General features: G+C 55.7%; 7 protein-coding genes across 12 annotated transcripts; 1 reads left to right on the top strand and 6 right to left on the bottom strand.

Annotated features, from left to right (window-relative positions):
- Positions 1-2470: 2470 nt before the first annotated feature.
- FCN3 (ficolin 3) lies at positions 2471-12641 on the bottom strand. The gene is made up of 10 exons (XM_054012135.1): positions 12530-12641; positions 12254-12331; positions 10803-11171; positions 9807-9929; positions 8919-8963; positions 8130-8165; positions 6872-6999; positions 5613-5742; positions 5066-5200; positions 2471-3355 (listed from the first exon to the last, which is right to left on the bottom strand). The coding sequence occupies exons 1-10, from the start codon at positions 12639-12641 to the stop codon at positions 3114-3116; spliced, it is 1398 nt and encodes a 465-aa protein (XP_053868110.1). The 3' UTR covers positions 2471-3113.
- Positions 12642-12849: 208 nt separating this feature from the next.
- On the bottom strand, positions 12850-30266 carry CD164L2 (CD164 molecule like 2). Of its 2 annotated transcripts, XM_054011692.1 has the most exons (6): positions 30042-30266; positions 25535-25639; positions 21855-21932; positions 20814-20903; positions 18376-18538; positions 12850-13871 (listed from the first exon to the last, which is right to left on the bottom strand). In XM_054011692.1, the coding sequence occupies exons 1-6, from the start codon at positions 30229-30231 to the stop codon at positions 13865-13867; spliced, it is 633 nt and encodes a 210-aa protein (XP_053867667.1). In that variant the 5' UTR covers positions 30232-30266; the 3' UTR covers positions 12850-13864. The 2 variants fall into 2 exon arrangements, with proteins under 2 accessions (XP_053867667.1, XP_053867668.1); XM_054011693.1 differs by lacking the exon at positions 12850-13871 and having other exon boundaries at positions 17746-18538.
- A 24565-nt stretch (positions 30267-54831) lies between these two features.
- GPR3 (G protein-coupled receptor 3) lies at positions 54832-58039 on the top strand. Its single transcript, XM_054011920.1, has 2 exons — positions 54832-54983; positions 56038-58039. Exon 2 carries the CDS (start codon positions 56054-56056, stop codon positions 57038-57040), a length of 987 nt encoding a protein of 328 aa, XP_053867895.1. The 5' UTR covers positions 54832-54983; positions 56038-56053; the 3' UTR covers positions 57041-58039.
- An 11922-nt stretch (positions 58040-69961) lies between these two features.
- Positions 69962-109272, bottom strand: WASF2 (WASP family member 2). 2 transcript variants are annotated; one of them, XM_054011587.1, is made up of 9 exons: positions 109184-109272; positions 89206-89359; positions 85003-85137; positions 84296-84449; positions 82138-82255; positions 80373-80503; positions 78138-78293; positions 75197-75708; positions 69962-74646 (listed from the first exon to the last, which is right to left on the bottom strand). In XM_054011587.1, exons 2-9 carry the CDS (start codon positions 89333-89335, stop codon positions 74492-74494), a joined length of 1491 nt encoding a protein of 496 aa, XP_053867562.1. In that variant the 5' UTR covers positions 89336-89359; positions 109184-109272; the 3' UTR covers positions 69962-74491. The 2 variants fall into 2 exon arrangements, with proteins under 2 accessions (XP_053867562.1, XP_053867563.1); XM_054011588.1 differs by lacking the exon at positions 109184-109272 and adding an exon at positions 89497-89754.
- Positions 109273-116471: 7199 nt separating this feature from the next.
- On the bottom strand, positions 116472-131303 carry LOC128827786 (probable methyltransferase-like protein 24). Its single transcript, XM_054011899.1, has 5 exons — positions 131010-131303; positions 121752-121850; positions 120841-120983; positions 118833-119064; positions 116472-117795 (listed from the first exon to the last, which is right to left on the bottom strand). Exons 1-5 carry the CDS (start codon positions 131262-131264, stop codon positions 117478-117480), a joined length of 1047 nt encoding a protein of 348 aa, XP_053867874.1. The 5' UTR covers positions 131265-131303; the 3' UTR covers positions 116472-117477.
- Positions 131304-142767: 11464 nt separating this feature from the next.
- AHDC1 (AT-hook DNA binding motif containing 1) lies at positions 142768-256340 on the bottom strand. Of its 4 annotated transcripts, none has more exons than XM_054011913.1 (7): positions 256304-256340; positions 255729-255849; positions 164679-164847; positions 158949-158986; positions 153191-158272; positions 150548-151202; positions 142768-143403 (listed from the first exon to the last, which is right to left on the bottom strand). In XM_054011913.1, the coding sequence occupies exons 2-5, from the start codon at positions 255823-255825 to the stop codon at positions 153234-153236; spliced, it is 5343 nt and encodes a 1780-aa protein (XP_053867888.1). In that variant the 5' UTR covers positions 255826-255849; positions 256304-256340; the 3' UTR covers positions 142768-143403; positions 150548-151202; positions 153191-153233. The 4 variants fall into 4 exon arrangements, with proteins under 4 accessions (XP_053867888.1, XP_053867886.1, XP_053867885.1 ...); XM_054011911.1 differs by lacking the exon at positions 256304-256340 and adding an exon at positions 256186-256270; XM_054011910.1 differs by lacking the exon at positions 256304-256340 and having other exon boundaries at positions 255729-255887.
- A 17370-nt stretch (positions 256341-273710) lies between these two features.
- On the bottom strand, positions 273711-274667 carry LOC128827917 (uncharacterized). Its single transcript, XM_054012134.1, has one exon. The coding sequence runs from the start codon at positions 274665-274667 to the stop codon at positions 273711-273713; it is 957 nt and encodes a 318-aa protein (XP_053868109.1).
- Positions 274668-281682: the final 7015 nt, after the last annotated feature.

Below are 281682 nucleotides of genomic sequence, written 5' to 3'. Positions count from 1 at the left end.
CAACACGTGATAATTAGTATGACCCAGAGGTGCGAAATGAGCCGGATCCAAAGGCGGCATCTCTGCATTGACTTTAATGGGCTCTGGATTGGGGCTCCATGATGCACTTTTGCCCTGGCTGGCTATATCCAGCCAAATTGCCCTGCCGCTGTTCCCATGGGGAAGCAGCCCCGCTCCCGAGCCAAGTCAGCTGTTCCTGCTTCCCAGGCCAGGGGGAACATCCGGAATGGTTCAGCTCATCACGCCGTGGGCTGTGGCTTGAAAGCTGGGCCCCCTTCCGGCCCTCCCTTGGCTTCAGGGAGTTCTGGCTGCAAACCTAAGAAACCAAACCGAACCGATCGCCCTGAACTGGCCCCAAAGGGCCCTTGGAGGTTAGTGTGTTGGAGCCGCTGACCTACAAAGCCAGCACCATTGACTTCAGTGAAATTGTTCCTGGCTGCGAGTCACTGCTCAGCCGCACCAGTAAAAGGTCCAGTCGGGCCTGTAGCGAACTGGGGGCTCCTTCCGGGCCTCACCCCGTGGGTCAAAGCATTCCCGGCCCTCTGAGCCAAGTTCTAATCCAGAAGCAGATACTTTCCCCCAAGGAGTCAGGGACCTGCCCCAGGTTTGCGGGCATGTGTCGGCGGCCTGCCGGGACTGAACCCTGGAGCTAATGCACAAGTTACTACTGCTTGAGCTACAGCGCTGCAGCATTCAGACAGGAAGGGTGGCCCAGTGGTTAGGGCCTGGGCTTAATTCCCTCCTCTGCCACAGGCACCCTGCCTAGCCTTGGGCAGGTCACTGAGGGTCAGATTTTTCCAGGATTTAAGTGCTTCAAGATGCAGCGAGGCACCTAGCGAGATTTCCCCTTAAGGACGTGTGTGACGTCGCTCCCGTGACCAGGCCGATTGGGGTCAACGGGATTACCAGGTGCGTAAAGCTGAGCATGTGCATAAAAGTGAGCAGGATCTGGGCCTTAGGGTATGTCTACACTAAAGGCACTGCAGCACAGACACTTATTACAACATCAGTGTAGTTAGTCCACCTCTCCGGGAGGCAGGAGCTAGGTCAATGGAAGAATTCCACATTTTTCACAGCCCTGAGTGATGTTGCTAGATTGAGCCAAGTTCTAGGTGTGTAGACCAGGCCTTATTCGCAGGATTGAATCCCGCCCAGGTCAGCTGTGATCATAAACTGCCTGATATGGGAAAATAGTGTGATGGGCTCAGGCCAAGGGGCCGGGGCCTTCTCAGAGAAATGCCCCATTCACAAAAACAAACCGCAAGGGAGAAAACTCAGACACGTGAATTAAACAAAGTCCAGGACATGCTGACGGGAAGTGGGAGAAGATAAACAGATCTTTTCTATGTACACATTATAATTTGGAGATGCACTGAGCTACCAAAGCGATGAGAATTTGGGAGCCATATAGCCATATAATGCATTAGATCGCTCGATTGATAGATAGATTGATAATCATAAGCTTTCTCTAGGCTGGCTCTTTGCAGACTGACTATTGAAGAAGACCCAGATCACATGCTTCCCTACAGAGCCCCTTAGCCTGCAAGCAGGACCAGGAAACTGCCTGAAATTTCAAGTGGTAGCTCAAGACATGGTTGTAACACAGTTTTCCATATACCACAGGTCACCCTTGCTGGCAGCTTCTGCAGACAAGCCAAGAACTGAACGATCCACAAATCCATGTCCCCCCCGAATGGTCTGTTCAGATCTGGGTGAGCAATGTATTGCCTGGGCATGGTGTGCAGGAGTGGGAAGGGACGTGCGTACGTTGTCACTGTCTCGTGCCGTAAACCCCCAGGGTGAGCGATCCAGCACCTTGCTCCAACTCTCACCTCACCCGTGAATCACGCAGGCTGGAAAGGGCATTGCTCTGATCTGTAACAAGGGGCTGAGGCAAAGTGACAGAGAAAGACAAAACTCAGCACAACCGCATAGACACACACACACACACACACACACACACACATGAGGAAAAACACACAACATGCAAATCTAGGGTCCAGAGAGGATTTTCCCTGTCCCCACAAATAGCAGGTGCTGGACACCACAAGTGGCATCGTACCAGACTAGATGGATTAGGCTAATTTGCTTAAAAACTGCGGACAAGCGATGGCCTCTGCTTGGGGATGACAACGCCTATGGGCCTATGTTCTCTTCCAGCCTGAGCCAGAGGCTACTACAGCCAGTGGGAAGGTTCCCGGTCACTTCACTGGGCTCCGGACCCGGCCGTAGGTGCACAGACGACTTCCCTCGCTGCAGTTGTTTCAGGCCAGCAGACAAGGTCACATGAAACTGACAAGCCAATGTGCTTGAACAAACAAAACAGGACGTGGAGACCTTCAGCCCTCCCGAGTGCTGTTCTGCTGGGATCAAAGCCACCGCCGCAGCTGGGCAAACTCAGCCGGAGCCGCCGAAAAGCAGCTGCCGAGCGCGCAGGGAACGTTCAAATGAGCGAGATTTCAAACGAACGGCCGGGAGTGACGCTTTTATTGGGTGCACCGAACACAGCAGCCGCAAGTGCAGCAGTATCGTATGAAATACACGCCAGAGCAACCCTCCACATGCGTGTAATTGGGTCTGACACGCATACACAGGCCCAACGACATGTATGTGCACACACAAAATCGATTGCATTCGCTAGTCCTGATCTGGGCAACTCTATGGGAAAGCTGTTTCTGCAGAGGATGGCACGCCACCACGTTGTGTGGGGACATGCACTGAGCTCCCTGTGGCCTATTTATTTGCCTCTGAGCATGTGATGGCGCTAAGCAGCCTCCAGAGAATCTGGACACAACACGACTCAATGCAACGTCAGATGGCAGGGCCAGGAGAGCAAGGATCTGCCCCGGTGCCCTGGGAGTGAGGGGGGTGATTGCATCAGGAGGGCTGTCCTCACGGGACCTGGGGGATGCACTGGGGGCTTGGATGATCCCAGGAAGGAGTCTTTTATCCCTCCAGAGATTGAGGGGGTGTGTGTGTGTAATCATTGGAGGCTCCTGGAGCTGCTGCAGGGGGAGAAGAAGCTGGTTTGCTACAAGAGGATCTATGAGGCAGCTCAATCCTGCTGTCTCGGGCGTGCCCCTGATCTGCACAAGTTGGACGGGGGCCCCCGGCTAGCGGAGCTTCATTTCCGTGCGTTTGTAGGGGTTGCCAACGCCCTGGCCAGAGACCCAGTCAATGCCGTATCTCGGCTGCTTGTGCTCCCCCACCGCGTAGCCCCCGTTCAGGTTGGCGCGGTAGCAGTTGATGTACCACCAGGCGCCATGCACGGAGACGGCGCAGTTCTGCGTCCCGCTGTCGTTGTCGCGGTCGTAGGTGGAGAAAGGCTTCCCGTTGTGGAGGTCCAGGGAGTCACCTGCGGGACACACGAGACCCCAGTGCCACAAGCGCACCAGGGCATGACCTTGAGCAGCAGAGAAATGAGAGCATTTCCCTTGCCGGCACTATATCCCCATCTCCGGGGCTTGTGGTCTGGTCTGAGCCCAACACTGGGATCCAAGCTCGTGAGGTTTAATTCTATGGCTGTGTCATGCCAGAGAGCAGACGCGATGTGCTTAGCACGGTCCCTTTTGGCTTGACTAGCTATGAATCTGAGAGGCCTGGGTTTGCCCAAGGCACTAGGGAGTCACATTTTTTCCAAGGTGCTAGACTGTTTTCAAGGCCTCAGCACCCACAATCAGGGCCAGATTTTCCACCGAGCTCAGCGTCCACCGGGCTGCCGATGTGGTGAACTCGGTGGCAAATCATGGCTTTGCCTCAGTTTCCACAGCTGTGAAATGGGGATGATAATAATACATGCCTACATGGTAATGCTCAGCATGTCAACAGCACATTAAGAATGAATCCTCATACACCCCAGGTGGTACATTATCCCCATTACACAGTGGGGCACAGCAAAGACTGTGACCTACCCAAGGTCACGCCATGAGTGTCAGAACCAGGATTAGAACCCCAGGGTGCCCTGAGTCCGGTCCAGCTGTCAGTCCACGTGGGGGTTAATTAGCTAAAGCCTGTGAAGTGCTTTGAAGATGGGCAAGTTCTAAGTGTTACCATTAGCAAAGCTGAGCTGTGGCTCAGATCCGTGAGTGTGGCATCGGGTCGGGTTTTCCCTGCCAGTGGCGCTCTCGGGGGAAGCGTGCAGGGCCGGACAAGGTGCATCTGCGTAATTCAGGCCAAGGAAACGGATTGCCGAGGCTCCTAGGGATTAACCACCTTAATGCCCGGGAACCCTGAACCAGCAGGAGCCCCGACGGAGGAGACAGACCCATTGCAAAGTGGGCGGTTTGAGCCAGATGTGCCGTTCTTCTGCCTACCTTAAATTGCTGGATAGCATTGCTGCGTTCCTCCTCCCCAGAAATAGCTGCATTTCAGTGCTGGGCTCCCCAGAGACCCTCCATCCTTTACCCCCTCACAATAGGTTTTTGGGGCATAATCCGTGGACCTACACAAAGTGCTCACAAAGCCCCCAGGGGGCAGCACCAGAGGCGCGTGGAGGGTTAAGTATTCATGCTGATCAGTCATTATCATGTGATTACAAATGGCTGAGCGACCCTGGAGAAGCACGGCCCATTTCGTGCTTCGCTGCATCCCTTGCTCTGGGAGTTTGGATGCATATTTCTTTGTAGGAGAAGCGAAGGGAAGTGGAACATGTGCTGTCTCTCCCACTCACACACACAATGGGACAGATTCTCTCCCCCGCCTTGGCCTCTTTGTGCTGCTCCTGCAGCGTTCAGGGGCCCAGGCTGGGGTGCAGTCCCCTGGAGGAGGCACTGTGTAGGTCCCCGATAAGCAGCCCATAGGTCCCCATGAAGCCCCTGGCACAGGGACAGAAGGGGGTGTCTCCACAGTATATGGTGCTATGGAGACTCTGAGCTGCTCTGGACTGCGGGGCAGCCCTCAGGAGTTTGCAGGTACAGCATCCCTGGGGTTGCTCTGATTTGAGCCTCAGAGCAGCCCAGACTCCTGAGGGCATAAAAGTGGCTTCAAGGTGCCTTTGCCCACCTCCCCTCGGGCTGCCCCTTTAGGTGGCGCAGTGCAGAACGCCAGCCAGACACACTCTCCTCACCTGCAGAGCCGCCGAGGAACGTCCCCAGAACAAGCTCGTACTTGTCCTCTTCCCCCTTGAGTTTGAAGGACCGGTAGCTGGCAAAGGAGCTGCTGTTATTAAAATTCACCAGGTCCACGCGGAGCTGGAACTCGCCTGAGGGAAAGGGACAGAGCCCAGCGTTAGCCAGGGGCTGGTTTTGGCTCCCTCTCACCTCCAGGAGGGGGATCTGGGCTGGGGCTTCTAGTCACGAGGCAGGAAGGCTTGCCCACCGCGACGCCAGCACACCCAGGGGTGACCATCCCTGTGAGCGATGCCATGTCTTTGCAGGGCAATAGGGCAGAACGACCAACAGTGGAACTGGCTGAGAGGGAGGGAAGGGGATCCCCCGGGGAAAAGGAGGGGATCAGAGGAAATGAATATTCCCACCCAACCTTGGAATTTCCAGCCCCTCAGAATCCAAGGGCTGGGTCTAAAAGGCCTCTGATGGGTAATGGCTGCTCGCTTTTGCCCCCTGGAGAGGCCCTGTGGAATAACAGCCCGCAGGACAGCTGCTGGGTTTCCGTACCGTCCTGGGTGAGCAGGTGGAGGTTCTCATTGCCCAACCAGAACTCAGAAAGCTGGTTCCCAAAGCCCTTCTTGTAGGCGCTCCAGGTGCGGTAGAAATCCACCGAGCCGTCCATGCGTTTCTGGAACACCTGGAGGAGAGGCGAGAGAATGGGGGCTGGGAGCTGACCCGGCTCTCATGCTCCGGCAGCTGAACTTCAAACAACAGACTGAGCTGGGCCATGGAGCACCCAGAAGAGCAGCTGTGGGGACACTAGCTGGAAGTAAAGATCAATTGGGCTGTCCAGTCTCAGGCTTCAGAGCATGAGCTTGTCCCTGGCTGGGGTCAGGAAGGAATTCCCCCACTGGTGTAAAATGTTGCACAGTTGGATACATCATGGGGTTTTGATGCCTTCCCTTCCCCCTCCGCCCCCAAAGCACCCAGCGGTAACTATGGCTGGAGCCAGGATAGAATGATCTGTCTGGAGGTGGATGCGCCAAGCAAAACCAGCTCCAATTTCCACTCCCCATGTGCTGGGGAAGTACCGAGCTAGAGCGGCTCCGGACTCTGCTGCTTGGACCCAGCCCTAGCACATTCAGCGCTGGCTGTTAATCTCGGCCAAGCCAGTGAGCGCCTGGGAGTGACACCTCTTTGCGACAGCCCCATGGCCTCCTTCCCCTCCACTCACCCCACAAGTGCCCAGCCAGCCAGGACGTTCAGAGTGTCAGCCTTGCACACCCCTAGCCACCAGGGACTCACACCATGCCTGGGTGAGCAAAGGGAAATCTTACAAACCGGAGAAAGACGCATGTGTGGGGCATGCCAGCAGTCAGGGAAAGGTGAGACAGAGGTATCTGCCTTCCAGCGATTTCTCTGCTCCGCTAACTCGTGGACTGATAATCCCAGGTAACTCCACAGCCTGGGTTAACTTCCTCTACCTCAACCCCTCCTGCTTGTTCAGGGAGACGCAGCGATCTTCCTGGCCTGCACTGTAGCTTTACTGCGCACTGTCAAACAGCTGCCCCATCCCTCCCCAGAGGTGGCTGCATTCCAGCCATGGGAGACGCGATTCCCTGTGCAGACGGGTTGTGAAGCCCTTCAGGGTGAAAGGCGCTACCTACGGGTAAGGAATGATTCTCTCTTTACCCCCTCCCCAGGCACATCACGGCCACATTCTGCTACCCGGGCGTAAATCTCTCGCACTGCGCTGGGAGCAGGCAGCTCTGGATGTGACCTGATCCCCCTTTTCCATCGCTCCGGCGCTAGGATACCGCGTTTACCAGCCAGCCTCCACCGTCCGTGTCCATGTCGCAGAAGACCCTCAGCGGCCGGCAGTCCGGCAGGTAGATGGTGTGCCAGCCGCTCAGGAACTCCCCTTTGCTCAAAAGCTCCTTGCAGCTCTTTGGCCCTGGAATCAAGGCAGAATTTGGTCCCTGGGGAAACGTGTCTGAGGTCTCGTCTCCTCCCAGAGAGAGGCGCACGGAAGTGGGGAGGGGACGGGACTGAGTGGCTGCGGATGGAACTCTGAGATCCCCTCGCAGTGCTAGGAGGTTACCTTGCTACCAAGTTAGCGGCCACAGCAGGCTCCAGGAACCTGGTTTAGGCTAAATGTCATTTCCGGAGGGTTTCATCTCCATGTAGTGCTTAGCGCAGGGACAGCTGGGAGTCTGCACTCCTGGGCTCTAGCCCCGGCTCTGGGGGCTAGTGCTTAAAAGAACAGGAACTGCCTGTCAGGATCCCTGGATCCTAGCTCCAGCTCAGGGAGGAAGTGTGGTCTAATGGTTAAAACAGGGGGAAGTGGGAGTTTGTACTCATGGGTTCATCACTGACTCACTGTGTGCCCCAGGGCAGGTCACAGCCCCTCTCTGTGCCTCGGTTTCCCCATGTGGGGCTGATAATACGTTCCCACCTAAGTGCTTTGCGATCCTTGGAGGAAAGGGGTTATTGGCTATCGTTCCTGTATTACTGACCCGTGTGCTTTCCCGTCCGAAGGAGAGTTAAACCTTCTAAAGCAAGCAGACAAACCAACACAGCCTGTTATTCCTCTGACGCGAAGGCTACTGCAACTGCAGCAGGCCAGGACTAAACTGCTCCGGGGAGTAGGTGGGGCCGGTGCCTGAAAGGGGAATATTCACCGCTCCGGAGCGATGGTCTTTTGGTTAAGGCACTGGATGAAGACTCAGTGGAACTGGGTTTCTAGCTCTGCCATAGACTCCCTGTGTGACTTGAGCCAGTCCCTTCATCTCTTTAACTAGCTCCGTGGGGTCAGTCCGATGAGAGGGGGTTACCCCGCGCAGCTCTGTGCTGCATCGTACCAACCTCTTCGTCCATCAACCCCTCTTGGGCCCTTACGATCTCCACCTGTAAAATGGGGCCAGGGCTGCTCTTGGCTATTCAGACTGTAAGCTTGCCGGGGCAGGGACCGTCTCTCGGTCTGTGTCAGCACAGCCCCATGCATGGCAGGTGGATGCCTTGAAGCGCTACGTAATGCACACAAGGGTCAGTCGTTTTTTTTAAGCACCGAGGAGGCAAACTCACCGTTCTGGCAGAGGAAGGAAGGGTCTGGCTGGTCTCCTGCCATTCCGAGAAACAAACAAAACCGCAGTTAGAAAGCAAGGCTTAGCCGGCACCCTGTAGAACTTGGTTGGATGAAGAGTGGAAGGTTCCCGGTTAGCTGCTTTTCCCGCTGTGTCACAGCCGTGCCTCTTCTTGGAAAGGGCTGTATATTACTGCCCTCCCGCCTTGCAATGTGCTGGTAGTGTCTGGGTGCAACCTTCACGGCCACCTGCTCTCTGGGGACCTGAGCCAAAGCCCACTGAGGGCAGTGGAAAGGTCCCTCCCACCGAGACCCCGATCGGCCCCCTGCGGCGTGAGAAGAGGGGGAAATGCTCCAGAGAGAGCCCGTTTCAGGCCAGCACGGGGGAAGGCGGGGTGGGGGGGCGATCCTGGGCGCTGTCTCATCTCCCTGACACTGGATGCCTGTCCCAAAGCTTCATGTGGCCCCGGGTTCTGAGGGCCTGGTCCCAGTGCCCGTTGCAATCGATGGGAAGGGCTGTGGTGACTTGTGGGGTGGGGAGGAGCAGCCCCGAAGGCCCCTTTTGAAAGCCACAGGAGAACTTTGGCAGGACAGACTAAACCGACTAGAGACAGAGCAGATAGGAGTGGGCCCAAGCCCAGCCACCAACGCCTCTTGAAACAGGGGGGCTCCCCATCTGAATGCTACGGCTCCTGCCTGCCTCGAATAAAACCCCCCATCGGGTGTAATCTACACCCTCAGCCCCCCCCCACCCCACCCCCCGCCCACCAAGAGCATTGCTACATAGTTACCTCGTTCCCCCTTCGGTCCCGCTTTCCCCGGCGGTCCCCCGGCCCCTGAAATCCAGAGCAGACAGAGAGACGCAGTGAACGCAGGCAAGTGCTTGAGCGCAGCTAAGGGGCAGAACACGGTCTGGGGGGCACGGGGGGGTCCCCGGGAGCTCTTTTAAAGGGGGACGAACGGACGGACCCCGAGGAAAAAGAAGGGAAGCGCGCAAGATCCATCACTACTTGTTCCCATAGCAACCACGAGAAGCGGCTCACGTGGGCTGCCCAGCTAATCCCGGTGGACGATGCCATGGGGCCTGGAGGAGGTATGGGGGTGGGGGGGCTCCTGCCCAACCCTACAGGGGCTGGTCAGTTGAGCCCTGTGTGTGGGAGCAAGAGGCACCGGGGGGTAGAGGGCCCAGATTCAGGGGGCGGCTGGCCCATGAAGTGGTGCCTTGGTCTTCCACCAGCGGAGGGCGTGTGGTTCATCAGGGACTAATCGCCGTGCCAGGAGGGATCACACACAGTCTGCTAAGGCCCATGCACCAGCCAGAGTGACCGCCGGCGATGGGGTCCCACCGGGCACCGCCCAGCGAAGAGCCCAGTTCAATATGGGGTTTGCACCCTTAGCCAGAGATTCCCCGGCTCTAGTGACACCTCCGAGCCATTGGGCCCCATCCTCTTCCAGTGTAAATGGGGCATTGATTTCAATGCCGCTGCGCCAATTGACTCCATATTGAGCCATAGTGCTCCGTAGCTGCCAGAGTCCGATCCCCTCCTTGTGACCGCTGCGTTCGCCACCTTCCCCACAGACCCAATGGGAGCTGGCCCAAGACCACCCCACAGGCCCAGAGGGGACGGCTCCAGCTTGGGGGCAGCGCCTCTTGTGAGAGCCCCTCTCTCATCTCCTACCTCTCAGGCCAGGTTGACCGGGTGCCCCCTTTTCTCCAGGGCTTCCTGCTGCGCCTGGCATCCCGGGGCACCCCTGTAATATGGTGAGTTTCTCAGCGCTGGAGAGACCCACCACCTTCACCTCTGTGGAAACACAAAGAGACACGGGAGAAGGCACGATCCCAGCACCTGCTCCAGCTCGGCCCCGGCGAGTCGGTTCCCAGCATTGCTTACCCTGGCCCCTCTGATAATTACCGCTGGCCCCTCGCTCTCTGTCTCTGGAGGGCTCTTTGGAACCAAGGCTGCTGGACAGGACCTGCCCTGGGCTCACAGGTCAGCACAGCCCAGTGAGGGAGAGGGAAAGGGACCCAAAAGGCATCTATCACTAAGTCCGCGTTGCCTCCCTGCTCTCAGCGATCACCGGCCCAGCGATAGCCAACGTCTTCCTACTCCACTGCCCCTGCGCAATGGCCCACTCCATAGCATCTCCCAGTGCTGGGCTGGTCTAGGTTGTGGGGACTGGCCCTGCACTCGGCGCTCGGCAATAAATACATCCTGGGGCACCAAGTGGGTGGGTGGCAGTGGGGGAGCTTTCACCCCTGTTCTTCTAGCCACCCCCCCTCACACTCTGGGCTGTGCCGCCCATCCCAGCCACGTGGCCTTCACCTTTTTACAACCAGCTTTTACCCGGGAGGCAGGGACGCCTGGCCCACGTGACGTTGGAGTGCATCACCCAGACAAGCTCTCCCCATGACAGGCACGCCCCTGGGGTCCAGCCTCCATTCCTCCCGGCTCAGCTCCAGCCCATCACCCGCTCGGCGCCCCCAAACCCATCCCCGCAGCCAGCCCAACGGGATCAGCCCCCAGGGCCCAGCCGTCAACGGCCTGACTCAGCTACTCCACCGCTGGAGCCAGGAAAACGGCTAGAGAACTCCCCCTGCCATCGCTAGGCAACGTGGGTGCCTCAGAGCTCAACCTAGCCCCCCATTTACAGCCCCAAACCAGAGCTTCTCCTACCTGGGCAGGTGCCTGGGTCCCCGGTTACCAGCGTCCAGGTGCAGAGCCAAAGCAGGGCTGGAATAAAGCCCCAAGGGCCGACTGGCCACATCTTCACTCTGTTCTCTCGTGAGCCCGTCCCTCCCCAACTGCCTCTCGGTTTATGTACGTCCCAGGAACAATGCCCTTGTGGGGAGCTTTTCCTGGGAAGTAAACCGGGCTTCCCACCATTGTTCCAAGGCACAAAAGCTTGGCAGCCCCCACTACCATCCTCCAGAGAGCCTCTGGAGAGGTGGGGTCGGGCCTCTTCCTCCAGCACGGCACAGCGTGTCCTAGCCAGCTCTGGCCGTGGGGTTTCAGGCGCTGACCCCCAGCTCTGGCCACACAGCCCTGGCCTTCAGCCACAGGGCTTCAGATGCCAACAGGCTCCTATCTCTGGGTGCATGGCACCAACCCCCAATGCGGACGGCAGCTGCTGCCCCAAGTGCTGACCCCCGTCTGTGCGCTCCAACCCCCAGCCCTGGCCGCCGACCCTGGGTGCAGATCCCCGGCGCTGGCCTTGGGCTCCGGCGGGGGCTGGCTCTGGATGCCAATCCCTGGCCATGCGGCAGCAGGCACAGACCCCAAGCGCCAGCCCCCAATCCCAGTGGTGGCCGATCCCCAGCCCTGGGCACTGCTCCTGGATGTCGACCCTGGGTTCCGGCGGGTGCTGGCCATGGGCGCCAATCCCCAGCCCGAGGTGCAGATCCCCTGCCCCAGTCACACGGCAGCGGGTGCTGGCCAAGGACGCGGACTCCTAGTTCCGGCTGTGCAGCAGCGGGCACGGGCCCAAGCGCCGACCCTGGGCTCTGATCCCCAGGCATGCAGCTGCAGGTGCCCACCCTGGGTTCCAATGGGTGCTGGACCAGGGCACCGACCCCCAGCTCCAGGTGCCAACCCACACCCCCAACCAGATGGGGGCAGGGCCCCCTGCATCCATCCTCCCTGGCCCCTGCTGCCTCACCCCCCCACTCCTCCATCCAGCTCTTAACTTGCTGTGAAAAGTGATATTAACAAACATACCACTATCACTTTTCACAGCATTATTTTTATTATTGATTATGCAAAAAGCCCTGCATAAAGAAATGACAATGCTCTGGCTGTGTACATGCCCCTATTGATTTGTTTTCCCTAAAGTTCTTTAAGTATTTCAGGAAAAAATGTCAGTGCAGCCCCCAGCCAGAGTTGGTGGCCGCACTCTGAGACCCCCTGTCCTAGGCCATAACAACGCCCTGCAAAGGAGAGACAGGAGCGAGCTGGGGCAGGCCCACTCTGTGCTGAGGACCGGGTCAGGCTGACAGCTGTAGGCTTCAGTGTTCAAATACAAGGTGCGACCGAGCACAGGGCTGGGAGCCAGGAAGTCGTGAGCTCGGTGCCCAGCACGGAAACGAATGCCTTGCTCTGGCCGCCTTTGCATGCCTCAGTTTCCCCACCTGTGGAAAAGGGGATAACACCATCGCCCTCACGGTAGGGTCCAAAGCTCACATCCCTCAGTGGTTTGGTTTCTCTTCCTAGGAATAACAGGGAGGAGAGCAGAACCCAGACCCAGTCCTTCACTCCCAGCGCAGCTAGACAGACCGTTTCCAGCCCCAGCCATCGCTTCTCCAAGCGCAGCACCTCCCCACCCATCCTCCCCGCTACACCCCCACGTCCATCTCCACTCGGGCACCAGCTGAGCATTCAGCATCGTCAGAGGACCAGGCCCTTACTGCTGCTCAGGGCGTAGGGGCCGTGGGGCAGGCCCAGGGGCAGCAGTGCAGTTAAGCAGCCTGGCTCCCTGCCGGCGGCCCTAGAGAAGGGCAGCACGGGGGAAAGAGGCATGCGCCTGCCTCCATCACTGAACAGCCCCCATTGTCAGCAGGCCGAGGATGAGAACGAACCACCCACCGCCCTGTCCCAGGTGTGCCTGCCAGACCCCACCACCAGAGCGGGGGGGCTCCCAGGTGCAGCAAACTTGCTCGTCAGGCTACAGGGGCACTAGGTGTAACATAGCCCCCGTCGCTCCCACACACGACACAGACACCAAAGATCCAAGAAAGTGCTTTTATTTGCTCCTCTGCGTGCAATGACTCCATCCTCCCACAGCGCTGCATGGCCGGGGGTCGGAGCCCAGAGTCCCGCCAGCCCCAGCGTGGGAAATAACCCAACCAGCCCCCTCAGAGCAGATCGGGCCCGGGGAGGGGAGAAGCCAGCTGTCAGGCACCAGAGAGAGGAATTGGGGAACATCCGGGGGGGCGGGGGGGGGGGCCCTTAGGCCACCTTTAAAGAGGAAACCAGCTGTGGGTCCCTTGAGATCTCTGGAAGGAACAACACGAGGGAGCTCACCTGAGCCTAGGGGAGACCTCTCCTGCTCCGTAGCCTGGGAAAGCCCTTGTGCCTGAGGATTGGTCCGCCCGACCGGGCAGGGGTTACAAAGATGAAGGCTGGTGGGAAGTTACAGGCCAGGATGCTCAGGGTATGTGTATGCGGGGGGATGGGACGTTCCTCCAGCAGACAGAAGGTGAAGGCCAAGTGAATGGCTGACCCAGCTTCACCCCCCTCACCCCCACCCACTGGAATTCCAGCAGGAAAGGGGAGCTCGCCAGCCCCCAAGGGGGGGGGGAAGGAACAATCAAACAGAGCTAGAGGGAGGCAGAGCTGCACCATGGAGGGTCCGGCAAAGGTGGGTTGAGCCTGTCAGCCCCGGGGGTCCATCCATCCAGAGAGAGCAGGACCAGGAGGGCACCCTGAGCTTCCTAAACAAGGCAGCGACATCAGATCTTGCTGGGGACTGGCCCGAGGCTTGGCTGGAGCGCGTGTGGCCCCGGGGCTCTGGGGCCAGCCCTCCCCGCGGCGAGTCTAACGGACACGACACGGCTCCGAGCCTGGAGGACCCGGCCTGGCAGCACTTTGCATAGCTCCACGGTGCCCAGCTCTCCTGCCCCAGCAAGGAGGGAGAGGGGCGTGGGCGAGAGCAAGCAGGGCAGCCGGGGCACCGGCCGCCTCGTCGTCCATTCCTCCTCCCACAGGAAACCACTTCACCGCCCTGCCCTGGGCAGCAGCCGTCAGATCCTAAGGCGGTGGGACAAAGAAGAGAGCTCACCAGCGGGGGCTGAGTGCCACCGCAATCACTGCCCCCCGGTGCAGCCGTTCCACACCCCAGCAGGCTGCTGTCCCAGACAGGACTGGATGCCCCAGGGGCTTGGCACCACCAGGTCGCTGGTTCACTCCCAGCCTAGGGAGGCAAGGTCCAAGGGCTGCTGTGAAGTGACAGGGCCGTTCCCAGCAAGGAGTCTAAAACTAGCGCCTGTCTGGACCGAAATGCCACGTCTCTAGGGGACGAGAAGGCCTCTCCCTCCAGGAGATGGATGCGAGATGTGGGCAAAGGGGACCCAGACTGTCGCTGGGGCAACATACCAAAGCAATCACGCTCCCCCTTAGGAAAAGACACCCCCACCCTTCCCATAGCAGCTTCCACACCGCCAGGACCCCCCCGCTTTCCCAAGGGAGCTCTCGGCCGAGGATCCTCCTCTGTCCCTAAACCAGGGCTGGCACAGAGCGGAGACGCCCGCTGTCGATCTGGCCCCAAGCAGGTAATGTCGTTAGATGGGCAAATAAACCGTGGGTGGGGGACGGACAGACGCAGACAGACACAAGGCTACTTTCAGGGACACAGGCCAATTATGCACAACAGCTGCTCCTACCCGCCTGAAAGCCATTTCTCAGAGGCTGCCTGAAGCACAGGGACACGGGTCCTTGCTTCCCCCGGGCCGGTTGTTCTGCCCCCCCCCCTCCCAGTCCTTGAAAACCCAAACGTTCTCAGCCATGCCCCCGGCCCCCCAGGACTTAACGCCTGCGGCGGGTGCTGGGGATGGTCTCCCACAGACCCTTCTATTGGAGCGGGGGTGCACAGCTGGACAGACATCCATTCACCCTCGCAGCCCAGCGGGGCAGGGGAACCAGACACCTGATACAGCAGCACCTGCCCGCGCCCGGCGGGTCAGCCCACTTTGCCTGGGCCCGTCTAACTGTGCCAAGGGATTTCCATGCCTTGAGCTGTCAATACCCACCCTCCCGGCCCGTGCAGGGATCCGCCCAGCAACAAACAGCCACCCCGGAGAAATCAAACTGCGCAACTTTAATTCCGCACTCACAAGGCTTCGGCCCACTGCACGCAGCATGCCCCCAGCCGCCCCCCAGGGACCCACACGGCAACACAACAGCACAGCAAGAGCACACGGAGGGCTGGGGGGGGGGGAGAAGAGTGGGGAGCAGGGCTACCCAGAGGATTCAGGAGGCCTGGGGCAAAGCAATTTTGGGGGCCCCTTCCATAAAAGAAAGTTGCAATACTATAGAATACTATATTCTCGTGGGGGTTCCTGTGGGGCCTGGGGCAAATTGCCCCACTTGCCCCCCCCGGGCGGCTCTGGCGGGGAGGGGCACACACCCCTTTAACCACCCCACCTTCCCCTCGCAACGGGTGCGTTGGGGAAGGGGGGACGAAGCGACACCGGCAGACGTGCTGCTGGCTCGGGGTTCAGAGCCATCTGCCGCTAAATTGCCTTTCGGAGAGACCCCATTCCTAGACAGCGGCTGCCATCCAGACGGAGCGGGGAGCCACTGGCCGGAGGGGATGCCAGCGGCCAGGAGCGCCCGGTATTTTAGAGATGGCCTCGCAGCGAACTAGCAATGCCTCGCTCCTAGCGTTGCCTGCCCTGCCACGTGGCGGGAGGGGGAGTGAAGAGAACAAAAATCCTCCTGGGAATTCAGCAATCAAGTGAGAAATGAAGGGACAGGATTATTTGGAAACTGCTCCTGGAGAGTGGAGGTTCGGGGCGGGGGGGGGAAGAGGACACGAGGGGCAGGCCTCTCGCTGTCCCCCCCCCCCCCAACTAGCCCCCGCAGCAGGAATCGCTGGGGGGAGAGCTCACAAGACCCGCTCTGAGCTGGACCCGGTTTGAACCCCAGTTGGGGGGGGCGGGGTGATGGGCTCGGGGCTGGGGTTCAGGAGACCTGGATTCGATTTGTGGTTGTGCCATCAAGTCCGGGCAGCACACGCTTCGGGCCAGATTTTCAGAAGTGCCCAGCGTGGGAGGGGCTGACCTCGCTGAAACAGTCTGGCTGATGGGCGCACAGGGAGTCAGTTCCCCCTCTGTAAAACCGGGATGATCCTTCCTCTCCCGCACCCTTTTTCTTCCCTATTGAAGACAGTCTTTTGGGGCGGGGTCTGTGTTTCACTGAGCCTCTGTACAGCCCCTGACACCAGGGGGCCTGATCTTACTTGGGTCTTCTAGGCCCTACAGTGCTAAGAAAACAGACCCTGCCCGCTCCATTGAGCGTACGTGGGACAGCCGGGAGAAGGGCCATGCAGAATTGCTCCCAGCGGGACACACTCTACCGCACATTTCAGAGGCTCTTCTCATTGTTATATGACGTGCCGTTTCGCCCCTATAACGTCATCTCTGGAGTCTTCCAGCCAAGGACCCCACAGCGTGTTACAGGTAGCTATTACTACTGGACAGCCAGGGAAACTGAGGCACTGAGGTTCTGCAGGGAGCCCAGTGGCACAGGCAGGAACAGAACCCAGCACTCCCACTCTAACGCCACCACTCCACTCCACTCTCCCTCACCAGGGCCACGTGAGTGCCGGGGAACCCAATCGGGCAGGGCAAGGGCACACGCTTTCACCACAGCCTGGCTGCACATAGCCAAGCTGGAGCCAGACTGAGGATGCTTCGTGGGGCGGGGTGGGGGATTTCCCAGTCCACAGAGGGGCTTGTTTGGGAACTGCTACGACAGCAGAGAGCCTTGTTGTAGCGCATGGGCTGGGGCAGGGGGGAGAGACGGCCAGACGCCCGCCAAGAAAATGCTTGTGACAGCAGTGGGCCGTGGTGGTGGATAGGAACTGGGTAGCGTCCCATTAAATAGCTAGGGGGGCATTACCCAGCTCCTGAGTGGAGCACCTCGGCCCTGCCTTCGGGCAAGGAGACAGCATTTTAATACAAGCCAACGGGCTAGCCAAGGCCTGCGTGCCCCCTCCGCACAGCACACCAGCAGGGAGGGGGCAGGCTGGGCTACCACCCTGCCCTGGAGACTCCCCCCCCCACCCCCACCCGCAGGCAGCTCCAAGAAAGGGCGACATTTTCTCTTGTTGCGTTTCCCGCCGCCTTGCACGTGTACACAGAGCCATACAGCAACACCTACTGGTTCTCCTCCCTGGCGCCGGGCAGCATGCAAGGGAAACAGAGAGAGGGGACGGCCCCTGACATTAGACACCGGCCCAGCACAAGCCTCTGCCCTCCACGCTCTCCTATGGGGTGTGAAGGGAGGCAGGGGCCCTGTTCCCACAAGAGAGAAGGTCCCTGAGCTGGGACTGGGGCAGAGAGAGGCAGGGCCCGAGGGGAAATGAGGAGAGCGTGTGCCCAGGACTCGGGCACGCCCAGAGGTCAGTCCCTACATGGGGCATGGTACCTTGGGCAGGGGAGTCAGGCCAAAGGGGAAGGGGGCTCTGGATGGGCCGGCAGGTGGAGGAGCGCATAGGCTGGGGAGAAGCAGAGGAGTGTGAGTGTTGGGGGGGGGGGGGGGGGGCCTTGAATGGGCCTAGCCCAGAGCCAGTGGAGACACACAGGGGGAAGAGCGAGCCACCATTTCACCCAGCGTCAGTGACTCTGGTCCAGCCTCCCCTCTTGCAAACAGCCACTTCCCAGCTCCGGCCCATCCCCGCATGCCCCGGCCAGGCCACGGCCCCGATCAGCGTGAGGGCTCTGGCTCCATAGCAGAACGAGCTATCCGAGGGGCTGGGTCCCTGGCTCCTGTCTCTCTGCTGCGAATGGCAGGAGACGGGGGATGATCCGGGGAGGGAAGAAGCCAGCTGGCAGGCACCAGAGAGATGAACCGGCGACAGATGGATGAGGAGGCAGAAAAACAACCAGATGAGAGAAACACGGACGAGGAGAGTCTCCACCAGAGGGAGAGCTGGGGTTTATTGCTCACGGAGAGCACGCGCTGGGGAGACCTGGCCTCCACGGGGCAGGGAGAGGTGGAGCGGACGCCCCAGTGCGGCTGGGACAGGGGAAAGAGAGGGAGAACACAAAGGTTCACAGCGGGGTTTGCATGAGAGTGAACCAACAATGCACGGCCATGAGCAAGACAGAGGATGAGCCGCCACACGCGGCCACGTGCGCGCAGCTGCCAGAGACAGACACACAAGGATCTCACAGCGCGCTGGGGAGCAGGTGCAGAGAGCCCAGATGCACACGACTGCCTAGCCGTGGCGGGGGAAACGTACCCATGGCGACTCTAGACAGATTGCAGTCGGTGCTGTCTAAACAGGTGGAAAGATGGCAGCCGGACAGTGCTATTCCCCCACCCCCACCGGGCTGGATCTAGCAGCTGCTCCACGTACAGCTATGGGTGGGTCAATGCTGAGCCTGTGGCACCAGTGGGTCTCCCTCCACACCCCATCACACACAGCAGAGCTCGCCCCCAGCCACTCCCGGGATCAGAGTGGTTCTTCAGCCCCAGGGCCGAGCCTGGCCAAGGCAGACAGTGTGTGTGTGTGGGGGGGGAAGCTTACAGCGTCTGGTAGGTGCTGTCCTTGGACTTGAGGAACTTGACGATGAAGTAGAAGACGGCCTGGACGCTCAGCACGAGGACGATCCCCCCCACGAAGCTGGCCGAGTCGAAGCCAGGCGGGCGGAACTCGGGGGTGGCTGTCCGCGGGGGGCCGGCCGTCGTCCCTGGAGGGGGGAAGCAGCAATGGCATTACTGGGGCCTGACGCCACGCACACACCCCTGCAACGCCACGGTCCCTCTCCTGGCATGCCACCTGAGCAGGCTCCTGGGCCCTTGGGGCCCCGAGCCCGGAGCGTAGGTATGTTGTCCGTGGTGCTGAAGGCAACACCCCTCTCCTGCCCCTGGGTAAGCAGGGCCTCCCTGGGCAGTGATGGAGGGAAAGGGGCAGGAGGAAGAGTCGGGAGATGCCCCAGGCTCTGGAATAGGTTCACCTCAAGCTCTCCAGGAACTCGGAGGGGCATTCCACCTCGAGAGAACACTGCCCTCTCCGCCAACGCCCCAACATGGCGCCGGGGGACTAGGCCATCAGAGATGAAGCTGAGGTCCTGGCTGTTTGGGACGAGGGTCACTCCAGATCCCATGGCACTTCTCCCATTCTCTTTGGCCAGCAGCATCTCTTCTTCCCCACCCCACCTGTGGTGCAGTGTATGAATAGGCGGCTGCATTCCAGCACAGCCAGCATGCTGGGCTTCCTATTGTAACCTAGTCTCCCAAGCCCAGAGGGCATCTCATGCACTGAAGTGGATGGCGACGCAACAGCCTGTTGACTGGTGAGGAAGAACTAGACCCATCTGTAGGCAGAGGTGAGAGGAAGGGGCAGAGAACGCAGCGCAGCAGCGCTCTGCATCCTGACATGTTTTATAACAGAGTGAAATGCAAAGGAGGTGGGGGGGACGACACTTCAGGCCCCCCATGCACACTACAGACCCCAGAGGGGTCACTGTAAGGAGACTATAGTGAATGGAGTTTAACCCTTTCAGTGCTCTCCCTATGCCAGCCCTTTCCTCTGTCCACACCACCTGCTGTAGCCGAGAGTTTACTGCAGAGCAGAGACTGCGTGCGCATGTCTGGGAGCAGAGAGTGAACCAGCGGCGTGCGGAATGGGAGGACTGGGAAGAGAAGCCATCGGCTGCTCCGCTAAAGACAGCAACTGCCCAGCAGAGCCTGGGCTGGATCAATAATTCACAAAGCTGCAGGATACGGTTACTCGTTTTAATTAGCTGAAAGCTCTCTGATTCCTGCTCCTCCTTCCTGGAAAAAGCCTCCTTCTCATAAGCCATCCCGCTCCCCATCCTCCCTCCTGGCTACCCACCCCAGCAGCAAGAGCCTATTACGAGCAAGGGCCTGGAAAGACCATTTGTTCCTGTTGCATTCCGCCTGCCTTCATTTCCCCTGGCAGGTTCAGCTGGAGGCAGAATTCTCTTCCTACCCCATGCTGCATTGCTGCAGCCTGTCTCACAGGTGCTGGGGGCTGCTCCACCCAGGACTCGGCCGCATTTTAGTGGGGAGTGAAGCAATGCTGGGAGAGTCTCTATATAAAAGCAGATGTGTCTCTCTCACTTGCCCCCAGGCCTGACTTGTCCAAACGTTTGGACCCCAAATACACGTGCAAAACGAGGGTGCAAGTTGATCAACTTGTGATACTCTGCACGAGCGATGACCTTGTTTGCACGAACAAATCACAGTTAACTGTGCTTATAAGTTAGTACATCGGTGTCTCCCTCCCCCCACCCGCCACTTTTTTTTTTTTTTTTTAAAGTCAGGCCCATCGTTTAGATATAATATGTAGCACTGGCTGCTTCACAAAAGGCGCGCAGGGCACTGCACACAGCATGGGGCGCTCTGAAGGGAGAGGTGTCAGTCACCCCTGCCTTAGTACATGCTAGGCTTTCACCACCAAAATATTTGGAGGACCCCCAAATGGGGCTATTTCCTATGTGACAGGGCTTTGATTAATAGAATACTTTGCCCTTGTATAGCACCTGACATTTACCTAGAAGCACTTCAGGCAGTGACTAGTAACCCTCCAGACGCTCCCTGGGATGGAAGTAAAAGTCATTATTCCCCTTTTTAGTACAGATAGAGAAACTGAGGCACGGAGCAGGGGAGGGAGAGGAGGACTTTCCAGAAGTCACACAGCCAGCGCTGTCAGTAGAACCCAGGAGTCCTGAGGACCAGGCCTGTGCTTGAATTACGGCACACGCTTCCCTCCCCTCTTTCTGCAGGAGAAATTCTGGAACAAAGAGACATTCGACTGCCCGGCCCCACCCGGCTCCTGTCTGACGCGGGAGGAAAGGGCGCATGTTCTCAACACAACAAACCCGCCTGACCCCTCCCCGCTGACCTGAGCCTGGTGCAAGAACCACACATTAGAACTTGCCTCTTCTCCAGCCGGCCACGGCCGGCCACTCCCTCCCCAGCCCAATGGGTGCCACTTGCCTGGGGTGAGGATCTCAGGCTCCTTGGTGGATGCGTGCTGAGTCTCCTTGGTGGAGGCGCGCGGAGGCTCCTTGGTAGGCGATCTCCGCGCTGAGGGTGGAAGAACAAGACTAGGCGCTTAGAGGCCAGAGTTCCTCGCTGGCTCTCACCATGGCTGGGACTGGAGCTCCCCCTTCAGCCAGTGTTCCTGCCCCTTCCCTACAACGCCCCCTACTGGGAGAGTCGGGGACTGGAATAGCTGTGAGCTCCCCCACAGCCACTGCTCCTGCCCCATTCCCTACAACGCCCCCTACTGGGAGAGTCGGGGACTGGAATAGCTGTGAGTTCCCCCACAGCCACTGCTCCTATCCCATTCCCTACAACGCCCCCTGCTGGGAGAGTCGGGGACTGGAATAGCTGTGAGCTCCCCCACAGCCACTGCTCCTGCCCCATTCCCTACAACGCCCCCTACTGGGAGAGTCGGGGACTGGAATAGCTGTGAGCTCCCCCACAGCCACTGCTCCTGCCCCATTCCCTACAACGCCCCCTACTGGGAGAGTCGGGGACTGGAATAGCTGTGAGCTCCCCCACAGCCACTGCTCCTGCCCCATTCCCTACAACGCCCCCTGCTGGGAGAGGCTGGGACTGGAATAGCTGTGAGCTCCCCCACAGCCACTGCTCCTGCCCCATTCCCTACAACGCCCCCTACTGGGAGAGTCGGGGACTGGAATAGCTGTGAGTTCCCCCACAGCCACTGCTCCTATCCCATTCCCTACAGCGCCCCCTGCTGGGAGAGGCTGGGACTGGGTTCACAGCTGTTGCTCCTGCAATGGAGTGTGGATTCTCTTACCCAAAAGCAGATAAATAAATAAATATCACCCAGCGCTTACATTGAGACCATCGGCTCACACAGCCCCTTGCAAAGAAGGGGGAATATTATCCCCATTTTACAGATGGGAAAATAAATCAGCATCCGAGTCAGGGGTAGAATGCAGGTCTCCCGAGGCCCAGTGCTGTGCTCCACCCATAGCTCATGCTGCTGCGTTCACCCCGGGAAGTTACCTGGGCACGTAGCAGTGACATTGTAGGTGGAGCACGTCTCCTTGGTGGCTTCTCCCTTCTCAATGCAGCCCCCGGGCCCTGAAGGAAACAGGAAAAACCAGCCGGAAAAACCTTTCACAGAACTCCCCTGAGCAAACCTGCCCCCTAGAAAACCCTGCCATTCCCCCCACGAAGGGGGCTCTGAGTGGGCGACTCCTGGCTGGCGTGGGGAGACAGTGAGCGAGACCACATGGTCAGCCTGGTAAGCCGCACCCGAGAGCTGGGGAAGCAGCGCCTAAGGACTCAGTCCGCACCTGCCCAAATGAGCATCTGGGCTTTGAGTCTGGCACGTTCCAACTTGGCATCAGCTTTGTAGCTTCTGCTCTCCCAGGGCCCTGCCCTGCCCAGCATCACGCCCAGAGCTTGTGCGGACGGCGTCGCGCTTGGAACACGATCTCCTGCTGGGACGCCTTCCTGGGCAGCGTTGCTTGGACGACCGACAAACCTCTCCCCCCATCGGATCCATGCAGCTTCCACTAGGGTTCACGGTTTGTACTGCCAATTCCCCCAGGAGCTGTAAGTCCGGAGAGCCCCACCGTGGGCTGAGACAGAGACTGGCTCTCACCTTTGGGGATATTTCAGTTCCCGGAGGGTGGAGGAACAGCAAGGGGATCACATCTCCCTTTGTTTTGTCCCTGTAAGTGGCTCTCTCCAGCATTAAACACTTAACCACAAATTCCAGCCTATTTGGGATTAATTGGAACTCAAATCACAACCCTTGTTTCAGCTCAACTGCATTAGCTCCATCCCCTTTGGACCCTTACATAGCTTCACTGCAGACCCCAGTAACCTGGCAGGAGCCCACCCCGGCACATGGCGGCTGGATGAGGATAGCTAGACAAACAGACAGCTGGATCGAGCGCAGCACATCAGAAACCCATTCCTGGAGAGCGAGAGGCAGCCTACCGGCTTGTCGGCCACGCATACAAGCCATTCAGATGCCACTTCTGGAGCAAGAGGTCATGGTTGAATTGCATCAGATTCTGCTCTGCTTGCATCTCACCCCAGAGGTGGCTGCATGTTACCAGCAGATGATGTGATCTCCAAATAGATGGACTCCAGTGACTTTAACTAGAGTAACCTAACCAGCCAGGGCTTCCCAAAAGAGTTTAAACAAGGTGGCAGGTAGTCTTAAACTATTGGGTTTTCTACAGGTCCATGTGCTTGGGCCAGTGGGGTCGGCTTACTCTTGCCACATGCTCTTCTGTCTCTGTTCTCTGCCCCACCCTTTGGGAAGTGGAGGAGTTTCAATTCCATTATCTCTGCTTCTCCCCCCCACCCCCCACCCCGATGACATCAGTTGTTATTGAAGGTAGCAGCAGAAGCAGCCAGAGCCCCTCCCAAAGCAACAGGACTCGGAAACTCAACACCCACCCAGAAAACAAAGATGCCGGGTGCTGTTCTGTTCTGGGCTGGCTGGGCCTTGGGCTTTAAAGCACCAGGGTGAGATGTGAAAGACAGTCCTCCTCCCCCCCCTCCCCCCAGCAAAGACCTAGTGCCTTCCATGGGTCACAGAGCAGGGACTTTGCAAAGCCTCCAGCTTAGAGAGCTCACGCCACACTGCGTAGCAGGACAGAAGCCAGAGAATGAATTACACGGACGCGCGAGAAAGACCCTCACGCAGTCACCGGTCTGTCACTTTTCCTCGCTCGGCTCTGAAAGGGACAATCCACCTCCCCTTGCCCAGCTGGGCCTGATCCCCTCAGCGCCCCAGTCAGAGCAATGGGACAGCCGGAGCGGAAAGTGACTCTGCTGGCCACAGTGTGCGGCGGGTGGGATGGGGTAGACAGCAAAGCAGGGAGCGGAGTTTGTTCTTTGCTCATTGGGGGAACTGGGCTGCCCGGCCACCAGAGCTTAATTTGTGCCTGGGGTTGGCAGGGCTCTGCCCCAGCATCTCGTCTGTCGGTGGCATGCAAGGCCAGGCTGTGCAGAGGATGCCAGCGTTACTGCTTGAACCCCGGCACTTCTGTCTTTACAAATTAAGCACCGCCAGCCACGGCTGACTGAGCTAGCAACCTGCCAGCCCTGCACTGGCCACCAGGTGGCGGTGCTGCTGTCGGCCGGTGGTGGGGCTGGAGGTGTGAAGCCTAAAGCCAGAGGCCTTTAAGGTGGGGGAGCGGAGGGAGCAGGCTGCACCCGCCAGCAGAAGCAGCTGGAGGCGGGTGGCACTCGGTACCAGGGAGCGTGATTCACGGAGCCGTGGGAGGCGATGGCGCAGGACAGGGTGGGAGGATAATGGGATTTTTGGCAGGTGTAATGTGTGTGGGATGCTGGGTAATTTTGTGTGTGTGTGTGATGTGACTGGGGAGGGGCCCCCACTAAGACACTTGTCCCCCATCTTAATCAGAGCACAGCAGGCCAGCTGTTGCCGCTCCACTGCATTTAGCAACTCCCTCTGGGCGGGCTCCTCACTACCACAGAGGTTTTCACAGTTGGCTGCTGGGCCTGACCTAGGATGACCAGACAGCAAGTGTGAAAAATCGGGACAGGGGTTGGGGGGGGGGGGTAATAGGAGCCTATATAAGAAAAAGACCCAAAAATCAGGACTGTCCCTATAAAATGGGGACATCTGGTCACCCTAGCCTGATCTCAGTTTAGCTTTCGAGCAGGGCGCTGCATGGGAAGAGACGGACAGACTAGCAGTCAGGGAAACCAGGCCTCAGCTCATAGAACCAGCCAGGGCCCCTCCATGCCCTCTGTCTATCCCGCAAGGAGGAGAACTCTGCCTACACCGGGGTGGTCACCTCCGCTAGAGAGCTGAGCCAGGGTGGGGTGTGGGTGGATGGGGGGGGTCCCCAGAATCCCTCACCGAGACCAGCATCCAGAGACAGGGAGATTGCTCGGAGATAGTCTCCATAGGGAAGCAGGACGCGACTAGGTGGGCAGTGAAGAAACCTTCCGTCACCGAGTCACTTAGAAAGCTTGGAATTCAGCTGCCAAAGGGCAACAAACTCCCCACTGACCTGCCAGCATGAGAGGAAGCAGCCAGGGGCGCAGCTCAACCTAATCCCCCGCCTGGTTAGCAGAGCCCAATACAACCACAGCACCCTGTCCGGCCCGGGGACAAACCAGCCCCGACAGACCCCCGCCGGGAAAGGCAGCCGGGAACTCTGTCCTGAACCCATGGACAGCGGAACCATGGCGGTGGGCGCAGCGTCTGACCCATCGTGGACGCTGGTGTTGGGAGAGCGTGCCTGGGGCCTGACTAGCGTAAAAGCACCCACAGCCGGGGCTCAACACCATTTACGCATGCAGAGCGGGTCAGGCTTTCCAAGCGCCCAGTGTGACGCTCACAGACGGGTTTTCACAAGGGCTCAGAAAACACCCCGGCTGGGGGTGCATAGACTCTAGCTCAAAAGGAACGGGGCCCACGAACATTTAGGACACTGCTACTTTCCAGGCCACCAGCAGAACAATCCAAGGGCCTGTTTCCAGCCGTTTCCCAGGTCACGGGGCCCAGGGAGGGTCTGAGAACCATGCCATGGATTCGCCCCACACGGAGGGCTTGGGATACGGTTTTAAGATCCCTGCTGATGGTGGTGATGTTTGACTACAGCTTGGTACCTCCTGGCGGGCAGGGCCCATGGGGCCAGGCTGCAAAGGGTTAATGCAGGAGAACTAGAGAGGCTCCCCGAGCGTACCTGGCTCCTCCGTGGCTCCGCAGCGTGTCCACACGCAGCCGGTGATGTTCCGGGAAGCATCTCCTTCAATGCACCTCTCACAGGGCTCCAGCTGTTTGCACTCTCCTGCCAAAAGCCAGAGGATGCCAGATGTCAGGTCCCAGCAAGCAGCCGGGTAACTAGCCCTCTTGGAGGACGGGGCACGGAGCCGTGAGGCCTCAAGGTTGAAGGGCACCTCAGAACTGCTAAGCGAAGCCTTCACAGACACAGACCAGTCCCCAGCCCCCTCCCCTTCGGTTCTGACCCGAGCGCACTTGAGCAGGGGCCTTCTTGGGAGCCTGGCCAGCATCCCCCAAGGGCAATACAGTACCAGGGCCTCTGAGCTGACACTGCCTCTCAGCCAGGGCTGCCCAGAGGATTCAGGGGGCCTGGGGCAAAGCAATTTTGGGGGCCCCTTCCATAAAAAAAATTTGCAATACTATAGAATACTATATTCTCGTGGGGGCCCCGGGCCTGGGGCAAATTGCCCCACTTCCGCCCTCACCCCTCCGGGCGGCCCTGCTCTCAGCCCCAGCACGCCACGGCCCTGGCAAGCGTTTGGAGAGTCAAGACATTCCAGCCTTTGTCCCCTCTTGGAAGTTAGGTGCTTTAGAATCTAATGATTAGACCCAGGAGAGGCCGAGTCCCGTGGTCTGAGCACGGGACGGAGTCAGAGCTCTCTAACACCGACTGCCTCCCTGGCCTCAGGCAAGTCACTTCAGTACCTAAACAGCTTTGCAAATCTTGGGCCTCAGTTTCTCCATCTCTGAAAGCAGGACGTTCATTTTCACGTGCCTCACGTGGCTGTGGCCCTGAGCTATAGGTGTTCCCAGAGAAGCAGAGAACACCCCAGCCATGCCTTGCCCCTTTAATCACAGATCTCAAAGCACTAACACACAGCTAGGCTAATGGCTAATTTTTTTGGATCCAAGCCAGTTTTGAAAAAAAAACAAACCTCACTTCAGGTTGAACCGACTGAGGGTTTTTTTGAATTTTCAGTGAATTGAAGACGTCTGTTTCGGGCTGTTCCAGAGCAGGGCCTTGGGTTCCCTAAATCTCCGGTGATTGCCCGAAGCACCGGGCTAAGGGCCATGAGCGTGTGTGGGGCGGTGACTGTATCACCTCCTTCTCCGGTTGTTTTTGTGAATGGCCCAAACTATTTGGGTCAACTTCCCTGTGCTACGCCTGGGCAGTTCCCTCTGGATGCTGGGGCATTGGAACAACCCTGCAGCACTCCTCACCTGCGCCCAGCTCTGGGCAGAGTCATGTTGACCTCGCAGGCTTCTTACCCAGCCCCACATCTGGGACTGCTGTCCTAAGGCCACAGCCTGCTTCCTCCGGCCTCCTGCCTAGTTCACTTGCAAAGCCACCCCGATGTCCCTAGGCCCAGCCACGGATTCGCAGCAGCTGTGGGTCCCAATCCTGAAATCAGCGACTGAGAATGCTCGATACATCCCAGGAGGCGATCGGCACTTGTCAGGATTGGACCCATACAAGCCATTCAATTAGGTACATCTGGGGTGGATCAATTACAGGGAAAGGCTGGTCTCCTGGCTAACGCATTGCACCGGGACTCAGGAGAGCTGGACGACCCTGGGCAAGACACTGAAATAGCTCCATGCCTCAGTTTCCCTACCTGTAAAATGGGGGTCGTTAGTTCCTTCCTTTGTCTTGTCTACTTAGATTGTAAGCTCTTTGGGGCAGGGACTGTCCGGATACCGGTCCACACAGCCCCCAGCCCCAGGGAGCCCTGATCTCAGTTCAGGTCACTAGAAATAATCACACAAATAGCAGCCTTCATGCTACGTGGCGATTCCCCCAAACTGGACCCGTTTGCTTGCTAACAGCCAGATCCTTGCTAACAGCCGGGGTCCATTCCAGAGAGAGCGGCTCTCGGGGATGGGAGTACAACCAGAACCTGGATTTCAGTGCAAGATTAAGAAAACCAGAGCCCACCCTAGCTCTCAGCAGCACGAGCCTAGCAGTCCCCAGCGTTTGCCTCCCAGAACCACAGCCAGGCCGGGCTTCTTTATAACAGGGGTCTGCTCCCTTCCCCCTCCCTTGCTGGCTTACGAACACTGCCTTCCCCACCCCCATCTGGATAGGAATTAGCAAGTCTAACCACTGTCACGCGTGGGATCCCACCGTGCCTGCCCGTCCCCCGCATTTATTCATCGTGGCCCAACATTTAAAAAAAATAGCCCCGGGGGAAATGAAGTGAGTCACCCAGGTATCGAACGGGGGCTCATCTTTATTTTCGGAGGAGAACTCTCCTGCCCCTGCGTGATTGGTTCCAAATGGAAGCAATGCTAGCCAGTAAGGAGGGGGCTGAGGGGAGGCTGCGTGATCTAGTGGTTAGAACAGGCCCTTTGGCGTCACGACAGCATGGTTCCTCGTCGAAGCCCACGTAGGCCTGGGCTGAACTCGAAGCACTGGAGTTGAGGGGGCGACAGGAGGTACGTGGGCGTGTTCGGAGCACTGGGGCCTTGGTACTAAGTTTTCAGGAGAGGTTCACGGGCTCCGGGCACCACTGGCTCCGGGTGTCCAAGCTGAGCCCTCAAGGGCCTGTTGTTCGGAGGGACGGCGTGCCCGCCACCCTGGCTGATAACAGCCGGCGCTGGGGGCACTCGGCACTGTCAAGAATCAGGCCCCGGATCACAAGTTGAGCACCCAAAATTAGCAATCACCTTGGAAAAACCTAGGCACCGATCCCACTTGGGTAAAGCCCAGCACACCCATGGAGGTTTGGGGCCCTGGAGGACCTTAACCTCTGTGCCTCAGTTTACCCCCTTGTAAACTGGGAGGGACGCCCGCCATTTCATATCTCTTGGAAAAGCTGGACAGAAAGGCATTCCAGGAGCGCAAAGGATTATTTCGGGACAGCTAACAAGCAGCTTCAGGTCTGAGTTGAAACAAAGGGTCCTTCAAACCAGCTGGCCATTAACCACCCGGCAGAGCCTGACCCACAGGCCACTCCCGCTATTGCAAACCATGAAAATGGAAAAGAAAATAATTAGGCAATTACCTTCCTGCAATAAGTGGAAGGCTGAGCGGCACATTGTATCCATGGAGACAGTGTTTTGGTGCTAACACTTGTCTTTGCCTAGCAGTTAGAAACCTGTACAGTAACCAATGGGAAAGTAGGACTTTGTTCTCGGGGTTTCAGGCAGGTTTAGAATTGAAGTTATTTTTATCCTGCTAGGCCCAGAGACACAATCAGACATTTTGCTGAATGCCGCCTATTCTGGTACTTCACAGTGGGAATCGGGCAGCTGGAGGGAAAAACCAACAAACAGATTGTGGCGCTCTAGGATCTGAAGCCACCTCTCACCAGTTCTTAGCAACAAAGTCCCAGCTGCAGAAAGGTGAGCGGATCCGCAAGCGCTCTTCTCAGATTGGCAGGCAATCAGCGGAGCGGGAGAGCTCGGTTAGGAATTATTTAGTCTCTTGTGGGCCATCCGCCTCTCAGAGATAGAAATCTCCCCCGGGCATTGTGTTTGGGAAATGAAACAAGTGCTGGATTTGCATGGTGAGAACATAAAAGATCATGCGAGTCCCCCAGGAGGCAGGAAAACACAGGCGCCCAGTTTAAGCTGGAAGTTACAGCAAGGAAAAAGAACAGGAGTACTTGTGGCACCCTAGAGACTAACACATTTATTAGAGCATAAGTTTTACAGCCCACGGAAGCTTATGCTCTAATAAATGTGTTAGTCTCTAAGGTGCCACAAGTACCCCTGTTCTTTGTGCGGAGACAGACTAACACGGGTGCTACTCTGAAACAGCAAGGAAAGTGACCCCGCACAAATAGGGACCAACCCCCTAAAGAGAGAATCCCACAACCGAGGGCCCAGTTTTGATCTCAGGTCATACCCGCAATTGGAAACATTGTCCATTGTCTGCCCCAGCGCTGGGAGCTTCGGACAAGGGCTGCTCTGGGCACCGGCCCCAGATCCGCTCGGAGCAGGGTCACAGCCTAGGGGCGGGCAGCCCGTTGTGGGTCACCACGGGCACTGACCTGGGTCACAGAACCGGGTCACAGAACCAGGCCAGCGCAGCCCCAGCCATGCAGTCCAGAGGGTGACTCTGCCTGACACCCAGGGAAGTGAGAGCAGCAGCTGACCACGAGCCCCAGGCAGGATTTGTTGCCTTGCAGAGGGCACCCCTGAACCCCGGGACTTGGGAGGAGCCTGAGCCAGGACCCAGCAGCGTCCCCAGTGGTCGGAGACCCAGGCGGGCTCAGCCCCTCACCTGGGATGGGTTGTAAACAAACTCAGCGCTGCCCTGGCAAGCTGCGCAGGGCGGCGGGGGAGGGGGGGGGGCAGAGACCCTTCGTGCGCTGAGGTTCCCTTTCCAGCAAGCCCAGACCGCGGCTCCAGCCTGGGAGCGGGGTCCGGGCTGGGTGGGGGGGCACCCCGGTCCTGCTGCGTTCCCCAGAGGCGCTGGAGCTGGGGAGGAGGAGAAGCTGCCACCCCCCGGGGCCCCCACCTACCTGCCCAGCCGAGAGGCAGCCAGGGCGCGCAAAGCAGCGCGCAGCAGAGCGCAGCGCGCCGCGCCCAGGTGCGGGGCGCTCCCATGTCTCCGGGCCGGGGGGCTGGAGCGAGTCCCCGGCTCCGGCGGTTTGTCACTTTCGGGGGAGCGAGCGGGGCTCCCGGGAAGCAGCCGGAGCGGAGCGAGCTCATGCGCGCAGGGGCGGGGAGCGAGCAGCCAGCGTCCCGGACGGGGGCGGGGGAACAGCCAGGTGCGGCCCCGCCCCACCCACGAGAGCCAGGTGCAGCCCCACCCAAACCACGGGCTCCTGCGGGCGCTGCCCCTGCCGACCCCCTGGGGGCGCAGCTGCTTCTCCAGATCAGCCCCCATCTTAGCCAAAGGGGTCACCCCCCGAGCTGCGACCTCCCCATATCCAGGGCAGAGGGGGGGGGGGCACAAGCTCCTCCAGGTGCACACAAGCCCTTTCTCTACCTGCTAACAGAAATCCCAGGGCTCCTCCCCAAAGAGCCCCCCAGCCCTTTCCCCAGGAATCTACCCCCCCTTTGGGCAGGGATGTCACAGGTCTTAGCCAAGGGGCAGCTGTGGGTGACCAGACTGCACCGTGACTAGCACCCAACTTTCACCAACGAGTTGTATGGAACGGCTTCCCTATGAGGAGAGATTAATAAGACTGGGACTTTTCAGCTTGGAAAAGAGACGACTAAGGGGGGATATGATTGAGGTCTATAAAATCATGGCTGGTGTAGAGAAAATAGATAAGGAAGTGTTGTTTACTACTTCTCATAACACAAGAACTAGGGGTCACCCAATGAAATTAATAGGCAGCAGGTTTAAAACAAACGAAAGGAAGTATTTCTTCACACAACACACAGTCAACCTGTGGAACTCCTTGCCAGAGGATGTTGTGAGGCCAAGACCATAACAGGGTTCAAAAAAGAACTAGATAAATTCATGGAGGGTAGGTCCATCAATGGGCCAGGATGGGCAGGGACGGTGTCCCGAGCCTCTGTTTGCCAGAAGCTGAGAATGGGTGACAGGGGATGGATCACTTGATGATTCCCTGTTCTGTTCATTCCCTCTGGGGCACCTGGCACTGGCCACTGTCAGAAGACAGGATACTGGGCTGGATGGACCTTTGGTCTGACCCAGTAGGGCCGTTCTTATGAGTTCCAAAAAATCCTGTCTTCTGACAGTGGCCAATGCCAGGTGCCCCAGAGGGAATGAACAGAACAGGGAATCATCAAGTGATCCATCCCCTGTCGCCTATTCCCAGCTTCTGGCAAACAGAGGCTAGGGACACCGTCCCTGCCCATCCTGGCTAATAGCCATTGATGGACCTATCCTCCAGGAATGGATCCCCTCTTATAGTCTTGGCCTTCACAACATCATCTGACAAGGAGTTCCACAGGTTGACTGTGCATTGTGCAAAGAAATACTTCCTTTTGTTTGTTTTAAACCTGCTACCTATTAATTTCATTTGGTGCCCCCTAGTTCTTGTGTTATGAGAAGGAGTAAATAACACTTCCTGATTTACTTTTTCCACAGCGGTCATGATTTTATAGACATCTATCATATCCCCCCTTAGCCGTCTCTTTTCCAAGCTGAAAAGTCCCAGGCTTATTAATCTCTCCTCATATGGAAGCTGTTCCATACCCCTCATCATTTTTGTTGCCCTTTTCTGTACCTTTTTTGAGATGGCGCAAACACATCTGTACGCAGTATTCAAGATGTGGGCATACCATGGATTTATAGAGAGGCAATATGATATTTTTTGTCTTACCCAGGGCCGGCTCCAGGGTTTTGGCCGCCCCAAGCAGCCAAAACCAAAAAAAAAAAAAGCCGCGGCCGCAATCGCGATCTGCGGCGGCAATTCAGCGGGAGGTCCTTCACTCCAAGCCAGAGTGAGGGACCGTCCGCCGAATTGCCGCCGAATACCTGGACCTGCCGCCCCTCTCCCGACCGGCCGCCCCAAGCACCTGCTTGAGAAGGTGGTGCCTGGAACCGGCCCTGGTCTTACCTATCCCTTTCTTAATGATTCCCAACATTCTGTTCACTTTTTTGACTGTCACTGCACATTGAGTGGATGGTTTCAGAGACCTATCCACAAGGACTCCAAGATCTCGCTCTTGAGTGGTAACAGGTAATTCAGACCCCATCATTTTATACGTATAGTTGGGATTCTATTTTCCAATGTGCATTACTTTGCATTTATCAACATCAAATTTCATCTGCCATTTTGTTACCCAATCACCCAGTTTTGTGAGGTTACTTTGTAACTCTTCGCAGTCTGCTTTGGACTTAGCAATCTTGAGTAGTTTTGTATCATCTTCACCTGGGATGGATCACTCGATAATTGCTCGTTCTGTTCATTCCCTCTGAAGCACCTGACATTGGCCACTGTCGGAGGACAGACAAGCTATTTGTATGCCCAGGTTAGAAAGCAGCATTCCCAACTGAGGTTCCCCATCTCCATATTGCCAACGAAGCCCCACCATTCAAAAATCCTGAGTCAGCCCCCCAAATCACAAGATTTGCTTAAAAATCATAAGATTTGAAATAATAATAAAAGTTGGATTCTTTTTCTTTGCCTTTTGTTTTTGAGCATGTTGACGCTTTTCTCAGCAGCCATGAGAGCGAGACACTTAATTTCTTTTCATGAAACCTGAAATTCTCAGCTGACTCCGGGAGCTCAAGATCTCAAGACTTCCAGTAAAATTGGAAGAGCTGGCCACGCTGACTCACGCCTTGTGATGGGCTGTCTGTTCTAGTCAGTCAGGCATGGTGGATATGAGAGGAAGTGATTTAACCAGTGCACTGGTTAAATCACTTGCCTGTACCTTTGAGACTGGTCCACTTCCCAACTCCGACACAGACCTCCTCTGTGACCTTGGCCACCTCACGTAGCTTATCTGTGCCTCAGTTTCCCATCTGCCCGATGGGAGTCACAGCACTGCCCTGCCTCATGTAGTGAGGCTAAATACATTAAAGCCTGTGAGGATCTCAGACGCTATGGTAACCGGGGACTGGATAAGAACCAGAGACAGATTCATTTAGCTCGGTTGCTCTCTCAGACTCGTGTGTGCCGTTTCATTCCGGGGAAAATGCCAAAGTCGCTCAGAACGCTTCTGTGGGAGGTGCCCATTCCCCAGCACTGCAGGCTTGCTCAGCCCTACTCCTGCCAATACCCGATCCAGTGGAACATCTGTGGCATCCTTAGTTGTGTTTGACGTCCCAACCAGCTGCTGTACAATTTTATACACGGTGCTTAAAGTGAGCGAGGTAGGTGTGTGTGTGCGTGTAGAGGCCTCAGAGACCTGGCCAAACCCCCCAACATTTAGATCAACCCAGGTCACGGAGGGGCCACACTTTAATCACTGTCTTGCCAAAGTTGCTGCTTCCAGGTTATGACAGACCCTCCCTTTTGTTCAGATCACTCCAAGCACTGTTTCCACAGGGCACGCTTTTTGTAGTGTGTAATTAGCAGCTACCCGTGATGGCCAGGAATCCGGGAAGGGCTTGACCCAAGTCCAAGGGGAGCCACTGCATGTTGGATCAGGCCCTAAATGAAAAAGCTCCCCTCTCCCCCATCTTACAATGACTCGTGGAAGGAAAGCCACCCGGCTGTTTCTGTCTCGGTGGCATACGCGTTTGCCCACGGTGCTGTCGCCACGACACCCGTAGGACACGCCCCACAGTTCTGTGGCCCTGCGGGGGGCTGCGTCGCTGCCCGTTGAACAGCACAGAAAAGTTTAAAACAAGGAAAGGATGAAAAACTGAGCCCTGACAATCCTGGGCCTTGTGACTGGCTCTGTGTAACCTTAGCTCTGAACGCCGCCTCCTGGGCCAGCTGCAGATTACAGCCAGTCGGTCAGCCCAGACTCCCCCACACCCCGGTTTATGCAGCAGGAGGGGGGAGATTTTTTTAAAAAAAAAAAGCCTAATATTTACCTAACGCTTCCAAATCAGCCCCCTTCTCCACACCCAGGGGGACAATCGGGCCTTTCATTATACTGTAGCGGCCGGAGAATCTGAATAAAGACGAGATCACAGGCTTTTAAAGGCCCAACAACCCCCCGCTGCAGAGCCTTCTCATTGTGGCTGTGTGTCCTAGAACAGGCAGCCGCCCCCAGCCCACTTTCTTTTTGCTTCCTATAACCTCAGCCCGTCTCGAAGCATGCCTAGTGGGTGGGCAGGGGAAACCTCTGACGAAGTGGGCATTCACCCACGAAAACTGTTAATACATCTGTTAGTCTGTAATGTCTTTGTTGCTTTTTACGCTAAACCAGGAATGCAGCATTGCCAGCGCTCCCCTTTTCTGGGGTCTTCCCGAAAGTCTCAGCTCCTGGAATCACGGGTGAGGTGAGTATCTCAGCTCTCGTTAGACAAAAAAAGGAATTAGCTAGCCGCTGGTTGCAGGGAAAGCATCAAAATGTGACCCCTAAAGGCTGAAAACCCAGAAGGCACAGAAAAAGAACGCAAAACGCCCGGTGGTTTTTTTTTTTAATCTCATGATTTTTGGAGCCCAGACTCATAATTTTTCCATGGGTGGGGTTGGCAAGACAGGGAATGCCCAATTCCACCTCTGCAGATGTAAGAGTCTAGGGCAAGAGCCCGGTTCACTACAAATAGGATGCAGGATAATTGATTTACAAAGAATGACTCCAGGAGCCGCACGGATGAAAGGGGCGGCTTTTCCATGGTAGGATGTTGCCTTGACCCCTCTACAATTTAGCACAGCACCCTGGTTAATCATAAGACTGTGAAGCAATTTATTTGAGTCCTATTTCTGTTCTGAAGCTCTACATGTTGTGCAGTTCAAATGTCACTCTGTGTACACACCACACACACAGACACACACACACCCCTTTTATATGTTCTTGATTAAGGAAGACACATAAAGGGAGAACATAAAATGAAACCGGAGATTTGCCAGAGCTGGCTCAGAGATTCAGTCACTGAAATCGGGGGAGAGGTATTGCTAAATGTCCCTTTGTAAATCCCAAGGGAATATTTCAGGATGTACATAAAACAAAGAAACAAACAATAGCCACACTTCGTTTTATCGGAATGGCAGATGCTTAACAACAGTCAGATGGATTCACCCCCCACCCCCCAAATGTTCCTCTTTGGCGTGAGACCAGGGGAAGGGTCGGTCAAAGGGTAATTGTGCAGGTGATCAAGGTCTGATCTTGCTCGTCATGGGATGCAGCAGGCAGAGCTGTAGGAAGGAGATCTCTATGAAGGGTGCAGAGTGGATAGCGGCTCATGGTGCGGGGGCTAGCGTTTGGGAGCGAGCAGTATTCCCGAGGGCCTCATGTCACAGAGCGAGGTCCCTTCTTTCGAACCCTGGCCTCGTTCTCCAGCGCCACACCTCACGCTACGTGGCTTCCATTTGCCAAACCCGGCTGCTTTCGCCTGAGCTCTCGTCTCAGCCCTGACTACAAGGGCCTGCACCTGGGGATAAGGACACCTCCCGGGGTGGACACTGGACTATAAGAAAGCACCCAAGTAAGCGAGCGGCACGTAAAGGGTTAACCTTCCCCGGGACAGAGCCATTCCAGCAAGAAACCAGCCCAGGGCTTCCTCAAGCAAAAGCTGAAGAAGACTCTGTGGTAGGGTCTGATCCAAACCCGATGGAGTCCATGGTGCCTCCCAGTGATTTCAATGGGTCTGAGGTCAGACCCAAAGCGTCCTAGTTGAGCAAGCAGCTGGTGTGTCGTTGTGGGTCAGTTTTCCCCTTGGCAGTTGCCTGCTTGTGCTACTTTATGGGCCTCGCCCTGCTTAGCTTCCCAAAGCCACTGCCGCATTCAAAGCAGCTTAGCTCTGCTCTGGCAAACACGCGCCAACGGAGGATTTGCCGGGGCTGCCATCCCAGCTCCGTCTAACGGAGCCGCGCGTGAGTTTAACATCTTTCCACCCGGCCGTATGACAAAGCCGTCGAGTCGCTTGGAAATCCTATGAACTCTTGTGCAGACGGCAGGTTGAAAAGTCAGACACCTGGGTCTGTGCCGGTCAAAGTCAATGGAGCAGCAGCACATGCAGACTGGGGTCTGCCCACCTGGATCCAGTCAGGGCTTGTCACAGGGCAGCTCCCCTTTATGGGGTGTTACTCATTAGGGCCCAGGCTGCCTGTGACTGCCTTAAGAAGGCTCCACCGGGGGGTCATTGACTGTCCCAGGCAGCTGATTACAAGCACCTGGACCCAAGCTCAATCAGAGGGAAACTCCAGAGGAATCCAGGAGCTCCTGTGGAGAGGAGCTCCCAGGAGAGGTCTGAGCAGGGAGCTTTAGAGGGTGAATTCTCTGGGGAACCCACCAGAATAGAGAGCCTGTCAGAGGTGCTCCTAGAGCAGGGAGCCTCCTTGACAGGGCTCTGCAGGCAGCCGACATCCACAAGGGTCTGGTCTCAGCCAGGGGTCCCCCAGACACTGGCTGGAAGCCCGGTCTAGCCAGGCTCCCCCGCTGTCCCTGGAGAAGAGTCACAGTGGATGGACCTCCCCAGATCCCTGAGAAGGATCTTACTCCGGTAGGGGCAAGAGGCCTCACACCAGGGGCAGAGCCCAGAACCGAGAGAACCCCTGGGGAAGAGCCTGTGCAGAGGCGAGCCCTGGACTCGGGTGGGGACAGGTGGACTAAGAATGACCTGGCCACCCAGCAGAGATGTTGGGGTGAAAGTTTTGTTTACATTCTGCTCTGGCTTTTCTGTTAATCAACGAGACCCTCCACCGGGGGGGGGGGGTGAGGGTGAGGGAGGAGGCTCTTAAGCACCTAAGGGTCTGTCTTGACTTGTTGATACCCTGGGTGAGGGAAAAATCAAGTACGGGCTCACCTGCAATGCCACGCCCGCCTGCAAGGGGGCGCACTAGGTCAGCCTGGACCGATGCCGGGCCTTCAAGATTATGGCTGGAGAAACAGGGAGTGTTGATCACTGCTCATCCCCTATTAGAGAGTCTAGATGGTTACACAGGAACTGCTGGCCGGGACCAGACCCCAGGTCCGTGTAGCCTGGTGTCCTGTCTCCACCAGGGGCCAGCACCAGCTCCTCCAGAAGAAGGTACGAGAACCCCACAGTGGACACATATGGGATGCTCTGTCGCCCATGAAGGCCCCATTCTGCACGACCCCTGCAGGAGTGGAACATGTTGCGTGGGGCATCTCTCCTGCCGAACGTGCCTAAGACATCCGGGCCTGAAAGCTTGCCTGGTTACTAGCACTGCCACGAGCAGGACTGTACAATCAGACGCACCCTCCCCCCTGTGAGTACTGCGAGCGTCATCCTTCAGCGTGGGCCACCAGGTGAAGGCGATTGCATTGTCACAGGACCCCAGCCTGCCAAGGCACTTGAGCGTGTGCGTAATGTTAGGCGCATTCTTGAGTGCTCTGCCGGATCAGAGGCCCAGCCCGGGAGCTCTTTAGGGAGGGACCATCTTTTTGTTCTGGTCCAGGACTGGTTCTCCTCGGCTCTACCACCAGACAAATAAATAATAGTTTTCAAATGTTCATCATTTAGCTGTGTTGCAAGGCAAAAAATACCCCCATGCAGGGCAAAGCCAGGACCTCATCTGGGCCAAAGCTGATTTTCTGAAAGCAAAGCTAGAATTTTATTGAGGCATCCAAACACTTTGCCTTTAAACCCTTTGGAACACATTTCTTCCACGCCTGATTTCCTTGCTCTGCTCATTCAAACAAACAAACAGAAAATAATAAATCACGGCATGACACAGCTCCAACCATTCCAAAAGACTCCTTGAGTAGGAGGCATTGTAGCCTGATGAATCGCTGCTTCGAGAAAGCGATAAGCCACTGAAAATAGGCGTTTGCCCTAGAAATGCCCCAAGAGGCAGTGACGGAGCTGTGTGAGAGAGCCCAGGGCTGGAATAAAGAACTGAGCCGGAGAGCCTTGGATCTGCAAGGCTGGCCCAGCGAAAGGTGCCACAGGTCAGGACTGAGCTGCGTAGGGGGCTGCAGGCTAGCGCTGAGGTGCCTGGGCAGAGCTAGGTGTGGGGAGCCCCAGAAGAGCAGGGTACTGCAGGGCAGGACCGAGGGGCATTGGCAGAGCTGTGATGGGGCAGCCCAGGACTGGAGGAGTAGGGGTTGCTGCGACTGAGGGGCCTCCGCAGAGCTGGGGGAGAGGCCAGTTTACATAGTGCCGACCCAGCTAAGTCGGGCGCCGTACAATGCGGGTCCAAAGACAACTAACCCCAGCAACGCTCACGTGAGGCAGCGTCCTGCCATGAGCAGCCCTGATGCCAGGGAGATGGGCCCTCAGTGCCTCCCCACAAGGCGCACACAACAGATTCAGGCCCAGCAGCCAGGCTGTGGTTTCAGGGAGCACAGACCTGCCTTCAGGGCTGGGGGCGAGGGGGGGGGCATTGTCACGGAGCTGCCTGTTCAGGTAACCCAGGCACATTGGAGGCTGCTGGAGAGAAACACGGCTGGATCAGCTGATAAGGCCCCTGGCAACCCATCTGCAGTGAGTGGAGCCAGACTCAAGGATGGTTGCCATGGAGATGCAGCTTCCAAAAGACTGAGAGCAACTCTGGAAAGTCGGGGCCAAATGCTCCCCCTCCATTAGCTCCTGCTAGGTTGCCGGGGAGACAGCCTCATTGTCAGGGTGCAGCCCATCCCATGCACCCCCAAATCCAAGCCCCCTTCTGTCCCGCCCAGCAGCACCAGCAGCCAACGCAGGGAGATCCCAGCCTCTCGCTCACCAGCCTCCTGTCGCTTTGCTCCCAGCAAAACCAGTTTGGAGGCCGCAACTGGCACCGAACTGATGTGTAACGTGGCCGTGAGACGCTCATAACAGGGATAGCGGGGGGCTGCGGGTCAGGACTGAGGGGCACCGGCAGAGCTATGCGGGGGCAGAGGGGAGCCCAGGATTCGCAGCTGTCCCTGGTTTTCCCCAAATCTCCATACGTTTCAATAGCCCCGTGGGTGCCTTGGGGCCTTTCCCCTTTATGGCCCAGCGCTGGGTTTGTTCCATAGTCTGGTCATGCACTGGGAGATACAGATGCCCTTCTGCTTATCCTCCAAGGGGAGCTGCTCCTGTGTGGGAGTTCAGGGCCCCTCTCCACCTGGCAAGCACTCAGCCAGCATCCAGATGGCTGGCATATGCTCCACCCCAGCTGGCACCTGATGGCTGGGCTCATTAAACCCTGGCACAGGGCAGGTGGGAGGGGGAGGCTGGACCACCTACCTTCCCATGGACAGCAGGTGGAGCCCGCTCAGCCTCACAGCACAGCTCCTTGCTCACAAAAGACAGAGCCTTTGATGGCGCTTGTCCGGGCACCCAGAGCTGCTCCGTCATGTCACTGCCGCAGAGGGAGGGAGTGTAATACAAGCCCACCCCTCACTCACTCTGCGTCTGGTGCCGCGGGGCTGGCTGGGCTCGGCTCCCACTCTGGGCATTGTGACCCGGTGCTCAGGTTTGGCCCAGCTGCCCCTCCATCGTGATGACGGGGGGCTGGCCGGGCCAAATTTGAGTGAGTGGCGCTACGACCCGATGCGCCAGATCACAACACCGCTCTCCCAAATTTGGCCCACCCGGCCCCCTATTGGGGAGCTGGTCCAAACCTGAGTGGCACTGTGACCCCGGAGATGGCAGTGCCCAGATCAGGGAGCCAGCCCTGTGGGACAGGCGCCACATGGGAGCCGCTGCTCTGGTACTCGTTACATTAACGTGCATATGACATGCCATGGGTAAGAAATATTTCATGAGCCAAATTTTTTTGGCACTAAAGCTATTTCCTGGGTCACGACAGGCCATCAAGGTTTTCACACGAGTCCTGAGCCCAAACCAGGTTGAGAACTGGTCTAGATGGCATGCTGGGGTATTGGCTCCTCCTGCTCTCCTGGGGGGTGGCACATGGGGGTGAGCTTGTGGGGAATCAAGCGCGTCAGGCGGGGAGAGCCGGCACCCTGCTATTTGGCTCCTTTGGTTGATTGTTGATGCTGAAACGAATGTGATCCCCGTGTCGCCATCCCACAGGTCAGCAGCACCTGCCCTCCCGGAGTCTGTTGTAAATCCGGAGCGGCCGCACTGCAGCTGGGGGGGGGGGGGGTGCGTAGGTGCAAGGGGGGGGGGGTGACACTGGCGGAACCAAGAGCAGAATCTGGCCTGCTGTATTTCCATCAAGATCTCCAGGCTGCCTTGGGATTCTTCACCTCTGGGCAGCACCACAGTGCTGCGTAGCCGGCTTGGCCCAGCCACCCCCTCAGGGCGCGCTGGGCTGGCAGCTGGAGCGAGAACCGTTTCATTAGCTGGCGAGCCCAGGAGTTAAGTGCTGACGGCACAGGGGCTGTGCCTGGTGATGCTGGTCCCGGGAAGAAAGGAGCCACACAGACGCTTCCTGGCGGCTAGCTCAGTTCTGATAGATCGTCAGAGGGGAAGGGAAGGTGCTGCCCAGAATCCTAATCAGAGCAGGCCGCAGGCTGGGCCTGCACGAATCCCAGCCCTGCCATGTCCCTCCAAGGGGGTGGCATGCTGGGGAGGGTGAGTAAAGAGACAGGGCAGGGCGGGGAGAGATGCAGACCGATGATTGGAAGTTACTGGGGAAGTCAATGCACGGGCGGCCTAGGAGGCTTGGCTTTAGGAAATGCTCAACTACTGCAGTCCCGGCCTCTCCCGACAGGAGGCGCCGTAGATAACGTTGCTGGAGAGCTCCCAGCGTCACTGGTCCCAGCTTCTCCCAGCAGGAGGCGCCGTACACGGAGTTGCTCCAGTCCCGCACGGGCTTGGAGCACGGCTGCAGTAGCTTTGTGGGAGTCTCCCAGCAGGGAGAGCTTCAGGGGCTAGCGTAGGCACACTGGCGATCAGCTTGTGCACGCCCAGCCTGAGTCGCTGTGGGGTACGGGCACTGCTGGGGGAGCTCCAGCCGCAAATACTGGCTCCCGGCTGCTTCAGTCCAGCGGTGCACAGCTGGGAAGCCCTGGCTGTCAGCTGCGGGTTTGGCTGGTGCCTGGCTCTCCCCTGTCTGCACACGGGGATCTCTGCAGACAGCACAAGTGTCTCCTGCCTCCTCCATGGAGGTGACCGGAATCCTAATAAAGCTCCATGTATTGATTTATTTTTACTCTCCTCTTTATGGGCTCTGGAAATTAACAAGCTCAGCACCTCCTGGCGAGGGAGGGGCGTGCGGATGCATCCGCATTTGGGGGTGTAGCGCAGAGGCTGGGCTGTTAACCCTTCAGGCCCTTTCCCTGGGGAATCACAGTAGGGGCCAGTCTGTGGCATCCACCCTGCCAGCGATTGGGAGAATCCTGCGGTCCGTGGGTCTGTCCGCCAAGCCGGGAGACAGCGAGAAGAGCCAGGCCACAGGCGTCGCTTCGCTGCGGGGTTGCTGCAGGGGTGGCAGGGCACAGCGTATCTGCGACGCAATGTCCCGACAGAGAGGCGCGAATGCTGCAAGGCCACGCGACTGTTCGGCTCCCGCACGCAGACGCAGTAAGATAATGCACCTCGAGCAATCCCAGTCAGTGACACTCCTGTCAGGAGAGGCAGGGCTGGAGAGCAAAGGCGTTTGCATCCAGGATCGGCTCAGCTAGTTACAGTGACCTCCATTTTCTGGTGTGATCTGGGAGCCAAATGGGACAGACGTCCTGCTACTCCGGAGCCCATGTGGCCCCTGGTGGAGTCTGGGCACTGGAGGCGCTGCTCCTTTGTCTGTGCAATGAAAAGCCGCAGAGTGTGTGGATTTGGGATGACGAACCCTCAAAGCCTCTCCTCTCATCTTCCTGAGTGGGGCATGTCCCCCAGCTGTGTCCGAGGCAGAGACAGATGCTGGCTGCGGCAGAGGGGAGCGGGCTTTGCAGCAGCCTCTCCCAGCCTGATCCTGACCTTACTTACCTTTCATTTTGCTACCTACCCCAGTTTGTTCAGGGCAAGTTTGAGCAGCTGCTGGCACAGCAGATTGTGACAATGTATTAGTGGCCCCTGCTGGCCTGATTCATTCCAAAGAGAAAGTGAGTTTTTTTCCCTCCTCTTCTTCCTCATGTGTGACACTGTCCCACCTAAGGAAAGGGGCTGTGCTGTTACACAGTACCACTGTCTTTAACAGGAGGCATTTCTTAAAGAAAGCAGCTACTATTACAGACACATACAAAGAGATTTCCACACAGCTTGAGTCCCTGCTTTGTCTCCCTTGTTTACCAGGCTCTATCCACGGCCTGGAATTTTATTCAGCACACAGGGACACCTAGTGGCTGAATAATATACAACAAGTAAACATGTCATTGCAGGGACCATCCTTCCACTCCTCACACCTCCATTCATACTTTGTAGGCCACTGCCACGTGGAGATGGAGATTAAACTCTAGATTCCCCGCATCCCCCCATGTTCAGTTGGCCTCCTGAGAGGGAGTGAGCTTGGGAGCCTCATTGGGGTCATCCAGTCTGGGCCACTCACTGGTTTGACTCTCAGCACTGGAGTGGGAGGGGGTTGAGAGCACAGCAGAGCTCCCGGCGGGGAGAGGGGAGGACGCACATACACAACTAGGACAGACAGGAGGAAACAGACAGACCACTGAGACCAGCCTGTCTCTCCTTCCACTCACAGGGCCCTGGCTATCCACTTGGCTCCAGTCACATCCATATTCACGAAAGGCCAGATTCTGAGGTCCCCATTCTTAGTGCAGCTGGGCACCTGCAGATCCCGTCGCCCTTCCGAGGAGAGACAGGCGCTCAGCACCTCTGACAAGCGAGCCTTGATCAGTCCCTACCGAGCCCACAATCCTATGGGATCACTGCCTGCGTGAACACCGAGCAAAGGAGCTGGCCCGGAGAGCGGGACCCCACACTGCTGGATACGCTGCCGTGCTCTCTAGCACGGGCTGATAATCTCAGTGACCTGAAGGGAGAACCGGTGCTGGGGGAGGGATTCGGGTCAGATTTAATTGTGCGTCGGATGGACACGATTGGAGCTTCGAACCACACTCGATCTCCGTTTGTGACCCAGGTTCCTCCCGCTCCATCCATCCGTCTTGGGGATCGGGCTGCATTGGCCATTGGGAATGGCCTTCCCCTGCCAGGCTGTCTGATCACGCCCAGCTCCTTTGGCCCAGAGCCTCACAGGAATAGAGGCACCTAACTGCCATTGATTAGGCCTGTCTGCTGTCCGTGTGAAATGAGTTTGCTGGGTCTCGGTCCAGTCCCTACAAAGCAAGAGTTGTCAAAACCCAACATCACAGCTGACACTAATCCCCCACCCCGTGAGGACAGTCTCAGCACTGAGGCCTAAGACTGAATAGGCCCCATGGAGATTGAACTCCCCCTGACCCTTACAGGTGCTCCCCCAGGACAGGCAGCAGCGGTGTTGTGGAGGGCTGGATGGGGGGCTCTGGATACCAAGAGGCCCATGGTCACCAGAGCTGCCAATCTGGCACCTTTCACCAGAACTAAACTCAGACACCAGGGTGGGAAGCAGCCATTGTGTAAAAGTGAAACCCTAATTATTATTATTATTATTAACAGCAAGGCATTGTTGGAGGAGGCTGAATGGCTGTGTAATTAGACTTATTAGGGGGTGGTTACGTTTTAATAACTGCCTTAACATCCAATTGGTATTTAACATATAACAGTTCTCCATAGACATTTGAGCTGGCAACTCAGCCAGGACAGCCTAGTGCAGCTCAGAGCGCCTGGATTTGGGATCAATCACGGCGAGGAAAAGTCCAACATGCAGAGTTCCCAGCAGGTGCAGACGCAGCCCCTCCTCCTCACACCACAGCCTCGGCAATCCATTTCCCCGGTTGCTATGAGACCTCACATACGTCTGTCAGCCCATCAGACCTGGGCAAAGAGGCTTTCACCAACCAGGCAGGTTCAGGGCTCGGGGGGGGGGGGGGGCGGGTGTGCAGAGGTGATCGATGGCTCCGACCCAGACTGGATGAGCAATGCCCTGCCAAAGCAGAGTGCAAACCAGCTACAAGGAAGCCAGGCAAAGGGGTAAAACTTCAGCCCGAACAGGGCCAATCAAAGACAGTAGAGATGGATGAGACCGACGTGCGTTATGCACCCAACGCGGTGTCAGAGCACGGCAGTATGGTCCGTTGTGGAAATTCCCATGTTCCTACTGCATCAAATGAAAACCAGTGCCGGGCATGGCCGCCACTGGACGGCTGAGCCTTCGTTTCTGAGACAGGCTGAGAGCGAGTGATATGGGGAGGTTGTGACGTCAGCAAACAAGGGGGGCGAGCATATAGCAAGCCACAGTGAAGCAGTGTTAATCGGCATATCCCCAGAGGCAGGGACGCAGGGAGGAAGGTCGGTTCTGCGGTTAGCGTGTGTGCCAGGGACTTGAGAACTCAATGGTTCTATGTCCCGCTCTGCCATAGATCTCCTCTGTGACCTTGGTTCAGTCACATAGTCTCTCTGGGCCTCAGTGCTCCAGCCATACAATGGACATGCTGTGAGGATAAACGTGTTAAAGACTGTGAGCTGCTCAGAGACGAAGGTCCCCCTTTTTATAGTTTTTGTCCCCCCTCCCGGAAAACATTTCCAGCTGAGATTCAGCAGACAGTGTCTATAGGGAAGGATGTTCCCTGCTGCTTTTCCTCACCTGTTGGAGCATCTTCTTTCCCTTGCTGCGTGATGACTCTCCTGCAGGTTAAGCCGAGCACACATTCCTTTGTTTGAGACAGGCCTGTCAGCCAACCTGAGTTTGGAACATGTGTTAAGAACCCCATACAGTGGAATCCTGTAACTTCACATACAATGTTGCCACACATATTTTATCAGGACAATACTGACCAGTAAATTAATGAGTTTTCAAATGACACCTCACAAGACCTACTTTATTATTACAACCGTGTATAAGGTGTGGACACAGGGTACATGCTGGGACACAGGGAACTGCCCATGCTGCAGAAAGCTCCAGGGAGGAGGAAAGGGCAGAGGAGAAACAGTGTGGGCTCCTGCTCGTGCAGGGCCAGGCCTCTGCTTATGTCTTCCCTTTTCATCGAGCTCACTTTACAATGTAAACATTCAGGCTGGGAGCGCCAAAGCAGCCGAAGGGAGTTAGGTGCCTCAAATGACATTGAAACTCAACAGGAGCTGGGCACCCACGGCCCTTTGAAAGGCTCAACCTAAAATTATATAACTCCCCCACCCCACCCCCCGGCAAACATTGGAACTAACCAAGACACCTGTCGATCATACTACGCTCAGCCACTTACTGTCCTTCTGCATCCCTCTTGGTCTATGGACATCTAACCCGTCCAGCACTGCGGTGATGCCTTGGGGGAGACGTTTCACCTCTCCAACGGGTGAGAGCACTGCCCTACAGGAGGACTTCGAATGCTCATTAACAAAGATAATTGTAAAGTGCTTTGGGATCCTCAGCTGAACAGTGCTATAGAAAGGCAATGCAGCAGGCTCAAGACAATTCCTGTTTGGGACCTCGGGGCTTATGTTTTCAAAAGTGACAAGTGTTAGGGGGCTTAGTCCTTCACCCTCTCACTTCCCTGGTCCGTCTCGCAGGAACAGAGAGCAACAAGACCCGAAGTCCAAAGGCGCAAACAATTCGATGTTTATTGGGGTGAACTTCCAGCAAGCATGATTCCGGTTTCCTTCTTCAGTGTCCCCCTTCCCAGCTCTGACACCACAGAGCCATCCCTGTTCCCATTCCCTGTTCACATTCCCCCCTTAGCAAAACATGATTCCAATTTCCCCACCCCCATTTCCCCCCCCACACTTCCTGATTGACTGCAGACTATATAGTAAAACTTGAGTTCTGCTTAGCTATACCTTAACCAATCATTTTACTAAAATTTACCTAACCAATCCTAACATATTGTAACATGATTAGCTAACCAATTATATCCCACCACCTTAATTAGTTTACACCCAGCAAAATTAATTATACAGCAGACAGAAACAATCCCAGAACCAGACAAATAAATATACAAAACAATACAGAAGTGAGGATTTCACAACTACATCTATACAGACGTAAGGGTTTTCCAGCTGTGTCTATTGATAAGAGAGTTCTTACCAGACAGAAAACTATCACACTAAATTTCTTTTTACACGTTCTAGGCTCTTCCCTTTATCTGGAGGTGAGAGATCGGATCACCTTCCTAACAGCCCCAGATTGCCTTATTTCAATTTGACTAAACAGGGCCTCAGACTGTCACAGTGAGAGACACAGATAGACAGATTTTGATTCTTTTACACCTCTGTAACTAGCTAAGTGATAAGAATACACCTAAATTCTTAAAGTATAGGCCAGACAGGCTCGAATATCTTATAGGCCAAACAGGCTTGAATATCTATATCCTAACAACAAATGATTTTGGGGGCCCATCTTGAAACAGGGGGTCTAATTCTCCGCAGGCAGGTGCTCAGTGCTTCCTGAAAATCCAGGGCCTCTTAAAGGGGCCTCACCCTGGGCACCCCAAAATGGAGGCATCCAAAATCACTGGTTGCCTTGGAAAATGTAGGCCTGGAAGCGGTCTTTCAAACCCCTGCAAACAAGTATCGAGCCTACTTGATTTCTCTGAAGATAGGGAGATGTAGTAGAATCCAGATAGACGGACAGATACTATATAAACAACAAGGAGTCTGGTGGCACCTTAAAGACTAACAGATACTATATACTGGTTTTAGGCTGAGACCTTTGGTGCCAAATTAATCTTGTAACAAATGTTTATGGCCAAGTTATAAGCCCTGTGGGAGAAATCAGATAGACTCTGTAATGGTGAGGTTGATGCAACGTTAATGGTGGCAGTCCAATACAGTCTCTTATGACTGTAATTCAGTGGATGCCGCTCATGAGGAAGGCTTAAAGAAATCCTATTCTCCCTTTTTTTTGCACAGGGGAGCGGAGGGGGTAATGCATGGTGTCCAGTCAGAATAAGGGCAGGGACTTGTCCAAAGCCTCACAACACATTAGCAAAATCTCTTGACCCGCACTCCTTTGCCCTAGCAGCAAGATCATGCTCCCAACCTGTTAAAGTTAGTGACCAATGTTTAGCCAGAGATCCCAAACTGCTGGTACAAATGATACAGGAAGTGCTTCGCACCACACAGGACTGAAATGCAGCCACTTCTGGGGTGAGATGCTGCAGATGGCAAACAGCACAAAGCAACACTAAATGGTTTAGGGAAGGAAGTGAAAAACAAACATTACTGTGTCCAGTAGAAATACCCGGGGAACCTTTAGGCAGACAGAAGGCAATTACTCAACTGGAATTTGACCAGAGCCTTGGGATCAGTATTCTGACATTTGGGACCTTTCTTGGACCGTGCAAGCAGCAGGAACACACTGTATTAGGTTGCTTGGTGAACGGTTTGGAAAGACGGGCTCCATCTAATATGCTATCCCGCCTCTGACCTCAGCCAATATTGCCTTAACAAACGCGCAAGACTCCCAAAATGGACAATCTGGCAGTAACAAAGTTCTGACAAATTTCTCCCTAATCCCAGCAGTCAGTGGTTGGCTGGAGCATGAGGACCGATACCCATGTTTATCCTGGCATTACTGTCACGTTGGGTGGTATTCGCATTCATGACATTAACATCTAATCCCTTCTAAAACAATCCTGCTTAGCTTCTTCTGTCAATAATCATCTCCTATCGGCTTGTTCTGACAGCTAAATAGGTGTTAAAGTTCATTTATGCATACCTTATACCTTCGGTTCAAGTCTACCTAGTCCTGGCTTCCCTGCTTTGTAATGCCTGTAAATTATCTTCTCCCTCCTGACAAAAGTATGACACACGTCTATAGAGTTTGTACCAACTCCACCTTGAAGCCTTTAGGGGTGGGACGAATAGCCACTGATCATATTGTCCAGGGGGCAGACACCTTTCTTTATCTCCCCTCCACCAACTCCCCTTGGAGGAGGGATCCGGGGTGCGTGGGGGTGAGGGGCTGACATGCAGAAAACACTACGGGTTGTGAGTGTGTAGAAGCTGTTTTGCTCTCAAGCACGTCGGAAGGAGATTGCCTCTGCAGCAAAGTGAGTCACCAGTCCGGTGCATCCTACGCAGGTTGATTCATCACACAGCATTTCAGTGCTGCTGTCATGGGCTGCATGTTTAGCTTCCCATTCTGTGTGTGTGTGTCTGGATCCAGGCCTTCCTCACCGCACACACTGCAGTGTCCTTTTCCAATTCATTTGGCCACGAACCTTAGCCCAGGGTCGTTCAAAATCCCCAGCAGAGCCAATCAAGCCAACCATCTCTGCACCTGGCCCATGTGGGTGGCGAGGCGCTGAGGTAATTGAGTGAGGAATACAATCAGATTGAATCCTGCTTCCCAAGGTCCGTGCGATGCTTCACGTACACCCACACGCAGACAGAGGCTTTTCCAGCCCACCTCCCCACAGTGGGGGAAATTGAGTAGCAAGTGCATTTTAATTGCCTGGAGAGACTCGAAAGGTAGGTCGATAAGACTCCGGTTCTTTGGTTTAAGATCCAATCTGTGCCAGAGAGGGCAACACACCCGTGCCGACAGCTCTGGGGAAGGCACGCATGGGGGCGATCACAGCGCTGCGGCGGATGGGCAGCCCTGGAGATCAAGGGCCTCCTTGTAAGCACAGAGGCAGGGCTGCTTTCGCCCACACGGCTCTGCCCACGCACCTCGGTCCTGCCCTGCCGGGATCCCCTCTAGTGATGACAGGGGAGGACAATCCCCACCGACTAGGGTTTATTTATTTCACGTACACAAAGGCCCATTTCCCCTACTCACCAGAGGCAGATAATTCCATATGGTCATTAATATATGGGAGCATCCCCTAGTCAGAGCAGAAGACCACGAGCCAGGACTCTTGGGTTCCCTTCCTGGTTTACTGCAGGACCTGATATTCAGAGGTACTGAGCACCCACAACTCCGTGAGCTGCAGGGTTAAGTACTGCCCCTTACTGCGGGGGGGGGGGGGGGGAGACCCTATGGCTCCCAAAGGGAGGGGGCCCCTGCTGGAGTGGTGGGTGCTGGCAAGGGCAGGGGCAGAGGTGAAGTCACACGCCTGCCTCCAGGCGCTAGAATACGGATGCAGAGCGCATCCAACTGCAGATGTGGGCCGGGGGTGGTTTTGTAAAAACACGTCTAACATGCAAAACAAAAGAGAAAAGCCTCATCGCAAGGGCCTTGGATTCACTGAGCTCTCAAAACACCACAGCAGGTAGGGGATTGATGCTGATGGGCAGGAAAGGTTTACTCCTGCCTGGGAAACTCAGAACAATCTGGGCTGTACAGACATGGAGTGAGACAGTCCCTGCTCCCAAAGGGCTAACAATCCAAACCAGCCAGACAAAGGCTGGGAAGCCCAGGAAGGGGAAGTGACTTGGCCAAGAGTCAATGGCACAGCTGGGAATTGAACCGACCGCTCCAGAGTCCACTCCAAGGCTTTTGCCAAAGACCAACCTTCTTGTCCCTGTTGACGTTGAGATGTAGCTATCTCCCTATTTGTATAATGCTTTGAAAAATGTACCGTGCTGCGTAAGTGCTAAGCACTATTATTTGACGTCTCCCCAGAGAGACACACACATATGGCTGCCAGCCTTTCCCTTCACATACACATCTGCCATGTCCATTAAATGCTGTTACCAAGGCACATCAAGAGGGCAACGTGGCCTGAAATCTCCACTGCAGTCGAGAAGCTGGTTTGACAGGGGGTCCCCTACCCACTCCAGGGACTCCACTGGGCCTGTATAAAGCAGCACCAGTAACGCAGTGATGGTGGGAACCACATGCAGAAGCCCCTCAGCACAGTTATAGATTCAGACAATGGTGTTAAGGATCTGACATTCGCAGACAGCCTGTTCTTTGGGTGGGTCCCAAGATGCTTCTCGAGAGTCTCCGTCTGTACAAACCACATGCATGTGAATCTCTCTGCGAAATGCAGCCAGCTCTGGGGTGGGAAGGAAGCTTGGCACCAGCTGAACGGCACCCAGCACAACAGCTCCCGTGGAGCAGGGACCATGAAAGACAAACCAGGTTCTTTTCCGAGTGCAGATCGCGGGGACCCTGAAAAACAAACCACACGCTCTTCCAAGCGCAAAGCACACTTCTTCAACCCGGCCTTCACTAATGCACAGATGACATCACTGAAACACACACATAGATTCATAAATTCTAGGACTGGAAGGGACCTCGAGAGGTCATCGAGTCCAGTCCCCTGCCCGCATGGCAGGACCAAATACTGTCTAGACCATCCCTGATAGACATTTATCTAACCTACTCTTAAATATCTCCAGAGATGGAGATTCCACCACCTCCCTAGGCAATTTATTCCAGTGTTTAACCACCCTGACAGTTAGGAACTTTTTCCTAATGTCCAACCGAGACCTCCCTTGCTGCAGTTTAATTTCCTTGTGGAGAGAAAAAAGACGGAACCATCGATGCTAATCGCATTGCTTCGAGCATCATTAGAGGTGCCCAGATACCGGGGCGATGGGCTCAGTATAAGAACCTGAAAAGATACACACACAGGGAGAATGCTGATACCCTGTTGTAAATAAAGCAGCCATCCCAAATAAAACTAGCCAATAAAACCCCTACACCATGCCTTTGTGCTAGGTCAGTATGGACCACAGGCATCAACAGCTGTGATCTCTATACTCCACGTTGTTTATTACAGCCCATAGGAGATTTTCCCTGCGCCCATGTTCTCCTCCCAGTTCATTTGTCAGATCCGCCACTGTAAGATCTTGGGAGCAGCGCTTGCCTATTATGGTGCAAAGGTCCAGCTCCAAACACCAGCGGGCCTTGATTGCTAGACAGTGCCACCACACAGAGAGAGGGGACAGATCTCAACCACGTCATTGCCTTTCACTGACAAGCCTCTTCGGAAATTTGCAACTCAACAGCACCCACAAGCTGAGGTTTAAAAGCCCTGGTTAATCAGTGTTGCTGGAGGAAAAGCCAGACCCCAATTCCCAGGGGCTGGCAGCTCTCTGGGTTGCCTCGACCTGCTGAAGTGCAGGAGTTAGCGAGTTTTTCAGCACCATCAACAGCTCCTTGCTCAAACGCCCTTGGGGTAACGCGAGCCTAGCACTGACCAAGAGCAGGTTGTTTTGTTGGGCCCAGAAATAGCCCGCCAGGTGGCCCCTCGAGCTGGATCAAATTTGCATCTCCTTTTGTTATCTCAGGACAAACGTATCCATTATTCAGCCGGTGCAACTCAAGAATTCGCCCCTAAATACTTCAAAGAGGCGCCTTCCAGTGCCTGCTTGCGTGACTAGGATCTAATTACAGATCTATGCCTGGCACTGGGCTATTATCTAACTTCGGCTGCTTGCTATTCCACTGGTGAAAGCTTCGGCCCGAAAGGAGGGACAAACTTGGGGATCTGGGGCAAAATCAGTACTTGGTCCTGCTAGTGAAGGCAGGGGGCTGGACTCGATGACCTTTCAAGGTCCCTTCCAGTTCTAGGAGATGGGATAGCTCCATTAATTTTTTAGACAGTTGGACTCCCCTCCACCTTGGAGTGGCCCCTTCTTCCCTTCCCCTATTAGCCAAAGCTGCAAAGCCAAATGAGGGAGCCAGTCAAGGGGGAAAACCTTTAGCAGCAAAACAATGTAACTAAGGAGACCCTGCCCATGCGCACCCTGAAGGCTTTGGGGTCCCTGCTGCTGCTTTGGAGGGAGGCACCTGGAGGTGGCTGAAATGTAGACAGTGATTACAGAGCTCAGAGGTAGGGCCATTGTGAGCAACAAATTACCCAAAGCGACTTCCCGGTATGTATAATAGTAAAAAAGCAAAATCATGAATGTCCCTTTTAAAAATATAGGCCCTTCAGCTCCAGCTCCTCAAAGGTATTTAGGCGTGAGGCCTATTGATTTCAATCTCACCGATGGATTTCAACAGGAGTTAGGTGCCTAAAGACCGTTGAGAAAGCCCAGCGTGTAACAGTAATTCCAAACTCTCATTACGGGCTTGTCTACACATACTGCACCACACCAGTGCGGACAGGGCTGGCTCCAGCTTTTTTGCCGCCCCAAGTGGTGAAGCGAAAAAAAAGAAAAGAAAAAAAAGATAAAGCCGATCGGCGGCACTTCAGCGGCAGCTCAGTCGTGCTGCTCCATTCTTTGGCCGCAATTCGGCAGCGGGTCCTTCGCTCCCTCTCTTCCTCTTCGGCGGCACTTCGGCAGCAGCTCAAAGAGGAAGAGAGGGACTGAGGGACCCGCCGCCGAATTGCCACTGAAAACCCGGAAGTGCCGCCCCTTTCCATTGGCCGCCCCAAGCACCTGCTTCCTTCGCTGGTTCCTGGAGCCGGCCCTGAGTGCAGCTGTGCCATGGTGTGCTTTAGTGGAGACGCTACTACGCAGACGGGAGCATAAGAAACATAAGAACATAAGAAAGGCCATACAGGGTCAGACCAAAGGTCCATCTAGCCCAGTATCCTGTCTACCAACAGTGGCCAATGCCAGGTGCCCCAGAGGGAGTGAACCTAACAGGCAATGATCAAGTGATCTCTCTCCTGCCATCCATCTCCACCCTCTGACAGACAGAGGCTAGGGACACCATTCCTTACCCGTCCTGGCTAATAGCCATTAATGGACTTAACCACCATGAATTTATCCAGTTCTCTTTTAAACTCTGTTATAGTCCTAGTCTTCACAACCGCCTCAGGTAAGGAGTTCCACAAGTTGACTGTGCGCTGCGTGAAGAACTTCCTTTTATTTGTTTTAAACTATGCCCCCACTGGCATAGTTAATCCACCCTGTAGCGATGTAGTTTTACCAATGTACGTTTGTAGTGTAGAGCTGGCCTAAGAGACACAAGGTGGGTGAGGCGTTATCTTTTAATGCACCAACTTATGTTGGTGGAAGGGACAAGCTTTTGAGCTTCACAGAGCTCTTCGTCAGGTCTGGAGAGCGTCCAAGCTCAATACAAGGCAGGCCAGATTGTTAAGCAGAAGGGTTCACAGGAGTTGCAGGAGACCACTTAAAATGAAGCAGGCAATTAACATCTCTGAAGTGGGAGGACAATGGAGGGTTAGTAGGCAGCAGGGTGTGTTACAAATTGTTGTAATGGCCCATAAAATGAGTGTCCCTGATTTTAGTGTCGAGCAGAATTACGAATTTAAGTACTCAGACTCGTCTTTTGAAGATGTGGTGCCGGTTTCCTTTGAGGAGGAGGACTAAGCGATCGGAGATGGAGGGGTCGCTGGGTGAAAAGTGTTTGCCCACAGGTGACAGGGTGTTTTTGTCTTTTATCCTTTTTCTGCCTGAATTCATTTGAGAGTGCCGTGAGTGTCCGGTTTCACCCCCATGGCTGCTGTTGGGACAGCCGGCGCACCAAACGAGGTACAGCACGTGTTGATATAGGCATGTGTAGGACCCACGGATGTAGAAAGGTGTGAGGCGGAGGGTATTGATCACCAGAGCTCTTGCACCATAGCTGGCCAACAAACTCATTGGGCTTTAGAGCCAAGTTTTAACTGCAGGAGAGGAAGGGAGCCTGCCTGTTTGTGTCTGTTCGCCGCCCCTAGCCCTCTGCCGTGGCCACAACCCAGGAACACTGAACAACTACATGTGGGGGGAGAGCCAAGCAAAACCAGGCTGCCGCTCCTTGAACTCAATTCACCTGATTGCCCCCCCCCCCCCCGGGTTCCCATGGAGTTGGGGCTTAGCCCGAGCAAGCCAGCGGACACAGCCGGGCATGGACGGGTGCAGCGGCAGCTGCTGCCTGTAAAGGTCTCCGGCAGCGCGAGCGATTCGAGGAACCCCCCCCGGCCTGGGAGTGCAATTCCCGCCCTGCACACCTCGAGTCTGCTCCCGCCTTTGCAGCGTCCAGGCAGCCCGCACTGGGCTCCGGACTCGGAGCCTGGAGCCGGGTTTTGCGGGCGGCCGGCGGCTGGCTCTGGGCTCCGCCCCGCCCCCCTGCATCGCTCGCTCCGGGGCTGCAGGCAGCGTCGGCTGGTTGCCGGGCTCCCGGGGGGGGGGGGGAGGGGGCTCCCCCCGCAGCGTTTCTCGGCTCTCCAAGCACGGCCCTGGCGGGAAGGGCTGTCTGCCCGGAGCTCCAGTTCGATTCTCCAGCCCATGCATTATTCAGCGCTTGCCTGTGAAATCCTAGCCTGGGGGGGGGGGAGGATCACTTCTGCCCCTGGACCACGGGGCCAAGCTGGGTGGCGTGCTCCCTCCTCCCCACCCCCAGCCTCCCGGATGTGGGGGGCAGCATTGCAGGCTTGATTTCGGAGCCCCGCGCTGTGGGGGCCGGAAGCTATTCAGCCCCCGGGGGGAATGCGCCCACGAACCCCGCTAGGGCTGGAACTCGCCCCCTCCCCCCACGATGAATCACTGCGACATGCGGTCCCGCGTGGGGCTCTGGCCACCCCCCAGCTCTGAGCCACTGGCCCTGTTTGGGTTACACGGCCCCCGCCCATGCTCACCCGAAGGCTTTGGGGTCCCCGCCCCACTGCACGGACGGGCAGCCGAGCCCCACTCAGTCCAAGTTTGCAGCAAGCAGCTCCCCTCCCGGGGAACAGCCTCTGCTGGGGGGCACCGCCACCATGGGGGGGAGACCGCAGAGCAACGGCTTGGGGGGGCTGCCCCTTCCCCGCACGGCCCCCAGCTTCCACCGCAGCAGCGGGCGCTGCAAGGACGGGGGGGGGCACCTGACCGCTCCCGCGAGCCCCAGGGACTGGCAGAGGGCGGGGCGTGGGGGGGCAGTTTATGAATGGAATTCTCCAGTGGGAACCCAATTACTATGCCGCGCGACGCTCCTCGCCCCACAGGTGATTGGCTCCTGCGTCTCATTGACGTCACCCAGCAGAGAGCCAGGAGGAGCCGCAGGCTCCGGCAGTGGCAAAAAAAAAAAAGGGAGTGAGTCACCCCCCAAAAGCGGCTAATTCACTATAACTCCGCGGCGTCTCCCCCAGCCCCGGCTCTCGGCAGCTGCCCATGGAACGGAGCCCTCCGCCTGCATCCTGCGAGCAGGACCGGAGCATCCGCAGAGGAGCCGCGAAGGATCCAGGCGGACTTCCCTGCCCCAGCGCCCCAGGTGAGGAGCCCCGCTCTGCATTGGGGGGGGGAGCCCTTTTTGCGTCCCCCTCCATGGCAGCCCTAGAGCCCCGGGAGCGTTAGAACTTGCAGAAGAATCAAATAAGGTTTACGAGGAGGATCGGGGTGCTATAGGCATTGCCCCCCCCCCCAACGTAAAGCAAAGTCTCGCTCCACGAGCTGGCAAGTCGGAGCAGACAAGGTTCTCACGTTAACCTAGAGACTGGGTTTATAATCGATCTAAGAGGGCAGCTTTCCAGGTAGAGAACTGCATTCAAAATGCAAAGGGGGGGGGGGAGAACAACCCCCAACCCAGGAGCAGTAAAGAAGTGTTTTCAGCACTCCTAATGCAAATTCAGATGCATGGCAGGACTGGGAAAGCAGCTCTTTGGCGGGTGACAGCTCTCGGGGATAGATCTGCCAGAGCCCAAGCAAGGGATGGAGCAGTAAAAGGAAAAAAAAATGTAATCAGGCTAATGGTCAGAAACTTGACCCCCACCCTGCTCTTTCCACTACTGAGATTTAGCTCTGGAAACTTTACAGCGTCAGCAGTTAGGGCTAAGTTAATAAAAGCCCCTGGGAGGCAAAGCACGTAGTTCCAGCTGGGGAGTATGTATTCACTGCAATTGTGCACCGCCTGCAGCTCAGGGGAAGCAAACACAGGCAAGGAAACAACTGGAGGAGGGAGTTTCCTGCCCCCTCTCCACCCACCCACCCCCTTTTTTTTTGCCTGCTCAAAAAAGAGGAAAAAAGGGCAAAACTGACCAGAAATATCCTCACCGTAGGAGCAAATGGTGAGCATGCCACACACCTGGGTAGCTTAAATCAATTGAACCTGCCCTGTAGCCTACCGTGTAAGCCTTGATCAGAGCCAGCTTTTGGGCAAGCCAATGGGAAGCAAGGTGGGTGAGGCAGCCCCCCCAAATCTGCCACCAAAAGAGACTGGACACCGATCAGTGCTGAGATGCTCATGAGTAAAACAAGTCAGTTTGCATGCCAGAGCCTTTGTATGTGCAGGATGCCACTAAATGAAAATTGGTGCGATGCCTTCGCAGGTCACACCTGGACGTCATGAACAAGGACATGTCCTACAACTCCACTGAAGACCAGCAGGGCTGGTTTGCAGCCAGTAATGGCAGAAGCAGCTCCTTGAACCTGGACTCTGTGGTGCAACCTCTTGCCCTGAATCCCTGGGATGTGGTACTTTGCATCTCGGGGACCATCATCTCCTGCGAGAATGCGATTGTGGTAGCCGTCATATTTTACACCCCTGCCTTCCGGACTCCAATGTTCCTGCTCATTGGGAGTCTTGCCATTGCTGACTTCCTGGCCGGCCTGGGGCTGATATTCCACTTTGCCTTTGTCTATTGCATCCAGTCGCAGGTGGTGAACCTCATCACTGTGGGGCTACTGGTGACCTCATTCACTGCCAGCGTGGGCAGCCTGCTGGCCATCACCGTCGACCGCTACCTTTCCCTCTACAACGCACTGACTTACTATTCAGAAAGGACGGTCACCAGGACTTACATCATGCTGATCCTGACCTGGGGGTTTTCCATCTGCTTTGGGCTGCTGCCTGTCATGGGTTGGAACTGCTTGAAAGACGTCTCCACCTGCAGCATCGTGAAGCCCCTGACCAAGAACAACCTCATCATCCTCTCCATCTCCTTCTTCATGGTCTTTGCAGTGATGTTGCAGCTCTACGTACAGATCTGCAAGATAGTTTGCAGGCACGCCCACCAGATCGCTGTGCAGAGACACTTCCTGGCCACCTCACACTACGTCACCACCAGGAAAGGCATCTCCACCTTAGCTGTCATCTTGGGGACTTTTGCTTCTTGCTGGCTGCCCTTTGCCATTTACTGCCTCCTGGGAGATTACACCTACCCAGTCCTCTATACCTACATGACCATCCTCCCTGCTACCTACAACTCCATGATTAACCCCGTTATCTATGCCTTCAGGAACCAAGAGATCCAGAAAGTGCTGTGGACTGTGTGCTGTGGGTGTTTCTCTTCCACAATGCCTTTCAGGTCCAGATCTCCAAGCGACGTCTGACGCATCAGCCCTCGGTCCAAAGACCCATTTGCACACAATGTTCCCCTTTTTGCACAACCACAGAGATTTTGTGAGAGCTCTTAAAGATTCTGTGTCTCCTATGATTCCCCTTCCCTTGTGTGCATGAGCTGCTCTCTTCCTTTATTTTTCCACTTTTAGAATTTACGGAAGAAAAAAAATATTTATTTTTTATCCATAATAAATAAATAAATAAAATATGTATATTTGTGAGTGTGCGAGAGATCCTCCATAAATATTTTCTTTGACACAATATTTATGGTGCATTTTTTTTAAAGACAGACAATATCTTTTTGTTCTTTTGGCTTTTATACAGCCTGGTTAATTACCTCAGCTCTTCAGATATTATTTTCTACATCAAAGATCCATTGTTTCCCCTGTAACAAGGGACCAGAACCAAACCAGCTTTTTTTTTTTTTTTTTTTAATATTTATGCATTATTTATTAATTTGTTATTTATGACCAGCTTTTTCAAGACAATAGATTTTTCTGAACTCTGTAGTTTGCTGCCCTCTTGTGTTCACGCTGTTTTAATACAAAAACTAATGGTGGCTCCTTTTGCATGTTGAGTACCCTGGGTGGTATTAGGTAATGGAATGTTTTAACTGTATCAAATATAGACAACTGGAGCGAAAAAGGGAATGCTGCAATATTAGACTGTGCCTATAAAAACCCAAGGGCTCAGATGATCCGAGTTGCTTTCTAAACCATTGCACTAGAGACTATTCAATTAACTAAAGTTTCTGTCCCAAGAGAGACAGATTGCACGTGTTCAACTGGCCAAATTCAGATTCAGAGGACAGCTATTCGGTGTACTGTACGTTCTTCAGGTTTGCATGAATCTGGAAAGGAAGTGAATGTAAGAGGCACTTTGGACATTTGAAATCTCACTGCATTGTTGCACAGACTCTTGTTCCATGTGATTTGGAAAGTACTGTATTCTTGTTTACAATTGTAAGAGAAAAATAAAGATAATTTGTGATACAACACGTGGCTGCTACTTGATTTGTGTGGGAGGGAGATAGTGGAAGATCACTGTCAGGGCCGGCTTCAGGCACCAGCTTAATAAGCAGGTGCGTGGGGCGGCCAAGGGAGAGGGGCGGCACCTGCGGCAATTCGGGGGCGGCAGGTCCCTCACTCCCTCTGGGAGCGAAGGACCTGCCACTGAACTGCCGCCGCCGATCGCGGCTTTTTTTTTTTTTTTTTTGCTTTGCTTGGGGCGGCAGAAATGCTGGAGCCGGCCCTGATCACTGTGGGTGAAGGGAGTAACTGGAAAGAGACCGCTTCATCCTCAATAAATTACAAAGTGTTGGGTCCAATTAATGCCACCTTCATCATAGACTCTAGAGACTGAAAAGAAGGGTCAGAGGCCCCAGCCCATCTCCCTGGAGCCAATGCAGGATTCTTCGCTATGGCACATTTTCTAGAGTTTTGGCCAATCTTGTAAAATATCCCAAGTAATAGTGCTTCCCTCTGTCCTCCTGGGAGACACGTCCGTTGTTGCCTAACACATCTAGCTAGCTGGAAGTTCTTCCTAGCGTAGGTGGCTTTTATTCAGTTAGGGAGGAGGCTATTCAGGGGTGTCTGGGTCCAATTCAGAATCCTTGTTCTAATCTTCAAAGCTCTCATCATCTAGGACCAGGCTACCTCTCCATCTGTGACCCATGGAGATGGCTGCCCTCCGGGGGACCCAGGCTGAAACTCCTAGGAGCCAGAGTGGCAAAGCAAACACATTGTTGTATCTCAGAAGATGAAACATGCTGCCAGAGATCTGAATGATCCCTCGTCTGAGTGGTTATGATGAGGGGAGAGGGGAAAAGGAAGGCAAAAAGCATGCTGAGCTACATCACTCGACAAAAGCAGTCTGCACACCGATTCACTGTGCGCTCTCTGTGATTGGGGTGTGGTCCCTAGGATGGTGATAGAGCCAGGGTGGTCATTTCCATCTCTGTGACCCCTGAATAAGCACGGGGGTTAAACAGAACCAGATTGGAGTGTGAGATTTTCTTCTAGTAGAAACAGCAATCTGATCTCCAAGCATCCTGAGACTGCATGACCCTGGAGAGCTTTGGGCTCCCTCATTTCAAACCCAGGACAGTTTGTGGCCTTGCACACACAAGGGACGGCTTAGCAGTTTGAGCATCAGGTTTGAAATGCTGCAGTCACAGGTTCAAATCCCAGCAAAGCTGACTCAGACCTTTATCCTTCTCCGACTGAGTTCTGTGCGGTTTACTGCTTTGAGGGGTCCTTTGGAAGGAGGCTATAAAAACACAGGATCTGCCTACTCCGTGGGGCCATGACACTTTCACAGGAGTGAGGATTTAGCACTTCCTCCATAGGCCTATCATGCTGTGCACCGATTGGGTGCCACCCTCCAACCCAGAGGGAGGTGCATTGCAGCCGAGCTGCTGCATGGACACCAGCCCAAAGGCCATAGTCATTTATTTTTCCTTTTTACTCAGGCAGAAGCTCCCAAGTGACTTCCTCAGGAGCGTTGCTCAAGTTAGGCAGGAGTAAAACAGGAGTCAACGCGTCACCATTTGGCCTGTAGTTTGCAACGGGCTTTAGAATCCTGGGGGCGGATCGCTGCCAGCCACCAAAGGAAGGGGGGGGGGGGGGCTGTTCCTAGAATGGCTGACGCACTGGCCCAAGACTTGGGAAACCCAGGTTCAGTTCGTTTCCCCGCAGGCCGTTTGTGTGGCCCGTGGCAAGACAGTCTCCCTACGTCTCAAATCCCCCGCTGTAAGTTGGGGACACAATAGCCCTGCCTCTGAGAGGGGCTGTGAGAATAAACACGTTGAAGAGCACAAGGTGTTCAACTACGACGCCATGTTAGTACCTACACGTACAATAACGTTCCTAGGGGTTTTTTGGCTGTAGTACAGCGGGCCCGTGAGTTTCAGATGTGCTCTAAATTCAGTAGATCAGTGCTCCAGCTGCCCAGCTCCTATATTCTAATACAAGGGACTCTTCTGTTTCAAATCGCTGCAGGGAAACCGATTGCGGTGGTTGAAGCCTGGGAAAGAAAAGCAGTTCCCAAACTGTGGTCGTTTGGGTTTATTTCCTTAAAAGGAATGGCTCCGGCAATCTAAATGCAGCTAGCGCTGGAAATGACTCCAGGCTATAAAGCACAACGGATGGGAATGGTGGCACAGAGGGAGGGAAAGGAACATTGTTCTCTCTGGGCACCTCATCTTTGGCCTCCCCGCCTGGGTCTCATCGCAGCCACAACAAATAAATCATTGGTCTTTACCTGCATTATGCCTCGCACATGAATGCTGCGAGCCTCAGCAACTGTCACGAGAGAGTGAAGAGCCAGGAGCAAGTCACAGGCCTGACACCCCCATGGAATGAGGAAAAACAGCAGTTACCTTCGTACTACAGCTCCCACAATGCACCGTGCTGGAGCTGTTTAATGGGAAGGAAGGAGGGAAGGGAAAAGGGGCTGCAAACGAAAAGACTGCTCTTGACCGGTGCTGAGAACACTGACCCCAGTGGATGTCAGTCCCATACAGGGTCAGCCCCAGATGATATATATATTTTAAAGAAAACATGGTTTCCTTCCTCTTGCTGGCCTTGGTGTGAGCGCAGGTTCCAGAGAGAGTCAGAAGCATGATCCCATGCTGGAAGCCCGAGAACAGCAGACGCTAAGTCAATACAGAGCTGATGAAAGGAGCCAGAGGTGCAGCCCTGAAGACCAAAGCTTTCTTGATAGCTAGAGGACAGGTCTAGTGCATTTATTCCCCTTAGTCGGTGGGCCCAGTTTTGGGAATGAGAAGGTATTTATTCCCGGCCCATGCAGTCCCTGATCTCTCTGCAGAAACTGTTCAGGAGGCTGGGGGAAGGAGTACAGATCACGTAACACCACTCTCTTCTGAATGGAATCCGAACTGCTACACGGCATGTCATAGGCCCTACACTGCTAACATCGGATGGAGAGATTCTCTTTTAAATTAAATATGTGGGAGGGGTGGCATTGTGGTGTTGAAAGTTCACAGCCTGGGGTCCTTTGTGGCTACGGTGTGCAGCACAGGGACTAGCGTGAAGTTCTTAGATGGCTAAAAATTTGTTGCAATACATTTCATAAAAACTAGCGTGCAGCAGTTTGGATTTTGATCCAGTTTAGGCTAACGGTTGGGTTAGAGGATGAATCGGGATGGATTCAATAACACACAAACCTTGCCGGTTGTTCTCATGAGATTTCAGCCCGAAATGGCTTACGTCTCCATCAAAGTAGCTGTTCTTGTGACATTTCTGCCAACGTGGAATGAACCGGAATGGGGACCCATTTGTCCCCATGTGATTTCAGATCCAATGTGCAACCCAATCCATTGGGAGGAATTAGACTTGAAGATGTGGATCTGAATCCCACTCCTGAAATTCAAAGAGGTTCTGATCTAGGGTTCCAGGTTTGCCCCCCCCCCAATAAAAACCATTAGACTGATTAAGAAAAGATGCAACAGCAGGTCTCCCTACTTTCCCCCTCAATGTGGAAATGCTGGTCAGTTTCTCTTTGTTTGGATCAGTTTCACACTCCAGAGCTTCAGACCTAATGCAAGATTATTGAGTTTGCTTTCCAGCACCCCAGAGAAGTGTTTAATTCTTTAAAAAAAAGTTTCACTGAAATTTAAAGAGAAATATTCTGGAACACATTTTCACTGGGCACTCACCATCCTGCCTTCAGCATCTCCTCCCCCTCCACAAAGAGGGCTGTGCCCTACGACGCCTGGATGCAAAGTGTGCTTGCAGAAACAGAACGTTATCATCTGTATTACAGCCATGCCTGGAGGTCCCAAGCAAGATCCGGGCCCCATTGTGCTAGATGCTGCACAGACAGACACACACGGAAAGAGTCCTTGCCCCAAAGAGCTGACAACCGAAACAGACCTAAGCAGACTGAGGGAGGGAGGGGAAACAGGGGCCAGATAGGGAAAGGGACTTGCCCAAGGTCACGCAGCAGGGTCAGTGGCAGAGCCAGGAACAAAACGTAGGTCTTCTCAGTTCCATGACCATGATAAGGCCAGAAGCGACCACTCTGATCATCCAGCCTGACCTCCTATAAAGGAAGCCGGCTGGGGCTGCTAGCTCTCACGCATTCATTAGCAGTTCGGTGTGTTGCTGCTTTCAGACATCCAGAAAATGAAACTCATCCCAAGCCCAATACACCCCCATTTGTGAGCCTCAAACCGGAGCCACGTTTAGCTCCCACCCCTCGGGGAGGGGAGGGATAGCTCAGTGGTTTGAGCATTGGCCTGCTAAACCCAGGGTTGTGAGTTCAATCCTTGAGGGGGTCACTTAGGGATCTAGGGCAAAAATCAGTACTTGGTCCTGCTAGTGAAGGCAGGGGGCTGGACTCGATCTTTCAGGGTCCCTTCCAGTTCTAGGAGATAGGTATCTCTCTCCCCCCCTCCCATTTTATACCCAATCTTCCCCATTGTCCAGAAGGGCAGAGACAATCCCAAATTCCCACCAAGATCAAAGGAGACTGTCAGCCTCCCTAACTCTGTGTACATACCATCAGGTGCCCAACCGAGCCGATGACCTAACCCCTGGCAAAGACAGGATTGCTGCCTGAGGCTTGCTTAGCAATTTCACCTCTGCCTGAGGACCCCAGGACTCCCTGTCCACTCTCTCTCACCTCCTCTTCGTGGATTTCCAATATGCTCCCAGGCTGATTCCCGTCAGTCCCACGGCAGGTGGCTGCTGCCTCACATCAGCGTCAATCGTTTTTCATCCCTAGAGAGCACAGTGGACTAAAGTATACTCCAAGCTTCCACTGGGGCTAGACTACAGGACCCCAAATCACCCGGCAAAACTCCCCAATACTTAGCAACCTATTTTGTTCCGGGAATGCTAGTTGTTGAAGTTGTTAGGAACAGCAGGTGCTCAGCACTTGTGAAAATCAGGTAGAACAGGCAACACTTGGCCATCTTAGTTGTTTGGCAAAGGCCTATGGGCATTAATGGTGCTATAATAAAGATCCGTGTCTTCCATACCATTAGGTCACTATTAAACTAGTCAGAAATGCCCCCCGGTCACCCTGGTTTTGCACTAGTGAGCTCCCAACTGCTCCCACTTGGAAGCTGAGAGACCTACAGGGTCAGGTGATTCTTACCTGAAGCTGCATTCCTTTCCCTCCTAAACTGAAAACCAGGCCAAGCTTGGTGCAGGGAAGTAGCAGATGCCCAGACCCCCTCCTCCCCACTGCCTTGATGTTTGTTTTCACAGGACACAAACCAGAAGCAATTCCACAGTAGTTCCAGGCACTGCTCCAGTCCTTCAGCTCACAGAGCATGCAGTACAGGGCTGGATTAGACAAACACCTTCCCGTCAGAGACAAGCTTGTTCCCTTTCAAGGGAAAGGGATCAGAATCTGTAGGTGAAAATAAAAACGCACTAAGTAAACAACATCGCGAGTGCAACTGTTTTGGGTTAAACCACCAGTGTTGGGGCTTGTATGATTTCTAGATGTTGCTTAGGGGAAGCTCCCTGGAAGGGTCTCAGTGGTGAATTGGACTGGTGGGCCAGACTGGCTGCACCCTGGGGTCGGCAAACAAGGAACAAGCAGCAATGAAGAAAATGGATCCACAACTGATGGTTCATTGTGTGTATCCCCTAATCATTTTGCTACGAGTTGGGCACACATTTTACTACAGCTCCCTGACTGCTCTCCAATCACTTGGGCAGCGCCCAGTGCACCCTTCCATAGGCTTGGCATTCTGCCTGCCTGCCCAAATCAGTGCCAATTCTCTAGACAGCCTTGAAGGCCTGGGGGGGATAAAGACAGCTTGTTTTCCATATCCTGTCCTTACCTGGAGCAGGAGAGGCCAATATTTATAGGCTCCACCCAGGGCCATGGAAAAGGTTAGTCCAGCACTCCACTCTCCGCTGCTAGGGACAAGGTTCACAGCCAAACGTACCTCAGGCAAACAAGAGAATCGTCGTAGGCAGCGGAAAACACTGCAGAGTTCCTGGCTTTTGTATGAACAAAACAGCAGCTGCAGGGTTCTGAACCGGTTACCCAGGGGAGAGGCCAGGTTGGCAAGGTTCACTCGCTTTCCTCGGGAGTAGGATTATCTGCTCAGAGCAGGTGGGCTGAGCCCTTGTGAAAATTCAGGAACTGGCAGACCATGGTCTTTCCTCTGTTTCTTTGTTAGCGGTACGCGGCTTTTTCCTTCACCAGCTTCACGTGGGATGGGAGCAGAACTGGATCTAAAGTGAGGGAAACTTCCAAAGTGTATTCCCAGTTCTCCCCTGACCCTCAGGGCTCTGCAAAAGCCATTCCTGAAGGGGGTGGGGGTGGGAGAGGATGATCCTGGTTCTTTTAGCAGCCGAGCCATTATCTTTGCTGCATCAGTGGAGTATCTCTGCCCAACTTCATGTTTCCCCGACCCTGGACTTCCTGAGTCCAATACGACACCTTGAATGGATGGGTAACCCACACACTAATTTAGCTACAACTAATCAGGAAAGAGATCTTAGTCACCGTGGATCGTTCTCTGAAGACATCCACACAGTGGCAGTCAAAAAAGCAAACAGGATGTTAGGAATCATTAAAAAAGGGATAGAGAATAAGATGGAGAAAATCTTATTGCCCTTATATAAATCCATGGTACGCCTGCATCTTGAATACTGTGTACAGATGTGGTCTCCTCATCTCAAAAAAGATATACTGGCACTAGACAAGGTTCAGAGAAGGGCAATTAAAACGATCAGGGGTTTGGAATGGGTCCCATATGAGGAGAGATTAAAGAGGCGCTAGGACTTTTCAGCTTGGAAAAGAGGAGACTAAGGGGGGATATGATAGAGGTATATAAAATCATGTGTGGTGTGGAGAAAGTGAATAAGGAAAAGTTATTTACTTGTTCCCATAATATAAGAACTAGGGGCCACCAAGTGAAATTAATGGGCAGCAGGTTTAAAACAAATAAAAGGAAGTTCTTCTTCGCACAGCGCACAGTCAACCTGTGGAACTCCTTGCCTGAGGAGGTTGTGAAGGCTAGGACTAACAGGGTTTAAAAGAGAACTAGATAAATTCATGGAGGTTAACTCCATTAATGGCTATTAGCCAGGATGGGTAAGGAATGATGTCCCTAGCCTCGGTTTGTCAGAGGGTGGAGATGGATGGCAGGAGAGAGATCACTTGATCATTACTGTTAGGTTCACTCCCTCTGGGACACCTGGCATTGGTCACTGGCGGTTGACAGGATACTGGGCTGGATGGACCTTTGGTCTGACCCAGTACGGCCCTTCTTATGTTCTTACGTTAGCTAACTCGGATTAAAACATCAGTGAAGATACGTCAACTCGGCTTTTAACTTGGGTGAGCAGCTGGAATTCAACCCCCGATTCCCCTAGGATATGGGCTGGAACTTGGGCTTTCGAGCCTAAGGGGTTGGCTTAGCTCCCGCCCAAGGCAGAATGTTCACATTGCTCGTTTTAGCATGCTACCGTAAGCCCTGCCAATGCGAGTCTGTCTACTCAGGCTGGGAGACTTGCTCCCAGCTGCAATGTAGACACACCCCTATAGGCTTGAACTCAAACAGCTAACCAGAGCTAAGAACACCCCTTTCTCTGCAGTGTAGACGCACCCAGAGGTACAGGGCTAGAATTTACTGCTCTCCACTCACTGTGTTTTTAGGGAGCAAAACACCAGGGGCAGGACTGCAGATTACATCATTTGAAAGTAACCATGGAGAAATGATGGCTGTCCTTTTCTTGGCGAGAGCCTTCCCCTAGCAACCCAATGACTAGCCTCACCATCTTCAAGCCCAGCGCAGGAAAATGGGCAAAGGGTTTTCCATGCTTCTTCTCCTTTATGGAGGAGGTTGTCAGCCATGCTTACACCTCTTCGTCCTGTCTGCTGCAGAGTCATTGTGCCCAGACGCTACTGAAGCTGGGTTTTGCTGTGCCCAGGAGCGGAGCTGCTCCTGACCTGAAACAGGCATGGAGAAGGAGCACTCCAATCTGGACCATGAAGAAGTGAGTTGTGTCTCCACACATGCACACAACCCCTCCCCCCTTCCCTGTATTTAATTACCTCTACCCCCAAGTGCCCTAAACTCTGGTGAAGAGTGCCTGAGTACCAGCCACCTAAATCAATGTACCTCTACCCTCTCCTGGAGGGGCAGCTTTCGTGGTCAAGCGCAGTGGGCATTCTCCATGTCCCCGTTCAATCCTTGGCTCTTCCATGGCGCTGCTCGTTTGAGACATGAACTCACCCATTACAAGCTCATATCACATAGGACACTTGAATGGCTCTCATTACTAGTCTGAGTGAGATCTGAATTAGCAACCAAGAGCTGAAAGACTAGGCATGGTTTGCTGTGTCTAGCTTCCTAAGAAGGCAGAGCTGGGTGTGCAGGAGATGAGCAAAAGGCGTCCCCCAGCTGCCAGCATATTACCGACACCTGAAGGGGGTGGGGTCAGCAGGATGGTTTGAGTGACACTGCTGCTGCTGCGGGTTATAAGTGTTGTGAAGAAAGCCTTCCACATGAGAACAAAGCTTAAACCGACACAAAGCAAATTCGCACTCATCGTTAGAAGCTTTCAGCCAGAACCAGTAGCTCAGAAATGTGAAATACTTCTATTCATCTCAATGGGATGTTGACTCTCAAGCCTAATGATAGTGCTTTAAGCACACTGGATTTTCAAACATCGGTTACAATTATGCACTCCACTTGAACACTTACCACAATTGTGCCCACAAATCAGGTGACTGCACCTACACAGCTAGATAAACAAAGGGCAGAGACAGTGGTGTGGTCCTTTAACAGAGATTGCCATTTTTTTTTGCGGTGACGCTGAATGAGATGCTAACTACAAACCTGGGGCCTGGTTTCAGAGGTGCAGAGAACCCACAGCTCCCCATTGAAGCCAACAGCAGCACTGCTGAAAGAACAGCTCTCTAGTCCCAACCCTGGGTCTTGTTCTACACTCCAGCTCAAATACCAACCTCCTGCCGGTTGCAGTGGGAGAGCTGCTGCCGTTATCGAGTTGTGGGCTTGCTGAATTTGCATGGCCCTGGCCCACAGTCCGCAATTAAAAGTGTGACTTGGCCCTCTCCACAAAATGAGCTTGACAACTGCTGCCTTGAGCCCTCCCCATGCAGGAGTTGGCCTTTGTTAAAGCGTCTGAGCCCTGCGCAGAGCTGCTGTGCTGCCAGACTGCAGAAGCGCTCGCTCCAAATGCCTAATTCCTCAGGCACCCTGTAGTTATTTGTGCACCGCTGCGAGCAGATGGAAGAGTTACAGATAAAGCCATACACAGCTTATTTCCTTTCCCCGCCCGCCTGCATAGGCAACAGCAAAAAGAAGCCAGCCATTGCTAAGGGCTGATCCCGCATTCCTGGCACACACACACACATCGCAGGGAGAAGGAAATGGGTGCTTTGGACGGACGACGCATGCAGAAGAAGATAATCCTCCCCTCCACTTCTCTCCCACCGCCCCTGGATGCTTAAATAACGAATCTGGCCTTGGAAAGGGGGTGACATTGGCAGCACTCTGCTCTGCCACACATTGGGAGAGCAGGCTGTTAACACTGATCGGAGCTGGCAGTGCCTGCTCTCGCCTTGGTCCCAGAGGGGGAATTAAGGGAAAGAACATGACGTCAGCGGCGGAGAGGACCGACATCCCACTTGTCCAACGCAGCCGGAAGCATCTTCTTGGTGCTGCTAACACCACCTTGAAGGAGAAAATTAAATGGGTCTTTGGAGACCAGGGCTCCTGTGAAGCGGCATCCCAGCCAGCTGCGCTTTAGCACTGAACTCCATGGAAAGAGAGACATACACACATCAAATGCTTTGGACAAGGCCAGAGTTGCAAGGCACAGGCAGACCCAAGAGACCCTCACAGCTGCCACAGCGAGCAGTTCCTCCTCAGGAAGTCACTGCTAATGGAAAGGAGAACTTTGAAATGCAAAGCACCAGTGCACAATTAACCTTGTCGCTATGTCCTTTACTGCTCAGGTACTGGTTGCAGGGAGGATGAACTGAACCTGCAGCATGGGGGGCAACTGGTGAAAGATCATTTTGATTGCACCGCTTGGCAAAAATAAAAAAAAATGGTGGCAGTTCTCCTGGAAGGCATGGGCACGTCCTTCCGATTTCAATCATGCTTGTGTAGCCTCTGCTGCAGCGTTGCATGACGCAACCAGGACTAGCCCTAGACTGACAAGCCAGCTGCCCAGAACTGCCCACTCCACACATGACAAATCATCACGTCTCCTCCCACATACACAGGGTCTAATCCAGCTTGCAAGACTCCTCTCCTTGCAGCCAGGCTGTCCCAGTTCAGGAATGACACAGCCTTCCAGGTAACATGTACAGCAACTACAAGGACGGTAGATGATGGGATCCATAGGGAGGAGAATCTGGTATAAGGAGCTTTCCACTGATCGGGGTTGTGCACATTTTTTGGTACTGATTGGGGAGACTGCAGCTATCAGCGAGTTTGCAGGGCAGCAGTCTTTAGAAAATGAAAAGCTAACTCGGAAGGGATTAGTAACTGCAAGAATATGAAATGTTTGTATGTCAGGCTCTCCTTGAAAACAGGAGCACCACATTAACTCTGGCCTTGGTGGCTAATGACAAACCAGAGGCACATTGAGATTCCAGTTCTAGGACAAGCTGGCATAGCTAAGACTGCACCTTTTATGTCCAAGATGGGCTTTTCCGATAACCAGTGAATTTTAGCAGGCTTGGGATGTAGGGGCCAATCGTAAACAACCCTTCCCTCTTTCTCCCAACCCTTCGAGTATCTCACAAGCAGCTCTGCAGTAGATGTGCCGGAAGCTCATTTTGGAGCTGGCAGGAATAACCCACAAATTAGTCTTACAAGGGTTTGCAGCGGGGACTGTATCAGCCGCAAAGCGTGAAAAAGGCACAATGCTGCAGCATGTGCTTGTGAACACAGAAGTCAATGGGAAAATCTACATACTAGCAATTCAGGCCTGAAGTTTGTGGTAGAAGTGGGACAGTGTTTGAGAGACGGGCTTTCTTTGCTCCCACGCAATCTGCAATAAACGTATTCATGCAATAGGCTTACTCAGCAAGTCGTTTGCAAGACAGTCCATGAGAAAGCATCCCAAACACAATGAGGCTAGGCTGCAAGTCCTCCATCCATGCTAGCTAAATTGTGCATCACGCAGTTTATTATAAGTGGGCCTTTTCAGCAGCTTTTAAAATAAAGCAAACCCTGTGTAACTCCGCTCTTGCGAGAAATGCCAGATTCTTCTAGGTCTGTGCAGAGGTTTGCCTGACTCCCAGGATGCCATTTCCCTTCCTGACACTTATGCAGCATGGCAGCACTAGTTGGCTGCAGAGATGGTACTTTTCCACCCCAGAGGTGGCTGCATTTCAGTGGAAGAGGAAGAGATTTCTGCACGTATAGTGTTTGCAAAGCGCTCTGGAATCTGTACACTCTTGTGATGGTAAACCCAGAGACCGGTTTAATGCTCTTATTAACACAGCTCACACACTTGGCTCCAGACTCCAAGCTCCAGCACTGCTGGGCTCCTCAGGTTACAATACAATGGCCTTAAAGGGACACATCACAGGACACTTTGGCTATACAGACATGAGGCGTTAACATGGCATCACTCATAATCCTGTTCTGATACTCCTGTTCTATTCCTGGCCTGGGGAACTTCTAGGTAAAGATAAACGAGTCGTGGCAGCTGGGTATTGGTGGCAATCGTAGTCACACAGTTTGGTTTTGCCAGTTTGTTGGTAACTCCCAAGTCCTCTCAAACAGTCACAATACGAACTTCTCAAAACCAATCTCTCATGGGACCGCCATCCTCAAGGCCATAACGGAAGGGTCGGATCTTTACCCTCTATCACCCAGAGGCATCATTCCCAACCTGTTAGCCCCGGACTCCAAAGTGACACGAACACAGGTGTTGATTGGATAGAAAGGTTTTATCAAGATTTTTCTTAAAGTTTACATTTTTAAAAAAGGAAGATTTTTACATGTACATTACAAAAATTGCAAATAGGGATCTTCATCGGGGGAGAGGGGAGAAGAGACTATAAAAAAGCAGTATGAAAACTTGGCTAAACAGCACCTGACAGGAAAATAGAAAACAGGCACTACTAGGAAAAACAGAGAAGGCCAGATTCTGAATTCAGAGACATAGGAGTAAAGGCAGAACGACTCCACTGAAGCCAGTGGTGTTACTCCTGAGTTACACTGGCATAACAAAACAGAATCTGGCTGTCAATATTCACTCTGTGGTGTAAAACAAGTTGTTAACCTCGATGCCAAAGACATACAGTGTTTTGCTGGTGAGACTTTAACAGGGTTTAGTTTTTGATACTTCTCTGCATTCCTTTGGTCTGAAAGGGCGTAACCCCACTGCTCACAACCCAGAGAATCCTCTCCCGCACCCCTTTTCCTTTGACACCGCAAGACTCATTTGGCTCCTTATAAGACATGGTGCATCTCTTCCCCACCAACACAACCTTTGCAGAGAGTCAACCCCCAGGTTACAAATGGAATAATTACTCTTATAAATATATTTATATCATATAGGAAATAAGGCACTTCAGAAGCATTATGGCTTTTCTAGTTCTACATCATTCTAGACAGGGAAAAAATTGGTTAGTTTCTAAAATGAATCAAAAGGAATAACGTTAATACAGTAATCAAATCTGATTCACCTCCCACTTCAAGGCTTTGTAAAAGAACAAGAGAGAGACAAGAAAACCTGACCCAGGGCAGGTATGAGATGGGCTTGATCCATCCAGGACAGGTACTTTTCAAGCAGGCATATTTAAGAACTGCAATTCTCTCTCTCATGAAGTTATACTTTACAGTTTCTTGGCCATTTGGGACTTTCTAGAGCCTCTTCCTTGGATCTGATCTGCTGCACTGTGACTGATAAGGAGAGGAGAACCAATGAAGGTCACTGACTGCAGATGAGCCCCGGAAAGCTGTAGTAGGCATACCCTATGTGCAAGTGTGTGTGGGGGGGAGGGGAGAATGCTGAGAGAAGCAGCCAGGCACTGCAGCTGAGAAGAGAGAGAGAGAGAGAGAATACTGAACCAGGATCAGAAAGGAAAGACAACCCGACCTGTTCAAACATGCTCTGTGAAGTGACAGCGCAAGTAAGCAGATCCAATGGCAAATGACTCCCAATATAAGCACTGGCTAGATGGCTGCACTGGATTTGCATAACCCGTAACCTGGGTTAGACTGGACAGAAATACAAAGGCGTGCCTGAACACCTATTTTTTTTTTTTTTTTTAAAGCAGCCTCTTATTCTCATCCCCAGATTTGTTAAACACTGGCAGCTCCCTCCACTGTGCTGTTTGGAATGTTCCTATGGTCATACTAAATAAGCTAAGACCACGCTAAACCAACGAAGTGGCCAGGAGGCTGTTCAGCCAAGCACGTGCCCCTTGCATGAATGGGTGGCAGCCCTACAGTTAGAGCCATTTGGGTACAACCATCTTGCAGAGAGGTTGTTCTTGGCACCTATTTTCTTCCCCTCCCACTATCCCCCCCAGGTTGAGGACCGATGTTTTAGATCCGCTCCTGAGGACCCCAATGACTTTAAAAGCAGAATTGTTTTTAAACTAGACTTGCATAAAGAAAAAATGGTTCCTTCTATTGATGGGATCGCTGATCAGCATAAGTGGGCATTGCTTCTTTATGGCCACCCAGGACAAAGGGACAGGCTTTATTGCATCGATGTTAAGAACACCGGGCAGAGCCAGGAGACTGGTCACAGAACCATCTGGCACCAACCCTCTTTCTCCACAATCCAACTGGTGGCTTGCACACAGATAGATTGTCCATTTAAGGTTACAAGGGATATCACCCCTTTCAAAGCTTTGAATGAAAGGAGTATTAGCTTTCCCTTCATGAAATGGGGCCAGGTGGAGCCAAAGCAATTTAAAAAGAACCCAAGTTTGGCATTTTTGTGTTCCTAATTTCCAGTGCCCTGGAGTGCATTATGGCTTATTGGCGCTGGAGGATTAGAACTAACATTGCTGACATGTTCTTGTCCCATCAGAAAGTAGTGTCAGTTTCACTGCCTATGGGCTTGACTTCACTATGGGGGGGGGGTAAGTCGACCTAAGTTACGCTACTCCAGCTACGTGAATAACGAAGCTTAGGTCGACATAGCTTAGGTCAACTTACCCTGGTGTCTTCACTGTGCTGCAGCAACAGGAGACGCTCTCCGGTCAACTTCCCTTACTCTTCTCGGATACCTGGAGTACCAGGGTCGACTGGAGAGTGCTCTGCCGTCGATTTAGCATCTTTATGGTCTTCACTAGACCCGCTAAATCAACCCCTGCTGCATCGACTGCAGCAGCATCAATCTCCCCATAATGAAGACCAGCCCTATGCCCTCTTAGGAGTCTACCTTACCCACTTGGCTTGCTGCCAAATATAGCAGTGCAGAGGTTTAATAAATTAACCTCACTGGTGCTTTACGGTCAAACTGGAACATGACAACACTTGCACCCAAAAACGTGGTCCCCAGCCTCTAGAGAAACCTAAGATCTAGGCCACTTCATTTATTCTCTCTTTCAAACGTTAAAAAAGGGAAAGATATTCAAGAAAATAGCAAGAATCCAGAAAAGTGAGAATTTAAACACTAAAAAAAACAAACCCAAGAGGGGTTTTTTTCTGGCAATATGGCAACCTCTGGCTGTATCTGGTGTCCCATGTATTAGTGAAATCTTTGTTTTGATACACAAAAGCAGTAATAAGGCAAGTCATAGAGGGAAGGGAAGGAGAGGCACATGTTGGCAAAATACTTTAGAAAAGTAAAGGCAGAGCTGCATTGTCCCTCCCCCCATAGTTGGATCCATGAATCACATGGGCTGTGATCTCTGTGAAAAACTTCTTTTATGTCACACTGATGGAGACTTGGACAGTCAAGCCCAGATAAGATATTAAACAAGCACCTGCTACACAGAGGGCTTTGTATCTATCCTGTTGGAGGTGCTTGCACTCAACTTTAAAAGGTAATAAAAACAATAAAACCTAAGTGAGCTAATCTAAAATCCCCATTTCCACCCCTACCTGTAATGCATCTCTGGGATCATATCAGGAATTTGTAAGTTTATCTGGTAAAGGAGATAATACAACCTTTTCTGAGAATTAACTACTGGACTATGGATGTGAAGTAATGGAAAACCACGAATATGGGCTAGATGTAATGTTACCGATGGCTGACTCAGTCCACAGAGAGACCCTGCAACATGTAAGCCTCTCCCCCAGGATAGGAGACAGCAGCATAGGCTAAATACTGGCATTTTCTGCTGCTCAATTCCCTGCATAAAGTGCACCATCAACCCCAATGAAAAGCACCTGTATTCAAACTGACCAAAGTGCTGCCCTGAATAGGCCAAACGAGACCCTGATGCTTCGCCTCCTTGCCCTGGCTGGTAAGTGAATTGTAGACACACTGAACGCCAAATGGGCCTGAGGCCTATTTGGTGCTCAGAGCTCGCCTCTTCCCACCCAATACCGCTGGTTACATCTCCTGCTCTAGACACACTGCGGAGCTCACTAGGTAACAGATGAAAACCTTCCCAGCACAGCAGAACCTAGCAAGCCCCAGCTGTTACTGTTTACTTCCCACAGCACACCAGTAGCAGCAGGGAAACTTCCTGACTTGGTAATGGCCCTGCACCCCCGGAGCGCGCAGCCAGCCAGGTTAGCATTTGTCTCTTAGTTCAGCCTCCTTCAGCAGTGGTGGAGGCACAAACCAGGCTATTGGAGGATGTAGAGGCAGCTTTTAAAGAAAACCTAACCTCCAGGTTTCCATGTAGTGCACCCTGCAACCCCACAGCTTGAGAGAGCTTTTTAGGCAGGTTAGTTTTGAAATGCTGGAAAAATGATGCTTCCATCACCCAAAAAAAAAAATAAAAAATGGATTGTTCCAAGGGTTATTTAATAATGGGATGCACTAGAAGAGCAATTTTAAGCCCATTTTCTAGCACTACTCCCAATATTAACTGGAGAGGAAGAGAGAGTTATATCCACTATATCCTATATGCTGCTGCAATGAGAAAACCAGCTTAAAACGCCCTTCTGAAGAGCCTTTTGGCTGCAATAGGGTCACTGATTTTTAACTTTAAAAAAAACAAACATCCATCCCAAAGGATCTTTAACCGTGCTTTGTTCTGTGGCACTGCAAATCTGGTGGTTTAAGTTTCCTTTAATGAGCAAGCACCACTCCCCCTCCTGCTGGAAAACAACATTGCAACCCACAGCATCTCGCAGGAGACCTTTTGGAAAGGCGAGTGCAAGTCTTGCCAAAGCCAATGGCAATTTGCTGAAACCCCTTGGTACATCTTCGGTTACTGGAGGAGACAGGAAAAGCTAAAAGGCTTTGGCAACCTAGGAAGTACTTGGCTCTTTAAGAAAGGGGTCAGGCTAACGAGGAGGAGCCCGGGGAGCAGGACCATGGTTAATCAGACCAGTCGTCGCCAAACTCCGAAGAATCATCCTCGGAGTCGCTGTATTCCACAGCGATGCGGCGAGAGAGGATTGTTGCCACGTCATTACCCCCAACGTCCCGCTTCTCCTGTTCCCGCTGTTCCTCCACCTTGCGGAGCTGGAAGCCTGGCAAGGGGAAGAAGGCAGAGAGGTGGTCACTCAACGGCTGGAGATTTCACGGGGTTTACAGAGAACTGTTGCTCCAATGCTGTGCTCTGAATAGCCCTGGGCAGGGCCTGATCAATGCCTGGATTGCGCTGGGCCAGCCTGGCACAACAACTGCACAGAAGGGGGCACACAGGTCAAACCACTGACCAGCCTGGATAGGTTTGGAGCAAGGGCAACTGGAGGAAGCCAGAGGAGCTGGCTTCCCACACTCCGCCCAAGCGCTATGTGTTGCTGCTCTAAAGGCAATTTGACTGCAGCTTGGGAGCTGCATTGATTCTTGTGGGGCAACCTGCAAAGGTTTAAAACTAGAGGGCACCCTCATTGGGGTGAAACGGGGTGCGGAGATTCTCTTTGGGTTAGATCATCCACAGTAGGCGTGTGTCACAAGGAGCAAGCCAGCAGCAGTGCTGCCCATGGGATGGATCCCGGGCCCTGGAACTTCCCTCAGAAGAGACAATAACTAGGCTTATGGGAAAGAGGATACATAAAAATCACAGCCAGGGCTTACCTTGACGGATAGCTGAAAGCAAGTCACTTCTGGCATCAGTAACAGGAGGCAAGGAAGATTTTGGCTTGGAGGCCGAGGAGTCTGGAGGCAGAAGTGGAGCTGGTGCACCATCCATGCCACTGGAAGGCACAGGTGGGGGACCAGGAGGAGGAGGAGGTGGAGGAGGGGGAGGCGCACCATCGGTTGGCCCAGGTGACGGTGGTGGAGGCACAGCGAAGTATTCTGCTGCTGGAGGTGATGGCAGAGGAGGGGCAGAAAACTCGGGGTGAGGAGGGAAGGAGGATGGAGATGGTGGCGACGGCATCCCTGAATTTGGAAATCCTACAGGAGGAGGTGGCGGGGGAATTCCTGACACTGGTGGTGGGGGGGGAGGAGCAGGAGGTGGAGCAAAGCCAGGCCTGGCACTGGATGGGGATCCAACTGGAGGAGCTGGTGGAGGATGGCTTGGACTGACCAGGCTGGATCTTTTTTGTCCTCCAGAACCAGAACCTCTTTGGTTGTCTACTGGGTAGCTGTTGCAGGAGAAAAGAGTAATATTGGGGGTGGGGGCAGAAAGAGAAATAATACCGTTAGCTTCGAGCTCCGATTAGATTATATAAACTCAGTTTGGGGGCAATGAGAGAGGATTTTGTCCAGCTATCACCTCCAACTCCCAGTTTGTACTGAAATTCCCCAGGGCCCCAGTGCGGACTATCCTGCTGCATTACTCTTGGCTAGAGAACAGAACAACTGACAGCTGACACTGCAGCTGAGAGAAACGCTATCAGACGTCCCACCAGCCAACATAGTAACAGTACACTGTACGAGCCAAACACCAAATCTCTCTCTGCCGGAGGCCAGACTGCCCTCTCAGCTCAGAACCTTCTAGCGCAACGCCAGTCATTCTGTAGCCATTCAGCTGCTAAGCAGGGATGTCTATCGTTCGTTCTTGTTTTCTGTGCTATGCAAGTTCGTATGCTATTAACACAGATGGGTATAGACCCATTCACTGATTCTTTACTGCAGCACTGGCGATGATTTGTCACCTCTTGTCAAGGGTCTAGGGAGAAAAAGGTAACGGGATCCAATACACACTGAAGGGAAATATGGATTCATAAATGGCTGCATAAACTTTCCATTCGCAGGAAACACTAGTGCCCAGAAAGTGCTGTTACTAGCTTACATTGAATGCTAGCAAACAGAATGCTTTCACCTCAAAACCTAGCAAATCTAACATACTCCCTATGGTGTTCATCTGATACACCATGGAGACTATTGGGCGTTTTATAATGAAGGGTTGATTTACCTCCACCTTTTTTCTCAAATAAGAGATTCAGGGGGCAGCCATGCCTTTAAGTAACTGCATAAACCAGGACAAGTTTTATCTGAATCACCCATCTCCACTGTCACCTAGAGAGCTGCTGCAGGATGGAGTGCCTGTCTCAGACTGACAGATTGTATTTGAAAGTCAAACTCACAAGCTACGTTGCCTTTTGATACGTTTTAGTCAAGCTAGTAGTATAGCATTTGTCAGTCACCTATTCCCTCTATATATTTACTTTTGCCACACTTTTCTGGTTCCTACTATTTAAAAGAAACTCTAGTTTAGACCTCTGTGACTTGAGCCAATATCAGGCCATTCTGGAATTGGTGTGTAATGGACCTGATCCTGCAGAACATTGATGTCTCTGGGATATGAGGATGCTATAGACCTTGTAGGAGACGCTAGGACTCCAAGAACTCGAACTATGAGGTCTCAGAGCACCTACACCTTGCACTTGCAAAGATCAGAGGGGAAAGTGGTGAACCCAGTAACAGGGACTGTTTCTGTGCAGAGTGCTGTTGGGGATGCAGGACCACATGCTCTCAAGCATTTGTATTTGAAGAGGGAGACAGATCAATTGGACACCCAAAACTGGGCCAAGATTGTCTAATGGAACCCTGATTCTACGAGGATGGGCGCTTCAGCATAGTAAGTATACATGTGGAGAATTCACAGAGTAAGAAAAGTGGGATAATGCTCTCCTGTTATGCAGGGTATTATGGGAAGTTTGGGGCATTAATTTTAAGAGAAAGCTGGACAAATTTAAGAGTATGATTGTCTGATGGGGTTGCTTGTGATAGTAGGGGGCAGGGTTAACAGCCCTGGAGCTCGCTTCCAGTTTATGTCTTATGTTCCTAAAAGCTCATGGTTCAGGGTTTCAGCCAGTCACCTGCCGTGTTCAGGAAGGGATTCCCCTCCCCTTCCGAAACACATTCTGGGGCGTTTTTTAATCTCCTTCCTCTGAAGCATCAGGTACGGCCCAGATGTTGGACAGGAAGGGCCAGGGTTCTGAGGTGGCAGTGAGCGTTTTCGCTCCAAGGTCCTTGGTTGGCTGGTTCTTACTCACATGCTTAGGGTCTAACTGATCACCATATGTGGGACTGGAAAGGAATTTTCCCTCAGGTTAGATTGGCAGTGACCTTGGGGGGGTTTTGCCTTCCTCTGCAGCGACCCCCACACACACGCTGCCAGGATCATTTGGTATCTCTCACTTAATCAATTCCCTGCCTTTGTGGGGGGGTCCTTGGGCACTGGTGCATCTTGGTCCTTCCTATTCTCTGCCTGTGGCTTGTAAGAGTGTAGTCTCCTGTGGGATTTAAGTTTGGTTATTGGGTTGTGTGTGTGGGTGCTGGAGGGTATTGGTGGCCTGTGTTGTACACAAGGTAAGACTAGATGATCCGGTGGTCCCTTCTAGCCTTAAACTCTATACTGATGGGTGTTCTCTCACTATGACTCTTACTTACGTTAACCGAATCTAAACATTAAGGAAAGGTCATAAGCTTTGTACACTTTACCGACAGACAGGTTCACTCAGGTCTCAATACTCTACTTATGTTAGTGGTTTCACTAGACCAGCTAACTCCATCACTTTGCACCACCTACTATTTCTCTGTGGCCGAATGGGTCCCGGAGGATTACCTAAAATCCAAGGGTGGTGGAGGCAGGTTGTCCTCTGGGTAGGATGGAGATGGTGGGGAGATAGAATCAGACTGCGGTGGTGGTGGATAGTAGTTCATTTCCATGCTCTCATCTGAGCCAATGCTGCCATTCTGATACACCACATTAGAGGGATATCTAAAATGAACAACAACAATGGAACAGCGATACCCAATTTCCTCCTCACCTCCAAAAAGAGCACCTCCAGCACGGAGCGTCAGGGAAACAAAACCAGGACTACAGCCACGCAGGCTGCTTTATCACAAATAGCCTAGTTATTAGGATCATGCCGAAGTGCCTCACTCCAAAACTCAGACTGTGAGCTCTTCTAGCAGGAATGTCTCATATTCTGTTAAAAGCCCAGCATAATGGACCCCTAGTCACAATTTGCACCTCTATATGCTACTGTAATAGAAATCATTAATTTAAAAGGAACACCATGTGGCTCCAAATCATGTATTTGTACATAAAATGTTTCCTGATCTACGTTTCTTAAAGCATTTTAGACGACTAGAAATTGTTTAGATTTTTAGACATTTAAAATTCACTTTCACTCATTATGGCTGCTTATTCTCGGTCTCTCTCAGTCTGGACAATGGAAGTTGACTAGTTATTCTCACTCTGGTTTATTGTTAGTATCTAGACAAGTTTATTTACGCATCAGCACAGTAATTCAGTGCGTGGGTTGCCAACACTTCAAGAGAATATTTGTGTTTTTTAAAACAAAACAAATATTTCTGTTAGTTTTAGGGTTGGTAAAAGCTTGCTCTTAAAGCTGGATTATGGGCAAAAACCGGACTTGTCAGGTCTCATTGACCTCGCATACTCTCCATGGCAGCATAAAAGTCCTAATGTAACCATGTGCTCATTAAGGCAAAGGCTATCACCTCCTGCATGTCCGGAAAGCACCTAGCACGCTGCGGATGCAGTCATAAGCAAAGTTCAAAGTATCCAAATTTGAAACAGGCAGTGTTTTGTCTGGGCCAGCCCCAAGTTTGACAGTAGAGTAAGATCACCCGAAGCAGTGAAACAAAAATAAACACTGTTCAAGCCTCATATCAGAATCTACAGCGAACTAAAATGCATGTGAGAATTTGTAGCGGAAATAGTGAAAGCAAGGAAAAGCTGCTGTCGTGCAGTCAGATTCCTCCTGCCTGGCCTCAAGTCAACTGACTCGGCTATTAAAAGAAAAGCAGGTTTTATTTTTAAATCTAAAATGTGTGATTAAAAATAAAGATTTTCTTAAGTGAAAAGAGCCACAAATGGCAAGAAAAGAGCATATTGGGAAGCGCATTTTGGGAATTCAGTTTGCTTCCCGCCAGACTGGTGTCAAAAGTTAAATTAAATCCTGAACAGGAGGCACTGAAGAGAGATCGGTAGCTGAAAAAACTTGGATGGGAGGAGAAAAATCCTAAATTTTGAACCACGAAGCGTGGCTTATGAAAAATCTGTAATAGAACCGGTGCCTCACCACCAAAGGTTAAGAGAGCCCTTTCTTTGTGTGAAAAGAAACTGACACAAAGCAGCTTTGGGAACATCTGCCTGCCCTACTCACCGGCTTTCCTCACCAGGAGAGGCTACTATATTAATTCAACCCATAACTACAAGGAGACAAAGGCTACTAAAATTATGTCACTAACGCATTGAGCGCTGCTGTGAGAACTGGGAGAGAAAGGTCAGCATCACCTTACCTGCTGATTTCTTGTGGTGGGGGAACAACCCTCCCTGAACCCCAGGAAAGCCTGATGCCTATGAAGCACGCTCAGAAGAGCTTCTGTGGGTTTGGAAGCATGCCACGGAGTCTGCACTCCTTCTATACCACATCCCCATGCTCAAATGCACTGTTTCTGGCCCTTGCTAATACTGTTCTGGGCCAGACAAACTGGTTCCCAGCTGTAAAGGGATGAGTGATGATGGGGTAAAGGGACTAAGTCCATGACATTTCTGCATCTGTGGGATACGGGAGCTGAGAGCAGAAGATTTGTTTCTGAAGACCACTTGCGTCACCTTGTTTAAACTGTTTAGATTCTTGATTTATTTTGCAAGTTTTAAATCAACAGACACATTTACCTTAGAGAATCTGATTAGTGGGGATATCGATCCACACTGCACAGCAGATCCGGAGAAACTGCAGAGCAGGGTGAATTGCATTACCACCAACAATGCCAGACTGCTTCCCCTTCACGGAGAGCTGAATAAATAGCCAGATTCACTTACCCAGCAGGTCCTTGTCTGTCTTTTGACTCAACAAACTCCTGTCCCATTTTCAATTTCTCCCACTCCTCTTTTCGGGTTTTGATTTTCCGCGGATTCACGTTCCCTCGGTTGGGATTATCTTTCTTCTCTTTCTAGAGAAGAAAAGGAAAGAAAGACCCATTAGAACTTCAAACTTGTTTGGGTTTAGGCTGTCCTTATTTCAGCTCCCTGGGAGGGGAGGAGTAGAGATCAGGCCAACTAACATTTAAAGAGATTACAAAAAACTTGGGATTCTTTGAGACTGCAGTAGAGTGAATTTAGTACTGGTGGAAGGATCCAGATTTGTCTATATGAACAGTTAATGTGTGGCAAGATGGGGCATCAATCTACCTTGAACTAGCCAGCTGGGCACTATATGTCCATGTGAACCATTAGTGCAGGGCAGGTTTGTGTGAGGTAGATTTACACCCCATCTTGCTGCGCACTGTTTATCTAGACAAGCCCTCAGACTGAGATACTAACGGCCTCTATCTACAGAGCAGCTACTGCACAGGGAGTAGCACAGGTATGAACTCCCTCCGCCCTGTGCTCCAACCAATGTGCCGCAATTATGACCAGGAAAGATCTTTTCTGGAGTGGAAGGGCAGATCAGTTTCCCAAGCCTAGGGCTTGCCTAAATGGCACATTACTGTGCACCAAGCCAAGGTGTGCATCTATAGCGCACCACTTGCCACCTAGTAATGCCCCATGTGGAAACTGCTACAGTGCAATGAAAGTCCCGGAGTGCCACAATATCAACATGGGACGTTACTGCGCAGCAAGAGTCCCACCCTGGCTTGCTGCACAGCAACTTACAATGTCGACAAGCCTCTCTTGCGTCTTTGGTCTTTATGTTGAGGCTTCCAAAAGGAAGCCAGTTAATAGCAACTGGTAAGTAGGGTTTTTGTTAGGCGGAAACCTGCCCACAACAAACTGGGCTAAAACCAACCCCATTCCAAGGATTCCAATAGGCCAAAACTCTCTCTTATACTCCGACTGGAAGGTCATGATCTACTTTGAGATCTGATGTTACAATCACTTAAAATGTAAGTCAGATTTCCCCAAACTAAACCTTGCAGGTATAGTAAATGAATCCTTTTATAATGCAATTTGCCTTGTAATTCACTAATGTTAAAAGGACACTCAAGTGCAGCAATTGGGCCAGTGTGGTGGTGGGGTTTTTTTGTTTTTGTAGTTTTACATGGCTTAAACATTTCCATACGTTAAAGTGTAACTGGATTTTTAAACTTAATCCCTTGTTTCCTTCAAAGGGACTGGTGATGATATTCCGGTTACATCAAAGCGTACCAAAGGTAATAAACAGGGTGCTTGACTACTGAGCAGAGATGCCTGCGAGATACTGCAAGAGTACTGAAGAGGGTCTAAGGTTGCCCTTGACACCCAAAAGACAGCACTTACTGTGCTAATGCATCGAACGCCAGGAAACAGATGGCACAAAGCTACAAAATGAACTAGTGTCACCATTCAAACTGTGTGAAATTCAGAAGAACAGATTTTTAAAATCTCTCCATCTTAATCAGCAAGGATAATAGTAACAGGCAACAAGGAATTTTTTTTAAAAGTATCATTTTAAACTGGACCATATCCCCTCTAAAGAACCCAAGTGAAAGTGATAACTTGGATTTTGAAGAGAAACTGTCTCCTATGAGTCTCTGTCTTTTCCTCCTACCTTGTCTTATCTACTATTTCTTTGCTAGAATGCAGCAGCGATACCCCATCCCCTCACCCTGTGCTTCCGCTTTTCTTTCATGATATCCTTGGTGTCCTGGAGCATTTTCTCTTTCCAAAGGTCAAAGAAGTATGAAGGGTCTGTGTAGAATTTGAGTGCCTCTTTGCCATCATCCCTGGAATAGAAACACACACAAGGAGCCAGTCAGGTGCTTGTCTGATGCCCAAAGATTTCAGACACCCACCAGGTGTCAATTTCTATAGATCTGAAACAAGAGGCCAAACATTTTGTACTCTTTCTCCGTCCCCTTCAAATAGAGGCCTCTCTGCCCTTGAGGAGCAACCCACTCCACCCTCTCATTCAAAACCACCACCACACCTCACCTAATTTGAAGTCATCACCGCTTCTCAGCCGTGGCTGCATAGTTAAAGCGCTTGATTACAATTCTGAAGGTTGCGGGTTTGTCTTTCACTTGATCTCACGCTCAAAGGCCACCTCCAGTTCACCCAGCTGCAAAAGGGTACCTGATGCCTTGGGTTAGGGCAGTCAGATGTGATGCTGGCCACATCACTCCCTTGTGTACCACTGGCTATGACACTGATGTGCCCTAACCGCATCAGCCTGATGAGCCATGGCTCCGGGGAACTCTGACCACTCCTCCTGCAAGGCCTCGCACCACGATTCTCCTCTGGTTTGGTGATCTATAGTTTTGATTTCTGTACCTTAAGTACGGTGCAAGAACTCCACTGAGCAGCCACTCTAACAATTACAGAGACAGCTGCAGATGTCTGTCCCCACACCCCTTTGTGAAACACACCCTCTCTCTACACATGCCCCTTCCTATCCTTCCTCTCCCCATCTGTCTTTTCCAGATGGGCTGCTCCACAGTAACGTCAATGGATACAGGCCTGAGTGCACGCACCTCCAAATGCTGAACAGAGTTCTTTTCAGTGATAATCTCCATCCTGCCCACCCCCACCCACCAGATCGGGCTCCTGCTACTTCCTCCAAGACATATTACACAATTATGTACTGGGACTTTTCGGCAAGTTCCTTCCCTCCCCACCCACCCACCCGTCTTTTCAGAAAAATATTCTCCACTTCAGGAACCCCAAGTCAGACCAGCAGCATCCTTGAAACTCAGGAGCGTGCATTCACATGCACACCCTCCTACTTTGCAGTTCAGCGGCATCTCACAGAAGACAGCTGCCTCCAGCTATCTGTAATTACTTTTCACCTGTTCAAAAGACATTTACGGATGTGGGCTAAAAAATATTCGTACTCCGACCCCCTGAGCTACAACTATCTTCAGCAGTGACACTCAGACCTCAGTGGTTCAGGAGCTACCCAAAAGAGCCACAGTTGTGTGAATTCATAGTTTCATTTACTATAGTGCTATATATTCATATTTAAACAGTATGAGGAGGAAATAGTTAGTTGTTTTTATATAGAATATTCTCACAGCAAAATGACTGACCAAGTATTATTATTTTATCAACTACAGTTGGTTAACAACATAGTAAAAACATCCTGATTGAAACACTGTGAGATTTAATTATTAACCAATATCATGTGCTGGAAAAAGCCGTAGGAAACAAATTGAAGAACCAATTGCGGCTCTCGAGCCTCAGTCCAAATATCACTGATCTACAAGATGACATAACATGGCTAGACCGTTAAGGAGAAGGGCTTTATGCTGGTTAAACAGCCAGGATCTAAGCCGAGTTAGTCACCTGACACCAGGAATAGACCAGATAATGCTCAAAATCTAAAGGAGTCTGCTGCACCCATTTGGGTCAATGCCACATGCAAATTTATGTCCTGTAGTTTCCAAGAAGGCTCTTGGAAAGTGGCCCTGAGATCACACAGAGAAGCATGAGAAAATACATCATATACAAAACACCTAGCAATGTTATGCAGTGCCATTCAAGACTTGTCTCCCTAAGGCACCATCATAAAAGCAATAACATAACTATGTAATTTTTCAGCTACCTTCATTTGTGCATCCCCAGAAGCAAAACTACAAATAATCCATCTAAAGAACAGAGAATGCCCGAGGGACTCTAGTTAGGTTACTCCATTTCCCTTAGGGACTAGTGCTTCTTGATTAAGTGGTTTGTGACCCTGGCCTTGGGTGAGGACCTTTCTTAGCTAACTGTGGAGGAGACGTTCCCAACAAGGGAAAAAAGGAGCTAAAGGGATGCTGCAGCATTACCTGTAAGGGGAGAGAATGTTGAGAGGTGGTGGAGTATTGCAGATGCCGTATGTTTCAAGGACAGGCACCGGGAGAGAGTCTCTGTCAAAGAGCTTCTGGTCCTGAGTGGTGGAGCTTTTGAAGGCCTTCCTTGTATTAATGCCTTGTAGGGACACTAAGAAGGAGGAAAGCGAGGGAAAGAGAAAGTGAAGGACGGTTCGACCCAGGTGATTGATACACAAGGCCAAGTGGCCACATTTGATTTCAGTTACAGTTCTCAGCACGCTCAGCACTTTCTGTGGTTCGGTTCCTTTTTCCCCCCCACAATACTCTTGAGAAGTGTAAAGAAACTCCAACCCTGTCTACAGTGAGATCTGAAACCGTTTCAATATGGCTCGCAAGAAAGGTGCTAAGGTGGTTTCAAATTTCAGTGTAAACACAGCGTGAAAATCATGCTGCCAATCTATTCACTGAATAGCCAGCCACTGGACATGGAGCCTGGCTAGTGATCAACTCCAGCAGAAACAGACTGGTTTGGAACCACTCCACATGTCACTAGCAAAGTGTTTTTCAAGGCAGTAGGGGAAAGAGTCCCTGTTAGTGAAAGGGGAAACACATGAGTCTCTAGCGCACACAGCTTCAAACTCATTTCAAGGCCATGAGCTCTGCTGGTTTGATGGGGATCTTTAGCCTGCTTGGTCTGCAACTACTGTGCTCCGCTCCATTACCTTCTTCCTCTTTGGGATCCAGCTGAGTGACCTTGACTTGCAAGCGGTCGACCCTCTCGACTAGAGAGCTCACCCGAAAGGCAAAGGTGTTGGCCTGAGTAAACAGCTCTCCAAAAATGTCCTCTGCAAATTTACCTGGAATATTCAAGGGGCTGTATTACTCTTTGAGCTCTATTATTCTTTCCACCCCCAGCCCTGAATACTTGAGTTCTCCTGATCTCCCTCCCCACACACCCCCTCTGCTGCTTCTTCCACATTGGCATCAGCAAGCTATTTACTAGCCTTTACCAAAGCGAGATTTGTTATTTTCAAGTTTGGTATCAAGTGTTGATACCACCCAAGATATTAGCATAGAGGGCGAGTCAATGCACCACTCCAGCTAAATGACACCCTTCTAAGGGATCTTTAAACCACAATGAAACACAATTGAAGCATACTTCTTAAGTCTTGAATAAAGTAATAAACACGGGTCGACACCAGCCGACTTGACAGCATGCTGGATTAGTCTGCATCTGATTGGCTTGCAGTCCCTTTAGGGTTACATGATGTTCTGTTTATTAACAACCAAACATAACTAGATTGTATTGCTGTATGGCACCTCAAAAGGCTCCCAAATTATAAATCACTGCCTTGCAGTAAGGCCTCCTCAAGGGTAACTGGCACCTATTTTAGAGTTCATTGTATTCTAGAACTATATGGTATATTCAAGTCTTGACCCTAAAGCCATAAGGGTCATAGACATTCATAGATAAGGGTACTGACTCGCGAGTTCTTTCAGATAGAGCAGCACCTGAAAGACTGATGCTTTCAAGATTATCTAGATCAAAAATATAAATAAATAGTGATTGCTACTTTCTCTGGAGTTTCTTAAATGTGATGATCCCTCTGTAAAACCTCAGACTGCTCAGTGAACAACCAAGACAAATGATGTTACTATTAATTCTTTGCCCTGCGGTAGCACCGATAAGCCTCCACCCATGGATCATTGTGCCGGGCACAGTAAAAACATAAAACGATTGTCCTGCCCCAAAGAACTTGCAATCTCAGTGGATTCAGACAGGTGGGGAGTACAAGGAAACAATGAGACAATACTGGCCATAAGAGGCAGCAGTCTCACCATACCAGTCGCCTAACTATTCCTCCACCAGAATCTGCCCTCGCCCTGTCTTGTGCAGAATCCTGCCTATCTAAACATTTATGGCCAAGACTGTCAAAAACAGAAACCCGAAGTTAAGCTTCTAATAAATGGCCTGATTTTCAAGAGCACCAAGTAGCCAATAGCTCCCCTTGAAGTCAGTGGGGGCTGCCAAGTGCTGGGAATTTTGAAAAATCCCAGTCAGTCAGTCAGGAGCCTAAATAAAGATGTCACTTTAGAGCCCTTTTTTTTTGAAAATCTTGGCTTTTAGCACAAGTCATATGGGTAAAATGGAAACTGCATTTCCAACAGCTGATTCCAGAAGGAAGGAGGGGAAAAAAATACATCTAAGTTAGGCTATCATTCAAGGGCAGCTGTCTCCATGACATCTACGAACATGAGTAAAGAGTCTGCACTTTGAAGCAATTCCAAGCTCAAGCCCTTATCCCTGCAGTCATTTTATACCAGGTGCTAAACCTCTGTGTCTGAGTCCTAGAACCTAGCCCCGTGGCTATGTTTTCTATGCAGGTTGCACACAGTCTCCCTCTGCCTCCTTTGGTATATGGGGTTTTAATACAGGGACACTACCTTTGCCCTGCTGACACGTCTTATCAGCTTCCCTGTGTTAACTCATAAGAAGATATTCATTCCCTCAGACACAGCTGTCAGACAGATCTCATTGTAACCAGCTTTCATGAAGCATCCTCCCTGTTCTACCTCACCATAAGAGCAACTCACACATTTTACAAAGGATGCCACAATGAAAGGAGGGGGAAGGTTCATCTGTAATGTAATTTGACAGACCTCACAGCAATAACCTCATACAACAAGGTTGTTATGTGTTTCCCTTTTAATGAGATCTGGAACCCATTTCTGCATTTCACAAGGAAAAGACTACAGATGTTGGGAAAAACGGAACAGTTGTTGAGCCATACACTCTAAATATACAAACACGGTTATGTGCACTGGTCTCTGTGCTTGGGTGTATATTTATTCCTCTAATTGCATAACTGTCAACACACCGTTACTGTAGAGGACCCAGCATATGCTTTGGATTTCATGCACATTTTTGGATGGGGGCAGAGATTAGTTTTCAGGGATTTAGCTGCTTGATTGATTTTACTTCAAGAGCAAAAATTACAATCAAAATTATCTTTATCATGCACTGGCAGGAAGACAGACTGATTTAATAGGCCTTTCCCATTTCTAGCTTCTCTGATTCCACAGAATTAACAGAAATGCACAGACTGCCTCTCCAAAGTGCTACCGGCTGTCATAGTAACAAAGGGCAAACTCACTGGAATATGAATGCTGCACAAGTTTTATGTTTGTGTCTTTGTAAAGAGGTTGTGGTGTACTAGGCATGGCTGATTATTCACTTGACAGGTCTGCTGTCACTTACTGAACTCTCTTCGGATTACTACAGTATTCAGCACATGAAGAAATGGCATATTCCCATTTTCAAAATAACGCACAGACAACTAGGAGAGGAGCTTGGTCATTTGGGTCTCAACATTCCTCAGTAATTAGCCCAAAGACCACAGCACTTACAATTCTGTCTTCAACCCTGGGGATGCAGACAGGAGAAGATGCTCAATTTTATTTCCCTCCCTCCCCATTACCCTCAAATGCACAGTGATGCGCATGAGTGTCAATACGAACAGTCTGTCTCACATGAGCTTCCCCAACAGCACTCCTGGTTGTGTCTGTGATTGGTCCACCCCACACCCCAGAGCGAGGCTCCCTTGGTACCCTCCTGATAAAGCAACCAGGCTGGGATTTGGCTTCCAGCACTCCACTCTCTGTTCTGAGGGATAAGCAGAGGTGCTTTGAATATAGTGAAATGCACAAAGAAGGTCTAAGCCTGAGGGATATCGCTGGTGCTCTGTCACACTAACCCACAGCACGCCTTTTGGATCTGGATCAGTTTACTCGCTGTATTCGGGATTTAAAGAGCTTTGCCGTCCTCATTTCATGCACACAGGATGGATTTTAAGAGAACCCTTATGCTATGTGACCATCTCAGGAATCACATCTAACTATGGAACAGTGAGGGGCAATTGACAATGGATGGGTAGACTGGTCTTATCCATGACTGCACACTGATATTTTTAGCAACAGACTTAATGCAAGGCCTTTTGGTATCAGATGAGAACTGGGAGGCAGCACAGGGGTTTTCGTGACAGCAATGTGCTTTCACTACTGTGCCTGGAATCCTCTCACCAGTGTTCACACCGCACAAGAGAAAGGGTCTATCTTGTGAAGGAAACAGAGATGCATTGTTTAATTTCACTCTAGGACCTATAAGTATGAATCCGTTTCTCAAAGCATTTGCAGGTCTCATTTCAAGGCCAATGAAGCAAATATTGCGCAAAGGGGGATTAATTTGAATCCAGAAGGTTTTAAATGGAGAAAAAAAGAAGCTGGTACAGGCACAGCAATTCTTACCATTTATTTCTGTTATAAAGCTTGGGCCCATGTTTTCACTTTGCCCCTCATAAGGCTGTCTGCCAACTCACTGGAGAGCCGAACCACCAGCGGTAACCATTTGTGCCGCTGTACCAACATGTGGTCTGCAAACTCCAATATCCCAGAGGCAATTCTTAGCCTGAATTGGGGACTTTCAGGCTTGCAATGCAATAAATGTAGCGCAGGCAAACAGGCCAGAATCTGTGTGCACATTTTGATTATCTTTCATTAAAAATGATCAATTGTAGATTTAAACACAGTTGAGCTACAATTAACAGCGCGTGCAATTACAGGTGCTTTCTCCGACAAGGTACTGGCCACTCAGAGCCTCCCATTTTACAGCCCTGAATTATGCTTCATCCTTCCATCTCCAATTTTGCTGCAGCTCTTCCATTCTCCTCCTCTCCAATTTTCTTTTTGTTGAGGAGGAGGTGGGAGAAGGACAGGAAATGAGCATTAGAGATTTCTTTGGGAAATATTTTAGCATCACCCAGGGAAGGCAGATGGGGGAGAAATAGGAATACAAGAACAGAAAGGGAGCTAAATAAAGAGCACTAACGACTCCTGAGGGCAGCATGCAGGCTCGCAGTGGTACTCACTCAGGCTGCCCAGCTGTCGAATGACATTTGCCAGGGTGATGTTGGTCATGCATTCCAGCTCACTCCTAACGCTAGGCAACGTCTGACGGCACAGGTGCCTTGGCTCAATGTTCCTCGTTACTAACGGCATGGTGGACCCGCTTCAGGCAGTGTTCTGAAAGATGAAAAACAACCCAAAAAAGAAACAGGAAAGGATTACTCACCCACAAATTCCAGGCACACCAGAGCCACCATGTTCATTTTCCTGCTCTGAAACAGCTTTATGTATAAGGCATCTTTTTCCCTCCTCACCCTTCTAAAACTGGTTCTTCGAAAATAAAGATCCTACTGTTCTACAGCTTGCAGTGGAGAAGACGACCTGATGGCTCAGGCGTACAGGCAGCAAAGGAAAACTACCCATCTTAGCTGAGCAAGCAAGGGACTGTTTACATTACTGCTGTTCCTGCACCACCCTTCCCATTGATGCAGCTGCACTGAACAGTCTCATTCCTTCACCAAATATTGCAGAACATCTAACGACAGCTACTGTGAACCTTTCCATAGGAGCATTTTAACATGTCCATTTTCTAACCAAGAACGTTAACAGAAGTTAGCACTTCTGTTATGCTAGATACGCTGACATGTACACTCCAGCCCTCCTCACCAACAGCACAGACAGAGAAGGCTCACAAGAGACAACAGGAAGGGCTTGCAGCTGACCAGGAAACTTTCTGGTGACTGTTTTTCATCCTGCAGGCTGTGCCCTTCCCTTGTGGGAAATTCCCACGTGGTCTAGTTTCTACAGACCCATTGTTTTAGAGTTAGTAGTTTATCACATTGGTAGCTTTATAAGGATGGGGGGGGTGGTAGAGCTCAATGCTGAAAGACATCAAAACTGATTTTACTACACACTGCGAGATGGAACTTCCAACCCCAACTTCCAGTTCTTCTAAAATTTGCAGAACACAAAAGCTTCTGAAAGTTATCCTTCAGAAAATGGTGGCATGTGTTTCTGTTGCCTGCCCAGTACTTTATAACAGCAAAATCTCCACTGTCAACATGCCTAACTGTTGAAGCAACCGATTAATTCTTATACCTCCTACCTGCAAAAGAGAAACAAAACTTCAACTCCTGAATAATGGAGCACAGCACAAGCAGTTAGAAACATCTCCAAAATTTCGAACACCACAGCAAATATAGCCCAACTTCTTGATTAATATTGGGTCGGATGAGAAACAGTGCTATAGAAACAGATGCCTCCCCTTGTGATGGACATGCTGATCTGCTCAGGATGGGTGTAAAAATAAAACAGGAAGCTAACAGCTTGGGGAACATGGCTTCCTGTCACCCACAGCAACAAACCAAGAACCATTAAAAAAAACAAAAAAAACCCAGCTGTTTGCACTTGACTCTGAGCCACCCTTTGATAGTCTGTGGCAGCTGGCAGCTTATCTTTGAGGTCCAGGAGTCCTTCCTGGATGCTTTTCTACCAGGATGTTAAAAAGAAGGAGTGGGTATTCTCTCACCAATTACCTCACGAACCAGATTCTGAATTTCCAAATTTGACCGGTTAATGCAGAGGAGTTCAAGGTCTGGAGCACTGCAGGATATGCCAGGTATAAAGATGCTATGTTACAGTCCCACCAAACTCCATTATAAACTTGTCATTTAGTTCACTTGTGACTGTGAAACAGAAGGTTCCAAAAGACCAAAAAACCTAATTAAAGCGATGTTGATGAGCCAAACCTAAAAACCAAGAAAAGCAGGAAAATCTAACAGGGCTGAAATCCCTCCTTCTTGGACCTCACTGTGACTGGGTAGCGTAAAGCAGTGGTTCTCAAAGCCGTCCGCCGCTTGTTCAGGGAAAGCCCCTGGTGGGCCGGGTCAGTTTGTTTACCTGCCGCTTCTGCAGGTTCGGCCAATCGCGGCTCCCACTGGCCGTGGTTCATCGCTCCAGGCCAATGGTGGCTGTGGGAAGCGGCGCAGGCCGAGAGATGTGCTGGCCGCCCTTTCTGCAGCCCTCTTTGGCCTGGAGCAGCAAACCACGGACAGTGGGAGCCACGATTGGCCGAACCTGCGGACGTGGCAGGTAAACAAACCGTCCCGGCCCGCCAGGGGCTTTCCCTGAACAAGTGGTGGACCGGCTTTGAGAACCACTGGCGTAAAGGCCATCAGATAGCTAAGGACAGAGTGAGCTAAGGAAGGACTTCCACCATTAATTCTAAATTCCCTGCATTTTGTGGACTAAAGTCAAACCCTTCTAAATTCTTTTGTCATGTTAGGTTTTCGAGCTTTAGCTAAGTCAGCGTTTCCCTGCTTCCCCTGGTAGCACCCCATAACAACAGCCACACCCGCAGCTCACATATGTAAGCTTAGGTAGTAGCTAACTTGCTCAGGCTTTTCCTGTTTCTCTGGCACTGACTCATACGAGCACATGTTGCTTGGCCCCTCAGAGCTATCTGTGGGCATCCCACCGACCTAGAGCAGGGAGTAACCTTCTGGGGAGTGGGGAAGCCATTGGAGGAGAGAGAGCAAGAAAAAATTAAAAACACAGGAAAGATACTGAGAAAGAGACCAAAGAGGACAGGAAAGAAAATGAACCCTCCTTCCCCCACAAAAAAATAGCTGAAATCATGAAATGTATTATTTTAAAAATCCTCTGACTGTGAAATTGACCAAAATGGATCTTGAATTTGGTAGGACCCTAGTTATGACAAGGAGGGACATGGGAGCGGGAGGGGGCACACTCCTGCCAATCTAATGTGGGGGGGGGCACACTCCTCTTAGGGCAGGACTTCACTATGGGGGGGTGTGTCGATTTAAGATACGCAAATTCAGCTACGCAATTCGACGTATCACAGCCGACTTACCCCGCTGTAGGGACGGCGGCAAAATCGACCTCTGCGGCTTCCCGTCGACGGCGCTTACTCCCACCTCCGCTGGTGGAGTAAGAGCGTCGATTCGGGGATCGATTGTCGCGTCCCGTCGATTTCTACCCGCTGATTCAGGCGGGTAGTGTAGACCTAGCCTTAGGAACCACTGGCTTAGAACTATATTGGCTACACCCCCCAGGAAACAAGGACTTGTCTACATGGTGTTGTTTACACCGCTTTGTTTGAAACGAAGGCAAACAGCAAATGTCTGGCAAAAGTCACTGTTTACACTCATGCAGTCCATCTATGCTGGGGGGTTGGGAAAAGGGAAAGAGTGCAGCATTACTACAAGGCTGCTGTCACTGGACCCCCCTCAGAGGCCCCGGGTGTCATGTTGGGGCGCTCAAGGGTCAGGGCACAGGGGATGCGGCGGAGAGCCACCCAACTGCCCTTGCAGTAGCTGGACGGTTCTGGGGAGGGGGGCAGTTGAAGAAGAATTCTCCTTCTCCCTTTCAGCAGGGACAGAGGATTCAGGGCTTCAGCTGTGTCAGACAATTACTAGCCAGACATGATATCTGGGGCTTCTGAGCAGGATCCAGTGAGAGTAGCTTTTAGTAACGGCTGAGCCCTCTCCCTTTTCCCAGCAGCTGTTGGGGTGGGGTAGCTTCGCCACAGGACACTGCATTTGGACACCAAGGCCCCCCTCATCTTGTAAGATCAGTCTCTGGGTAGGAGGTTTATCCCTCCACTTATTACAGATCTTGTAAAATTCCTATGAATAAGTGGATGGGAAGAAGAGAATCATGCAGCTGATTAGACACAAAGAACAGTGTCCTGAATTTGAAAGAGAGATTTGGGGGGACGTATAAGCAGAGAGAGAAAAGATATGGGGAAGGAGATAGAAAACAATGCTGAGAAAGGAAGAAAGGAAACTAGACATTAGGGCAGTTCAGACAAGGCAAGTGTGAACAGCAGCACGCACCGAAGTGACGCTCTAACATCCCCGTGTGGATGCGAACTAAAAGGTGCCTAGTTTGCTTAATGTAGTCCTCTTTAACTCCCCACAGCTCCACACAGGAGAGTTATAGCGCAGCACTTTGGTGCGCACTGCTCTTCATGCGCCCGTAGTTCAAAGTGCAGAGCAGTGTAGCCATACATCGACAACACAAGGACAAATGCACCATGATCTAGGAGAAAAAAGAAAAGTAGTCAGTGACAGGGCCGGCTCCAGCATTTCTGCCGCGCCAAGCAAAAAAAAGCCGCGATCGGCGGCGGCAGTTCGACAGCAGGTCCTTCGCTCCTAGAGGGAGTGAGGGACCTGCCGCCCCCGAATTGCCGGAGGTGCCGCCCCTCTCCCTTGGCCACCCCAAGCACCTGCTTGTTAAGCTGGGGCCTGGAGCCGGCCCTGCTCAGTGAAGCCAGGAAGGAAAAGGTCTAGTAAAAGTAGGAGCCTGCTAGTAAGTTTTATTCTTAAAAAATTAAAGAGAGCTGATTCACAATATGCTACAAATAAATACAGGACACAAAGGACAGTATACAACTACTTTATTCTTTTAAGTTGTAGGAACATGACAGAACTATTTTCCAACCTGGCTAGTACCACTAGTCATCAGGCTAGTAGGTGTCAGATACATGTTTCAAGCTGTGTGTGATATATGGATTTAGATATTTCCTCTCAAATCAAATCAAATGAGTTGTGAAGCGGAGATGTGATAGCATCCTTGGAGAGCAGTCATATGGATTTGTTATTGAAAGTTTACACTTGGCTATGTTTAAATGCTGCAGTTTTCAGTATATTCAGTACTGTACAACACCACAAGAATACTTTATGGATCTAAAGCACCCACACACTTCCTGTTGTGACATGGGGTGTGGCTAAGCACCCAAAGGGTGGCCTGTCACCTCCACAGAGAGGAAACACTTTCAAGTCAGAGACTGTTACAGAATACTGGATAGGGAAAGACAACCACACAGAAGGACAGCACCACCCAGGTCAAGGACCAAAAGGCCAGTGCCCAAGCGGCTACTCATTGCTGACCCAAGCAACAGCATGACTTGGCAGTTTCACACTGCTGCCTGGTTGGGAAAGCTGTAAGCAGAAGCACTGGAGATATTGCTCTGCAGACTCAGGCAGACAACACTGTCAGTTGAAGGGTTATCTTCACAACCACAATTAACAACTTTTTCAAATGAAACCTGAGATTCTTTAGAAATTGGTGACTTAGTCCCTTTCATGAGAACTTCCCACTTGACAACTGTATTTTTTCCCAAGCCCTGGAAGAGGACACATGACTGGGGTAATTCTGAAAGCGTGTTTCCAAGTTAACAATAGAAGTCTCTCCTCCTCACCCCAAACTCTGAGGAGACTGCAGGCTGAACTGTCCAATGGCCAGTCTTCTCTCCTCCTGCCTCTCCCATAGCTGTAAGTTCTATCACTTCCAATCAAACATTGCCAGAAGTTGTCGTTTTCTTACTCCTTGCTGACATCTCTATTTATGCTTTTCTGAGTGCTCATCTCTTCTTCTACAATTCCATCATCCAAGTGCTTCCTAAAAATCTGCTGAATGCTGAAACAGATTCTTTCATTTCGGGAAGCTCATACCACCGCTCCTAGATTCCTAGCAGTCTTCTACCCAGCAGCACCCTCCCATTTTTAAAACTCACTATGCACTTGCTCCATATTATCCCTCATTCTACCTCCCCTTGCTATCTTGCACCACACCCTCTGGTCTTAACAGCTTCCCGTTTCTCCACAGCTGGAGAGGTGCCTTCCTGTTGCTCATGGAGACAGGACTATCTAGAACTCTAAACCCTAAGCAATCAGGACTTCTTCTTGAATCTGTTTATCTCTTTAGCACAAAATTATTCAACCCAAAACTTGCATCAAGGATACTAGAAAAAGATATGGTAAATTAACTAATTAATAGGACAGAAGACTGTAAATGGAGAAATGCAACTCCTAATGCTGGTCTCTGCTTATCCACCACATGGAACAAAGTTTAACTTGTGGTGAACATCCCACTACTAAGGCTTCTGGTCAGTTGAATATTACAAGTATATTGGATTAGTTGACTATGGGTACTCAAATCCGGCAAACTGGGCTCTGCTACAGTGGATCCTACAGGAATCACAGAGTTCTGGATTGAATTCAAGTAGAATTGGTTTATTTGAAACAGCTCTTGCCAGTCTACGAGCCTTTTGGACAGAGCTGCACCCATATTCACCATTCTGAAAAACATGGCTGGAACAGCAAACCCCACGAGTTGGAACAACTGCTATGAATAATAAGGGAGATAGTTAATCCTGGGATGTGACTGTGTTGCTTCTTAATACTTGACAAAGACTATCTGCTTTCCTACATGAATTCTGTCAACGAGAAGGAATCACTGAAATCAAGACCAAAAGCTTCCCTATTGTGGAGCTGGGGTGGGGAAGAAAACCACCACCAAATGGCAACCAATGATTTGTTTTCTTTTCTTGTAAAGTGCTCAGATACCATGGTCATCATGATGGTGAGGAGAAAGAAGAGACTCTAAAAACAAAGGTCACATACATCACCAACTTTGCTTACAAGATTTTGGGAGCTATTTTCTCACGGATATTTGAATGACTAGCAGTGCATTAAAGGGAATTACCAATATAATTCTCTACAGTTAGTGCAAGAAGTGACTTATGTTAGAAACAGTCTGTGAGTAAATTTTAGCATCAGAAGTAATATCTGCCACAATGTCTGGTGAAACAGCACCTGAGGTGGACATAGCACATTTTTTGGTATCTGAATTTTCAAGTGCGTTCAGGTCACTGATAACCCTTCCCCAGCAATCAAATTAAAGTTTCTGCAGCATTGATTGCTACAAATAATCCTCCCAAACACAAAGAGTAAAGCAAAGAGGAACTGGCCTCCAGCTAAGCTCCTCAAAGAGCAGCCTTTGGGAGTATTAGACACACTAGCAGGTTTGCGAATGAGAGAGGAAAGAGATAATCAGAAATGAATTTCCCATCAGTATGAAATGGGACTTAGTGGCCTGCCAATGCAGACTGACCATTTATTCTAGTGTCTATGACAACTCTGCTTTAAATTTCAAGCTTCTCTCAGCAGTAACTGCTCCCCCATCAAGCTGTAATGGCCAGAGAAACTGGCTTTTGCATAATCTCAAAAGGGTGGTGGGAGGGAAAGAGGACAAAGCAGCCAGACACACAGGGAGAACGGGGGAAAAAAACAGAAAAGTCAGCAGAAGGTTCTGCTGAGAACTCATGCCAATATCCAAGTGCACAATGTGGCCACAGAGAAGTGGCATGCAGTAATCAGAGATGCTGCTGTTACATGCTACCCTAAGAGAGGAGACCTACCTAGCAATCAGTACTGCATCTGAGCAATGGAGAGTGAAATTATAGAGCAAACTGCCATGTGATGCCACAAACTATTCCACTCCGCCAGCTGTAACAAGTATTCAGTCCCAAAAACATGTCAGATGCTCATCTGTCATTAGCTTCCAAGCCTGCCAGCAGCTGAACAAGAGTCAGCAGTGGAAGGCAGTTCCGGACTACTTTCTTTCACAGGGGTCTATTCTCCCCACAAGTCAGAGGATGTGTGGTTAAAATCCACATGCATAGGAAAAAAACATTCCAGTCAGTCCAGTCCTCCCCTTTGCCTGCCATCACACAAAAAACTTCCCTGAAGCTGGATCCACACTCATTTGAAGGTTTGCCCAATCAGGTAACTGCCCTGAAGATGTATGAACATCAGTAAACACTGGGGCCCACCTCAATCACCAAATCTGGATGTTGATAAGGGGGATCCTGTAGCATTATGAAAGAGAGGCAGAGCTGAAGGAGTAGGTCTAGGAAAACATGGGGTAAGGATACGCCTTGGAGACCCTAAAATTGTTGATCTGCTCCTAGAAACTTAAATGCAGTTCTAACAGAAAAGTGGGTCCAGAAGTAGCATTGTGCTGAATGTCCCTCAAGGACTCCCTATCTAGTTTGCTCAGTTTACAAGTGAGTTTTTCTTTTTTAAAAGCTGCCAGCCCTGCAAACCCACCATGGAATCTGAAAGCCAAGCTGTTCTTTTTTCTGGCTCATGCATCACCACACCACCACTCATTGCTTTCAAGGGGACTGCACAGGTGTGAGTCAGAATTTGGATCTTAATTTGGGATTTAGTTATCAGTTCTGATGACTATGAACAAGCCAGAAACGAATCCCGCTCACTCTCCCATAGCTGGGTCGGCACTACATGGTTAATAGGAATCGAAATGTGCGGAAGTGAACTAAAGCAAGCCGATATGACCCAATACAAACAGGAAAATCTGTTGAGTGAAAAGCTGGCCTTTCTACACAGCCACTTTTTAGAGAAGAACTCTCATGTTTTCATTCGTTTTAACTGAAAAACAAGTTTTAAACAAAAATGGTCATCTGGATGAGAGTTTATTGGTCTTTGTCTAAGCAAACACACAGAACTTATATTTAAATAAAATTTTAGAATAGTAGTGACAGAAGAAAGTCAATATAGTACAATTAAAACCATTGTCACAGAAGTTTAAGTCTCAGAATATAGAACTACTGACACTATCTGCCGAAAATAAAGCTCAACAGTAAGTTTCAGGTTCTTGGTATGTAGAGGTCCATCAAAAACGAGATCCGCTACTTAAATAATGGAAGCTCTTTGTTGCAGCTGCAGGGGAAATAGGTGGATTAGAAGCAGTGAAACATTCACTTGAGCTCTTGACTTTTGCTTTTAAGGTTGACTAATTTTGGCAAGGACCCAAGGTTACTAGTGACTGCTGCATAGAGCTGCTAGCTTCAGACATGCAGGTAACATTTAGATTATTCAGATCATCCAGAAGTATCATCTTGGATTCTCAGATATTACAATTACACATGGGGAAAGGATGGATCAGGGGACTGGTAACAAGATACACTCTTTCATCTTTAGGGCTTTGATTCCCATTTGGCCCAGATCTGGATCTTAGATCATTAGCATCTGAAAGTTGTTAAATGAGTAGGTCTCAACCCTTTCCCAGTAGATGAGAGTCCACAGCACAATTACCACCTCATTCAGCATCCTTGGCAATCTCAGGAGACAGACCAGTGATTGAATGGGCCAGGGAGACAATTCCTCTTTGAGCCCAAGAGTAGGCCTCTCCCGAGCGGGATTTAGATTCATTACCTGGGCATGAGGGCAGCATGGAGAAAGCTTGCTCTGTCATTTTCCATGAAGAACCAGAGTTACGGTTAAAATGTAAGATGTCTCCAGGGCTCTTAATCTAGCACTTTCTAACATCACTAAATTGACTTAAAATACATGTTTTCCAGTCAACACATTTTCAATTGGCTTTCTGAATAACTGCTGCATTCCTAGCTGTGTTATATATTACCAAAAATATGCATCCAAGTCTCATGGCATTGCTACACAAATGCCTCCCCAAAGCAACAAGCCAATTTCTGCAAATGGTGCACGTCTGCTAAGGCAGGCACCACTCACTACCTCATTCCAAAATTGAGGCAGTGCTAATAGGAATAGCATGTTTTCTTCCCCTCCCTCATGCTACCCTCCACTAGCCACCAGAGGGGGCGTGTGTTTGCTACCATAATAAAACATTCATGGGGCCCTTATGAAGCCTCAGCTCTCACATTGGTATATTTTCATCATATAGCAGAACATTGCAACTGGAGTAAGCAGTTTTTGAAATGACTTATTCCTGAAGTCGGAGCACGTTTTGAGCCTCTTTTTCTGTCAACTGTTATACCTCATTTGCAACGGAGACCAATAAACCTTCCCACCCATCCTTAAATAGATGTTACTCTTTCTAGCAGAGTTCCTAAACTATATTTTATTAGCGAAACAAAGAAGCAGCTCAAACCCTTTTCTGAACAGTTCAGCTGCTCTTTCAGTTTCAACTCATGCCTAGATAACTATATCACGGCAGAGAGTGCCTCCACCCTTCTGCCGCACTTGGGGAATACAAGAAAGATAAGTCTTTTCTTAATTATTAAATGTAAATAGCTCATTAAATATAATCCAATTACTTTAATTGTAAGAAAAGGAAGTAATTACAATATGTACATGTATTCTTGCCTGAAATGATTTAATATCTTAAATTAATCTTTCCAGCTTTAATATTTTAAGTTAACCTTTGACATTAGAAAATTTGAGGCAGTTGATGTCTTAAATGTTATTTTATGAATATCTGTGGGGATTTCAGTCATAAGCCATTTTAGAGGAAAGAGCTAATGATTTCTACATAGAGTCAAAATAAGATGTAGATCCCTTGCAATTACAAAAGGAACAGGATATGGTGTTTGAGGCAATAAAACATGGTTTATTGCCTCAGAGAAGTCAAAAGTCAGAGATGGAAAAGAACTGTAAAGGGAGCCATTCAAAAACCCAGCATTTTGCTACTCTGCAGTAGGGCCCCGATCCTGAAAACATGCACATGCTTATGTCTACTACTGCAAGGAGTCCCACTGAATCTTTCTCCAGGCTAACAGTACACACGGGGTAGGGGGCTCTAATTGGACGAGTTTACAACGTGAACCAGGCCAGTAAATAAGAGGGGTTCCATCACCTCCCTTGGGAGACTATTCTTGAAGTGAAAATCTCCCGCAACAGGGAGTTCTAGCTTACGTTTTGTACCAGCACCCAGCCCAACCTGTCCTTGGCTTATTCTCATTCCTACTCCTACATTGCACCATGCCAGACCATTCTTCCCTCACCTTGGTGTTCACACTTTTCAGATGCTCAGTCCTGAATACCTGGTCAAGCTTTGTTTTGTTCTTTCCTCATCTATAGGAGGGCTAAGTCGTTCTCAACCTCACTGGTTTATATATTACAACAGTATCTTCAGAATGGGGGAGAAGTGGAGTTAGCCACCCCACACTCACCCCACGGTGACAGCTAGTTTAAAATAATGAAATGCACTGTACAGGAGCTCCTTAAGGTCAAAAGCTCGTCTCTCTCACCAACAGAAGTTGGTCTAATAAAAGTTATTACCTCACCCATCTTGTCTCTCAAATACACTGGGCACATTTAGATTAGATCACAATTATAAGGAGACTTTCATATTCAGACAACCCAAAGAGATTTAGAAAGCAATACATTAGTAATAGGTTTGGCAGAATTCAATTTTTATTTTTGTAATTATGACAGATACCTATGTTTATTTTTAAGCATTTTTAAATGTATCCATTTAAATGTTTACAGTTGCAGGAAACCGGGGGTCAGACAATTATTTAGTGACAGTGGACATTGGAATAATTTAAAAGCTTTATAACTGTAACAAATTGTCAACATCATATGTCAAGAATATATCCTTAGATCAACCTCTAATAAGTTATCAAGCAGCATTTTTCTTACTTTGCCTATCTGTAAATTTCAATGATCATCCATGGAAATATTTCTTCATGGGTTTGTGTATGGTGAAACTGATATTTATTGACATTCACCAATAAAAATCTAATCTTCCCAAGCCTAGTGACAGTGCAGCAACCATTACGTGCTTAGTAATCTCTCTCAAGCCTGGACATCAGAACTGTTTATTGTGAAAGGCAGTGATGGGATGCTGGGCAGGATATCAGGGTAAAGGTTTCTTTACTCTTTTTGTAAAGAGCTAATCTCTTTAGCAGCCAGAAGAGAATGCTAGAAGGAACCAGGATTTAACCCCTTCTCCACTAGACAGAAACAGTGCCTACAGACCTTGTATGATTCAGCAGCAGCCAGACTGAGGCCTTGTCCCCACTACATAAAAAAATTTCACTCAAGTCAAAATCCAAGGCAAAGCAGTTTGTAGTTTTCACATGATTTTGCAAGTCAAGTAGTCTCTAACTCAACCTCACCAACTGCCGTGTCTTCCCTCGAGTTAAGAGCACACCTTTTTCTGCAGGGAAGGCAAGGCCTGAGGTAGGAGAGAGAGCAGTCTCCTGGTTAAACTGCTGGCAGGGTATTCTCAATGAAGAGACCTTGATTCTGGAATTCGTTTTCTCCCTTGGCCTTCCAAAGACCTGATTTAATGGACTTTAGAGCATGCTAAAACAACTTGCTAACCAGGCTTTCTTGATTTGGGAAGATGGGCTTCAGTGGTAGATGACTGTGGAATCGTCTGCAGGCAACGGGGCAATTTTTGTTTGCTTTAACTGTAATTTAATTTTTGCATGTGCTGAAGCTGTCAATTCGGACACTTAAGATATTTAAATAAAGCGCAACCCTCTGCCCTGAGTTCTGCGCCATTAAAAAAATAGTTCGGACTCTTAAAGGGTAAAGCGTTTGAAACCATGATTTCACAGAACTGATATTTTCATGAGGAAGAGAGAATAGAGTGTATTAGGGTTGTTACTGATCCAAGTCTTTAGATACAAGATGCTCACGGCTCCCCACATGTTCCAGCATTTAAAGCTGCTTTATGAAAACCTCTCGCGTAAAGCCAGACCCTAGAAGCAACGACCTTGACACAAGACTGAATTCTCAATAGAGACCAAAATACCACTTTGTACAAATCGGTTGATTACATGTTTTATAATTTAGCTTCTAAAGGGGAAGTGGTCAGTTCTTTTATGATGTCCGAGACAGAAGATAAAGCTGTATTTATAGTTACAGTGTTTTCCTCCAGCACAGGCTGATCAGATGCTGCTGGTATTGAAAGGACAGGATTGGGGGGCGGGGGTGTAGTTCTCTCTTCTATTTGCAGCTGTAAAACCAAAGGCATAAGAATGTGGGTTTTCCCTTACTATGCACAAAAGCAGGGTGCATGCAAAGGGGACTCTCACTTCTGCTCTGGCAGCGCCAGCAACTCACAACACTATTTGCTCGTCTAGGGGTAGATGTGGAACTTTTACCCATTCATTCAACCCGGATTGCCATTTCCCCTCCCTACCAATTAAGTCCTATTTTCTGCACTCCATGCATGAATTGCAGCTATCCCAATCCATCAGACATTGTGGCTGATAGCCTCCTCTGAATGCCACTTAAGCTTCCCGGTGAAGAGCTGGTTGAAAGCAAAGCATCACTCATTCCTCCAAGCAAAAGAAAAGAACTTAGCTACACAGAGACTTGAAGCAAGACTCCAAAAAAAGAAGAAAAAAGGAAGGCTCTGAAAGAGGAAACACAAGAAATGAAACATACTCTGTCCTGTTCTGGTAATATAGTAGGCCAACAAATGCTTAGCAAAACTATCCTGCGTATGAACAATTAATGCAAACCTGCTGTGAAAAAAAAGGGACATCAACCCATTGGCTGTCACAAACCGAACCAATATTCCTATTAGAAATTCTAAACAGTCCAGTCACGGAGGAGTCAGGACCAAAATACTATTGTGTTTTCCCACTACACAGTATCTAAGTAGGATAGGATGGGGGAGGGAATACTGTTCTCCCTCCAGCACGTCTTCTATGTAGGTACTCCGAGCATACTCACCTAAGTCACCTTCACCAATGGAGCTTTTTCTAGGCATCACGAAGAGGCATAGCTCATCCTTCCCATGACAATCTTTCTCATCTTGCTTTACAAAAAGGAAGGCAAGAACCCTTAATCCAGCTCTACAGAAGGGGAAACTGGGGCGCAGAACAGTTAAGTGACTTGTCTGAATCATATGGAGTGTTAGTGGCTGAGCGGCACACAGAACCTTGGTTCCAGGCCTTTGCCCTAGCCATCTGTCCTAAAATAAAGACATTTCCACCACAAGTCAATTTGTACTGAAAAAAGAAGGTCTTCATTTCATGAAGGAATTGTTCAAACGGATACACTGCAATCCAGCAGGGAAATAACATGTTTTCCCACACTAAAGTAGGCCTTTTCAAGAAGAAAAGTATCTATCTATATCAAACAGCATAAAATAGAAGGAAAAGAGCAACTACAGCTAAATGTTTTCCAATGAAAACCAAATAAACCAGAGCTCATTTATATTCTTACAGCAACTTTAAGAATTGATTCACTTTAGCAAGAAACTCCTTTATACATGTTCCATCCCGTTCTCTATTGTGAGCTATCTCGAAGAGCGATAGTGGATAACCTTCAAAATAACAGGTCACACATGATCTCAGAACAACAGTCTAGTAGGTGGCCTCAGGGCAGATCTCACATACAAAAGGGGCAGAACAATGTAGGCCTTCAATAATGAAGCAATCATTTATAAGCACCTTTTATCTGTTTATCGCCAAGAGCTTTACAATGCTATGTAAGTCAGTACTAATCTTGAACATAGGTTCAAGGATTCTGGGTTAAAAATAAGACTGCACAGAATAGCAGGAAGGGCTGCACAGAATTCCTGAAAGGAATGGCACAGGTTACACCCCATCTTATTTGCAGAAGCAGCAATGCAAGTGGAGATGGAGGGTGTAGCACAGAACCACCCAGGCCATCCAAGTGGAGAATTAAATCACTTGGATCTAAATCCCCTATGTAAGAGATGTGATGTCACTGAATATGCACAGCCAATCAGAAAGCAGGGATAACAGACTAACAAGCACAAGAAAAAAATGTCAAGAAGAACAAAAGATTCTGTGAGTCAATGTCTGTTGTCTGCTCTCTCTGTCCTCCAGGACTCACTGCACCCAACCCTAAAGCATCCTCTTCCTGTAAGGGCATGCACCAGGCCTCCTCTGAAAATGGGCAAGATGCTATCAATCAGGGAGGGAAGTTCCAGGTCACTTGGAGATGTCAAAGCCAAGTTAGAAGTACCTTCCAGACCAGGGGGAGTCTAAGTGTGGGAAGTGTGGCCTAGTGTAGAGAATACTGGATTGGGCTCAGAAGACATGGGGTCTATTCCTGGATTTTGCACTGACATGCTGGGTGAACCTGGGAAAGTCACTCTGCTGCCCCGTGCCTCAGTTTCTCCATTTGTAAAAAAGACAATTATGATAATTATCTCCTTTGTAAAGCACTTTGAGATCTACCGATGAAAAGCACTATATACAAAGAACTAGGTGTTATTAGGTTCATCTTGCATATCTGCAAATACCAATTTCTGCTACCTACCCTAGTATTAGCAAAGACTCCAGAGTCTCTTACAGAAAGACCCCTCACAAATTCCTCAGTTAGGACATGCACGGGGAAAGTCTGTGCTCCAATGCCTCAATCAATGGGTTTCACTACAATTTCAAGAATTAGAGGTGGGACCTTGGAACTATTTTTTAGCTTTATTACTACAAATGTGAGTTTTGCATTTGCGTGTGATTAACACTTTGTGCAGCCTCTGGACTGTGCATCTGAACAAAACAGAGCCCCAGCTCATATTTCAGCTTTTCTGGGAGGAGGAGAAAGGGAAGAATACTCTTTCACTCTCCACTCCGCCCCACCAATGAAAAAACTAGAAAGCTCCCAATGAAATACAAATCTTGTCTAAATCTGGGTGAGGCCACCATCCTGTAAACATCTAGACAAAGCCCTTATGAGCTATCATATGTAGGAGACTCGATATAGCCAGAGTATCTCTTTGGCCAGTTTTAGCCCTCAAGAAAATACCTTCGCTTTTAGCACTCTTACGTATAGAGACACCAGAAAGGGTAAAAGCTTTAACCTGAACCATGCAAACAAGAGACAGGAAAACACTTATACGATCTTTCTAGTCCATTCACTTTCTGGTCTGTGCAGGACTGTTCCTTACCTAGTGCTCCACTGTATTTTGCCCAGTCCTCAGTACCTGTGTTACGTCTAAGTAAAAACATAACGGAAACCTTAGTTTGAAAGAAGAAGATACTAAACTGAGTCCAAAAGGCCTATTTGAAAAGGATACTAGAATGATTAAAGTCAAGCCTTTTATGTTGTAAATCTGCCTACTGTACAAGCAGCTGTCAATCAAAACCTTTCCTAACTTTTGTGGCAGGACTAACCCCAATGGACTTCCCGTTTTTCTCCCTGGGATTTGGGTGAGGGGTGAACAGAGCTGGACTTACCGACATAACTGGATTTAAACAGTGCAAACTTCAGAAGACTTAACCTGCTCACTCACCCACACCACACATCTACCTAAGCTTTGAATTAATTCCATCTAAACCAAGCCCTGAAGAAGCAGTCACATTTAAAATATGCCAGAAACCTGGTTTGGTATTTATACATAAGATTTTTTTTAAATGATATCTGTCAACAAATGAATCATTGATCACAAGAAGTGTTCTGAACTGTAAGCTTAAAACGACACTGTTTATCTATTTGGTATGCAATACAATTCCTAGTGAAGTTGGTATAACATTCTGCTTAACAGAATGTTATCAGTAACTCATTCCTACAGTCTCCAATACTGACAGCTCTGCATCGCTCGACAGTTCCATGTCTCTTTCCCTACTAAGGGCATGTCTACACTACAAACTTAAATTGACTTAAGTTTGTAGCGTAAAGTCAACATACAGCCCCCATAGTAATTAAGTCAGTTATGCATGACCACACTCCTTGTGACACTGGAGTGCATCCTCACTAGCAGCGATTGCATCACTGTAGAGAGCAGTGCACTGTGGGTAGCTATCCCATAATACAACTCAACAGTCACTAGTTTGTTTTATTTTTAAATGTAGCATTCCAGATAAAGTAGCACATTTTGTATTAGTTCTACTACCTATAGCAGAAGTGGGCAAACTACAGCCCGGGGGCCACATCCAGCCCTTCAGACTTTTTAATATGGCCCTCGAGCTCCCAGTGGGGAGCAGGCTCGCCCCACTCGGTGCATGCTGTGACTCCACACAGCTTCCGGAAGCAGCAGTAAGTCCCCCCTCCGGCTCCTACATGTAGGGGTAGCCAGGGGGCTCCTACATGTAGGGGTAGCCAGGGGGCGCCACACACTGCCCCTGCCCCAGCGCCGCCTCCGCAGCTCCCATTGGCCACGAACCACGGCCAATGGGAGCTGCAGGGGCAGCGCCTGCGGACAGGGCAGCACGCAGAGCCACCTGGCTGTGCCTCCACGTAGGAGCCGGAGGAGGGACTGCTGCTGCTTTTTGGAGCTTCTTGAGGTAAATGCCATCTGGAGCCTGCACCCCTGCCCTCCTCCCATGCCCCAACTCCCTGCCCCACCCTAAAGCCTCCTCCCGCACCGCCAGCCAGAGCCCTCACCTTCTTCCAGACCCCAACCCCCAATTTTGTAAGCATTCATGACCCGCCATTCAATTTCCATATCCAGATGTGGCCCTTGGGCCAAAAAGTTTGCCCACCCCTGGCCTATAGCTTGCCTTATTCCAGCTGTCTTCAATTCTTATTCTCTCATCTCTTTCCATTATTATGGGTTGTATTATACACACTTCTGGAAGTCAGGGCTTGAAAAGTTCACAGAAAGCTACTAGGCAAAACCAAAATGTAAACAGACAACACAGCTTTCCCAAACAACAGCTGAGTTGTCGGTTTCACTGCTGCTCAGAGGGTTCTAAAGAAAAATAGTGAAACCAACCACGGTCTTGTTAATTTTACCCTGCAGGTGCCTGGAAAGAGTCTGGCCAGCAGCAGAAGTACTAGAACCATCTGTTTGCAAACTCAGGAAGTGGACAATAAAAAGGTTGACATTCAGTTCATCCTTGGAAGGTTATCTTCTTGGAACCCACATCCATTCAGTGTGGCACTCTGTCCCCATCGAGCGCTGGCTGGGCTACATATGGAGGCTGATGATCCTGCTACCGCTTAGAGGGTCTTTTAGCCCAAGTAGTAGAGGCTGGTATTTTAAGATCCAGAGGTCAATCACTGCTGCTGACAACCCACCCAGAGGAGTGGCATTACAAGTGATGGTTTGCATGAGGATCTGAACTGGGTGGACCTGTTGTGAAGCTTGGAAGGAGCTTCCCCAAACCAGGGTTTAACTTTTTTTTTTTTTTTTTTAAGTTAAAAATATAAAAGCATCAATTCTGCAGCTGTGTCTGGCCTACCTTCACCAGCCAGATACAGCTTTGCACTTACTCATGAGTCAGTGAATGGATTTTCAAAGTCATGCTATTATTGTCTATTTTTAAAATTTGTAAATATTATGTAAGTCTGTAAAAGATTTTAGCAATACATTTTTACAAGAGGCGGATATAAAGTTTAACCAAAATATAAGACAAAAACCCACAAAAGAGTCAAAATAAAAGAAACTGATACAGAAATTCTACTGAACGGTAAGTCACAACAATGGACATTTTTGTTCCAGTGGCTTTTCATAGCAACCAGCTCTGAAGCCATGTAGAGCTGGTGCAAGAAATTCATGGCTATTTTCCTTCCTCATTTGACAATTGGTTTGCGTGTGGGTGCACTCTGTTCCCCATAAAGCAACACAGCTTGTCTCAGTTCTACTGCAACGCGCCACCCGCATTTTCTGCTGGTCTCCCATATTTTTCACTTTCAACTTTTCCTTCTCACAGGACTGCCCACTCTTCTGGGTGCTTTACAAATGAAAGAATCACAGGGGAGTTAAAAACTATAGCGCCCTCTACACCAAGAATGTTTTGTAAGAGTTCCCCACTATTGACAGTATCAGTTCTGCTCCACTCATGTTTGCCGTGTTGGATGCCTTAAAGTAGACAGGTTTCAGTGGTAGCCATGTTAGTCTGTATCAGCAAAAAAACAAAAAAAAAACAAAAAAAAAAAAAACGAGGAGTCCTTGTGGCACCTTAGAGATGAACAAATTTATTTGGGCATAAGCTTTCGTCGGTTTATGTACATCTGATGAAGTGGGTTGTAGCCCACGAAAGCTTATGCCCAAATAAATTTGTTAGTCTCTAAGGTGCCACAAGGACTCCTTGTTTTTTTGTTTTGTTTTGTTTTTAAAGTAGACAGGCTGGCAACATTTTTAACACCACATTGATCAGACCTGCTCTTAGAATTACACAACATGATATTAAGAATGCCGATTGCCCCATCTGTGCTAGGACTTCCAATCCTGCTAACACAGAGGGGAATTGAATCAGTGTTGGCACCCATGCAAACTTTTAGAAAATGTCCCTATTTTAGACAGGACCTTTAGGCCAAATTGTGACTAGTATGGGGAACTGTTGTAACTGCCGTGGTCCAAAAGGTAAAATACTGTTCATATCCTGAAGCAGCAGCTTTAGTGCAGGCCTACATGCTAATTCGGAACAACTTGAAGAATATCCCCAGGCACTCTGTTCCCCTTGAAAGGGGAACTAAACTGTGTGGAGGTTACAGCTAGTCAGCTACCCCACCATATTCAGCTACATCCTCCTAAGTCTCCTCTCACAGAGGCCCTGAGAAATCATATTGAAGATATTTTCCACCATGAATTGCAGCAAACCCAGGGTCACGCCCCAATCTGTTTCAAGCAGTAGGTGTATATCACACGGTACACTACTAATTGGGAGTATATTTGTACACATTCTCACACGCACACATGTGTGTGTGTGATAGGGAAAGAGGGGAGAAGAATCAATTCTTCCACCACCAAAACGCAGCCACCTCCGGGGGGAGAAGGCAGCAAATCAGGCAGATAACAGTTTCATACCAATGCTCCACAATTCCACTCACACCAACGAAAACAGCCAGCTGCACCAACAGGCAAACTTTTCACACAAGCAGGCAGGCACATTCGCAAGTTTTGCAAGCACTTTTTGGGAGGGTGGGGGGCTCTTTGAAAACCCAGCAGCAAAGCACAGCACAAGCCTGCAAAGAAAACAAAACAAAACTTCCACCCAAGCCATAAAAACAAAAACCCAAATCCGTCCCCAGCCCTTCTATCTCCTGCAAGGTGCTATGTAAAACCCATCACCCCATTACCTAAGCACTTCCCGTGCAAATCAGATCTACACAGCGGGGACCCTAACGGGCTTCATGGGGTTTTGGGCGCTCTGCCCTTCCCTGGTTATAGGGGAAGACAGCAACGCCCTTTACAAGCTTGGCCTCTGGGCGCCCCCATAGGCGCCCATGAATTTGGCAGCCACTATTAGGGAGACTCTGTGAAAGTGGCACCCCAAGGCGGGGGGGGAGGCAGCCAGGCTCCCCCCCCCCGAGCGGGCCGGCCGCGCCCGCACCCCCAGGCCAGGCCAGGCCGGGGGGGAGGGGGGAGAACGGGCCCTGGGGAGGCAGCGGCACCCAGGGCTCACTATGTGGCAGGAAGCAGGGCCCGGCGCACCCGCCCGGCTCCCTATTTGGCCGGGCCCTGACTGCTGCCCCCAGGCCCAAGGGCCAGCTGGGGAGATGGTCGTCGCTGCCTACGCGCCCGCACACTCACCCCGCTAGGCGGCCTCGCTTTCTTCGCCGGCGCCCTCCACTCACCACCACCGGGGCGGGCCGCCCCTACCGTCCGTCCGCCATTCCGCGACTCCACCCCCTGCCCTGACTGAAACTCGCCCCGCCTCCCCAGCCGCCGGTCCGCGGCCCAATTGGCTCCCCGCCTCGGCCCTCCGGCAGCTGATTGGTTCCCCCGCCGCGCCCGTCAAACTTGCTACGCAACTTGTGTACGCTCCCAGCGCAGCACCAGGACCCCACCCAAGCAAGCCCCGCAAAGAGAGTCAACAAGGTGGAACGTGCCATATGAGCGCTGGGGGGGGACACCATTGGATTAAACTGAACAAGATTTCCTGAAGGTCAATCAAATGTTTTGAATTAATACGATACTTTAAAGATATTTCACGGTGATTAAGAGCGATCGGAAAAGATTGTGCTTCCTGATTATTTTGCGAAACGCTTGGCCCTCCCCTTCCTGGACTCCTCCTCCTATGACTGCACTTGGTCTTTGTCCTTCTTCTCTATGGTGTGAGGCCCTCCAAGGAAGGTTCCACTTGGGGGAGCGGGGTGGGGGGGGGTTGTCACATCAGCATGACTGGCCCACTTGAGAAATAGAAAGGGGGGGGGGAGTAGGAGATTCCAACAGGGGGCAGGACCTTAGAGAGGGCAGAGGAGGGAGGGCAGTAGTGTAGCAGTGGGTAAACTGAGGCTACGTCTCATTGGGGGAATATGGAGCTTAGGTTAGGTTAGTTTACCCACTTCATTTTTTCACACTACACCACCGATGGGGAGGACAGGGACAGACGGAAGATGGCAAAGGCTGGGAATGGCTGCTGTCCTGCGTGGGAGCCTCCCTTCTGCCCACGGCCTGGCGAGGGCCCTGCAGATGGAGAGAGCGAAGGCCCGGGCTGAGATAGGGACCAGTCGGAGATGGGGATAGGGTGACCACATGTTCCGATTTTGTAGGGACAGTCCTGATTTTTGGTCTTTTTCTTATATAGGCTCCTATTACCCCCCACCCCCGTCCCGATTTTTCAGATTTGCTGTCTGGTCACCCTAGATGGGGAGGACAAGGGAGACTGTCGCAATGAAGAGATCCTGGGCAGAAGTAGCAATGGGGAAGGGGCTGGCAGAGGTGATGGATCAGGAGGTGGCCCTGGCATAGATGGGGAGGGCCCTACAATAGATGGCGAGGAAGCAGGAAGCGTTGGGGGGCGGGCCCAGCAAAAAATGGAGGAGGACCTGCGGGAGCTAGAGAGGAGAAGACAGACGTGGAGATAATAGGGATGGCCATACAAGAGAGTGAAAGGAGCTCGCCTCTGGCACAAATGGAGATGGCCCTCCAGGGAGTGTGGGGGAGGCAGGGAAGGAGTTACAAGAATTAGAGGGGACCCTGGTGGAAGGGGGAATGCAGGGAATGCCATAAAGGAGGAGGCCTGGTGAGGATGGGACAGGCCATGGCAAAGATAGAGAGGAGCCTGCAGGATTTTGGGAGAGCTGAGATAGTCACTGGGAAGGAGGTGACAGCTTTAGTTTGGTGGCCATCTGCCTCCTCCATCGCCCTCCCTCCTCCCCCGGGGGCTTGCTCCAGCTCCCTCCCACCCGGCTGTGCTATGGAAGAGCAGGGATATAGAGTTAGAGAGAGTTTAGATTGTGTTGCTACTAAACAGAAGAAATGTCAGGAAATAGAAATATTTTGTAGAGGGAAGGAAGCCATTTTTAAAATGACATCCTGTATCCAGGTGGCATGGTGCATCCCGTATCCACAGCGACCAGGTGTTTGGGGAGCTCTCTCTATGCTGCATTATTGGCATTTTTGGGGGGTGTGCAAGGCAAAACTTTGTGTTAAACCAGTTTGGAGACCCTAGCTCGACAGATTGTGCAAAGAAACTCAATACATGTGATCTAGTCGAGCTTTTGGCCCTGGTCCTGCCGGCTGATCCATGTGGATGAAGCCACGTTGACTTCAAGCCAATTTGCTTGCAGGCACAGAGGTCCGTCTGTGTGCATCTGATAGCAGGATTGGGGGCTTAGTCTCAGCCTCTAGCAGTTTCTATTTCATTGATGTCGGGAGATTTTCTCTCTCCAGTAAGGCCCAGGAATTCATTTCTAATACTCCGCTAGTGGCAGAGGCAGCAAAGTCAAGTTTGGCATCCTCTGGAAAGAACTAAATGAATCACCTGATTATAATATAATCTGTGAGTTGGGGAAAAAAACAATTTATACAGTAAAGAGTTACCAATAGAAGAACTGAAAGGAAGTAGACAACATAAGTAAACTGTAAGCCTTACAGAAGCAGATGTATTCATGGGCCCCGACCCTGCAAAGACTTATGCAGGGTCATCTTTTCACACATGGGCAATCCCAATAGAGCCAATGGGCATAAGTCATTAAAGAATCGGGGTCTGAGTGGAGGAACTGCCGGACTGGGACGCAGGAGGCCTGGGATTCTATTCCCATGCTGCCACTGGTCTGCTGGGAGGCCTTGAGCAAGTCACTGCTTCTCCCTATGCCTCCGCCCCCCCAAATCTGTCAAATAGGGACAATGATACTGATGGCGTTGGCAAAGCCCTTTGAGATCTAGTGATGATGCACTCTATGAAGGAGGCAGTAATAGTGCGTGAAGAGGTGCATCGCTACTTGAAACACTGATATCCCCTTCTCGGTTCAGAAATGGCATCCCCAAAGGGCAGAGGAGAAATGGGAACCAACAGCTTCCATCCATGTCACAAACTGCAGGGTGTGAATAGTTGGATCAGAATTTAAAATAGACACAACAGATGCACCATAGTAAGGTACTTAACTCTTCTGCCCATTCACTCATTGCAATTTTTTTCCTGGTGCACAATTTTATTTTCTTCACTGACTGCTTATAGACTCAACGTTTACACTTAAAATACAGAACTAGCTGGAAAGAGTAATGGACAGATGCACCCAATTAACACTGAATAAGACGTGCATATCCATCCATTCAAAGTTAATAAAGTGATCAGATTTTAAAATAAACGACAGTTACCAAGTCACTAAATGCTAGCCTCTAGCTTCCTGATGGGGTTTTTTTCAGTTTAGTGTTGCTTTGATGCTGATTTGTATCATTTGCAAATTGTTATTGATAACCCAGTACAACATGCTGACGTCAATACAGTCCTTACTGAGTGCAAGCGCCATCCTTGGGCCAGAGTTTCTGGTTCGCAGAGATTATGCTTTGCAAACTGGGTGCATTTCCTGATTCTCTTTTGGCCCTGGTGCAGGTTAGAGCAACCTCGGGAGTGCTCTAACTAGTGCTAGCTTGGCAAGAAACCATCCACTAGTTCAGAATAGCTGGAGTGATCACGGTCCAGCCACTCCTCCTTCCCTGTTCCTACATGCTCCTCCTTGCCCCTGCAGGGAGGATAGCATTGGAGTTGATTGTACCAGCTCTGCACCCACTTGTGACTCCCCCATACCAAGCTAGGGGGATGCAGCCAGTCTTCATTCCCTCTGCACTGTATGAGCAGTACAAAGAGTATGTAGCAGGAGAGAGAATGTGCCCTGTTGTTCCCCCCCGCCACTCCCGTTGTTTCTATATGGACCCATGGCACATAGGACATGTATGATACATTAATATTTCTATGCATTTCTCACCCATCCTGTCCATTCTTCCCCTCCTAGTGCACAGCACCTTGGAAAGTCAAGCCAGCAGCAGCAAAGGCCAACAATGGATGGATCAGTGGCTGAATGCTGCAGCAACTGGGGCAAACAGGCAAGCGTTCTCATCACTCAAGATCTCACCTGTCGCCATCAGCACCTGATACAGAACGCTGCACCAGTGTCACCTGACACCCATAGCTAGCACCCCTGGGCCTGCACGTAACCCACTTCCCTGTGCCTTTAAATAGTCAACCCTTGCAACCTGGCTCCACCCCTTCCTCCCCCTTTGACTGTTCAAACAGCTACACCCCTCTCCTGGAGAAACCACCCTTGAAATCACTAGGCACACTCCACCCCTTGCCAACACCCCTCTACCTCTCTCCTGTAATAACAAGCTTGCACAGCTCTAAGGCATGGACCTGGGCCCCATCTCCTATAGGAAGGCATCGGAGGGTTATCACTTCCAGGTTTTCTATGCTGCCCGTCAGCCTTTCCCTTGAAGAGGATTTGCCTCCATTGATAGGTGTCATCACAGCCCCAAGGGAATCCTGTAATCGGTATCTGCCCTGCAACCTTTATTGCTCGGCTGCATAAGAGAGTCTCTGTTTATAACCCCTGAATAATATCTCCTGAACTGCAATATCCAAAACAGAAGTGATTGATACCCCCCGACACTTGTTTCTCTAGAAGAGATGTGGTCGCCTGCCAATTGCCTTCCTGTATTTTGAATGTAAATGATTCTCCAGCTCAACGGCCATACAGACGGCCCAAGTGAGCAGAAGAACAGCCCTACCTACGCCAGCCGGAGCTGGGACCAGACATCTTTTCAGCTATTTTGCTTGTGCCACCCTTTTTTACAATGCTCGTGCAAGAGGCTGAGAACGCCAGCCAATGCCACCGGCAGATGTATTACAGGCTTTTCCACCACAGGCTGTCCTATGGATGAGCCTCAGACCGACGCGTAGGGCCCTTTTTATCGCACGCCTTGACCCTTCCTGAGCACAGACGATCATGCTACATTAAACCCCTGTGTTGTGTCTGCTAATGTCTTTGTGAACCATTGAAGGGGACTAGGGGACGCTTGTCCAAATGGTGTCTTCTGTCCATTGAGATCCTTGGACTAACGGAGCTTGGATGAAACCAGGACACATCATCCCTTGTGACCTAACTCAGGTCTTGGAAAGAGAATGCTAGTGCACTAACTCATTGCACCATCCAACTGCCCTTTGCTACTATATTAGTGAAGCACTGACTAGGTGATTGAACTGTACAGAACAGAGTAAGACACGGTCTCTGCCCCACACTGTCAAAGGAGCCTGAACCAAGGTGTGAACCCACACTGCTGAGCTCAGAGCCAAGATACTTTGCCACTGTGGTTTGGTTCTGCAAATACTGATATCATGGGTTCACGCCTCTCTTACGTGCAGGCTGATGCTTACATCGGGGAATTTATTAATGCTCCCGGCAAGGCGTAGAGGGCAGGAGAAAAAGATCCCAGTCACAGTGCTGACCTGGAACAAAACTGAAGGGATACGGCTACAGTGTCAAGTAACCCCAGGCAACAAGTAGGGTGACCTTGTCCTTGAAGAAAGAGCAATGGTTCAGCACTCTGTGTGTGTGTGGGGTGGGGTAGGAAACATTACAAAGAACAAGGCTTAGAGAGCTTGGATTTGGGGGTTCACTTGTGCCGTGGGTCTGGAAGGATTCTGGTTCTGGTTCTAAGCTGCAGGGCATGTTTATAAGGAGCTTGCTGGTGTCACTGGGAGCACTCTCAAACAATTAACATCGTTCTGTCTTTACAATGGGCTAAGCCCAGGGGCTGCTTCTTGCAGGATACTCAGTGATACTTGCCAGGAGGAAGGATCTGCTCATGATTAAGGCATGGGCCTGGCAACCAAGAGGACCTGGAGTTTATTCCAGCACTGAGTCCCAGATCCTCATAGGTATTTAGGCTCCTGACTTCCACTGAATGGAAGTTAAGAGCCTAAATATCTTAGAAGGGTAGAGTGTTGTTATTACGGTATAGAACAAGCAGGAGGGGAGGGAGGTTCTGGCAACATCCCAGTGCCCAAAGCAAAGGAGCACGCCCTCTGAATGTCAACAAGTCATTCCACCCCATTCCTGTAAGAGTACGGGTGCGAACCGGCTGGTGCTTCCATTCAATCAAAAGAGCCCGCCCTGAGGTTCAGATGAAATCCATGAAGATCCCTGGGTCTTAAGACCTGACCTGGACACCTCAGAGTACGGAGGAGCAATAACGACCTCACAGTTAAGGTGTCAGCAAGTTTTCTCTTTAATTCTTAAGCGCCTCGCTTTGGAGCAGCGCTTTCTTTGTATTCTTCTCTTCCTCTCCCCTCCCCCCACGGCTGGCTGTGTTTTTTCTCCCAACGGGGACCCGAGCCGGTGCTGGTGGAGGGCAGTTACAGGAACGCAGTGGTGCAGCTGACATTTACTAATCAGCTCTAACCTGAGATCCACACACACACTGTCTCGCTGGCTGTCTTGTCTCCATGGAGACACTGCAACCTTTGCTCACTAGTTAATGGTATCTGGGAACAGACGCCACCCTTCCTCCCAACGCCCTCTCCCGCACACCCAGAGGAAATGGGAACTTGCCCACTGCAGGACAATTTGCTTCCGAAGCAGGGGAGGAAGGTGTCCCTGTTTGCATGGCTAATAAAGAGGCAAGCAGAACTTGGCCCTGCTTGTGTGATATGGGGAGGGAGAGGGGGGGGGTAGTGCTGCAAGTTATGATGGCGCATCACCACGGTTTTATGGATGGAGAGATCGTCTTATTGCCCAAAGACCCACCAAGAAAACATATTCAAGGTTTTGTTTTGTTTTTTATGACAGCAGTGGTAAGGGTCTCTGTCATAGCGTACCATGGTGTCCTTGGCAGGGTTCTACATTGCTAGGCAGGGCAAAATTCGTGCCGTGCATGGCTCGCTGGTGGATGTCGTTCCCTCCTCCTTACTGCAGTGGACACACACAATCATCCAGCCCTGAGGGTCACCCAGGCTTGATTATTATTATTTAACGGCAGATTTCGGGGTCGGTGCCGACAAACTCAGCCGAGCAGCCCGAGAGGTTATGGTGACCCAGACGCCTGGGTTTCCTGAAGTTATAGTTACACATACTCAAAAAAAATCCTCATGTATTTAATACTGACATGACTGCGGGGCCTGCTAGGGCAGCAGGAAAGTCAGAGCACAAAGCTTCCTGGGACAAATGCAGTGAATTCCAACCACAGGGGGGGCCAGGAGCATGTTCCCTTCCCAGAAGTGCCCTGCTCTCATCTATTCTGTTCTGAAATTAACATGGGAAAGATGCCCATTACCTGCTACCAGATAATGACTATGATTAGGCGTATCTCTACTGCCAGCCGAGATCTAAAGGGTTTTGTGTACTCCAGCAGAGTTTGCAGTTGCAAAAAACCCAAGAGCAATAAGGTGTAAATAAAAGACTAAAGAAAATAGTGTTGTCCACCACGAAAGGATGCGGGCAGAACCAGCTCTAATGACATTTTATAGCACCATTCGGTGCTAGTGATCGGCGCCTCGGGGGGCATGAAGCAAAATAATTGGACGCAAACGGACTCAAACCTTCGCCCAGAATTCAAACCTGAACTTTACTTTGGTGATTCCAAAAATGTGAATAGCTTCCCCCCCCCCCTTGTTTTTAAAAGTAATTTACAAATTTGCACTTCCTGGTTCTGGACGGAAATAGATGAGCTGAAATACAATGAGACGGGCAAGGCGTCAGGCCAGCCTAACCCAAGTGGTAGGAGCTGGTGTCTCAAGAGAGAGCCAGCTCTCGTGGGATCTCCAGCCCACTTTTTAGACGGCATGTGGGTGCAGCAGTGTCATTAGTGGAACAGGCTGTGTCGTTGGCTGGAAGTCTGAAAGGTGCCAACAGGAATTAGGTGCCCAGGTCTAACTGAATCCGAGTGTGAATTGGGCACCGACCTCCTTTAGCCTCCTCTGAAAATCCCAGCTAATCTTAACAGCAACAGGCTGCCGGGCTCCGCAACAGTTGCCGATTCCCTGCCTCTCGCTTCCATTTGGCAAATGCATCCAGGTTAGAATGGCTCCCCCAACAACGGAGCACTGGCAATTCATCTCCCTTCCTTCCCAGGTCTGGTGTGGTCATTTCAGTGGCTTTTGGAAGCAGGGGGCCAACACAAACAGCAGTTAGAAGCACTGCTGTACCTTCTCCCACAAGGCATCAGCTCGGCTTCTTATTGTCTGTGCTGCCAGGTCTCGGTGCCCCGGCATGCTCCTTGCTTCATCAGGAAGGACGTGAGCTGGACACTCAGGCTCTTGCACGTGCTCAAGGCCAGAGCAGTGGTTAGATGGTCTTGTGGGAGGAGGTATTTGGAACCTCGGCACCTTTGAGTCTCTGAAGCTGGTTTTTAGTCCCCGTTGAAGCGTCCATCTGAGTGGCTTTTGCTGTCAGAGTCACAGGTCTTGGACCTCTGTTAGCGCTTCCTGGATTCATCTTCAGAACCCTTTTGGCTGCATCATCCGTCCCTGGAATGCAGCAGAATTCCGCCCGGGGTGCGTTGTGGCCAGCTGGGACCTAACAAGCACACCCATTCCGAGCTCGGCCAGGAGCCAGGTTTGAAAATACCCAGCTCCACCCTCACAAATACCCACGGTGTGCCCCCTTTCAGTACATCCAGTACGTGTTGACCCAGCTCAGGGTGTAGGAGCTGCTGGCATTGAAGAGTTCTTTGTGCAGGAAGAGCTGCGGCTTCTGCAGGTCCTTGAAGCTATGGAACAGCCGAAACCCTCTGGCCTCTAGTGCCTTCAGCAGGCTGTACCAGTAACGCACCACGGCTGCCTCGCTCCCACTGACCTCAAAGCCGGGCCAGTGGAGGTGGATGGCGAGGATCAGCTGGTGCACTGCGGCCACGGTGCCATCCACAAGGATACTCTCCAAAATTTTCCACTCGGCGCTGGCCAAGTCCGCCTCCAACACGTCGATCTATCCCAGGGAGAAAGAACAAGCAAACTCAGCAACTCTACTCAGCACTGCCCAGGGACTGGTGCTGTCACGGGAGGGGACTAGGCTGGGGCAGGCCAAGAGAAGTCTGAAAATGAGACATCTGGACACACCTGGGAGGGAGTGGTGAAAAAATGAGCCCTACTGCTCTTAGCCAAGCTCCACCAACATCCTTGTTTAAGGCTGTTTCTGAGAGCTGAGGAGCTATCCATTGACGTTTGCGGCCTGATTCAAAGTCTGTTGAAGTCAATGGAAAAGCTCCCATTGGCTTCGGCTCAGCCCCAGCGTGCAGTTGTTCTGTTAGCAATAGCGGAGCTGCCCTCCAGCTAGGGACTGGCCGAGGGATGGATTAGACCAGAGGGGCTCAGTCGGCTTCACATGGCCTTCAAAAGCAAGTTCTACTTGTGGGCACCTCTCATCACAGCCTCCCAACTGGACCCTTCACTTTCCCGATGACAGCCAGAAAGCCCAGGAACGCCCATGGGTTGCAAGAGGATGAGATGGAAGTAAACTCAGCTAAATGTGGCAGGGGTGCGCTTTTTGGTTACATCCCCCTATTTCGTCTCTGTGCTGTGGATTTCCGCTCTCTGGGATCAGGCCGGGGCATTTATTGGGAACAAAGGCCCAGATCCACAAAGGTATTTAGGCTCCTCACTTCCACTGAAATCCATGGAAGCAGCCCTATTGCTCTAGGATGGAATTTTCAAAGGAGCTGGGTTCCCAAACCCCATTAAAATCCAATGGGAATTGGGCGCCGGATTCTTAGGCACCTTTGAAAATTCTAGCTCTAACCTCTCCGGGTCACCTTGCACATCAGTTCTGTCCTCTCGCATATTCGCTGCCCTTCCAGTTTTGGTGTCTTCCTCAGATTGGCTTGTGGTTGAATTTACACCAAGGAAGATGTGAACTAGCCGCCTGAGATGCAGAGAGGGAACTGGATTTTAGGCTTCTCTGTGTATGACATCTAATGGGTGGATGGTGATGGGGCAGGGGGGGACGATGTTATCAGGTGCCATTACCTTCTTGTGGCCGAAGTCCTGCATGATCTGATGTAGCCTCTTGGAAGGGCTCCTCCGTCTCTGCGAGGAGGTGACCGGGCGTCGCTCGTGCCAGTCCAGCCACAGCGCATGGTGCTGCACCTGTCCTTTCTGCCAGAGGCCTGTCTGCTTGTAGGGGGTCAGGCCAAAGCTGTGCACCTGGCACTGCATTTCGCTCATCCGCTGGCTGAACTCAAAGCCCCTTTTGACCATGCTACAAACGAAGAAAGGGAGAGAGGCACTTTCAGGCTCTGCAAAGCTAGGCTGACCTGCAGAACGTGCAGGTGCAAGGCAAAGCATGATGGGTAACATTATGCAAACTGAGGCAAAGGCACCCTGGCTGACTTTGTTCCAGCCCTGCCGCTGTGGTTCCAAGCAGGTGGGTTTTCTTTACCCTTCAGGTGGCTTTTCAGATGCAGCCAGTCACTGCGAAGCCCACTGATAATAGGGCAGCTAAAGGGACTGCACAGGGGACATCTCTGAAGAAGCAAAGGGATTCGCTGGAGACATCAGATCTTATAGACTTTCTGCAGCTTCAGCCCTGCTCTGCAGTGATGCACCTCTAACCTGCCTTGGAGTTTTGGCTGCTCTGAGTCCCAAGTTTACAGCCCAAGCATCGGGGCAGATTGGAGAGCAACCGAAAGGAAAAACCGGTTCTATCAGAGCACCCGGGCCCAGTTAAGGGAGGGAAGGGAAGCCCAGAGCACCGACTATCATGCCAGTGTGGCACATCGGCACTGTTCTGTGTGCTGCTGGTGCAGAACCTCTGTTCTGGAGCCCACAGGCTCAGAGACCAGCTCAAAAGGGATCCCAGCAGGCCTGGAATCGCCAAGTCAGCAGCTGTCACGTGGATTAAGAGCAGCTTCTTCCCCATCTGCACCTGCAACCAGTCCGAGCTGAGCAAGTACAAGAATGGAGCCCGGTTAGAGGCCCGGAGTTTCACCCAGGCCTTTGGGGCACGGTTTTGGCTCCAGTCACTGTGGCTAGTCATGACTCAGGCTGCCAGAATGTACCCAAGAGTGGATGGTGTTCACTGCAGCAGCTGACTCACATGTGTGTAACAGACTTGCAGACAGGGAAGTGGATGGCTCCCAGGACTGGTGATGGGACGTGGCGATATTAACCTCTTGGTGGCCAGTCCCATGTCACTAGCAACTGAAAAGTCACTGTCTGCAGGCCGGACGGTGGCCTGTGTGAAATGGGATGCTGATCCTTTTTGGTGTGTATCGTGGGAGTTGCACATTCCTCTGATGTCTCTGGTTCTGGCCACTACTGGAGACGGGATGCTGGATTAGGTGACCATCGGTCCGATCTGGCCTGGCAAACCCTAATGGGCAAGTTTCCAGCACACACACAGTCCCCACCACCATCAGCCCTTCTGCTGGCTGTCTGCAGGCTGGAGCTGAACAGGCCAACGAGACCAAATGACTCTCCCATCCCTAGAGAAGAGTCCATCCAGAGCTGGGGTGAGCACATTGGTGGGTAGCATGTACGGGAGAGCTGTCCCTGTTCTGTGATGCCAGAACCTGTGCTGGCTGGGGCTCATAAAACTATTGCTTTTAACCAGCACTTCAGTCTAGAAAATACACCCTAAGACGGAAGGTTTTTCAGGAGGCCTCTGTCCCGAAGGACCCAGGATTATACCTGATAGAAGGACATGGGGTCACAGAGCAGAACAGGTTGGAAAAAGCAGCCCCAAAAACCCGAGAACCCGTTCTGAACATTTATTACTGTTTTTTTCAGAACTTGGATGACATTTTTCAAACATTGAAAAGTGTCAGCTGGAAAAAAACAAAGCGTTTTGTTTGGATGAAATTTGAATTTTCCATGAAAAATATAATTGAAAAAATCAAAATCCAAAAGACGGTGACCTGCCCTCCTGTCGAGTAAGTATCAGTCCCAACCCCCCGCATCCATCCTTCCTCAGCGGCCCTCCCTGCCCCTGTCCCTCCAAATTTCGGGTGCCCGTCCACGGAAGCACGGTGCTCACCTGAAGGTATAAACCAGGCACCTCTCCTGCTGCAGCTTCAGCGACGCAGTGGGCATGTGATCTAAGCAAACTCGCCACGGCCCGGCAGTGCTGGCTGTGAAATCCTGGAGCCCAGCCTGGCTCAGAGCTCGGGAGCAGGGCAGCTGAAGGAGAAGGAAGAACAAAATCAGCCCTTTAGCTGGGGACTGGATTGGGTTCATAACCAGGGGCTTGGGAGGTGCTTGGCCCTTGGCAGCTCTGTTTTCATCATGGCTCAGCAGCCATCCCCTGCCTGAGCCCAGTGGCGGCCAGTTCTCATCAGCCAGTGTACAGAAGCAGTTCTCCTCCCCTATGTCAACAAGCCAGCCCCATCCCTCTCCAGGAGAGCTCACTTCATCTCAGGATTCTCCAGCCCAGGTCCACCAATGCCCCTTGCCTTCCCAATCCCTGACGGCCCCATAGGAATGTCCCCTTTCCCCCTGCCCTAGGCCTCCTTCCTATCTAGAGACCTCCCCATGCCATCATGGCCCCCAAGGGATGGGACTCTGTGGGGCTGTGTCGTCTCCACCACAGGCCACAGGGAACTTTCTACAGCACTGGTCGGGGATTGGGATTTTCTCTCCCCCACCCCTCAGATCCTGCCCTTCTGCAAACCACCGGGGCACTCCTCTGATATGTGAGAGGCGAGTGCCAGCAATGAGGGTGGAAGAGAGGAGAGCGGAGCAGCCACCGGAGGGTGGGTGGGGGAGTAATCAGGGGAGAGGCAGAACCCCAAATTCAGGTCACTGTCTCTCCAGGCAAGAGGCTTATCCAGGTGGAATCCAGGCTCCCTCTCAGGCAGAGTGCCCCCCGGAGCTCTTATTCCCACCTCTGGGCCGTGTTGTGTAGCCGGGGGCTGGCGTGGGGAGGGGGAGCCGTGCTGTGTGACCTACCTGGGGGGTGCTGATGTACGTAAGGAACCGTTCGGCTTCGCTTCGGAGGGACTCGCTGCCATCGGCCCAGGGCTGCAGGGCCACCTCCTGCTGGGTTTTCTAAGGTCACAGAGATGAAATGCACAGTGAGTCAAGCGCTGGGAGTGCTGGGGCATGCTGGGAAATGAACCAGCCTCGGCTCCGGAGTGTCTAAAAGGATTCTGACGTGGCGGAGGAACCTGCCAAGGCACTGAAGGGTTTAATAACCCAGAAACACAGGCTCAGCACGGCAGCACCCCAGTGCCTGAACAGCCAGGGGACGGCCGCTGCTGCAGTGCTAGCGCTCCAGGCTGTGCTTTTATCAGCTACGCAGGGCTGGGCAGCACTTGGATGGGAAACTTCTAAGGACAGCCCAGGTGCTGCAGGGAGACGTGTAAGTGACGCAGTGCTCCTCTCCTCTGAGTCACTGCTGACCCCAATGCCCCGGCGCAGTGCTAGGGGGCGCCGTGCTGCAAGGAGCAATGGGTAGGTAAAGCATTAGGGGGCGCTCTCTCCTCTGAGTCACTGCTGACCCCAATGCCCCGGCGCAATGCTAGGGGGCGCCGTGCTGCAGGGAGCAATGGGTAGGTAAAGCATTAGGGGGCGCTCTCTCCTCTGAGTCCGACCTGCCCCCAATGCCCCGGTGCAATGCTAGGGGGCACCGTGCTGCAGGGAGCAATGGGTAGGTAAAGCATTAGGGGGCGCTCTCTCCTCTGAGTCAGGCCTGAACCCAATGCCCCAGCGCAGTGCTAGTGGGTGCCGTGCTGCAGGGAGCAATGGGTAGGTAAGCCATTAGGGGGCGCTCTCTCCGCTGAGTCAGGCCTGAACCCAATGCCCCAGCGCAGTGCTAGGGGGTGCCGTGCTGCAAGGAGCAATGGGTAGGTAAAGCATTATGGGGCGCTCTCTCCTCTGAGTCAGGCCTGAACCCAATGCCCCAGCGCAGTGCTAGGGGGCGCCGGGCTGCAAGGAGCAATGAAAGGTAAAGCATTAGGGGGCGCTCTCTCCGCTGAGTCAGGCCTGACCCCAATGCCCCAGCGCAGTGCTAGGGGGCGCCGGGCTGCAGGGAGCAATGGGTAGGTAAAGCATTAGGGGGCGCTCTCTCCACTTAGTCAGGCCTGACCACAATGCCCCGGCGCAGTGCTAGGGGGTGCTGTGCTGCAGGGAGCAATGGGTAGGTAAGCCATTAGGGGGCGCTCTCTCCTCTGAGTCAGGCCTGACCCCTATGCCCCAGCACAGTGCTAGGGGGCGCCGTGCTGCAGGGAGCAATGGGTAGGTAAAGCATTAGGGGACACTCTCTCCGCTGAGTCAGGCCTGAACCCAATGCCCCAGTGCTGTGCTGCTGGAGTGGAAATTTCTTTTGACTGAGGTGTGACACTGAGGCCCTGATCGCTCCTAGCCACTATAAGCTCTTCCGACACATTTCACAAAGCAGGGGCGCTAAGCCCAGTGTCCTGGCCATAGTCCAACTCAGGTAATTGCACGTTGCCTGCCTAAAATTCTCCCTGCAGTTTCAGCTGTGGGGTTAACAGCAGTACCACCACCATCACGAACCGATCCACACTGGAGAAGAGGGGAGCGGAGTGTGCTGCAGCTGACCAGGGTCCCCCACTGCACGGGTGAGCTCCTGTCGGCTCTGCCTCCCCAGAGCTGCTGTGGCAAAAACGGACTGTAGGGCTCACCAGCTAACACAGGAGACTTTGCATTTCTAGTGCCTGAGGGGTGCCATGTTCTTTACCAACACTACTTAACCATGTCTCACAACTTGCTCCCCGCCCACACACACCCCCCAGCAGCGGTGAGGTCCCATTATCCCCGTTTTCCAAGTGGAGAAACTGAGGCACAGAGAGGGGGAGTAACTTGCCCAAGGCTACTTTGCAAGTTAGTGGCAGATCCCAGCGTAGTCCCGGCTCTTGACCCTGTGTTCTAACTCCTAGGGAATGCTGTCTCCTGAACGAGACACTCCACAGACAGTTCCCAGTACTGTAGACCGGGAGAAGGAAACAGAAACTCCCTCCCTTCCAGCATGGGTGGAGAAGGGGCAACGTGGGAGACAAAGACCCCTTTGCGCAGGCAGGAGGCTTTGAGTACAAAGGGAAAGTCAGCTACAGCAGGAGAATGGCTCTGTATCTGCTCTGCCTTTATCAGTGTGATCAGCAATAGGCCAGCAAACAGCCCGCAGCCTCCTGCTGCAGCTCCTGGACCGGCAGGTCGTTAATTATGGCCAGAGCCAGCCTTTACTAATGACCATCTAGGTCATTAATGACCATCTAGGGCCCCAGGTCCCAGGCAAGCTCCATCCAGCTCACAGGTTGGCCCAGCCTCCCTCTGCCTGGCAGGATCAGCAGAGCCAGCTCCCCGCCGGGCCCCGTTTCAGAGCACGTAGCAGGGAGACCAAGTGGTGGAGCCTCATCAGGTCAGGGCTTTATCAAACTCTTCACGATGGCTGTGCCAACCGCCTCCCTGGCCCGCCTCACCCGGGGGCCGGCGTCCTCCCCCCACTGAGAGCCCACGGCTGGGTTTCCAATGCCTGCTCCCCATGCACCTCCCAGGGCTTGAACAGATACCTTTAAATCCAGGGCGAGCCCAACCCGTCCTGCACTGCGGACCACTGTCATGAGGCACAGGGGACACTGGACCAGCACATATGTATCCTAGCTAAACCTTTACCCCAGCCTAGCCCATGGTCCTTCCCTCCTGGAGCTGCCACATTCTTGGCTTCATCACCCACCTGTTCCCCAATGCTTAGGGGTGGTACCAATCTGCAGACCCTACTCCCATCCGGCTCGGGGGGGGGGGGCATGGAGATGGAGGCGGGAACGAGGGAGGTGGTGAATGGTGTAGGGTGGAATGTATGGAGAGGCATGGGGGGAGTGGTGGTGAGGGGCTGGTGATGGTAAGGAGGTGTGAGGTGGAGGTGGCAAGGTGTGGGGGGTAGGTGATGGAGTACTGGTGGGGAGGGGCTGGGAGAGATGTGGGTACTGGTGGGGGTGGGGGAGGAGAGGCGGAATGCTCAGGGGTAAGAGAGTGGAGAGGTGAGGGGCACTGGTGGGGCTGATGGGGGGAGGTGATGGAGGAGAGTTGGTGGGTGGGGCCTCTGCTGGGGGTTGGTGGTGGGAGGTGGCGGAGGTGGGGGCTCTGCTGGGAGTTGATGGGGGGAGGTAGCAGAGGTGGAGGATGGGGGTACCGCTGGGGGCTGATGGGGGAGGTATCGAAGATGGGGGTAGGGGCACCGCTGGGGGCTGATGTGGGGAGGGAGCAGAGGAGAGGTGGGGGTTGATGTGGGGAGGTAGCAGAGGAGAGGTGGGGACACCGCTGGGGGCTGATCAGGGGAGGGAGCAGAGGTGGGGGCACCGCTGGGGGCTGATGCGGGGAGGTAGCAGAGGAGAGGTGGGGACACCGCTGGGGGCTGATCAGGGGAGGGAGCAGAGGTGGGGGCACCGCTGGGGGCTATGTGGGCAGGTAGCAGAGGAGAGGTGGGGGCACCGCTGGGGGCTGATGCGGGGAGGTAGCGGAGGTGGGGGTGGGGGCTCTGCTGGGAGTTGATGGGGGGAGGTGGTGGGGGATGGGGGCACCACTGCGGGCTGACGGGGGAGGTGGTGGGGGATGGGGGCACCGCTGGGGGGACTGATGGGGGGAGGTAGCAGAGGTGGGGGTGGGGGCATCGCTGGGAGCTGACAGGGGGAGGTGGTGGGGGATGGGGGCACCGCTGGGGGCTGATCAGGGGAGGTAGCAGAGGAGAGGTGGGGGCACTGCTGTGGGCTGATGTGGGGAGGTAGTGGAGGTGGGGGCACCGCTGGGGGGACTGATGGGGGGCGGTGGTGGGGGATGGGGGCACCACCGGGGGGACTGATGGGGGAGGGAGCAGCAGCAGAAATCTGGCCTGGAACCGCACATACTTCAGCGCCCAGCTGAAGCCTGCGAGCTCCCTGCCTCCCGTGCAGTTCACAGGCATGAGGGGCAGGATGGGACACGGGTCCCCTATCGGGAGGGGAGGGGGCTGTGATTCATGGTGCTAATATCTCCTCTTAATTATCCTAGACACAAAGGGGCTGGGCCCAGCCAAGATCAGCAGCATGTGGGATCAAAGAGCAGGAGATGCGAGGGCGAGCGAGCGGGGACCCAACACGCCTGCTGGAACCTCTCCCTCCCAGCCAGAAGGAGGGTGCTGGACGCTGGACAGCCCGCGCTGCCCGCTGGAGCCATCCCAGGCTGCCAAATGAACTGGGGGGGGGGAGGCTAATCTCCACTCTGATTAGGCTGAATTCCCAGCGATGAAGGTTTCTTCTTTTTTCTCCCCCCTCCGCGATAACAAATAATAATATAATCCCCTTAATCCCTTCCCCTAGGAGCCTGCATTCCGCGCAGAGACAGGAAGCGCAGAGCTTCTGCCACCGCTGATAACTCAGACAATCTGGGCCCATGGAAAATGAACGAATGCCTTGGGTTGCATTATGCCCCCCAGCTGAAGAGCTCTGCCCTCCCCTCTCTGAGGATTCTCCCCACTCACCCCCCAGCCCCTCCATCACCCACGCATTCTTCTGGTTGTTCTGGGCTCCCTTCTACCTCGGGCTAGGCCCTGCCAAGGCTACCTGGAATCCGAGCCAGGATGATATTTACCAGTACTGTGGCAGGGCCCTGACATGTCACTTTCGCCTACCCGCTCCCAGATGTCCCTGGCTTCTGCTGGCGAGACAGGCTGCGTGGCATGCGGGCAGCAAAGCGTTCAGCGGGAGTGACTGCCTAGACTAGAGCCGGGCAGGGCCATACCGCCACTGGAAGCAGCAGCCACCTTGGAGTCAGCCGGGCTCCACCATTCAGCAACACACGCAGGGCCAAGGCCCCTCGCTACACACACAAGCCCTGCTTCAAAGCCCCCTTTGGGTCCCATCCACCCCAGAACCAAGAAGAACAGAATGTCCATCCCCTGATCTCCTCACTAGATCATGCTCCCTGACTCCCATCAGTCCCCTACTCGAATCTCCAAATCACACTCCTGCCTAAAGCCAGGAATAGAACCCAGGTGTCCTAACTTCTTCCCTCCCTCCCTCCCTATCAGTTCTGGTGCCTGGATTTTGTTTTAGACAGTTGTTGTGTACAACACTGAGCAACACACACAGCAAGTAAATCCCACCCCCTGCCCCCTACATAAAACAACCTTCGCTTTTATTCTCTAGCTCTCCCTTCCCCATGGTTTGCTGATCTCAGCTCCTCTGGTCTCCAAAACAGCTTTCAAAATTACTAGAGAGTGGAGACCTTTGAAAGCTGCCCCCAGCTGCATCGGCTTTTGGTTTCCCTCCCCCACATGCTCAAAACATGACAGCGAGGGCCACGTTTCTGAAGCCCCACACAAAGGATGAGCAGTGCCAAACGCCGCATCAGAGCAACTGCAACCCGCCCCTCCCTCCACCACCATCACCACCTTGGCGCACACGCTCATCTGCTCTTGCAAACCAGATGCCCAGGGTGCACATGCAGGCAAAGGATGCGCGCGCGTTTACCAAGCGAGGCAGGGCTTTGTAAATTCGCCCCCCATTCGTTCAAAAGGCACCAGGCTGTGATTGCTTAATATCCAGTCAAAGTCAGAGCAGGAAGGGGCTTAAATGGCTCAGAGGAACAGTAACAGGCGATGGAAGTTGCTGGTTCAATTCCAACCAAAGGCAGTAGTGAGTGAACGTCATTGTCCTCTTCGCTGGTACGTGAAATGAGTTTGCTGGGCCTTAGTCCAGTTTCTACCACGGAAGCAGGTACCTCCTACCACCCCCACCACCCCCATCAGAGCTGGGAGGCCTGGCTGCCAGCCTCCAGTCCTGAGGCCAAGGGTTAGGGGCTCCTGGGTGTGGCACTCTGGCATGAGTGAGAAGCGTGTGCTGCTGGGGATGGGTGATCCCACTGGGAAAAGCAGGGGAGGTTTAGCATTGCAGCTGCAGGGAGAATTCTCACCCTTGCAATGTGGGAATGGTGCTGTGCACAGCACCAGGGTTGGAAGAACCTGATGTTGTCCCCATGTAATTTACAGAGGCGCATGCACCCCCGTCTGCACATGGCCCCAGCCTGTCAGTCAGAAGGCTCAGGAGAGGTCACCGCATCGCACCATCTCTCAGGAACTCCCTCCCAGATACTGGGACACTTCCTCCTCTCTGAAAATCTCGCTGGGAAGCCATTCTGGCTCGGAGATTTAAAAACAAACAAAGGGAAAGGCTTCCGCTAGCAACACACACTCAGCCCACAGGAAGCGCTGCCACAGGGGGTGACAGGGTCGAAGACTTCAGTGGGGGGTGCACAAGAAGGACAGCTTTATGGCTAGTAACAGGGGCCAGATGGTGTCATGGCTACAAGCAGCGGTCTGGCTGTCAGGAGATTCAGTCTATGCCCAGCTCTGGACGAGGTATTTCCCCAGCCCCTCTCTGTGCCTCAGTTTCCCCATCCATAAAACAGGAATGGGAATTCTCCAGGCTGTGAGGGGAATTATTGGCACAGGGCATTTTGATCCTCAGCTGGAAAGCTCTGGAGAATGGGCTGATCCTGAAGTCCATCGCTAACTTCCTACTCTGACCTCACTCAGGCAACACTCTCAGTGAAATCAGTGAGAAGGGAAATCTTGAAACCTTTCAGGCCACATCTGCTATTGAATCAAAGTGCCAGATTTGGCAGATCACAGGTCTGATCTGGCACATGCCAGGTGATTGAAGTTACCAAGTATAAAGGATGCTAGGTAGGAGTAATGACTGTGATTTTCAAAGCCAGTAATTTTAATGAGAATCGGGTGGCCAGATCTCCGAGGCAGCTTTGAAAATCTCAGTCAGCATCTATTGGGATTACACATAATGAACTGGCTACCGTGTTTGTACCTCACTGCCCTCTTCTGGCTGAAATTAGAAACACACAACGGTGTCATGGACTCTATACTGGTAACAACTAATGAAGATTCTCCTTTAGAACCAATCATAGTGGGCTTTAGGAGCAAGAGGAGTTGAGTTCTATCCCCACTATTGCTGCAAAGTGCTGAGTTGCCCAGGTGTGGCTCAGAGCCAGCTGCGAAGTCCTACGTGACTGTAGATTTGTGTGTATATCACTCACTCTCCTGTACCCAGGGTGTGCAAAGTCTCCGAACAGCATGTTCAGACAGGTTGTAACACCTAGGCACAGCAGTGTGTCTTAGGACACAGCAACCTCCACGCTAAATTCCTTCCCTGATGCAGAAGTCGGACCTCGAATGCAGCTTTAATGCTGTTTTATGTTTAATCTCCCTCGTTTTGTTTAACCGTAATCTTCAATAAAAGCCTTCAACTGGCATCACATCTAGTGCCGGGGCTGTGGGGGTGAGGCAGTCACTTCACCAGCGGAAACCCATCCATCCCCTTTCTGCCGCTGTTGATACAGTACCAGTCTGAACCCGTGGATACTTAGCCTGAAGCTCTCCGCCTGCACTGGTACAGACACGGCTGGTGGTTTTAGATGTCTGGATGACGCAGACAAGAACAGTCAGATGGAGAGGCTGCAAAACCCACACAAAAAGCCTCCCCCAACCTTCCAGTCGCAGCAAAATCCCTGTTCATTCCTCTGCTCCCACCGGGTCCCCTATCTCACTCTCTTCAACAGAGTTTTGTGACAGCACGTCTGTCCTGCGTGGACCAGCACTGTCTGGGTCTCCGGGAGAGGTTTCCTGGATGTGAGGAACAGAGCTGCAAGGCGTCACTGTGAGACTGCATGTGTGTGCACACGATGCCTGCGGATCGGTGCGTGGACCAGGGGGAAGGGGGATGCGTCAGGACAGCTGTGTCGCTTCAACTCTGCCCGCCCTGCATTGATCCCATGAATTCCCACCCTAATGAGCCCGCTGGGACTCCTCTTTCAGAGCCCGTCTCCCCTTATGGGCAATTTGTGGGCGTCTGTAACTTTTCTCAGCCTTCCACGCTGTAAAGGGATCAGGCCGCTCACTCTCGGGTGGAGGGGACGGGATTCCTGGAGAAGTGGGGGGAGGCAAATTCCTTCTTTGTTCCCAAGGGAGTAGAAAAGTTAGAATCATGGAAAACCTGCAGTCCTCCCTCTGGCTCTCCCCACCCCCCAGCCAGAATCCCAGCAGCAAACCTGCCAAGCCTCATTATAAAGAAGCTCTGCACGTTACAATAGGAAGCAACGCTCCTAATCTCAGCAGACAGAGGCATTGCAACAAACCAGGACGGTTCACAGACACCCCTCAAGAAGACAACTAAAACAGCACCAAACACGTCTCTCTACCCTGGAGGTTCGCTCCTGCCTGCTGCAATGCCAGCCAAGATTTCAGCACATGGGCAAGGCTCCATCCTGGCCCCCGTCCAGCAAACCTTCCTGACCTGAGTAGCACTTTTATGGAAGGAGTCTCATGGCGAGCATGCAAGCCCATCTTTGCACGAGTAGGCGGCTGCCCCCACGTTAATGCAATTCCAAACCCACCTCCCGAATAGGGGAAAAAAAGCCAAACTACAGAGGGGCAGGGCCCCCCAGCAATCCCCAGGGAGATGCCAGTAGCTCACTGGCGTGTGGAATCCAGGCTGGGCTGGTTAATCTCATGACTGCTCACTAACCAGAAGCACAGGCTGCCAGCCCATAGGGTCACTGGAGCAGTGCCCAGCCCTGGGCTAACCTCCCCCCGGGGCTGGCCGTTCATCGCCCTCTGACTCCTGTGGGCTTGGGCCTAGGGTGACCAGACAGCAAATGTGAAAAATCGGGATGGGGGTGGGGGGTAATAGGAGCTTATATAAGAAAAAAAAACCAAATCGGGACTGTCCCTATAAAATCAGGACATCAGGTCACCCTACTTGGGCCTTTCCAGACATAAATGCAGCCACTTCCCGGGGGGTTCCTTACGTGCCCCTTCGGCCTGAGTCTCTCTGAATCCCGTTCATCAGAAGCAGCAGGCAAAGGGAGAGAAGAGAAGGAGATTTAGTGGGGAAAGCGCCACCCCCCAACTCCCAAACCAGACAGTGTTTCTCCCCCTCTCTCCCCCACCTCCCCAAGGGGGTCCAATGCAGAGTGTGCAGGGCAGGGGAAGGGAGGAAAAGGCTCTTTGAGATCAAGGGACGGAAGGGAGGAAGAAAAGCCAGCGCGGGAGGGAGGGAGAGGGGAGGGAAGCCAGGAGTTAGATCAGGGGTGGTTAGTCCGGAGTTAAGTCCTTGGCTGGGGAGGGAGCCAGGCACCCCGGAGAGGGGCTGCAGGGCAGAGCGCAGGGGAGAAGCGGCGCAGGGGGGCTCGGTTCCTTACGGGCTGGCCGAGGTTCTCGTTCTCATCCTGGTAGCGCTGCAGGGAGCCCGGGCTGCGCCCGCCTGGCCCCCCGGCCGGGGCTCCCGTCCCCTCGTGGCGGGGGGCGGCGCTGCCCGGGGCGGGCTCCCCGCGGATGGTGATGATGGTGAAGGGCCCCGGCTCGTCCCCCGGGCGGCCGCAGCGCAGCAGGATCTGCCCCAGGCTCAGCACCCAGCAGCCCAGCAGCAGCAGCCGCAGAGCCGAGCCGCCTCCCATGGCTCCGCCGCAGCCGCCGGCTCCTGCACCTGCGGCCCCGGCCGGGACCGGCCCCGGATTAGGGGCGGCGCGGCCCCCGCTCCCCGCCCGGCGGCTGCATTCCTGGGCTCGGGTTCCCAGGCCCCGCCGCGACCCTGCCTCCCCCGGAGCCCGCGGCGAGCTCCGGGACCCGGACCGGACCTGCTCGGACTCTGCCCAAACTTCCCCGTGCCCCGCACTGGGCCCAAAGCCAGCCGTGGGGTCCGTGCCCTGCGTGTCCGGCTCCATGCTTAGGGTGACCAGACAGCAAGTGTGAAAAATCAGGGGGTGGGGGGTAATAGGAGTCTATATATGAAAAAGACCCAAAAATCAGGACTGTCCCTATAAAATCAGGACATCTGGTCACCCTATCCATGCTGCGCCCGGGCCACGTGCCCAAACCCACCCGTGCCCTGTGCCCAACCCCCCCGTGCCCTGTGGATCCAGGCCACGCCTGGGCCACGTGCCCAAATCCACCCGTGCCCTGTGTATCCAGGCCACGTGCCCAAACCCACACGTGCCCTGTGCCCAACCCCCCCGTGCCCTGTGGATCCAGGCCACGCCCGGGCCACGTGCCCAAATCCACCCGTGCCCTGTGTATCCAGGCCACGTGCCCAACCCCCCCGTGCCCTGTGCCCAACCCCCCCGTGCCCTGTGGATCCAGGCCACGTGCCCAACCCCCCTGTGCCCTGTGGATCCAGGCCACGCCCAGGCCATGTGCCCAAGCCCCCTGTGGATCCAGGCCACGCCCGGGCCATGTGCCCAAATCCACCCGTGCCGTGTGTATCCAGGCCACGCCCGAGCCACGTGCCCAACCCCCGTGCCCTGTGGATCCATGCCATGCCCAGGCCACGTGCCCAACCCCCCTCGTGCCCTGTGGATCCAGGCCACGTGCCCAAACCCACCCGTGCCCTGTGGATCCAGGCCACGCCCGGGCTACGTGCCCAATCCCCCCTGCCCTGTGGATCCAGACCACGAGCCCAAACCCACCCGTGCCCTGTGCCCAAACCCACCCGTGCCCTGTGGATCCATGCCACGCCCAGGCCACGTGCCCAACTACCCCCCGCCCTGTGGATCCAGGCCACACCCGGGCCACATGCCCAACCCCCCCGTGCCCTATGGATCCAGGCCACGTGCCCAAACCCACCCATGCCCTGTGGATCCAGGCCACGCTCGGGCCACGTGCCCAAACCCACCCGTGCCCTGTGGATCGAGGCCACGCCCGGGCCACGTGCCCAACCCCCATGCCCTGTGGATCCAGGCCACACCCGGGCCACGTGCCCAAACCCACCCATGCCCTGTGGATCGAGGCCACGCCCGGGCCATGTGCCCAACCCCCGTGCCCTATGGATCCATGCCATGCCCAGGCCACGTGCCCAACCCCCTGTGCCCTGTGGATCCAGGCCACACCCAGGCCACATGCCCAAACCCACCCATGCCCTGTGGATCCATGCCACGCCCATGCCATGTGCCCAGATGCTCCAATGCTCTGCTTGTCCATTCTGCGCCCACCCGTGTGCCCAAATCCAGCCCATCCATGAGCATACCCAGCTCCATGCTCTCCCACATCCAGGCTAGATGGTGCCCAGGAAAAGCCAGGATGGTCCGAGCCATAATTTCATAGCCCAGTAGCATATATTGCCCACACCAGGCCTAGCCCCTGTTGTCCCCTTTCATGTCTGTCCAGACCCTACTGGGCTCGGGACCCAGGAATGCTGCCAAAGTGGCAGCTGCAGGGGGCTCTTGGGGCTCCCACGCCAGCAGGGACACATGGCAATGCTGCTGGTGGCCTTTGTACTGCCACACTGTGGGGTGTCTGGGCTATCGGGAGCCCCCCCACGCCGGCGCACACCCACGACTGGATCTGGGCGTGTTCTCTCCCCCTCCAGTGGGGATGAGCCTCTCCCACACGGGGCAGGGCGGGGCAGCGGGGCCCAGGTGGGGTTGTAGACTAAACTTTAGGCCTTGCAGCCACGGGGTGGCACTTGTATGGATTTGCCAAGGACCCAGATTTCCCAGGACAGCTGTGTTCACAGCCTATGTCAGGGACAATGCATCGCCATGCCTAGCCCGGGTCACGGCCCATTAGCTGGCTATGCCTCCCCCCTGCCATCTCCTGAAGGGCCCGGCCCATACTGTACAATGCTCACCCTCCATATAGCTCACACTGTTATCGAATGTAGGTGGATTTCCGATGGGTCCATCACCGTGGTATCTGAGCACCGCACCGCCTCTGCACCAGGCCTTCCCAAAGCCCTGGCCATGCTTTGGAGAAGTCTGCCATCTCCCACAGAGCCTGCTGAGAGCAGAGCTAACCTGAAGAGAAGCCACAGGGTCATTTGCCCTACATGGTTCCTTGCCTTATGGAGAGGCGGTGCGGTCTAACGGAGAGACCTCTGCACTGGGAGTCAAGAGACCTGGTGTCACCACGGGACATGGGCAACCTGACCTAGTGGTCGAAGCGGGAGTCAGGCCAGGTCAGATACCAGGAGGTCAGAGTCCAAGCCAGGCCAGAGGGCAAAAACTGAGAATCGAGTGTCAGGAGGCAGGAAGGATCAGGTTACCAGGAGATCAGAAGCAGCAGACAAACCCAAGAGCAGAACCGCAGATTGATAACCAGCATCAGGCCAGGAAGTCAAGCCAGAGAAGCAGGAGTCACAAGGGACACACAGTCCAAGGCAAAGTGAATCCCACTTCCATAGACCACTCCCTCTTCCTGTGCTGGGTTTAAATAGGGGCTGTGGGCCAATCAAGGCTCCCCACATTTTGCCAATCAGCTCCCAGGACTGGGGGTCTGCTGTCTGAGTTCAGGTCCTTATTCTGACAGTGCTTAGCCCATCTCAAGAGGGTAGATTGGCGCCTGCTAGTGCTAAAGACTGTTGTAGAGCAGTGTTCGAGACCCACGGTCCCTGGCTTCAAATGTTAACTCTGCTGATTGACTTCAGACAAGTCACTTGCCCTTTCTCTGTTTTGTCTATTTATAGATTGTAGGCTTTTGGGGGCCAGGAGTGACTGTTACCATGTACAGCGCCTAGCGCAATGGGGCCCAATCTTGATTTGGGCCTCTTTAAGCTATCTGAGATACCACCTTTCCTCCCTTGTGCTGCCATAACAGCTGAAGCACATTCTGCTGTCAGACTGTCAGGGCCGCCCGGGAGTAAATGCAAAATTATTCATTGGTGCATAGGGTGGATTCCCCCCCCCCGCACCATACACTAGTAACTAAGATAAATCTGAATTAATTTGTCTGAAACTTTGCAAAAATAATAAAAAAGAAAAATCTTGAGACCGAGCATAGGCCTTTTCAGTAGAAAAGGAATCCTTTTCTTGAGAAAATTAAGAGTGACTGAAAAGAGCGATTTGAATAGAAATTAGAACTTAACCTTCACACTTATAGTGTAGAATTCTATAATGAGGACAGAAAGGGTAACCTTGCACATGGGACACCTGGGGCCTCAGGCAGACAGTAAATCAGGTGGGATCTGTGGTCTTTTTAAACATGTTCACAATTAAACACCAGGGTCCAAGTCACTGTAGTGCTGCCCCTTGTGCAGTAATTTATACCAATGCAAGGTGAGTGTGAAAATGCTACCAGTTCAGAATGCTGTAGCATTTTGCACCCTTTTTACACTAGTGCACCAGGTGCAGAGCAATGATGCATTGGGGCCTATATGTGGAGATATACCTATCTCATAGAGCTGGAAGGGACCTTGAAAGTCATTGAGTCCAGTCCTCTGCCTTCACTAGCAGGACCAAGTACTGTCCCTGTTTTTGTTCCCCCCCGAATTAAACTCACAACCCTGTGTTTAGCAGGCCAATGCTCAAACCACTGAGCTATCCCTCCCCCCCTACAAGCAGTACAGCCTGATTCAGGTGTATAAACAGGAAGTTGTGGCATGGAGCAGCTCGAGCATAGGGTTGGGGGCCAGGAATGCCTGAGTTCTAATCCTGACACTGACTCACTGTGCAGCCTTGGGCAAGTTCCTTCCACCACCCAGTGCCTCAGTTTCCCCATCAGTAAGATAGGGGTTTAACGACACTTAGCCACCTCTCAGGGGGAGGAGGAGTCAGTTAACATTCACTTTGTACTTTGAAGGACAAAAACATTCACTATGTGGTGCTAAGTGCTAGCAGTGAGCGCCCCAGTCTGACTCTCGTGACTAGTCATTCCTCTCTCCCCAGGGCCCCCCACGCTGGCTGTGCCAGTCCCTCAGCCTCAGTCACTCCCACCAACCTCAGCAGGGGCTGAGAGCCACCAGCCACTTTCAGGAGGTTGCTGGCATCAAGGCAGGGCCTGGGCAGTGCCCAGCTAGCAAGGGCATCGGGGCTCAGGCAGCCTCACTCCTGCCAAGCTCTGTGTGTGTGTGTGTGTGTGTGTGTGTGGCTGACTGTGCCTCCCTCTCTCTCTCACTCTTTTGTCTCTGCCTTTTGCAAGTGGCTCTGGGGGGTGAGGGGGGAGGCCAGGGCCTTGCTCTAGCTCCATGCGAAGGCAAAGGCAAAGCCTTGGCGCCGTGTAAACACCAGCTGTATCAAGAGTGAGCGGCTCCTTCTAGGTCAACAGACAGCTGAGTTGTTGCCAGGCAACGGCCCTGCTCTTCTTCCTCGCCAGCCTCGCTGGGTGGCGCCCGGCTCCCCACAGCACCGTGCGCAGGCCAATTCTAGCAGCTGGCCTCGGGGCAAGGGGGTGGCAAGGGGCCGGGACGGCGGCCTGGCAGCTGCCACATCATGCACTAGCCGGGCGGGATGGCTGGGCTGGGGGTTGCCCAGTGATGGGATTTCAAGCCCCGCTGAGCCCCACCTTACGCCTGGCCAAGCATCCTGCAGCTTCCTAGTCCAGGAGTAGTGCTCTATCCTCATGGGTATTGGTGCTATGGGGGGAGGGGGGGCTTTAAACCCCTCCCACCCAAACACCGGGACAGAGCTGACAGCCTGCAAAGCTTGCGTGAAGCCATCAGCCCCCCAGGAGCCTGATCTCTTCAGCCTGCACCCCTGATCTTGCTGGCACCCGAGTCCTTCCAGGAGCTGGATCCACGTGGCTCTTTCCCACCCCTCTGCACAGGGGCAGACAAGGCCCAAGCAAGATGTAGTGGGACGTATGCGATACGTAACCCTTCCATCACTCCCTCAGCGGCGGGCGGGCAGGAGGGGTGAACTTTAAGACCTGCCGTGTCCTTTTGCAATAAGCAAATCCGGTCCCATGCCTTCATTCTGTATAAGCCAACGGTGGGGTGGCTGCTACGGAGACATCAGCTCCTGAGAGCTCCTGCAAACCCTCTGTCCGTGTTACTCCGGCCTTTGGGCACCTGCAGCCACACCGGCTGTGCTGTGAACTGGAAAAGGCTTGTTTGGAAGCTGCCCCCGGCAGTGGCAGTCACCGTGGAGCGGCCCCTTGCGGCTGGTTCATCGGGGGAAATGCACCTCCAGAGAACCAGCAGTGAAGGAGTGAAAGGCCCCAGAGCAGCTGGCTGGAACGGGTGCTGTCTCCTCTAGTCTGTGCATGTCTCACCGGCCTCCCACTGCAGGTCTGGCTGGAAGCCTGTGCCTGTGCCCCAAGCCGCTGCATATCCTGCCATGTAGCAGCCAACGGCCTGTCTCGGGCCCCACTGGCCCATCCTGTTTGCCCTGCTGTCAGGGGAGCAGTTTGCCGATGGGGAGGGAGGCGAATGTGAGGGCAGCAGGCGCCGGATGCCCAGCCCCACTCAATCCTTCTGAAAAGCCCCACAGCACTTCCTCCTGGGCCCATCCCCTTCATTCACTGCAAACACAGCCCCTCCCAGCAGGCCAATATAGATCAGGGCCTGTGGCCCTTTAAATGCCACTCCGCCTCTGTCTGCCTAGGCCCTGTGAAAATAGGGGTGCTGGCCCTTTAAATCAGGCACCACCGGGTCACGCTCAGAAGTGGCAGATTGGCAGGTGGCTCGGGCGGGTGGGCGAGCGAGGGGCGGTGTTCTGATTTGGTTCCAGGCTCTTGTTTGATTTGGCCATGATGGCACAGGAGGGAAGGCAGGAACTTGGGAGGTTCTTTTGCCTTCAGAAGCGACGTGGGGGAGGGTGTCCTTTCCCTTGGGGTGTGTGCAGGGGTCAGAGACAAAGAGGAGGCTGGTTTAGCACTCGCCCCAAAAAGGGGACGTGGGGTTTGCATCGGAGAGTCCCAGCTCCCCCCTCCCCACCCCCCAGTCTCTCCTGGCACTGTGCAGATGCCTTTCAAGCCTCTCATATTTGCTAGGGCAGATCTCACTCCCGCTCCCCAATCCCCCCCCAGTCCATCAGTACGGATCATGTGGTTTTCTCCATGGCAACCTCCTTCCTCCCCCCCCCCTCAACAATGCAAAAAGCACTTAGCTGCAGTAGCCATGACCCTGTGGGTCTTGCTAACCTCTTCCCACCCACAGGTAGCTGGAGCGCTTTGCCAGCCTCTCCAGCCCACAGGCCCCAAGGCTCCCTCCCTCCCTCCCGGCCGGCGGTGGCGGGTTTAGCTTCCCGTTCCTGGAACTTGTGCGCCGGGCTCCCTTGATGGCACTGGCGTTTTTCCCATCCGTCTCTCTCTCTTAACCTGTCTGCAGCCCAAAGTCGCCGCGCTCTCCCCCTCCCGTTGCTGGCAGGGAGACGAGCGAAGCTGATCTAGCTGTCAAGCGCCCCGTCGCTCTGGCATGGAGAGCCCCCTTTGTCCTGCGTGCTGGGGGGGCCTGGGTCCCTCCCTGACACCGAAGGACAGCAAAGGGCACGGCCCCGTGGCCAGGAGAAAGAGCGCCGGCTCTGATTCATGCTCCCCGCAGCCTTGAGTGAGAGGCGGGCTGGGAGGGGAGCAGGCAGGGTGCAGTTCAATCATGTTCAAGGGGCCACGGTCACATTGAGCAAGGGCAGCCTGGGCCCGCTGCCTGGTTCTCCGCCAGCCGCTGCTCCTGGGCGGGGGAGATCGTCCCAGGATCTGCTCCCTGGCTGGTGGACACATAATCTCTGCTTCCAGGGCTTTGTGCCCAGCACTCAAATCCAGACCCCGGGGCTCATTCCAGCTAGGCACAGAGCCCTGCTGCCCCAAAGAGCTGAGCGCCCGCTGAAATCATCGGCACACCAGAGCGCGCCGGCTCTTGCAATAAGTGCTCAGTGGAATCACACGTAGCAGGGCCCCTTTCACTGCGACCAATGGGCGTTTTGCCATTAACAGGGGCACAGGGCACATCCGTTCCTCTTCTTGTCAGACTTTTCCCCACAGCCACAAAAGCCTCCTTTCCTAACCCGTTCTCCCCAAGCCTTGCCTCCCGCTCAGTGCAGAGTCCCCATGAAAGCCAACCTATGTCCTCTGCACTCCACCCACGGGCCGTCTCCTCCTCCCCTGCCTTCCCTCATCACATTGCTCATTACAGGGGCCAGCCCTTGTCTAGCCCCCAAATCTGCTGCCTCACCTCTATTACTGCACCCGATTTACATCAGCTGTGCCCAGCTTCTGTGGTGATAAGCACATTCCGGGCTAGAGACGCCACAGAACAATGTGATTTGTGCTACTGGACCGAAGCCACCCCCTGCGGCAGCCGTAGCCCATCGTCCTGCTGCAGCAGTCGCTCTCCTATGCCCCTCGTTTTTGGGTATCGGACAAATAGGAGATACAATAATAACAACAACACCTTGAACCTCCAAGTCACCTTCCAGCAGAAGATCTTAAAGCACTTTGCAATTGCTAAAGAAGCCGGGGTTGCTGTATCAGTGGGCACTGAGGGTGAAGAGTGGGGCTTTCCTATTCCCAAGGCTCACGGGTCCAGTTCTTCTCCATTGGCCCTTTCCATTTGTTAGCATTTAACCTTTCATTCTTCCTTAAATCCCCCCATTTCCAGCTCTGATGGTCGCAGAGAAAGCGCTTCAAATGGGCCCCCAGGGAGGGCTGCGTGTCTACGCCTGTAGATAGACAATCTGGAAGAATAGCTGGGAGAGGTTTGGATTTCCCCATTCATCTGAATGAGGTGTTGACTCTGAAAGATAATAACTTGCCACCAACACTGTTGCCTATTTCACTGCTGATCCAACTAATGAGTTTAGTCAGTGATAACACAGACGTCAGATACAGCAAAGAGCAATTAGGCCCCGTAATACCCTCCTTGCCAGTGCAGGATTAGTTTATAGCACTATATTCTCCCAGCTAGCTTTAAAGGTCCCAAGCAATGTGGCTTTCCCCTCTTCCCCTGGGAGCTTGTTCTACTACCTACTGGGCCCCTCCCTCACTGCTAGGCCCTGGTTTTTGCAGGCTACGGTTTCCTTCTCTTGATTCCACCCTGATATTCCTCATTAGATGGCAGGCTGAAAGCGAGAAGGAGGCAGCAGTCACCAAGGAAGAAGGGGCAATGTAGTCCCAAGGCAGAGCCACTCAGGGTGATACCATGACCAGTGGGGCCACAGCAGACTCCCAACACTTACCTCCCCCAGTACTTCAGCTCCTGATTATGCCCATTTCCCAGTCAGGAAAACCAAGGGCGGCCAGAGGTGATTCACCCCAAGGCCACACAGGATGAGCTGGGACTAAAACCCAATAGGCCAGGCTCCCCGCCCCAATAGCCCCTAAGCCTGTCTGCCACTCCTGCTCTCTGTGCACCTTGCTATGATGGGTGAGGCATTATAATGCACCAGGCTGGAAGTGCAAGGCTCTGCCGGGAGACTGGGAGACGTGTCTCACCCATCACCTCCTTCCCTGTCCAAGCTGTCACCTCTCTCTGATGGCTCTGTCCACTGCTATTTGTCTCCCCTTCTCCCTCCTGGAACCTGCTTCTCCCCCTTCCACAGCAGGGTCAGGATTTTAGCAGAACTGCTCCTGACCGGCACCCGTCCAAAGGCAGGAATCTGGTCCCAGCCAGGCACCTGGTTGCTATCCCCAAAACGAAAGCGGTTTTTGCAGCCCTTCGCTGAATCAGGCCTTTCTCCGGAGCAGAGCTACGGGGATTGCAGCCTGTCTCCCAGGCCCACTAGCCACATCCATCCCTGCTTGTAAGGAACAGAGGCTCTGGGCAGATCTTGCCTCTCTTCTCCCTACATCTTGCATGGCCAACCTCAAGCATTCAAAATCAGCCCCCCCCCCCCATCAAATTATGAGATCAAGTTAAAAATCATGAGGTCTGTTAAACCAATTAGACTTGGGGGTGTTTTTTCTTCACCTCCCAGTCTCAGAGCGTCACACCTTCAAGCTTTTCTCTGCACCACAACTAGCAACGTACTTTCCTCCCCAATAGAAGCCGAGATTTGTGACGCTCGGAGCTGTGGCTTTAAGGAGCACTGGCAACACAGCCCATCTGTAAACACGCTCGCTGGCACCTGCCTCCTAACATGCATCTCTGGCCTTCCCCGCTGCAGCTCTGGGATGGTCCCAGCTGAGCCCCGACTCTCCCATTTCTGCTCCGCCATCCTGCAGTGGGTCCCCACCTGCCCATGACTTTGGACGCAGGAATCCAGCAGCACCCAGCCGCCCCCCTCGGATCCTGACATCTGTCCCTGCTTGCACTGAGCCAGCACCAACCCCCCCTCTTGGAACAGGGTGGATTTGAAAGGACACACAACAGGGGCGAGGAGGATGGGGAGGAAAGAGACAAAGCAGAAGCCATTTAGCAGATAAAGAGCAGGCGCCTTCCCCCTGCCAGTGGCATGTTTGCAAAGCCAGGCCTGGTAACAAGCAAGGAATTCAACCCCAGCTCCAGGCACCGGCACTGCTTAAGTCCCACAAGATCTATGCACCGCGTAAATCCTGCTTCAGCCCTTTGGTGCAGCCGCCTGTCCTACCCCACGCTCCTAGTGGGTTCCACGTTCCCTCCAGCGATGCATCTGCTATAAAGAGGCAGCTTTCGCCTTGCAGAGCGGAGCCCCAGAGCTCTTTGCTAGCTGATTTTTCCAGTGCTAGGCTGAAACCTGGCTTGGCTGCTTTCTCCTTCCGCGGCGGAGGGGAAAGGCTGATCTCCCAAGCCCTGCCCTGGACAAGACTTTTTCCAGGCTCACTCAGGCCTCGGCCGAGCTAGGTTTCAGACTGGTTTCCCCGTGCATGTTTAGTGCCATCCTGGGTCCTCTAAGATTTGCTGAACACAGGGTGGTAAAAATGCCTGGGTCCCGCCAACACCAGGATGGTTGCACCAGTGGCTGGGAAAAGGCTCCTAGCAGGCGTCCACACAGAGACTCGCGCTAGCAGAACTCGGGCTAGCTTGCTGAAAATAACACTGGTGGAGGCTCGGGCCAGACACCCCTCACCCCCTGGTCCACGCTGCTATTTTAAGCACGCCAACACCCGCCTGTCTCTCCGGGCTGGGAGGCCCGCGCCCAGCTGCATGGTAGACATCCCCTTGGAGGCTGGGAGTGCAAATCCCAATACTGACAGGGCTGCGTGCAAAGCCTGGCACTGTGAATCACATTCACTTGGCTGCTGCCTGTCACTCAGGATACTGGTTATTTCCAGCAGGCAGCTTTAAACTCCCATTAGCTCCGGATCTAGCCTCGTAAGCAACACCCATCCCCCTCCCCCGCCAACACCCAACCCCCCAGCTAATGCATAATCACAGCATCTCACGCCATACCAGCTAATCCATTGCAGAGCTCCAGAACCCCTTTGCACACCAGGGGATGGGGGGGAGGGCGGGGAGACAGACTCCATTAACCCCCCCCCAATCATCCTCTCCAACCGTTAACAGAAGCAAAAAGAAGAAGCCTCATCGCTCAATATATAGGTTTCTTTTAATATAAAAAAGTGCCTATTAAAAATTCCTTCCTAAATATACAAAAAGACCAGTCGAGTGGGAAAGCGAAAGGGACTTTTGGGGTGAGCGAGGGGAATGGACTCAAGGGGGCCTTTTCAAAGAAATCATAAAGCAGGAGGAGCTCATGGTCTTTAATGAAGGGATGCTCAGAGCAGGCGCTCCGCCTGAAAGTGACCAGATTTCTGGTATATTTCATACAAGCACTGCGCAGGTTAGATCAGTAATGGACAACACAGGAGGGCTTTTTTGTTTTTTGTTTTTTTTTTTTTGTTTGTTTTTTGCACAATCCACAAAGCTGTACATAGTTTCCAAACCCTGGGAAAGGGAGAGGGGGGGCAGGATAAAGAGGGGGCAAAAATAAAAAGTCACCCACCCACACACGCGCACACACACACACACACACCCTGAGCTCATCACAGGCGCAGCTGGGAAAGCATGGAGAAAGGAATACTGGTGTAGCTAACAAGTGGCAAACAAGAACTCAGACAACTCCTTCACCCTGGCCCCGCAACCCCCCCTCCCCCAAAGTCCCCCCACCAAGCAACCCCCCCTCCCCCACAAAGAGGGTGTGTTGTTGTTTTTTTAAATCTTTTTCTTCCTTTTTTTTAATACAAATTTGGATCTTTGGGTGTGTCCTGCCAAAAAAATTATTATTAATAATAATAAAAATAAAACTAAAGTCGTCGTCATTGTCATAAAAAAGGCAACTGAAACCCAATGAAACCATGCGGAATTTGCACATCACAAACCACAGCAGATGTACAGAATGCAATATACAAGACACGATTTATAATAAAACAGTATATACAATAAATAGGTTATTGTTACTTTTTTTTTTGTCGATCGATCTGTAAATAAATTTTCTCAGTGCATACTGGTGGGTTTTTGCTTCTTTCTCCTGCATATTTGCCTCTCCACTTTTTTTTGGATTATTTATTTTTAATTTTTTTTCCGTGTGTGTGGGTTTTTTGTTTTTGATTTTTTTTTTTTTTTTTTTACATTTTTCTTTTCTTCAAAAGTATATACAATTGCTGGTTTTGTGCAGAAAAAAAAAATAGACATCCCTCTGCTTCCAAACAGAGGAGAGACTGGGGGCATCTCTGCTGCCAAACAGAGTGGGAGAGAAGAAGAAAGTTGCGGGGAAGGGGGACTGGAGGAGAAGAGAGGCGGAGAGGCCAACCCGGGGTGGAGATCAGGCGGGGCAACGCTGTTCACTCTTCTGGCTGGGATTTCGGTGCACGCTGATGCTTTGGGAGTGGGGGACGCTCACCATCTCCCCACGCCCCTGCCAAAAAACGAAAAAAAAACATCTGCCCAGAGCAGCCGGTGGATGCTAGACTGTGGTGTAGTGAACTCATGGCTGGGATGGGGCAAGGTGGGGTCTTCTCATTTGTTTATATAAGCTGCAAAAGACAAACGAGAGAGGAAATTAATGGAACTCACCTGCCTCCACCCGCTCACTGGTATGAAACAGACATTGACGACCCACTACGCTCTCACCCCTGGGCCCTGGAGGCCTATGGGTCTGATCCAACACCCGCTGCAGTCAATGGGGGTCTTGCCGTGGGGGCAGGACCTGTGTTTCTGTTCAGTGTCTAGCACAGTGGGGGTCCAAAGCTGCAGGAAGTATTTAGGTGCCTAAAGACGCCGCTGGGCAGGTCGCTTACTGCACGACACTACGGGGATGAGGATGGGACAAGAACCAGTGGCGAATCACAGAAGGGCACCGCGGTGCCCAACTCTTCTGCATCTTTAGGTGTCTAAACACCTTTGAAAATCCAGCCCCAGGTCCATGGCTGGGGTTCCTCGGCACTGCGCTAGGTACGGTACATACAAGACGGTGCTCAGGAGTGTGAAATACCCACCCCCTGAGCGAACCCCCTAAACAGCACTAGAACTCTTCTGTCAACCCAGGGGCGGTGGAATACCTCCGCGGACAGGAGAACCCCTCCCATGACCGTAGTCAGCGTCTACCCTGAAGTGCTACAGCGTCGCAACTGCGGCTGTAGCATGCCCAGTGTAGACAAACCTCTAATAGGAGACAGTCCCTACCCCCGAAGCGTTGATAGTCAAAATAAACCCGGCAGACAAAGGGTGGGAGAACACAGAGGTGCCAGGTGCAGGCCATATGTTCTCGCTCTCTTTCGAAGGTGGGGAACTAGACACTGGAGCAAGGTCCCACAGGAAACCTGAGGCAAAGGCAGGAACTGAAGTCAGTTGCACCCTAGGCCAACGCCTGACCCCCAGGGCCCTTCTGCCTCGCTGCTGGCAGCACTGGGCATCGTGCCAGGTCGCGGGGCGGTACTGTACTCATCACCATGACATATACGCTCGGTGAGCCTGGCTCTGCTCTCGGTTATTCTGGCGTGAGTCAGAGTCCCATGGCTCTCAGCCAGAGGGGATCAGGCCAGCGTGGTGTCAATAGAGGCGTGAGTGCAGTTCAAAGCCCGATCCGAATCCAGACTATGGTGCTGAGGTTCTGTTAGATGAAGGGGCCGGTTACAATGACACCATCTTGTCATGGGTTGAGAGGCAGAACTAGGGTGACCAGATAGCAAGTGTGAAAAATCGGGACAGGGGGTGGGGGGTAATAGATGCCTATGTAAGAAAAAGCTCCAAACATTGGGACTGTCCCTATAAAATCGGGACATCTGGTCACCCTGGGCAGAACCATTGAACTTTGTGGGTCATGCCGCTCATGAAAAGTCTCTCTTCGCTGAAGCTCAGAGTCAAGTCCCACCATAACCATCTGCAATCACACAAGCGTAGGATAAAAATTCCCAGGACTCTCAGTCCTCCTGGTTCAGGGCATAAGCTGATGAGCTGGGGGTGTCACGGAGTGTGGGGGAGTCAGGGCCCGGCCCCCCCCTCTTCCTGCGATTCACCGGGACTCTCAGCCAGCCAGTAAAACAGAAGGTTTATTAGATGACAGGAACACAGTCCCAAGCAGGGCTTGTAGGTACAACCAGGACCCCTCTGCCAGGTCCCTCTGGGGGGACAGGGCCGGCTCCAGGCACCAGCACAGCAAGCAGGTGCTTGGGGCAGCCAACGGAAAGGGGCGGCACGTCCGGCTCTTCGGCGGCGGGTCCCTCCGTCCCTTTCGGAGGGAAGGACCTGCCGCCGAATTGCCGCCAAAGAATGAAGCAGCGGCGGTCGAGCGGCTGCTGAAGTGCCATCGATCACGGCTTTTTTTTTTCACCGCCGCTTGGGGTGGCAAAAATGCTGGAGCCAGCCCTGGGGGCAAGGATCTTAGACCCCAGATTTGGGGTTCCCTGCCTCTTCCCAGCCAGCCCAAAACTGAAACCCAAAACCCCTCCAGCAGGCTCTCTCCCCCTCCTTTTCTCCCCCTCTCCCTTTGTCCAGTTTCCAGGAAGGTGTCGACTCGCCCCATCCCCTTCCTGGCTCAGGTACCGTCCCTCACCTAAAGTCATGCCCTGCTCTCCCATCCCCCATGCAGAGAGTCCCAATAAAACTACACGACATTCCCAGGTCAAACCACCCCGCTCCCAACCGTGTCACAGGGGTCAGGAAGAAATGTTATTCATGGCACAGGATTGCAAAAGAGCACATAGGATCTCTACTGGCTGCTCCCGGCCATTGTCCGAAAGGTGACTCAGTAGGTCAAGCAGGGGTCTGGCTTTGGTTTGACACCCGTGAGGAGATCCAGGTTGTCACAGCTCCCGATGGAACCCAGCTTGTTTCAAACTAGGGGAGGTTTGGCAGGATTATGAAGTTCAGAGGCATTTTAGCATCTAGAGCAGCAGAACCTGTTTAAGCCAGAAGGGAGGCAGGCCCAGCCCAAAGCACACGGGGAGAAGGGCAAAGATTTCCCTGCCGCACAGCAGACGACTTTCTGAGATGAGCCAATGCATCTTCTCTGGAGCCGTGCTCACAGCGGGGACCTGGGTGCACATGCAGCACCCAGTCAGCACCGTGGCACCTTTCCTGGGTGCCTTTGAGGACCAGACACGTACGGTGGGGGCAGGAGGGAACAGGTATGGCTGCTTGGCCACCCACAGCAGAAGAGGGGGCCCAATGTAGGAACCAGACCTGCACTACATCCATTGTGTTAACTGACACAAGAAACGCTTCAAGGGCCAGATTCCGCTCTGGGTTCCACTGATGTAAATCCAGAGTGACTCCACTGACATCAGCTGGGTTACTCCCATTGGCCCTGTGCCATCAGGCGGCCGTGCCGAGCTGGACAAAGGAAAGCAAGCTGCCTGTGAGCCTGGCGGGCCCAGCTTTGGAGGGCAGGAGAGACCAGCGAGCAGGAGGGTCCAGAGGCAGGAGAACGTGGAGGAAGGGGAAGAACAAGGAGAGCTCAGGCTGGAGCCAAGATCAGTTGTCATAGATACGGTAGCTGAGCTGGGCTCGACCTAGCAAATCACCTATTGTAGAGCTGCGGCGGAGGGGTCCTCACAGCAGGGCCAGATCCTCTGCTGGAGTAACTCAGCGCAGTTCCACCGGCTTCAGAGGACTCCACCGCCCCGAGGGGAGCTCTGCCGAGCGGCGCCCACAGAGGGGCTGGTGGGCGTGAGAGCAGTGGGAGTTTGCTCTGCAGGACAGGGCATTAACCTGAGGGTCGCCCCACTGCCTGAAGCGCCCTCCCGAACACACAGACAGCTCCCCGCCCTGCAGAAACCCCTCCCTCTGCACTGCTCCTTCAGCCCCCCCATCCCAGAGTCAGTCTCCCTCCCCTGGAAAGGGCTGGCTTGGAAACAGGGGCACATGCCTGCTGTGGGCACGGGCCATGGCGCTCCCAAAGGCGATGGTGAGGAGGTGCCCCCCACCCCCCGGGAGCTAGAGATGGTGACAGTACTGCAGGCCTGGCTGTCACTCTCCCACTGGACCCACAGCCAGGCCCCAGAGCTTCGAATCCTCCAGCCCCAGAGACCGAGGGCTCCTGCTTCTCGACAGAGCCGATACAGCCAGGGCAATGGGAACGCTGCCTCCGTCCTGTCCCGGAGAGGCCTTGGGGATTTCTCAGAGGCACTCAGCGCCTTGCAGGATCCGCCCATGGGCATGAGAGGCTGGAGGTTCAGGACCGCTCAGTGCAGATTTTCATACCAGCTGGCCAGGGAGTACAGGCTAGAGGATAAGGCACTGGGCTGTGAGTCAGGAGAACCTGGATTCTAGTCTCTGCTCTGTCTTGGGTACATCACTTCTCCTCTGTCCCCCGGCCCCCTTTGTCTACCATGTCCATTGAGACTGTGAGTGCTTTGAGGCTGGGCCCGTCTCTCACTGGGGGAATGTACAGCGCCTAGCACAACGGGGCCTGCATCGCAGCTGGACCCTCTAGGTGTGACTGTAATAACAAGAGCTCAGTGCCCAGCAGCTCCCACCATCCTCAGTGGGGGGGAGGGTGTGTGTGGGGGAACTCCCCATTGTTCTCAGTGCTGCAGGTGGGGGATTCTCAGTGGATGCTGAACACTGCTGGAAGTCGACCCATTTCATTAGGTGCCTACAGAGAAGCTGAGCGTGAAAGGCCTGACCTGAGCCCTGATTGTGCCTCTCCTAAGGCAGTTCTGGCCTGTTAATTCAACATCGCTCCATTGGCAAGGGAGAGCCCTTACTGAAACTGACCCAGCAAGGGAGAAACAAACCTGGCACCCAATTAGCACCCAATTACCCAGCCACTCTCTAACTGCATCCTGACTCAGCACCCAGGGGGACTCCTTCTGCAGGGCTCAGGGGTCCCGCCCACCAGGACGAGGGGCAGGGAACAGCCAGTGGCTTCCCAGGCAGAGAGCTGGGATGGGAATGGAGGGGTCTATTGCACACACCTGGAAGGAGCCATCAGGCCGAACGTAGGGAACCCAAGGCAGCGGGCTTTGACAGAGGATCCAAGTCATGGGTTCTTACCCTGGGGGGCACGGACGGGGTCATGGGTTGGCAGCCAGCCTACCCTTCCTATACTGCTAGCTGGGATGGGCTTGTGGCCAGCTCCTGGCCAGAGAGGCTCCCAGTACAGAAAGGTTGAGAAGCACTGATCTAAAGTCCTACACACAGACAGGCATTCAGACACACCCCACCCGACCCACAGCCATGCATGCACACAGACATGGATATGCACACACGGACATGCAAATATGGACCCCTGCCCACTAATGTGTCTCTCTCCCCCACACACAGACATGTGCCTCGCACACCAACACGCATGTGCGCACACCGACACCCAAACAGGCGCGCACAACCCCATATCAGCAAGTGCCCCGTTTTCCACACCGAGTTCTACAGGCAGCGACTCCAGCCGCATGGAGCTGACGGCTGCCCCTTTGCCCGGCGGAGGCAGCCTGCCGAGGGGGTGCTGCAGAACCGTTTCTCAGTGGCCCTGATTCTCCTCTCCCCGGCAGCCTGATCCGGCTCCCAAAGGAGCTGCCGCAAAGACTCCTGTTGACGGCAGTGGGAGCTGGATGGGACGCAGACACGGATGTAAATCAGGAGCAATCCCGCTGAAATCAGTGCAGGGCCAGGGGAGGGTGAGCAGAGACCCAAGCCCAGCCACCCGGGTGGTCCCAGTCAAACGCAGGCTGAGCTGTAGAGCCCAGGAGGCATGGGGACGGCGTGTTATGGCCCTTCCTATTGATCCCTGATTTAGGCACAAATCCCAAACCCAGCGGCCTCCTCCACCGAACAGCCCACGCGAGCGGAGGCCTCGGGACACAGGATCTGCCGACAGCAGCAGTCAGTGACTGATGCTTCAGACAGGGCCTCCCAGCACCCAGTCCCACAGGGTCCCTGGCCAAGTACGGGTGACGGGGGAGAATCTCTCCTACAGCCCCGGAGTGACCAGTTTATGGCCCCGGTGAGAGTCGCCTGCCCTCCCATCAGCACGGACGGTACCACTGCAGGCACATCATCCAACCCCAGTTCACAGATCCGCCTCCCTGAAACTCCACCCCCAGGACAGCATCCCAGGGAGAGTGTTGTTAACCTTGCACTGGGCCAGCAGCTGTAAGCCCCCCGTTTTCCCAACACGCCCCGGGAGGTGAGGACTGCCCACGGCACGGGGTGAAGTTGGAAGGAAAGGGCTCCTTGCGCCCCCTCTCACCCCACCCCTGCACAGAGGATGAGAGAGCCTGAACCCAGCCCTTTACATCCGTGCTTGGAGACGCACGCATCCGTGCCTCTACCAGCCTCACCGTGAACAGGGACTGGGAACAGGGCCGGTGCAAGGCAGTTTTGTGCCCTAGGCGAAACTTCCACCTTGCGCCACCCTCCCACCCAGCAAACCGCCACCCCCCAACCCGGGGAGCCCTCCCCCGCAGCAGCTACCCCCCTCCGCGGCAGCTAACCCCGCCTGGGGAGACCCCCCCGCGGCAGCTAACCCCGCCTGGGAAGCCCACCCCAGCTCACCTCCGCTCCGCCTCCTGCACTGAGCACGCCGGCGCCGCTCTAATTCTCCTCCCCTCGCAGGCTTGCGGCGCTGATTGGAGGTGACTTAGAACGGGGGCTGTGTGCTCAGTGGAGGAGGCAGAGTGGAGGTGATCTGGGGTGGGGAGCGGTTCCCTTGTGCGCCCCCCCCCCGCCGTTACTGTGGGCGGCCCTCCACACGCCCCCCCTCCCCAGCTCACTTCCACTCCACCTCCGCGCCTGAGCAGGCTTTTAGGCGCCCCCAACCACTAGGCGCCCTAGGCGGCTGCGAAGTTTGCCTAAATGGTTGCACCGGCCCCGACGGGGAACATTTCACGTGCCCTGCTGGGGGCGAAGGCTGTTCAACCTCCCCAAGCAGGGATGGTAAGTGCAGATCATGGCCCAGTCAGGCCATGCTGAAATCTGGGCACCTGCAGGTGTGCTAGGATCGTCCATCTCATCAGCCCCACGGCAGTTGAGGGGGTGATGGGAGAGGAGAGCTAGGGGGAAGGAGACGGTGTAATGGGGAAGAGCAGAGCGAGAGGAAACCAGGGCAGCTCAGATCCGGTCTCAAGCAAGGCCAGACCCTGCCCAGCTGCCGTGACGCCCACAAGCGTGAGCGAGGGGAGAATCTAGCTCCTAGTTCCATGAGTGAGACACGAACACAGACCTGGGGAGCGCGTGGGCGGCAGCGTCCCTTCCTCACTGTCCACAAACTGCACTGGGGCTCACGCCAAACCTCAGGAGCCTGTTGACTGATCTCGGCGGGCTGTGGTGCTGGGACCCCCTCTGCCGCACAACGGGGTGTCTGGCTTGTCCCCCAGCCCAGGAAGGACTAACACCACGCCGGAGTCTGCACGGGCCCTTCTTCCAAGGCACAGCTTTATTCTTCCACTACAAAACTCATGGAGTAACTCAACCAGCAGCCTTCCCCTGATCCACACTGGCGGCGGGACGCAGAGACCTTCCCCTTCCCACCCACAGCTTAGCTCCCCCATCAATGGAGCCCTCTGCAGTAATCACCAACCTGAGCCGACTCTGATAATGGCACAGAGCGGCTGAGTCCAGCCCCCCCAAGATTCATCAGGGAAGGGGACGACCCCTAACACCCACCCACAGCAGCTCCTGGAAGCAGGTCTGGGGGGCAGAAAAGACATAGCAGGGGAGGGGAGGTCCTGCTCAGTTACTTACCAGGCAATAGGTGTGTCTCCATCCACTGGCGGAGTTTTTAATATATATATATTTGGCTCTCCGGAAAAAAAAAAAAAATCAAGCTACAAAAATACCCCCAAAACCAAACACACTGGGGAACAAAAAATAAAAGAAACCCTCCAAAACAGCAAACGTGGCGGAAGAGGGGACGTAGCCAAGTCCTCAGTCGGCATCCGTGAGTTTTTCCTTCGAGTTCACAGATCTCATTTATTTTTGTAGCAAAACCAATCAAACCAACCAACAAAAAATCCCAGCCCCCCCCAGCCCCTCCCGTCGCCGTCCCGAGTTGTGTTCCGCTGTCAGCTCACACGCATGCAGGCGGGGGCGGGAAGGAGGCGGCTGCTGTCCGATTGTCTTTCTGCTAGAGGCTGTGGAGCGGGAGGTGTGTGTTGGGGGGGGACACGACAACACGGCTTGGTCCAAAAATCACAGCCACGTTGTTCAGAGACGGAGCGAGTTCTTATTTTTTAAAAAAAACAGGGGGCTTCTCTCTTCCTCTTCTCCGCTTTCTTTCTTTCTTTTTTTTTCTTTTTTCTCTTTTTTTTTTAGAAAAGCAAACAAACAAACAGTTCTCGATCTCAGTTAAATACAGAACTTGAAAAGTGTTCCAGAAAAAGTGCTGGCTAAATTAGCTCTGAAAAAGAAAGAGACAGAACAGGAGGGTGAGAAACGGACACGACAAACACATTACGGTCACCCCTAGATGGCTCAGTAGAGATCACACCCCCACTGTGCTCGGTGCTGTACAGACACGTAGTGAGACACAGCCCCTGCTCCAAAGAGCTTCCAGTTTTAATAGTAACCCAGACAACAGGCCCGATTCTTGTTTAAACCAAGGCCCTTGCACACGGCGTTGGGAGCGTAAAGAGGCTGTAAAGTCCATGGGAATGTGAATTGCTCTTCCGGAGCAGCATAAAGAGGCCAGGGTGCAAATGAGAATCAGGCTCACGGGGTGGGAGAAATGAAAGCCGAAGAGCCCCGTTTTATGCCCAGAGAGACCGGGGCAATGAAATAAGTGGCCTGTTTTGCAAACGAGCTCAGAACTCTTTGGAAAATCTGGCTCCAAGCGGCACGCTGAGCGCTGGGCATTTCGGGAGATCCGGGCCTTATTCACGTGCTAAATGGGAGCTAAGTGACATGCCCAAGGCCACCCAGGGGGTCCGTGGCAGAGCCAGCTCTCCTGGGGCCCACAAAGACAGACCTTCCCCTCTCGCTCTGGCTTTCCCCTGGCTTCAGTGGAGTTACTCCTGAGTTACACCTGCATGTGTGTGGGGAGAGATGAGGCGTCTCCCTGGTCCAAATCATCTCACTCCCCTGAGAGGGGAGATCCCAGCCCACACACCGTCCAAATCTTACCCTCAGTTAGTTTATACCCAGGAAGAGCAATTGAAGCCAATGGGCCTTCTGCACCAACCTGGGCCATACCCCTTGCCATCGTGGGCCCTGCCCATCAAGTCTATATAGTCTGCTTCAAGGCTATTTGCTGGATTCCACTTACTGGTCAATAACCTCCCATGTCCTGCCTCTGGCCGATCTATTGACAAACCGTCCCCGTCAATGCCCCACTTGCAATGCTCTGCATGGGAAGCAATGCCCTCCTGCCCCTGCAGCCGTCAGGAAGGGAGAGGCCGGATGACCTCTGTTGTGAATAGGGGATGGAGCACAGTCTGGGTGCGAACAGACTCGCTGGGAAAGGGATCAAATAGGCCTGGGGGGGTGGGGGGGGATAGGGAGTTCTGCAAGCCCTCAGTGGCTTGGTGCCATGGAAACCCTGGGCCTGGGCTGCAGCTTGGACCACTGCTGGGGCAAATCCTGTGTCTGGAGATGTAGCGGGAGCAGGTGCAGAGCGGGGCAGGGCTCTCCTCACTGCCGTGGCCTCGACTCGACAGTCATCACACACTGCAAACAAACCCACAGTCCCTCCTCGCCACCCAAGCTATAGAGCCAGCGAGGGTATCTGGCTCCTGACAGCACCCTGGCTTCAAGTTTGGGGAGCAGGATTTCCCGCGGAAGAGAACCCCACCGCAGCCGGAAGGGTGTCCTGGGGCTCGCGCTTAGCCACTGGCTGGCAAATCCAGGGGGGCAGGATGCCCAGGTCCCACTTACAGAAAGGTGAGAGCGGCCCAAGAAGCAGCCAGTTATGTTCTGAAACCTCTATGGCACCGTCATGCTGGCTACACAGTCCTCTCCCTGCACCCTGACCCTCCAGGGACCGGTCTCCTCTACATACTGCAGCTAGACGCCCAGAGACACTAGCATCACCTCCCCAGTTGGGTAACGTGAGAGCTCCTGTGCACGCGTGTGGGCAGAAACGTGAGCACGGGAGATGCACCGGTTCCCCTCTGGGCATTCTCGCGGGACCCCAAGCCTGGCACCTGAGCCTTGCTGGGGGATCCGCTCCCCAGCGCGAGCTGAGCTCACACCCTCTACCCATCAATTCATTGCCCCCGCCTTGTCCCGGGGGGCTTCCCCCTCCATTCCTTCCCTCGATCCTTGCCCCCTCCCGCTTTACCCTCCAAGATTAACCATGCCCTCCCAACGTGGCGGCCCAGGCCTGCGTCCCTGGGTGTTAGGGGCCAAGCTCGGTGCCTCCCCTCCCCCCGAGTCCCCCCCAGAACGTACCCTGTAACAAAACCTCGTTGTCCGGTTGGCACTTTAGATGACACTACAATGAGGTGACTGTAAAAGTGTCCTCGGGGTGTTGCTCTACCATTGGACCCAAAAACCCGCTCTTCTGGGCCGCGGCCATGATCGGATGCCCTTGGGGCGGGAAGCTCGGGTACCTGTAGTTGTCCTGCAGCTGCAGCATAGAGTCTCTCGGTACTGGGGAGATATTCAAGTCATTCATTAAGGGGCAAGCGTACGCCCCCCGGTGGTGAGCCCGGGCCATCTCGAGGGGCTCCTTCTCGCCCTTGGAGGGGTTGCTCAGGTGGGGGTTGAGGCAGGAGGCGTCAGCCCTCCCCATGAAGTCCACCAGCAGGCTGGCCCCGGGTTTGTTTTCGTAGGGGGGGCTCCTGGTGCTGGAGTTGGGGGAGTACCAGTAGCTGGGGTTTTTGCAGCTGGGGGAGTCGTAGAGGGGCTGAGGCATGGGGAGGTCTCGGCAGGCCATGTGCGCGGGGTGAGCCAGGCCGCTCCCCGGCATGCTGTGCTTGAGTGATTCGCAGGCCGGCAGCTTGCGGATGTCGCTCGGCCGCAGGTCCTCCTTGAAGGCCAGGGTCGGGGAGCAGTTGGGCGAGAAGACTTTCTGCAAGCTGGCTTCGAACACCGTCTGCTGGGCCGGGGCGGCCAGCTGGTGCGGCAGGGCGGGGAAGTGTTTGCTCTCCAAGTCCGTCTGGCCCAGGCCGGGGGAATCGCTCTGAAAGCCTTGGACGAAGGTCCCGTCGGAAGGGGTGGAGGGGTTCATGGAGTAGGGCCCAGCGTAGTCGCCCGGCTCTCGCTCGCCGAGCCCGAAGCCCCGGGACTGGGAGGGGAGCGGGGACATGCTGCTGTCGCCGCTGTAATAATCCAGCCCCAAGTCCGTGCTCTCTTGAAACAGCGCGTTGACCTGCTGGGCTTTGGTGGGGAACTTGGCCTTCCCCGTGCCCCGCTCCTTCTTGGAGGCGCAGGCCCCCCGGGAGCCCCGCGGTTGCCTGGGCCCCGTGCTTCTCTTGGAGGGATACACCGAGGAGGAGGAGGAAGAGGAGGAGAAGTTCAGATGGGAGGCGTCAAACATGTCCACCTTCTTCCGCCTTCCCCGCCCGGGCTTGGAGCTGCTTTGGAACAGGACGCTCTGATTCCAGTTGTAACCCGGGGCCGAGGAGGCCTCGTTCCAGTCCATCATGAGCTTCTCCAGGCTGGACAGGCTGGACTGGCCTTCGCTGGACGAGGCCTCGCTGTTGGCCCGCCTGTACCCGGCCGGCTGATTGAACTGGGTGCTGTCGGAGGAGGACTCAGAGAAGGTCTCCGAGACTGTTTGCTGCTTGGCCTTCTGGGGGGTGTAGTTGGAGATGTCCAGGATGACGTTGGGTTCATTGATGTGGCACTCGAAGCCCGGGTTATAGAGCTGGCTGAAGGCCTCGGAGCTCCAGTCCAGCCCACCATAGCCTTGTCGGAAAGTCCACTGGGCAGCGCTGGGGAACTGTCGGCAGTTCTCGGACGAGGGCTGGAAAGAAGCCGAACCTTTGGGGACCATGTAGCCGCCGGGGGACACGGTGCTGGCTCGGCTGTCGCACCTTAGGGGCGTGTGCGAGGAGCTGGAGAACTGGCCCGGCTCGGAGCTGGTGAAGAAGGAGGCCTTGCTGAGCGGCAAGCTAGGCCCCACCGTCTGCTGGGCATAGCCGGCGCTGTGGGCGCTGCTGGGGGACGAAGGGAGGCTGTTCCCACTGCCATAGGCGAAGCTGCAGTCCTTGTTGCTGGGACAGTCTTGGGCAGCGGGGTACTGCTTTCCTGGCTGGAACACGCTGGAGGGCGTCACGCTCTGCCCCGAGCCGTAGCTGCCGTACTGGGCGTAGCTGGCGGTGGCGGTGGGGTGAGTGGTGGGCGACCTGGAGACGGCCGAGGGCGGCACCAGCTTCTGGAAAGCGTCGGCCCCGCGGCAATCCGAGGCGGCCTGGGAGACCCCGTAGCCGGCTGCCCGGCTGTGGGAGAAGGACTGCCGGCTCGGCATGACCGCGTGGAAGGGTGCCTCGGTGGTGGCGGCGGCAGGGGGCGTGACTTTGGCGCTCCTGCCTGAGTAGGAGGCCAGGCCCCGCTGGCTGGGCATGGTGTTGGGCGGGGCTGTGTAGGTGGCTGAGGACTTTCGTGACTCGGACCGCGAGGCCGACAGGGCAAAGTCCAGCAGGTCTGAGGAGTCGTCCGAGTCCAACAGTGAGCGGAAGTAGCCAGTGAAGAGGTTGTGCCTCTCCTGGTTGACCTCCGTCTGGGAGGATGGGTTGCTCCCGGTGAAGAAGCCGGCCCGGCTGGAAGAGCTGGACTCCAGCGCCGAGGAGTGGAACGCCCGGGACTCTGCCCCTTGGTAGCTGCAATTCCTGCTCGCCTGGCTGGAGAGGTGGCCGTGGTGGGGCGCCCATGGGCTCCCCTTGTCCCCGGCCCACTCCGAGGTGCCGTCACTGAAGTTCTGGCTGGGGTTCTGCTCTGGAAAGAGAACCCCGTTCTTGCGAGCTCGCCTCTTCCGCTTGGGCTTCCCCACGGGATCCGGCTCTGGCCGGCCCCTCTTGCGCGGGTGGACGGGGTCGGCGTGCACGGCCGCGGGGGCCTTCTTCTTTTTCCCGATGCCCTCGAAGAAATCGCTGAAGGAACAGCGGGACGAGCGGGCGGCGTGGCCCCCTCCCCGGCCACCAAAGCCGCCCGCCTTGCCCCCGCGCCGGCGGAAGCCCTGCACCCTGTGCAGGAAGTGGGAGATGCTCTGCGTATCGGGGGCCTGGTGGATGGACTCGGGCTCGCTGGGGGTCCAGCAGCGTGGTGGGGAGCAGCGCCCTGAGCACTGGCTCTGCCGGTTCAGGAAGGCCAACTTGGCCAGCACATCCGAGTAGTCGGCCTTGCTGTCGTTGGTGTCGGCGATGTAGGAGGGCTGGGGCGAGGCCAGTTTCTGCTTCCTCCTCCGCCTCTTCTTCACCTCCGGGGTGGGCTCCTTGGGCTTGCCTGGCCCCAGCAGCAGGTTTTTGGGGGGCCGCCCCCGTTTGCGCTTCAGGATGATGGGCATCTCCCCCGGGGGGAAGACCACCACCACATTGCGGCCATTGTTCTTCATCTTCAGCAGCGGGGTGGGCTCCATGGACGTGCGGGCCGTCAGCTCCTTGCCCTCCACGCTCAGGTTGCTGCTGAGGGAGGAGACCTTGTAGGTGGTCTTGTTCCTCCGCCCCAAGGAGACGGGGATCTTGGCCATCTTCACCACCATCTTGCGCACCCCGCGGCATTTGCCCTTCTTAGCCTGCAGGGCTGCCTTCTGGACGTCGTCGGCCTCCGGGATGGGAGCTGCCAACAGGATGGATACGCTGGGCTCGGCCGGCCCCGTCGCTACCTCTGCTGGCACGGCCAGGGGAAGGACTCGGCTCTCGGCAGACACCTCCGCCCTCCGGCCCCGCCCCGCCCGCCGCCGGCGACCGAGCATCTTTGGTTTGTCTGTTCTGCGCAGTGCGTATTTCCGGTGGTCGTCCCCGCCCCGCCCCGCGCCCCGCCCCGCGCAGGAGCCCCGCTTCATCACCTCCCCCAGACGGCAGCTACCGAGGCGGGGCTGGAGCGCATGGGACCCCAGGGGCTCGGCTACCAGGAGCTGGGGCTGCGGCTCCAGCAACTTGGGCAGGGGCCCTAGAGACGGAGGGTCCAGTAACTGGGCCTCGGGATCGAGCAGCTGGGCTTGGGAGTCTAAGAGCTGCGGGTCCAGTGATTCGGGCAGAGTGTCCAGGCCCTGGAGTCCCAGAGGCTCCGACAGGGGCTCCAGGGCCTGGAGCTCCAGAGACTCCGACAAGGGCTCTAGAGACTGGAGCTCCAGAGACTCCGACAAGGGCTCTAAAGACTGGAGCCCCAGCGACTCTGGCAGCGGCTCTAGACTCTGCAGCTCCAGAGACTCGGGCAGGGGCTCCAGAGTCTGGGCATCTAGGAGCCGAGGCTGGGACTCGAGAGATTGAGAATCTAGTAACTGGGACTGGGAATCGAGCTCCTGGGCTGATAGCAACTGGGGCTGGGGCTCCAGAGATTGAGTCTCCAGCAACTGGGCCCCTGGACAGCCCAGCGAGGCCAGTTCGCTCAGTATATCTGCGTCAGCCAGCTCAGAGTAATCCGTGGTGTCTGGCTCGGAGCAGCTGGCTTCGTCTGGGTTGCTGGGTGGCTTCAAGGCCGGGGCAGCGCTGCTCTGGCATCCTGGCAGCTGGGGACTTTCCCTGCCCCCCTCCATCTCCTCCTCAGAGAGGGCAGAGTGAGTCTGCCGGAGCGGCTCGGGTTTGGCGTTGCACTGTCCCACCCTCTCCTCCGGGCTGCGAATGCTGTTGGCCAGCGTGGCCGAGGAGAAGAAGCTGTACTGGAGATCTCGGTCCCCGGTGCTGGCCGGCGTCCGGCTCTCCTCGCCGGGGGCCGGGTGGTTGGTGAGCCGCAGGCTGCCGCAGTCCAGGTGGACGCCGCTGTTCTTCAGGTCCTCGGAGAGCCGGTTGAGGTCCTTCATGATGTCGATCAGCTGCACCACCGGGTGGAGGTTGATTCGCCCGTTACCGCACTTGCTCTTCAGCAGCGAGACGATGTTGTCGACGTTGCAGCGGCCGGAGGCCAACGTCGCATTGGAGAAGGTCTTGGGGGCGCGGTCGTGGATGGCTGTCTCATCCAGGCCCCCCACCAGGATCCGGGGGTCGCTGGCGCAGCCCAGAGCGTTGGCCGAGGAGAAGTCCTCTCCCTTGGTGGGACCAAGGGCGTGGAGGCTCTGGCTCCTGTCAGCCGGGTCCCCATGGAGCAGCGAGCTGGACTGGTGCTCCCGGCCCAGCGCCGGGCAGGAACCCTCAGGGAAGCTCAGCACGCTGCAGGATAAGGCCTTCTCTGCCGGGCACGCTGCCGGCCTCTGCCCAGGATGCCCTGCCTGGTAGAACTTGGGCTCGCGGACGTAGTCAGGTGAGCTGCGGATGGCACCAGACGTCACCACTGGGCCTGGGGGCTTCACACGCATCCTGAACTCCTCCTCCCCCGGGTGCCTCTTGGTGGAACAGTTGCTGACATGGGTGTCGGGGAAGCCGATGCATGGACCTGAAACGGGCACAGAAGCAAAGTCAGGCTCTTAATGCAGGGCAGGGCAGCGCTGGGCCAGCTAGCTTGGCACCCTGCGGACTTCCAAGGGAGGGGTGAATGCTCCATAAAGCATGGTACAGCGATGTCTCCTGGGGAGGGCTGGAAGGGACGGGCCCGGTACACCTGGACTGTCCCTGCCGGTGTTTGTCCAAGCTGTTCTTAAAACCCTTCAAAAACGGGGAGTCCACAAGCACCCTAAGGATCTTGCTCCAGAGAGGAACCCGCCAGGAGCCGGAAAGCGTCTCCTGCTAGCTAAGCTAGAGCCCATCACAAACACCCTCCATCCCTCTCCAACACAGAAGCCACAGCCGATGCCCGCTAGCAAAATCCGCCCCCCCCCCCAGCGGAAGCCTGCCAGGGCTGGACCCCTACCCCGCTCTATGGCAGCATCCCAGGAATCCCTGGGGCCCCCTTGCTCACAGAGCTCCCTGCCCCAGCCCCGGTACGGGGTCAGAACTGAAAGCCCCTCTGGGGAGAGCCCACCCACGGGGGCAGGGGAACGGGAGCTGCTGGGAATTGTTTACAGGGGTGAGGCCGTCGATGCCCAAACTGCCCCCCAGCCAGTCCTGCGGCGGCCCCACAGCCCCCCTTGCACGGCCCAGGCTGGGTGAAAGGCCCCAGGAATGGCACTTACCCTCGGCCTTGCTGCTCCGGCTGTTACACTTGAGTTCTCTGCAAAGGGAAGAGAAGAGGCGTTTAGCCCGGAGAGCAGGGCCGTCTCTGCACAGCCTGGAGCTTAGATTCAGCTCAGAGACCCCAGCCCTGTGTCTGCAGCCCCCACCCCCATGACTCCTCTCCCTCACCCTGGGCTGGGGCAGACTCTGGACGGCTAACTCACTCCGAGCTCCCCCGGCTGGCACGGCCTGCCGATTTCTAATGTGCCCATCACCGTGGTATTGGGGCCACGGTAAGAATTCCACAGCAGGGGCCGCTCCCATGGAAACCAGCGGGGGTTGCATGCGCCTATGGCATGGGCTGCATTTGGCCCAAAGCTCTGGCACCAAGGCAAGGATTGAAGGCATCTCGCTAACCCTTTCATTCGATGCAGGCTGAGCCCTGGCTGGCCCCCAAGGGGGAAGTGCCCTTCTGCTGCGATCGGGCAGGGTAAAACCAACACCGGAGCATGGCATTTGGGGCTCCGTCTGCTCCTTTCAAACACAGGTAATGCACCTGCCCTGTGCCTGGCCTCGCACGCCTGAGCTACGGGCTGGGCCTCGCACGCCTGAGCTACGGGCAGGGGATCTGCCTCGGGCCTCGCACGTCTGAGCTACGGGCTGGGCCTTGCACGCCTGAGCTATGGGCTGGGCCTTGCACGCCTGAGCTACGGGCTGGGCCTCGCACGCCTGAGCTACGGGCTGGGCCTCGCACGCCTGAGCTACGGGCAGGGGATCTGCCTCGGGCCTCGCACGTCTGAGCTACGGGCTGGGCCTTGCACGCCTGAGCTATGGGCTGGGCCTTGCACGCCTGAGCTACGGGCAGGGGATCTGCCTCGGGCCTCGCACGTCTGAGCTACGGGCTGGGCCTTGCACGTCTGAGCTACGGGCTGGGCCTCGCACGCCTGAGCTACGGGCTGGGGATCTGCCTTGGGCCTCGCACGTCTGAGCTACGGGCTGGGCCTCGCACGCCTGAGCTACAGGCTGGGCCTTGCACGCCTGAGCTATGGGCTGGGCCTTGCACGCCTGAGCTACGGGCTGGGGATCTGCCTTGGGCCTCGCACGCCTGAGCTACGGGCTGGGCCTTGCACGCCTGAGCTACGGGCTGGGGATCTGCCTTGGGCCTTGCACGCCTGAGCTACGGGCTAGGCCTTCTACGCCTGAGCTACAGGCTGGGCCTTGCACACCTGAGCTATGGGCTGGGCCTTGCACGCCTGAGCTACGGGCAGGGGATATGCCCCAGGCCTCGCACGCCTGAGCTATGGGCTGGGGATCTGCCTTGGGCTTTGCACACCTGAGCTACAGGCTGGGCCTTGCACGCCTGAGCTACGGGCTGGGGATCTGCCCTGGGCCTTGCACACCTGAGCTACAGGCTGGGCCTTGCACGCCTGAGCTATGGGCTGGGGATCTGCCTTGGGCTTTGCACACCTGAGCTACAGGCTGGGCCTTGCACGCCTGAGCTACGGGCTGGGGATCTGCCCTGGGCCTCGCACGCCTGAGCTATGGGCTGGGCCTTGCACGCCTGAGCTACGGGCTGGGGATCTGCCCTGGGCCTCGCATGCCTGAGCTACGGACTGGGCCTCGCACGCCTGAGCTATGGGCTGGGCCTCGCACACCTGAGCTACGGGCTGGGGATCTGCCCTGGGCCTCGCATGCCTGAGCTACGGACTGGGCCTCGCACGCCTGAGCTATGGGCTGGGCCTCGCACACCTGAGCTACGGGCTGGGAATCTGCTCTGGGCCTCGCACACCTGCCCTTAGGCTGGGGATCTGCCCGGCCCTTGCAGCCTGTCCCATGGGCCGGGATGCTGCCCCTGGACTTTGTACACCTGCTCCACAGTCCCTGGACCTTCTGCACATTTTCCAGCCTGCTCCTTCAGCCTCCTGGTCCCTTTGCACCAGACGGAGAGTGCCAAGCAGCCCACACCAAGGGAAAGGGCTTTGCGGACGTACCACCGCTAGGTGTCCCCTGTGAGCTACGGATCCTCCTCCAAGTGTTGATGCATATTAACCAGCTAAGCCTGTGCACTCCTGGATTCCTTCCCCACTGCCCCCTCCCCTTCCCCGCCAGCAGAGCTACTCCCACCTACTGCTTAAAGTTTGCAACCTGCGCTCCTTGTGGCCTGAGAGAAAGCCCCTTTGTATTCCCCTTTGTGCCCGGCCAGCCAGCCCTTTCCTTCCACCCAGTCGCCTGGAGAAGCAAGCACCTGGCACTGAGGTTTGGAAATGGATCCATTACAGCCTGGCCGTTCCCACCCCCCGTCCCGGGTCTGCAAGGAAGGAAGGGGACGGGAGAAAGAAAAGTTCTTTGTTCCCAGCGTTTCCCGAGGATGGATGGGCCCGGAGCAGAGACGCCCCAGGCCCCAGCTCCCCCGCGCCCCACGGGCAGTGAGGGGCTCTTCAGGGAACCTGGCTTCATTCTTCCTTCCAGAGCAGAGAGGGCCGGGGTCTGGCTCCTGGCGATCAGGCTGGGGACCCTCGTCAGCAGCCCGAGGCGAGGAGAGAGACCCCCATGTAATGTCCCCCACCTTGATGGGCAGCTCATCTTGCAATGGGGGGCGCTCATCCCAGCACCGAGCAAATCTCCACCCCCGCACACCCATCAGTTGTCCCCTCTGGATGGCAGGAACCCAGCCCCCCTCACAGAGCCAAGCTCTTCGTGGGGGGTGACGCCGTTCCTTGAAGAACTGTACGTAGCTGCTTCGGGGTTCTCCCGTCGCTGTGGTCAATCCAGCTCCCCGAGAGGCAGTCGCTAGGTGAACGGAAGATCCCTTCCACCCGCCCAGCCATGTCAGGGCCACCGCGCTACGTCTCACAGGGCGTGGGATTTTTTGCAGCCCGGTCGCCCTGCGTTTTAGCTGTGCGACCAGGCCCGCTACTTGGAGCCGTATGCTGCTAGGACCGATAGCACCTAGAGAAGCGGGAGGCTCCCCCGTTCGGCCCAGTGGGGCGCGAACGCCAGCACTATTAAACAGGCAGCAAACACCCCCCGTGCAGCAGGGGGGCTGGGGTGGGACCCAGCAAGGACGCAGGCTGCTCTCAGACTGGGCCCAGCTGTTCCGGCCTTGTGGCTTGAAACAGGCTAAATAACGAGGAGCTGCTGGCTTCCCCTCACCCCCCGGGCCCCCATGAGGCAGGAGTCTTCCCCCACTCCCGCCAGCAGCAATTTGCACGACAGCAGGAGAGGGGGAGGGGTTGGTCCACCCCTCCCCCACCCTTGCCACAGGGTAAATCAGGGAGGGGCGGGCATGGGAGGGCACTCAGCATCCTTCCCCAGAGGCTGGAACTCCAAAGGAGGCTAGGACACCCGAGGGTCAACTTCTGCCCCCTCCCGCCAGGCCTCGTCCCCCTTTGCACCCCTCCTTCTCGCTCCCTGTTTAGCATTCCTCCCCCGCCCCACCTTACTGCCCCCTCCCCAGCTTTCACCCGGGGTTTTCAATGGCTCCTGTCCTGCTCCGAATCCCTCCCACCCCCGAAGCCCCTCCGCCCCCGGCGCCGCTCATGGAAAGTTGCTGCAGCAGGAAGTGACCTCAGCTTTTTGGCAGGCCCTGCTGGGCACTGCCGTGTGCTAGGCGCGGCCCTGAGCCCGGCCGGGCGCTGCGCCATCCAGCACCCTCTGCAGGCCGGGACAGAAGGCCCCCCGTCTCCACCCCGCCTGCCCCAGCTCGGCCATTTCAGCCCCACCACGTGTCCCTCCTTTTCCAGCGTCGTCCGCCCCACGGACCGGCTCAAGATCCTGGCTTCTGGGGCCTGCCTTTCACACACCGGCAGGGGCCCTGGCTCTCCTTCCTCTCCCGCCCCCTCCCCCTGAGAACACCCGGTGCTTAGGGCTGCCGTTTCCAGGCAACGCTTGGCCAGATGTGGAGTGAGAAGGGTCAGGATCCCATGAAAAAGCACCAGCGCCAGCAGGGATCAAACGCAGCGGCGCTGTCGTTATGTGCGGGGCGGGAGGAGAGGCGGGGCGGGCCAGTGGCTGCAGCAGGGGGGGACGGGTACACCAGGACTGTGGGCCAGTCGCTTCACTGCCCCGTGCCTCAATTTCCCCTCTGGGTTAATGATACTGACCAGCCTCCCTGGGGCCGAACTGCCAGGGACAGAGGACGCAGTGCCGGGCGGTGGGGAAGCTCCAGATATTTGGCCCTGTCTCTCCCCTGCACGGGCGCAGAGAGGGGCACTGGCAGACGTGGCTGGGGTGAGTGGGTTATTTCATTGCACTTAGAAAACAGGCTGCCTGCCCGGGCAAGTCGCCACGGCCCAGGGTGGCTATTCACAGGCAGGTTCTCTGTGCAGCGTGCAGCCCGGGGCCTGCGCTCCCCCAGCGTGCTCAAGGGGCAGGCTCCATGGGGAGTCACTGACAGCAGCCAGGCTGGCCAGCAGAGCTGGGTTTTGGCAAAGTGCTGGGTGGGTTTTATAGCTGGTGAGGGGCAGCACTAGCTTATTATGGGCAAGCGCAAGATCTAGGCAAGCGTTCCCTACATAGCTGTGCCAGGGCCCCTCAATCCCAACCTGCAGCCCCCCCGGCCCGCCAGCCCTGGGTCACCGTTCAGCACCGAAAGATCAGACAGCCAGAAACACTGAGGTGCCCCCCCAGAACAAAATAGAGGTGGAGGTCTTGAATAGAGGTGGGCAAAGCCCAGAGCCAAGCATTTGTCCCCTCCAAGCTGGGCATTCTGATGAACGGAGCTGGCTCCAAACCCAGGCTGATGAGGGTTTGCAGACCTGACCCCTCACTGCCCGTCCTCAGTCCGGAGTGCCAGGCTAGGGCGAAGTGCCCAGGTGCTACCACCCCCTTCGCTCACCGCCCACCCCAGGCCAGCTGCAGCAGAGAGTGAGACGCTCGCCGCGGGGCTAAGGCAGGTGCTCCAGGGGAGGCAGCGCTGGCAGGCCCAGCCCGGATTCAGCTGCTGGGGGTGGGGGGAGAAACACAAAGGCCCCATTCAACCCTGGGCACAGCCCGTCTGCAGCACGCCTGCTCAGCCGAAGGGGCAGAGGAGAGACAGGCAGCACAATCCACCCGCATGGCTGCCCCAGAACAGGCGTGAATCAGAGCCACAGGCCCAATTTCAGATGGCCCCGGCCTCCAGTGCTCTGGGAAAAATAAAACACAGAGCTGCTTCCCCATCCCCTATAGATAACATGGGGCTGCCCCTCATCCCCTATGATAACACAGGGCTGCTCCCCCATCCTCTATAGATAACACGGGGCTGCCCCTCATCCCCTATAGATAACATGGGGCTATCCCATCCCCTGTAGATAACACGGGGCTTCCCACCATCCTCTATAGATAACCTGGGCTGCTCCCCCATCCCTTATAGATAGCACGGGGTTGCCCCCATACCCCATACATAACACGGGGCTGCTCCAGTTCCCTATAGATAACACAGCACTCCCCACATTCCCTACAGATACCACAGGGCTGCTCCCGTCCCCTATAGATACCATGGGGTTGCCCCCATCCCATGTAGATAACACAGGGCTGCTCCTGTTCCCTATAGATAACACTGGGCTGTCCCCATCCCGTATAGATAACACGGGGTTGTCCCCATCCCCTATAGATAACACGGCCCTCCCCACATCCCCTACAGATACCACGGGGCTGCTCCCGTCCCTATAGATACCACGGGGTTGTCTCCATCCCCTACAGATACCACGGGGCTACCCCCCCGCCCCGCGCAGAGAACACGAGGCTGCCCTGTGCTCTGGACCCATTACCTTGGCCGCGAGTGCTTGCAGTGCAGATTCACTTTGAAGTTCCTCTCGCCGCCTTCCGCCTCGCTGTCGGGCTGGCGCAGCCCGGAGCCCTGGGCGCGCTGGAACCACTCGGCTGGCGGGCTGGCTCCGTTTTCCAGGCCGATGGGCTGGCAGGCGAGGGAGCTCCCATCTGCGAAAGAGCAGCACACAGGCCCGGGCGCGTGAGCTGAGGGGGAATGCAGGGTCCCGCGCTGGCAAGGGAGAACTTGGCGGTGACGGGGGTTTGTTCCAGCCACAGGTGAATGGGCCCAGAAATGCCCTTCCCGCGGGCGGAGGGGGGGCAGCGATGGCGCCTGGGGCGCAAAGGGGCAGCGGCTCTCGCCCACCCCCACCCCCCGCATGGTAGGCCCTGGGGAGGCTTATGCGAGCAGCAGCAGCAGCAGAAGAGAGCCCAGCAGGGCCCTTTGCTGAATCGTGCTCCACTCTGGCATCTTAAACACAGGCTCCCACAGGGTTATTCAGCCTGTGTGCGCGTGTGTGAGTGTGAGAGAGAGCGAGCGAGCGGGTACAGATAGCAGCACAGGCATTCACGCCTACCCATCTGTCTGCAACTGTCTGTTTGTCTAAGCCGCTTTCTCTCCCTCTCCACCCAAATGTGCCGGAGAGAACTGACAGGCTCCCTCTGGCCACCGAGTGAGGGGGGACGGCGCCTCCTTCTCCCCCCACGCCCAAGGTCACTGCTTGGGCAGCGTTCTGGACACAGACGGCTTTCCATCAGCCCGGATGGACGCACGGATGTCCACAGGGCCTCGGCCTGTCCCGGCGGCATCAGCCACAGGCCTCGTGCTGACATTTCCAGTGTATTTCCAGGGCCCAGCCATCACTCGTCAATTCGGCCCCATCCCCATCTCGCACTTTCTTGCCTTCTCTGGCTCCCGTCTGTTTGTCCGTCTGACTCAGGATCTACCAGGGCCCTGGAGGAAGTCAGCCAGGCTCTGAGCTCTGCATTAGGGCTCCCCCTGCCTGTGGGTGTGCTGCTGGGTTGTGGTTTTCGCTCTCTCTTTGTGTGTTGGTGCGGATGTGCGGGCGCTAGTGTGTGTGTGCATGCCTCTGTCTCCGTCTCTCCCAGATTGTGTCGCTCGTTCTTTGTGCGATTGTGAGTCGGTGTTATTGTGTGGCGACCAGCCCCTCCTGGGTTGTGGGCCCGCGTCTGCGTTTGTATGTGTGTCTCCGTCTCTCTTCCTCTGTATCCTTACGTGTGTGTGTGTCTCTGTATCTTTGTGTGTCTGCCGGTGCCTCTCCCATGTGTGTCTGTCTGCTCCACACACACACACACACACACACACACACACACACAGCATGATCCAGACTGTTCCCGTTGCCTGCATTAGCGTGACAACTTATCAACAAGGCAGGGAAGGAGAATTCAAACCTGTCAGTTACTCAGTCCACATCTCTCCCCCTCCCCATCCTTGGGTCTCCTGCCTGGCAGGGAAATGCAGGCAGCTCTGTCTCCAGCCCTGCAGAGAGCGGCTGCTGCTGGCCTGGGCGGTGTAGAGTTACACCAAGGGGCAATGTAAAATATGCACTAGAAAGACCGGTCTAGTCTCTCATGCAGCTGCTAATGTGCCCGGAGCTGGGAGCTGCTGGAGGAGAGGCAGGAAGCGCACAGACAACTTTCCAGAACAGCCCCCGGGGTACCAATCTCCCCCCACCCTCCCGCACATGCTGCTTTCCCTTTTAATTCAAGTGAAACGTGGAGAGACTGAAAACCAGTCAGGGACTGGGAGCCTGCCCTGCTGCCGGGACTGGGATGGGGCCAGAGCCGTATCTCGGTGAATCAAGAGCGGCTACCCCGGGTTCGGGGCAGTTACTCCAGCTTGACGCCGGTATAAATCAGGGCAGGCCGTGGCCAGGGCGATGCAAGCTCATGCCACGCACAGCCTGCGCACACCCAGTCACAAGGACACCGAGTCACCCGGCCACACCCAGGGCAACACACACGGCACACACGCACCCCGAGAGACGCGCACACACACAGCTCCAGCCAGCTTCTGCATGGGCTCCTCTCTGCCTGTAACAAGACCACACTTGCTAAGGGTTATTAAAGCCTCTTAACGACTAGGCACAGACCTGAGCAGCTGCCGAGCAGACAGAGAGGAGGCGACTCCCCCCCACTGCTGGCCCCCAAAAGGCAGAGGGGCTGGAGCACACGGCTCTGTGCTAGGCATAGGGGTGGGATATGGGGACCTGCAACATCTGACGGGTTCAGCTGCTGTTGCCGTAGGATGGGCAAGCGGGGGATGCTCACCTGGCCAGGACAGAGACTGCGGCCTCCGCCCTCCACCCCTGCTCTGGGGCTTTTCCAAATGGAGGGCTGGGGCGCAGCAGAACGCAGCCCCCTTGGCCGAGCGCAGAAAGCGGGTCCCCTGGGGCAGCGACGCGGACGTTGATGGGGCAATAGCAAGGCTTGCTCAAGCAGATAACCCTGGCAGGCTCCCGGCGAGCCTGGTGTGAACGCAGAGTAACTCCTCTGCGTTCCATGGGGGGTGACTCCGGATTCCCACCCACAACAGTGCCAGCAGGGCCTGCTGAGAACCGGAATGCGGGGGAGGGGGGCTCCAGGCCCCCAGAACAGACCTGTGACTCACTCCCCCGTGTTATATAATGGGCACCGTGCAACACAGCCTCTTGCTCCTCTCCCAGACGGCCCCGGGCACTGCCCGCCCCCAATGCCCAGAGGGAGTTGGGGGGAGGGAGGCACCTCGTCACTGCTTGTGCCTAGGGGGTGGTGAGCTCCCACCCCGACCCGCTGCCTGGCAGAGCCCAACCCCCCTCAGCTGGGGTGTGCGGCGCGCTGGCAGACACAGCCCAGAGAGGGGTGGGAGTGGGCTGGGGAGGGGGCCCCGGGGGAGGGGCCCGTTAGGCGGATGCTCTCTACACAATGTTCACTTTCACCTCCTCTGCTCCGCCTCAGGCAGCCCGCCACATGTTCTGCATTAGGCGCTCTGGACTTCACCATTCCCGGGTTGTTAGCCAGAGGGATTTTTTTCTCTCTCTCTCTCGCTGGTTACAAAACACGACTAGAGACCACACAAGAGAGAGAAGATGCATGGGGGGGGGGGGAGAGATGCATGAGGGGGGAGATGCATGGAGAAGCGGGGCGGGAGGGAGGAAGAGACACCGAAGGAGAGAGAAGAGCAATGCACGGGGTGTGTGAGAGAGAGATTGCAGGCACCTCTGTTTCCCACCTCCTGACCCCTGGAGCCTCGGGAAGATAACAGCCCTGAAGAGTGCTGACTCGCCTTTCAGAAATCCAATATCCTCCCGACTACCTGGGCTCACCAGCTCCCCCCTTCCCCCCAGCCCAGCATTAATCCTGCTGCTGAAAATCTTTAATTAGTTTAGCAGTTTCAGGCTTCCTGGTGGCAGGAAGCAGAAACGCAGACTCCGCGAGCCCTCCCCTCTCCTGGGAAGCTGTCCAGCGCCCTCTGCCCCACGCCGGAGGGATGGGGGGCACTGGGGGCTCCCTCTGAAGCTCTAATCCCCCCCCTCCACCCCGGAGGAGGTGACTCCGGGAAGGACACGGCCTCTTTCAAGGTGTTTATTTCAGTCTGGTGCTGAGCTGGGGGTGGGGGGAGCCAGCTGTGTTCAGGCCCACCTTGACCGGCTCTGAGCCCAGCAGACGGACGGGGTGGCCTGGGCCAAGCGCGGAGAGGGAGAGCTAGGACAGGGCTTGTTTGCCCCGAGGACTAGCCCCCCCCGGTCAGTGTCACAGCCCAGCCCCGCATGCCTGCACAAGGCTGATGGGGTAACGGAGAGGTGTCGCTCTGCCGCTCGCCCACCCATGCAACAGCTGCTGGCCAGCGGTGCCGCGGGGAGACTGCATTAGGCAGGGGAATGAGTGGTCATCAACCCAGCTGAAAGCCCAACCCCACCTAGTGCTGGGCGGCAGCGTCCCCTGGGGAAGGGACTTGCTCCGCACAGCCATCAGAGGAGCTAAGGGACATGAGATCCAAGTGGGAATGCCCTGCAGGACACGGATGAGCACTGGCCCTGAGGCCCGCCCGGAGACCACGGGATGGACAGACAAACAGCAGTCACCCAGCGGCTGTGCAGACTGGAGTGCTAGAGACATTTGCCGGGTCTGGACTGCGCCTGCTAATTCCTTCACTAACCAGGATGCTGCACTGAAACAGCGCCACACGCTGGCCCCCTTGGGCGCAGCCACCTGACCCTTCCCTGGCTTCCCAGTTTGCCCGGCCGATTTGTCCTTGGCTCCAGAATTATTCCCCCCTCCTAACAACCCCAGTGCCCGTCCTTGCTGGGGGGCCACTGGGGTGGCGAGACCGTAAATGTGGAGCTCTCTCAACGCCCCTCCATCGCTCACCGCTGTACCCCAAACAAAGCTGCTCCCTCCTTGTTCTTTCTGCCCCTCGGCCATTTGTAGATGGTGCTTTGTGGGCCCCCCACGCCCCCGGCAGTCACTGCTCAGCCCCCGCTGGCCCCAACCTGCTCCATCGAACAAATGTCCCGGGACCCAGGCAGGGGCTTGCCGACATGGATGGAGATCAGCAGGGTGCTGACTCCCCGGCAGGTGGGTTCAGAGGGTTTCTGTGTTTGTCCAACCTCCCCGCACTCAGCTCCTCTCCTGAGCTCTGCAGGGGGGCGGAGGAGATGATCTAATGGGCCCTTCTGGGCTTAAAAGCTACATGAGTCTAAACCGTAGGAGCACTCCCCTCTGTGGCCCTACGCAGCCCCGCCCCCCCACCCCACATCCTCCTGCCCCCTCGCACTCCTGTGGCTCCCCATCTCGCTCCCCCTGCACCCTGTGGCTGCAGTACAGACCTGCCCTTAGCGTGCTCCTGGGCCTTTCCAGAACACGTCCAAGGCCAGCATCTCCTAGCTCGGAAAGCCATCACGCCCATCCCAGTGCAAATACCACCACCGCCCCCCCCCCACCAGTGCTCACAATGGTGGGGCAGGCTCATCACCCCCCTTCCACAGCTGGGGAAATCAGGGAAGGGCCATGAGCCAAAGCAAACAGTGAGGCAAGCAGCCCAGCCCAGCCGGCCTGGATTCCCAGGCCCATGTCCCCCACGCTGACACCTCAGCAGTGGGGGGGAGCCACAGAGAAGGGCTCAGAGCAGTGAGGGGCGGAAGAGGCCTTCAACAGAGACAGGGTGGACGGGGCGGAGGAGAGGCGGGGAGGTGGAGGTCACTTGGAGAGAGGAGCAGACGGTGTGTAGCGTCCCGGGGGCAGGAGCTCAGCGGTTACCTGGGTGGGGAGGCACAGGGAGCCCCGGGGTTTCCCCAGGAAAGTCCCAACTTCAACCGATTCCCCGCACATCCAATGGGCTGCTTTATATCAAAAGAGAACAGAAGGAAGTATGCACCTGTGCCACCCACCACAGCTCTGCGCTGGGCTAGGGGAAAGAGAGCTAGAACGCTCTCCTCCCTCCCCGGCGCACCCCCACAACCGGGGGTTCTGTTTCGTTTAATTCCAGACACAAAGTGCAGATGAAAAATGCCCGGGCCGGGGCTGGCCAGGTCCGAACCCCGCCCCGGGCCGCAGGGCTGTGAAGAGAAACAAATTCACATTCTCAGTGTAATAGGGAAACTGAAACGCCAAAAGAAAAACCCAGAATCACCTTCCTCGGGGCAGTCAGTCCCGGTTCCGACACTGATGCCCAGGAAGAATCTGGCCCCATGGCCGCCTCTGTCCCTCTCCTGTCCGTGCCCATTTCTGTTCCCGCTCCATTCCTCAACTGCCTTCGCTTGCCATCTGGTGCAAGAGCCTTCTCCTGTGCAGCTTGTCACGGAGTATTGGGGGACTCAGGGCCCTGCACCCCCGGCTTCCTGCGATTCACCATGACTCTCAGCCAGCCAGTAAAGCAGAAGGTTTATTTGGATGACAGGAATACAGTCCAAGACAGGTCTTGCAGGCACAGACAACAGGGCCCCCCTCAGTTAGGTCCAGCTTGGGGTCCCAGGGCATGCCAGCCCACCCCCCTTTGGGGGGTCAGAGCCATCTCTGCCTCCCAGCCATCTCTCCAGCCTGCCTCCAGCACTCCACTTTCAGCGACCCCTCCCACAGCCTTTGTTCAGTTTCCCGGGCCCCGGAGTCACCTGACCTCCAACCCCCTCCTGGGTTCTCATGTTACAAGCTCAGGTATGTTCCCTCGGGCCGACTCCCATCCTCCGATGCAGACCATCCTAGTCACACTCCCCTGTCAGCATTCCCACACCCCAGCAAGAACAGTCCCAGTTCGTCACATCTCTCCCCCCTTCGAGACCGAACTGAGCGGGGTCACTTTAGCCAGTGACCTGGGGAAGTTCGAACCTACCCCCGTTCCCATGGATGCCCCCGCATCCCTCCAGTTCCTTGGTGGGAATTACACCAGGCCCCTTCAGTTTCACGCCCCCCCTTAGGTCGGGGTGCTTGATGGCACTCGCGGTTCGCATGTGGGAAGGTTTATGCGGCCTGTGCCCTTTTCCCACCCCCATACCTCTGGGGTTCCAACTGGGCTGTGGTCTTCTCCCAGCGCTCCAGTCTGGAGGTCTGTGCTTTGGGCTCTCTTGGTTTAGAGCCGCCCTTTTAACCTTGGCCACCCTCTGGAAAGGATCCTTATTGCTGGGCAAGGGTCCTAAAGCTGTTTTCCCCTTGTCCCAGGCCTTCCTCCCCCTCTGACAGGGGTCACAGGATCCGCAGTACTGTCGGACAGTAACAAAGACCCCAGGCCAGTAAAAGCTCCGTAGCAGCCTCTGCTGGGTACGCCAGGTTCCCTGGTGCCCTGAGAGGGGAATGTCATGGGCCCGGCCCAGCAGCTGGCGGCGATACTTCTGGGGTACCACCAGCTGCCTCCTGATCCCCCCTGACTCCATTTTCCCTGGGGGAGCCCATTCTCGGTACAGGAACCCCTTCTCCCACAGGAACCTTTTCCGGCCACCTCGTCCCATGGTCTGTACCGCATTGAGGTCGGCCAGGTCCCTTATCTTCCGCAAGGAGGGATCTCTCTGCAACTCGGCCTGGAACTCAGCAGCTGGGACAGGGATGGCCACCTGCTCTTTCTCGCCCGCTGGGTCTGAAGCTGCAGCCTCCCTGAGCCGTGTCCCTGGGCGTTCCCTCCCCACCAGGTTAGGGTCCTGCGCCTCAGGCAAGGCACCCCCCCCAAGGCCAGGGCGCAGGGCCCCTCGCCGGCTCTGACTGCGGGTCACAACCAGTGCCTTTTGGGGGTTGCTTGGCCAGTTCTCCAGGTCCCCCCCCATCAATACCTCAGTGGGCAAATACGGGTGTACCCCCACATCCTTGGGGCCCTCCTTGGCCCCCCACTTCAGGTGTACCCTTGCCACGGGCACTTTGACTGGTGTTCCGCCCACCCCCGTCAGGGTCAGGTAGGAGTTGGGCACCACCTGATCTGGGGCCACCACCTCGGGCCGGGCCAGCGTCACCTCTGCGCCCGTATCCCAGTATCCATTGACCTTCCTCCCATCCACCTCCAGGGGAACAAGGTACTCTCTCCGGAGGGACAGCCCCGCGCCCACCGTATAAACCAAAAACCCTGAGTCTGGGGCATCCAGCCCCCTAGAGGAGCTGGCCTGGGGCCCTTCTCTCTCTTGAGCAGTTGATAAGCTGCCAGCCCCTCTTGCGTGAGAAGCCTGCCCCTCGTCCGTCTGGGCCTCTACCAAGTTAACCCTATGCGGGTTCGGTCTGCTCAGTCTGTCCTTGAGCTTGGGGCACTGGGCCCGAACGTGGCCTCTTCAGCCGCAGTAATAGCAGCTCCTGTCCTGGGGGTCCCCTCGAGCCGGTCGGTTGTCCTTGACGCTGGGCATTCCCTGTGGGAGGGGATTCCCCATATTCCCCCTTTGGGAGGTCCCAGGGTGACTCTCTCTCTGCATCGCGGCGGGCCTGTTCCTTTGGGGCTCCTCCCTGCCACCCCCTGACCGGCTCTTTACAAACTCATCAGCCAGCTGCCCGGCGTGTCGCGGGTTCTCTGGCTTTCTGTCCACCAACCACAGCCTCAGGTCGGATGGGCACCGCTCATACAGTTGCTCCAGTACCAGCAGTTTAATCAGGTCCTCCTTCGTCTGGGCCCCACCAGCCCACTTGCTGGCGTATCTTTCCATGCGGACGGCTAGTTGCAGATATGAGATCTCAGGGGTTTTATCTTGACTCCGGAACCTTCCCCGGTACATCTCAGGAGTCAGCCCAAACTCACGTAGCAGGGCCTTTTTGAATAGTTCGTAGTCCCCTTTCTCTGCCTCTCCCAGTTGGCGGTACAATGCCACGGCTTTGGGGTCCAGTAAGGGGGTAAGGACCCGGAGTCTGTCCGCGGGATCAACCTGGTGCAGCTCGCAGGCCGTCTCAAAGGCCTCCAGGAAGTCATCCATGTCCTCCCCCTCCTTGTATGGGGCCATGATGCACTTATCAAAGCTCCGTGCAGTCCTGGGTCCCCCCTCACTCACCGCAGCCGGGGGTTCGCTGCCCTTCAATCTCGCCAGTCCCAGGTCATGCTGACGCTGTCTCTCATTCTCCTGTCTCTGTCTCTCTTCATGCTGACGCTGTCTCTCATTCTCCTGTCTCTGTCTCTCATTCTCCTCCCGTTCATGCTGACGCTGTCTCTCTTCACGCTGATGCTGTCTCTCTTTCTCCTCCCGTTCATGCTGTCTCTGTTGTTCACGATCCTCCAGCTCTCTCAGTTTTAGCTCTTTCTCCCATTCCAGCCAATTCCGCTCCACGGATGCCGAACGTCGCCGGGAGGATCCTCTGCTGGCCAGCGAGCTTCGCCGGGAGGGTCCCCTGCTGGCCGGGGGGGCCACGGCGCCTTCGGTATTTGCTGGGCTCCTCCCCACCCTTCCCCTAGGCATAGGAAGGAGGGGTCTCGGGAAGCCCTCAGCAGCCGGCTGACCACTCCCAGCTGGGACAGACACTGGTGCCTGCGCTGCATTTGCCAGGCTGCTTCCCTGAGACACAGGGATCAGTTCATTCACGCGATCTTCCACCTCTAGCTGGGCAATGAGCTGTTCTTTGGTGAGCCTCCCAATGCGCAGCCGCCTCTGCTTGCACAGCTCCACCAGGTCGCTCTTAAGCCGCTTGGCATACATCTTCCTGCTGGCCACTCACCGGCCTGTGTGCTCACAGCTCCCCACAGTTCCCAGGGGGACCCCTAGTGTGCCAGCCCTTCTCGAGGTCACTGCCTCTCTGCCAGGGTCGAGCTGCAGACTCCTCCGCCCCTGGGACCACTCGCTGCGATCCCCCCGGGGGACCCTGTTACTGCAAAAGTCCTTCTCGCTGGTCACACACTCCCAGGGGTAATAACCGTCTCTTTCCCACTCTTCAGCAGGCCTGGTCCCCGTCAATCCCCCTTCGTTTTACTGCTCCCCAGTCACTTACTGCAGGAAGCGCCGTCCACGGGGTGCAGTAGATCCCGCCGCTGCCACCAGTTGTCACGGAGTATTGGGGGACTCAGGGCCCTGCACCCCCGGCTTCCTGCGATTCACCATGACTCTCAGCCAGCCAGTAAAGCAGAAGGTTTATTTGGATGACAGGAATACAGTCCAAGACAGGTCTTGCAGGCACAGACAACAGGGCCCCCCTCAGTTAGGTCCAGCTTGGGGTCCCAGGGCATGCCAGCCCACCCCCCTTTGGGGGGTCAGAGCCATCTCTGCCTCCCAGCCATCTCTCCAGCCTGCCTCCAGCACTCCGCTTTCAGCGACCCCTCCCACAGCCTTTGTTCAGTTTCCCGGGCCCCGGAGTCACCTGACCTCCAACCCCCTCCTGGGTTCTCATGTTACAAGCTCAGGTATGTTCCCTCGGGCCGACTCCCATCCTCCGATGCAGACCATCCTAGTCACACTCCCCTGTCAGCATTCCCACACCCCAGCAAGAACAGTCCCAGTTCGTCACACAGCTCCCGGCTGTATTCGCTGCCTATTGCTGACTGCAGGTCTTTCCTCCCTGGCCCAACTCTCCAAAGCTCATTCTCCCTCTCCGTCATCACAGTGACTGCGCTATTGAGTGCTCTGCGGCACGTGGGGGAAGCGAGGGAGGTGGAGGAGCAAAAGGAAGGATGGCGTTGTGGTGATGGCTGTAGACTGGGACTCGTCAGGGTGAGATTCAATCCCTGGCCTTGCTACAACCTTCCTCGGGAAAACCAATTCATCTCTCTGTGTCTTGGCTCCCCATCCGCACAATGGGGTGTTAACCCTGTCTCTTGTCTATTTCGATCGGAAAGTCTCCGAGCAGGGCCTGTCTCGCCCTCTGTTTCTGTGCAGCGCCTGGCACAATGGGGCCCTGGGTAATACCCTAGAGCAGGGGTAGTCAATTAGTTTTTTGCTAAGGTCCAAATTTCTCGGTCAAGGTAGAGCCAAGATCCAGACACCAGAGAAAATAATAAAAAATAACATCAACGACAATAATAAGATTCCGGGGTCAGTTCAAAAGTATCCGGCGGTCCGGATTTGGCTCGCGGGCCGCTTATTGATTCCCCCTGCCCTAGAGCGACGCTATCCCAAAAGCAAGCGGCGGTACTTTGTAAACGCAGACTCCTTCAAAGCTAGAGGCTTTGAGAACAAGAACTGAGGGCTTAAGATGCAAACCGGAAGAACTACCCGGGATCGCCCCCTCCCCGTTCCCGCGCTGGTGAGACAGCTGACAGAGCATCAGGGAAGGACTCAGGGCTGATGGCAGCGGGGACGGTGCAGCCACAGACCTCCTGTCACCAAATCCTTGGATGCAAATGCACATGGTGTTCAGAGACCCGCCTGTGACGGATGCTGGATTCAGGAATAAGCCTCTTCCGGGATTCGCTGGCTGCCCAGCCCCGCAGGGAGCTGCAGCAGGCTTTCCAGAGGAGATGAACCAAGCACACGCTCGGCTGCTCTCACCCCCTGGCACCTCCTGTCCATGTTACTGCACATGAGGCTCGCCTCGCCGATGCCCCCGCTCCTCCAACGCGTCACTGAGCCCCCCACCGGCCTGGGCGCGCTCCCGCTCGCCGCGTCGGTGAAGAGCTGGTCTGGATTCGCAACTCCAGCCTTTTCTCAAGGACCACCCCCAAGGAGCTTGTGTTGGGGGGTACCTTGGCATAGCAACTGCAACCCTCGGCTTCCTCCCCCCACATTCACACAGACACCCGGGGGAGGGCAGAGACCCCAGAAGAGAAATTTGTCCACACAGCTTTTTTAGTGCCCCAGAATCCTGACCTGAGAACCCCCCCGGCTAGACCACTCCTAGCTCCATCCCCATCTCTGCCAACTCCCTTCTGTACTGACGCAAACCAGAGCAGAACTGCAGCCCCTCCTGGGGCAGCCCACAGCCTTCCAGATCTCCTCTACTTTTCAGCAGGGGCAGACGCTCTCACTGAACAGCGGTGGCGGCGGCAGCATGGCCAACCCCAGTGTTAAAAAATCATGAGTCAGACGCGCCCCAAATCACAAGATTTTTTTTTTTAAATCTGAAAACGTGGCGGCGGTCTTTTGTATTTGTCTTGCGTGTTCCCAAGCGAGAAACTATCCCTCCACTCCCCCACCCAATGAAAACGGAGGTTCTCACAAACTCCCATGACTCCAGGAGCCGGGGCCGTAGGAAACCCACAAAATCATTGCGAGACTCGCGCTCAAACCACGCGAGTCGGCAACGCGGCTGCAGATTGGCTGCGTGAAGACTGAGGAGCAGGTGGAGACCGAGAAAGCCATTTTATCCAGTTCATTTCAGCTGGGCAGCCAAGGTTTTGGAGGTGGAACAGCAGAGGACTGGGGGGAGAGGGGTGTGCGCGCGGAGGGATTGTTTGACCTTAACGATAGCCATCATCCTGCAGAAAAGAACAACCCTCTCCCCCCGCGCTCCCATCAGTATTCGCGACACTCGAGCCTTCCACCGCTGACTCTTTTTGTTGGCATTTATAATGAGGAGACAGAACAGATGGCCAGAGTGTTTCATCTTAGGTAACGGGTCCAGCAGACTTACCTCAGCTGATGGGTTTCCTGGAGCTACACCGATAGCCCACTGGAGCCCTAGTCCACGGGAGCAGAGCTAGGTCCCATGGAGCTCTGCTGCCTGGAGCGGAATTGGGTAGCGAGCTGGGGAAGTTCTCTCCAGCAGAGATGGCCGCAACCCAGATCCACTCTAGCGGTGACAGCGAATGGAGCGAAATGTCACATGTGAGATGCTCCATGGCGGGCGCTGGGAGCCTAGCAGCGGGGTGCAGAATTGCTAGGCAGATGGCCCCGTTACGGGCACCGCCTGGGAAACTCCCACTCTTTGGATTTGGGTGGGAGACCTGGCACACGGAGCTGGCGACAAGCTAGCTCTCGGCAAGGGGTAGAAGCCTCCATCTGTGGAGCATCTACAGCGGCAGGCTTGGACACAGCCACCTGGCTGGCCCCCGCAGGGGTAATGCAGGCTCCAGAAGACGAGGACCCCTGGAGGGTGCATTAGAGACAGTCCCCTCCTTCCTCGTGACTCTGGCACGTCACTTGGGATCTGGGCAGCGCACGCAAGCCCATGCACAAAGCCCGGCCATGCAGGGCTTTGCGCTAGACACAGGCAGTGGAGAGTTAAGTTCTCACCCAACAGAGAGCAGCAACCCAGAGATCTTCACGGCAGGCACCTCCTGCCTCTGTGACGCTCTGGGGAGTGGGGACGCCTCTGTCCCCCTCTCCAGCCACAACGCTTCCCTGCTGCAATCAGCCTGACCGACCCCCATGAGAACGTGGATCCACTGACTTCAACGGCTCAGCACCACCTCGCTCCAAAGAACTCTCGCCCGCTCTGGGCCCGGCGTGCGGGCATAACCCTCCCACTCCTGGGCCCGCCCTGCTGCCTAACTCCACAAAGGCTGCTCTCCCAGTGCTGCGAGAGGCATGTGCTCCCTTCAAGGGCAGCTCCGCTAAGAGACGAGACCACCGCAGGGGCACCGATGGCACCAGAGAGCTGGTTTCTCACCCCCCCTTGCCCTGTCAGCACGGCCGTCACACGGCGATCCTAAGAGAACCGCCTGGCCTCCTCCCCCGACCACGCACCTCACCAACACGGCTCATAGCAGTGCATTCTGGGAGCCTGGGCTTTCGGGCGACCTCCAACCCCCAAGCACTGCCCGGTGGGAAAGGATTAGGGAGCCCGTCTGACCCAGGAGCAGCTCAACGCGTCTGTCTCCCCATCCATGCTGGGTGGAAACCACGAGAGATGCTGCTGCTGCACACTGGATGGACAGACAGACTGACCGACCTCCTCCTGGGGCGCCCCAGCGCTTGGGCAGCTGTCAAGGGGGGGCCGCTGACGCAGCCCAGGCATTGCGCGCTCCAAGGGGCCCAGCCTGTGGCTTCTTTCGGCTCCGTCCCACCCGGAGCAGACAGGGCCTTTGATGCTCGGCCCGCTTGGTACCAGTCAGCCCAGGGGCCTTTTCCTGCTGGAGCCAGTCGGTCTGGGCAGGGGTTGCCAGGCAACAAACTAGCCTCCCCGCACATGTGCGGGGTTCAACGGTGCAGCTGCCCCTTGGGGGGCGGGTGATTCTATCCTTAAAGGCCAGATTCTTCCCTGCCTCACCGCCCCTGGATCCAGGGGAGCTGGGCAGGGTTCGGACCCTTGTTTCCTACCTGGCTGGGGTGGAGCGACCGGGCCTGCCTCCCTCCAGCCCCTTCCCTCCCCACCCCTTCCCCTTCTCGGAGGGGCTCAGGGAAGGTGCTTTGGCGGAGGAGGTGGGGCTTGGGAAATCAGCCGACAGATGGACTGCCGAAGCCGTGGCACCTCGGCCGCCTGGAACAGAGAGCTGCAGTTCAGAGAGCTAGCAGGGAAAGGGCTAAATTTAGCTGCCTGCCTCAGTGCCAGCTTTGTTCCCCCGCCCCGGTGCTCCTCTCCTCCAGCAGCTCCCTGGCCCAGCATGCCTTGCAGGGCTGAGCGGCCCTGCCGACGCCTGCCTCTGCTCTCAGCTTTATTGTGCCAGGTGTGGTTGTTTCCCACCTCGGGCCCGCCCTGCCCAGTCACCTATGCTCCATGCCTGGGCCTGGTGCCCACCACTGCCCCCTCTGGGCAGGATGGTGGCTACCACCCTGCCCCCAAGTATCTGCAGAAGGTCCCCCCCAGAGACAGACCACGAGGCCGAGCGCGGGTGTATCCCTGCCCAGCGCCCGCCCCACGCCGGCTCATGGCACAGGCGGGCTTTTTTGCGCAGGGAGTGGGCTCTTTTCCCATCTCAGGCTGGCTATGGAAGCCAAGCCGGGCTGTGTGTTTGTGTGTGTGTGGGGGAGGCTGGCGGGTGGACAGGCTCTAACCTTTCTACGGCACGCAGAGGGTTAACGCTGGGCAGGCTGGATGCTGGGAGGCCAGTAACATTTGGAAGGCGCCAGCTGGAACCGTGCCCATCCCAAGGTCTAGAGCTCCAGAGGCGGTGCTCCCCAGTGCCGGGGGGAGAGGGGCAGGAGGGTGGAAATGCACACACCCGGGGGAGGCAAAGCGATCCCGCTCTGTGTCTCTGTCACACAGGCGGGTGTGCAGCGCCCTGCACGGACTCCAGCCACCTGTGTGCCCAGCTCGGCTTTTAGCCCCATGAGCAGGAAGCTCTGGGGCAGGGGGAGGAGAGAGCCAGGGAGCTGCAGGGCGGGCAGCGGAGGGCGTGATGGACAGAGCGGGAAAGAGGCGGCGAGGGAGCGAGAGAGGCAGAGGAATCGCTGGGCCCGTTTCCTGAGACTGGCTCAGGTGTGCAAGGCGAACAACTGCAGCGGTTCATGTCCCCAGCTACCATGCCCCCGTCTGCCCTCCTAGCCCACGGAACCGAGTCTGTGGGCTGGCAGTGCCCGGCGCCGACTTGCCCTCGCCAGGTGACCCACCCCTACACGCCGTCCTTATTTTAGGCCAGCGTGAGCGCGACGAACCCAGGCTGGGTTTCAATCCGCCCAGCCCCTGTGCACTTCGCCTGCCATGCTGGTGACTCACCAGCAAACCGGGCAGGGGAGGAGGGCAGATAAAGGGGGAGGGGGGGACAGGTCCCTCCCTCGGCCAATTTTAGAAACCAGCTAGACAAGAAGGGCAGAATTCCCCGGCAGGATTTACGAGCCCGCTGGTGGGCTTTCGGAGGCGCGCATTCGCTGAGCGGAAACTCCAGGCCGAGAAGCCGGTTTCCCGGGAGACCCAGACGTCGGCGCAGGAGGCTAGGAAGGGCCGACGGGGATCGAGAGGGGCCTGTGGGGAGGCTGCCAAAGGAGGCATGTTGCCGCACAGATCCTGGCGGCTGGAGAGGTGAACAGCCAGGGACAGCATAACGCCTAAGTGAGCATGCCAGTCAGGCATGTGAAGCAAACACACACAAGCTAGAGCTCCCCATCTGCCATTTGCAGAGAGAGAGAGACCCAGGCCGGCTAGCCACAGCACCCGGTCCCATCCCCGGGAGCAGGCCACGGGAACGGGAGATGCTCCCTGGAGCTCCCCCCATGGGACACTGAGCTGGGAGAGCCGTCCCGGGTCCCCCAGCCCCACCCCTCATGCAGGCATTCACACCACAGTGGGGAGGGCTGCTGGAGCCGAGTCGTGCACTGTACTGGGGGTCAGAGGCAGGATCGGGCCCAGCAGCTCCTGGCTCAGTCCCCAGCAGGGGGTTGCCGTTGTGCCCAGTGGGGGCAGGTTTGAGGAGGGCAGCGGGAGCGCCGGTGGAGGAAAGCTGTGTCTATTTCCCCGGCTGGCAGGGTTGATCCTGTGGGGCTGCGCCCCCCCGAATCCTCCCAGAATGTCTGTGCCTCTAGCTTCCACCTCTCCAGCCGCCCCACCTCCCAGGTATCGCCAGGACGCTGCCTGGAAGGCTCCCCACTGCCCCCCGGAACTCTCCATTTCTCACTGCACCGCGTCCAAGCTCCTCACCTGCAAGACCCCCTCCCCGCTCACGTCCCCTCCACCCTCCCTGCTCAGCTCCCCCCTTCCCTCTGTTCCTTCAATCACATGCCCCACGGCACCCAGCCCCCCTACCCCCCAACCCCACTGCTTCCTGGAATCCTTCCTGCCCCACTCTCCTTGTCCCCTAACCCCCCGCATGCCCACCCCTCCCAGAGCGTTGTACACCTGGCCCCAAGGCAGAATGGCGCGGAGAGGAGAGCACAACCACTTTGCACTTGTGCAGAGCCTTGTGCCCCGGGATCTCAGAGCACTTTCCCCACACTAGTGAGGGATCCCTCGTGCACACCTGCAAGGCAGGTACATATGATCAGACCTGTTTTACCGGTGAGGCGTGGCGAGATTACACGACTTGCCCAAGATCCCACAGCAAGCAAGCGGCAGGGCCAGAAATGGAACCCAGGCGACTTGATTCCCAGCCCCCACTCTCCAAACCAGACCCAGCAGCGAGGCCCTTCATCTCTCACACTTGCAGGAGGATCCTCTCCATTTAACAGCCCCGCCACGCCTCTGCACTGCAGTCGCCATCCTTGGGCTGGAGCGAATGCTGTTCCTTACGTGGGCAGAGGGGGCACTGTTGGGTGCTGCAAGGAGCTCTCCTCCAACCCCACCCCAGCCATGGCATTGCCAGCTCCAGGAGTAAACCTGAACCCGAACGTGGGCACCTATCCCGGGCTACCAGTCCCAGCCCTAGTGCAAGGAACGGAGGGACCCAGCCCTACTCCTAGCTGATGATGGAGCTGGGGAGAGAGGCCGGCTTGCCGCACTGGGGGATTTGTTATTATTTTTGCCAGGGAACTTTCCATTCAAATTGGAAAAACACAAGTTGCTGGCGGAGCCCCGGCGCTGATTGTATGCAGCCTGTCACTCAGGCATCACTTCGGAGATGCCCATAAATTGCTCCATTACCTCTTCTAATTGAGGAGAACGCAGCTGCTGAGGGGCGTTGACGGAGTGGCTTCCTTTTGAAGGCTGGCTCGCTCTCTGTCGATGGGTTCCGGTGGCGCTTGAGAGCTCCACCAAGAGACAAAATAATACCACTCCTAGTAAATGCCCAGCGACCAAAGCGGCCACATTGCACCTGTGACGGCAAAACCGGGGCACCAGGGGCCGACCTCAGCCACGGCCGCTTTGGGGGAATCCGTGCCCCAGCTTTCTTGGTATGGCCATGTTATTCAGAAGGAAGACCAATGAATTCGGAAGTGTGTTTACCAATGAGTGGGGCTACGTGGCCGGCAATCAAGCCGTCACCAAAAGCTTTGGTGGCGTGACAAGATCGCCGGGGCTGGGCAAAAACTGAATATCCAGCCGGAGCACTGGGCGGGGCTTGACCTGCCAGGAGGCTACCTCCCGCTGGCATTTGTCATGACGCCGGTGCTCCCACAGCTGCAGAGGAGTGATGGCTTTGCCGTTCTCTAGGGCTTTCCTCCAAGTGCCTCAAAGCACTTTACGCACATTAACAGGATGGGTCTCAGGTGGGGAAACCCCAAGTTGAAGACCTAGGCCTGGGAGAGAAGTAACAATCCATTTCCAAAGGAAGCGGAGTCCAGGCACCAGCAGTGCCTCTTGGCCTGTGCATGCAGCTCCTTCTCGGCGGGGAGGCCCACGCAGACCTGCCAGGCCGAGCCCTTGGGACACAGCTGCTCAGAGCAGGGCTACAGAAGGCCAAGAGCCCAGAGGGGCAGGGGAGGTGGAGAAGGGGACCGAGGTCTTCTATTGAGGGGGTGGTGGTAGAAGAGGGTGAACTAAGCTTTCTGGTGTTGCAGGCCAGCGGTGATGGCGGACACCAAGGGCGAGATGTGGGTAAACTCCATATTCCCCAAATGGGAAGTGGGCCAACTCCGTTCAGCCGCTTTTACCCTCAGCTACGCTATGGACAGAGGCGCAGGCAAACCGAGATCCATCCTCACGGACTACTCCCCCCTCCCCGGAGAGGACGTGTCCAGATCTCCCCAGTCCCTGGTGCAAAGGACACCAAAGTGCCGGAGTCCTGCCTGGCTGGGCGCCGTGATGGCGGAGATGGACCCGGCAGGTGTACGGCGCTGGCTGACTGAACGTGCATCTGCTTTTTGCGATAGCACCGCGTCTTCAAGAAGTGGGAACTGCAAACTGCTCTCCAAAACCCCAAGGCAGGCAGGGGTGAGGGTAAGGAGGACCTTGCACCATGACGATGCAAAGAGAGGAAGGGACCAAAGAGAATGGGAAGGGGCAGACACATCTGGGAACAGGTACAGCTGTGGAGGAACAAGGGGTCTGCCAAAGAGCACAGTCCAGCCAGCCCTTTCCTCCAGGTTCGCCCGCACCTGGGGCAGGGTGGAGCAACGGAGGAGAGGGAGAGGATGGGGCTGGCGTCCTGGGGACGCCTCCTGCTTTTTCTGATACAAAGCGGTGGAAGCCCTGGAGGCTCCAGACCCCAGGGGAAATGCCCACAGTGCCAGGCAGCGTAGCTAAGTGCCCGGCCTGGGGAGGGCAGGTGCAGCTCTGCTGGATTTGACGGCTGTGGCACACAAGCTCCCGTTTAGGGCCTGACACACCATTCAGAAAGCTCCCGCTGCCCCAGCAAGGTTCTCCCAGCACTCGGCTCAACGCCAGCGACGCCTCTACTGGGCACAGCGAGGGGGCTGTGTCGTTTGGGGGGCTGTGGGCGGTCACTGCACCTGAGGCAAGTCCCCTGATGAGTCTCGAGGAGACACCCCCAGGAAATACAGCCTGGGCCAAATTCAGCCCTGCTGTAAGCAAGCAGAAGGCCACTGCAGCCAGCTTTGTTCGCCCTGGTGCAGCTGTGCCTGCTTATGCCCAGGGGAATCCAGCCCACTGAGTGGCATGTGACAGGGAGGGGCAAAGAGCTTGGGTCTCCATGCGTGTCAACAGGGGCAGGCTCCTGCAAACCCTGACTCGACCCACAGTTCAGCGGACGGGCTCCTCCCTCCGCCTTGGGCTGCTCACAGCACCTTCCAAAGCCCAGAGGCCTGATTCGGATCTTCGCTGACTTCAGCACACGTCCCCTGGATTTACCCGGGGGGACGAGCGAGGAGAACCGGGCTCCTGGGCTTTGTCTGGCAATGAGATGCCTGGTCGCAGCCCAGTGTCCTACCCTGGCAGGATAATGCAGCAAAATTGACTGTAGTGCAGACGGAGCTGGTTGCAGCCTGATGCACAACAGACTGGCTGGCAGGGCAGCCCGGAGCAGGATGCGGCAGGGAAGCAGCGTGTTTGCGGGCAGATCTGGGGGCATTTGCTGCGGTATACTGCAGAACGAGCGTCTGGACGCAGATCGGGGAGTTTGCCCTGGGGCACGCAGCATCTAGCGCAGACAAAACGCATTTACTAAAGCTGGCCGGGAAGCGAGGCACCAAAAACATCCATTCCCCCAATTTTCCCAACAGCTCTCCTGAGTCCCCAGCACCCGCTGCAGCCCGGGGCACCACGCTGCAGGATGCCAACACACTACGCTGCTGCAACGGAGGGCGCCCTGCCTGTCCCTGCGGCACCAGCGCTTGTGCCCTGGCTCAGAGGGGTTTTGGGGGGCACCGTGCGCCCGCAGGGTGCGATCAGTACCGAAAGGGGCCCGCTCAGAGCGGCACAACGCGGAGACGCAGAGAACGGAGGGGCGGCAAGTGGCACTAATTGATCGTGACTAACGCCGGGTTCTCTGAGTGGCCCGGAGCACGAAGCCTGACACTCAGTCACCAACCCAGCCAGGGGCACAGCCAAACAAGGCCTCGCCCTCCCTCCCCCGGGATGAGCAAGAGGGGATGACCTTTAAAATGGGGGACAGGGCTCCCTGTTTTCAAAAGACTTCAAGGGTTTATCCCCCCCCCCGCCCCGCTCAATCTCTGGGCTGCGGCACTGGACAGAACAGGGAGCAGAAGGGTGGACGAGGTCCAGAGAGACTTAAGGTGCCTGCAGGAGGGAAGGGAGAAATCAGAAGCCAAATCGGGCTCGCAGCCCTGAAGAAAATCCGTGGAGAGCAGGTGTGGGGGGGGAACAGGGGGAGGGGAGCATGCAAGAGAGGAAAGGAGGGAGCAGATGAGAGGAGTGATGGGGAGGGGGCGAGGGGGGCGAGGGCTCCGTTCACAACTGGAATGTCAGCTGGGGCATGAGGCTTGCAGATGCTTTTGGCTCAGGTTTCAGCTGGGGGCAGTTGGCTGGGAGCAGAGTGTGGGAAAGGGGTCTGGTTTCTCCAGCAGCAGCCGGCTCAGGAAAGGCCAGAGGGCCGGAGCCTGGGGGAGGAGGGGAACAGCGCAAGGGCTCCCAGGGCAGAGCCAGGACCTGGCAGTAGACTGAGGCCTCTACTGCCCCTCGGGGCCGGCCGCTCTCCCTGGGTCCTCCACGTGCCCAGCTGCCTCGGTCTGTGGCACGCGGGGGGTGAGATGGGTGGGGGATGCGGCATCGGGGTCCTCACGAGGGCTGCGCCCCGGCTGGCTGCGCGGGGGAAGCGAGCGGGCAGCACAAGAAAAAACGGCGAACTCTGCTCCTGGGCACCGGAGCGGGTCTCCCCCTGCAGCCCTCCTGCCAGCCAAACCCCACCGGAGCCAATGGGGTCGTGCGCGTGAAGGCACAAAGGATCTGGCCGGGGGGAACTGGGCTGGGGCAGGGCTGTCTGGCTACAGAGCTGAGCAGAGGGCGCGCGCCCAGCGCAGGGGAAGGGGAAAGGGAGGCAGCTGTGTGGCTCTAATCAAGGGCTAGCGGATTTATCGGTTCTACCTCTCGGGCTCTCTCCAGGCCATTCACAGCCGAGCCCAGGCTCCGAGCTCTCCCCTACCCCCCCCGCCCCACTCACTCCTGCTTTATTTAGCGGTGGGAGATTTGGGAGTGAAGCAGGAAGGCAGCCAGCAAGAAGCTGTCAGGAGCCCCGAGTCCGGGAGGGGGAATTGAGGCCACAGGGGGGAGGAGAAAAGTTGCAAGACTCAGGGATTTACCCCTAGGAATGGGAGTGGGGTCCACGGGAGGCAGGCTGCCTGGGGGAAGCCCGGAGAGCTAGCCGAGAGAAGGAAGACGCTTGCTATTACTATGATCCCCCCGAGCCAACCAGCCCCAAAGAGCCCGCAAAACAGTCCGTGGGCGCCATCTTGGGCACTCGAGTCCTCCAGCGATGGGCCCGGGCCAGGCTGTTCGAACCCTCTGCCGCTCTGCGGCATCTTCCACGCAAGGCTCACTCTTAGCTTTAGCGAACATCAGCGAGCGGAGCCCAGCCCTGCTCCCTTGGCCGTCACTGGCGGTTTTGTCATTGGCTCGCCTGGGAAGCTCAAGTTCTGAACGCTCCCCCCACTCCGGTTAAAGGGCACTTAGCCCCATTTGACAGCTGGAGAAACTGAGGCACAGGCAGGGGCAAAGACTTGACCGAGGCCATGCAGAGAGTCAGGGGCAGAGCTGAGAATAGAACCCAGGAGTCCTGGCACCCAGTTTCTTGTTCTAGCCCCACAAAAACACCCCCCTGCTGTTCTGAGAAGAGAACCTGGGAGTCCGGAGCCGCAGTCCCCAGCTCTAACCATTAGGCCTTGGGCCTTCCCAGAGCTGGGAGCTGAACCCAGGAGTTCTGGCTGCCAGGCCCACGCTCCCTCCCTTGGCATGGGGAGTGCGACCCCCTTAGGGCAGGCTCTGGCGTTAGGGCTGTTGGGGCCGGGGCACGTGACTCAGTGCCCCGACTCCGAATGGGACGGGAGCTGGATTCCATGGGAACCGGGGCGGGGGGGGGGGGGCGGCTCTCTATATGTTCAAGGGAGTTTAGAGATTGTGAATTCAGGCTCAGTAATCCTGCCATCAGAGTCCTACATTGGCTCCAGTTTCCACAGCAACAGCGGGTCAGAGGGCAGCGAGGGGAGCCAACTCCTCCAGTCAGAATCCCAATTGTGAAGGCTCAGAATAAACAGCTGAAATGGCCGGGAAGAGGGAGGTGGAGGAGGCTGGAAGCTCACTGTGGCGTTGTCAGCGAGATGGCACTAATTGTCTGTAGGAGCAGCAAACTCGCCATTAACCCTTCCCGGGCCGCTGCCGGGGTCGCTGAGCCAGGCCACTGCCACCTGTCCCACCCCAGAAACCGGGCCACAAGCTGGCTCGCAGCCAGAGGCAGCCGGGACCCGCCCACGGGCGAGGTGGAGAGCACCCACCAAGGCAGATAGCATTGTCTAGTGGTTAGAGGGGGGCACCCCTGGGTTTTACTGCCCGCTCTGCCACGGACCCACCGGGCAACCTGGGGCATGTCGCTCATCGCTCTGTGCCTCAGTTTCCCCCAGGCAAAATGGGGCTAACGCTGGCAAAGCTCGGTGCATCAATGGGGCTAGGGTGAGGGGGGTGGGACTCTAAAGCAGGGAGCAGGGTCAGACACTCCCAGTGAGCTCGGACAGTGTCCTGCACTGTGCTGCAAGGTGAGCCAGCCGGGTTCTTGCCAGCTAAAGGACATGTGGCTTTTCCCACCGCTGCCTGTTCTATTCAGGCCACAGGAGATGGGAGGGGAGGGAGAGGAACAGTTCTGCTAAACAACTACAAGCGCCAATTCCTAGCTGTCTTCCTAGCCCAGTCCTAGGCCGGGGCATCTGGGGTGGCCGCCCTTGGCTCAGCCTTTGGGGGAAAAGAGTCACCTGGATGCACCCATGGCCAGCAAACCCTCTCCCACCTCCCCATCCCACTGTGCCCTGAGTCGCTGACTCTGCCAGCAGCAGGTGATGCCCCTCGGAGGCTGAGAGGGGAGCAGGGGACCATGGACCTGAGTGAGATGGGGGTGTGCCCCCCCCTTTGCAAAGGAGTGGAATGCCCCCCCCCCCGGCCACTCTGCGGAGAACTGACCCTGCCCATCACTTCACCAGCACAGCACTGTATGATTTGCTGCTGGTGTGGAGTTGCCGCGGGTCAGTGTAAGTCTCTGAGCGCAGGGCTGCGAGAGGCACCGCGCGGTGGCAGGGGAGCCAGGCCTCACCCTAGCAGGGATTCGTTCGCCGGAGCCCCGTCGGTTTCTAATGCGGGGGTTGGTTTGGTGCAGCGCACTCGGGGACAGAAACACCCGAGCCCGCTTTGCAGCCTGTTCATGTCCAGACAGCAGCAACAGGGCTCCCAGCCTGCGACGCATCACTCGGGCAGCGCTTGCTGATCTGGTAGGGCCGGGGCAAAGAGGAGGTGAAATGGGGCAGCTCGGGGGGCCGTTTGCTTGACACGGCCCGACTCTCCTCAAGCTTACCCCTGGGTAAATCAGGAAGTCAATGGACAGGTGTAAAACCTCCTCCAGTGAGATCAGAATCAGGCCCCCAGTTAGAAAACAGGCCCAGTTCTTAGAGTGCCAAGATACCATGCTGATGAGCTCAATATAGGTTAGACACATAGACCAACGCGGTGCATCAGATTCTGACCTCAGCTACCCCCGTGTAAATCCAATGGAGTCACTCTGGATTTATAGAGGGGTGATTCGGAGCACACTGGAGCTCTGCAAGTCTTTTCTTTTACTATGCGTTTCTTAGCTGACTTCCACTCCTTGACTGGCTAGTGACTGGTAATGGGAGCAGCTTTCACGTCCTAGGATGCTGGTATTAATCCAGGCCAGGTCGGCGGTGACGAGAGATGGAAAGTGTCAATGCAAAGTGTTTTCTTACCTGTTCCACTAACGCCAAGGCATTGACAGCATGGGGGGGGAGGTGTGCAGTGAGTAGGGGGGTGCATCACAGACACCTTCCTTCCCCGGTTAAAAGCCCTCATGAGAGCCAGCTTTCCCCATATGACCACAGCCAGATCACTTCCTCTCTCTGGGCCTCGGTTCCCGCCTATAACAACTCCTGTGTAGACCCCGCCCATGTACTAGTGCAGCACCTAGCGCAACCGAGCACAGAGAAGAAGAAGAATGAAATCTATCGTAAGTAGCATGAACCGGCCCACTTAACAGCAAGCACTGACCAGACCCCAGAAAAGCTGGCACCGCTTCTGGACCCGTTCCCGGCACAAATAAAGGAGTCCAGCCTCAAACCAGCACTAGAGCCACACTGAACATCGCTCCCCACAAACCAAACGGGAAGGCCCATCAGAAGGGCCCTGGAGTCCCAGAGGAAAGGGGAAGATCTCTACGGGGGAACCTGGTCAGATGCACTATCACACCAGGAGGCTGTGTGGCCTAGTGGACAGGACATTAGACGGGGACACAGAAGACCTGGCTTCTATTCCCAGCTCTGCCAGTGGCCGGCTGGTTGACCTTGGCCGAGTCACTTCCTGCCCGTGCCTCAGTTTCCCTTTCTTTTGTTTTCCCTTGCCTCCTTTGTAAAGTGCTTTACGGCTGCAGAGCCCTTCTATACCGGAGCTACACATTATTAACAACCTCCTCCCCCAGCCCTCTGTGAAACAAATAGATCTTCACACCCTCCACACCGACCTGGCTGCTGGCAGCCCCCCAAGCAGGCCCCACACCTGGTGGCCCGAGCAAGAAGAAATGCTGACATGTCAACAGAAGGGATTGTATGTGTGGGAGGGAGCGAGCCTGGATGGGGCTGAGCGGCGGCGGGGTCAGCAGAAAACCTTTTGGCTCCACTCACCCCATCCGATGGCATATTAGACCTTTTGTTCCTATTCATCACATTCCTTGCTGCCTCCCAGCTCCGGCCGGCTCTAGATCTCAGCGCCGAGGGGTACGGAGCTGGCTGTGGCAGCGCCCATCTGGTGGGCGGGGGCAGTGAGTGGAATGCCCTGGGGCAATGAGTGGCCCTTGCCCAGGTAATCTCCTTGAAAGGCAACTTGGTTTCTGTGCGCCCGCCCCGGCTGGGCTCCGTGCTCATGCCCTCGCTCTCAAACACACTCCCGGAGCCATATGCTTTGGGCTAGAGCCTTCGGCCCCGGTGGCTCTCTGGCAGCCGGGAGCCGATAACCAATCTGCCAGGTGGAAGGCTGTTTTAATTAGGCTAACGTCTCCCGACAGAAGCAGCTGGAGAATTCGCCACGGCTCCCGCTGCTGCGGGCCCAGGAAGAGCTACGTTGGAGCTGCAGGAAGCTTCAACCTGTACTTGCTGAAACCGGCTGGGCCTCCCTCCTCCACAGGCCCCTTTGCCGGCAGCAACCCTGCCCCGGGCAGGCCAGGATGCTGGAGCGTCTCCGCAGCCACAGCTGGCCCGAGCGGGGCTGATCTCACCACCCCGGCAGCTGGCAAAGGGTAGGGCACCAGGAACTGCCCATAGCACAGCAGGGGGCCAAATCCCCATTGGTTACACCCCTGCTTACCCCAAGACATTTCCAGGGCCGGGCGGGGTGGGGTGGGGCTTTCCTATCAGTCCGGTGGCCTACTGAACACGCCTCCCTTGCTTCCTGGCTGCAAATCCTGCTGCGAGAGTCAGCGCTGGGGCCGGCGGGGGAAGACGATGGGGGAGTTTAGGGCAAACCTGGGCCGAGTCCCTGAGCGCAGCGCCCAGACCCTCTAGTGAGCCTGCCCACCCTTCACCACCTCTAGCTGCAGCAGCACGGTGCTGGTTGGGGGTGGGGGCTGAGGGGGGCCTGGAAGTACAGAGACATACGCATTGCCAGAGTGGATCAGAACCCAGGTCCGTCTAGTCCAGGGGCCTGTCTCCAGCAGTACCAGTCCCAGCCCCAAATGCTTCAGAGAACGGAGTGTGAGGCAAGTGCCCCAACATTAGGTTTCAACTTAGTAGTTGGAGATGGGCTCAAATTTCCTCACTTTCCCAAAACGTATGTGGGGTGAACTATTCCAGCTCTGGATTGGTGTCATCCAGAGAAACGTCCAAGCCCTTTGAATCTTGCCTAATTCGGGGCCTCAGTGACTTCCTGTGGCAATGGAGTTCCACCATCTACTTACACCTTGGGTGAAAAAGGATTTTCTTTCATCAGTTGTGAATTTGCCGCCTTGTCTTTTCACTGAACGCCCCCAGTTCCCTTCCCAGGACCCAGACAAGGATCCTCTCTCCCCGCGGCACCGCAGGGTGGGGAGACGTACTGGCTAGACCCCCTACCCAACCTTGCCAGGGCCTCTGGTTTCATTAGCTTGAGTGTTTTAAGCTACAGTTTCCTGTAAGCTACAAACACCCATAGTAAAGGAGGCAGCTCTCTGCTTTCTGACTGCCGAGTTGGGGAGAGCTTCCTGCGCTGAGTTGCTTTAGGGTCAGACCGCGACAGCACCAGCACACCAAGCGCGTGCCTGGGGCGGCAAGCCACGGGGGGCGGCAGTCAGGGAGCCTTCGGCGGCGCGCCTGTGGCAGGTCCGGCTGGTAACGCGGATTTGGCTGCATACCTGCAGGAGGTCCGCCGGTCCCACAGCTTCGGCGGCAATTCGGCGGCGGGTACGCTGAAGCTGCGGGACCGGCGGACCTCCCGCAGGCACGCAGCTGAATCTGTGTTACCAGCCGGACCTCCTGCGGGCGCACCGCCGAAAGCCGCCTGACTGCCGTGCTTGGGGCGGCAAAATACATAGAGCCGCCCCCGGACCGTGAGACCCACAAAACGTTTGGGTGGAGGAGAGGCGGGAGCAGAGGAAATGTCTGTGTCCATTCCAGGCTGGGCTGGGAGCAGATCCCAGCAACCTAGCCAGGCGTGGCCTGTGCAGAACTGGGGTAGGAGATCTTCAAAGAAAACCTCGCCTGCTTCAAGCAGTGGCACTGGCGATTCCATATGGGGCGCACTTCCCTCTGAGTCAGCAGTGACTCAGTGACCCCACAGGTACGAAGGGACGCCGTGCTGAGAGAGGTGCTGACTCCTGGAAGAGCCAAAGGCCCCCCTGTCCCTCTTTCCCCCGCCCCGTGTGCTCCCTGACAATCCCACGTCCACAAGAGCCCCCTGGCAGGTAATTATGTCCTGCCGACCTCGGAAATTCTCCCCCGAGCGATCGCCTGGGTACGGGACACCCCATTCCTCAGCCCGCGTGGGTAGCCTGGTGAGGACAGTGAAACACGTCCCGCCAACTCTCCTGCCACGGCCCCCCCTCAGGGTAGCTCCTGGGGCGCAGAGAGAACCCCAGGGATTAGCACAGCTCCCCGCCCACCAGGATTTAGACCAGAATCTAGTTTTATAACAGGGGTGGGTTTTTTCCTCTAACTTTGTCTCATTCAGAATGCGACTCAACAACGGGAACAGCTGGCAACAGCACAAACCCGGGCTGTAGCCTCCACTGCCATCCATCTCAGGATACGCCCGGGAGGCATCCGGCGCTCTGGGACACCTGGATGGCACCTAGCCCAGCTCCAGGATCAAGCTGCGCCCCCCACCCCTTCCCCTGCCATCCACTTGGTTCTAAACCCGGAGACGCTGGGCCAAAGGCAGCCCTGGGGGTAACTGGCTGCAACTTCCACTGAGAGTAGCCCCCGCCTCAATCCAGAGCGGAGCTCGGCAGCCCTCCCTGCCTGGGCTCGGTGGTCAGCTCTTTCAGTCTCTTGCCCCTGCGTTCCCTGGCTCCTGGGATCTCTCTGTTCCCAGACGGAGTTCAGTTCTGAGTCCGGACCGCTGCGATGCCCGTGAGCTGTTCCAGCAGCGGGGTGGGAACGGGTCCCGTCCCAGGCCCCACGTGCCAGGACGGCGCTGACAAAAAACAGCTGATGGCGAAGTCCGCCCCCGCAGCCAGTCAGGACCATGCCCTGGGCTGTGCAGGCTGGTTTGCAATATCTCAAGGATCCAGTGGCACTTCCACCTCCAGGGAGGCCTTGCAGATGCCAACACAGGCACAATGTCCTGGCTACTCAGCCGGGACTCGCCCACCCCTTTGCACCATCATGCCCAGGAGCATCCCCTTTACCCCCCCTAACCAGCACGGTTCCTCCCCTGGGCTGCTCTGGACACGGTAGACAGGTCTCAGCGCCACCTTGCTTGGCTGTCGTTTGGCTGAGCTAAGCGGATTCCGCTTTTTTAATTGTTCTGGATAAATCAATCCCTCCGACCCCTTAAATCATTTTTGTTGCTTCCTTCTAATTTGTCCACATCACCGAGATGCTCAGGAACTGGCTAGCTGTGGGGGCTCACCAGGCCCGCCCCGAGAGAAATCTTCATCTCCCTGCTCTGGGCTGGGCTGATATCTCTGGGCACGGGGCCCCTGCAGGACACCGCCCGATCCAACTGCGAATCCATACCTAGTTTGCTGACCATTCTCAACCCTAGGTCAGCCCTGTAATTACTCCGCCCTGATTAGACCTCAACTGGAGTATTGTGTCCAGTTCTGGGCGCTGCATGTCAGGAAAGATGTGGACAAATTGGAGAAAGTCCAGAGAAGAGCAACAACAATGATTAAAGGTCTAGAAATCATGACCTCTGAGGGAAGATTGAAAAAACTGGGCTTGTTTAGTCTGGAGAAGAGAAGACTGAGGGGGGACATGATCACAGTTTTCAAGGACATAAACAGTTGTTACAAGGAGGACGGAGAAAAATTGTTCTTCTTAACCTCTGAGATCGGACAAGAAGCAAGGGGCTTAAATTGCAGCAAGGGAGGTTTAGGTTGGACATTAGGAAAAACTTCCTAACTGTCAGGGTGGTTAAACACTGGAATAAATTGCCTAGGGAGGTTGCGGAATCTCCATCACTGGAGATTTTTAAGAGCAGGTTAGACAAACACCTGTCAGGGATGGTCTAGATAATACTTAGTCCTGCCATGAGTGCAGGGGACCGGACTAGATGACTTCTCGAGGTCCCTTGCAGTCCTACAAGTCTCTGATTCACTGCCTAGCTGCGGTGGCCAGGGCCACCTTTTGTTTACATGGGCAGCAGCATGATTAATGGAAAGAGCACTGGACTGGGAGTCAGGAGACCTGGCGTCTATTCCTGGCTCTGCTACTGGCCTGCTGGGTGACCTTGGGCAAGTCCCTTTCCCTCTTGGTGCCTGGTCGTCTGTCTTGTCCATCGAGCTCACAAGCACTTTGGGGCTTGGACTGTCTCACTACGAGGCCTGGAGGTATTGCTGTACCAACGCACACGGGAGGCCCCGACACAACGCTACACTGAACCAACACTCAGGATCTGGTCTAAACTCAAAGATGCACAGACAGCAGGGGCCTGCTCCCGCTCCCACTGAAGTCAAAGGGAGTTTGGGGCTCGATTTCCAAAAACTCAAGGGGAATAGCACCTGACAGCTCTAAGTGGGACACCGAAGGCCAGGTTTTCCGCCTGTTCAGAACCCACCATCCTCTCTTCTGAAAAACTGGACCCTTATTTCGGTGACTAAACGGGAGCTGGGCCCTTGTGAATACTCTGGCCCTAGACCCGAACTCCTGGGTTCTATTCTTAGCTCTGCCTTTGGCTCAGCGTACTGTCAGGGGGCAAGTCCCTGCCCCTTTCTGTGCCTTGGTTTCCCCATCTGCATATGAGACTAATGACACTGCGCTAGTTCGCAGGGATGGCAGGGGCCTACAGTGCGCCTGGAAGGCATGCAGCGTGTTAGCGGCAATGGCTGAACAGGCAAAGGGTTCAAAGGCAACCCCCTTGCCACGGTGGCTCTGCGCAGCCTGCACTGTGATGGCGCATGGCCGGGGCTTCTGGAGGGGCAAACACAGCCTCGCCCTGCAAATGTGTGACAAGGCCAAAACAGAGCCGACAGCAGGTTTGTCCTGGGGGTGAGCTCTGCCAATGAACAGCTCCTTCCCTGCACTCAGGGAGGAGATGCGCTTCGTTTTGATTGTAAAACATTCTGTAAATCTCTATGTAAATCAGGCTCAGACCCCTCCCTGCCCAACACACACAGTACGGCAGGGGTCTTACCCCACAGACAGTCAGCACTATACTACGTTCATTTGTATTTAGGGACTTTGAGAAACTGGGTGTCTCCCCCAACCTATCTGCTTTAATCACTTAGCAGCTCCGTTATGGAGATGCTTCTTGTAACCAATTCTGAGATGCCCGGGAACTTACTGCTCCACACGCACTGGTCCTAGCAGAAGCAGAACTCAGGTCCGCCAAAGTGCAGAGATCCCCGATCACCTGAGACTACAGGGCCTATGGCACACAGTTGTGCAGTTCTGACTCTATCCAGTAGAGGGCAGTGGTACACAAGCAGGCATGCCCCCCACGCACACTCGCCTCAGAGGATTGTGACGAGCACAAGGATGGAGAGACTCAGAAGAAGCTTTGAAAATAAAAAAAAGTTACGGATGCTTCTCTTCTAAGCAGCCTCTTTTCAAAGTTAAATCTCTCTCTCTCCCCACTGCCTGATTTATTTACGTCTCTTCAATACAAAGATGCCAAAGAAAAAGGAAAAAACCGATTAGACACATCCAGGACTAATCACCTGCCAAACTTCGTTAGGGAGGAAAAAATAAGATATCCCAACAGCCTGGTTTTGAATGGTAAAAATACGAGATAAACATCCAAATGGAGGAATCTTCCAGTAGCGGAAAACACAACTTCAGACTAACCACCCAAAAAGCCTTTTGGAAAAACTGATTCCTGGGGCTAGCGCATTCTGAGGCCAGAGCACCTGTCTTAGGGACAAGCGTTAACAATCCTGAAGGACTGTTATTACTGACGGTAGCCCCGCCCCGTTTGTGTTAGGAGTACCAAGATGGAGGGTGAGTTCCCAAAGTGCTCAGGCCCAGATCCCCAAGAGCTCAGCCTGGTGGCTGCTGGGATACAAGGCCACATGTGTCCCAGTGGGAACCGCTGGGTGATACGCTCTTGTGATAATCTGCTCTGCTAGTTAGGTGCCTGAACACCTGAGAGCTGCCTGGCCCACTACGCCGGGAGCTGCAGAAACGTCACAGCTCTGAAGCAGAGCTTTGCACCGGGACTGGGATCTCGTGGGTCCCACTGGACCCGCTGCCATAGTAGTGGGAGTGGGTAAAATGTACTTTGTTGCGGGCAGGATTGGGTGGCAACCCCCCCTCCCAAAAAAAACAGACTGCGGTAATTTGCAGGAAAACACTAAATGGTTTAAGCAAGATTTGTTTTATTCTTTCAGTGGTGAAAATTGTCTCTGAATGCCATTTATATATATATTAACCGACCGTGTTTGGGTTTCTTTTCCAGTAGCATGGGGGAATCTGTCTCGCTCGCGGGATCTAAGGTTTTTGCAGATGGGAGTGGAATAAAACCGCAAGAAACAATGCGGGCGCGGGTGGGGGTGGGGCTGGGATTAGATTAAAAAACCCAGTCCCATGCAGGGCTCTATTCGGAAGCTCACCCACAAGCAGCAGGCCCATCGGTGGACACAAGGTGGCATTTTCAAAGGACCTTAAAGGAGTTAGCTGCCCAAATGCCTAACTCCCGGTGAAAACAGCCACAGTTCTTCCCAATCCAAGGCGCTCACCATTTGTGTTGGGAGCTTGGCCGGCTGCTGGTAACTGCCGCCCAGAAGGTTCCCCTGGCTGGCCAGCCACCGATTGCTGGAATGGGGGTAAATCCCCACCCCAGACAAGGGCTAAGGTCGCCCATACCCGCAGCTCCATTGTACAGCAGGGCAGCTAGGCGCATACAACCGCATGCCCCTTCCCGCACACCGAGAAGCATGGTGGGGACACCCCGGGAAAGCTGCAGGGAGCTGAAGCATGGGTCAGCCGGACGGTTCACGATCCGGGGAAGAAGGGGGCTGGGTTGGAGAGAGGGGCTGTTCCCCCCCGCGCGCACACACACACACACACACAGTCTCTTCTACCTGCGCATGCGCGCCTGGGTCAGAAAACAGCCTGTGCTGGCTTCTCGTGAAAAACAAACACTGCAGGGCTTTCAGGGAGCAGGCTAACCTTGACACAGTTGCAGCAGTCACTAATAGCAGGCAATATGCCTGTTCTTGGGGGACTGTTGCAGTTGCTAAGATACTGGCAGCCGTGTGAATGGAAATGGGTCAGTAAACCTGTGGAGAGATAGTGTGACACTGGAACCACCGCAGCTGTTTGCGCCCACATCCAAATCCCACCCTTTCAATATTTATCACTCCCTGCCTTCGGCTCCTTCCTGTTAGCGATTTTCCACATTGCCTCCCCATTCCCGGGCTAGAGAGGAGCCCAGGCCATGTACCGGGAACAACCACCAGCGCTCAGCCTGGGATAATTAGCAGGCCTTGGAAATCCCAACTGGAACTGCAGAGAGAGAAGGAAAAATAAAGCCCCCTTGGACTCCCCCTCGCCCCCCCCAAAGCAGGATGAAACCGGTTCTTGAGGAGATTTAACAGGAAACAGGCTATAATCCCTTGGTAGGAAAAAGGGTTAAAAGGTCAATTTACTTCTGTCCCTCATTTAGGCACCGTGGTAAAATTACACACTAGCAGGCGGACTTGCAATGGAAGGGCTGGAAGGAAAACAAATCTAGTGATCTATGGCCCATCTCTCTCCCCCCATCCTCCAGATCTGGACCAGGTGCTGAGAGGCGGGGCTGAGACCTTCCCTTTGCAGTGGATTCAAACCGCGTTGGGGAACGGGGCCAGGCCCACTGGGCACGGCAGAGCCCAGCGCGTCCAGCCCGCTCAGCCCGGATGACCCCGCAGGGAGCCAGGCTCTGCCATCACCCCCACCACCACCACCACGCACGTCCGATCTCATGCACCGGCCCGAATTGGGAACCACTCCGCCGACGGCAACGGTTGCTACGCTAGCTCCGAATCAGGCCTCTCTTGTGCCCACGTGCTCGTGGGGCCGGATCGCTGGCGGGTGCCAATTGGCCCAGATCTACTGACGTCAATGGGGCTCCATCGATTCACATAAGTGGAGGATCCCCCGAACCCAACATCCCTTCGGCTCCAATGAACATGGGGGCCCTGCCAAAGGAGCGATCTAGCTCTCTAGACAGGCGTCCGTGTTCCCCACGCCCCAGGGATCTGTCCATCTGTCCGTCTGAGAGCTCACTCAGGTTCTCTACAGCCCACAAAGTCCCGGTGCCTAGTTTCAGCCCAACGCAGAGCCTGGCCATGGGCTGGAGCTGGGTGTGGGGAAGGGGAGTGCACAGCGCCTAGCGCCTCTGGGTCACTCAGAACAAAGCCCAGGGCCCCCTGCTGTCCTCCCTGCATTACTGCAGTCAGGAGGTGCCCTCAGCCTCTGGGCTTCTCCGCTCTGGGCCGCTCGGACCCCAGAGGCTCTCCAGGGGCTTAATGTAACTGGGGCACGTGCACATTATCTCCAGTCACAGGCAGGGCCCTCGCTCCCCAACCCGCCCCTCAGTGGGGTGAGAACATCTGGTCTGTTGAAGGGAGCCCCCCCCCCCCCCGGCCCCATCTGCAAAGGGCAGGACCCAGAGCAAGGCCCCCCTCCTTCTTCCCCACAGCTGCTCTCTGCGAGGCCTGCTTGGGGCGGGGATTGTGCTGTGTCCCCAGCAGAGCTGAGAGATCATTAGCATTAATTCTCCCCACCCATAGGTCTCCAATTATTTCACCTACGGATCGGTAGCCGCCCCTCCCCATTTCAGAGCTGGGGAAACTGAGGCACAGAGCGCGAGCTGACTTCACTTGCCCAAGGCTGCAGAGCAGAGAACCGAGCCCAGGTCTTGTGGGCGCCTACCGCACTGGATCGTTGTCCCTGCCTACTGGGGGAGGCAGCTTAAATGCTCCAGGGATTGTCCCCACACGGCTCCCAGCAGCTTGTGTTCCTCACTGCGCGGTCCTGCAGCTCGCACAGCGGCCATCCCAACATCCTCGTCAGGGTGGGACCAGGGGGCCCCGGCAGCTGCCAGCTCATCCGAGCTGGCCCTGGCCAGTATGAGGCGTCACCCTCGATTCCCAGGGTTAAAGTAAATGAAGCCGTGCAGAGCAGCCTGGGTGGGGAAAGAGGATCTCTCAGCTTGTTTCTTTCACCATGGGACTAGGAGAGTGTGAGTCAGCCGTTCGGGATTAGGCCCCAGAGCTGTGATTTATGGGAGGAGGCAAATGGGCGGAAGGTGGGGAACTGGCTGCAGATCCGAGGCAGCGAGCTAATACTTCTTGCCTAATGGCTCTTGTGTTCCAGCCACTCGATACCGCACCCCCGTGCAGGTGGTTGGAGCAGAACGGTTGATATGGAGACAGAGGGAAGCACAGACTGTCTGGGTAAGGTGACATTCGACAGATGCCAGGCTCAGACTTGCTGAATCCAGTATCCCCGGTCACCTCCCTGCGGGCTGAGCCAGGGACGAGCCCGAGGGTGCGGGCGGGTACCCCAGCCGTGCCTCACACCGGCCCCCTGGTGAAAGGGCCAAGAGGGATTGTGCTAGTGTCCCCCTGCAGCCGGCTTGACCTTCCCCTCTGACAGACTCTTCTCAGCACTGGAGCAGAGCTGTTCAATGATTCACGGCCCCCTGCAAGTGCCATTCAGCCACCGGCTTAGGAAAATGGAGCGGGGTGGGCTAGAAGAAGAGATCCAGGCTGGGGCGCTTCCTTATGACCCCCGCTAGCAAGGGCGAAGGGGCTGCTAGTAGCTAGTGGCCCCCGCCACACCGGCTTTAGGGTCCTGTTTAAACTAGGCAGCGGGTAAAATGGTTTGGTTGGCGGGGGAGACCTTGTTCCCAGACTAGACCAGGGTCTGCCCTTGCTTCACGCTGCGTGGGGCAAGCTCAACTCCCACTGAAGCCAACGGGTGCGGTGCCATTGACCGAACAGGGCTGGGACGGCCCCAGTTTAGGGCAGGGTTTGACGCCTGGGTTTGCACCCCCCTGAACTGTGCTAGTGGCTGATTGCGCCCAGAGCCATCTCGCTCAGTGAAGGGCCCCAGGGGCTGCCCCCGTCTAGCTCCTGCCTGCCACAGGCCCCGTCTGCGTGGCAGGTCTAGCCCCAGGAGGGAGCCTGGGTCTTTCTCGTTCTCCTTTCTTGTGTGCGCCGGATGAAACCTGAGCAGTGCCCCTTCCGCCTCCTCCATCTGCAGAGTGGGCCAGTTTGTTACAAGCCCCAGCCGCAGGGCCTGGCGTTTGAGCTCAAACCTAGAGACCCGTGCTCTGAGCTCCAGCCATCTCCGGGTCAATGAAGCTGCTCCCAGACCTCCATTGCTTCCTTCCTTCCCACGGCATAACATCCACCTGGACCCACAGCTCCTCCTGCCCGCCCCCACGGCAGCAAGAGAGCTCAACGCTGCTGCCGCTGCTGGCAACGCCAGGGACTGCCCTGGCTACAATGGCCAGGGGCCCCTGGGCTGTCGAGCTAACAGGCTGTGCAGAACGACGGGCATGGAGCAAGAGGAGAAGAATCAGGAGCAGACGTGCCGGAAAACCCATCAAAGGAGGAACTCGACTAGTTCGGTTTTCACTCAGCACCCCCATGTTTCGCAGGCCCCACTTCCCTCGGGCAGAGCAGCGGATCCCACCGCTCACGAGCAGACAGACTGATCCACAGGTCAGCTTTGGAACATCCCGTCTCCGGCGTAAGTGAATGCACAGAGACCTAGGCGTGCGGCTGGGGACGGGGAACCACCTCTCAGCTCTCGGGAGCTGGCCCCGAGCCTGTTTTAGCGCATGCGTAGGAGGGGAGCCCCCTGGGCATTTGCCCACTGCAGCACCAAGGCGCAGGTGGATTCCCAAGTGGGTAGCTCAGTCCCTGGGCAGGGAGGGAGCGGGAGCACTGCAGATGCTCTGCATTCATCCCAGGCAGTGACCCAAAGGATGGGCCTGGGCGAGGACCGGAACAGCCTCTCCCCGGACAAGGCGCTGGAGTTGGGCTGCAGGCACTTGACCGTGGGTGGGGCCAGGGTGGCAGGGGCTGTTGTGGATCCGAATGGGGATGAATCAGCGCAGGGGGGCTGCTGTTCAGGACCGAGGGGCCTCGGCAGAGCTGTGCAGGGCCCAGGCCGGGGATAGGGTCAGGAACCAAGCGTAGGAGCAGCGCTGAGTGGGGAGCCCAAGACCGGCCTAGCAGGGGGCGCAGCAGATGGCTGTGCATTAGCGGAGTGGTTGAGTGGCCGGAGAGCCGCCTGGAATAGCAGGGGCTGCAGGTCAGGATCACAGCTGGGTGGAATCCAGGACTGGAGCAGCAGGTTTGAGGGGCAGTGGCAGAGCTGGGCAGGAGATGCTTTGCACCCCTGCTCCCTTGTCAGAGTGCCCAATCCACCCGATTTTAAGCTAACCATTGACTGACCATGCCAGGGGTGGGTTCCCCCGGCTCCTCACGTCACGCAGCACCGAGATGCAAGGAATAGCCCCCCACCCCGAATTCCCTCCCCAGGGTTTCAAGCTTGTTAGCGAAAAATCCGTTCTGCTTTTCCTTTCTTCCCCCCACTTCTCTTTCTTTGCTCCCTTCCTTTTCTTCCCTCTCTCCCCCACTGAGGAGCGGGAGAGGACCTGCAATTACCCGTAAAAATGAAGCCCCTCTCTGGGCCGCGGCTGCTGCATCTCGGGCTGAGATCAAAGGGACGCCTCGCGGATCAGCGAGCCGGGGCAGGAGAGATTCCCGTCACGCAAAAATCCCGGAGACAACTTCCTTATCTCGGCAGAGAGGGAGATGGCCCCAGTGCCCTCTTCGGCACCAGAGATGGGATGGGAGGCAGCCCCCTGCTAGCAGAGCATACAGAAGGCCCTTCCCAGCCTGTCCCCTGCAGTGCCCCCTGCTGGCTAGGGCAGGAATTAGTCTATGCCTTGTATGACCCGCTGCCTTTCTGTGCTCCCTGGACTATCCTCCACCCCTGTTCCGTTCCCTGCAGTAACGGCTTTTACTTTGCCCATGAATTATTAGGGTTATTTGTAGACTAGCAGCACCCAGAGACCTCAACCAGCACCAGGGCCCTATTGTGCAAGGTGCCGCACAGACGCAGTACACAGATCCCGAGCGCTTACAATCTAGTATTAAGAAGAACTATAGGGAGGGGAGAGGAGGAGCAAAGAGGAAGGAGCAAGCCTGCCGGTGCCTCCTCCCATGCCAGCCCCGAGTCACCCCCCGAGGGCCTCCCCTGCCCCCTTGCCATCACTGGGCGCCCTGCTCCATTTGGGCACCTCTGGATTCTTGCAAAGGGAAACAATGGAAAAACCAAACCAGGTCAACTCCCCGTTCAGCCCGGGTGTCCCCCCCCCCCCACCCCACAGGGGTTTGTTTGGGAAGCAGCCACCCCAGAGGCAAGGCCAAAAGCCAGCTTGGGGGGGGACGGGACTCTGTTTTGGGGGAGGGGAGCACAGTCTGAAGTCGGAGCAACAGACTGGACACCAAGGCTGCCAAATTCCGTCCTGGACTCTGCCTCTAACTTGCCGCGTGACCTTGGGTAAGTCCCAGACTGGGTGTGAACAGCGCTCGGCCGATGTGCGGGGGTGTGCGTGTGTGTCACCAAGTCGTGCTTGCAAAGCAGGTGCCAGGGGCCAGAACAATACGCAGCAGTGTTGGGACCTGTCTGGATGAGTCACGGACAGGGGTTCGCCATCTTCTCTAGAGCCAATGCAGCGCGCATGCACCGGCAGGAGGCGCAGCGCCGTCACTGGCACAGCGCCTCCTGCAGGTCAGGTCCCTCACTGGCAGCACCTTATGCTCCCGCCGCCCCAGGTGGAAATGGGAACCTGCCGGCGAGACGGGAGAAAGGCCAGGAACGCGCCTGGCTAAGGAGACAACCTGGAGGCCCAGGAAGCCACTGCCCAGCTTGGTACCCCAACAGCACAAGCAGCAGCTCCTTCCACGTCAAAAACAGGGAGCGGGGAAGACAACATGCCCACAGCTCTCGGCTACAAGCCCACACAGAATGCCAGGAGTCGGGCTTCCCACTCCCTCTGCCCCAGGCTACTGCACTTGGCCTCAGGTTCGCTGGGCAAGTTTGTGCCCTGCTAATAAGATCAGCTGTTTCCCAGCATCCCTAGCACGGGCCCAGGAGCCATGTCAGGTGGGCACTGGGGTCAAGGAGATGCTGTGGCCTGGAATAGCTGGCGCTACCGAGGTGCCCGGTTCAGGGACTGCCAACCCGGGGCTTGCTTTCTCCATTAGCTGGCTGCGCTCTGGCAATAATGCACAAGCTGGTCCCTGGGACCCCCGTCCAGCCCTTCCACCTGGTTCATTACAGGGGCTCCACAGGGAAATAAGCAAAACACAAACCTTCCCAACTGCATAGATCCCACCCCCCACCACACATCTGGGACATCCCAAGGAACCCATTCCCGTGGAGACCTGCCCGGCACTCAGCCCCCTGGCAGAGAAGGGCCTGGATGAAGAGAGACGTTGCTCCCTTCCCCTCTAACTCCTTTGCCGGGCTTTGTTCCCATCTCCCCGCCATCAAAGGCGGAGGGCTCTCCAGTCCAGCTCCAAACTCCACTTCCAGATTTTCCCTGTGACCTTCAGCTACCTGGCTCCCGCATTGCGAGATGCCCCCTTCTGATCTCTTCTCCCCCCCCACGCCCGCCCGAGGGAGCCAGAGTGAGCATCTGCAGAGCCAAGTACTAAATCCAAGGGGGAGAAGCCGGGGAGGGGGAGGGGGCAGCCTGCACCTGGCTGCATTAGCGGCTCCCAACCCCAGAAAAGGCTCGTTTTGTACAAAGTCTGTCCCAGGACATTAATCCGGGGCTGCCGAGAGTGGCGGAGCCAGGAGCCTGCAGGGTTCTCCACGCACAGCTGCTTGCGCTCAGCTTGCTGCATGCCCTGCAAACTCAGCACACCCACGGATGCTGCAGATCTCTGCCCTTCGGGGCCTGTGGCGTCACCGCACTAACTTGTCTCCTTGCAACACAGGCCCTGACGGGAAGCAGGCTCCCAGTGCTATTGCTTTTAACCCTTATCCATCCCCTGTGGGGCAGGGACTAGCTTTGCTCTGTACAGCGCCTAGCACAGCGGGGCACTGATCCGCCACCGGGGCCTGTAGGTGCTACCACAATACAGATAAGTAACAATCTGCCTCCCCGATCCCCCAGGCCTCCCAAATTGCATTGCAGATCTACAGAGCCGCGGAGGGAATACCGCAAACATGAACCATCCCACTGTAGCTCCTGCCCCACTACAGGACTAGGGCGGGAAGAGCCCAGACGGTAAGATCTAAGGGGGAGGGAGCCACATGGCAGGCACTGCAGAGGAGATGGCCCCTGGTGCGAAGGGGCAGACGGGAAGCAAATGGTGGATGAGCCAAGGGAGCAGATGAGGAAGCGGAGCGGAGGTCGACCGGACCAAGTCCAGCCAGTGTTTTGCAAACAAGCTGGGCACTTGAGGGGCTGATTTTTTTCAAAAACAAACATTGAAGCCAACAAGCTTTTCCCAAGCCACAGTCCCACCGGGGAAACACGCACCCGAGGCCCTGGTCTCAGCCACGTCCCAGGGTCAAGAAATCAGAGACATCTCCCACCATGCTCCATGCCAGGATGCAGCTGGGGAGAAAGGCATCCTATATGTATCAGAAGGGGAGGGGACAGGGTCGGACAGAAGGAAGCAAAAACCCAGCGTCTCTGCTGTAGATCGCGCTGGAAGAGCCGAAGGCAGCCTCCCAGCCCACGGCATGCCTTGAAAAAAAAAAAAAAAAAAGCAAACCAACGGATGGAAAAAAAACCAAGAGCCAAGGTTCTTCGATCCAGTGTCCCCACCGCCCAGCCCTGCTCCGATCCAGCACCTTCCTCCCCGGCTCCCGCTCGCTCCCGACAACCCCGCCAGCCACCGGGGCGGCAGCAGCTTTGTGTCGTTGGCGGTGCTTTCATTAATGATTATTTAAAGTTCTCTCCTCTCCCCCCTTCGGCCGCCCTGTGCTCTCTCGCGCTCTCTCTCGCGCGCTCATTCTGGTATTTGGTGTGTTCTCCAGCTGCAGGAAATTCCTGATGATCTCCATCATGCAGGCTCTGCTCGCAATCCCTCGCCTTGCCAAGTCTCCCCTAAAGGACCGACATGTGTTGGGCATTGAGTACACACGACGTCATGGTTCTCTCCCCCCACCACCTTCCCGCTTCCTGACATGGATTTGGATTCTCTCTCTCTCTCTTTTTTTTTTAAACTGAAGTTCCAAACCTAAGAGCCCTGTACCCAGAGAGAGAGGCGGCTGCATCCATGCGGCAGCAGCTGACGAAAGCCAGTCATGTACATTTCCCTGCCTGCCTTTCCCTCCGTCTCTCCCTGCAAGATCGCTCCTGATCTTATTTTAATTCGTCTCAGACGGTGTTGGAGTGTTATTTTAAGAGAGAGGATATGCACAGACATTGTGTTTTCTGCTTTTTTCCTGGCCCCAAGCCAGTCTCTCTGGGCTGTCAGCTACCCACTGTGTTGCAGTCACGTGTGGGAAGAGGCAGCCAGAGCCAGTTTCAGAACTCCTGGTAGCAGCATGAGAATCAAGTGTGCACTTTCTTCCCTCTGTATGTGTCTGTATTATTAATAGCGTCTCTCTCTCGGAGTTATCCATAATGGATCTTAATACCTGTCCGTCTGCAAATGATGTACACCGGTGTGGGCACACAATGCCGGTGTTAACCGGTCAGTTTGCACACATCCCAGAACCTCAACACACAGCACGGGGAGAGAAATACCACTCGACACTTCGCGCCAAAGCTCTGCCCGGACAATCGCTCCCGAGCCCCGCTCGCAGCACACCTGCCTGGGAGGGCAGTAGCCCTGTGCCCATTCTATGGATGGGGAAGCAGAGGCTGGGAAAGGCTAATGAGGTGCCAAGCACTCAGCAACTCCGCTCAACTTCAGCGGACATTCGGGTGCTCTGGAAAATTAGGTCATCAGCAACTTGGCCAATATTACACAGGGCATCAGTGGCGGCACCGGCATTTGCCTTCAAGACGCTCCTGGGTTCCTGGACTATTCTGCAGCAATGCCACCCTCTCAGAGCGGCTGGAAATCTTCACTAGCGCACCCTCGAGACGCTAGGGCACGTGTACATCACACGCCGTGTGTGTTACGCCACAAGCGCTTTTGCTAGAGCAAGGCGGGGATTTGCACATGCACAGCCCGAGGAGCGCATTCAGCTCCAGCCTGCAGGCCCATGCACTTGGGAAAACACAGGCCTGTCTGTACACACGCAGCTTAGCCCAAAAGATGGGATGGCAGGTCCAAGCCCTTTGCGGCTTTGCAGAACATGCAGTTGGCCCAGGAGGTTTTGCCGAACCAAATACACAACGGGCCCATCTCTGTTTAAGTATTTCTACAGCTCCCATTTCAGTCGCTTCTGGGCACCTCATAACACGCGCAAAACAGCAAGACACCCAGACCAATCATGCAACTTCGAATCTGACCAGCACCTGTCACCAGAGACCCTCAAAGCACTTCAGCACAGGAAGGCAAGTCTCCTTATTCCCATTTTGCAGATGGGAAAACCTGCATCCCAGAAGGGGCTGGGATCTGCCCAGGGTCACCCAGCCAGTAGGGGGAAGAGTCAAGACTTGAACCCAGGAGTCCTGACTCCCAGGTGCGCGCGTAGCACATACAATAGACTGGATTAAAATACTGCCCCTCCCTCAGCCTTCCCCTAACTGGGTGCCAGCCTAGGGTCTCTGCATATGTTTGTACGCCCTCCTAGGACAGCAGGACAGATGGATGCAGGCGCCACACAGCAGCCCAACCCCTCTCTGAATGGGAATGTTTTGCTCTTGCCTCCAGTCCAACGCTTCTGCTTCTCTTCTGTCAGGCTGCAAACACCCCTCCCCCAGCCAAGCCGGCAGATCGGGAAAGAGACCCTGAGGAATAGCCTGAAACCCTCGGCAAAGCATTCATCCGGCCATGAGAACGCGAGCAGGGAGCTCGGGGCCAGAGCGAGGCACAAAGCACCCTCACTGCACTGCACCGGACTCGGGCTAAAATACCTCCCCCATTCCCAGAGCCTCTACTCAGGCCGCTTAGCTCTAGCCCTCCCTGCATGGCTTCAGCCCCCCCTCACTCCAGCACCCCCGTGCCCCAAATCAAAACACTGGATCTGGATCCTCCTGGGGCTTGCGGAGTTGGGAACTGGAGCTAAACTTCTTGGCTGGCCAAACCCATGTTCCGGACACACCCGAACCTTGGAGAAGTTCTGATCCGTCTCCTGTTCTGAACAGGAACTCTGCAACACGGGCCTCGCTCCCCAGCCCCTCTGCCAAGACCAGCCAGGAGCAGCAATATACAGGTAGTGCACGGCATTCAGTGCCTATGTGTGTCACACACACACATACACACACACACACCCTTAGATTGTCACCTTTGGAGCAGGGACCATCTTTTTGGTCTGGGTTTGTACAGTGCCTGGCACAAGGGGGGCCTGGCCATGCCTGGGGGTCCTACGCACAATCAGAAACCAAATAATAAATATCTTCACTGCTTCTTACGTTGCTCACGGTTGTTCAACTTATTTGGTCTTTCTTTCCATTTGCGTTAACCACCTGTTGTGTCTGGTTATATGGCAAGTGGGAAGCAGGGACAGGTCTGTGCGATACCCAACACATCTGGGGCGTGAGTGCAGATTGAGACGTTGGGCACCACAATCCAGATACACAGAGCATACACTCACCCACAGAGAGGTACACATTTGAAGCCATGCCCTTCCCCTCCTCGGCCAAGGTGCTCGGGGCCCCGTTCAGACAATTACAATAAAGAGGACGATTAAATCATCATAAGCCACATCAGAAAAAAGAGCCCCAAAGCCGAAAAAGCCAACCAAAGTGGCATCGTTTCTAAAACGAGGAAAGAACGGCTGCCGTGAAAGGAGGAGCCCAACTGGCTGACACAGACCCCGACTGCGGTGATCTCCAGCCGCCCCGTGGTATGTGTGCGAATGAAATTGCTAACAGTGCAAGCTGGAACGTGTTAGCTCATTAACCCTCAGCCCAGCCACTGCCTGTCCCAAGATGGGTCCAAATCCGTAGCTGGTTTTGGAACCTAACACTTGCATCCCCCAGCAGGAAGCCAGCAGCTGAAATCTCCCAAGGCGAGGCCTTGGCCCCAGCTGCCGGCTGCTTTTCTGACTGCGTTTCCAGAAACAGGGCTTGAAGCAACAAAAATGAGGCCCAGTTCTGGCCTGGAATGCAAGCTTCGGGCTCTGGCCGAGTCGATGGGAGCAGCCATTGTGGTCCCACAGAGAAAGCCTTCCTATATTCTCCTCCATCTGAAGTCAGTTTCCTTGGGGAAACGGGAGCTGGAATCCAGCGAGTGAAATTAATAGGAGCTCTAGGCTTTGCATTTCTGGATTCTGGTTCCCGTTTCTGCTCCCGGCTGTTGTTTCCATGGAAACTGGCATTGGACCTGGGAAAATAAGGTTAGGGTTTTCAAAGGGAGGCTCTCTTCTAACTCCCTCTTTCCTGATTTCCAGCACTCCGAGCCCCCCTTTTCCACAGAGGGAGACAGTGGGGAAAATCCACCAGAGCAAGGACACGATCTCCCTTGTAGATTTCAGCTGCCTGCTGAGAGGTGACAGAGACACTTGGGATACTAACTTCAGTGCTACAAATTGGGGGGAAAAGCACATTTTAAGTTACGATGATGCCTTTCACCTGGGGACTCCCCAGCCCTCTGCAGATGGTCATTCATCTGGAAATTTAACACTGGCAGCCAGAACCCCGCCACTATCCTGGCGGGTTGGTTAGCACCCCCATTTTACAGATGGAGGCAGAGAGGGGGCAGTGACTGGGGCTACATAGCAAATCAATGGCAGAGCTAGGAAGAGAACCCAGGAGTCCCAGTTCTCATTTCCCCTGCTCTAACTGCTATTCATACGCTCCTACAACTTTAAAACATGCGTGAGTGTGTGACATACATCTCAGATCCTAAAGCGACAACACAAGAAGTGAAAATACTATTTTGTAAGTTCCTAAAGGCAGTCACGATCAGGTCCCCATTGTGCTGAATGCTCTTCAAACATATAATGAAAGACAGTCCCTGCCTCCATCAAACCAGGATACCGGACAGCTAAAGTGAAAGCCACTGGCATCTGGGAGTCAAGATTCCTTGGTTCTATTCCCATGTCTTCCACCAAGCCCCCCGTGTCATCGCAGAAAAATCCCCACCCTGCTCTCTACCTCAGTTTCCCCATTTGTTAAGCAGGGGTCAGGCGGTTGCATCAAGCTGTGATGATTAACAAAGGGACTTTTTTTAAAAGCACTTGGAGACCCTCGCAAGCAAAAGTGCTCCAGACGTTCCAATTATTCTCACTGCGCACACACACAACCATGCAGGGTTGTCACCCGGAGACACACAGCTGCAAAACCCCACTCAGCACAATGGCAGCAGCAGATCCTCCAATCACAGCCATCCGACTGGGAAAATATTTTATTTTAGGTCTCCGGGGTCCTTTCTGGCCCATGTCCAGAGACAGCATTCTAAAATAAAACCCTCCGCCCAGAACCTTTTCATAAGCTCTGACACCCCCAGCCACTGTGCTCCTACAGTCCCACCAGCTGATCTGCCAGCACCAGTCAGCAGCGCTGGGCTGTGGATATACCATTTTCCCCACAACAACAACACCTGGCTCTCATACCGTGCTTTTCACCAGCGCTTTACAAAGGAGAATCAGTAGCATTACCCCCATTTTACAGATGGGGAAACTGAGGCACAGAGCGGGGATATGATTTGCTCACGGTCACCTAACAGGGCAGGGGTAAAGCTGGGAAGAAACCCCCGATCGCCTGAGTCCCAGCCCTCCAGTTTATTTAAAACTTGCAATAATAAAAAATCATCATCATCAAAACCTCTTTTACGGCAGCAAGATGATTTCAAAGGGCAGAGTTAGACCCACCTGCCCCATGGCTTAAGTGGTTACAGCCGCTCAACGTTTGGCTTCGTCTCCCACAACAGGCCCATATGTGCTGGCCTATCCACAAAGCCCACCTGGGTACCTGCACAGGTAACCCATGCCGCTGGAGCATTCCAACCCAGAGAAGCCACCGGGCCAGAGTCTCAGCTGGTGGAGATCACGACCGCCATTTACAGCGGGTTGAATTTCACCTCCACTCTGGAGCGCGAGATCGTGTCTGAGCACGGCTGCGTCCTAGCACAGCAGGAGCCTGGGTTACGTTCACATGAAGTGCTGGCAAACTGGGTGATGAAACGATGCCATCAACACGAGGTGGGGGGGACCAGGACCACAGAATGGACTGAGATAATTCACTAGGCTGCGTCTCTGCTAGTGCCTTTCGGGGTTCTCCACAGAGGCGGCGCCACCAGCGGCAGCAATGGGAGGAGAGCACTAGTGTAGACAGGGGTAGATCTGCTCGGAACAGGGTTAAGTGAGAGTGGTTAAGTGCTTGTGCCCTGTCTACACTACTGCTACCACCCGTGTGCAATTACCCAGCCAGTTTCTCCTGGACGAGCAGCAATTGCTCTCTTCGGGGTCTATCTCCTCCGCCCAACTCGAGCTGGGGAAAAAAGTTCCCCAGCCAGACTCTGACTTCATTTTTGCTGCAGGAGCCCCTCCCGCCCAGTCCAAACCCAGCTCTGGGTGGGGATGCTGTAGCAAAACTCCCCTCCTTCCCAGAGGCCGGCCGGCAGCACGGACTTATCAAACGGCAGGGAGCCCATCCGTTGAACAGCTTTCCAGAAAGGCTGCAGGCAGCACCATTTTGCATTCCGGTGCAGACCGGGCTTAACTCCCCTCACAATCCCACCCCACCACAAGCCGCATTTCAGCCGTGCATGAAACCGATCCAGGCTAAGGGCCCTAAGGCAGGTGAAAATCAGTGCAAGGTGGGTGCCTAAATCCCTTAGGCTGCTTTGAAAAGCCCAGCTCTAGTTAGAAGACAAATCCTGATGCAACTTTCCTCCTGTGCGGGTCTCTCAGAACCTTACAGCCACCCTGCCATAGGGCAAAGGGCACAGCATTCTGGGCTCTGATCAAAAGCATGATCTTCTTGTTACAAAATAAATTGCAATAGGAGCATAGGGCTCACTAGACTGAATCAAACCCACGGTTCATCTAGCCCCGTGTCTCGGCTCTGACAGTGGTCAGTGCAAGCTGCTTCCCAGAGAAAGCCTTCTGACTCCACAGATCACAAGGCAGGAGACCCATGAATGAGTTTATACACATCTCTCCGTGCTCTGACAGGATCATCGAGCACTCCAACTTCCCTCTTGTGGTTACTCCAGTGAAAGAAGCAAACAGGAGGCTTGGGTGCATTAATAAAGAGACAGGAAATAATGCAAGACAGATTAGATTGGGCAGAAGGTCGGCTGTGGCAGCCTGATAGTCGGGAAACTTGTTTGGGGAGGGGAAAAGTGGGGAGGGACAGTAGCTTACAAGGGCTGTACAGCTGACAAGCTGTTTGTCTAGATCGGTTCATCTGGCCTGACTATTTATACTGTAGGTTTGGTGTGCCAGGGATGGTCTTTTCTATGTGTTTGTACAGCCCCTGGCATAATGGGGTCCTGCTCCCTGGTTCGGGTTCCTAGGTGCTGCCAGAAGACAACCGCTAAGATCAATCAGGGCTCGCTCATTTCCAGCAATGGGCGGAATTCCGGTCTCTAAAATCACACCTGCCATTACTCCGGTACAAACAGGAGCGGAACAGGAGGAGCTCCGACACCCAGGTTCAGCTGCCTCAACTTAAAGGGGGCAGGAGAGGCTGAAGAAAGGTCGGCAAATCAAGGATGGGAGAGGCCCAGGCCGAAGAGCTTCAGAAATTCGAGGGTTATTTACATTTTAGACCGGTAGGCTTAGTGCACGGATCTGCGATTGCGAGGGGCAGATCAGACGCTCCTTTGCTTTGCGGCGCCATTATTAGAGAATGAGGGGGTCACTGAAGATAGAGCCAGGTAAAGACATTGCTTCTTTAAGGACTGTTCCTCTGGGAACAGTGGAGGTTTCGGGGTCATGTGCCGTGGCTGGATTTGAAAAGGGCTGGATAATTTTTACCACCACTATCCGTTATATACAGGCTAAGGGTGAACCAGTTCCAGGCTTCAGGGTAGGAGCTGAGCACCTCAGGGATCAGGAAGAAGTTGCTCTGACTTCACCATCTACAGAGATGCACAACTGATCAGGTGCATTATGGGATGATGCTCGTAGGCCACTCTTAGATGCTAGCTTGGCCGCTGGCCTGGCAAACCCTAGTTTCCTATGGGATTAATTAGACAGACGTACGCACAAAATAGGAGTATTTCTAATTATTTGGATTGCAGTCATGTTGTTGAGGCTCCAGGCAAGATCAGGGCACTGCCGTGTGAGGTGCTGTTCAGATGGAGCAAGAGACACCCTCTGCCCCGAAAAGGTCACACTCTAAATAGCTCACCGGTGCCTGTGTACAAACCTACTCCGCTGCCGGCTAGGAATGAAGTCACATTTCACGGCCCTGATGTCAATACTACGAAATATCATTTTGTGGCTGACTGGAGAACCGGGAGGAAATTGCCAAAGGTGAATCGTATCCTGATGGACTGCGTTCCTGCCGCAAACCCCGCTAAGAGCCGCTCCTGCGCGGCCCTGAGCTCGGAGTGGCGCGAAGGGGTCTCGGAACATCTCCCACGTACCACAGCAGCCCTGCCCAGGGCCAAACGTCACGCCGAGGCCAGCCCCGTGTGGAGGAAGGGTGCATCCACCCGAACGGGTGACTGGTTAAGACTCCCGGGGATCCATTCACTGTATAAACAGGAAATGGGGCGTGATGCAGGAATCGCTGGGGGCACTGCTACAGCCTGTGCTCTGCAGGAGATCAGACCAGGGGATGGCAAGAGTCCCTCCTGCCCTCAATGGCTATGAAGGCTGCAGCATGTATATGCATCTATCAGCGCTCCTCTGACCATAATCCAAACCCCTTGAGCTTCGCTCTCACAGCCCCCGAGAGTCTGCCAGATTCCACAGGCTACCGCACGTACAGGCCCTGACCCCACAGCCCTTCCTCCTGGGAGTAGCCCCGTGGGACTCCAGGACCAGGACCCCAGTTTTTATATCCCGGGATTGCCCTGCCCGCTGTCAGGGCTTAGCGCCTTTCTGTATCTCCAAGGATGGCTTCTGGAGAGCCCTATCCAGACACGCTGGCCATTGCGTGGCTCCAACGTCCAACGGCGACACACTCAGATGTCTAGCGTTCTTGGCTGCTTTTTTCAAGAGCCCCTGAGACACCAGGGGCCTGGTTTTGGGAAGTGTGTAGAGCCGCTCAGGTCTGGCCCCTCCGAGAGCCAGGCTCAAGGTGTGTCAAGCTGAACTCGCAAAAACAGAGGCACCTTTTATCTCCATGGCCTGAGCTTGTCTCCCACAACTCCCTGCTCGGTGAAGGGGCACGTGATCTGCCCGGGAACGGACAGAGATAAGGCGAGGACAGAGAGCCGCTCTCCTGATTAATACCTTCTAATATCTGGGAGGCCTTTGGCAATGGAGCAAGAGACCCCTGGCTTTGCCTACAGCGAGGTCTAGGACCAGGGTCGCTGTTTCTTTGCCCACGGAGCTCCAGCGTCCCTGATGCTTTGGTCGTAGGATGTTGAGGACTCTCAGTCTGGAATAGGGTCAGCCCGGCTGTCCCAGCAGCGGGCCTCTTCCAAGCACAGGCGGCCCTCTCCCCTGATTGTAATTGGAGGAGAGCCCCACGGAGCACTAGGTTGGAATCTTGACTCCAGCTGAATGATGACCCCTGTCTCCCCAGCGGTCATCCCCCAACCCCGTTCCTCCAGCCTTCCCAGCTCACTCTGAACAAAAGGAATTTGCATGAAAACAGGAGCTCTGGGCTTTCTAAGGTATCCTGCAAGCCTGCTGCTTGCTGCCCACCTGACACCCGAATCCTATTGGTGTGGAGGGGCCAGGTGCCCCTGAGCAGGGACAGGCCCCGTTTTGTGAATAACGCAATGCCCCTCCCTTCTAAGTGCTCTCCCGACCCCATGCCTTGCAATGGAGTTCAAGGCACAAGCCCTTTTGTTTGCAGAACAGGCCATCTCCACCACTGCCTGGAATGACCTCAGCTGGCAGTGCCATGCGCCCAGGCCTTTCACAAGCATTGGCTGCCACGCCGGGGGACGAGCCCTTTATCTCGGCTCTGGCTGAGCGGATGCCTCGTCTAATGGATTTCTCCCCAGTGTGGCTAGGGGGAAAAAACCACCCAAACAAAAACCCAGGCTCTCTGTTCAGCTGCTCCTCCTAACTCCGTCCCGCATCTGGAAGTTACCCAAAAGCCTCTGCTCCCAGCAACCGCGCCGGGTGCCACAGGCATCCCACAATGCACCGGCGCAGCCAGGCTGTGTGCACCGCGTGCGAAGGAGCGAAAGCATTTCCGTCAGATGCTGGGTTGGATTCACTGACCCGATACAAGGACAAGCCACTCCATGCCAGTGGCGCGTCCTTGCAGCAGCTTGCTCGCCTAGTGTAGATGCACCCTGTGAAACAAAGATCCCATTCTCATGGCAACGTTCTTTATAGATAAAGAAGAGGCAAAGAGTAATGCATTGCAGATTCCTGGAGCCCGGCAGAACGGAGGGCGGGGACAATCTTCAGTTCACAGGGGGGGATGTAGGAACCTCTCCTCACGTTTGAGTCATAGGAATTCGCATACATTCTCACACTCACTATGCATTTCTCTGAGCGAAACTGCAATTCAAACTCCAAAATCCGAACGAACTCCCTACGTTTCAGGAACTTTTGATACAGCTCAGGCTCACGCAACAGGCTTGTTTGTAGAACACGGCCACAGACGCTTTTGTGTGTCTCCCCCCCCCAATGGAAAACAAAATTCATTTTCATGGACATTTTTCTGCAAGCGGCTTCAGTTTCGGGCTGCCAAAGCTGAAAATTTCGCAGGGATTTGGCTGAAAATGTTCAGTTGCTAGAACCAGAAAATGTGCCGTTTCTTGGCAAAGCCACCCCCCCACACACACACACCATTTTCTCAAAATCAACATTTTCCCACAGAAATGTCTATTTTGACCCCCAAAAAAGCCATTTTCATCAAAAACGAAATAATTCAACCAGCCCTGTTCTCGGGCCTCAGCCAAACTTCTGACACGAATCACTAAATCCAAGCAACTTCAGTGGGGCCTTGCAACAAGCGTGTAGCGTGGTGTTACCAAACAGATCGATTGTGGTGGATGAGCAAGTGGCCAGAGCAGGGATGGATTTTGTTTCTGTCTCCACCACTGATTCACTGTGTGACCTTGGGCAAATCACTTCGCCTCTGCGAGCCTAATAATAATGATTCTTAGCTCTTCTATGGCACTTTTCATCAACCGATCTCAAAGCACTTTACAAAGGAGTCCGTATTAACAGCTCCATTTTACACCCACCAGGCAACTGGCAACACAACCCAGGTATCCGGAGTCCTAGTGCAGTGCTCGAGCCAGTTGGCCATACCATCTGCTTAAGTAAGGACACCGTAAGCACAAACAGTTCTATACACGTGCAAAGTACTGGGGCAGTCATATCGTTTCAGTATCTTCCACGTTTTCCACAAGGCGTCTCTCTCCATGTTTGCCCAGGGCCTGGTAAAATGGGGCCTTGATCCTACTTTAAGGCCTGTGGACACAACCAGAATACAAATAACACATTGGTAATAAATCAGCAGTAATTTCCCCCAGTAATCTGCAAGTGCACTGGATCTGCAAATGCATCTGCTTATATGTGCATTTGCATGGGCGAGGGCAGCCGTTCCTGGGCTAACGGAGAGGATTTACACATGCAAAGGGGATGCTCTGGAAACATCACCAGCATAACTGGGGTTACCGGTAAGAACTTTCCAGCCCAGACTTGCCGAGGGCATAGCCCAGTCTGCAGGATCCCCTCCCTGCAGCACCCTTAGGCTCTGACCCATTTAGGTTCCTAGTTCCGGATTGCTCCCCTCCTGTCTCTACGCGCTCTGCTGTGAGCGATGCTCAGGGACGCAGAGAGAGGCTGATGCAGGGGGCTTGATGCACTAGCCAGGTTTCTTTTGCCACTGACTGTGGTGAATTATTTAAGCGCTTTTCAAACATTAATGAATGAATGCTCAGCCCCTCTCCCCAGCAGAGCACAGCGCAGTAATATCCCTCTTTTACAGATGGGGAAACCGAGGCACGGAGTGATTCAAGGGCTTGATTTTCAAAGGTGCTGAGCACAGCCAGCTCCAGGCAAAATCCCTCATGGCTGCTCGGCACCTCTGCAAATCAGCCCCTACAAGGTGACTTGTCCAACGGCCCCAAGCAAGTCTGCGGCAAAGCACTCTGGTCGCCTGCCGCCTCGCCCTGCTCTAACCATGAGGCAGCGCTCCCTCCCTCGCTAAGCCATACAGCGCTCCTCTGCACGCTGGGGAGACGCCTTCCCACTTGCGTGCGGTGGGCTGGGGAGCCGGGCTATTCTGCACTCCAAGCCGAAGCGGCCAGCCGAGGCAGGGGCAGGCAGGCAGACGACTGCAGCCTGGGAGTTTTGCTCTCTGCAGAGGCTGGCTGTGCACCCAGCACTCGGGACACGCAGTGCCTCCAAAGCCCTGCGGTTTGAGCGGATCTGGACTCACTTTAGGCACAGACACAGTTCTGCTCCCTCCCTGCCTCCCCACCAGCCCAGCCTGCTTTGCCGTTCACCAGACGGTTGGGCCGGAGGGTGAAATGTAACAGGCAGGCAGGCGTTTCCCTCCCCCACCACACCCCTGGGTCCTTGTTGTTGTCTCTCTCTGTTGCTCCCAGAGGCTGGTTCCAGACACATAGTTTGAATAAAGGTCTCTTCTTCCTTGCCAGCACCAAGGCTCTCTCTGGTCGACTCCCCCCTGTGCACTTCCCCTTATCTAGGGGAGCCTCCTGCCAAGAACACAAGGCAGGCAGGGGAGGGAGGGGGACTCTCCGAAAGTCCTGGTGCCATTCCCGGCTCAGCACATCCCTGCCACCTCTTAGCAGCAGCCTCCTCAAAGCCTCCCGCACTTGGATCCCCCGGATCAGAGAAGTCAAGGCCCTGGCATGCACCGAGCGCGCGCGTGCTCGCAGACGGCGCCCTGGCCCGGCATCCCCTTGGGTCGATTCCATTCTAGAAAGATTTAGGTTTCCACCGGCAAGTTCAACTCCCCCATTCTTTGGACTGCTTTGCAAGGGAAAGATCTCTGGCCGGACCCCACCCTCCAACGCTCCACAGTGCAGCAGGGAAAGACTCCAGGGACCTCGCTGGTCCAGAGCCCAGCTTCCCCTGCGTAACTGCAAGGTGTTGTGAGGGTCTCCATGGATTCACCAGTGCCCTGGGCACCAGGATTAGCTCTCTGCAAACGCACGGAGACCCTCACCACTCCCTTCCACCTCCACGGTCTCAGGACACCACTGAAGTCAGCCCAGCAATTTGGCTGGAGCGAGCACAGCTGTTGCAACATGTTATGGCCCAGGGCTCGGGGTTACGTTGAGTCTAAGTCAGATTGCAAGCTCCTGGAGGTCAGAAATGGGCCTGTTTTTCTGTCCACGCAGAGCCCCCCACGGCCCCAGTGCTGGAGAGAACAGCAATTGTCACCTCAAGTGCCCAAAATGTGCGGGGCACTGCCAGATGGGCCAGGGCCCCAATTTGGGTTGGGGGAAGGAGCCACCTTTGTGCCCCTTGAATTCTGGGCTTGGCTGAGGGTTTGCCTGGCTGCTCACGTAAGGCAGGGTAGCCCCAGACGCTGCTTTAAGTTATGGCCTCTTCGGGCCACTCCAGCACCCGGGCGAGCAGGGAAACAGTGCTCTGGCCACACCCCCTCCCAAGCCAGCAGAGGGGGGCAGCATCGGTCTGTTCTACCTGACCTACCCTGCCCCACCTCTTGGTTGTGGGGGAATTCCCAGCAAGGGGACCCATCTGCTTTCCAGCCCTTCTACAGCACAGGAGAGGGGGAAAGGGGTTCAAACGCAGCCCAGGATCGGGGCCAGGGGCGCTGCCTCGTGAGGGCTGCAGAGCCCCTGCTGTTCCCACTGACCACTCCGGAATTAGCCAGGCCACAAACCCAGGCAGGGGTGCATCTGGGAGCATCACACGGTTTGGTTTGTTTGTTGTGGGCCCCGATAGCCCCCCGATGACTAGAGTTCATTCCCGGCGTTCACCCGCAATGAACGCAAGGGACCTGTGAGGTCAGGCCCGGACAGCGGGAGCCGAGGGGCGAGGTGGGGCTCTGAGGAGGGAGGCCTAGGGGGCGGCGTGGAATTGGCAGGGGGAGCCCGACTCAGAAGGAGATGAGCCACATGGTGCCACTGGCCTGAGCCCCCGGGGGGAGGATGGAGACACACCCGGGGCCTGCAGGCCCTTCTCAACAGCAGCCTGGCCAGCTGATGCTCCTCAGGAGGGGAGAGCAGCAACCCGGGGCAGGGGGACTATGCATTGCACGAGGGGATGAAACAGGCCAGGCCCAACAGCCTTTGGGGCAGGGGGACCCAGTACTGGAGGCGCAGGGAGCTCCTGGGGGACACCCCTGTTTCCTCCCCAGCGGTCACAAAGTGGTTAGGAGGTAGAGCCCCATTGCACACTCCCCGGTCCCTGGCCCCGCCGCCCCCCAGTCTCCTCACTGCTTCTGCAGACCCTGTGCCTGCCACAGCTCCCTGCTCTCCTCTTCCCGCTAGCCCCTCCTGCCCTGGGGCTCTATCTCCTTGCGAGAAGCTGGGGAGCAGGTGGTTCGTGGCCCCAGCCGATCTCCGGGAAGGGAGGGAGTTGTGCTAGGCGCTGCACAAACACACACACATACACACACAATCCTTGCCCTGACGAGCTTACGTCTGGCCCCAGGTCACCCAGCAGGCCACCGGCAGAGCCAGGAACAGAACCCAGATCCCCTGACGGCCAGGCCAGCGCTCTACCTCTTGGACCACACTGCCCCTCAGCTTGACTTCAACGAGCCGAAGGCTCCTCCCTGGGCGATGGAGCAGGGACCTGGAGCATCGCTGCCTCCTGCTGCTGATGGGTCATGCTGACCTGGGGCGCCAGACCCACAGCACAGCTGGACACAGAGTGAACGCTCCAGTTAATCTCTCCCAATGCGTTTCTCCGGTCGAGAGCCAAATCCTCCAGGCCATTCTAGGGGTGAGAGACCGAGCGGGACAGAGGAATGGGGCAGGGGGCTAAGATTCCCTCCTGCGCCCCTGGCCCCCTCCCTCCCCACACCCTTCCCACCCGGGTTCGGCCACCACAGACGGCTGCGGGATGCTCGGGAGGAGATTTACCCAACGTTAATTAATTAAAATAAACAGCAAATTAACTACAGCGAAATTAAAATAGCTCCGGAAATTAATTTTCAACAAAACCCACCTGGAAAGGCTGGATATTTAAAGAATTAATGGAGCCCTCCGAGACTTTTAAAGAACTGGCAGCTCCTGGAATCCACGGACCCTTTCCACCCGCCGGCCCCCAGCCACTGCACTCCCCAAGGATCCCCTGCTTCGGGGAAATCAACATAGTCACTCCCTTCCCCTAACCACCACCCCACCCCCTAACCCAACCTTCCCCCAGCACTAAGCTCCCATGGTACCTCCCCCCACAACACCACCTCTTTCTCACCCAGTCGCCCATCACTGCCCCATATGCCTCTCCATCCATGCCAGACCCCCCCTTCTCCCTACCAGCCCCACACAATCTCTCCGGACACACATGTGCGACGCCATCTCCTCCTGCCCCAACTACCCCTCCCCAGCACCAAACCGGCTGCCCACACGCCTCCTCCTTGGAGGCGCTGCTCACCCCCTGGGCCACACAGAGCCGGCAGAACAAGTGCAAAGTGGAGCGAGGACTCCTGGAGGGAAAATCAAATCAAATCACGCTCCTAGTGGAGATTCCTCAAAGCTGCACAGAGCCACCGAAATCACGAAAGGAAACGGAAAGGACAAAGCCCCCCCCAGCGACAGGGCTGGCTTTAGGGTGACCAGACAGCAAGTGTGAAAAATCGGGACGGGGGTGGGGAGGTAATAGGAGCCTATGTAAGAAAAAGACCCAAAAATCGGGACTGTCCCTATAAAATCGGGACATCTGGTCACCCTAGCTGGCTTGGGAGCCCGGTTTGAAAGGCGAGAGAGCGGCTCAGTTTAAAAGCAGAACATTGCACTGGGGAGCCTCTCCTCCCCGTTGGGTTAGCAGGCGTCATGCTGGGGGAGGGCCAGCAGGGCCTGACATCGGTGCAACTCGGAGTGGGTGCTGGGGTCCAACCGCTGGGAGCAGTTTGAAGGACATAGGAACCTAGGAATGGCCATGTACGGCCATTATGTTCACACTGGGTCAGCCCAATGGTCCATCTAGCCCAGTGTCCTGTCTTCCGACAATGGCCAGTGCCAGGTGCGCCAGAGGGAATGAACAGACCAGGGAATCATCAAGTGATCCAGCCCCTGTCGCCCATTCCCAGCTTCTGGGAAGGACCAAGGCCTAAGTGTGCACGGGGATCTCACCATCCCCTGCCCCCCAAAATAACCCCACTCTACCAAGACAAACCCCGTCCTCAGGAAACAGCTACACACTGGCCGAGCCAATGCTTCACCTCCATAGCAAATGGGGATGAAATGACCATGTAAATAGGCGGAATAACAGGGCAAAGCTTCTTAGCAGTGCCATGGATCCATTAGCCTGAGGAACGGCCTCCCAAGTAGGGGTCAGGAGAGCCCCCTCGGCTTGGGCTATTTGGAACAAGACTGGGCAAAGCGCTGCAGTGACTAACGCAGCTCCGGGTCTGGAGGAAGGGACAAGATGGCACAGAAAGGCTTTTTCCTTCGCCCCCCGCCTACACACGCCTCTAACTTTGGAGATTATGCGATCACCCAAAAACTGCGGGACAGGAAATCTCCCCTGCCTTCGGAACGCTGAGTCAGCAGGCCCGGGCCAGCCCCACAACCCCACGTCAGTGCCACCTGCAGGGAAGAGCCTGGTTTGCATATGCCCGCCCACAGCAGGATTTTGAAGGGTTTCCTCTTTTCCGTCACATGCACGCACGCAATCAGAAAATTAAAGAACTCCACAGGAAACACAGAGACAGTTAAAGAACGGCAGGTGAAGGACAGAAAATGCCAGACTCTGGTTTCCTACCCAGAGGATGATCCCTTGCGGTCCCAACATCCTGCCGTTCTCAGATGCCTGGGAACTTACTCATGACACTGTTTTACCTTCTTCTGGTGCCTTGCCCTTGAGGATCTCAAAGACCTTTTAAGAACATTGTAAATCTCTGACTAGCACAACGGCGGCTACCTGATTGGGGGTCTTCAAACACTACAGCAATATACGCCCACGCATATAATGCCACCTTCTGGGGAAGGTGGTACAGGCTTACTGAAGCTCATAGTATTTACAGATGGGGAAACTGAGGCACAGAGATGTGACGTGACTTGCCCAATGAGTCAGTGAGAGTCAAAAAGAAAACCCAAGAGTCCTGATTCTAACCTTCAGGCCTGGTCTTCACCAGGACAAAGGTGTGGCCTTAGCTACCGTGTAATTGGCATGAGGTAAAAGTCTAGTTTAAAATTACCCCGGCTTGGTCTTCCCATGAGTTCACAGGCTGGGGCAAACCCTAGAGCCCCTGGAGTCTGCCCCGATCTGCTCACACATGAACCCTACAAACGGCCTTGTCTTCACTACGATTTACCTTGCGTTGGCTAACTCACGGTAAGAAAATACCTTCTTCCCCAACACCCTCCGACCACACTCCCTCCCACGGCTGGGAGAACATACAGGAATCTCGACTCCCAGTCCCCCGCTGCTCCACCCTCGTTCCCTGCCTGAACCCAGGAGTCCTGTTCCACGCACTAGGCCATGCTTCCTCCTGGTTTAGATCATTATCAGCAGGGAGATTGGCAAGCCTTCCCCAGAAGAGGGCTGGGATCGAGGCCTAATTCTGCCTGGCACTCGGATCGCTTTATTCTCCCCCCTCCCCAAACACACACCTTCCTGTTAGATGTCAGGAGGGTCTTGGATCCGGGCCAAGGCAGCTCCGGCAGCTTTCCCCCTCCGTTTGACAGCAGCCCTGCCAGCGTGCGTGCGCATGGTGGTGGTGGGGGGGTTATTTTTATTTTGCAGGAAGGAGACAAAGGGAGGCCGTGAGCCCGCAGACGGGAAGAGCGCCCGTTCCGTCGAGTCTGCGGCGCCTTTTTAAGCCAGCACCCTTGCCTGGCTCTCTTCCTCCCCCACCTTGAGGCCTGCTCTGCAACGCTGGCCATCGGCTCCTTGGGCTCCGGATGGCCTGGCCTCTCCCCACACAGATGGCTGTTTCCACTCACTTGAGCACTTGACCTAAATCTCCTGATCCAGTGGCACTGCAATATCTTACCAGTGCAGCTCAAGGCGAGGGGAGGAGATGGCTGTGATCAGCAGGGGAGGGGGCCAGCAGGAAATACTAGGCCGCCTCACCCCCCCCCCCCCCCCCCGGATGGGAGAGACATCTCTCCTCCTTCGCCTCAGAGCCGGGCTTCTATATAAAGCCCCTGGTTTCACGCCGGTGCGCTGGGCCCAGTCTGGAAACTGGGTAACCACATGCCCGGCCCAGTCGCCCCGATAAACCACTTCCCCCAGCACGGGGCCCGGCGGAGGAAGTTCCAACGGCTCTAAAGTTTCATCCGTGACTCAGCCGCCGGCTGCCTCGGCCAAGAGACCCCCCCCCCCGCCCGGCCATGCTGGCGGGCGACGGGGTGGGGGGCGGGCGGGTGAGGGGGCGGGGGGTTTCACAAAACACACACCGCTCTCCACCCACGGTACCAGAGCGGCCCAAAGCCCAGCGACAGCAGACGTCTCCTCGAATCCCCTCCGCGTGGCGCGGTGTGACTCACTCCAACCCTGCGCTGCCCAAAACAAGCCCCGACACAGCGAGGAATGGAGACAGAGGAGATGCTGGGGGCGGGCGGGCGTGCGGGGAAGGGGAGGGGACGCGGAGCCAGAGAGAGAGAGAATGGCAGAGAGACACAGAAGGAGGGAGAGCAGAGGCAGAAATAACAGCATCTGAAACGCTGCCTGCTAGAGGCTAATTGGTTCCGGCACAGCCTGGTTTGTTTGGCTACGCGTCTCCTAATCCTTCAGCCTCCCCTCTCCCAGCCCTGGAGACCAGGGCATTTCTCTGCCCGGCTCAGAACGACTGCCCAGCGGAGCCGGGCACTCTGGCAGGGGGAGCTGGGCTTTGCTTTGCTATTTTCAAAACTTGCTGGGGTCGACGGGCAGCCCCCGGCCGCTCCCCTCCAGCGCTTCCTGTTGGGACTCTCCTGCCCCTGCCCCACTCCCTCCAGCGCCACCTGCTGGGAACCCCCTGCCCCTGCCCCACTCCCTCCAGCGCCGCCTGCCCCTGCCCCGCTCCCCTCCAGCGCCGCCTGCCCCTGCCCCACTCCCTCCAGCGCCACCTGCTGGGAATCCCCTGCCCCTGCCCCACTCCCTCCAGCGCCGCCTGCTGGGACCCTCCTGCCCCTGCCCCACTCCCTCCAGCGCCGCCTGCCCCTGCCCCGCTCCCCTCCAGCGCCCCCTGTTGGGACCCTCCTGCTCCTGCCCCACTCCCTCCAGCGCTGCCTGCTGGGAACCCCCTGCTCCTGCCCTGCTCCCTCCAGCGCCGCCTACTGGGAACCCCCTGCTCCTGCCCTGCTCCCTCCAGCGCCGCCTACTGGGAACCCCCTGCTCCTGCCCTGCTCCCTCCAGCGCCGCCTGCTGGGAACCCCCTGCTCCTGCCCTGCTCCCTCCAGCGCCGCCTGCTGGGAACCCCCTGCTCCTGCCCCGCTCCCTCCAGCGCCGCCTGCTGGGAACCCCCTGCTCCTGCCCCGCTCCCTCCAGCGCCGCCTGCTGGGAACCCCCTGCTCCTGCCCTGCTCCCTCCAGCGCCGCCTGCTGGGAACCGCCTGCTGGGAATCCCCTGCTCCTGCCCTGCTCCCTCCAGCGCCGCCTGCTGGGAATCCCCTGCTCCTGCCCTGCTCCCTCCAGCGCCGCCTGCTGGGAACCGCCTACTGGGAACCCCCTGCTCCTGCCCTGCTCCCTCCAGCGCCGCCTACTGGGAACCCCCTGCTCCTGCCCTGCTCCCTCCAGCGCCGCCTGCTGGGAACCCCCTGCTCCTGCCCTGCTCCCTCCAGCGCTCCCTGCTGGGAACCCCCTGCTCCTGCCCTGCTCCCTCCAGCGCCGCCTGCTGGGAATCCCCTGCTCCTGCCCTGCTCCCTCCAGCGCTCCCTGCTGGGAACCCCCTGCCCCTGCCCCCTCCCTCCAGCGCCGCCTGCTGGGAACCTCCTGCTCCTGCCCCACTCCCTCCAGCGCCGCCTACTGGGAACCCCCTGCCCCTGCCCCGCTCCCTCCAGCGCCCCCTACTGGGAACCCCCTGCCCCGCTCCCTCCAGCGCCCCCTGCTTGGAACCCCCTGCTCCTGCCCCACTCCCTCCAGCGCCACTTGCTCCTGCCCTGCTCCCTTCCAGCGCCCCCTGCTGGGAACCTCCTGCCCCTGCCCCCCTCCCTCCAGCGCCCCCTGCTGGGAACCCCCTGCTCCTGCCCCACTCCCTCCAGCGCCACTTGCTCCTGCCCTGCTCCCTCCAGCGCCCCCTGCTGGGACCCTCTGCTCCTGCCCCGCTCCCCTCCAGCACTGCCTGCTCCTGCCCCGGTGCCTCCAGCGCCACGTGCTGGGAACCCCCTGCTCCTGCCCCGCTCCCTCCCACACACCTAACACTCCCCCGCTGCTCCCTCCAGCGCCGCCTGCTGGGAGAGGCTGGGCGAAGGGAGAAGGGCAGGAGCTGTCTGCTAACACTCCTCCACGTCTGGACGGCCCCTCCTGCTGGGAGGAGAGGAGCCAAATTCCCCCACTCCAGCCCCAGCCAGCCTCTGCTCCCGCGTGGTCCTGTGCGGAGTCCAAGCAGCCTCCGCCCTGCTGAGCACTCGGGGACGCTGCAAAGCAAATGGAGCAAGTTTGTCAGAGTAAATCCCGGCATCATCCTAATCAGGATGTGGCCAGTTCATGGGGGGGCCATAGGCGCTCCAAGCTCCGGGTCACACCCGCCGCGCTCACTGGCCCCAGTGCTCCCTGGGCCCCAGTCCAGACACCAGCACAGCCAGCAAGCTGCATGGGCCATTAGAACCAGGGGGTGGCAGGGAGGTGGCACTGATTCCCAGGCACCGCAAGGGTCAGAGCTGTGGGGGGGCCACAGAAGCAGGCCAGGGGCCAAGGGTACTGTTCTGCAGGGTGGAGGTTCCCTGCAGAGCTGACCGCTCATGAGCTCAACTGCCCACCCTTGCCTGATCCACCCCACACTGGGCCATCAGGGCCTGACACAGACTGAGGAGACGCTCCCCCACCGAGGCACCAGGGAAGCTGTCCATGTGTGTCCCTGTCCTGCCCAGAGCGGGCACCTCTCTCACTGGCCTCCCCTCGCAGGGAGCTGGGCATCCCCGGCCCCCAAGGATGCGCCCGCTGAAGTTACCCGGCTGATGCAAGCGGGGGCCCCAGCGCCGCCAGCTCCAGGACACTAGCCAAGAGTCGGCAGCTTTGTTCCAGGTGCCCGTTCCCTTTTTTCATTAGGCTAATGGGATGCGGATGCATTATTCCATTCCACACGCTGCTAATGAACCACTCAGGCCTGTGCATTTGCATTAATGTGCAAAGCGCTGGAGGGAGGGTGGAGGGGCTGCATCTGGCCAAACCTGACCTTCCCCCATGCAGCCAGGCTCCCTGGGAGAGCCTGGCCCCCATGGACCTTCTTCCTCCTCCCTGCCCCACACTTACCCCTCCCCTTCTCCCTTCAGCACTGAATCATGTTGCGCTGTTGTGGCTCCACATAGACCCTTAATCTTCCCAGGGAGAATTCCACAGCGCATTCCAGTACACATTAACCAGGCCAGCCCAGGAACAATGCGGGCAGCTTTGCCTGCTCAGAACCAGGGGACCCACCAAGCAGGGACGGGGCCAACTTCCTTCTCCTTTCCAGAACAGGCCTCACCCGCACCCCGATTTCCACCTGCCACTGCGTCATGGGAAACCCGCATTCACCCCTCCCTTGGCTTCGCTCCGCCACCAACCCCCAAGCGGGGGTACCTCCCAGCCTACCATGCCATACCTAGCGGGCCCCCCGCCATGATACAGGCAATGCCCAGACAATACCGCACCCCAGGCTTTCCCTACGCATAACTGGAGTACCCTGCTTCCCAGACCCTGGCATCTCACTGACGCCCACCCCAGGTATTGCCCCAAGAGGCAAACATGTGCCCGCATGGTGGGGGGGGCGGGAGGGGAGAGAGCTCCAAAGGCAAAAAAAACAAAACATAGCCGTCCCCCAGGGATGGGAGCCAACCTGCCTTGGTGCTTGAAATACCTGCCTGCCCCTCACGGACGCTCAGGGCCACGCAGACAAGGAAGCAAACACTTATCCCATTTCTTACAGGAATTCACATGCAACATTCACAATCCTTCACCCCAAGGGGAGCCAGGGGGGGCAGCAAGAGGAGTGAGGCCATGGTGTTGGGAACCCTCTCCCCCCCACGCTGGGGTCTGTCCCCCACCGAGCCCTCCAGTTGTTTGCTCCAGCTCCCAGCAGCCTCGCTCCCTGGAGAGGTCTAGAAGGCGAGTGACCCAAGAAGTGGAATGCAAAAGCCTCCAGCAAACATAGCCAGCTGCTTGCACCCATATCAGTGCAGGGCGGGGCGGGAGAGGAAAGGAGGACGCCAGCTGCACTGGGAAGGTCAACTGCAACTCCCCAGCCCTTCTATTCTTCCCTGGCTCATTACTGCCTGCGTGCGTGCGTCTTTCCTGGCTGTTAACACGCAGCCAGCTGAGCCGAGCCGGGCCGAGCTCTCCCTGGCACTGCAGCCATGTGGCACACGCAGCCCCGGCAGATGCACGGCCCCCGACCGCCGGTGCCATTTCGCCAGGTACTCGGGAGTCAGGCTCCGCCATTCCAGCCTTGAACGGCTTGTCGCTCCAGTCCTCCAGGCAGCTGTGCTAACTCAGCCCCTCCTGCCGTGTCCTCCCCCCCGCGAGCAGCCTGCCGGGCCAGGGCCCAGAGAAGGGGCCAAGGAGGCCTTCCTGTTTCCCTACCCGCGGCCGACTCCGCGCAGGGCAGCCTGGGACCCCCTCTCCTAGCAACAGTGACACGGAGCCAGCGTGCCAGGGATTACACAGAGGGCTACGAGACTGAAGGAGGCCTACTGCCAGGGACACCTCCTCCGCCAGCTCTAACGACGCACCCCGGGCCACCAGGCCTTCCCTCCCCAGGGCAAAGGCACTTCACTGCCCCACCCGGAAAGCCGCTGAAGGTGATGCTACCTGTGTGCCAGGGGCCTGCAGGAAGGCCAGGCACCGCTGACAAGCTGCTGAAGGCCTATTTTGAGGAGCACAGGCCTGGTCTGCAGCCCCGCTGCACTGGGGAGGGGTGGGGCGGGGCCCACCCGGGGAGCCAGCCGTACACTTCTCACTTGGGGAATATGGAGTTTAGCGCAGGGCCGTTTCCCCACTTCTTTTTTAACCACCACACCCCTGCTGGGAACGCAGCGCTCGCCAGGGCAGGCTGACACGCTCGGAGACACCCGAACGACAGCTGCTCTCGAGACCACGCTGAGGAAGTGAGAGTAGCAGTCCACCATTCCCCCCACCACTGCGAATGAACCTGAACCAGCCCCCGAGGAGCTCCATTCGGTCCATAGGTTCTCATCCTGTAGCTCGCCCTAGGTTCCCCCTCTGCACCCTCAGGCTGCTGCCCAATGGGTTAGAGAGGAGTGGGGGAGGGCAGGGGGGGCAGCCCCGGAAAGGCGCATGCTGCAAGGTTTCCATGCAAAGGCGGTGGCATTTGCTCCCACTGAATGAGGGGCTGCAGCGCAGAAGGATGTCTGCCTGCGGGCCCTGCTGGGAGGGGAGGGATCAGTGCACCACTCCAGCCCCACCTGCAGCAGGCGTGCAAACACCTCTGTGTTTATGTGTGTGTGTGTGTGTCTGGGTTTGTCACAGACTGGTGAGCAAGTTAATCTCCGACTCCCTGACACGTGGAATAAAATCACGATCCCGTAATGGAATTCATTCGTCTTCCTGTCCAGAGAGAGAGCAGCCCCGGCACCGCACGCCAGAATCGAGGAGAATGAACCATCAGGCCACGGACTCAGCGGGACGGGACAGGACAATGCAGAGAGCCAGAGCTTACAAGGACCGGAGGGCGAGAGGGGGGTGCTTGCCCCCACCCCTCCATCCCCATTCTCACCGGTCCTGGGCCAGGGAATAAGAGGGCGGGCAAACGAGTGAGGGGACTGAACTGGGGGGGGGGGTGTTAATTGGCTGCCTGTTAATGAGGCAGATCTGCAGAGTGCTACTGGCAGGACTTCAAAGGCCAGGGAAATAACGGTTGGATTCCCATTTCAGGGGCAGGGCAGCTTTAAAGGGGGACATCAACCTCAATATGCTGATGTCAGGACAATCCAGAGCCTCACCTCTGCACACAGACCCACCTTTCAGACCAACGTGTCTCCCACGCCCACCCCTAGCATCCCAGGACCTGCCAGACAGCATCAGAGCAGGGAGGCACTTTGCTCAGTGGCTGACAGAAGCGAACTCAGAGGAAGGTCCAAGACGCCCTGCAGTGGGCAGGTCTGGGAGAACCTGCCTGCAGCAGCCATCCTATGATCCCCCAGCCTTCATAAGAACCTAAGAACGGCCAGACTGGGTCAGACAATGGTCCATCTAGCCCAGTGGCCTGTCTTCTGACAGTGGCCAATGCCAGGTGCCCCAGAGGGAATGAACAGGACTGATAATCATCAAGTGAGCCATCCCCTGTCGCTCACTCCCAGCTTCTGGCAAACAGAGGCTAGGGCACCCTCCCTGCCCATCCTGGCTAATAGCCATTGATGGAGCTACCCTCCAGGAAAGTATCTAGTTCTTTTTTTTTTTTAACCCTCTTATAGTCTTGGCCTTCACAACATCCTCTGGCAAGGAGTTCCACAGGTTGACTGTGCGTTGTGTGAAGAAATACTTCCTTTTGTTTGTTTTAAACCTGCTGCCTTTTAATTTCATTGGGTGACCCCTAGTTCTTGTGTTATGAGAAGGAGTAAATAACACTTCCATATTTACGTTCTACACACCAGTCATGATTTTATAGACCTAAATCATATCCCCCCTTAGTCGTCTCTTTTCCAAGCTGAAAAGTCCCAGTCTTATTAATTTCTCATCATATGGAAGCTGTTCCAGACCCTTAATCATTTTTGTTGCCCTTTTCTGAATCTTTACCAATTCCAATATATCTTTTTTGAGATGGGGCGCCCACATCTGTGCGCAGTATTCAAAATGTGGGCGTACTACACGGGTACTACATGGCTCTGCGAGAGGCTGCAGCCCAGGGAACCGAGTGGCACGGAGCGCTGAATCCCGCTTGCCTTTCTCCTGTGACCACGCCTCCCCCACATTAACTTCGAAGGGGAATATTTGAGGTGAGCAAGTACTTGGTTGACTGTGTATCATTATTTCTGGCAGTGCCCGCTACAAAGGGATGGGTGGACCGTAGAGTCTAAGGACCAATCCACGGGCATTAGGAGCAGGGGAACAATGGGCAACTTCTATACCTGTCACCAAGCAGAATGGCCAAAGCAGGTCTTTAGGAGAGACCTGAACGTGGCTGGGATCGGGGCCTTGCAGCCGAGTGCAGGGACAAGAAGGCACAAACATAGTGCACATGGGAAGACGAGGGAGCACCAGAGATTTGAGGCTTCTCTCCTGTTTTTCAGGCCCCTTGCCTGTCTGACTGGCCAGGTGGGCGGCACCTGCTTTGGAATGTGCGATGCACATCCAGCCCTGCCCCAAAGCCACTTTCCTCCAAGAGCCAAGCCCCAGGCACCAAATTCTCTCTCTCTTTCCTGGGCGGCCTCAGCAAGGCCAGCGCGGGCACCTGGGGCAGGCAATCAGCACGGACACGGGGGCTCAGCATCGCCCTTACTTAGCAGGTGTGGGACAGCGGCGCCCAACTGGGATCTGGGCCCCACTGCACTAGGCGCTGCACAGACAAGTAGTGAGAGACGGCCCCGTCCCAAAGAGCTCATAACCTAACCAGATGGAGTGGGAGGGGAAACTGAGGCACACCGGTGACGCCGCAGACAGCCGAAGTGAGTGTCAAACGCAGGTCTCCTGTGTCCCAGCCCATCATCACACCCCTTTGCCAGCAGCAGGCTTCCTCCAGCCACGCGGCTGCTTTCAGACAGCTCCCAAAGGATCCTGCATTCGCCTCAAAGTGCCGATTCTCCCCGATTTCCACGCAGAGAAACCAAACACACCAGGCACCGGAGCACCGGCAGCTCCCAGGCAGAAGCACCCGCTTAGAAAGAGATGCCATTTGCCGGCACTGCTCTGTCACACTGATAGGCGGAAGGAGGCTTTGACAAACTCGAAGGTGTGACATAAATAGCCTGGGTATTCCAGCACAGCCACTGTCATTTTGCTCCCCTCTGGGCAGCGCAGCCAGAAATGCCCATATACGGGACTGGATTGAAGGGACTTTGGAGGGTTTAAAAAAGCAGGAGATTGACCTTACTGCAGCCATGGGGTTTGCCAGGCTAATCGCGGTTCAGATCATGGGGGAGACCTGCTCTGGGGGCTACAGGAGGGCAGTTCCTGAGTGCGGCAAAGTGCTCCACAGGTGGCCAGCTGTAACAACCTAACAGTCACCCTGGGAGGGCACTTGAGCTGGAGCGGGCCACGCGCGGGGTGGGGCTGGTTGGCTCAGATTTAGGGGATTGACAATAGAACATGGAGCTTTTCATCTCTAGGTGACCGGTTCAAATCCAGCATGGGCAGGTAGGCATTGCGCATTCCTCCCCTTTTGATGGGCTCCCTGAAACGAATGGGTTTGTCTCGGGCCAGTTCCTATGGGTCAGAAATTCACAGCCTGAGAATCGGCATGGTGGCAGGCTCAGCAGAGGCCCCCAGGACTGAATGGGCCATGGAGACTGAACGCCAGGGAGAAAGGCTAGGAGACTCTCCAGTGGGGATGGCCACAGAAGTACAGAAAGGAGAAAACTCCTCCCCCTCCTCCTCCGCTCATCTGCAGAGCTTGACAATGAAACATGGAGCCTTTCACCTCTAGGTGACCGGTTCAAATCCGGCATGGGTGGGTAGGCATTGCGAATTGCTCCCCATGTGATGCTCTGTGGATCATTCCAGCCTCCAGGGTCACTTCCGCCCAGCCCGAAATCCACGTCAGTTCGGTTTAAAGAGAACATGCCAGGCATGCCGCGGTTTCAACGCTCCGAGCTCCATTTTCACCTGTCTAGCGCCGAGAACAGGGCAAACCTGAGGCCCGTGGCTCTGAAAGAGAATCGTCTCCAGAGACCGGCCTGCGCCGGGCCCAGCGGCTCAAGCTCTTAGCGAGGAGCTTGCGCTTATCGCTCAGCTGTGGAAACGTGGCCAGACAGATCTGAGCTAAACCACAGCTGCTGACTGTGTCACCTTCCCGAGCAGGAAGCAATAAATGGTGGCCTTGATGCAAAGGCGCAGCCTGGGGAAGCACGACAGGACCGAGAGATGGTCCAGGGAGGAGCCAGGCCTGCTTCTACCCTGAGTATACAAAGCCCCTTTCACAGGGGCCGAGTTTAGATTCGCTCAGCACAGATTACCCCCGAGACAGACCTGCCTGCATTACAGTACTGGGGGGCGTCTTGTGGTTAGAGCACGGGGCTGGCAGCCAGGACTCCTGGGTTCTCTTCCTGGCCTTGGGAGGGGAGTGGGGAGGCAGAAGTGGTTAGAGCAGGGAGGGGCTGGGAATCAAGGGTCCTGCTTCTCTTCCTGCCACAGACTCACTGTGTAACCGTGAGCGAGTCACTTTCCCCACTTCAAGTCTCAGCTTCCCCCCCACGTGAACTGGGGACAGCACCACAGAACCCATCTCAGAGAGGACAGGGAGGGACCTGGCCCGGGGATGTTTATTGATCTGGGCTTGTTTAGTCTGCAGAAGAGAAGAGTGAGGGGGGATTTGATAACAGCCTTCAACTACCTGAAAGGGGGGTTCCAAAGAGGATGGAGCTCGGCTGTTCTCAGTGGTGGCAGATGACAGAACAAGGAGCAATGTTCTCAAGTTGCAGTGGGGGAGGTTTAGGTTGGATATTAGGAAACACTATTTCACTAGGAGGGTGATGAAGCACTGGAATGGGTTCCCTAGGGAGGTGGTGGAATCTCCTTCCTTAGAGGTTTTTAAGGTTGGACTTGACAAAGCCCTGGCTGGGATGATTTAGTTGGGGATTGGTCCTGCTTTGAGCAGGGGGTTGGACTAGATACCTCCTGAGGTCCCTTCCAACCCTGCTATTCTATGATGTCTGCGAAGCACTTGGAGACCCTCCAATGGAAGGTGCTGGATAAGCATGCGTGAGATGCAGCTGGGAAGGAAGGGGCGAGTGCGTAGAGATAGGACTCCTGGGTTCTATTCCCAGCCTGGGAGGGAGCAGCGGACAGGGAGTCAGGACTCCTGGGTTCTGCTCCTGGCCTGACGGCTGGCAGGATGCCCTAAAACGCAGGCTGGATCTTACGCACCCGCCGACAGGTAGAAAGCTTTGCGGCACTGTCCCTGCCCAGCCAACCCTGCAGGGAACGCTCAGCAGAGGCACGTTTTCCCTCCCATTGGCTTTTAATTATATTAATAATAAAAGTCGCTTGCATGAAAACAGGAGCTTTGTTGCTTAGGAGCTCATCTGCTCCCGCTGCTTATTCCCCACTTTAAACCATAATCCTCGGCTGGGGACACCACAATTAGCCGCTGCGGAGATGGTCGCGGTGTCACCGTGGATTAGGACTTCAGCTGGGGACTCTGCAGGAGGAGCAGCTGAGCTACCAAGCAACCACCGGCCTGTTTTCACACGAAGGAGACCTTGGGGACCCCCCCCCTCAAGTCCCCTGGTTATTAGCCACACTGCGATCACGCCTAGGAGCCCCTGGTCTGGGTCAGGCCCCCACTGGTCTAGCCGCTGGACCAACACAGTCCCTGTTCCAAAGCCCCTTAACCGCGATACCAGCGAATCAAACCACCACTTAGAAGTCTCCCCACCCGGCGTCAGCGGTCTAATGTCCCCAGTGCAACCGGGCCGGGGTAGGCTGAGGGTTATGGGCCGTGCAGGGCAGATCTCACACACTTGCCCTGGGCTGCAGCATCCGGGTGGGCTCAGAGCCCAGGGGCAGGCTGGGGAGTGAGGAAGAGATGGGACGGGAAGAGGTGGGGGGCACGGGAGGGTGAGGGGTAGAGAGAAGGGTGAGACAGCAGGGAAGGACAATAAATTTTTTGGAGATCCCACCCCTAGCTGCACGGGAGTGGGGCTGCGTTGTTCCAGTCTCTGCATTCTGGGGATGATCAGGGACACGGGCCTTGCACACGGCCTGCAGGAAAAGCAGGTTTGGCGAGAGATGAAATGGGGGGGGGGGGACGAACCTCTGATTTATGAGGCTAAATCCTCCTGCCCAGCCCCCACCCGGCCCCCTCCAGCTTCCCAGAAAGCCGCCCGCATTCCCTGCAACACCTGGGGCCATTCCATCTTCAGCCAAGCATGAGCCGCCTGCAGCAACAGTGAGGTCCGCACCCTTTCCTCCCCCTCGCGCCCAGCAGCCTTCACGGGGTGAACTCCTGCTCCACCGGGTTACTCTCCCCTCAATGCGCCTGACTCACTAATGATGTGCAGGGAGCTCTGGCCCAGCCCCATGGCCCAGCCAGGGGGAAATCACCCTGGTAGGCGAGCGGGCAGGGAGTCCTGGAACCCCATACACCAGCAGGGCCTGGCTGGGAGCGACCCATGGCCCATCCCCGCCATTTCTCCAGGACGCTCGCAGGAGGAGAGACCCCCTTCTATCCAAACGCCCACCCCGGTTAGCTCAGGATCCGTCCGCCCTCCATTCACTACAGCAGCTTTGAGGACGAGCTGAAAGACGTCACAGCCCCATGCCTCACAGACGGGGGTCAGGGCTCTGCCGGAGAAGGGCAGGCGGTCACGGCTGGGGCTTCAGGATAAGACTGTCCAGAGCATAGCAACGCTTCTCTGCCCATGCCCCGGGCAGAGCTAGCGTGTACACTGATGTCACGGGGACTGCACAAAGACACGGGGATCCGAACTAGCAGCCCACAGTGCGGGATCATGGCCACTGATTACGTCATTAACGGCATATTCCACAATCGCCTCGGCCAGGCACGATCGGGGACCTCCCAACCCGCACCACGAGGCGCCGGCTCTGAGCCCAGCCCAGACACCAATTCACTGCGTCACCGCGGACATGTTATCTCCACTCTCCGGCTGCCTCCCCAGCCACAACGTGGGGACGCCAGCCCCGGCCTTACGGGGGCCCGTCCCTACTGCCCCTGAGCCCACGGGAGTCTGGCCATTGGCTTGAGCGGGACAGGGTGGAGGCTGGTGTCTGGGGCACATGGAAACACATGTCACCAAACACACCCGGGGCGGGGTTGGGGATCGAACCCCGGTGTCCTGATTTCCCCCGAGAGCAAACGTCTACAGCACTGAGGCTGTGAGCTTGCTGCAGGCCCAGGGACTCGCGTCCAGTGGCTGGCGAGGGCCCCAGAGCCGCCCGTCTGCCCAGGATCCACCCTTGCCTTGGACTGGAACCGCCCGCAGGCGAGTAACTCCCCTCGGCCAGGCAGCGATGGGGCCAGTCGGTGCCAGCCGAGGCAGAATCCCACCCCCTTCCCTGGGGCCACATGGCCCTGCGAGCCAGGGGGAGGCCCGGATGCAAGCAGTGAGTCAGAGGCAGCGTAGCAGGTGGCAAAGGAGAGGCCCAGCTGATCGCTGCTGGCGGCAGCCTGCCTGCTGGGCTGGGCTGGGCTGGGCTGGCCTGCCTCCTCACTGGGGAGGAAGAGGAAGGAGTTTGGCGTGGGAGGAGGGCACGAGTCCCCGGCAGGGGAGAGAGGGAGGGAAATTAGGGTGGAACGAGGCACCACTTGGTCTTAGCTCATCCCCCTCCTTGGCCCGTCTTCCAGTGTGTGTGGGGGGGAGGGGCACCCCCTCCTCTAGCGAAGGGCTGGCCCCCCCGGGGCAGGGGTATGTGAGTGACACCCCTGTAGAGAGGGGCGGGGGGATCAAGGCCAGAGGAGCCGACAGCAGGACACCTGCTTCCCCAGGGCTCGGTAGGGTCCAGCCGGGCTGTGATGGCTGGTGCCAACCCGGCAGCCATTCCACGTTCAGCCTCAGCTGGCACCCGGACACCAGGGTCCCTCTCCCCGCCCCCGGCTCCTACACACACATACACACACACTATGCAGAAGGTGCCCTGTGGTTTCCGCCGCCCAGAGATGGGCCCCAGCCCCAGAGCCCAGCTGTGACCTTGACCTTGCCACCTGCCCCGGCCGGAAGACAACCCTGCTGCCGAGGCACCGTGGCTGGATTGGATGGGAGGATGTGGCCATCCGGGGACAGGGATAAAGCCCGAGCGCTGCATACATAACCCAAAGCTCATTAACGGAGCCACGGCCCCGTTCTTCCAGCTCCCCACCCCTGCCACCGGTAACACGCCCCTTCCTCAGCTCCCTGCCCCGCCACACCCCTTTCCCCCCAGGCCAGGAAGTGGCTGGTAGAATAAACTCCAAATCCAGACTGAGCAGGACGGGGCCAGGGCAGAATCCCCCCCTTATGACTCCTCCTCTCCCCCCTTCCTGCTCTCGCCAGCTAAGTGCCCCCCAACCCTCGCCCCAATCTGCCAAACTCACCCCAACTTCCCACAGATGATCCCCATGGGCGCCAGCCATGCCTGCCCCAGGCAGCCAACCCACCCACCCCTGAAGAGCGCCACGAGAGGGCTGGACCGTCCCTCACGCCACCTGGAAGACGTGGGGGGTTCCCGGCTGCCCCCTACGAGGCGCACAGACGGCCCCGCTCTAAGCAAGCGAGCCAGGAGGTCTCTTACTCAGATTGCAAGCCCAGTGCAGCTGGCAGCGAGAGGCCCGGGACGGAGAAAGGAAGCGTGCGGGCGGGGGAAGGGATATTAGCGACTATCCCCTTAACCCGAACTCTCCTCGCCTCTCGGCCCCACTGGGCCATAGGCAGGCAGGCGGCCTCACGTGGACCGGAGCACTGTGGCCAGGTTTGACATGCAGGGCGCAGATGGAGCTGGGTATGGGGAGCCAAGTGGGGCAGGAAGTAAGCTGGTTTCACGGGCCCATCCTCACCTCACCGCGCGTCCCCCCACCATCAGCAAACACCACGATTGCATTCAATTGCCTGCCCCGAACACTAATGAAACCATTATCTCCCCCCCGCCCCCTGCAACCCCAGAACGGGTTACTCATTCCCCTTCCATAGATGGGGAAACCGAGGCACGGCGCTTACAGCCAAACTTTTTCAGAAGTAGCCCCTAATTTTGGGAGCCTGCGTTTTCAGACGTTCGACCTGAGATGCCCAGGGCCTGGTCTGCAGAAGCACTGAGCACCTGCAGCTCCCATTGGCTTCAGCTGGCGCTGTGGGTGCGGAGTACATTTGGGTGTGTTTACACGGCAATCAACACCTGCGGCTGGCCCGTGCCAGCTGACTTGGGCTTCTGGGACTCGGGCTACGGGCCTGTTTAATTGCAGCGTAGAGGTTCGGGCTCAGGCTGAAGCCCAGCTCTGCCACAGGCTTCCTGGGGGATTGTGGGCACGTCACTCGGTCCCTCTGTGCTTCAGTTTCCCATCTGGGAAAACGGGGCTAAGAGCACTTGGGGAAACCAAGGCACCGAGAAGGGCCGTCACTTGCCCAAGGACACATGGGAAGTCAGTGGCAGAGCTGGCATCAGCACTCAGCTCCTTCCCCCATGCCAGGCTGCACACACCTCCCCGGCCGTGGCATGCCAGACCCAGCCAGTAGCTGCAGAGGGAGGCGCCGGTAGGGCCGACAGTTTGGCCCAGGGGAGGGAGGGAAAAGCAGAGGCGGATTTATTTTGCAGTGATGCAGGCAGAAGGAAAGTGGCTCCTGAGCCTAATCAGGTGCGAGTGCAGCGTGTATGTGAGAGAGGAAATCAGCAGGCTGCTGGCAGGGAGTCTCCACTCAATCTTCCTGCAGGTTTCAGGCTGTTAGACAACTGGGCCAGAAGGCCTGCAAGTGCAATCAGCATTTAACCACTAGGACCATCGCAAACTCCCAGGACGACAGCAATCGCAGCAGCCGGCGGAAGGGGGAGGGCACTGCCACAGAGTCAGACGAGGGGCAGCCAGGCCGAGGGGGCTGATGCCCGGAAAGGAACAGCAGTGCACAAGGGAGTGGGGGGGGTGACACAAAGGCCGTGCAACCACCGTCTGCAATACCGAAGCACTATGGCCCAGGGGCAGCCGTGCAACACACGGATCCCCCGGGGAAGCACTTTTGCACAAAGGCAGCGGTGCAATCACAAGCAAAGCTTTGTTGCACAAATACTCAGCGGGTAGCAGGTAGCAAAGAAAAGAACCTGAAAGCCTCCGCACTGAAAAGAAGAAATAAATGTCAGGCCCAAACCAAACAAATAAATACCAGGGGGACCTTTGAGACCCAGGGCAAGGGAGGAGACGCCTGTCCCCAGCCACCACTGGCCTTTCATTAACCCCTTCCTGTCAAACCCAGGCACAGCTGTGCCGCTCCCACCGAAAGGCAGTTCTGCAATTTCAGACACAGCCCTGCGAGCCCTGCTTTCAAATCAAGCCTCTTCCCTCACTCAGACTCAGGAGGAGTGAGCAGTGCAGTGCCGAGCTGCTCGTTAACGGCCGCTCATTAACAGCCCTCTGGGATGAGCAAGGTACCTAGGGCACCTGCACCTCCGACTCTAATGAGCTCCATTACTGTCCTGAAGCCCCGAGACACAAATGAGGGGGCACAGGGCCTTCTCCGTGACTGATGCCGGACTGCCATGAGCCAATCATCGCCAATTTCACCGGGCGGCGCAGCGGCCGGCACGGCCAGGGGAGAGAAACAGCCAGAGGAACAAGCAAATCCTGGTGCTCGGCACCGCCTCTGACTGCGGGGGGCGCTGGCTCTGCGGGGGTCACCATACCCCACAAAGCAAGAGAGAAGCCACCCGGAAAGGGAGGGACCCGGGCAGTTGACTCATTGTGGCAACTGCAGGGAGGTGGGGGAGGCGAGGCGGCGGCTGCCGAGAAACGCCCTAGCCTCACCACAAATGCACGCACACGCCCCCGGAACGCTCCCTGCACCTCGGCCCTGTGCCACAAGCCAGGCTGCCACCCACAGCCGCCGGTGGCCCCTGCCCGCCGCCAGCTGGCTCAGAGTCAGTGGGGCCCAGGGATGAAGTGCTGCTTAGCTTCCCACACCGGGGGGGACACAGTAGGGGATATGGGGCGGACACCCCAGGGGAGCAGGAGCCCTGAGATGAGATGTGGGGGTTGTGTGTGTGTGTGGGCGGGGGTGACCTCAGCAGCTGTGCACATGGGCTCAGGCCTAACAGGGGTAGGGGAGCAGCTGCAGCCAGCGCACAGAGCCATCCTTCCAGCCCCCCCACACAGGGGGGTCTCCCCCAAAGCAGCTCCTGCAAACTCAGCATGCCCACCTCCTCTCGCCTTTCCCAGCCCAGGGCAGGGGCTGCGGCCATCCACCCATCCCGAGAAAATACAGGTGTGCTCAAGGCCACAGGTAACGTCTTCTCTTGCTGGAGCCTAGGCTGTAGGGGAGCTCCCGGGCTGAAGGACCGGGGGTGGGGACTCACCCCCATCCCTAGAGAAGGAAAGGGAATGCACCTGCACCCAGGGCAGTGCCTCGCTGATAGCTGAGGCGCCGGGAGCCAAGAGTCAGACTCTGATCTCAGTCATGCCACTGCTGTCAATTGCATCACCGACTTCAGACGCTGACTCCAGCTCCCAGCGATAGGGGCCAAACCCATGTCACATGGAGACCAGATGGTGCCCTGACTTACATCCTATGCCACGCAGGCCCGTTTTGTGGTCCAGGCCCCCGGCGGGCATCCAGGAAGCCGTGTTCTAATCTTGCTGTGCCACTGACTCCCCGTGCAACCTTGGCCAAGTCAGTTCAAGGCCCCGTGCCTCAGTTTCCCCATCTGTAAAGCGGAGACACTTGGCTACGTGCCCAGCGGGCTGGGAGGCTCAGTTCTTTGAAGCTCTTTGACAAGAGTGTTAACACCCAGGCAGGACTTAGCTGCTGTGCATCCACTTCAGGGGTTTCCCCTCCAGCCTGCCCACCCGCAGCCCACTCTCTTCGAAGCACCGCAGATCTGCATGTCGCCCGCAAAGCCGCCTTCCCCCCATCAAACAAAACCAACAGCCCTCGCACGCAGCCCGGAGCTGGGGGGGAAAAAAAAAATCCCCACCCACTGCAGTGCAACTTCCTGGCTCCCTGCACAATCCCCCTCCCCAGGACAAGAGCCTGGCCCTTTCTGCTCCTTCCCAAAGTAAGCGCCAGAGACCCTGGCTGCGCAGGGCTCTCCGGGAATTCCCAGCACCACGGCCGCTCCTGCGGGAGCTGGACTGGGACACAGGCTGACGCACCATCTCCCGCTCACAGGCTCGGCTCCCCTCCACACAGGTAGCCCCATGGCATTCTATTAACTGGGAGGGAACCTTCCCCATGCCCTGTCCCTGGAACCACTTGCCCATTGGGCTCGGGCCTTTTCACTCAACGTACAGCCAACAGGCCAGCTAGAGTAACGCAGCAGAAAGAGATTTTTGTGCCACGAAGGTTTCCGAAGTGTTCTCACCCCCTTTTATAGAAGAAACCGAGTCACAAAGAGGGGAAGTGACATGCCCAGGGTCACACGGCCAGGCAGCAGCAGAACCCGAATAGAACCCAGGAGTCCGGGCTCCTAGGCCCTTGCTGTAAACTCTCCCCCCCAGAGCTGGGAACAGCAGCCAGGAGTCTCAGCTCCTATTCCCGCACTTCGACCACACCCCCGCCCAGCGTCTGGAAAAGAGCCCAGGAATCCTGACTCCCAGCGACGCCTGCTCTAACCATTGGCCCACATTCCCACACAGAGCCCGGGAGAGAACCCAGGAGTCCTGACTCCCAGCCCCTTGCTCTGGCCAATAGACCACACTCCTCCCTAGGCCTCTGTCCAACCGCAGCCGGAAATTCAATTAAAGAGGAAAAAAATACTTTCTCAAGCCTGTTTTCTAGTCCATTCCTAGATCCTCACTGACAGCCTGGCTTTCCTGCTGGCTGCACCCGAAGCTGCTGGTGACAGGAGGAGGGGAGATGGGCGTAGGGAAGACAAGCAGAACCATGGACATTCGACAGGCCTCGGACCCCCCTGCCCTAATCCCTGCAGGGCCCAAGCCGCCCCCGCAGCGAGCTCCACACTGCCCACTCCACCTCCTCCCCCAGCGGCTCCCTCTGCCACCCCCCGCTGAGCATCCCAACCTCCAACCCCGACCTAAGCGGGGCTCTGGCTGCCTCGTTAATGTTTACTCAGGTTAGTTTAGCAACGGCAGGTTGCTATGGTAACCTTTCAAGCCATGCTCCGCCATCGGGCGACTAAGCCACGAGGCGCGGGCGCAAGGGCCCCCGTGGTGTGTGGGTGTCACCTTGGAGACTCTGCGGGGTGCCCCCAGAACGGTCTGATCGGCGGTCTCCTTGCTGCTCGCTCACACGCACACACACCTTTCACTCGGAAAATGCACACCTCCTTCCCCTGGGGCAGGGAGCGGGGTCTAGTGGTGAGAGCACGGAGCTTGGTGTCCGGACTCCTGGGTCCGATTCCCAGCTCTGGGAGAGGACCAGGGCTCGGGAGTCAAGACACCTGGGTTCTAGTCCTGACTCTGAGCTGTATTCTGGTTGTCAGGACCCACGACTGGCGGTCAGTGCGCCTGGCTCCTACCCCCGTCTCTGCCATTCAGCGTCTTTGGCCAAGTCCCCGTCCCTTGGTTTCAGTGGACACAAGAGACCTCCCCTCGGCCCAACGTGGCCGTGCGGCTAGCTAAGGCCTCCGCAGCACCCAGCGGGCCTCGGCTGAAAGCCACTGCGGACGCCACCTCCAAAAACACAAGGAAGCAGTTCCCCTGAGGCCTAGCTCCCCAGACAGCTGGCGCAGACCTACCCGGTGGGCCCCTGCGGCTGATCCCGGGCGGCTGAGCAGAGGGCAGGTGAATGCGCCAGCCAGACGAAGCCCGGCTACCTTCAGTGACCACAAGGTTCAAGTTGCACAAGCCTCCCTCTCTCGCTCTGTGCTGAAGGCTCCTTCGATCCGACTGTCTGCACCGCGCTCTGCCAACACGCCTCTGTGCTGCATTATTTATAAAACCCAGGAGCAGAGGGCCAGGCAACAGCTGCAGAGCACTCGACAGCACCACGACCCCGCCGGGCACGGCCCCAAATCCGGGGGGCTGCACACGGGGGAGGGGGCTGGGGAATTTTCCCATTGGTCTGCAGAAGTCTTGCCCCCTTCTCCCACCCTCCCATGGAAGGGCGAGCCTGGGCGTTCCTCATGCTCTGCCCGCTCAGGAGGGGGCGGGGAAGGAATATCAGGTCCCTCTGCCCCCTCCAGCAGCCCCTTTGCAGACCGGTGCTTCCGCCAGCCACATGATCCGGGGCCTGCCGCTCCATGAGATCAGCCTTCATTGGTGGCTCTTCCCGGTCACGTGACGCGGGTCACGGAGGTCCAGCATGTGGAGACGGCCCAGGCTTCCCCGTCTCCCCACATGCCTTCCCTTTAAAGCCCAGGCACCCCCAGAGCAGACGGGCCGAAGCCATCCAGGGAAGGGCTGCGAGGTTTCCCATCAGGGGGACAGATGGGGGAGATATCAGGGAGCGCTTTCTCTGGTAGACACACACACACAAACGTGCAAAGCCAGGCGACCTCTGTCAGGGCCATGAGAGCAGAATCCGGCCCCCCCCCTCCCCCCCCCCGAAGCCCACACCTGCTGTTTGTCGAAGCAGCGGGGGTCCATTTGCTATCTCCGACAAGTCTTCCTTAAGCCCTGGCAGAATTCATCCGCCTCTTCTCCCCACCAGCCCCCACCTTTGAGACCTGGGAAGGCCAGGTTAGAGCTTGAATTTTGTATGATTAATTTCCACATCGAGAGCTGCCTTTTCCTTCAGAATGCTCCCCCATCCCGCCCCACTCCCCTCTTGTTCTCCTGAAGATCTTCACTGGCTGAAGCGGAGCCGGGCTGCCGCTCGGATTAATTCTGCATGACTGCCCGTCTCCACAGGGGTGTCTAAGACCCTTAGGCCTGCAGCAAGCTTTAAAATTCCTCCAGCCCAACTTAATTCCCTCTTCCTGCAGTGCTGGCGCATCTGCTGCAGCTGAACACGGAGAGACTGGAGCACCCAGGAACACAGACAAGTCTGGGGGTGGGCCTGAACTCACTGGCAGACCCCCCCCCCCTCCCAGGGACAGCAAAAAGGATCACAGTAGCCCCTCACCCACCTGCCTCCCCTCCCTAAGACAGGAGGAGCGAGCTGTGACATTCTCCCTACGGCTCCCACGCCCCCATCATCCACCCACCCCATGGCCCCCCTGGCCTTTCCCAGAGAGGAAGGCTGGATCTGGTGGAGTCAGGCACAAGGCAAAGAGTTTGGCCATCTGCGTCCAATGCCCTTCTCTGCCCCAGTTTGTCTGCAGGAGCCAGGGCAAGTCATTTCTCCGCTCTCTGCCTCGGTTCCCCATCTGTAAGGGGGGGGGGTAATACACACCGTGCAGCGGGGCTGGCAGAGTTCATCCCTTGGTGGTCGTGTGTGTGTCTGTGTGTGTGTGTGTGTGTGTCCGTCCAGAGAGAGAAACACAGCCCTACGCACGCCCAGAAGACAGAATCGTTGCCCACAAGTGATCAACAATCTCAAGTCAGGACCCCCATAAGCATGAGATTGGCTTAAAAATAACGAGATTTTAAAAAACACACATTTTGGGCCTTTTATTTGCTTTCTAGTACTTAACCCTTTAGGGATCGTGTTTTCCAGCTTCTCTGCAACCATTCGGGGGGTGGGGGGGGGGGAGAAACACACACTTTTTTTTTTTCCCCCTAAATGGAAGCCAAGAATCTCCTGTAATCACATGACTCTGGGAGCTGGGGCTTTAAGAAAAAATAGAAAATGTCATGAGAGCTGGGCATTGCTGAGGGCCAGAGAATGTCTCTGAGTGCACAAGCTGCACAAATGCATGCACACCTGCAGCACCACTTAGGAGAAACATACCCCGACCTTCCGTGTGGTACTTGATTTTCAGGCATATCGGTTGACCTGACTGGTCAAACCAATGGAATGAAATGGGGCATTACCCTTGCAGAAATGGTCCCATTGCATTTGATTCAGGCTCTCCTGCTCTGCGAGACGGAGGAGGACAGCTAGGAGTTTTGCTCAGCTCCCTTGTCAAAGAATATGCCCAAGATTTTCAAAAGTGACTAGTGATTCTGGTGCCACCTTACAGAGGCCTGATTTTCAGAAAGCACCGAGCAACCCCACCTCTGAGAATCAGGCACCTTTCAGGTGCCCAATTTGGGCCCCCCAAATCACTAGCCACTTTAGAAAATCTTGCCCTACAGTGGTTAATAGTCTTTCCCCTCCACGTACGTAATACACAATAGAGCCAGTTGCAATGACGACATTGGAAACTACCAGCCAGGTTCTGCTCTCGGTGTCAATCCAGAGTAACTGCTCTGAAGACAACCAATTTACACTGGTGTGAACGAGTGCAGAATGTGGTCCCCCAAGAACAGCCTGGCAATGACTCTGCAGACGGGTGAACCTCGTGGTCTCTGCCCCACCAGCGCAGTCTAACGCACATGCCCCTACCCCCAAGGCGCAGAACGGGTCTCTTGGCACTCCCTCGTCTTGCTGTCCCATGACACCACATGTGACTCCAGCAGCTCCCCCTCCGAATCTTGTAGCAAGGCGCTGAAGAGCTGTGCAGCTGGTCTTACAGGGAGGTGGTGCTGACAAAGCCCCCCTGCCAACCCTTTCAATAGCCACCCTTCAGACAGGGGCATTCGCATTAGCTTTCCTTTTAAAGTTACAAAGTCCTGGGGCCAACGGTGCCAAGCGCTGGCTGCTCGCAGCGGCGGGAGCGGAGGACACCGGGCAACCTTGCACGATTGGGCTGCGAGAAACCTCGACGGATCCGAAATACAGGAAGCCACGCAACGGCGTATGATCCACTGCCCTGGGAACAGCCGACGCTCTCTCCGAGACATGACCTCTCCCATTGCTCTTTGTGGGCTTTAACCCTCTTACTCCCCCCTCACCAAGCCTCGCTTCTCTTCCTGGGGTGATCGGTTGTTTTTTATTGAACCTTTCATCTCGCTTAGACTGGAAACTCCCTGGACTGAGGGTCTCATCTCTGCCATTGGCCTGTGAGGCACCATTGTGCACATATGGTGCCATATAAGTCATAATAGCATGGGGCTACTAGTAGGCTGAATGGGCTAGTGGTTAGCGCACTAACCTACGACTCAGGAGACCTGGATTCAAGTCCCTGCTTCACCACCGACTTCCCCTGTGACCTTGGGCAAGTCACCTAGTCTCACCCCCTAAGCTCTATGGGGCAGGCACCGTCATTTACCAGCTGGGTGTACAGCGCCTAGCGCCCCGGGTCCCAAACTGCCTGGCCTCGAGGCACGACTGCAGCATAAACGTCTAATAAGCAGCATCCTGACCGGATAGCTGCCTTGAACGTGTCAATGGTGGCACGGCTTAGAGCTGATTAGAACCAGGGTTTGTCTGAAACGGCATGCAGCTGTGTCTCTCTCTCTTTCTCTCGCACACTCCCCCCCACCCCGCTGGCATTCCCACAATGCACTGGAGCAAACGAAGGCAGAAAACGGTTCCTTGCACTTTGAAGACTCAGAATCCTAGGAGCTGAGAAATTTAGCCGTGGGGCAAAGCTAACCTGCGGGGGAGGGGAACAAGGTGCCCCCTTGCGGCCCCCACCTGAGAGCCGGAGCCTGCTCTCCAGCAAAGCCACCCTTCCCATTGCAAGAAGAAATACCCTCAGCGTGGGGCACCAGAGGCCCTGCCCCCTGCCACTTGCCCCACTTTAGGAGACGAAAGGAAGGAGTGGAAGTCAGCCCACCCCAGCTGCTTGCAGAGCGGTGGCTACATGCATTTAAATCACTTATATCTTTACTTTCTCCTGTGCTGGCTGCGAGATGGGCTTTTTTTGCATTCATAATTAGGGGGTGGAACAGATGGCGAAGGGTTCGTTTAAAGTAATGCATCCATTAAAATAACCTTCGCTGTCGGGGACTGCGCTCCGACAGGGGCTTGCTTCACCGGAGGCGGATGGGGAGGGGAAGCCTCATTCTGCTGTATGTACCCAGAGAGCGAGCAGGCTCACATGTGCCCACCTGAATACCACCGGCATGGCACAGTCCGGTGGCCTGTACACCAGACTAGGAGCCAGGTAATCCTGGCTTCTAATCTTGGCTCTGACAAAGCCCTATTCTAGTATGGCTTTGGTCAAGTCACAGCCCCACTCCAGGCCTCAGTTTCCCCATCTCTAGAATGGGGATAATGGTACAGACCCACCTCACAATGTGGCAGTTGTGAGGTTTGTACAAAGTGCAGTGAGCTCCCTAGACGACCGGGGCTAGGTAAGTGCAGGGGACCTGCTGGGGACCCCAGAATTTAGCAGAATCCATGAGGGTGGCTCCCCCCACCCAAATCCACCAGGGTGACTGATTTCCAAGTCTTCTCCAAGAGATCCCTGTAATTCTGGGAGCACCACCGGGGTGCCTGGCATTTTGCTGAGGTGCAGGGATAGCAGCGATCAGGTTCTGCTCTCGGCCACGCTGGAAGGAATCCGGATTTGCTGATCCGCCCTCCAGCCAGGGGCAGGGAGAGCAGAACTGGCCCAGCATTTCTGCCTGTAAGGCGCTTACACTCCAGTTGTTGCATCTCAACTTCCTCTCCGAGAGGTCCCCAGGGAAGGGTCACAGCTGAGCAGTCACTGTAGCCCTGTGACAGCACAGGGAACCCCCCAGAGCAGAGGCAAGAACACCTTTTAGCACCGCATGCCCTCTGGGGAAGGCCTGGAAGATGGGAGTGTGGAAGGGAGTGTGCTGGTAAACCCCCACAGGGGCCAGCTACAACTACCCAGACCAGCCTAGATGAGCTACAGACCCCTGCAGCCCCTTCCTCTCCTCCCCAGTGCCCCCAGCGCCAGCCCCGACCCCGGGCTCTGACTCTCCCAGTGCAAAGCTGAGGTGGGACTGAGGAACGATCATTAGCCATTCCAGGCCAGCGGCAGCAGAAGCTGCCTCTCCTGTTTCAGCCCTGGCTCCCAGGAGAACTAGGGGAGGCTTTGTTCAGGAATCAGAGAGCGGGCCAGAGAGAGAGACGGCCCCTGCCAGCTCTTGTGTTTCACTCCCATGGAATGCTGGGGAGGGGAGGGGAGTCAGGAGCCCCTGCAGGGTTCGGGGCTGGGCTGGAGGGTGCTTCTCAGCCTGGGGGAGGGGGAAGCCGTGGTGGGGGGGCGGGGGAGATGGCTCTGAAAGCAGATGTTTGCCTGTGTCTGGTGGGGAGCTGCAGGCCTCTGCAGGGGGGATGTGTGTGTATCAGAACATTTCAGGGGTGCAGATATGTGTGATGGGGGGACAGTGCCTCTTGGCTTGGGGGAGACTAAGTGTGTGCTGGGGGCATGCTGGTGTCAGCAATGGGATACTAGCTCGTAGGCAGGCCCTGCGGCTCCTAGTGCATGCATCTGTGTGCCAGGGGCGGCAGATAGAGAGCTTTGTGTCGAAGAGATGCCCGCTGATTTCCTGGGCTCTCCGTAGGTAGCCGAGATCCCCCTCTAGCAAAGAGGCCTGCCGCTTGCCGGAGGGGGTGCAGGTTGGTGTTTTTCGTTATGCCCTGCCTGGCAGAGAGCAAAGACCTCCACAGCCCCTTTCCTGAACATGGGGATGGCCAGCAGGGTAGAGAGGGCAGAGAATTTCACACAACGCATGGTCAACCTGTGGAACTCCTTGCCAGAGGATGTTGTCAAGGCCAAGACTATAAGAGGGTTAAAAAAAGAACTAGATAAATTCATGGAGGGTAGGTCCATCAATGGCGATTAGCCAGGATGGGCAGGGATGGGGTCCCTAGTCTGTTTGCCAGAAGCTGGGAATGGGCACCAGGGAATGGATCACTTGATGATTCCCTGTTCTGTTCATTCCCTCTGGGGCACCTGGCACTGGCCACTGTCAGAAGACAGGATACTGGGCTAGATGGACCGTTGGTCTGACCCAGTATGGCCGCTCTTATGTCTGTCCCTCCTGCCCCATCGCCCTGGGAGGAGAAGGGGTCATGGGGGTGGGGGGGTGGGGAGGCGGGTCACAGGCAAAATTCCCGCCTGCCCATCCATGTTCAAATATTTAGTGTGTGCTCGCGAGGTGCTTCTGCTGCCTTCGGGGCATCCCTGCGTTTGAAGCAGCTGAGAGGAGCCGAGGTGGGAAGGGGGAGGGAGAAAATGGGGGGGGGGGGTAGAGAGAGGGGAGGGAGAATGCCAGGCCTGAGAACAAGCTTTGTGGATTGTTTTCATCTCCTTACAAACCGCTGACATGGACACTGCCTGGGATGAGGAGCCCCCTGGATGGTGGGTGGGGGGAGGGAGGAAGGCACCTCCACCCGGGCTCCTTTCGCTTGTGGGGCCGGGGGGATGGGGGGGAGACAGGAAAGCAGGAGGCTGCAGCCTGAGGATTACAGCTCCTGGGGTTTTGGCTCAGGAATTCACCTTTGATCAGCCAGGCGACAGCTCCCCACACCCACCTCCATTCCCCCCCCCCCCACCCGAGCCCAGGGGCGAGATGGCAGCTTGGCTCACGGGGAGCAGGCCCCAGCTGGACCCCGCACACACGCCCGCCTGGCAGCCAAACGGCAGATACACCCCCCCCCCCCCGGGTCTCGTCCCTTGCCCTGTCCCCTTCTCTCCACCCCCGCTACCCAGCACCTCCCAGGGGCCAGCAGACAGCTGGGACGCATCGAGAGCCAACATGAGCAGCTGGACTGGGCCTCGGCTTTCGCTAGCACATCGGGGGGAGGGGCGGCCACCCCCACCCCCACCCCATCACACAGCGCTCGGCCCCTCCATTTCGCTCCTCCCCACAGCACCCGCTAGACCCACGCCAGGACCAGCGGTCGTCCCCACTCTGCACCCAGCAGTGGGCCCTGGGGACCGGCAGACACCTGCCCGCCGCATGAGGTCCTGGCAGCCCGTCTCACCCTAGACGCTCGGCATCCCCCTTTGGTCATGGGTCAGCCCAGGCCTCTTCCCCCTGGCCCTCTCCAAGGGGCTTCGCCCCAGCCCCCAGGTGAGTGGGCATGGGGAGGTGGTGGCGGGGAGGTGGGTGCTTCCTTGTTGCCATCCTGCCTTTCTCTATCCCACCAGCTCCCCTGGGCACGGCAGGCCCATCCCCATCCTCACTGCTTCCCTTGTTTGCACATCCCAGGGGCTCCCACACAGGGGGGTCCTGCCCGATCCCGAATGGGGTTGTCCCCTCCCCTCCCTCTTGGCCTGGAGTTCTCATCACGCTCACCCCCGGCCCTCCCAGGATGCAGCTTTTCAGGGATGGCTGTGCTGGGGAGCGGGGGAGAGACGCCACAACATCCTGTTAGCACCCCGCGGTTGGCGGAAGCCAGCGGACCTGGTGTGCATGTTGGGGACACCTGGGAGAACACGCCATGTGAGCGGGGGCTGCTGGGGAAGCCGGCACAGAGGAGGGTTGCAGAGAAACCAGCTAAAACCCGGTTATGCGGGGACATGGTCCAAGACACTGCCCCAGGATCCTTTGGGGAAAGCCCACACTGGGCCAGAGCAGGCCAGGGTCATGTTACAGTACGCGCCCAACGCCCCTCCACCAGCTGCAGAACCAGGAGCCTCCCTTGCCATGGAGAAATCCCTGGGGTCTCCCCTCCCACCCCAGCACGCACGACGCGTATGGACCCCTAGCAATCAGGGATGGAAAAGACCTATGGGTAGCAAGGAAGGGGGGCCCAGGGGTTAGGGCATCAGCCTGGAACTTGGGAGCCCTGCATTAATTCTCTGCTCTGCCACAGACCTTCCCCTCCCCACCCCAGTCACTTTATCACTCTGTGCCTCAGGTCCCCTCTCTGCACAAGGGGGTAACAGCGCTGTCTGGCCTCCCGGGGCATGCGAGGACAAACACACTGAAGACTGGAGGTACTTAGGGATTATAGTAAGAGGGGTCACAGAAACCAGCTCCCCGTCCCCGGCCAAAGCAGGCTCAGAGCCGCGCTACGCGGACTGGTTTAGCACGTGCCCCGAGATGCTAGGCCATGCTCCCAGAGCTCCCACTGCCAGGAAGCTTCCTCCTCTGACAGCAACCAAAGTTTTCCCTCCGCCTCCCTTCCTCTCCCAGGCCCATGCAAACTAATCTCCCTGCAGCCTCGGCATATACCCCCAGCCCCATTCGCTCCAGCCCATAGCCAACCTATCCTTATTCAACCCCATGTCAGCCTCCCCAGCCCCGAATCGGTTTTGCTCCTCTTCCCTCTCCAAATGAGCCCAGTTCTTCCTTGGTTACGAGATGCCCAGAGCCGAGCATGGCAGACCTGGGGCACTGGTGCTGGGATAATCCAACTACCTATAGATTTACTGTCACTTAGAAAAACGCCAGGAGCTGCAGGAAGCGTTACAAAGGTGCCAGTGGGCTGGTGGATTGGTAGGCAAGAGAAACCCCTCCAAATCACAGCACAAATAAAACCCTCCCCCAGATCCCAGTCAGCCTGCCCTGCTGGTCCTTCCAACAGGCCCTGACGGTCAATACAGCCCAGCCCCCCATCACACAAAGCAGGGGGTGGGTGGTACTGGGAGGAAGGAGGACACTAGCTTCCCCTGTTCCAGGTCTCAGAGCACAGAGGCCCAAGGCTGCCCTGGCTTTCTTTGTTATCATCCAGCACACAAGTATGCAAACCCCTCCCTGTTCAACCTGCTGCCCACTGTCACATTTCGGTTTCTCCAGGCCATTACTTCTTCCCACACTCTCTTCTCATCCAAGATCTGGTTCGGCTAGTTTTCCCATGGCTTTCTACTAGCCACACTGGAAAACAAGGAACGAAATAAGAGGAAGATAACTTTCCCTAAACGTTATGGCTTTTTCCCCCTCTTCAATCTTGGGTCAAAATTTCATTCTGGCAGCAAAGTCCCATCCAACTTGAATGTCCTCCACCAAACCCAAACCTTCGTTCGTTATTTTCTGGTCTCTCCAGAGCCCGTGGGGTTATTTTTCTGTCTGTCTTGGCGTTCCCGGCTCCTCCCAGTTTAGTATCTTCTGGACCATCAAGACTGGTTCTAAAGCAGCCCCTGCTAGGCCCCTAACACTGGGCCAGGCGCTGACTTATCACCCCTGCCTGACCACAATCCTTCAGCTACTTTTCGGTCCCCACAGGTCTCCTTCCAGGCCAAGACGATTTTATGAGACCCTATCAAAGACGCGACTAAAATCCAGGTGCATTACAGCTCATCCATCGTGCTCCCCTAAGAGTACCCCTTGTATCATCCCACCCCAAGCAAAGCCATCACATTTTATTCTGGGTAAATTCCTGGGGGCCAGCTGGGGTCAATCAGCGTAGCTTCAACCACTTCCAAAGAGCCACCTGGATTTACAGCACTGCAAGATTTGATCTTTATGGCGCCAAGGTTCCATTAACCTCCAGATATTTAGACCCTGATCTTGCGCAGACTAACATCCAGGCTTAGCTTGGGTAGACCCATGGACGTTAAGCGACTGCACAAGACTTTAGAGGGTTGGGACCTTTGACATTTTTCTCTTAAGTGCGCCCCTCTATTTAACGTGGGACGATAGAAGTTCCTGGCCAGCGAACGCCAGGATCATGGCGTCCTCCTTTCGGAAGACCAGTACCACGGTCAATTTTCTCCAGTCTCCCCATATCTTGCCATTTGAGGATGCGTCGGCGTTCTCCACATCTCCACACGCACCTATGTTGAGTGGTCGCTTGCCCTCCCTGGTCTTGTCTGCCAGACGTCAATGTGTCTCGCCCCACTTCCCCAGGCACACCCCCGGGGTGGAGAAGTCTCTCGGTCCCTAAAAAGTGTCTTTTTTCCTGCCTTTGCACACGCGTCCCCTCCCCATCCAGGTCTCGGCTCACCAACCCATCATCTCCTCTGAGCTGGGGGTCCCCAATAGCCCCCCATCTCTAAGCACGTGCCTCTGATGGGGCATCTCCCCACAATCCCCATTGTGGCCTCTTCAACACCCACCCTGACTTGCCATGTCTATGAAAATCTGAGTCTCCCAGGCACATGACCTAGTCTCCTGCTCCACAGCCAGCATGCCCTGCTGCATCCCTTTCACACCCTCCCTGGAGGGGGGTTGGGATCTCTCCCCCCCCCCCCAGGGCCCAACGGCTGCTGCCACTTCTCACTAGCATCTCGCACTTTGCACCCAGCAACGCCTGGCCTGCGAGTCACATTCCACCACCTCACGGGGCGGCTGCTGCCCACCTGGGCTGGCAGAGGATGCAGAACAGTCTCCCCTGGCCTGGGTACCAGGCCGCCGTCTCCCCCTCTCCAGCACCTTGTCCCACAAACCTGGTCTGGTCTTACCCCCCTCCCATGGCAGAGACGCTGACCACCCAAGCGGAGGCTACAGACCACGGGCCGCTATCAGCCACTTCCGTTAACCGCTAGATCCCACTCGCAGGGCTGGGAACAGAACCACTGCCGTCAGAGCTTTTGGGGGGAGGGCTTGGGGTCTCCCAGGCTGCTACTGCCTCACCCCTCCCTTGGATTGAGGCAACTCTTCTCTCTAGCAGCTCGCTCCCAGATGGAGGGGGACACACCACCTTCACATACACTGCGTCTCTCTCCCCGGCTCGGCTCTGTGTGCATCCTGCAAGCTCTAACAGATGCTCCCCTGGGGCAGCCCTCCTGCCCAGGCAAGTAACTAGACCCAACGGGCAGCCCATTGTTTGGAAACCCGCTCCACCCATCCCCCCCAGCACCCTGCTTCCCCTGGGCCAGGGGGCTCCGGTTGTTAATTAGATCCCCCGAGTGGTCTCTCCATGCCCCAGGAACCTCCCCGCCCCGAGGGCATTGGGGGCTAGCAGCCTTCCCCATGCCAAGAAAACATCAGCCTGTCTCGGTGCTGGGAAGGTGCAGTGCCAGGGCACAGGGAGGAAGGAGAGGGACGTGACTCCCATTGACGCCCCTCCCCGGGTCACGGCAGGACTCTCGGATGCCGACTTTTGCTTTTGGCTGTTGCACCCAGGACGCAGGGGGACACCCGGTTCTGTGACGGCCAATGGAACCGGTGACTGACGCCAGCCCCGCAGAGGAGATCGTCGCGCCGATCTTCCCCGTACGCAGCCCCAGCAGCCAATCCACAGAGAGGAACAGGGACTCAGCCCCCGACTCCCCCCCCGCCATGTATCTTTGTGCTTTGCTGAGACCGAGCCCAGTTCAGCAAGCTCCCAGCCCAAATGGACGAGTACTGCCAAGCGGGAAGTGGGACGCTTTCCTCACGTGTTCTCCCACACACACCTTATCACATCGCAAGCACATGCTACCCTCTCGACAGCAAGCAAGCCTGGGCCCCGAACGCAGCCCAGTAAACTCCAGGCTGTTTCTCTTTACGCCGCCAAACTATCCCAAGAGTGTGTCAGATCCCTGTCATCCCCGGGCTCCAGGATATACCCCACAAAGAAGCGCAGCAGGCACCTCAGAGATCACATCTGAAGAAAAAGAAAATTCCAGCCTTAAAGCTACGTTTTGCTGTGGAAACAAAATATTTACCCATGTGCCCACGCAAAGGTGAAAGAGTGGATGATAAAATGCACCAGTGCGTGTGCACACAAGAGACATGGCAACGGTTAGTGCAATGCACCAGTCTGAGCATGCAGGAGAGAGGCGGTGCACTAGTGCTCTGCACAGGACAGTGTGCAAAGAAGCACAGGTGTCCTGCTGGTCCGTGCAATGCACCAGTACGTGCCAGGAGGCATTATGACTGGCCCTGTAATGCACAGGGGGACACACCAGTTATTTCACAGTGAGTAATACACTCACGTGCACAAAGCCTAGGAGCCCTAGGGCACAGTGCGATGCATTTGCACATACGTTCGTTCTCTGGCTGGCATGTGTCATGGTGATCAGGGCATTGCCTCAGGAGTGCACAAATGCCCCAGCGAGCAATGCAGTCACGCGTTTATGGAGGAGAGTCAAAGTGTCCTGGGGAGCTGTGCAAAGCACCAGAACAGGTGTGCAACAGAGAGGCGGAGTCACAGCAGGCACTGTAACGCACTCTTGTGCGACAGACAATGCCTCACAGCAGAGCCGAGGGGCAACAAATTGCACCAGCGAGTACCAGTGTGGGAAGGGATGTGAACCAGCAGCCACAGGGCAACACACTTTTCATGCTCCCCAGCCTGGGAGATACCACGCAAGCTCGAAAGCAAAGCTTTACCTGTCTGCCCCAAACCCACCAAAAGTCAGGGCTTTGAAGCGCCCGTCGTGCATCACCTGACATGGAGGTGGTGGGGAAAGCTGAACATTTATTCTTATTCCCTACAGAGGTCCAGGTTATCAGCAGGGCTGGAAATGTAACAGCATCTCCTGCTGGATTTTATTCCACATGGATATAAAATGTACGGATCTACTGTACGTTTCACATGACCCTTCCAGGGATCTGGCCAAAAACATGGTCTACGCCGCCCCCCCGCACAATGGGTTTGCTAAACATCTCCGTTCTGCGTTGTCCTCACTCATTCCAGGTGTCGAACCAGGAATAACTCCAAGTCAATGGTGGCATGCCAGAGGAGAAGACAATGAGCCCCCACGGATCTAGCGAGTCGACAATAGATACATTGATCATATGCACTCATACAGAGGGGCAGGATTTTCAGAAGCGACTTGGGATTTTGGGGGCCTGACCTGATCCACTTTAAAGGGGCCTGAGTTTCAGAGAGAGCATACTCAGCACTTACTGAAAACCCGGCAGGTTGGGCACTCAAAATCACTAGTCACTTTCGTAAGGCTCAGCCCGAGAGGACAGCACATACCTGACTGACCATTACGGTGCACCGCGGGCAAGGGAGAAGATCGCCAATGCAAAGGACTCACCACACATCCAGCCAGACAGAGCCACAGGCTGGTGTCCAGAGGCCCTTCTCTGTTGGGTGCTGGGCTCCACTTTCAGGAAGAAATCCCCCCCATCCACCCACATTACAAGTCCAGACGTAGGAAAGGGCCCTCCTCACCAAAGCCCTGTTTACCAAGAGCTGGTTTGCAGCACTCCGGAGAATAGCAGGAGCATTTCAAGGCCCTGTTTCCACTTGGCTGACACATGCTATTTATAGAAGCCTACAATTCTCCCAGAGCTTTCCTCGGGATCTCAGCAGAAATAGACTGCCCCGGGTCCCTGCTGCCTCTTCTAAGGAGGCCAGGGCAGGCACTCTGTCCAGCTAGCCCCTTCAAGCCTCCTATAACCTTCCATCGCCTCTCCTTCACCAGCCTCCAGCTCCCAACGCTGCATCACGGCCATGCCAAGACTTCCCCTTCAACCCCACATTCAAGGCAACGGGGCCAATTCTGCTCTGAGCAACGCTGGTGCCAACCGGGAGCAGCTCCATTGAACACAACAGAGCCAGACTATTCTGCATATGCGTTAGAGGAAGGGAGCGGGGTGCTTGCTCAGTGCAAAACCAGCACGAGTGAGGGCACAGTCAGGTCCAATGGGCTAAAATCGCCCCGCTACGTAACGGCCCGGGAGGCAATGGGCTGCAGTGGAGTTGCACCAGGTATGGTTTGGCCTATTCAGGTTGCATAGGTATAAAGAGCAGCATTCTCCCCCGCCCCTACAAGACGACAGTCACTGCAAGGGGACATTTAGTGAGTCATCACGCCCCAATTCAGCAAAGCTCTGAAGAGGTCGCCTTGAATTCAGTGGGTCTTCAGCTCCCGCTCAAGTGCTTTGCTGAATCGGTGCCCGAGTCCTTAGAGTTCACTTCTGCTCTCCGTCATGCTGGTGTCAATCTGGAGTCACTCCACTGAGCGCTGGATTTATAGCGGCGAAACTGAGCTCAGAATAGGGCTTTTGATCTCCACTCCCAAAGCAACATGCCAAGTTCTCTATGCACTGGCCACCTGGTCTTGCATGGGGAGAAAACCGGCCCCTGCCAAGTGAGCTCGCGGAGTAGTCAGTCTCCTCAGCCTGGATGTTAGGGTAGTTTGGTTTTCTGGATGTATAAGAATCTCAGTGTTTTCCAACTAAGCACCCAGGGGGGTAGTTCTGGTCTCCCACTAATGCCGCTCAATGGAGTTACTGGGTCTGAGCTAAGAATTCCAGTGTGTTATTAGCAAGCAGGGGGTGCAGCGCCTTGGCACCAACGGAATTAAAAAAAAAAAAATACCCAAAAGAAAAAAGACTCTTACAAAAAATTTGGCCCCTAAGAACTAGATCTGTAAAATTTAAGGTAGCAGCAGGATCTCCAATGCATCCAACTTTGTGCAGAAATCCCCCCTGGATACTTCAGCCAAGCACCTTCACCATGTTTGCAACTAAAGGCCTTTATGGACCACAAAGAAAACTCCCCCCCCCCACAAATCCCACCATCCAAAGGTCTATCCCTCTGCTGCCCAGCAGCCCCCACCCCTTTGGAGCTGGCGGGGGGAGGCACAGCAGGAAGGGCTGGGTTGATATACCAGAGATACAGGCGCACACGCGAGAAAAGAAATATCACCACAAATTTTGTTGACATCCTTCATTATAACTGCCGCCTGCCTTCTAGTGGACAGAAGCCAGCCTGACAGCTGTCACTCAGCAATCCCACATGCAGGGGGAGGCAGGCAGAGGAACCCTGTGAAATCATATCCCTCCAAAAGGAAATGCATAGATTCCACGCTTATTTATTTATTTAAAGAAGTAGGCGACTTTGTTCCACAGGTAACGCGGGCTCTAGTAACACCCCCCGCCAGCGCGTGCACACAACTCTGCTTGCCAGACAATGTCTCCCCACCCCTGCCTTTACCTCTCCCCCCCCCCACCGCCTTCATATCCCCCTTGCCAAACATTTCTGCGGCTTTTGCTCCTTGCACTGCAATTAAAACTCCAGCAATTTGAGAACAACTCTCACAGAGGATGCAACTTCGCCCCGCCAAACTGGGGGGTTGGGGGGGGAATGAGCCAGAGCCAGGAGGCGTCTGTCCCCGACACCCCCACGCTTTTGCCTCGAACCAAACCCACATGCTGAAATAATAAAGGACTGTTGGCTTGATCTTCCATTCCACCCCCCCTCCCCTCGCCACCCACCCTTCCCTTTCAAAGCAGCTCCCCACCCACCCACCCCCGCCACTTAGTAAACATATCCTCTTACTCTGGGGCTTCTCAAATGCACGGCCCCTGCCTGCATCGCCCCCATCTGCATGTGCAAGGCAAGATTAGTGTTTACACCTAAAGCGATTTTCGGTAGGGATTGAGTCTTTTTTTTTTTGGTAAAGGGTGGCGGTGGGACACACACACACACACACACACACACACACACAGCCACCGAGAGATGGAGAGGTGGCTGCCTCGCAGCGTATTGCAAGGCAGTCGCTGGAGTGGTGTGGGCTTCGGGGAGGGCGGACAGGAAATCAGAGAAATACAACCCACTTGGCCTCAACTGCTGCCAAGCCGCTACACTGGGAGACAAAGGCTGTTTCATCTGGACTGCACGGTGCCCTTTAACCCCCTCCCCACAGAGTTTGCTGCCCAAGCACTCTGCAGCAAGTTGCTAGATTAGCTCATTACTGTGGGGGGAGGAAAGGAAAGGGGGGGGTCGCTTGGCAAACGCAGCAGCCCCGGGCGAGCGGAGCAGCGTGGGGGTCCCGGGGGGGAGAGGGGGCAGGGAGAGGAAAGGTTGGGACTCACCAGCCGGCTGCGGGGCACCCAGCCCTTCCGAAGCCGCCCGCCGCGGGAGGTTTTTCTCTTCCACCGGGGCTGAGTCTTTGCTGCCAGAGAGATTCATGGAGCCCTCAGCACCACCGGCCACCTTCAATGACAGCATGTTCATCGCCTCTGCTCACATTCTCCTCCGGCAACTCGGCTGGACATGACCCCCCCCCTGCCTAGCCACCCCCCCCCCCTTCCGATCCCCCCCCCCTTGCTTTCCGCCTGCCTGGGAACCACACAAAAGAAAAGCCAGGAGCAGAGGGAGGTGGGGGGGTTGCAAGCCTGGGAGAAATCGCTCTCCACCCTCCGCCGCGGCTCTCGGGGCTGGGTGGGAAAAGGAAATGAAGACACAGAGCAGAGCCCTGGCTTTTGCAGCGGAGGCTGCTCGTCCCCCCCCCTTCCTCCTCCTCCTCTTCCTCCCCCCTTCCTCTCTCGCCTTCAGCTGCGCTCTGCCTGCCGGGCTCCGCCGAGCCTGCCGGGCTCGCTCCCGCCTGCCTCTCCCTAGCTCTGGGGGCTGCTGCCGCCGCCGCCGCCTGCCTCCGAGCTCTGCTTACCTTCGCCTGTCAGCAGCCGGAGCCGCCGCCGGAACCCCAGGGAGCGCTCCGGCGGGGCATGCCGGGGATTGTAGTCCGAGCCGGGGCTGGGCTGCCGGGGTGCCCGGCGCTGTCTGCTGGGGGGTGCGTGGGCTCGGAGCACGTGGAGGGAACCGGGCGGCGTTGGAAGCCACGCCACGCCCGGCCGCCCGAACTTCGGCAAAGTTTGGGGCTGAACTTTGCACCCACCGCCGGACGCATCCCGCTGGGAACCGCAGGACGGGCTGGTTCGGGGTTTTTAGTTTTTTGTTTTTGTTTTGTTTCCCTTTCTTCCTGGGATGTGGCACCGCTGCCCTCTGCGGGGTGGAAGCGGGACTGCTCCGCGGTGTGTGTGTCATAGGCTCTCTACTGCGGGTGGGGATTCTCCTGCCGCTCCAGTGGGGCTGCTGGAGGGTTGGTTCTCTCCTCCCTGCTGTTGCTAGGATATTCTGGGGAGAGACAAAGAGAACTGTACAGTCCCAGGGAGCTAGGCGTTGATTATCTTGCTACCTAAACGCACACAGGATGGGGAAAATCCACTTTTTTCAGCATTGCCAAAACCCCAGTGGGTTTCTCTTAGGTAGTCAGGCAGATTTGGAGAGAAGGGCAGTTGGGAGGCAAATGTCGGTAGCCCAATGTGCAGCAAAGCACAGGGTGGACTAAGATAAGCCAGTCGAAAGACTAGGGCACTGGGAGGGGGTGGCATCAGGGTCTGAGCCGTGGACAAGGGCTCAGGACAGGTGCTGGCAAAGGACAGACAGGGACTGCCTTGCACTGCCTCAGGATCGCAGGATACAGCGGTAGGGTCGGGGCAATGGTGGTGGAGGGTCTAGGGGTGCCCTGTTTCTGGATGGGGTGGCTGTGTCTTTTCCGGCTGACATTTCCAAAGCCATTCAAGAGGATCCAGAGACCCCATTCCCATTGGGAAGGAAGCATCCAAATCCCTTACAGTGGCTTTGGAAACATCAGTCTAAATATTCAAGCCACCTCCATGTGACTTATACAGTGGGTGAATTTGTGCTTGGAGTCCACTGGTGCTGGGATTGCCATGGTATTGGGTGTATTTATTAAAGCCCCAGCCCCTGGAGTCATGTGAGTACAAGAGATTCTCAGTTTTTATTCAAAACAAGTTAGTTTTTAACCCCTGGTTATGGCCAAAAGATTGAAAATGTGACACACACACACACACCCCCAAGGCCCCCTAAAGCGTCACAAACCAGAAGGCAAACGAAAAGAGCCCCAGCTGAATTCTCTTTAAAGAGTCTGCTGCTTTTTAAGCCAATCTCATGGTGCTTGGGGCCCTGACTTGTGATTTTTGAACATTTGGAGTTGGCAGGACAGGGTTGTGTACAAAGTGGATCGTGGTGGAATATTCCTCATATGCCCAATCAACACACACACACACACACACACACACACACACACACACACACACACACACTTCAAACATGCATGGTAAAATTGCAAGTGCAAAATCCAAAGCTGCGCCTGAAGCACTAGGAAACAGCATGACCATTTCTCACTTTCTATTTTGTTCACGTAGAACGTGGTGAGGGATCGACAGCCCTAGGAACTGCATTAGCATCACTGGTATCATGGTAATGCTTAGAAGTCTTGGCGAAGATTGGTAACCTCCATGCTCGGCGCTGTGCGGACACCTAGTAAGAGGCAGCCCCTGCCTCTAAGAGATTACAGTCAAAACAGGAGGGGGAACAGAACATAAGCACGGCCATACTGGGTCAGACCAAGGGTCCATCTAGCCCAGTATCCTGTCTTCCGACAGTGGCCAGTGCCAGGTGCCCCAGAGGGAATGAACAGATCAGGGAATCATCGAGTGATCCATTCCCTGTCACCCATTCTCAGCTTCTGGCAAACAGAGACTAGGGACACCGTCCCTGCCCATCCTGGCTAATAGCCATTGATGGACCTACCCTTCATGAACTTATCTAGTTCTTTTTTAAGCCTGTTATAGTCTTGGCCTTCACAACATCCTCTGGCAAGGAGTTCCATAGGTTGACTGTGCGTTGTGTGAACAAATACTTCCTTTCCCCATAGAGCAGGGAAATTATTTGCCCTAGGTCACACAGGGTCAGTAGCAGGGTTGGGAGTAAAATCCAGGTCTCCTGTCCCTCAGTCCAGTGTCCTGCCCCCTGCATCTCCGCATCTAAATACTAATTTGCGTTTCTATAGGCCTGTCTCTCCAAGGATCTCAAAGCACTCGCTCATTGTTAATTTCACATAGGCTCATAGCTACAATACAATTAAAATACATAATATGACTGATGTTTGTTATGACATTTTATTTTCCTGAGTGACGAGTGAAGGGTTAACTCCAGGGGATTGGGAATATCACTAGAATTTTAATCACACGTGAGTCATCAATGAAGTAACACATAGGTGCGGATGAAACAGAAAGCGTACCACGGGGATATATCACCCACACCTACACCCATAGGGTGCTTATTGTATATTCAATTCTAATTAATATTTGGGTATCAACAGACACCTAGGACTAAGTCCTGTTCATTGCACTCACCCCATTGATCTCAGGGACGTCAGTGGGTCTGCCGGGGACTGGTAGGTAAGCAGATGATGCAGAGAGCAGCATGATATTAGACGTTGCAGCTGCAAACAGGATGGGCACTCTCCACCTGGCTCATTGATAGAATTTGCACATGCACACGACCCGTGTTGTTTGAGTGAGCACATGGAGAGGCTGTTTTTATCATTTAGCCCATGAGGTCAGCCTTGAATTTTCTGCTATTTTTTAGTCACTGATCAAAATCCAGAAGGATCCACGTATTCTGATCTCATAGGATTTTACCTGGTAGTAATCTTGCCTCTTTTGGTGTAAGTGCACATGCACAATAGTGGAGTTGTGGGCATAGCACACAGCTGAGGCAGAGAAAAGGAGCAAATCCCTCCCCCCAGGAAGACTGTACAGAAAACATTACATTGCAAGCGGCATAGGTTTAAATTGAAAAGATTTATTAATTTAATCCACAGCACCGAAAGGTCACGTATTAATCAAAGAGCTGCTTAAAACTGTCCAAGTCCTTTGTCGGGTTTGAAGTTCATCTCTATAGTTATCATAAAAAAATATATCACAACCTGGCCCAAAGCCCCAGGGAATGAAAAGGAGCCGGGTAGGACCTGCCGCATCCCCTCGCTCCGGTTTGAAACTAGTAGCAAAATTCGCATTGCCTTTGAGAGGACGTCACCTTTCCTCCCCTGCTTTCTGTTGGTGTATATGTTCCGGTGTGATGCTCATGACCACACATACAGCTGTCATACGGGGTGCTGGTGGCAGCTAGCAAACCGTGACCCAGTCACCATTTTATAACCGGACCGAGAGTCCTAGTTCTGGAGGCCCTGTGCTGCTATGCCACCTGCATAGGTCTCTGTTCCAGAAGCAATTAATCCTAGCTGAATATTTAGACTGGTGAATATTTCTACGTGCGCCTCTCCAATGGGGAATAACAATGCACGGGCCTTGAGCCATTCCTAAGGCTGTAACTCAATCCGAGGGGCCTGAGAATCAATATAGACCACTTGGGCTTATTCTATCCCCAAGCCCCTGGATTGAATTTCACCATGTAATGGCTTTCAGCCCAGGCATGTGCCTATACCTAGACACACACATACACACACACACACACACACACAGAGTTAAAGCAAGAGTCCCTGCTTAGAGCGCACGCTGACTCCTGGGTTCTCAACTCTGCCCTCGACTTGCTCGGGCACGTCACGTCACCTCTTGGTGGCCCCGTTTCCCTGTGCAAAACAGGGATAATCACATTGAGCCACCATACCCAGGTTAATCTGTTACTCCGTGTGAAGGGCGCTGAGCTCCTGGGGTGAAAGGTGCTAGAGAAGAACAGATCCTCTCTCCTACCACCACAGGGCTGCGGGTGCCATCGCTGCTTTCAGCTCCCTACTGGCAAACAACAGCCAAAAGGGTCTGAGTTGCCCAAATCCCCACTCAAGCCTCAGTCCTGAGTGGGTGCCTGTCCTGATCATCCACATTGCCTTTGAGACAACCCTCCCACTTACACCCAGGGACTGCATCGCCTGAGGGCACCCACATGGGCTGCGGTCCTGAGCCCGGCTCCACCCCGTAACCTCCTCCATTCCCATTAGACAGAGGCCACAGCCCTGTGTCTTGGACGTAGAGCCAAACATCTCCAGGGCCCGACTTGCTCTGCTCTAGAGAGAAGGGGGAGCTGGGCGAGATCCAGCCTCGGCCAGAGCCAGGCCCCGGTTCAGATAGGTCTAGGCGGACCCGGCCCGGATGGTTCCATTCCCTGCCAGGGGGAAATCTAGCGACGCGCAGGCCCCAGGGCCCGTGCACGTCGAATCGCTTGGCTCTCAGGCAGGCGGAGCTCGCGAACCAGGGTCAGTTTTCACGCGCAAGGCCTTGAGCGCTTCCGTCGACGGCAGGGCACACCACCACGCGCTTGAGTGCATGCCAAAAACGCCCCCGCCTGCAAAGAGGGGCACGCCCACCGGCACCTGCCTCCCATCAGTCACTGTTCACATGGGGGCCCGACTCCCTGCAAGCCCCTCCCGCTGATCTTCCCGGAGCAGAGACGCACCAGGGGCTAACGGGAACTCAACTCGCCCAGGGCCCTGGTTTCTCTCTCCCAGCAGCCTGAGTGCGGGGTTACGCTGCCACCTTGTGGCTGGCTTGGCTGGCCGGCCCTCCTCTGCGCCTGGGTTTGAGCGCAGGTCTGTCGCCTGCTGAACTTTTGCATGGGATCCAGGCTTTTTGTTTCATCTTTACTGGCACTGTAGGGACTTCTCCATCTGTAAACCTGAAAGGAAACCCTAGAAAACCAGGCTGGAACAGCGGGCTGTCCTACGGCCTAGCCGTATAGCCCGGCTATGCCATGCACATGGTGAACATGCGAGAACGTGCACATCCCTATGCACTGTATTCATCTTACATTTAAAGACAGACTTGCTGGACTGGCCTCCTGAGACGCACACTTCCTTTGCAGCGATGTGTCTGTAAACCTATTTTGTTCCTACTTGCATCGAATCACGAGCGGGGTCAGAGCAGGGGGCAGAAGCTAGGTTTCTATGGTCCAGGGCACAGGAAGGGTTTTAGAGCAAAAATCATCCTCAGAGGAGGCCAGATCTTAACTGAGTTGTTGCAGACCTTTGTGGCAGCCTACAAGTCTGAAAAGCAGGAAATCGCTGTGGTTAGTTTGATTCAATTCCCGGGAGGGCCGTGGCAACGCAATCCCTGTACCGTCCAGAGCTGGACATCTGGCAGCATCGCTGGGCTCCGGGTGTCACAGAGGGGCGTGGGTTCGCCCAGCATGTGCCTGTGAGTGTGAGAGAAATCCCGAGTGCCTCTGTGAGAGCGTATGTGCAGCCGGCATCAGGAGTAACACCACGGCATGTGACAGAGTGGGCATCAGCTCTGAATCAGGCCCGCTGGTGTGTTATCCTTTCTGCATGGGGACGGCCCAACTTTGCGCCTTCCTCCCGGTGCTGTCTGGATCAGTGCAGAGGGAAACAGCTTCTCCTGGTGCCCCCAGAAGTCGGCAGTGGCGGCTTAGCCAGCACTGGTGCCTGGGCTAGGAGTCAAATTGCGAAATTCCATCTGGTGTCAGCAGAATAAAAGGGTGTTAGAACATTAATAACCAGACATTTCTGGTGGTTTCAGCTGGAGGTGGGGACTGGTAGAGGAGACCACATGAGGTTATATTTGTTAAATGATAGGAACACAGGAATTGGCCTCCCAGCCGAGACCAATGGTTCATCAAGCCTGGTATGCCATCCCTCCCGGCCCCCATGACTGATCCCAGCTGCTTCAGAGGGACCCCCACTTAGTATAGAACAACTTGCTCCTGGAGGAAGTTCCTTCCTGATCTCAGGCCCATGGTGATCAGCTTACGCCCTGAACCATGAGGGTTTGTGCCTTACATATTTTACCCTAGCTAACGTAACTGCAGCTATTCTCAGCCGGAGAAATGGGTTAATCCTTTCTTGAAACCTAAATTCCGTGCTCACCGTTATCATGTGGTTGGGAGTTCCAGAAGCTAATCAGGTAAAAACAAACAATTTCCTTTTATCAAATGAAAAGGCAACGAATGTGTCATTGGGCATCCCCTTGTTCCCGCAGTCTGAGAGGGTAAATAGGAGTGCCCGAGTTACCTCGTTATCCCTCCTCATTCGTCTCCTCTCGAAAGCAAATGGCCCGGCTCTTTCCCTGGGGATCCTTCCTGTGGCTCTAATCACGGTCACTGGCTGCTTTCTCGAATGCTGCATTGTATAACACACAGGGCACCTGAAAACGACAGGCTGGTACCAGCTGACACTTCCCAGGGGGGAGTTGCAAAGGGTGACAATACAGAGGTGATCCCATGCCAAGGGGTGGGTTGGCAGAGCGACCGTCAACCGTATCAGGAGGGCAAACCCCCATCCCCCGCCCCCCAGCCCAGCTCTACACCTCCACCAGAGCGCTGCCCGGAGTCCTCCCGCAGTGGGGTGGCGCTGGGGGAAGGAAGGCCGTGCTCCTCCCTCCCACCCCCTTGCCCGTATGCGTTGTGACTGTGCCCACCTGCACTAATGGGGTTTGGAGGAGCGAGGCATCATGGGGGCTTTTCAATAATTCATCAAGCTCCTTAACATGCAAATCCCTTCACTGAGCCCACAGGAGCAGGGGGCGCACTTGGGCCCATGAGAAAGAGGATGGCCTAGTGGTTAAGGCTGGCACGGGTTGGGGTGGGGGAAATGACTCAGGAGATCCAGGCTCAAACCCCAGCGGTGGCAAGTCACGGACTCCCTCTGGGGCTCCGTTTCCCCTTCGTTAAAGTTCCCCTCTCCTGACTCCTTAGATGGCAAGCAGGGACCATCCCTCCCAGCCTCCAGCACACCGGCGCCCTGACCCTCCCAGCACGGCTGTGACACAGACAAGGAGCGGGGGCTTGTTCTTGCAGGCTCATCCGTAGGCGAGTCTGGCTGTACGGGAGGGAAGGTGTCCAGCGCCCGCACTGCAGTACAACCTCCCCAGACCTGCCGCTTTCCCAGAAGAGCAGGTAATTGATCAAACGCAGCACGGCACACAGAGCTGCAGAGGTAATGCATTTTAAACCTGCCATTGGGGGGCTCTGCCTTCCTGGCCGAGACCCAAGTCTGTATGTTCCACCCACACCAGGCAGCCTGCGAGGTTCTGCCAAGCTCTCCGGCGTGGCCGGATCAAAATCTGCAGACTCCTCAATTAACTGACCCTCCCGGCCTGCTCCCCGGGGAGCAGGTTATTTCTGCCCTCTGACACAGGCTGCTTTTCCAGGTTGCATTGTTGTCAGCATATGTCAGAGCAGAATGCGTTCCACCACAGCTCACTCCCAGCTGTCCCGGGGAGCGTAGCGCGAACCGCCGCATACGGCTTGCCTGCAAGTCTCTGAGCGCGTGGGGGTGTGGGAGCCCATTACCGGAAGGGTGCAGCATGTACCCACGCAGATGGGTGGATCTGCAGGCTGGCCCTGCAGAAGGGAGGGTGGCAGGTCATTCGTGCTGGTAAAATGCCTTGGATCTCCTATGGTCAGGGTCAGCAGAGCTCCCCGCCCCGTGCCAGCACAGGCTGGTGCTAGCGGCTGTTTTAGTTGGATTCCTGCTCCCTTTGCCCCCATCCATCCACCCCCCACAGGGGAGGCATCGCAACTGCCGGATCTACCTCTGACCCGCTCGGGCCCGGGAAAAATTCTCCCTTCCTGCCTGTACCCTTTGCCAGCCCGGCTCAGACTGATGCCCATTGAGAAATGGTAGAACAGGGCCTTTCAACAACCCCCTCCAGCTGTCACTCCTCAGCACGCCACCTGTGAGCAACCTGAGCAGGGGGTTAACCTCGAGAGTGCTGGTGATCAGGCAGGGCCTCTGCCCCCTCCCATCTAGCCCAGAGTCCTGCCTCTGGCTGCAGCCAGGAAGACGTGAAGGGAAGGCAAAACCGCCTCTCGCAGCTGACGAGGCGCGCTGTAGCTGGGGGAGGCGGCGTTCCTTCCTGACCCAGGGAGCGGGAGCTGGATGCCCTGAAGCCTGAGAGTGGCTCCCTCCCTGCTCATAGAATTGCCCAGGCCTTCCCCACAGTTCCCTCTGCATGCACCTCTGAACCCTTCATCCCACAGATTCGCTCCTGCTCACGGAGCTCCCCAGCAGCAGCTGGTCTGGCTGCATCAGGTCGGCCTACCCCCATAGCCCAGCACAGGCCAAACCCAAGCTCCCAGCAGCCACAGGGCCTCCCCTCAGGTGGCTGCTGCCTGCTGGGGGTAGGGCCCGGCAGAGGGGATTGGGAACACTCAGTCACACACCTCGCCGGGGAGTCTCCCTCTGCCGCAGCAACGGTGTTACCCATGCTGGCGGGGCTTTCAGCCAGGGCCACGCACCCTCCCAGAGCCCAGCAGAAGCCACCCTTGTCTTCAGCGGCTCCGCGCTTCGCTCCCTATTAGCGTTAGTGAGGCAGGCAAGCCCCTTCGGCGCCGCCCAGTGACGAATCCCCAGCGTGACGCGGTGACAGCCTCGCAGACACAGGGTGAGTCGCACACACGGAGCCAGACCTGGGGACTCGGCTTCCGAGCCTCATTACCGGGCCTCCCTTCCCTTCCCAAGCGCGGCCCGGCTGCTCTGCTGCAGATTAGACTTTAATGAAAGCAGAAGGGAAATCAAGAGCCTAAGTGTGAGGTTTGCAGCATGTTGTTCCAGTCCGCGCTGCTCTCCCTCACTCCCCGCCACCTGGCCCTCTGCTCCATAGCCGTGGTTGAGGCAGGAGACCGGACACTCCTCTGCCGGGTGACCTTGGGCAAGTCTATGCCTCAGTTTCCTCTTTGGTTTTTGCATTGTAAGCTCGGTGGGGCAGGTTTGTCCAGCACCTTGTAAATAGTAACGATGGAGCTGGTACCCCTCTGCCACCCTACTATGCAACCGGCTGCTATCCTCCCTGGGGCTGTATCCATAAATGGGGAGCAGAGCTGGTGAGCCACTTCTCCTTGCCAAGCCCTGGGGGACATGCCTGGCGCTTCTTGGTGTCCCCTGTTCATTAGGTCCTGGCTCCTGGTGCCAAGTTTGGCTCTGTGCCACGCAGCAGCAGCTGGGGCTGAGGCACTTAGAGGGCAGAGAGGAGCTGAGGGATTCTTTAATCAATAGGATCCTGGGGCTGGGCCTGTAACTGGGACAAGAGATTTTTCAGGCCTTAGCAGAAGTCTCCCGTGATGTGAGCTACCTGGGCCTCCAACAGCACAGAGTGCAGCCAATCGCAGCACCGCCTGCCTAGCACAGACCCAGCAGGGCCCGTCCCCCATTTCCTCTAGGACAGCAGCGATACCCTGGGCATCCGTGGCAACGTCCACCAGGACCCCAAAGCACTTTGCACATTTTGCTGCAGCTAGTTTCCCAGCCCCCGGGGAGGTGGGCATCACCCCCTTTACAGATGGGGAACCCAGAGGAACGGCTAAGGCACAGCGCCTCAAAGGGATTTAGGCACCTAACTCTCTGATTTCAGTAGGATTTAGGCACTATACCTTTCAAAATCTGGCCCTAAGTGGCTGGCCCCCGGTCACCGTGTGAGTCCGGGGAAGAACCGGGAAGAGAACCATAAATCCGAGCCATGGAGATTGGGGGCCAGGGTACCAGGAAGAGGGGGAGGGGCCTTTCTAGAACAGGGATCCCCATGTGTCCTAGTGAGAGACACAGCAGGGCCAGGGACAGGTTGCAGGGGCCCGTGCACACTGGGATTCCCAGGGCTCCTCCATCCCAAGCACCGGGGCAGTGCTCGGCAGCCCCTCCCCTGAGCGCGGCATCCACACCAGCACTTCGGACGACCCCACCGGGGGACACCAGGCAGCGCGGCCTGTTCGTCTGGGAGCCAGAGAGAACCACAGGGTCTGTCTGTGTCCGGCAGCCTCACCTCAGCATCCCTGGCATGCTCCTTCCAGCCCAGCCTTATCTCTCAGCGCTGCATCTCCTGGACAGGCCAGGAGCTGGGCCAACAGCCGATCACTCCGGCGGGGGACACCCAAGTTGGCAGAGTGGGGGAAGGAGCACTCAGCGCCTGGGACGGCCCCTCCAACATTTGTCCTGGGCCCTGACACACAGTTTGAGGAAGCAAGAGACACCAGCCTGCTCCCTGGGAGCGGGGCAGCAGGCCGTCAAGGGGAAGGACCGCAGGCTCGGCTCGGCATCACCACTTCCCTCCCTCCAAGTCGTTTGCCCCGACCTGGGTAGCCACCATCGCCTGTGGCGTCAGCGCGGCTGGTTAGCGACGCTGCCTTCCCCAGAGCTGTCGCTGACAAAACTAACCCCACTGGGGCCTTGAACCTGGGACTCTTCAGATCTAAAGGCAGAAGCTGCTCCCCTGGGAGCTACTAAAACAAGCCCCCTAGCTAGCAGCAGTGGTAGACTCCACCCTCTTCTGTGGCCCAACATCTCGAGGGGGACGAATGCACCCTCCCAGTGCATGCAGCCCCTGCATTAGGGAGGTATCCGCATTCCCCCTGGTAACCTGGCCTGGTGGCCGAGCTCACCACCTGCCAGAGAGCACCCCACGCACTAGTCAGCCCAGGCGCTGGGGTTGGAACAAGCAGATGGAAATACAACAGGACCCGCCAGCCAACGGCGCCCCCAACAGGGGCTCAGGAAACACGCAGCGCACCAGGAGCCTCCTCCAGGGAGCCCGGAGCCGACAGGGAGGCTGCATTAGCCATGCAGTCAACTCACTGACCCCGGCTCCTGGCTCAGACCCGCACCAGACTACAGATCCCAGCAAGCAACGACCAAGCCAAAAATAGCCTCCCGGTCCCCGTCCCCTCCCCCTCGCGTCAGAGGCCGAGCTGGAGGGGGGCTGCATGAAGCCTGCACTAGGGGAGAAAAACAACCTGGCTCCCCCAAAGCACTAGATTGACCAAGTTCATTCATCTTTTCTTCCAGCAGCCCCTCTTCCTGGCTTCTCCCCTTTTCTCTCCCCTCCTCCCAGCTCGGTCCCTCCCTTTCTGCCTTCCTCCAGGAGCAAGAAAGAGCCTTTCAATAGAAAGGTCTCTTTGAGGAATCTCTCACCGATTCCCGTCTCTGGTGTGGAAAGAGAGTGTGTGCGCTTGGGAGGGACCCCAGCGGGATCCTCCTGGCAAAAGTGTTTGGCAGTCAGGGGAGGGGGCCCAGGCCTGGAGGAGGGGGTAGGGACCTAGGCACATGCTGTCCTCTTAGCCTGACTTTTGTCCAGGTTACTGGTAAATTCTTCTCTCAGTTACACCAGGAATTCAAGCCAGGGGTGAAAGCCCCTGTGGACTGGGGAAGTGGTGTCATGCTGATTACCCTGTGCAGAGAGGCAGGGGGGCCTCGGGGTTCAAGCAGCAAGATAAAAATGGAGGCGCTGGAGGTTGAATATTTGACTCTGTCCCAGCCTCCCTGCTTGCCCCTGGATCACTCTGGGCCTCAATGCCCCACGGTGCACTGGGATAACAATCCTTTCCCACCCCCCTTTGCAAGCTCCGCGAGTCACCCACTGTACAGCCCCTAGTGCAGGAGAGTCCTGCTCGGGGGCGGGGGCTCTAGGTGCTACTGTTATAATCACCCACAGCACAGCCAAGCAGCAGCTAAATCTCCTCTCATAGACGTGAGAGTGAATGCAGAAACCTCCTCCACCTCCCCAGTCCCCTGCCCTGGGGCCAACGCAGGGCCACTTTCTTAAGTATATTTTCTAGCGCTTTAGCCACTCTGGTTTCCCGTTTCCCACGGGAAGGTGCCTCCAGACAGTCCCCTGGGGTTACTGATCTCCCCGACAGGCCCGAAGAACCAGCCTTCCCCTTTGTTCATTTCTAGGGTTACCATATTTCAGGAAGCAAAAAAGAGGACGGGAGGAGCCCCGCCCTAGCCCCGCCCCTGCCCCTCCCACTTCCCGCCCCCCCTGACCTCCCAACCCTCCCCCCGTTCCTTGTCCCCTGACTACCCCCTCCTGGGACCCCTGCCCCTAACTGCCCCCCAGGACTATCTAAGCCTCCCTGCCTCTTGTCCCCTGACTGCCCCAACCTTTATCCACACCCCCACCCCCAGACAGACCCCTGGGACTCCCACGCCCCATCCAACCACTCCCCACCCCCTGACATCCCCCCCCCAGAACTCCCAACCCATCTAAACCCCTCTGCTCCCTGTCCCCTGACTGCTCCGATCCCTCTCCGCACTCCTGCCCCCTGACAGCCCCCCCCCAGAACTCCCAACCCATCTAAACCCCTCTGCTCCCTGTCCCCTGACTGCTCCGATCCCTCTCCCCACCCCTGCCCCCTGACAGCTCCCCCCCAGAACTCCCAGCCCCCTACCCCCCCCCGCTCCTTGTCCCCTGACTGCCCCCTCCTGGGACCCCTGCTCCTAACTGCCCTCCAGAACCCCACCCCCTACCTAAGACTCCCTGTTCCTTGTCCCCTAACTGCCCCCTCCTAAGACCCCCCCCCAACTGCCCACCAGGACCCTACCCCCTACCTGTACCCTGACTGCCCAAAACTTTCTCCACTCCCCCCAAAAAGCCCCCCCCCCGTTTCTTGACTGCCCCCTCCAGAACCTCCCTGCCCCTTCTCCTGCCCCCCCTTACCCTGCTGCTCAGAACAGGGTGTTGGGCTCTGTGCGAGCCGGACACGTGGCTAAGCTCCCCAGCACAACAAAACCCAGTCCCTGGCCCTGCACAACAAAACCCGGTCCCTGGTCCGGACCGGGCTGCAGGGGAGAGCTGCCCTTGTATCAGCACAAAGTGCTCTCGCTCCCGTTTTGCTACGCTGCATGGCAGAAACCGCTCCCAGTTGCAAAAGGGGAGGGCTGCACTTTGTGCTGAGACACTTGCTCAGAATGCAGGGCGGAGCTCCTCTCCAGCTGCTCCGGAGTCCAGCCCGGGACTTTCCTGCAGCCCTCCCAGCCGCTCGCTCTGCTGTGCCGGGGGAGGGGGAAATCCCGGACATTGTGAGTGCTTTACAAATTCCCCCCGGACGCTATTTTTAGCACAAAAAGGAGGACATGTCCGGGTAAATCCGGACGAATGGTAACCCTATTCATTTCATCCCTTGGAGCAGCCGAAGCAGCTCGGCTCCCTCCTGGTTTGGGACACCCCTGCTCCCTTCCCACCCACGGCAGTGCACTCTGCTGGGTGCTGCAATATCTAGTCCCTCTCATCTGCCCCCCAGGGCTCCCTCCCCCCACCCCCAGGCCGTGTGACTGATCTCCTGGCATCCCAACCCGTGTAGGGCCAAGCCACGTACGCAGCATCCCCCGAGCTCTTTTGAAAATCCAGGGGCCGAGCACTTGGAAGTCGATCCCATCTCTCAATCTGCCTGGTAACCAGGGGCCCAGAATTAACGCTGCCTCTCTGCCCTGATTCATAGGGATCAGCCAGGTGTGAGTGGGGGCAGAGCTCAGCCCCCGCATTCACGGGCTGTCAATGGAACACGCTGTGCCCCTGGGAAAAGGGGAAGGGGAAAAGAGAGGAGGGGGCGCTACGGATCCTCACCTGCTGGGAGGCAGGGCCTGCAGCAGCCAGATGCAAAGGAACCCCCCGTAGGGCGGCATCTGGTTGGGCCCCAGCCCCCACCCCAGATTTAAAGGGCCAGCTGGGAAAGGTCCCTCTAAGAGAGTGGTCCCAGAGTGGAGAATTCTTTGGTGTTCAGGCACTTGTTGCATGGAAAACGGCTGGCAGGGAAAGGGGTTTTCCGCTCCCCTTGGAGATGCAGAGGGAAGATGGCTTGAGCAGGGGCCTTGCCCCAAGCATCAGCGACAGGGGTTTGAAGTGCCAGCGGCACAGAAAAACAGCAGGGTGTCCTGGAGAAACGCTGGATTAGGTCCCTGTACGAGGCCATACCCGCTCAGTGGCTCCTGAGGCTGCGTCCGCACATATCCCCAAAGGCCCCTGCTAGAAAACCTTTCAGACCCTAGGACTGCGGGGCTTGCTGGACTCTTGCCCTCCGTCCCACTAAGACAACTGAGACCAGCTGTCCTGAGGTTCAAAGTGCATTGGCTCAGGGCTGGGCTGGCTTCATGGGGAGCTCTCTCCCCTTAGGGACACTTGCTCAGCCCCGCTGTGTCTGGAAAGCCTTCAGACTACAGGCACATCAGCTTAATGATCCATCCAGCAGCCTGCCCTGCTTCGAGAACGGTGCAAGAAAATTCTCCCTGCAGATCTGGGACACTCTGTCCCCAAGGAAGGTTACTTCCGGACGGGCTGTGGGTACGGGTTGGCTCATGCTTCCTCTGTGGGTTGCTTATTTGTGTAACTCAGGTTCACATCCCTGCCTGAGGTCAGCAGCCGGCCCACAGGCCTCGCCTGCACGAGGGAGCTGCTAATGGCTAATTAGAGAGGTGTCCAGGGTTGCCTTTGCCAGCCAGTGCCCTTTCATGGCTGTGCCTGGTGCCGGTGATTCTGCCTCAGTTTCTCCCACCAACAGTCATTTGGCCTCATGCCAGGTGGCTTTCCTCTTATGACTCCAGCCAAGTTATTGATGGTGTCTCCCCTTCCGGGGCCAGGAAGAGACCAGGACCCTAGCAAAGGGTCGACAGCCCCAGCCCACCACAGAGTCCTGCCTTCTTTGCTCCAAGGGGTTTTACTACCCCCCTTTGCTAGGGATGGCAGGGGACCCCAGCCGGTCCTCTGGGTTCCAGCCCATACCCTGCATTAAGCAGCGAGGCTCAGGTTCCTCACAGTCCCTGCCTGCTTCCCACCCCCCCTTTCTTATAAGCCATTTTCCAGACTCACTTTCTCAGCTGTCCAACTTCCTGGACCACTTCTTACCACTCCGCTGCTTCAGGAGTCCCTCAGGCCTCCCCCTTTGATCTGCAGCCTTCTGATCCCCCTGGCTCTGGCTGGGCCAGCAATTAGCCACAGCTGCCGAGACAGCTAGCCCATCTGTTAACCCCTTAGTGGCCACGGTAGGACTGGGCTCTATACACTCCATGGCAGGCCAGGTGGCTTTGCCCCGTGCTCCACCCTGGCAGCCACACGGCTCCCTGGGTACCTTCCCCACAGCTCCTGGAAGCACTGAACTGTGGGAGATTTCGCCCGGCTGCCTCCGCAGTGACTGGTGCATTGTGGGAAGACCCTGTGCCATTGCTTGGGGCTGGTAAGCCATCCCACCCCGGCTAGCACTGACCGGGCCCCCTGGCCCGTGTTTTAAAACTGACAATAAACACCATTTCAAACGTTCCATTGGCGCTCGTGAGACGGGCAGTGGAAATGGCCACTTGAGAGAGAAATCCACGATACGCCACGGGAAATGGGGTTTCCCTAAAACGTCCCTTCGAATAAAGCCGTGTCCCTTCTTTTCCACGCGGTTTCCCCTTATTTCCACTCAACAAAGGTGGCCGCCCTAGCCCCGGCTCAGCCCGACGCCCAGGTTTGCTTTGCTGGAAGCAAGTCCAAGCCAAACGGCGGCAGTACCCTGGAGGGGAGGGGGCTTCCGGGCCATCGCTGTGCCAGGGGCTGCTCACGGCAGTGTTAAGTCATCGCTGAGGGATAAAAGACCCACAGCTGGCCTGGGTTCAGCTGACACAGGATCGCGGGGTGTGGGCTGGGGCCCCAGCTCTGGGACCCTCTCCCCTTGCAAGGGCCGAGAGCTCAGAATGTTTACACAGCTGTTTTTCAGCCCTGGAGCCTGTGCCAGCTGACCCAGGCCAGCCACGGGCTTTTTATCCCGGTCTAGACGTAACCTCAGCGCTTACAGACGGTGCTGCAAGAGATGGGCCTCTTTCTGCGGCCACGTCCACAGCCCAGCCCTGCCCAGACTCACAGTCCCCAGTCCGATGCAGGCTTGCCCTCCCTAGTGTAGACAGGGCCTTCCTGTAAAGGGCAAGACACACACCCCGGGGAAGGCTAACTCACCACTGGCCAGATCGAAGGGAGGGGAGTATTAATTGAAAAAGCAGCCATGTGGAGAGCGGTGGTGGGAGGCAGAGGGAAGATGCTCTCCTGGAGCCAGGCCACTGCAGCGAGGGGAGGGAGAGGGTTCTCTCCTAGGGAACGCACAGAGCAGGGTGCTGGCCAGACGACAGAGCTTGTGATGCCTTTGTCCTCAGCGTCCCAGCACCCCACCCTGGGATGGCCAGAGAGGATGGCATTACCCATGGAGCAGACAGGAGACATGGCACTCTGAGTCGGGCGGAGGTCCCTCCAGGGAAGGGGCTGAGGGCTTCCCACGTCCATCAGGGGCTCAGACATACCAGGATCTCAAAGAGCTTGGTAAATATTGACAAATGAACTCTGACAGCTCCCTCTGCTAGGCAGATAAGGCTCCTTCCTCCCTCCCCTCTTGTCCCCCCAGCTTTGCAGATGGCAGAGGAAGCGGCTGGCCCAGATCACATGACGAATCCAGGAATAGCACCCGGCCCTCCTGAGTCCCAACCCTGCTGCTCTAACCGCTAGATCTCGCTCCCTTCCCCGAGAGTGGCGGGGAGCGGAGCTCAGGGTCCCCCCTGCCTGATGCAGAGGGTTGGACCGGGTGCCCCAAGAGAGGCTGTCTGAGAAAGCGGAGAGCGCGTGACGCTTCTGATCAAGCGCGAGGGTTGCCCCTGGGGATGTGGGGAATGGAAGCAAACAGCAGCCTGTTCCCCGCAGTGTCCTTCTGGAAAAGCAGCTAACCGCGTTCGATTTCACAGCTCCAGCCTCCAGCCCCAGCCAGCGGGCCTGTCGTTAACAGAAAATCAATCCCCCAAACAGCAGCGCTTCTGTGCAGTCTGGTCCGGGGGCAGGGGGGAGGCCAGGCCAGTTCCACGTGATTAAACCAAACCCTTTCATCCGCTCCTGCCTCTATCAAGGACTGGGAATGGGCTGGGCACAGGCCGTGCACCAGGGATGGTGGCAGCAGGTCGGCGTTAATGCAGTGGCTGGCAGGCAGAAGGGCCTGGAGATCCTCCTGCCTCCACAGCCCGTTTGGCGTGGGCGGGATAGATGGCAGGCTGCATGCGTGGGAACCGCGGGGCAGTCACCCGTTCTCAGGGGGCTGTCCGAGAGCAAGGTCAAGGCGTGTCTGTATTCCCACGCCTGCTGACTGCTCTGCTGCGTGCTAGTTTAGTGCTTGATGTGGCTCCCGTTGCTGCCTGTGTGACAGTAGCGCCTACTGGGCGACAACTGAGATCGGGGCCTCGTGCTAGGTGCGGTACAGATGTAGCCCTGCCCTGTGCAGTCTCAATAGACAAGACAGACCAAGGGAGTCTGCGGCAGACCCAGGAACCTGAATCCCAGACTTAGCCACCCTCCTCAGGAGAGTTCACACGCTTGTACCCAGGGCTTGGCTGCTGGCGCTGATGAGGTGCGATTTTAAACCCGTTCCGTTCAAACCCCTGGGCGGAAGCTCAGATTTCAGGCTTGCTGGAGTTTAGATTTGGCCAACGGGAACAGGATGAAGCTCAACGGAAACAAACTGCTTCAGCTGAAAGCAGAGCGTCCACACGGAGATTTACACTGGCTGAAGTAAGTGGGCGCCCCTACGAGTACAGACAGCCCACAGCTAGCTAGCACGCCTTCTCCCAGCGAGGCCAGTCGCACGCCTCCTCCCTGCGAGGCCAGTCGCACGCCTCCTCCCAGCGAGGCCAGTCGCACGCCTTCTCCCTGCGAGGCCAGTGGCATGCCTTCTCCCAGCGAGGCCAGTCGCACGCCTCCTCCCTGCGAGGCCAGTCGCACGCCTCCTCCCAGCGAGGCCAGTCGCACGCCTTCTCCCAGCGAGGCCAGTCGCTCGCCTTCTCCCAGCGAGGCCAGTCGCACGCCTCCTCCCTGCGAGGCCAGTCGCACGCCTCCTCCCAGCGAGGCCAGTCGCACGCCTTCTCCCTGCGAGGCCAGTCGCACGCCTTCTCCCAGCGAGGCCAGTCGCACGCCTCCTCCCTGCGAGGCCAGTCGCACTCCTCCTCCCAGCGAGGCCAGTCGCACGCCTCCTCCCAGCGAGGCCAGTCTCATGCCTTCTCCCTGCGAGGCCAGTGGCATGCCTTCTCCCAGCGAGGCCAGTCGCACGCCTCCTCCCAGCGAGGCCAGTCGCTCGCCTCCTCCCAGCGAGGCCAGTCGCACGCCTTCTCCCAGCGAGGCCAGTCGCACGCCTCCTCCCAGCGAGGCCAGTCGCAAGCCTCCTCCCAGCGAGGCCAGTCGCACGCCTTCTCCCTGCGAGGCCAGTCGCACGCCTCCTCCCAGCGAGGCCAGTCGCACTCCTCCTCCCAGCGAGGCCAGTCGCACGCCTCCTCCCTGCGAGGCCAGTCGCACGCCTCCTCCCTGCGAGGCCAGTCGCATGCCTTCTCCCAGCGAGGCCAGTCGCATGCCTCCTCCCAGCGAGGCCAGTCGCATGCCTTCTCCCTGCGAGGCCAGTCGCATGCCTCCTCCCTGCGAGGCCAGTCGCATGCCTTCTCCCAGCGAGGCTATTTTATGGATTTGCATTTTTATCCCCGTTTAAGTGAATTTCACCTGGGCAAAGGTGCCGAACTGACAGCCCCTGGAGAGCAGGGGTCAGGTTCACCTTTCTGTCGCAGCAGGGTACGACTCTGCAGTGGAGTCACGGTGAATCCAGCCTGCCGCGAGGGAGAGCAGGATCCGGCCCTGGAAGTAGAACTGCAAAGCAGAAATGCAATTGAGTTAAGCCCGGGCGGCTGTGCCGACTGGTCCCTCTTGCCGGAATCGAAATAAGCTGTAACTAACTAGTCTTTCTGGTTCAGCTCCTTTTGGGCCATCCCGGAGATCCCACAGTGCCTCAGGCTGTGACCACAAATGCCAGGGGCTGCAGGGAGATTTCAGGTACTGGCAACATCCCATCCTGTGATTTCTCCAGGGACCCCGGAAATGCCCGTTGAATTTCCTGGAGCAAATGTCTACATGGGAACCTGCATGATGGGAGCGCTCAGCCCCCAAACTGGTGAGGTATGTGTAGTCTCTCCTCTCATAGTTTGAGGGGAAGCTCTGTGGGGCAGGGGCCATCTCTGGGGGCTATGTCTGTACAGCCCCTGGCACAGCAGGGCTGGGGGCCCCTAGCCACTACCGCAATACAGAGCCATAATAATCCAAGTGTTCCCCTTTGTGCGGTGCAGTTCGCACTGAAGTGTGCTCTTACAGGCTTGGCCTCCGAGATGCTGAGTGCGCCCCCCCTGCCCCACAACTTGGGCCTGATTCTTCACTGCCCGGCACCTTGCAAGGGGCAGAGGAGAGTTTGGTCTGTATGGCCCAGCCACCCGTGGCCTCTGTGCTAAGAAAGGCCTCTAGGCAACCAAAGAGTGCTGCTGCAGGGCCGGATGGAGGCACAGACATCGTGGGGCCCCAGCTCCCGGAGTCACGTGACTGCCTCCGGATTAAGGGTTTGTCTGCCCAGGAAAAATTAATCCAGATTAATGAAAAGTGTGCATTTAAACTGGATTAGCTAAACCAGATTAAACCCCTCTGTGGACCCGCTCATTTGGAATAAAAGTGGCCTTAAGTGGTGTAGTTACTTCCAAAGCGAGTTAGACCTGGTCCACACTTGAAATTTAGGTGGACCTAACCCCAGTGTAGATGCAGCTAGGCTGACGGAAGGATTCTTCCGCTGAACCTAGCTCCTACCTCTCGGATAGCTGGATTTACTCCAGCAAAGGAAAAGCCCCTTCCATCCCTGTAGTAAGTGCCTATACTCCAGAGCTACAACGGCCTTTGTAGTGTAGACATACCCTGACACTGAACCGAATTAAAGCCACCGGGATTCCAAATGAGAATGTCCCCACGGGGTCTGAATCCAGTTGAATTAATCTGGTATAACTACACTGGTCTAGTAGCATCAGTACGTAACGTTTCTCCTGTGTAGACAAGCTCTAAGATTTCTAGCCCTCCAGCTGGCCTGTGCCTGACCCCTGGTTAATTGACAGAGCCGCAGGTAGGTGAGTCAGAGGTGTGGCCTGCCTCCTACATCTCAATGGGCATGAACCCCACACCCCGCTGCGCCGGGGAGGGATGCTAACCCCTCCCCAGCTGCTTGGGTATGTGGAAGGGGGGAAGGCCCTACTGACACTGTCTCCCCAGGGGGAAGGAGAGACTCTCCTGCTGTGAGCAGGGGACCCCATGCTGCTGCCCTGGCCTCACTCCGTGTGGGGGCTGAGGTCACGCTGAGGGTGGAGGCTCATGACAGCCCTTCTAAGCCTATGGTGCTATAATTCTATGATTGCCCGTGGGCTGCCGACAGGACGGGCCACCAGCTGGCTGGGCCGTGGGTTTTGGTCACTGCTGACAGGGGCGAGATCTGGACAGGGACAGTCCCAACGCCCTGGGCCGCCCAGTGTCCTTGCAGCCTGCCCCTCCCACCTTGGGATCCCTAGCTGGGAGAGGCCCCTCTGCTTTGCTGGACACGGCCACGCAGCCACCGGGGACAGAGAGGCTGAACCAGGAGGAGTCAAGTCAGCAAGACCAGGGCGAGGGCAGTATAACCGCCCCTACCCCACCACTGGGCTGTGCTGTTACGCCGCCCCAGGCTTTGTCTCCCCCTGATCTCTCCCGTGGTGGGGGCAGAGCTAGGAGGAAGGGGCTGAAACTGACCAATGGAAATTCAGGCTGAATCTAGGGCGATGGGCCCGGCCTGAGCCCCTGTCTCCACCACCCCCATCCCGTCTGGGCTTTGGAGGAGTTCCAACGTGGCCATCGCTGGCTGGAGCGCTCCCCTGCCCCTGAGATCCATGGGGCTGGGAAACAGTCTCCCAAGGGAGCAGCCGCCCCATAGCTGGGAACAATTCACGAGAGCCCTGCAGGCTGCACCATAGGGCAGGGTCCTGCCTGGGCTGGGCAGGCAAACTCAGCCAGGGCCTGTGATTGCAGGGCATGGTGGGCGCATGTGCAGACAGCACGCAGGCCTGGCATGCAGCCGGAGGAGCCTTCCCCCTCACCACCCGTTTGCTGCCTGAGCCCTGCTCCCTCCTTCCCATCTGCCTCCCTTTATGGCCCCTCTTTACAGGTGCCCTAAATGGCTGCCTGGCCGGGGTACAGATGGGAACGACATCAATTTCCTCTGCCCCCTACCCTGGAAGCCAACCCTGCTCTATAAATTCCTCGGTGCAACAGGAAACCGCCAGCTGCAATTAAGCATCCAAGCCTGTTTGAGACTTCAAACAGCAGGGCTGAGCCCAGAATGGCTGCATGCCCACTCCTTCCCTCCGGGGGTGATGGGGGGTGGGGAGCAGAGAGGTCAAAGGTTCTCTTTGTTCTTCCAGGAGGTGATGAGAGGCCAAGGACTTGGCTGTGCAGAATTTTGAACGGGGAGGGGGGGCAGCTGCAGTGTGGGCTGAGGGGGGGCGGGCGCAGGCAGAGCTGGCAGGGAGAACTGGCAGTGCCCTGGTTCTGCATGCCCCTGGGATGGGTGACCTCACCCTCTGGAAGGGCTGCTGACGTGGGGCGCTCTGTCTGACTGGGATCCTGGGAGGGCACACGGAGATTCCCTGGGTCGGCAAGCAGGGGCCGGAGGCCAGTGCCAGCCCATGCAGTGCGTCCACTGGTGGGGATGTGTGCAAGAGACATATGTGTGAGCATGCGTGAGTGTGCGCGCACGCCTGGGCACTGTGCGCTCGTGTGCATGGTGAACATAGGCATGCGCGCACATCTATGTACGGTCCCATGCACGGTCTGCGCATGTGCGAGTGCGAGTGTTTGCATGTACACGATATGTGCTTGTGCACCTCTTTTCTGTGCACACATGCACGATATGTGCTTGTGCACCTCTTTTCTGTGCACACATGCACGATATGTGCTTGTGCACCTCTTTTCTGTGCACACATGCACGATATGTGCTTGTGCACCTCTTTTCTGTGCACACATGCATAGGGTATGGATATGTGGCTCTTCACGCCATGAGAGTGCAGCACACACCCGTGCAATGTGTCTGCACACGTGTAGTATGTGACTGCCCCTGTATACTGCATGTGCCCATAACCATGTGTGTCTATGGTGACGATTACTCAGAGGCAGGCACACATCTGTATGCACAACCTGGATGAGAAGCTCTTTCCCACAGGGCCCACGTGCCCCCATCTGTATCCTAACACTCCGAGTACACTTCTGGCCCTCAGCAAGTCAGGAACAACAACAGTGCCGCTGTGTGCTCCCCTGTCGTGTACACAGGAAGGTACGGCAGTGTGGGGAGGTGCACGTCGGAACCCCAGTGTGTGTGTGAGTGTGTCTTCGTGCACACTTGTGCTTACACACCTTCTGAGAGAGAGCCTGCAGACATGTACACAGGCTTGTGTCTGCCTGGACGTGTGCTCATGTGTGCGTGTGTTTGCAGCACTCCAGCCCCTCAGCAGAGCCGGCACGTTGGGCTTTGCCAGCCCGTTCCCCTCACTCCTACGGCCACTGCTGCCGTGGGCCGGGGCAGTCCTTCGAGTTGTCCTTGCAAGACCAGCCGCTTTCCTAGCCCAGCCTCCTTGGCTCTAGGCCGTGCCCTGGTTCCATCGCCGAGGCGCTGCCCTTGGGTGCTTTCGGAGCCTGCCTGGGCAACGCTGGCCCTGGGGAGCTGGGTGGGAAGCAGGGGCCGAGGCTGGGAAGCTGCAGGGATTTCATGTCTCTCCCGGGCCGCTCCCAGTGCCTGCTGTCCCTGGGCTTTCGCAGCGCAAAGCGCGCTCTCCTGCCTGCACTAACTCACGGCTGCCCTGCTGCCACCGGGCAGAAAGCAGGCGGGCGAGACGCAGGCAGGCTCAGGGGAAGTCTGTTTGCCAAACACAGCCCAGGGGGCCACGCCGCTCTGGGGGCGCCTGCTCACCGGTGGGGTTGGGCAGCCGTGGGGAGAGGCGTCTCCCTGGGCAGAGAGTCCCAGCCCAGCACCACAGCGATGCCCCTAGGAACTAGGCAGCCGTGTGTCCAAGGGGCAGTGAGAAGAGCTGTCCCAGCAGGAACGTCAGGGGGCAGGCGGCCCCTCCCTACAAGAGCATTGGAGCCCATCTTGCTCAGTTACTCCTAGGAGGTCTCCCATTGGGACACTTTTCAGGGTTACCCGAGGTGTATGGGTGAATCGCTACCCCCTGCTTACAGCCTGGGGGAGTCTCATCTGTGTCCGTATTCTCACTACCCGTGACGACCCATATGGCACTCAAGGCCTTTCCTAACTCTGACCAGGGCTCATGGAGGAGGCCAGTGGGTCAGAGCTGGATTGACCAAGCATAATGATAGACGCTGGTTGTCGGGATCGAACCTGGGACCTTAGGTCATGCGCCTCTAGTGATGAGCTAAAAGCCAACTGGCTGTAGAGCAGACTCATTTAATTCTCTCTAAGTCCTCTTGGTGCCACTAGCTGGGCCAGCACACCCCACCCCGGAGGCATGTGGGTTACACCTGCAGGGCTGCCCAGGGGTCAAAGAGGTGGGTTTCAGTGTAAAGAAACCAGAAGAAGATCCTGATTCCTGCTCGTTTCAGAGCCGGGGCCTGGGGTTTCTAGGGGTGTCTATTGAAGGCTGAAAGCCGCACAGGCGCTGAAAACCAGGCCAAAGTCCCCCTGGGCTTTCTCCAGCCAGCGACCCCCATAGCCAGCCAAGCTCGCTCCAGAGCTCCCCCCAGCTGATCCTGCCAGCTGCACCCTTTGCTCCTGTGCTGGGGAATGAATTAACCGGCCACAGCTGGGCCCTGCAGCCAGGCCTGGCTGCAGAGCAGATTAACCCTTTCCCCTCCCACCTCGAGACAGGGGACCTAGGGCCCCTTCGCTGAACGGTAAATGCTGCCACCCCATGGAAGGTGACATGTCTCGGCCTTTTCAATCCTCCCCACCAGGCTCTGCTCAGCGCCCCAGGCCTGGTTACCGGACCCCCCCCCCCAACGGACACGCCCCAGGCCTGCTCCCCCTGCCCAATAAACCCAGAAATACTCCCCAGCCCTGCCCAGACCCGTAGGCTGACTCACCCCCGGAGAGGAGCAGCGCAGGGCCCGCAGGATGCCCTGGCAGCGAGCAGCTGTTTCCGGGTGCTGCTGGCGCTGCTCACCCCCAGCTCGTGACCTCACAGGCAGGTTGGGAATTAATCTAACGAGCCCACGGCAGGAAGCCTCCTGTGGGGAGCTGCACCGAGCCCACAGGCCTTGGCCAGAGCGGGGCTTAAGACGTGGCGTCAGCGTGTGGAGGTAAACGGGGCTGCCACGCCTAGTGTGGACGAGACAGGTGTTAACTCACGCCAGGTGATCCCTTCAGAACCGTTGGGGGAGCCGGCCTAGCCCGTGGTAAGGCAGGGGCTGTGTCTACAGTGGCCAGCGACCACCCCACTTTGAATCCCCGTCTAAGCAGGGCCAGAGAGAGACAGTGATTCCAGAGCGAGCGTACAGGCTGGGCCAGGGCCTGGCCTTGCTTCTCGTGGGCAGAGCCCTGGCCTGGGGGCAGGAACAGGGCCTGAGTCTGGTGTAACTGCTAAGCACCAGCATTCGTTAGCGCTTCCCTTACCCTGCCCTTGACACTCCCTGGCTCTTCAGAGCTTCCTACCGGGGAGCAGCGCCCTTCGGTCCTGCTCTGCGTCAGCAAACTGCCGCCAGCTCCCTCATGGCGCAGTCATGACACTCCCCGCCCTGCACGGCGAGGAGAGGCAGCAGCTTCCTGCTGTGTTTTGCCTCCGCTACAGCCTCCTCCATGAGGGAGAGAGAGCTCAGTGGTTTGAGCATTGGCCTACTAAACCCAGGGTGGTGAGTTCAATCCTTGAGGGGGCCACTTAGGGATCTGGGCCAAAATCAGTACTTGGTCCTGCTAGTGAAGGCAGGGGGCTGGACTTGATGAACTGGGGGGGGTCCCTTTTAGTTCTATAAGATAGGTATATCTCCATATATTATGACCCTTCTCCTGGGGGGGCTGCAGGGGATGCGAGTGACAGGGAAACAGGGGGTAGGTGGAGGCGTAACAGGGAAAGGACTGTGGCAGAGAGCTGCTGGGAAGGCTGCCAGAGAGAGGAAGGCAAGGGAGGGATCAATCCGTGCTGTGGGTAGCTGAGATCAGTTACCTCCTGTCTTTTAGACATCCCAGCCTGACAGCTCAGGTCAGCAGGAGGTTGCCCGTGCTGGGGATGACCCCATGGCTGTTGAATTCGCTGCCCCTTAGCCCTGTCTCTGATAAACCCAGCGTTTCCAGGGGTGCTTTTGAATGCCAGACCCTGCCTGAGGCCCCGCGGTCGCAAGGAGAGTTATTTATAGGGTGCCTTGTTTGCTCAGCCCTGGGCCTGCACAGCTCCCCCGACAAGATGGCTGTGTAATTCCAAGGATTAGAACTTCCTCCCTTACTTCCACAGCAAAAATACCGAACAGCTGCTCTGTGCCAGGAGGCAGCTAGAAAAATAACTTTTATGGTGCAAATCTGAGTAGGGCCACTGGGGGGAGCCTCCTGCCAAACAGGTGGGGGGGTGTAGCCTTCCACAACTCTCCCCCCACCGGCACAAATGCACGCGAGCGTGCGTTG

Source organism: Malaclemys terrapin, chromosome 22 (genome assembly GCF_027887155.1).
Source record: "Malaclemys terrapin pileata isolate rMalTer1 chromosome 22, rMalTer1.hap1, whole genome shotgun sequence".
Classification (NCBI taxonomy): domain Eukaryota; kingdom Metazoa; phylum Chordata; order Testudines; family Emydidae; genus Malaclemys; species Malaclemys terrapin.
Note: the sequence above shows the minus strand (reverse complement) of the source record. Positions and strands in the feature narration are given on the sequence as shown.

What these genes read in the sequence shown, in the direction of transcription:
- LOC128827786 (XM_054011899.1), bottom strand. Translation starts at nt 131,264, where the DNA reads ATGGGAGGCGGCTCGGCTCTGCGGCTGCTGCTGCTGGGCTGCTGGGTG. An exon ending in ACGAGAACCTCGGCCAGCCC is followed by an intron (nt 121,851 to 131,009) that starts GTAAGGAACCGA and finishes CTGTGACCTTAG; the next exon opens with AAAACCCAGCAGGAGGTGGC. An exon ending in TGCCTGGTTTATACCTTCAG is followed by an intron (nt 119,065 to 120,840) that starts GTGAGCACCGTG and finishes CTTCGTTTGTAG; the next exon opens with CATGGTCAAAAGGGGCTTTG.
- LOC128827917 (XM_054012134.1), bottom strand. Translation starts at nt 274,667, where the DNA reads ATGCGACTGGCCTCGCAGGGAGGAGGCATGCGACTGGCCTCGCAGGGA.
- GPR3 (XM_054011920.1), top strand. Translation starts at nt 56,054, where the DNA reads ATGAACAAGGACATGTCCTACAACTCCACTGAAGACCAGCAGGGCTGG.
- CD164L2 (XM_054011692.1), bottom strand. Translation starts at nt 30,231, where the DNA reads ATGAGCTCGCTCCGCTCCGGCTGCTTCCCGGGAGCCCCGCTCGCTCCC. An exon ending in CGGAGCCACGGAGGAGCCAG is followed by an intron (nt 21,933 to 25,534) that starts GTACGCTCGGGG and finishes TGTTTCCTTCAG; the next exon opens with GGCCCGGGGGCTGCATTGAG. An exon ending in GCCTGAGATCCTCACCCCAG is followed by an intron (nt 18,539 to 20,813) that starts GCAAGTGGCACC and finishes TCCCCCCTCCAG; the next exon opens with GGACGACGGCCGGCCCCCCG.
- WASF2 (XM_054011587.1), bottom strand. Translation starts at nt 89,335, where the DNA reads ATGCCGTTAGTAACGAGGAACATTGAGCCAAGGCACCTGTGCCGTCAG. An exon ending in TCGACAGCTGGGCAGCCTGA is followed by an intron (nt 85,138 to 89,205) that starts GTGAGTACCACT and finishes TGAATATTCCAG; the next exon opens with GTAAATTTGCAGAGGACATT. An exon ending in CCACCACCCTTGGATTTTAG is followed by an intron (nt 75,709 to 78,137) that starts GTAATCCTCCGG and finishes CTCCTGCAACAG; the next exon opens with CTACCCAGTAGACAACCAAA.
- AHDC1 (XM_054011910.1), bottom strand. Translation starts at nt 255,870, where the DNA reads ATGAACATGCTGTCATTGAAGGTGGCCGGTGGTGCTGAGGGCTCCATG. An exon ending in TGCAAGCACTCGCGGCCAAG is followed by an intron (nt 158,987 to 164,678) that starts GTAATGGGTCCA and finishes TTCCCTTTGCAG; the next exon opens with AGAACTCAAGTGTAACAGCC. An exon ending in CCGGAGCAGCAAGGCCGAGG is followed by an intron (nt 158,273 to 158,948) that starts GTAAGTGCCATT and finishes TGCCCGTTTCAG; the next exon opens with GTCCATGCATCGGCTTCCCC.
- FCN3 (XM_054012135.1), bottom strand. Translation starts at nt 12,641, where the DNA reads ATGCCTCTTTCCCCCGTGCTGCCCTTCTCTAGGGCCGCCGGCAGGGAG. An exon ending in TGTTATCCCCTTTTCCACAG is followed by an intron (nt 11,172 to 12,253) that starts GTGGGGAAACTG and finishes GCTGAAGGCCAG; the next exon opens with GGCTGTGTGGCCAGAGCTGG. An exon ending in GGGACCGAAGGGGGAACGAG is followed by an intron (nt 8,166 to 8,918) that starts GTAACTATGTAG and finishes TCGGAATGGCAG; the next exon opens with GAGACCAGCCAGACCCTTCC.